This window comes from Acanthochromis polyacanthus, chromosome 12 (assembly GCF_021347895.1).
Source record: "Acanthochromis polyacanthus isolate Apoly-LR-REF ecotype Palm Island chromosome 12, KAUST_Apoly_ChrSc, whole genome shotgun sequence".
Lineage (NCBI taxonomy): Eukaryota > Metazoa > Chordata > Actinopteri > Pomacentridae > Acanthochromis > Acanthochromis polyacanthus.
In genome coordinates, this window is record NC_067124.1 from 12,716,833 (window position 1) to 12,957,395 (window position 240,563).

The 240,563-nt window shown below is 40.2% G+C and overlaps 15 protein-coding genes and 1 non-coding gene across 17 annotated transcripts; 6 read left to right on the forward strand and 10 right to left on the reverse strand.

Moving 5' to 3' along the window:
• Positions 1–13,168: 13,168 nt before the first annotated feature.
• LOC110948240 (zinc fingers and homeoboxes protein 2) lies at positions 13,169–45,144 on the forward strand. Its single transcript, XM_022189683.2, has 13 exons — positions 13,169–13,623; positions 32,413–32,933; positions 33,291–34,004; positions 36,901–37,113; positions 37,443–37,706; positions 37,814–38,029; positions 38,214–38,298; positions 38,507–38,692; positions 39,641–40,047; positions 41,242–41,494; positions 41,591–41,747; positions 42,099–42,218; positions 43,505–45,144. The coding sequence occupies exons 2-12, from the start codon at positions 32,835–32,837 to the stop codon at positions 42,214–42,216; spliced, it is 2,712 nt and encodes a 903-aa protein (XP_022045375.2). The 5' UTR covers positions 13,169–13,623; positions 32,413–32,834; the 3' UTR covers positions 42,217–42,218; positions 43,505–45,144.
• Positions 45,145–46,339: 1,195 nt separating this feature from the next.
• On the reverse strand, positions 46,340–53,310 carry derl1 (derlin 1). The gene is made up of 8 exons (XM_022189685.2): positions 52,969–53,310; positions 50,637–50,748; positions 50,479–50,543; positions 49,816–49,842; positions 48,886–48,981; positions 48,707–48,759; positions 48,482–48,592; positions 46,340–47,211 (listed from the first exon to the last, which is right to left on the reverse strand). Exons 1-8 carry the CDS (start codon positions 53,119–53,121, stop codon positions 47,061–47,063), a joined length of 768 nt encoding a protein of 255 aa, XP_022045377.1. The 5' UTR covers positions 53,122–53,310; the 3' UTR covers positions 46,340–47,060.
• Positions 53,311–59,902: 6,592 nt separating this feature from the next.
• tbc1d31 (TBC1 domain family, member 31) lies at positions 59,903–73,855 on the forward strand. The gene is made up of 23 exons (XM_022189687.2): positions 59,903–60,327; positions 62,477–62,617; positions 62,834–62,949; positions 63,263–63,441; positions 63,687–63,838; positions 63,978–64,137; positions 64,823–65,023; positions 65,107–65,280; positions 66,328–66,407; positions 66,513–66,659; positions 66,781–66,914; positions 68,249–68,382; positions 68,515–68,694; positions 68,805–69,037; positions 69,730–69,802; positions 69,972–70,051; positions 70,122–70,257; positions 70,803–70,895; positions 71,400–71,528; positions 71,685–71,879; positions 72,114–72,183; positions 72,326–72,526; positions 73,114–73,855. Exons 1-23 carry the CDS (start codon positions 60,257–60,259, stop codon positions 73,266–73,268), a joined length of 3,234 nt encoding a protein of 1,077 aa, XP_022045379.2. The 5' UTR covers positions 59,903–60,256; the 3' UTR covers positions 73,269–73,855.
• Positions 73,595–82,042, forward strand: LOC110948243 (uncharacterized). The gene is made up of 6 exons (XM_022189688.2): positions 73,595–75,086; positions 75,243–75,380; positions 75,540–75,658; positions 77,572–77,739; positions 79,342–79,466; positions 80,462–82,042. The coding sequence occupies exons 1-6, from the start codon at positions 74,792–74,794 to the stop codon at positions 81,837–81,839; spliced, it is 2,223 nt and encodes a 740-aa protein (XP_022045380.2). The 5' UTR covers positions 73,595–74,791; the 3' UTR covers positions 81,840–82,042.
• A 508-nt stretch (positions 82,043–82,550) lies between these two features.
• On the reverse strand, positions 82,551–87,311 carry zgc:101716 (uncharacterized protein LOC492784 homolog). The gene is made up of 8 exons (XM_022189689.2): positions 87,075–87,311; positions 86,219–86,320; positions 85,421–85,564; positions 84,786–84,836; positions 84,481–84,625; positions 84,262–84,394; positions 83,141–83,273; positions 82,551–83,040 (listed from the first exon to the last, which is right to left on the reverse strand). The coding sequence occupies exons 1-8, from the start codon at positions 87,177–87,179 to the stop codon at positions 82,876–82,878; spliced, it is 978 nt and encodes a 325-aa protein (XP_022045381.2). The 5' UTR covers positions 87,180–87,311; the 3' UTR covers positions 82,551–82,875.
• Positions 87,312–88,954: 1,643 nt separating this feature from the next.
• LOC110948246 (zinc fingers and homeoboxes protein 1) lies at positions 88,955–107,484 on the reverse strand. Its single transcript, XM_022189692.2, has 8 exons — positions 106,993–107,484; positions 103,420–103,750; positions 100,363–100,823; positions 99,831–100,034; positions 98,992–99,207; positions 98,206–98,370; positions 96,793–98,013; positions 88,955–94,725 (listed from the first exon to the last, which is right to left on the reverse strand). Exons 2-8 carry the CDS (start codon positions 103,628–103,630, stop codon positions 94,441–94,443), a joined length of 2,763 nt encoding a protein of 920 aa, XP_022045384.1. The 5' UTR covers positions 103,631–103,750; positions 106,993–107,484; the 3' UTR covers positions 88,955–94,440.
• Positions 107,485–108,357: 873 nt separating this feature from the next.
• LOC110948245 (ATPase family AAA domain containing 2) lies at positions 108,358–128,858 on the reverse strand. Of its 2 annotated transcripts, XM_022189690.2 has the most exons (30): positions 128,407–128,858; positions 127,035–127,189; positions 126,599–126,654; positions 126,289–126,475; positions 125,437–125,530; positions 125,247–125,328; positions 124,595–124,765; positions 124,371–124,491; positions 123,803–123,817; positions 122,998–123,099; positions 122,145–122,253; positions 121,780–121,895; positions 121,193–121,367; positions 120,073–120,161; positions 119,799–119,958; positions 119,352–119,442; positions 118,621–118,798; positions 118,085–118,221; positions 116,083–116,215; positions 115,632–115,818; positions 115,008–115,193; positions 114,694–114,829; positions 113,758–113,954; positions 112,004–112,163; positions 111,770–111,895; positions 111,165–111,338; positions 110,355–111,071; positions 110,000–110,133; positions 109,722–109,850; positions 108,358–109,443 (listed from the first exon to the last, which is right to left on the reverse strand). In XM_022189690.2, the coding sequence occupies exons 1-30, from the start codon at positions 128,602–128,604 to the stop codon at positions 109,411–109,413; spliced, it is 4,548 nt and encodes a 1,515-aa protein (XP_022045382.2). In that variant the 5' UTR covers positions 128,605–128,858; the 3' UTR covers positions 108,358–109,410. The 2 variants fall into 2 exon arrangements, with proteins under 2 accessions (XP_022045382.2, XP_022045383.2); XM_022189691.2 differs by lacking the exon at positions 123,803–123,817.
• On the reverse strand, positions 115,349–115,483 carry LOC127536615 (small nucleolar RNA SNORA5). Its single transcript, XR_007945709.1, has one exon. It is a non-coding gene; the product is annotated as a small nucleolar RNA SNORA5 (small nucleolar RNA).
• Positions 128,859–129,138: 280 nt separating the features above from the next.
• psma2a (proteasome 20S subunit alpha 2a) lies at positions 129,139–133,547 on the reverse strand. The gene is made up of 8 exons (XM_022189694.2): positions 133,437–133,547; positions 132,833–132,909; positions 131,783–131,915; positions 131,240–131,362; positions 130,918–130,999; positions 130,679–130,752; positions 130,301–130,358; positions 129,139–130,134 (listed from the first exon to the last, which is right to left on the reverse strand). Exons 1-8 carry the CDS (start codon positions 133,475–133,477, stop codon positions 130,018–130,020), a joined length of 705 nt encoding a protein of 234 aa, XP_022045386.1. The 5' UTR covers positions 133,478–133,547; the 3' UTR covers positions 129,139–130,017.
• Positions 133,548–135,279: 1,732 nt separating this feature from the next.
• On the forward strand, positions 135,280–137,889 carry mrpl32 (mitochondrial ribosomal protein L32). The gene is made up of 3 exons (XM_022189695.2): positions 135,280–135,465; positions 135,969–136,165; positions 137,262–137,889. Exons 1-3 carry the CDS (start codon positions 135,369–135,371, stop codon positions 137,511–137,513), a joined length of 546 nt encoding a protein of 181 aa, XP_022045387.1. The 5' UTR covers positions 135,280–135,368; the 3' UTR covers positions 137,514–137,889.
• Positions 137,890–139,528: 1,639 nt separating this feature from the next.
• Positions 139,529–141,004, forward strand: zmp:0000000930 (uncharacterized). Its single transcript, XM_051957198.1, has 2 exons — positions 139,529–139,662; positions 140,552–141,004. The coding sequence occupies exons 1-2, from the start codon at positions 139,529–139,531 to the stop codon at positions 140,907–140,909; spliced, it is 492 nt and encodes a 163-aa protein (XP_051813158.1). The 3' UTR covers positions 140,910–141,004.
• Positions 141,005–142,912: 1,908 nt separating this feature from the next.
• ccdc127a (coiled-coil domain containing 127a) lies at positions 142,913–146,617 on the reverse strand. The gene is given in 5 exon segments (XM_022189699.2): positions 142,913–144,409; positions 144,620–144,864; positions 146,486–146,503; positions 146,506–146,554; positions 146,557–146,617. Coding segments are annotated over 5 exon segments (816 nt in total). The 5' UTR covers positions 146,614–146,617; the 3' UTR covers positions 142,913–143,962.
• Positions 146,618–147,571: 954 nt separating this feature from the next.
• sdha (succinate dehydrogenase complex, subunit A, flavoprotein (Fp)) lies at positions 147,572–155,777 on the forward strand. Its single transcript, XM_051957199.1, is given in 26 exon segments — positions 147,572–147,654; positions 148,648–148,729; positions 149,051–149,077; positions 149,080–149,154; positions 149,156–149,215; positions 149,402–149,448; positions 149,450–149,531; positions 149,533–149,544; positions 149,841–149,858; positions 149,860–149,880; positions 149,882–149,940; positions 149,942–150,011; positions 150,124–150,287; positions 150,384–150,480; positions 150,482–150,512; positions 151,715–151,883; positions 152,025–152,220; positions 152,304–152,475; positions 153,326–153,444; positions 153,599–153,710; positions 153,838–153,968; positions 154,216–154,246; positions 154,249–154,298; positions 154,300–154,329; positions 154,444–154,486; positions 154,489–155,777. Coding segments are annotated over 26 exon segments (2,007 nt in total). The 5' UTR covers positions 147,572–147,586; the 3' UTR covers positions 154,530–155,777.
• An 11,109-nt stretch (positions 155,778–166,886) lies between these two features.
• On the reverse strand, positions 166,887–190,402 carry si:dkey-33i11.9 (synapse differentiation-inducing gene protein 1-like). Its single transcript, XM_022189701.2, has 3 exons — positions 190,086–190,402; positions 187,647–187,868; positions 166,887–167,754 (listed from the first exon to the last, which is right to left on the reverse strand). Exons 1-3 carry the CDS (start codon positions 190,227–190,229, stop codon positions 167,608–167,610), a joined length of 513 nt encoding a protein of 170 aa, XP_022045393.2. The 5' UTR covers positions 190,230–190,402; the 3' UTR covers positions 166,887–167,607.
• Positions 190,403–196,804: 6,402 nt separating this feature from the next.
• On the reverse strand, positions 196,805–211,580 carry LOC110948253 (FXYD domain-containing ion transport regulator 3-like). Its single transcript, XM_022189702.2, has 8 exons — positions 211,420–211,580; positions 202,424–202,471; positions 201,619–201,651; positions 201,389–201,412; positions 199,987–200,061; positions 199,863–199,899; positions 199,674–199,717; positions 196,805–197,475 (listed from the first exon to the last, which is right to left on the reverse strand). The coding sequence occupies exons 2-8, from the start codon at positions 202,455–202,457 to the stop codon at positions 197,456–197,458; spliced, it is 267 nt and encodes an 88-aa protein (XP_022045394.1). The 5' UTR covers positions 202,458–202,471; positions 211,420–211,580; the 3' UTR covers positions 196,805–197,455.
• A 12,254-nt stretch (positions 211,581–223,834) lies between these two features.
• On the reverse strand, positions 223,835–228,526 carry LOC127536532 (uncharacterized). The gene is made up of 6 exons (XM_051957197.1): positions 228,341–228,526; positions 227,788–227,920; positions 226,625–226,830; positions 224,838–224,985; positions 224,541–224,663; positions 223,835–224,445 (listed from the first exon to the last, which is right to left on the reverse strand). The coding sequence occupies exons 1-6, from the start codon at positions 228,341–228,343 to the stop codon at positions 224,396–224,398; spliced, it is 663 nt and encodes a 220-aa protein (XP_051813157.1). The 5' UTR covers positions 228,344–228,526; the 3' UTR covers positions 223,835–224,395.
• Between the last annotated feature and the right edge of the window lie 12,037 nt (positions 228,527–240,563).

Below are 240,563 nucleotides of genomic sequence, written 5' to 3' on the forward strand. Positions count from 1 at the left end.
TACAAAAATGTTGTGGTTTCCAAATAACAGGAGAAATGAAGAGCGTGAAAGAGGGAAACACTTAAAGGACTCGATGAGAAATATATACAAAAACAGGCGGAAATGGCACAGCAGACACACGCTGTGAAGATGGAGTGTTCCTTTAGAGATTATAGCCTTACTCCCGAGCCCTGCAATAAAAACTTCATATAAACTATTGAGCTGTGTATTTACTAAATATCACTACAGCACTGTTTACAGGCCTGTCTTAATTCCACTGCAAGATGCATGTTAAAGGCCTAACAGACAAGCACGAGAGGCTCTTTGAAAGGCTGTATACAGTGAAATGAAAGGGGAAATATCTCCAGTAAATAGCCAGCACATTGCAAAAGATTATATAACACTGGTCTTGTTTACTTTGATTACAGACCAACAGGCTAAATGCATCGTGCATATGTAAACCAGGCAGATACACAGTGACACCATGGGAAGTGAGAGATGTATGCATGGACAAATTTCTTGACCAGGAGCAGGAAACAATGACAGTCACTCTGCAGAGTAATGCCCCATGATGATTTGATCTAATACTGTGTTTTAAGCAGTAACTGTTTTGTCAGGCATGTCCATATTGCACTGACTGAGCCACAAAGAGAGCATTGTTACTGTGGGCAGGTTGTTTTCCTCCAGCAGTTGGAACCACAATCCTTCAGCTGTAAAATGAATGTTGCTCAGATCTCAGGAGTCATATATGTAAAATCCATTCAACAGGAATCACATTATAGATGGCCATTTACAGTAACACTGTGTAAATAAAAGCTAAGTGCAAGAACAATACATTTTTTTGGTTTTATCTTCTTTCTTGCTATCTACTTTATCTTCTCCACTGTTTCTCATGCCGAGTATTGAACAAATGTCCGTCCTTCTGTTCACTCAGTTTCTACTGCTTGTGTTATATTTGTGGTGGCAGTAAGTTAAACTACCTCCTTCTCTGTAGTCGAGTTCTTCAGCTCTGCCGTAGGGATCTCAGGCCAATAATCCGACACCCTCACCCACTTCGTGCACCAGTTTGTTAAGTGTGTCAAGATGGAACAGGAAGAATGTGACTTTTTGCTCCACTGTTATTTTTCATGTGGACAGTCAACTGCAACACTGAATGTTTTCCTGCAAAAACTGTCTGAAAATGTAGGCCGTTTTTCCCACGTTTAAATGCAGTTGTTGGGTATCTGGGGTAACTGAAAGCACTTTTGATACAACATACCACTAACCACGTGGTGTGATCAATATTTTTCCAAGACTGTGCTTATATAAAGTAAGAACTGTATAGAACTGAAATTTGGCCAGTCTCCAATCCAAAGCAGAGTTCTTGTAGAGCAACACACTGCTTACGACATTTCTGCCACATTTGCTGACTGGAAGTCCTGTTCTGTGAGCGAGACAAAATCATTTACAATGTGAACTGAATCTCTTTCAATGGGTCCAAATGGCCACCCTTCAACTTGGATTCCATTTTGGATCAGAAGAAGAAGTCACAGGGAGCCAAATGTGGTGAGTAGGGTGGGTGGAGAGCAAGAGTCGTGTTGGTGTGGTCAATGTGCTGTCAGTGGGTGTGTGCTTTAATGTGCAACAGTTCAGGTCATTTGTGCCAAATGTTCTCAATCAGATGCCTCAGCATGTTACAGTAAAACTTAACATTCACAGTCTGACTTTGGGGGGCAAATTCATGGTACTCTGTGGATGTCTGACAACGATCTTGATCACTCTGCTGACTTGATGCACCTTATTCCATTTTGGAGACTCTGCTTTGTAGCTACAGACAAAAGGATTTTCCAGGGATAATCCATTAAATTTAGGCTGACTTTTGTCTTAAATGTTCAGTATGGTACATTGCTAGCCCAGAGGTTCTTGTTGTTGTTTCCTATAGAGAAAGGTTGTTGCTAGAGGTATGGACCCGTACCCGTAGCCTGTGGACTACGGATATGGCACTTGCCATTTGCCAATCAGATACGCGAGATCTGGTAATGTGACTCCCGGTAGATGCTAGCGGTACGGACCCGTAGCATCTGTACTACAGGTACGGACCCTAAACCTGACCCTAACACTAACCCTAAGCTTAACCTTTGCTTACCTTTCAACAGTTTCCAGTGGTTAGCAGCTTCTTGACTCGCGAGACTCGCGTACGGGTCCGTATCTGTCTGGCAAATGGAAAGTGCCGTATCCGTAGCCCACAGGCTACGGGTACGGGTCCGTATTCGTAGACGCTACCTTGTGAAAAAGGTGACATGTAGATAGTGGAAGGAGAGGAGAAGACTGTGTAAAATGCCTGACCAGTGGTGGTCTTTCTGCAAAATGTACATCTGATAAGTTAGAGTAGTTTGACACAGAAATTAATGCTTGCTGTCTCCATCCAACACTTTATCCTCACTAGGGTCGCGGGGGGTGCTGGAGCCTATCCCAGCTGACTCGGGCGAAGGCAGGGGACACCCTGGACAGGTCGCCAGTCTGTCGCAGGGCTACATATATAGACGACCAATCACACTCACATTCACACCTACGGGCAATTTAGAGTAATCAATTAACCTCAGCATATTTTTGGACTGTGGGAGGAAGCCGGAGTACCCGGAGAAAACACACACATGCACGTGGAGAACATGCAAACTCCATGCATATAGATCCCAGGAAATAATGCGAATCGGGGATCTTCTAGCTCTAAGGCGAAAGTCCTAACCACTATACCACTGTGCAGCCCTGCTTGCTGTCTGTGCAAATTAAATTTCTATTATTAATTCTCAAATGTGTTAATGGAAGTGTACAGAAAGGGACTTTCAGAGAGTGTTCCAAATGTGGCAGGAGCACCGGGAGCAGTTTATCACTGCATTAGAAAAATGCTTTGAAGGGGATGGGGGCTTAATTCAAATTCAAAATGTTTTTTGCCTTTTACAGACACAGTCTATAAATTACACCTCTGACTCACAATCAACCCAAAACTACTTTAACTCCTTCATCTGGGGTCATGACTATCACCAGGGGGCACACCATGAAGTTGCATTTGGTCATCTAATGCTCGTTAAGCAAACTTGTAAGTTAGCTCAGTTGATCAGAGGATAACGATGTCTATATAGTTAATTAGAAAGTCACATTTGCATCATCGACCCTTGTCTCATGACTGTCTGCAAACCACTGCAGTGCACCAGAATATTCCCCGACAGAAGGGTTAAATTAAAGTGAAAAGTGCACTGAAGCTAATAAGCTTTATCTAATTTGGACTGTCTGACTTTCCATTCCTTTAAATGTCAGCACTGTCAACCAAACCTACTGGACAGCTCACTAAAATTTAACTAACCACGAGAGATTCTTAATTAAGAGATGACAAGTAAGAACAGATTTTTTTTACTCTTTGTTGTAATTTAATTCTTTACACCCTTACTTTCTTCCCTGCTTCTCTCCTCCTTCCTTTTTATCTTGATTTGTCCTCCTCTGCCTTTTTCATTTTCACCTTTCCATCTCTAACGCCAGTGTTTCACCTCTACCCCTTCAATTTCTTTTCTTTACCCCAATTCTTATCTCTACCTCACTCTGCTTACATTTTTATCCATTTGTTTTGCATCTGCTATCTCTCCCTCCACTTTCCTTTATTCTCTCTCCGTCTGATACTTGAAGCCAAAGGGTCTAATTGTAACCACATGTGTGTTTGATGATAACAGTGGTAGCTCTGTCAGACTCTGAGAAACTTTACTGTAACATGTAGAGGTGCCACATATAGACACACACATGTTCACATACAAACATTCACACTTGCATCATGCCAGCCATGACTCCAGGCGAAAGACTCACATTTCAAACATGAAGAGGAAGCAATTTCACAATATCTCCTCCCAGTTCATGTCATTGTGGTAAATACTTTCATATCATGGTTTTGTGAAGTGACAGTACCCCAAACCACAAGGATAAGTGTTTCACAGAAATGGAAATGGGGTGATGAATCGTTGGGTAAATGACCCTCTTCCTCTTTTTGGGTGCCTTGGGAAAACATAATAGTGCCAAGCTTTGTGCATTGTGCTGTTGCCTCGCTCAATTAAAGAGAATGCTGTTTCTGTCTTGCAGAACAAAAGAATTACGTAGATTTGAAATCAAAGAAAGCTGAGGCAGATGGGAAAGAGAAGCATGAGTAAAGAGTGAGAGAGGAGGAAAAACAGTGATCTGGTTTCTCCTTAGTTAAGCCTTGGAAGATTTCTCTTCATCAGGTTAATGGAAAGAGATGGGATTCTTTCAAAACACATTTGTAACTGTGCATTTGGAGATCCTTGTTTTGTCTGAAATCATTTTGCAATAGAAAGAAAGACTCTAAGAACATCGGCTCCTTTGAAGAACTTACAGTGGAGAAAGATGGATTCAGTCAGCTTGGCGTTGGTTTTCAGTCATGTTTGAAAAGCAGAACTCTACTGTAAAATAGCTTAATTCAATATAAGACTTGGTCTTTTTCTGTAAAATTAGCCTTCAGTCAATTTGTACATTTACTAAATCTACTAGAACAGTGAACTTAATTAACCTCCAGAAGCTCTGGAGTTAAAGCATTTCTTTCCAGTGGCTGAGAGAGCATTTGTGCTTCAGCCTTTTCCAGAACTGAAGTCTGCTGCACTGTTCAACTACTCAGTTTTTCATCCTGTTTGGTGTGTAGCTCTTAGACACTTCAGCTAGTTACTCTGCCAGCACACATTGTGGGAGCACAGCTGGGGAAGGATGGCCTTTTTTAGCCACTAACTCAACCCTTCTTTTTGTTATGCTCCATCGACATGTACAGCAGAAACATCACAACCATTAGCATTTGGACCCTTGATTCAAATCCACTCTTCTGTCATTTCTTCTCTGACTCTCTCCAGTTTGGAGTCCTTTCTTCTCTACACTGTCCCAAGTCTTGTGCTGTCCTCCTCTTCATTTGCTGCATCATGATTGTCTCAACAGCTGTGTCACGGCCGAACCTGAACGTGGGAAGAGAAGTCGGTTTGAGGTTGCGGCGATAACAGGATTTATAAGCTCCCACTGGATGAGCAGTCGTTACCAAAACAGCTTCTTGATTACATTCCAGCTGTCTACTGTCTGAATGGGCCAAAACTGCTCACTGGGGAAAGTACACGTACAACTCGAAGACACAACACATGCATAAACATATTCACACGCATTCACATATACACACTGACAAAAACTCATTCGAAGTATAGCAAATGAAGCTCAGCAGTTAAACAGTAAAAGGGCAATTGTAATAAATAAGCAATTGTAATTTGTTATTAAAATTCTCAAAAAGTTAATCTGTCAATTCACGAAGCCAGTGCTTCCCAAAATCTGGACCTAAACCTGTATCCAGGCAAAACACCATGTGAATCCATTCACATGCCATGTTTTATGAAAACATATTACATTTCCTATCTTAAAATATATTTTCTGTTGATCAAAGTAGGTAGAGATTATTCACGGCAAGGCTTTCCCCAGATAAATGTCTTTTTTATATGGCTTATTTCCCTGTTATTTACATTGTTGTCATGGCGACGATAACTGCCGGAGAGTATTGTGTGTTGTTGCTGCCAAGTTCACGCATTGATGTTACACCAGAGGATTTGCTGTCAGCTCCTAAATCGTACATGCAGAATGTGTTTCGTTTTCTTCAGTACAAAACTGCTACAACTCATGCAAATGTAAGAATCAGAAGATAAATATGGACCAACTGATAAGCGTCGGCCTCAGTTTCATGCTGTCCCAATCACAAGAGTTGTGACGCTTATGGTGTGGTCACGCCTCAGATATCAGGGGTCAGTGATGCAACTTTCTCACATTAGGCTCAAGTATCTTGTCTGTCTTCAGCTTGAATCTATGTCCCTTAGAGGATCTGGTAAAATGTTATTTTGCATTAACCAATTGTTTCAGACCTCGAACCTTGAAAAAAAATTGATGTTTGAGAAGTCCCTACCCTAGGCCCTATATCTCCTTAATTACTGTTGCTACACCTGTAAAGTTTTGCTTTCTAACACAACACATGTAAAGTTTACAGTAACTATTGCAGTAACTGTTGCAGATCGTTGAATTTCAAAGTCTTTAATTGTGAGTCTCAAGTTCTTAATGTAGCTTACCACCACTGTAATATCAGATGTGGCTCACTGATTGGAAACTGATCTGCAAATTCTACAATTCTACAATGTCATTTAACAGACGCTTTTGTCCAAAGCGACGTACAACACAAGCAAGAATTCAGACATAAGGAAAAACCTGTAGTAAGTGCAAAAAGTGCTTCAAGTGTGATTGGTCAAAGGTGTTGCCATCAAGTTGAAGAAGAATTGCCAACCCCCCTCCCTTTTTTTATTTTATTTTATTTTTTTACTTTGTCAGCACTAAATAAGTGCTGGGTAGAGCAAAGTGGGCGTAGACAATGACCTTTTAATTATGCATTTGTTTGTTACATTCAACATTCAAAGTCTCAGCCCTCTGACAATGCAAACAATAATTTTAATAATAATAATAATAATGATAATAATAAATTTAAAGCTAACCGATTCCCGGAAGGTCAATGTTCCCATCAGATGGCAATCCAAGTAAATAAATATATAGTGTAGCATTATGTGGAAAAATGTAAAATCTGAAGGGTATTTTTTGTGCCAGATTCGTTAAGATGTTTACAGTAGATAAAGATACATGGACAAACACCAACATTTTGCTTTAGTGCTGTTTGTTGTTGGCATTTACAAATGATTGAAAGATCTGCCTGTCAAATGTAAGCTATCTAATTAAAATTTACCTTAAAAACACACTTTATATACGAAATATTACTCATGATCTGCTGCAGCATGTTGAGGAAAGCACAATAATATATAATTCCCCTCCTGACCACTAGATGGAGTGAATTTTCTATTCAGGTTTTGGCGTTGTTAATGTTTAAATAGCTTTGAAGTCATTTATCGGAGCAAGCAGTAGTTTTGGTATATGTTGGTGTGATATTTTAACAGTACAAACCCGACTTCTGAGTATTTTATGAAGATGTGCACACAGTAACTTTTTAAAAATTATTATTCTGTTAATTTGAAGTGCCTTCTTCACTAGCATAGGCAAAGTGCTGGTGTTAAATGTTCCTTGTTACATCATGTAATGTAAATCTCATCATCTCCTTTAGTCCACAAGAGTCCACATGGATCCAAGATGCAGCACAAATTTGTGTTGGCACAACCATGCTACAAAGGCAATCCTGGGAAAACTCGACAGCAGAGTACACAACAGGGCCAGACACCCATGGATGCATAGATGTTGTTATTATGCTACTTTTCTAGTCTGTGGGAGTCTGTTTGAAAGATTCTGTTGGGTACATGCATTGTAGATCATATCTAGATTTCTAATGCATTGCTACCTGCCTAGCATGTGCACTATTTCACTTGTAGCTTAGTCCACACTGACACAAACTTTATGCTATACATGGACATCCTTGTAGTGGTCCAAAAAGTTTATGTCACATGGACCCTTGCGGCCCCTTACAGATGTACAGATTATAGCACTGTCCTATCATTAGCCTAAGCATCCCTGGTGATGTGACATTAATAGTTAAAATTGTGATTTGTCCTATGCCTATCAGTTCAAAATAAACTGGCAGTGATCAAACTGTTTTAAAAACAGTCAAAATAAATGGTATATGCATGTGTTACACTCAAAGTCAAAATTTCAAAATAAAGGTAACTTGATGCATAAATACCAAGTTTGTATTGATGAAAATGACTTGTGAGGTAAGACTCCTCTGAGCCTATAGCGGCAATTGCTTAACTTTTGCTGTTCAGAAGAGAAGCAAGCAGCCAACTGGCAATCAGCAGTGTCAAAAGAAATCACATGATGGACAAACAAAAAGAAAGAAACCCTCCACTGATGTCATCCTGGGGATGGATAAATGTGCAAAGCAGGAGAGGTCATGTATTTTCTGTCTGCCAGCTTCCACGTGAAAAACATTGACTCTGTCACTTTTACTTCTAATAAACTACTGTGTCATGATATTTTGTAATTAAATCAGGGTTATTTGATTCTGTCTCCCTCTTTCGCTGTCTGTCTCTCAGATCCTTTAAACTCTTTTCAACTCTCTACTTCCACCAGTGGTTCTAATCCTGCCAGAATCTGTCCTGTTTAGTCATAAGTAGAGTGATAATTGAGAGTTCTCATTCACTGCCATGTCTCTGCAGCAGCATCCATGGTGCTTAATTAAAGACTTCTGCATCTTTATTGTAAATACAAAACTCGTGTTTACCTGTAATGATGGGTTGGTAGCATCTCCACCGTACACAGTGAAAACATACATCAGTTAGTGTCGTCCGTTTAGGTGGAATGATGCAGCCATTTGGCACCATCTAGTGACCTTCTATTTCAATCACATTTATCCCTACAAAGGTCTGATACTGACCTAGTGTCAGAAATATTTTTTATACATTTAAAGATAATGAATGAAAATTTGAAAAATCTAGGGAAAGCAGTTGAGGTTATTGTATCAAATTCTTCAGGAAAAAAACTCCCACTAAATCTGTACCGTCAAGCAAACTTATGCAGCCCTGTAGCCTGTTACTGTCTTGATTTTGTTCCCTTTCAATTCCGACATCAGGGTTACCAAGTACTGAAGTTGTAGTTTGAATGCAGTCTGTCCTCATTCAAAAGAGGACAATGGAAAATAAAAGTTAATTTTGTCATTAAACAGAATTAATTTCCACCAAGGAAATTTAAAGTAGGCTTATTCCAACCCTTACAGCTCATTGTTCCTCAGTATAAAACACTGATCTGCAGGCAACCTCTTGTTCAAAAGACTTTTTCTGCTGAGTGGTGCATGGCTGCTCTTTATGCTACAGTACATGTGAGTCTCAGACAAGATTTCATAGAAAAGAAGCAAGTCAAGGGTGCAAATAAGAGCTGCAGCCAATTCATTCTGCTTCTTTGTTATACTCGGGGACTAAAATTGTGCCATAGTCAATGACAATATCCACAATTAACACAAGATTTGGAAGAGACTTAATTTAAGATGCTGAATGTGCTCAGGTTTCTTTGAAAACTTTAGCCTTGAATTGCTGTCAAGAGTGCATGCAACAGAATTCTGAGTTCAGTAATTGATTTTTTTCAATATCTTGGTTGTCATAGTTATTATTTTCTAAGCCATACATCTGTAATCCAATTGCACATACATTACGTTGAAGATTTATCCAGTAGAGTTAAATTCCCATTCAAGCCTTGGCAGTGCTCCAACACACAAGGAAAATGAATCGAACGTCGTGAATTCTGAAAATATGATATGCATTGTCACACTTGACAATTATTTATCTCTGTAATCTTGCCAGTATGCCTGGATTATTGTATTGTATTGTGCGTCTGCTCTTTATATATATATATATATATATATATATATATATATATATATATCACAGGCCAAATTAGAATCCAGGCAGATTTTAAATCCACCTAGGCAGAATTAGAATTTTGATTTCGCTTAGGCGAAATAACAGTCCTACCATGGTTGTTGTACGGATTTCAATCTTGATATATCAATAGCCTGTATATTAGAAAGAATAACCCTAACCCTAACCCTCTAACAGGATTTTGGTATACAGTATATGGAAAAAACAAAACCAGAAACTACTTTGACAACATAATTTTTTCCCTGTTTATTTTGCCAAGTGTTGAGGACAAAAGTTGACATTACTTCTAAAGTAATTATTTACCTTGTATCTAAAACCAAATTTCAAGGTACATCATTTTAGGGAAAACAAATAATTACATTATCCTATTCAAAATTTCAAAATTTCAATCTAGCCTAGGCGAAATCAAAATTCTAATTCTGCCTAGGTGGATTTAAAATCTGCCTGGATTTTAATTTGGCCTGTGACATATATATAAGATACAAGACAAAGGTGCGTGCCTAGCAAGAAAACCTCTCGCTTTCATGTTTCAATTTGCACCAACGGAGTATTTCCCCAAGGACCAGAGGAGTTTGAGAAGCCTTGTGACACCATGTTAGGTCAATTGCTTTCACCTCCCTCTACTGAAAATCCCCAAAGATATCAAGACTCGCCTAAATCACTGTAAGGAAGGATTAAGGTGGCAGAAAAACACCATCTACAGCTGTTAAAGATAACTGCAGCTCATTTTATAGTTTGGAGAAGACATTTGTAGGAGATATTCTGAATAACCTGGTGGCTCTCTTTATTCAAAATACAATTCTTTCCTTTTTTTTTAACCTGAATTATGTCCATTAATAACTCTGAAATTTCATAAGAGGCCTCATTGTCAGGACTAGAAGAGGCATTAAAATCTTAACTGTGGGATATTTAATCTTCTTTCCTTTTATATTTGTTTTGATTTAGCCAAAATAATTTGTATAAATATTCTCATCTGAAAGCAAACAACATGCCGGTGTTCGAGCTTTCCTTCTAACTTCTGACACGACGTCTAATTATCAGAAACTAGACACGCAACACCAGACACATAATGGCTAAAATGATATTTAAATGCACGCTGCTCCAGCACGAACAACAGTTCCTCCACTCCTCACTTATGAATTCATCACCGTTTTTTGTGATGCACGCTGGTGTTCTTGTGACCTTCATATTTGAAGTGATTTGTGGCTGCAATTTGAATAGCAGCCATTAGTGAACCAGCGTACCACACCATTTCAGGAGAGTCCAAACTAGCCACAGATGAGTAACTCTGCTCTTAATACTTAATACAATGCTGACATTGGAGAGCTGGTAGCTGCACTCTGAGAACAATTTTTAGAGAAACGAGCTAAGATCAAACCTCACTAGATTAACCTAGACAGCAAAAAGTGCAACATTTTTATGGAACGCAGTCATAAATTGAATCTGCATGACCTTTTGCATGAGTGATGACTCAATTACATTAATTTTCTAAAGGCTTAGGAACTCTGTGTAATCTGTCTGCTCCGACTATTTCTCTGTCTTGGGGAAGTCAATTAGGATGCTTATTGTTTTTCCTGGAGACACCAAATGGAAATGTATACCGTGTCAGAGACACATTATGTCTACATGTCTATGTTTATACAAATACAGAAGCTGGCTTTGTATGATTTCCAATGTTTTATGGAGGGAAAAGATATTTACAAATGCCTTCCAAGTGCTGTGAAAATATACATAAATACTATAATATTATTAAAAATTGTGTTTGTTATGGTGTTTCCATTACAAAATCTGAATTTATGAATATTTGAATAGTTTTTATTTCAAAACGCCTGGATTAGGGATGTTGGAAGACAGTTCTCAGTGTGTGTACAATGCAGGCTTCAAGCTTCACATACCAGGGAGAGTTAAGTGCAATGGCTTAACCAAATGCTGAACATGCCACGGGCCTGCTCCATAAAATGCAGAAAGGAAATTGGAGATCAACGTCTGACACCCCATTTAAATGAACCAAACAAATCAGTTCAAGCGGTTCCACAAAGGTCAGTTAAAGTTCATGTAATCAGGCTAATCGATGCAGGTTCAGGTAGTTTAGACATCTGCAGGCTCACGCTGTTCTCAGCAGCAGAGGCCACAGATGAAACAAATATTAACCAAAAAAGTCATACTGCTGCAATAATCAAAACCAGAGAGAAAGGATGGTAAGAGACTGCTGATCGACTGCATGCAACCTAAATTAGAATATGATTAAATATGTGGATGAGTAAATCCAGGATGGAGCTACAGTCAGGCATGAGCTCCACTGGAAATATGATCTGTGAATTTTTGGAGGGTCTCAAATATATTTATACTATTTTTCCCCCTGTGTCTTTATCATCTTAAATCATTTGTAGAGCTAAATTTTAGTGATTTATGATTCATGCATGCGGGTGATTCATCACTTTGATAAAGATACCCGTTCTTGCAAGCTGGCGTGAAAGAAAAACCTAACAATAATTTTAAAAAACGCTTTTAGTTTTTTTTTTCATTGAATATATTTTTGAACATTTTTGTAGCCGTTGATTTTGAACAGCAGGGAAAGTGAATAAAAAGCTTTATTTAAAGTCATGGTATAATATGCACACTGATTCAATCACCTGTTCAAAGAGTTTGTATCTTCGTTTAAAAACCTTCATTGATTCATTTAAAAAACAATACAACAGCTAACTGTGTCTTCTCTTTTTTTTTTTTTTTTTTTTTACATTTTTTAATATTGTTTTAAATGTATTTACCAGTATAACCAGGAAAATAGAGGAGAGAGAGAATGTGGATTTAAATGCTACATTTCTGTTCAATATATAGTCAAATATTTTTCGCTGGTTAACTATTTTTGAGTTATTATCATTTTATTTTGATAATTTAGATTGTGATTTATTTCCTGTAGCATAAGTCCAAATGTTTGATATCACAAACCATAAAATTTAACATGGATGTGGGTCTACTTTTTGTCATTTATGATTGCATAATTGATACTGTTGCCATTTATTTAGGTTGATTTTCTGTAAACTTCACCATTTGTATTGATACTGGTTAATACATTTAAATAATATGGTAAAATGCCAGCAAGTCAGTGGTAAAAACTTTCCTTTCAATCTGTCGGTCTCTCAGCATAAAGTGGCAGAGTACCTGAGCTTCATTTTGCCTTATGGAGATGAAAGAACCGCAAATTAAGTCAGACTCACTGAAATAAGCCTGAATTATTTGGTAAAAATGGCTTTACAAACCTTCAGCTTTAATTAAACACCACTTCTCGTGTGTGATCATCGAGCATTTTCTGCTTAAAAACAACCCAATGCATGGATAGAATCACTGCAAATCTGAATTTTTGCACAAATCATTTAATATTGATATAAGGAGGATGTGATGCATGCTGAAGGCCAAGGTCAGGATCAGTTCTGAGGTGGATCCAGTGGAGGTCACTGTTGTGTGTTTGCCTGGTGTGTGTCATTTGAGGGCACTTTTCACCAACATAAGCTGTGACTATCAGCTGACCTCGAACTAACCTCTGCAGATCCAGATGTGTGTTTTTGTGAGCGTGATGGAGAAGGCGGGAGGTGGATGCAGGTTTCCTCTGCAGGACAGGACAGCAGAAGAGAGGAGAGGAGAGGCCTCCAGCTGAGAGCACTGCAGCAGCTCCACACCTCACATCACATCACACGGGGAGATAGAGGAGCCGGGGTGGGCGGGGAGACTCGGCCGGGGAGAGGGAGGAACTGTGGGGGTAACAGACGCCCCCTCGGATGCTTTAATATGCAATTAGCTCGGAGCGGAGAGGCAGCAGGCATCAGCTCAAGGGGGCAACTTGACAGCGACAAGACGCAGCTCATTCATTTTTCCGGGCTTCATGGAGACACCGGCTCCTCTGCGGCTGTCTGGACCGAGAGTTACTTCACTTTCTCCCGCTTTCCGCCGCTGAAACTTTTCCCGGCTGCGGCACCATGGACCCGCTACGGACGGACACCGGCGCTTCGGTACGGCATGCAAATACGTACTCTGACGTCGGCGATCATGTGGCTTTTGGCGTAGATCCTCCTTGTGATCGCCAATTTTTTCTTTCCTGTCGCCTGTTGTCTGCTTGGTTATTGGGCCGCCGCGACGCCACCTCGGCGCTTCGAACCGATTTCGGGCTTTAGGAGCCGCTTTGGGAATCTGACCGACACCACCTGAGCGTCGCGCCAAAATAAACGGAGGGCAGGTAAGAAACGGATCAACTCTTCCTCTGTTTTACTCGCTTCACCTAAAAGTCCCCCCGCAAGTTAAAAACGCCTGTTCGAGCCCCACTCGTGGCTTTGCGTGGCTCCCAAACAGCCCCACGCCTCCGGATAAATATTTTAACTTGTCTCGCCGCATGAACTTTGCCTGTTCCCGCAAACAACACCTGAGACCCGCAACGTCTCCGCCAAGTTGTTAATTGGACGTTTTCGCCGCCGGTGTTCAAGTTTGTCTCGGCTGCGTTTCGGCGGCGGCGGGCGGCGGGCAGAGACGGACATCGTGTCTACTTTTCCTCCTCCCCGTGTCGACATAACCAGCAAAACATGGCCGTCCTTTGCCGACATGTTGTTACGTCGATGGCGAGAAGGGGGGAACATTTGGGGCGAGTGTTTTTCTGCGCCCCTCTGTCACATCGCGGGGTCGGACTGCTGGAAACGGCCGCAAAAGTGCGCAGGCCGGCCGGTGCAGCCGCTCACATTCAGCCGCACTCAGGTTGGAGCGCAACTTTTGGAGTCCGACGTTGTTTATAGACTTTGATTTGTGCGACTCTCTGAGATGTAGGCGGAACGTTACCCCTGGTGATGCCTCCTCCTCCTCCTCCCTCTGAAACCTCACTGCAGACAGACTGGAGTGTTAGACTGCTGGAAAGTCAGGCGTGGTGGTTCATTTTTTATTTATTTTTCAATTCAGAATATCAACTTTGCTCAATGCACCGACTGTAAACAGCTCCGTGTCCTTAATGCACCCGGGGTTTTATTTTGGAGGAGCACCGGTGGCTGTAGGTGGCAAAGTGACTGTACATGAGTTTAAGTAAGGGACACAATATATTCAGATGCATTAGACTGCTGTAAAAGTCAAGCGTGGTGTGTATTATTATTATTATTATGTATTTTTTTTATTTAATTTTGAAATTCAGACAACCAACTTTGCTCATGAACCCAGTCCACCCACTGTAACCTCCTTCCATTAGAGTTCTCTGTGACCTTTTATTTTTTAAGGATAGTGATTGTTGGTTTTATTTATTAATTTCAATTAAATTAAAAAAAAACTGCTTGTCCACTGGATCAACCAATAACATGCTAAAAATGGTTCAGAAATGCAAGCGGCGTGTTTGAATAAGGAACACAATATTACATTCAGATGCGTTAGACTGCTTTAAAAGTCAGGCGTGGTGTGTTTTATTTATTTATTTGTCCTTATTAAATTCAGAAAATCAACTTTGCTCAATGTACCAACTCCAGTCTCCACTGTGTCCTTATTGCACCCAGTATTTTATTTTGGAGAAGTGATGGTGGTGGTTGCTGGGTTTATTCACTCAATTTGGTTTCATTCGTGAAACTTAATTCGTCTCCTCAGAGCATTTTAAGGCATCTTGGATCAACTAATAATGTTCATAAGGTGCTGAAATGGCATGGAAGTGACTGTATGTGAGTTTAGCAGTATGGTTAGATAAAAAATACAATATATTCAGACACAGACTGGAGCATTAGATTGTGGTAAAAGTCAGGCATGGTGGGGTTTTTTTTGTTTGTTTTTCATGAAATCAAATTCAGAAAATCAACTTTGCTTAGTGCACCAACTGTAAGCAGCCTCCACTGTGTGCTTAATGCACCCAGTATTTTATTTGGGAGGAGTGGTGGTGGTGTTTGGGTTTATTTATTCAATTTAGTTCAGTTCAGAAAACTTTATTGGTTCGGTGGGGACAAAAAAAGCATGCAGGTGGTTTGAACCTAAATTCAGTGTAATGTTTGGAATATGCAATGTCTTAATGCAAAGGAGGGGCAAATTCATCTGAATGATTATAAGTGAAAAAATTCATAGAAATTCTACTTTAAATGTAGCCCAATAAGCAGATAGTTGACAAATTAAAGGAAAAGGCAGCTTCTTGTGTGTTGGTGACCACATGCCAGAGAGGGAAAACCATTATTCTTCCAAAATATACCCCCTCATTTGGTGTTTTGATGAGGTAGTGAAGACTGCGGTCTCAAACATCAGTCCAAAATCTCCTATAAGTGTTGAATTGTATCAGCATCTGGTGGACTACGAAGTCCAAAGCCGGGCCCAGTGACCCTTAATGCCCTGTGGATTGCAGCACTGTCACCCTGGACACACCACTCCCATGAGGATGAAAATGATCCATCAGAGGATGAAGATTCCTTAATTTGCAGGGACTCCAAATCATGCCTACAAACAGAGCCACCTGACCCCTCTCACTGTAGGGGTCACAAGTTCAGGTTTTTCTTTTAATTTGTCCGCCTGCTCTGTATCATCTTTCTTCAGGCGTTTTCTCGTTAAAAAAAGTGAATCACAGAAACGGTACAATGCCGTATGACTGGATGATCATGCTATTTTCTTCTGAGCCTCTGTAAGTCTTCCTGTAAGGTGGATATCATCATTAAATCTGACCTGAACCCTTCAAAATCTGGAATTGAACAGCATCTGCACACTCCCCTTAATATCAACTTGACACTATTGTGAAAAACTTGAGCTTGGCATATTTAAATGTTTGAGGCACTGAGCTCATTTTAATACAGCTACTCTCAGTGTTGCAGTAAAATGCAACGTTTCCTCTGTTATTCAATCATTTCAGTTTTTATCACCACAACAATACTTAAAAATAATCCCAATGAGGTCTGTGCAGTGAGTAATGCACGTTCTAACTGCAAAAAGAGAGCGCTGGTATTAGATTTGCAGGGTGGGAAATAAAACAAGCGCTTCCATTCAAGCTCCCATACGTCTGGCATGTGGAATCATTCTGTTTGGTTTTGTGCAATGACACAGTAATGGTTTGATTCAAGTCTGTAATTAACAACGTACACACAGTATAAATATTGTTAGGTGGTCACGATGAAGCAACACATGACTGACATTTCCAAGAATGGAGACATTTGAGGACAGTAAGACCAGCTGACTCCCAGTTGCAGTTACATGTTGACTATCAGCGTGGAGACTGAAATTAAAGTAGAAATCATTTAGAGATGGTTATGATAGTTAAAGCACCTGTGCACTGATGTACAATCTCAGATTTTGTGTTGTCAGTCCCTAAAGTTGCTCCAAGAATTGAAAAAAGGTGTTGCGTACCTGTTAAAGCGGTGCTCTTTTTTTTGTACGCCAGTGTATCTGGTGGAATATCTCGTTTATCAGACGTTGTTCTCTCAGCTCCTGGATGACCTGATGTTTTGTATTTCGAGACATTCTCTGATCAACAGTCCCACCCCCCTCCCGTGAAAGATGCAAGTGGTTTTGATCACAGCGCAGTTAACCCTCCTGTCAGGCCCGTTACCAGCGACTCCTCTGGGGATAAACTTGGCTCCGCTCACGAAGCCATGCACTCCTGCTCTTTCCATGTGAAGAGGAATTTGGCTCATGTTTGTTCTTCACATGCTTTCCACTTGTGATCTGCCAAATCAGTCGCTAATGTTATATAATTTGGAATGACAGCCAGATAATTTTTATTGGGGGCTCAACAATCAAAGCGTATACCTGCTTGTGATGATAAAAGCACACAGTCGCATTTTAAATTACGCACAGACAGCTGTGTAGCCAGGCTTTTATATTTTACAAAATAATGTGGGACGCACAGCTAAAATGAGTTGTTTTAGTATGGAAGAAATCGCCAAATTAACATTGCCATGTAACTCTCTTAGATTAAATGAGAATTATTTTTGAATTATTTATGTTTTTTCTCAAACAAATCGACTGTTATAAGACGGTACACTAGAAAGAAGTGATTTAAATTCCCTACCGTTGTCCAGAGTCAGGTATATGGGACAACATTACCGAATTGTTTTTACAGTTTGACAGATGCAAGATTAAGTCTGTCTGTGTTTAATTTTTTTTTAGGGGGGTTGTTGTTCTCAGCATTGCTCTGGGGATTAGAGAAATGCACAGATGTCAGCATGCTACCTTGTCGTCCATAACATCAGTGGCTGTGACAGCAATAGGTAGAGAGAGAATTTTCGCTGGGAAAAACGCTTCGTGCAGCCTTGAAACCATTTGGTTATTTACAGCGAGGTGTTCAGCTGCTAATATTATTGAAGAAGTAGCACGAAAAAATAAAATCCAACCTCATCTCAGTGATTTTTTTTTTTCCTCCCCTCCAATCTTGCCCTACCGTGCAGTCTTCCTCAATGTACTGTGACCTCGTAGAATGTCACAGCCAAAACATCCAGCTGTGAGGCGATCCGCTCTGTTTGTTTCCAGAGGCGCCTATTTCGTTTACAGTAGTCAGACAGTAGAAAATGAACAAGACTCAATCTGTCACATTTATTTAGATTTAAAAAGTAGAATCACTTAGCATTAAGAATTGATGTCAAATTATGAGCGGGGAATTTTGATGAAAACAGAAAGATCTCCCCGTTTAGACAGATTTAGTCAGACAGCCTGTACACAAGCTGTTCCGAATCAAAGCAAACCCAAAGGTGTGTTTTGCAGTGGTAATGTCAAATTAATGCCACTACACAAGTGATATCAAAACTAGTTTGTGACAATGATTTTAGTCGTGTGTGTGGTCTAATATGATTTGTATAAATAGCTTGTGATATCTGAGCCTTTATACCGACAGATGTTACATTTGTCGATCATGCCGGCTAGATCTCGTAATGTTGTCTGGCTGCTCACTGAAACTAATCTGGAGCAGGAGATTCACAAGAAAGCACCTTTTTACTGAGAAATTCTGCTAAATGAAGGCAGACAGGTGGCAGGTACTATGTGTGATGTGCATGTAGCTGACGTTTGATCCGTTCATTTGAGCCAAGATGGATTGAGGCGGGTTTTTGGAGAAGTCTGAGGGTAAACTATACACTCGGGGCTATAAAATATTAAAATAATTCAAAGTAGTTGCTTAATTGAGCCGCATACTTTTGACCAGAGAGCTGTTAGTTTGGCTTGGATACCTAACTTACTTTTTCAGTAATCTAATCATTACGTGACTGCATTATTAAATCATATTTCAGTATTACAGATGGTGATTGCTGTGTAGTTTTCCCTTCTGATAAACAAAGGCATCAGCTGTATCGAATAGATAAGCATATTGATCCCCAAGGGGAAATTCTGTTGTTACAGTAGCAAGCAGAAAGAGTAAATGACTCACCACAATAGAAAAATAAGACATAATATGAATATAATAGAAAAATATACTAAAATTGTAAATGCACAATAAAGTGTAAATTATACTATGAAACATAATTTTAGTGAAAAGTTGCTCATCTAATAATGTGCAACGATGAGATAACTGAAGTGAATAAAATATATCATTGTGATATATTCCAGACTCATTCCAGGTATTGTTTATCATCTGCTAGCATTAGCTGTAAAGCACTGATCAGCAGCTGAAATGATAGAAAATGACGAGCACATGCGTCTAACGCTAGACTCCTCACTCAGCTCATTTTGTAGTTTGGCTAATGCTAACTCATAAAATAATGTTTGTAAAAGTAAAAAAAATCTGTAGCTCTTTGCCTTAATTTTTATTAGGACACTTGGGTGTTGGGAGGTTGTAGTGATGGGACATCACTCTAGCTGTTGGTTTTATAGCAGTAGCTGACACTTTTCCCACTTGTGAAAGCATTTCAGACAGACATACTTAAAGCTGTATCTGACACAGTAGCATACATTTATTGCATTTGCATAGTTTTGAGCTGAAGACTTTTATTTTTGGAGTTGTGCTACTTAACCGTTGGTGGATTTTCAGTGTTTCCCAACCAGCACACTTCCACATCCAGTCCTGAGCTGTATAATGGCTGTCCGTTCTCTTGGTGAAACACTGGAATGAGTCATCAGGGATTGGAGGACGGAGGTTGTTGTCATCCCGGCCTGTCGTGCTCAGCTTGGCTCTCTGATGACATCAACAACATCTACGCTGTGCTTTGTTCCAGCGTTGTTGTTTTTTTTGTTGGTTCAGGTCTTCTCTTGCTGCCTGTTGGTAGGTGACTAAGGCAACCACAGAGATGAGCTCATCACCTGTAGGTGGGGCTGAGAGGGGGAGTGTGAGGATGAGGAGGGAAGGAGACAATTAGAGAGACAGGGAAGAGGAGTTACACAGGGACAGACGGCATGAAATCAGCACTGTATTAGAGTGTGATGTCTGAGAGAGACGGAGTGATACAGAGGACGAGACAATTGAGTGGCACTGAGGGTGATGAAAGACGATAACAGATAGTGAGAACATGAGAAGCTGATGGAGCTACACATACACCTGAACCTGTAAAAGCAACTCCATGTTGGTGTCAGGCCGATTTGCTAGCTCAGAAGCTGGTAAGATTCCTGGAAACCTTCCACCACGGCAGCAGCGTTTCCGGGTAAAGTGGCACCAAAGGTCACGGCGATCTTACGTATGGCGGTTTTATGTGTCCACTAAGGCAATCCCCAGCCTCTAGAGCTGCACTTGATATGGTGTGGCCAGCCAGTTCCCTTTGGAAATCTTATCGGAAAAATCGCAGATAGATAGGAAGAATTGAGTGTACATCTGTGGTACTTAACATGCTGGAAATTCAAGACCAAACTAAAGGTGTCACGGAGAACAGTGAGAGAGCCGGAGAGTGACAAAGAAGAGAAAGAAGACACTAGAGTCAGAATGTCTAAGCAGTGTGAATGAGAAACAAGAGACGGCCTCGTATTGAGGCTGCAAGATAAGGGTGTGAGTGTGGGAGAGGAGTGTGTACCTTGGACCCTTCCATTAGTGTCTGCAGTCAGTCATTTCACGAGCAACGGGTCACTGTATTTTATTAAGAACCACGCTGCTTCATTGCTGTATTGATGACTATTTAAGCATATGGGTGCATATCAGTCTGTACAGCAGCGTGCTTCTGCATGTGTAAGCATGTATTAAAGTACCCAGTCATCCACTGCTCATTTCTCACAGTCACTGCAGTGTGGTAGGACTTGAATCTACTTCTGCGGTTGACAAAATAAATGCTCTGGTGAAATCAAACCAGCACATGAAACTTATAAAAAGTTAGCTTCATACTAATGCATGTTAGTCAGTATGTCATGTAGGTCAGTGGTGGTTGATCATGTGAGCAGACTGGCTGCTCTGCTCCCATCCTAACGTGTCCTCCAAAATTCAAGTTTTGGAGGGGGGGAAAAAGGGAAACGAGGAATGAAGAGAGAGTGCTCGCTAAAAGGCCTTCTGCACTGCAACCACGTCAGCCAGTGGCAGAGCTCAGACACGCCCCTCCTGCCAGCCGCAGACCAATGAGGGAAGGCTGGAGACAATTCACAAGCCACACCCACTGCAGGGAAGGCAGAGATTGACAGGTGGGAAATCCAGCCGCACAGGAGCATTGAATCTCGCAGAGGCTCATGACAAACACAGAATACTCCCCAGTCTTTCTCATTTGGACTTGGCAGTATATTTCTGACATAAATCCTTGTCTGCCTCTCATGCATGCATGTAGAGCACTTACTGTGTACAAACATTACATCACAGTGCATTGGAATATGATTTAAAATGTGGTGACTACGGTGTGGTGAACTCTGGAATGAAGTTTTGCACTACCCTCCCTTTTCCCTCAGCTGACCTAATTCGCACGCTGTGGGTTTGGTGCAAGATGACCTTTGCACCAGTCGACTGGGGTTCCACAGTGGACTTACTAGAACTAAAAAGTCACATTTCACCCTACACAGCTATAATAGCCTGCAAGAGCATTTTAAGATGTTTTTAATGCCCTTAAAATGTGTCATTATCGAGATTTCCAAACAAGAGTAAAGCACTGTTATCAGGAGGGAGAGTGAAAGAGAAGAGCTAGTAGATAAGAGGGGTGCAAATTTGACCACCCAGCCAAGTCAAGGGGCCCATTTTCATTGAACCTGTATGAAAATGTTCAATAAGAACATTTCATTATTTGTTCAAATGAAACTGTGTGCTACACATTGTCTCTGCTTTTTATTTTTTCTTGCAGTTTCAGATGAATGCTGGCTGAGTGTTGGCCTTCGTCACTGGGGTGACTTTGTCAGCTTGCAGGAGGGTTGCAGCATCGCACTGAAAGCTTTAGATGTTGCACAGTAGTACATGTGTTATGTACATGACCGTTCCTGACTTGCAGCAGGTAAAGCCCAACCTCAGCCAACTTCTGAGTTTTTTTAAATGTCTTATTTTAAATCCATTGCTGCACTGCAATGCTGAATTTTTCCTTTCTGAATATTCACAAAGCCATTGAAAATGTGATGCAGTGTCAAATAATGCTGACTCTCACCTGTCTCCTAAAATTATTCTTCCAAAATATATAATATACGGTCTAAACCTCACAGCCAGGCAGAAAAAACCCGCAAAGTTCAGCTGGATTTTCAACATCGCTGCTGTCGTGACACTGATTGACCTCTGCAGGGTTTCTACTCCTGGATGTAAGCACACATCCATGCACGATTTCTGTTGGTTACAGTGTTACCATAGTAACACAACCATCAGCCGCAGAGTGGGTGACACTTGGATATTTTTATAGTTTGCCCTTTGTGCGTGTGACAATGCATCTTCGTGTGTGTTCAGGTCTGGCGACGTCAAGACTGGAGTTTGATTTTTGTATGAACCAGATTAAAGGAAAGATCCGTCCAGAGCGGCCTGCTGACGGCTTTATGTGGGCCACTGTGTCTTCTACAGAGCTGAAAGATTGAATAAGGTCACAGCACTGATGATCAGGCAAGTTTTCTGAAACTTTTATGTGGAAGTTTGGCGAGTTGTCATAAAGGCTGATGGATGTGTGACTTTTGCAGAAACCTTTTTGAGTCCCTGCAGGTTTTAGTAGACGGAGGAAAATACTGTAGCGGTAGAAGTGCTCATTTCAGAGGAAAAAGTGGTATATTTGACACTTTCACTGACGCTTTCACTGCAGTTGGCTGATGTGATTGAATCATGTGCTAAGACCCATGTCTGTTTTATCATGTTAATGCAGTTACACTCATAATTATTCATATCTATGCCAGCTTGTGATTTATAGTGTTTTTATTTATTTGACCATTAGGTTTCTTCTGGCAGGAAATGACCATAAACAATCGAGAAGAGACGTTTTTAACAATATGTAAGCTTATTACAAAAAAACACATCCAGGATTACTCATACCCTCTCTCGCTGCCTTTATCTGCCACCAGAGCAGGCAAACGATGCTTATATTTGCTATGCAGCTGTTTGCATCTCTCCGCTGTGATTTTGGACTGCTCCTAATTTGCAGTGGTTTTTGTGGTCAGAAGGCTTTCTTGCTGTCACTCTGGTCTTCAGATCCCTTCACAGATTTATCAGTGGGTTTCTGCTCTGCTCCAGAATGGTTTCTATTAACCATTTCTTGACTATATTGGCTTTATTTTTCACCATCATTGTCTTGTTGGGAGGTTTGATGCTTGATCTTAATGTAACTCTTATTTCTCATAATGCTGTTTATATCGTCCTTGTTTTTTTTTTTTGTTGTTGTTGTTGTATTGTTTTTGCTGAGGCAGGGAAGCTTTCGTATACCTCTCTTGGGGAAGTGGAGCCCTCTTTGGTCGGCGTCCATGGCGACCAGCATTGTGCAGCATATGCTGTTGAGATGTTGGTACCATAATTATTCACATCCATCAGGACGGCCTGGCAGTGATCCTTAGGTTGTACTCGACCTCTTTCACTACCACTTTTGTCACTGCAGAGGTCACGTTTGGTTTCATACCAAAAGTTTTGCATTCTTCACTGTGTGAAATTCCTCTTATTTTTGAGAATGCTTCGCACTGTGTGAAAATACTTGGAGACTGGCTTTGTAGCGTTTTCCTGTCTGGGGACCAGCCACAAAGTGCAGCTCTCTCGCAGTAATGGACCCTAAAAGCAAACACACTGAGCTCTTTGGTTTTGACCAGAACTTGAAGTGAGCCAGTAACTGACTAGAGAACTGTGGCATCAGATATTCTCACTTTTTTTGTATTAGAATGCTGTAGAACATGGCAGAGATTACAGGGGTCATTAGGAACACTACAGAAATCTATTACATGTTAAGGAATATGAATCATTTTGGATGTGGCAATAATTAAAATTTATCATTACTGCCTTGTATTGCCGTGTTTTTTTTAACTTGTATATGTCGTCTCAAGCCAGAAGAAACCTATATATAAATCAAAATTTGTACTGTGCATGAGTAATTTTGAGCTTAGCTGTCTGTGTTTGCATTTTGGATACTGGAAAAGCTACAATATAGAATTGCCAAAAATATGCTTGGCATATTTTAGAAAATGCAAATATTCCTTAGTCCTAGCTGGAACAAAAAATGACATGAAGTTCATTTTTTCTCTTTATAATGTGCCACACAGTACACTATTCCACTCGTAGTTCTTTATCAGCACGTGTACCATTAAAAACACTGAGATTATCTGATGTATTGTTTTAATTATTGATCAGATAGTTAATGGTCTCAGTAGCAGAATGACTGTTTCCCTCATTAATCTATGTCCAGTCTTTATACCCCAGCAAAAAGTAGTGCTGCTCTGTTGCTATGCAGAACATAGCAGGCACTCAAACACAGTGCAGCACTTTGCTCTAGAGGAGCCGCGTGATGAGATTTAAATTAATTCTGCAACGGTCCGAAATTCTGCCTCTTCCCCCTCCTGCTGGGACACGCTGTATTAATGGTGGTGGTGCTTCTCCTCTCCCACACAAGTCAGACACACATTGTCCTCCTCACTGCAGTGGCTGACTTGTGGAACATGCAGTCAGGAGGGAAAACGCACTCAAAACAAGGCAGCGAGAGGAACACACCCCGCACAGTGAAGCCAACAAAGCAGCATGTGCACTCCCTCTGTGCAAGATGTTTTTTGTCGTACGCAATGTGTGATTGAGTTTCAGAGTTTTTTTTTTGTTTGTTTAAGTCGTGCCATTGGTGTTGATGCAGCATGTGGGGTTTTTTTGTTCTGCCTTTTTGCTTGTTATTTTCGAGCTCCGGTGTGAGTCGCTGGTTTGTACTTCATGCATGGCTTCAAGTGCAGGAGCCGCAAAGGTTGCCATCCGTATGCCTCTTTGTGTGTGTGTGTGTGTGTGTGTGTGTGAGAGAGAGTGTGTGACTGCATGGCTGCAAACTCTGGCCCTCCGCTGGCTCTGTGGCTGCATTCATTTCTCCAGCTTTATTCTTTGTTCACCAGCGACACTGAGCCCCACCACAGTCTGCTGGTTGTTCAGCTCGATCTTTGTAGAGGTTGTCCAGGAGAAAGCAGCGGCGTATTGTTTCTCATTTCAGGCAGTGCAAGGCCTTGCTAGAGAATCGGTACATCAGTCTGGCTTCATTATGTAACTTCTATATTATATTATATAACGTAGTCACTGAACTTGCTATTATCAAGCAGAAAATAGATGTGCAACCTTTTACCTTAACCTGTGAGGCACATATACTGCAGTTGCCATAGTGATGTATAAGAAAAGTTCCTTTCTAATTACCACATCGTTATGAGCACATTTAGCCAGGAGCACAGGTATTGACAGGTCGGCACAGCAGTTGTGTGGTTGTGATAGCTGCAGCAGAATCCTCACTGCTTTTTCGACAATTTCACTTTTTTGCAACCTGAGACACTTTTATCCCCAACCCCACTTTGAGACTACATTAATGACACCCAGAAATAGGAGCTGAGTCGAGTGTGCTGCCGTGACTCATCTGTTCAGTGTCATTCCCTTCTCATTGCAGTTTGGATGGATGTCCTTCCTATAGCACCGTTATGTTTCTCTCATATTGGATCATCTGTCTGTATTCGTACATTAGACAGGCTCAGTGGCACGCAGGATATGTAATTATTTCCCCTGTTTTCTCCCCAGTATGTATGCCAGTGTGTAGCTTAAAATGATTACTGTCAGGGCTGATAAATGTATCTCCTGCCTAGCAGCATTAAACATAACTCCTTCAGAAAGACGGCTCCACTAATATAATGCACCAATCAGACAGACAGCCAGACAACAGGAAAGTACAGACAGGCAGGCAAGGGGCTGCCAGGCTGTGTATTCATACAAGTTTAATGAGCATCCAGGCAGTGGGGAGTTTGTGGCTCCGGCGCTGAGCTCACTCTGCACACAGAAGCTGACTGGCTGACTAGGTTAGACACACTGACGAACAGGTGAACGACTGGCTGCTTGACCTGGGTTTACAAAGCAGCCAAGTTTGAGCGTAAAGTCCACATTTAATTAACATTTTTACTATTGAAGCGTAAATGGTCATGTGGAAAGCCGAGTAGCAGCCTGAAACATTATTTGAGCACATTTCTTTCAGCCTCACAGCGGAGATGTGTACAGCCAAAAATGGTGCTGCACAGACCAAAAGGAATTCTCCTCTCAAGGACACCAAGCAATTCTTTTTTTAATCGTGGGACTGGAGCCTATTGGTAATGGTATTATAAAGGCATTATACAAGTTAGATAAAGTTTAAGGCCCTGTTGAATAGAGTTCTACATTGCCATGGTTATTAATCTCACTCCTCTTTTCCATGATGGTATTCAGGGCTCCCGAGTACGCAGCCAAGGCAGCAGGAGACCAGCTCCTCCCTACTCTGAAAATGACAGAGTAGAGAGAGGAAGAGGCTGTCGGTGCCAGAGGATCCTCAGTGTTCCTCAGGATTTACCCAGGCTTTTCTCTTTGTTTGAGACAGTCAGCACACATGTTTGACTTCACTGCAACAACTCAAACTGTAGAGCTGTTTGTGTTTACATTGTGTAAGATGTTTTTTTCTATTCTGAGTCAGCCTCTGCTCAAAATCTGACTTGTTGTGAACATTTTATGTTTTTATAAATAAATAACCCAGTAGACACCTCGTTATTATGCAAACCGGCGCCTGATGTCATCCGATGACTGGAAGCAAATTTTTGAGGAGCCGGCAGCAGCTTTCATGAGCAACACAGACTGATTAAGCCATATAGCAGTTGCTATAACTTATTAATACATATGTTGCATAAATGGAATTGCTCATCTTCTCTCTGCTCTGTTTGTGTGGGCTCAACACGGCAGTAGGAGGTAAAAATCCATCTGCAGCTGGGTGATTTCTCTCTTCCGTTCTGTGCTGCCTCAATCGCCCATCAGCACATCAGATAAGTGTTCAGGCTGTGTCAGTGGTGAGGCAGCAGAAGTTCAGCAGGTCATATGAAGTGGCACTTGAGCTGCAGCTGACAGATGCAGCGTACACTCCTGTTTACCAGATGTTTGCTCGATTGCTGGATTTTGGGCAAAGCGAGACTTTGAGGGACACCGGTAGTGCACTAATATCCTATAGCACCATATTTACACTGTAGTGTTGTTGTTGTTTCTGCTGTTCAGATCTATTTGGCATCCAGAAGTATTGCGATTGGAAGAATCAAGATGCCTGGAAGCACAGTGCCCTCTCATTGTGCTTCCCTATCAGATGTGTGCTAATCAGGCTCAGGGAACCCTTTAAGAAAGGCACCGCTCTGTGCATCATGCAGGAATGGGATTTCCTAATTGATCCAAACACACAGCCTGATGTTTACTTCTTGTTTAATTTCCTGAGGGTTTCTACTTTTTCTTGCCTCCAACAAACATCAGACACAGTCCCACATGCAGCCGGGCGATGCCTGTATATACAGCCTCTGTCAGTGACATGGATGTAGCAGCCGCTTGACTACAGCTCGACGTCCACAGTTGCTATAGCGACACCATGGTAATGAGTCTGCATTCTAATGATGCCTCAGTGGGTTGTTTGAGGAGTTGAGATATCTCGGGACAATGAGTAGACTGGCAAATGACAGCGTTTGGGCCTTGAAGGGGACGCTGCCATTTGATTTATGTGGCTGTTGGAAAGTCCAAATTAAGTGTGCGACACTCTTAAGTGATTACAGACTGCAGAGCTGACAGAAGACCCTAAAGCCATACTCTTCAACAACTCACTGTTGCCCTACCTTACCTCTTCACTCTGTAATACTCATTGCATTTCTTCCATCCATATGTACTTGTAAGCCTCACATATTTATGTTGTTGACATGAAATTGTAATTTGAAAGAGGACTTTGTCTCGTCCTATGTGCTCACTTCATTTCACCTCATATTGTCCTGATAAAAGAGCCCCTCTGCTGCATCGACACATTTGATTTTTACTCTTGTGAATATGAGGATGAAGCTTCTGCGTGAGGCCTCCAGAATATCAATCGACTTTTTCAGCCAGATAAGCTCCTCTCCCTCCACTCATTACGGTGTTACCTCAGGAAAGTTTCCGCCGCTCACTCTCCCTCCACTTTTTTATTTTATTTTAATAGCTGCCGTTTCTTAATGAAGGTGTCATTTCAGCAAAAAGTCAAATAAAGCTGCCCATGCCTTTTTAAGATATGTATCTGAAGCTGCTTTATCACCAGCTTCTCACTTTATTCACACTTGGCAGCACAATGTGATTTTATGATTAGTCAATATTTCTCAGGACAACTTGTCTTACTGACAGCAGCGGACCTGTCAGCTGCATATATTTGCATACCAGCTACGCTGTCAAATCGCAGTGAAGAAATTGTGATGTTAAAAGTTTCTGCGCTACAAAGATAGATACTTTAAATTTAGAAAAAGTACAAAAAAATCCTTCTTTTCTTTGAAGCAAGAATACAGCTGCCACTTCTGATGGCCAAGACCAACTGTCATTATACCTGTCATTTGCTATTTATCTTGAACCAATATGGGTCTGATCAGCAAATTGCTAATTTTTCCAAGTTATGTATACAGAAAGGCGAGTGACAAATTAAAGGAAAAACCGGTATCAAGTGTCTTAGTAAGGTGTTGGGCCACCATGTGCCGTCAGAACAGCTTTAATAACTGGTTGATTTGATTTTCCAAGTCTATGGAGCTCTACTGGAGGGACAGAGCACCATTTTTCCAAAAGACATTCCCTCATTTGGTGTTTTGATGATGGTAGTGGAGAGCGATCACTTCAAAGGCATTGGACTCCCTCATTATGTGGGTCAAAGCTTCAGCTTTTTCCTTTAATTTGTCACCTCACTGTAACTGTGCGTTTTCCTTTTTTTGCAATCCCTGCTTAAAATGTAAAATTTGACTGTAGTGGGTCTTTTAATACCCATAGTAGGGGTTGCAGTTCTAAAAATGTAGCCGCAAGGGGACACAAGCCAGTGTCTTATTGTGCCGGTCCCAAGCCCGGATAAATACAGAGGGTTGTGGCGGGAAGGGCATCCGACCTAAAACTTGCCAAATCAAACATGCCAATCAAATGTATGACTTCCATACCGGATCGGTCAAGGCCCGGGTTAGCAACGACCGCCATCGGTGCTGTCGACCTACAGGGTGCCGGTGGAAAATGGACGACTGTTGGTCGAAGGAGGAGGGGAGGAAGGTGTGTTCATAGGAAGAGAGAGAAGAGGAACACCAAGAGTCTAGGACTGAGAGTAGGGACTTTGAATGTTGGAACTATGACAGGAAAAGGTAAAGAGCTGGTTGACATGATGCAGAGGAGGAAGGTGGACATACTGTGTGTCCAGGAGACCAGGTGGAAAGGTAGTAAAGCTAGAAGTTTAGGAGCAGGGTTCAAGTTGTTATATCATGGTGTAGATAGGAAGAGAAATGGAGTAGGAGTTATCTTGAAGGAGGAGTTTGTTAGGAATGTCTTGGAGGTAAAAAGCGTGTCAGATCGAGTGATGAGCTTGAAGCTAGAAATCGAAGGTGTGATGTTCAGTGTTGTTAGTGGGTGTGTTCCACAGGTAGGATGTGAGCTGGAGGAGAAGCAGAAATTCTGGTTGGACCTTGATGAAGTGATGCAGAGCATCCCTAGAAGTGACAGAGTTGTCATTGGTGCAGACTTCAATGGACATGTTGGTGCCGGAAACAGAGATGATGTGGAGGTCATGGGCAGGTTTGGTATCCAGGAGAGGAACGCAGAAGGACAGATGGTGGTTGACTTTGCCAAAAGGATGGAAATGGCTGTAGTGAATACTTTCTTCCAGAAGAGGCAGGAACATAATGTCACCTACAAGAGTGGAGGTAGGAGCACACAGGTAGACTACATCTTGTGTAGACGGTGTAATCTGAAGGAGATCAGTGACTGCAAAGTAGTGGTAGGTGAGAGTGTAGCCAGACAGCATAGGATGGTGGTGTGTAGGATGACCCTGGTGGTGAAGAAGATGAAGAGGGCAAAGGCAGAGCAGAGGACCAAATGGTGGAAGCTGAAAAAGGAAGAGTGTTGTATGACTTTCAGGAAAGAGTTGAGGCAGGCTTTGGATGGTCAGGAGGTACTTCCAGATGACTGGACAACTACAGCAAATGTGATCAGGGAGACAGGTTGGAGAGTACTTGGTGTGTCATCTGGAAGGAAAGGAGATAAGGAGACTTGGTGGTGGAATGAGGAGGTGCAGGAGTGGATCCAGAGAAAGAGGTTAGCTAAGAAGAAGTGGGACACTGAGAGGACTGAAGAGAGTAGACAGGAGTACAGGGAGATGCAGCGTAAGGTGAAAGTAGAGGTGGCAAAGGCCAAACAAGGGGCTTACGATGACTTGTATGCTAGGTTGGACAGTAAGGAGGGAGAGACTGATCTATACAGGTTGGCAAGGCAGAGAGACAGAGATGAGAAGGACGTACAGCAGGTTAAGGTGATAAAGGATAAGGATGGAAGTGTGTTGACAGGTGCCAATAGTGTGATGGGAAGATGGAAAGAGTACTTTGAAGAGTTGATGAATGAGGAAAATGAGAGAGAACGAAGAGTAGAAGAGGTGACTGTTGTGGACCAGGAAGTAGCAAAGATTAGTAAGGATGAAGTGAGGAGGGCATTGAAGAGGATGAAGAGTGGAAAGGCACTTGGTCCTGATGATATACCTGTGGAGGTATGGAAGTGTCTCGGAGAGGTAGCAGTAGAGTTTCTGACTGGGTTGTTCAACAGGATCTGAGATAGTGAGAAGATGCCCGAGGAATGGAGGAGAAGTGTGCTGGTGCCCATCTTTAAGAACAAGGGAGATGTGCAGAGTTGTGGCAACTACAGAGGAATAAAGCTGATGAGCCACACGATGAAGCTATGGGAAAGAGTAGTTGAAGCTAGACTAAAGGCAGAGGTGAATATCTGTGAGCAGCAGTATGGTTTCATGCCAAGAAAGAGTACAACAGATGCAATATTTGCTTTGGGGATGTTGATAGATAAGTACAGAGAAGGTCCAAAGGAGCTGCATTGTGTCTTTGTAGATCTGGAGAAAGCTTTTGACAGGGTGCCCAGAGAGGAACTGTGGTTTTGTATGAGGAAGTCTGGAGTGGCAGAGAAGTATGTTAGAGTGGTGCAGGACATGTATGAGGACTGTAAGACAGTGGTGAGGTGTGCTGTAGGTGTGACAGAGGAGTTCAAGGTGGAGGTGGGACTACATCAGGGATCAGCTCTGAGCCCCTTCTTTGTTTGCTTGTGTTTGCTTCTTGTTTGGTGAACGGCTGGAGAAAAGTGTCAGGCGTGATGTGTGATAGAAGAGTTTCAGCTAAAATGAAAGGAAAGGTTTACAAAACTGTGGTGAGACCAGCCATGTTGTTTGGTCTGGAGACAGTGTCCCTGAGGAAAAGACAGGAGGCAGAGCTAGAGGTAACAGAACTGAAGATGCTGAGGTTCTCTTTGGGAGTGACCAGGATGGATAGGATCAGGAATGAGTACATCAGAGGGAAAGCACATGTTAGAGGCTTGGAGATAAAGTCAAAGAGGCCAGACTGAGATGGTTCGGACATGTCCAGAGGAGAGAGAATGAATATATTGGTAGAAGGATGCTGAGTTTCCCACTGCCAGGCCGGAGGCCTAGAGGAAAACCAAAGAAGAGGTTTATGGATGTGGTTAAAGAGGACATGAAAGTAGTTGGTGTGAGAGAAGAGGATGCAGCAGACAGGGTTAGATGGAGGCAATTGATTCGCTGTGGCGACCCCTGAAGGGAAAAGCCGAAAGGAAAAGAAGAAGAAGGGGTTGCAATCCTAAACATTTTCCTCCATTCACTGGTCTGTACAACATATAAATTTAATGCAACAACAAAAAAATGAAGGAGCAGTTGAACGTGGTCTCCAACTAATATTTACCGATTTTTAAAACACAATGAAATGCATGTCTCACCAGTTTATTTTGTTTTGCATTAATAACTGACTTGAAATTGTCAATGATGCTGCTTTTGACTCCTTTTTGTCTCCAACTTTGATGGACGTTCAGAGGTTCTGACAGTGTTGGGAGGTTTCTATTAGTTCAGTCTTCACATTTCCAACCTTCTGCTCGCATTTATCAACAAAAGCTCACTAAGCAGACTAGTGATGCTGCTGTCCTCCGGATTTTTGCTCCTCAGTTTACTGCGTTAGCTTCTGATGGGTTGTTGCCTACATACCACCTGCGTTTTCTTTCCATTTTCCCCAAGTCTTCTCAGAAGCAACATTGTAGCCGTCTCACTGCCGGTTGACTGTTTGTTTGTCAGCACCTTCAGCTCTACCTCTTTCGGGTGGTAGCTTCCTGCAGACCTATGGGACACTGTTTGGGTTAAATAACTCACCATGTTACACTTCTTGATCTACTGAAACCAGCTTTTATGGTGTTTGCTCTAACACCCAATTAGAAGCACTTCAAAAGAGTCTATTTTTTCTGTACCCATGTCAAACTTGTGTTTTTTATATATAGAGGGGATTGAAGTTGGGAGACTGATTAAGGTTCATGTCTCTATCGTGGATTTTTATACAGTCAGTGCATGTATTATGCATTTTGATGACTTGTATTGAGTGATCATGTCGTGGGGAAATAAAGAAAGGGGAGAAAAAGGCCTTTAACAAAAGCAGGCCAAAATGAAAATGTCTTTCTAATGTTTATAGTAATTAGTGTTCTTACTCTAGCTCTTCTGTTCTTTTCCTTACCCAGGTACCGTCCTGTCATGCAGTTCCAGGAGGTTGGCCAGCAGTGGAGCTGACACTGTCAGCGAGGCCAGCCGACACTACAGCAGCTCCATCTCCAGCAGACCTTCACCTCCCACTGCCCTCTTCTCTCTCCATCCGCTAATTTTACCCCAGGGGAGGATTGTTCTTACGCGCCCTTGGCTGCCGCGTCCAATCTCAGAAACTGTCCAGTGCTTGCTACCTCCTCCAACATAAAAGGAGCCTGGGCCTGTATTTGCATTCTGCTACAAGCCAGTCCTACTGGCGATTCTTCAGCACCTTAGACTGTCTGTTCACTCTCATCCTGCATCCTGGGAACTTCTGCAGCAGCCGCCTTTACAAGATCCGTGGCTGAGCACAAAGTGAAGGCAGCTGTGTACCAGAAAATAACCAGGATCTACCAGCATCATGTCGAGTCGACGTAAGGCCTCCACGCCCTGCATGATCCGCCCAGAGCAAACCATGGTGGAGCTGGATGATGATGCAGAGGAGTCGCACAACATGGAGGTACACTGTCAGGCAGCTGAGTTAGACAAAGGAATGGTGTGTTTGGATGCAATGGATTGGACTAAATTCATGAAACTATATTTGAATAATTTGTGAGCGGGAGAATTGATCATAGATTTGTAATGCACAATTAAACATTTACCATTTTTGTAATTGTGCGCTTGAAATGGTCATTTTAATTATCCTCTTTCTTTCTCTTGAATACATTAGGAAACTTTACTTTTTAGTTTTGTGAGGAGTTCAGCAAATGTGTACTAATTTCTGTTTCATAAATATTGAGATATCCAAGTAATAAATTGCTGTGTACAGATTTAAAAACACTATTTTTAGTGATATTTTACCTTCTCCTTCTGACAGATGACAACAGAGAGCCATACTCAGAGGGAACCCATGGATACAGATCTGTCAACACAAGCAGAGCTGTCGATGGCTTCGGATCTAATGGGAAAGGCCTCGGACCCCCCTACAGCTCCTGACAAACCAGCAGCGGAACCACCAGACATTTCAAAGCCTCAGCGTAGGCAGCAGGGGGGCTACGAGTGCAAATACTGCCCCTTCTCCACGCAGAACCTCAACACCTTCAAAGAACACGTAGACGCCAACCACCCCAACGTCATTCTCAACCCGCTGTACCTGTGCGCCGTCTGTAACTTCAACACAAAGAAGTTCGACACCCTGACTGAGCACAACGAGCGGTGTCACCCCGGGGAGAGCAACTTTAAGTTCAAACGCATCAAAATGAACAACCAGACAATCTTGGAACAGACAATAGAGGGCTGCAGCAACAACGCTGTCATTTACAACACTTCTGGCACCATTTCTGGCAAAGGGGATGAAATCGGCATTTTGCCACTGAGCAAACCCAGCACAGTCAAGATTGGTAAACCAAAATTAATGGATAACAAACGGACAGAGTCTCAGTTGGCTAAACTGACCCCCGATCTGGCTAAGAAACCAGTCACAGCGCTCAACGTGAACGGGACGGTCATCATACCGGAGTCGACTCTACTCAAAGCAGATGGCCTTTCTCACATCATGCCTTCCCTACAGCGGCCTCTGAACTATACCCAGGTAGGACAAAGGGAAGGAGAAATCTTCTGTTACTGTACAGTTCCAATGAAGTTAAAGGACTATTTTTACATTTTGTGAAATACAGTTATTTCCTGTCTTGCCTAAGGTTGAGTAAGTAATGCGATACCACTCATACCTGTATGGTTAATATAAAATGACAAAACACAGGGAGTTAGCTTAGCTTAGCTGGAAATAGCTGTTCTGGCTGTATTGCAATTCAGTCTTTGAATATATAACATGTTTTTTTTCTTTTTTATCAAAAGCCTTTGGGCTGGGTTCACATCAACATATACAGCCAATTATTTTAGAGTTGGACAGGGGTTTGCACGCACAGACATGCAAAAAATAAATAATAGTAATACTAATAAATATTAAGTTAAAACCTACAAACAATAGGAGGTGGGTGGAAGCAAGAAAAATATATTAAAAAATAATATTTTAAAAGTTTTTTATAAAAGAATATAAAAGATGTAATATATTATTAAAAAGTTTTAAAGTTACCAGTAGGCTTTGAAGCCAGGCTAGTAGTCTTTAAGCTAAGCTCACTCTAGGCTTGCGCTAGTCGATCGCCACAGTGCCATTGGCGCATTGTTTTGCTGGATGGCGCAGTCATTCTGAACCGTGTGAGCCACAGTGGCGCTCTATTTTTCTTGTAAAAAACAACCAAAAAGGGTTTGACTTACTTTTCCTTCGAAACGCCCGAGCGATAATATAAGAAAAACAAACTTTTTTTCTCGACAGGCGTCGGAAATGGTCGGAGTCACCCAAATCTTGATCACGCGCCCGGGTCATGAAACGCTCTTGGCCAATCACAGAAAAGCATGCTATTTTTACTGCGTGAAATCTCTGAATGGTGAGCCACAAGACGAGTCATTTGCGATCAGGAAAAGCGAGAAAGAGGAGGTTTTTGTTGAGTTTATGCTACAGTTGTGAGATATGGTACATAGTGAGGGTTGAACAATTGGACATAGGAGGGAAATAAGGTAAATTGGACATGAAATTCATATTTTTATGGGTCAAAAAGTTTTGATCATGAACATGTTTCAGGTACAGGTTTTTAAATGGCCAAATGCATATATACATGGGAATGTGTCTTCACCCCTGACTGCCTGTTTTTACGAAAAGAACATTAAATTTGGATCTGAAAGTTTAGCAAAATGATATAGACTCACACTTTGTGATGATATTTATATTCAGGACTTAGACTTAAACATTTCACGTTGGCCCCCCACCCCATCCCGAACATTCACATATATGTTTTTAAATACTTTAATTGCAGCATGAAGCAAACCAGCCTCCAAGACTCCATTTTTTCCGCTATCACTGACACAGAAATTTTTGGCTTTTTGTGGCTCATTGTTATTCTTATGAGTGAGCCACAGTGGCTCTTCATTTCAAATTCCTAGTGCAAGCATAGTCACTGTACCATCACGATCTAGCTACATAGTCAGTGAACATACAGGAGAGTAGCATCGATCTTCTCAAATAATAGAATTTCCCACAGATCTCAGACTGTTGCTTTAAACTCTGGATTTGCATTAAAAGTTTGGTTTTAAGTGGGGAAAAAACAGCAGCAGCTGTACAAATGAACATTTTAATTGCTTTCTCTTAATGCTTTATTTTATGTGTTTGCAATTTCCAGGGAAGTTTCTCGGAAACTGATTAAGTGATAACTGCAAGGATAAGAGAGACAATGTTCATTTAGTGACTTTAATTAATTGATTTCAATTAATTGCTAGTCTGACTGAGAGTTGGTGCACAGCAGGTCAGCAAATCCTATTAAGATGCACTATTTGTCTGCAATCCAGGCATAGGAAATAAAACTTTCTATAATAAATTAATGTATGAATATTTACTCAGGTAGAAATTTTGTTTTTGTTTCATTTGATTTAACAAAATTTCGTAGTTCTGTTCAGGAAACAACCCAGGAAATTACTAGGAAATTACAGGCTTGTAAAATAAAGTGTTACCACCTGGTTTTCTGTTTCTAATATCTACTCAGATGATTACCGTAATTTCCGGACTATTGAGCGCACCTGAATATAAGCCGCACCCACTTAATTTAAAAAGAAAAAAGTTTTGTACATATATAAGCCGCACCTGACTATAAGCCGCGGGTGTCCACGTTGTAACATGAGATATTTACACAGAAATATTTTATTTAACTTGTAATTAAATACATACTTTCTTCCCGAACAGTGCCTGCAACACAGCAGTGAAACACATTGAGTCGGTTCACGCTGCCAACTCCAACACGCTAAGCTAGCGCGCTTAGCTTAGCACACTAGCGCTAAAACTTATCTTTAAGTTTTTTACTGTATTGTATTGTATATCATTGTGGTGCATTTTGCTCTGTCTCCGTTTCCACACTTGTCTCTGCAACACACACACACACACACACACACACACACACACACACACACACACACACACACACAGCTGCAGCACTCCTCCTCACGTCACACTCTCTCACACACACACACCGTAACCTGCCCAGGTTAAAGGAGAGCAGGCTTGGCCTGCAACAGCTGCATCTTATGCGTTTCTTCGTGTTTTCCATCATGAGGGTGTGTGCATGAAGCGCAGAATGATTGATCTGAAGAATTTAGTGTGTGTTTGATTTAATTCGAATAGTGTCAGTGGTCCACTGTGACCTGTTTGGTAATTTTATTGGTCTGATGTGAGCAGGCTAAACTTAATGATGGCATGACGCTGGCACGTAAAAATCTATACATTAGCCGCATCGTTGTGTAAGTCACAGGGTCCAAAGCATGAGAAAAAAGTAGCAGCTTATAGTCCGGAAATTATGGTGTCATGCTTTTTTGTAAATTTAATAATTGGAAACAGTAGAAACAAATACCATTCAGTTGCCATCGCTGACTCGTTTCTATTCCAGGTGCCGAAGATCGCAGTGCCCCTCAACACAACCAAATACAACCCCTCCCTGGACGACAACCTGACGCTCATCTCCTCCTTCAACAAGTTCCCCTACCCGACACAGGCCGAGCTGTCCTGGCTCACGGCCGCCTCCAAACATCCAGAGGAGCAAATCAAAGTCTGGTTCACCACACAGAGGCTCAAACAGGGCATCAGCTGGTCCCCCGAGGAGGTAGGATCATATTAATCAATATTTTAGGGGACTTTGCTCTTCTCAAGTTTGACTTAGTGTTCATCTGGTCATTTAGAGCCTCAGGCTCAGGGCGTTAACATAACAACAAATCATGATAATGGTGGTAGGAACTGTTTTCTTGCACTTTAATCATTTTGTATTAAAATTGACCGAGGTATTGTTTTTTGTAATAACCACTGATCACAAGACTTTAGTTTGATTTGATTAAAGTATACAGAATTCTACAATTTTTACCTAACAGGTACAAATTAACATTAAAGTTTTTAAACATGAGACATGTAACAATAAGTCCATTCCTTCAATGACAGGTGGAAGAAGCCAGGAAGAAAATGTTCAACGGTACAATCTCCTCCGTGCCTCAGACTTTCACCGTGGTTGCTCCTCAGCTCAGCTCCCAGCCGTCGACCAACCAGTCCGCACAAACGTCATCGTCCAAGTCCCTGCAGTCGGCAGCCTCGGTCCTCCAGTCCCTCCCCTGTCAGCTGCTGGGACAGACCAGCCTCGTCCTGACTCCTGTCGCCAACGGATCTACTGTCACTTGTGCACCTCTGGCTCTCACAGTGGCAAACCAGGTATTAAACGATGCACAGAGAATCATTCTTGCAGCGTCAGGAACCAAAAAAGCGTGCTTGTTTTACATATTTGAGTGGGTGAGGTTTTCCCTCCGTGATCCCCGCAGATGGCCCAGTCGCTCAAACGACCTTTGGCCTCTCCTGTGATCGCCACAGAGAGCAAGCGACCCTCCATCATTCAGACCATCTCTGCGCCCATGGCCACATCCAAGCTGGCATCACCCAGAGTGCTGAGTTTCACAGTTGACCCCAATAAAACAGCAGAGCAGCTGTCAGTGCTGAGGTCCAGCTACACACAGTGTCCCTTCCCTGAGGAAGATGAGGTAAGAATAAGTGAGTGAAATGACACTTTTTTTGTGCCACGCTATAGAAAGATTTTTGTGCGCTGCTTTTATTTTCCAATTTCCCCCCTGCTACCTTTTGATTTTTCTCTTCAAACAAACAGCTGTCAGTGACAAACACCTGCACTTACTGTTTTGTTTAAAGTCGTATCTTGTCATGTGATAGATCTACAGACTGATAGAAAACACCGGGCTTTCCAGAGGAGAGATTAAGAAATGGTTCAGTGAGCAGAGACTCCTCAATCTCAAAGGTATGATCAGTGCTGAAACAGAACACAGCACCGAGTTATTTTAAGTTCTTTGAGCTGGATTTCAAATGCTGAACCATCAAAAATATACAAATCTTTGTCGGTAATGTTGTTTTTGAAGTATTGTGTTTGTGCTGCATCATTTAGCAATATTGTTAGTTTTCTAGTATTTTTTGGTCCTTTAGTCCCTCTGTTTCTGTCTGTCTTGGAGGTGTTCCTCCGCCACCTGTGCTGGTGAAAGCAGAGGTAACGCCACCACCTAAAGACGGCCCAGTAAAGAAAGCAGTTCCCAACCAGTTCCCACTGCTGGAGAGAGTGAAGGGGAAATCATCAGAGCAGCTGAAGGCGCTGGAGGAGAGTTTCCAGAGAAGCAGTTCTCCAACAGAGGCAGCATTAGGTAAAGCCTGAAGTCAACCTTTTCACAAATGCATGCCTATGCTCCTAAATCACGTCTTTGGGAGGGAAAGTGCTTGATGGACTTTACCTCGTTCTTCTATAAATCAGAAGATTAGCAGGAAAGGTGGAAGAAGTGGCAAATAATTTAGTCTGCACTTCATTATTGTTCTGATATGGGGGGAAAAATCATTCTGGATCATTTTGTATTTCTATAAACAAGCAACGGTGCCGCTGCAAAATGGTAACGGTGGAGTTGTTTTGCACACATGGAAACGAGCACCGTCGTTTAAATGGCAAAGCAGACCTACCTTCTTCCACAATGCAAACATTCTGCAGATTTTCAGTGTGCAGGTTGCCAGCTCAGAGGTGGTTGTTCCCCATAGCAAAGGGGATTTTGAAAGCGTCTGTCTTACTTTCATGGTGGTTTACAGCCGTATTCCTGAACACAGATGCTTGATGTGGGCACATCTCATTTGCCTTTTCCTACAGACACACAAGACGAGCCTCCTGTAGATTAACAGATAATGATACAGAGACCAGGCTTTGCAGACAGAACTCTATTTAACTCTATGAGTACGATGATAGGACTTTTAAACTATTAAAGAAAGGAAGTAAATTCTATGAGAACAAGTTGGCCAAATTAGCAGTTTGTTTGTTGTGTTCTTGCCAAGTTCAGGATCCTCACTTTTTAACTTTGATGCCTAAAAGAAATAGAGTAATGTTGTCTTCTATTTATACTAGCTCACAGCATGCGACTTAATTTTCTTTCACCCCAGAGGAGCTGCAGGCCTGTCTCTGGTGGCTGCCTGCATGACAGGAATAGCAGGAATGTTTTTAATGAGCCCATTTTAAGTCCCCCGGAGAGCGACTGAAATCCCAGGTTTCTAAAAAGCCTTCAACGTCGAGGTAGCACAGCTCATCTGATCCTCTGAACTCTGCTCTGCTGCAGACCAGCTGGCCCAGGAGACCAAGCTGTCCAAGACGGAGGTGGACTGCTGGTTTTCAGAGCGCCGGGCCCTGAGAGATAACATGGAGAAAGCTTTACTCAGCATGGCCTCCAAGAACTCGGAGGAGCGAGCCGAGCGGCCGGGAGCGCTGCTGAACGGGGCTTCACACCGAGAGCAGGACGGGAAGTCTCTGCGCTCCTCCCCTCACCCGCCCGTCCTCTCATCTTCCTCCTCCTCCTCCTCCCCTCCTGTGCTCGCAGCTTCCTCCCCCCGTCCACCGACCCACTCCTCATCTGCGTCTCCGCCCATCCTCACTTCATCTTGCTCCTCTTCCCCTCATCCTCCCATCCTGTCGGCCTCCACAAGCCCAGCTCCCATCAGCAGCCGCTCGCTCGCACTGCTCAGGGAGGTAAGAAGAGGTGATCAAACATGCCACCAATAACTCTAATTAGGTAACAGTGTATTAGAAGGTGCTACAATGTTTTGTTTTTTGCTGATTGATTTACTATAGTGAAGCAAATCATATTAATTTTTGGGAAAATGGTGTCTGGATAGAACTGAGCTGTGCCTGTAAGTTAGTTGATGAGATGTTTTTATTATAATCGGAAGGGAAATGTGGTGGTAAATGCAGTGATTTATCTTGAAAAGTTGTTGTACAGGAAAACTGACGTGCATTTTCAGATTTGCTGTTGCCTACTGTGACCCACATATGTTTAGAAAACAACCAGAGCCCAAAGAATCAGCCTTTCAATGTAACAAACATCTGTGAGATTTAATGGCTTTATCCATTCTAGCATGATTTGCACAGGCTCATGCTGCTGCTGAATGTTGATCCATGTATTTCAACTAATGACAGATTTTTAAAAAACCAATAATATTGATTGTAGTCATCACAGCACTCAGCCTTATATAGAAACAAGAAAAGCCCTCAGAGAGCGCAGTACTCCACCAAGGCTGCTCAGTCGTTGCATCATTTTCCAACGGATAAAATCTTGAAAAAATTTGTTGCAGATATCACAGCAACATCGAATGTGGCTATTTAATGTAGATGTACCCACAAACAAAATGACCTTGACTGAGCACAGGCGTCTGTTGTGCATGTGTACATTATGTGCGGATACCGAATCGCGTGACCTAAATATGTAGCGGGATGATGGGACTCAGAAACACCCCCATGATTTAATCAGTTATTCCTTGCATCATTTCCGAAGGATAAGGTAGGACGGCATAAAACATTTTAAACACGAGCCATGCAGCAGCTCTGTGAGGCTGCACAATCACAGCAGTGCTCTTTTCTCACTTAAATAAAATTATCAATTGGCAAAATGTGCTTACAGTGGTAAAGTATATTATTGGAATTAATGAATGTATGCGAAACTTGATTGTTGTAGTTGGTCATGGTGGATTTAGTTTTAGTTGCTGTACAGATATGCTGTACTTAAATCAGTAAAAGTGCACATTTTTTTCCCATTTTCATAACTTTGAACTCTGAAGTAAGAGCTTTGAAGTTCAGGCATCTGTTTTTGCTATGTAACACTGAATGAATTAAATACTATATGTTGTAAAATGTTTTGTGTTTGTTCACATAATCTCGTCTTGACAGATGTTCTGTCGGACCCAGTGGCCGTCTCCTGAGGAATACAGCCAGCTGGAGGTCCAGACAAGCCTGGGACGCACCGACATTGTCCGCTGGTTCAAGGACCACCGCTCAGCGCTGAAGAACGGTGAAACTCTAGACTGGATGGAAGGCGTCCAGAATCAAAACTTTGCTGAGCAGCAGAAAGCCGACCAGGAACAGAACGGTCAGAGTTCTGAGAAAAACCAGAGCGTTTCCTTGGAAGACAAGACTTTGAAAGGTGAGCGTAGGAGAACATGGAGGGTTCGTTCTTCCTTTTCTTACTTTTCAAATCATTTTATTGAGCATTTTCTTAACCCCGTAATCCTTTGTGCAGTGGAGGAGGCTGGTGAGAAGGTAGCAGCTACAGAGCACTCCAAACAGTCTGAGCAAGACAAAGTCGAGTGGTTGACTGACAGGTTGTCCCACCATGTGACGGACCTGAGCCGGACCAGGCCGGACCAGACCGGCTCAAACAGCGCTGACAAAGGGAGGTGAGTGGACAGAAAGAAAAGGAAACAAGTTTCTCATCTTCTGGTGTCATATTTGTGTTATAGAGACAAAAAAAGACAAGGTCACTGCCAATATTTGAGTTTTTTAAGGAGTATCTGGAGAGTTATTTTAAGATAAAATGTGATCTAAAAATACAGCAGCATATGGACATAACAAGCTGTTGAAGCTGAGTTACTCCCTTCTGTGCATCAACTAGACTTTCATGAAGGGTTTATCATTTTTCCCAGCGCTCTAGAAAAAAGCAGAAAATTGTTTTTTTTTTCTTTTCTTTTGTGTCCAGTTCTTAGAAGCAGACGGTTGGTGTTTAAACTTTGCATCTGTTCTGTTGCCAGGTGGGTAAAGGTGACTGTGGCAGTGGGGGAGGAGAGCGAAGGAGGAGTGGAAAGACCGAGGCTGGCAACGGACACTGACGTTCTGACCTTGGAGCAACCGGGGAGGGTCACTGGTTGATGGTAGGTTCTACTGGAGGAAAGGACTTTTCTTTGTTCAGAACTCCAATGAGATTAACCAAGTTTAAAACTGCACTGAGGAATTCCATTGTTTGTGTTTCCTGTTTACAAATGGAGCAAAAATAACATTGAACTGCAGTCGGATTTGTCTCTACAAGCAACACCTTTCACAATATACACAGACATTCTGTCTGCTGTTAGTGTAAAAAGATTCAGCGGTGCAGCTTTAAAGTGTTCTATAAAGGCTTTATTACTCTGGTATGGAGGCAGAGCCTCTGTGGAGTTATGTGACTATCAGTGTTGGTTTGTCTGTCTGTTAGCAACACTACTCAGAAATGGACAAATGGATTTGGATGAAATTTTCAGGGAAGGTCAGAAATGACACTAGAAACAAATGAATAGATTTTGGCAGTGATGCAGCTTATAGTCTGGATCCACTGATTTGTTAAAGATTTCTGTATCATTGCAAGATAGCAGTACGCCGTCACTGTAACTATGACAACAAGTGAACACTATGTCAACTGCCTGCTGACAATCACAATTCTGCCACAAATTTTTTGAAGATTTCGGCCGTCGGAAATGATACGACTGAGCAGCCTTGGCAGAGTACTGCGCTCTCTGAGTGCTTTTCTTGTTACATCTACAGTGTTCACTGAAGGGTTTGTTGTAGGTCAAACAAGACAAGTTCCACATGGCTGCTGCTCCTGCATAAGCTGTGAAATTTCCCTTCCTTCCCCTCAATGCATGCTGGGATACCCTTCAGCCATCTCTGACCCTTAGCAGGAATAATTAACTGCGGAGAGTAAATGGATTTTGAAAGCTTCACTTTGAGACTTGGCTGAAATAAATGGTGAACCGCTCCTTTAAGATGCCACAGCTGCAGCCTCGAGCTACCCAGGAAGTTATTAGTGTGTAATTACCTCCGATTGGTCCTTCTAAAAGACGACATACACCATCATTAGCATCAAATGTGTAGTCTGACGCACTCTGACTCATAGTTGCGGTCAGTGGAAGGGAAAACAAAAGTGCAACTGATGATCAATTTCTAACTGTTTAAATAATGATTTGCACTTTTGGAGCTTGTATGATTTTGTTTCCACTGTGTCCCTAGCAATAACGGTTTCTAAATTTTAAAAATTCTGAATTATAATCTGGAAACTGATTGAATGTTTGTCTCTTAAACATAGAAGTGAGACCTGTAATTTTACCAGCAAAAGTTGTAAATAATAATTTGTCTGGAGAGCTCAAGTGTTCATTTCAGTCTCTGTTCCTGTCTGATTGTGTTCCAGGTAAAGTAAATCATTGACTGCTGAGTCACCATGAGACAACGCAAGACGACCAAACCAGGAACCAGTGATGTAGGTGTCAGCCTGTGATGTCATCACAAAGCGACAGGGACTTTGGAGTTCCGCTGTTAAAGCACTGATGCGAGGTGCAGACGCTGACATTAAGAGGAGTGCCAAAGCTGGACTTGATGCATTGTTCTTACTACTACGCTTTTTTTTTTTTTTAAAGAAACACCCCTTGTAAATACTTTTCTGTATTACAAAAAAAGTTTGTACAGTTTTACTGGGAGGGCAAGTTTTGTTACATTTTTAAAAAAAAGTCTGCCTGACTGTTGCCCTGAAACCTGGAATGTTTTTCGTTGTTGTTGTTTTCAAAGATCAAAGTGTAATATAGTCTGTTATTTGATGAAAATCAGTCCTATTTTTTTGAATATCATACATGCGCACTACTCATTATGAGTAGGCTTTGATGGCACTTGCATATATCCTCATGGTAGTGGTAGATATCCTCATACTAGGCCGCTTCATCACAAACTGTAACTCTTCCTTCTCTCCTGCAGCGTCACCTTAACTTGCCCTCACAGAGTCATATAGGTGGTGGTTGTAAATCACTTAGAAGTGCTAGAGGGGCAAGTAGAAGGATGTTTTGGGCAATCTGAACACACGGCTCACTGCTGAGAGACGAGAGAATGAACACAAACAGCCATATGGTCAGACCAAGGCTAACAGCGTTAGGACGGATGAATGAACACACTGTACATCCTAAATGCCAGAATCTTTTCTCATGAGCTGTTTCTTGCATTAGTACCTGAGGCTAAAACAGAATGTTCGCTTTCCTGATATAGCAATTATTAATTACAGAGAGCAGAAAGTGGAGTGTCTGTTCGATCACACCATGCTGCCTTTTCAGCTCCTATCTAGCATTTCCTGTCTGCCTCAGAGGTGGGTGGATTACATGCTGGTTGACGATTTCAGCTTGTTTTAAAAACTTGAAATATTCTTGACTAAACTCGCCAAGAGCATACTGGTGAAAACGCATGACAAAATAATCCTTTATTTGAGCCATTTCAGATATCCATTTTGCTCAGCTGTGTTATGTGAACACACCTCATCTTTTCTCTTTCCAGCTCTAGGTAGGTTCTTCTGTTCCAAGTGGGACAGTCCATTTCTGTACAGGCAGTTCAGGACAACCAAAATGGGGGTTCATGAATGTTTGAGATGCAGAAAAAAAAAAGACCAAACAATGCTGATTTTCTTAAGAAAAAAAAACAGCAAAAAAATAAAAAGCATTTGGAATGTCACCACAGCCACAGTTGTCATGAACTGCTTGCATTTCAGCAACTTTTTAAACTCATCTTCAAACATGATTTCAAACGATATCTGTGATTTCTGGATCGAAGTACGAATCCATGCAGTATTTGTGCAGGAAAAGAAAGTTAGGTTGCATTTAACTGTGGTTTGAACAGCAGGTGTATTTGCTGTTTTCTGGCTGAATGTTGCTGCTGCTGCTTTACTTTCATGTTCAGACAAATATCTGGAATACTGTATGTTTGGTTGGCTGGAGACAGAATACTGCTTGCATTTTCATTTTCTACTTTAAGTCTGCTGTAACTCAATAAAAACACAACCAACTGTCAAACTTCCCCTTGGTTTTTAAGTGTTATGACATCCTTTGAATTAGAAACCTTCTAAAGATTCCTCATTCAGTACAAAGACTAGACTGGTTTATCACACACTTTTTAGCTTAACTGTTGTCAAAAATGATTTATTTTGCACGTGTGCATTTTCAGATAGAGGTTTTAGTTTCACTGCCAGGAGGTCTGCACATGCAGTTTGCCACTAGTTTAACATCTATGATAAACTGGTGTGTAAGACGTGCACACACATGAATTGTAATGTTGAAACTTACATTTTTTCTGTGAAGGAGCCAGAAAAGATTATTCAAAGCTGAATATTTTTCTTTTTGTCTAAACCCCTGGCTGGAGGGGCTCCTCAACCTTTTGATAAATATTAGTTTGACTTCTGGAAAAAAAACATTTAAATAACCTCTGTCTGCTTTAATGGACTACAGGCGTTGTCCACAGCAATTACAAAAATATTTGAAGACCTAATTCTTCTCTTCAAGCCTTGCCGACAGCTCTGTCATTTTAAACTTGAACAAGACAATTTCCTCCGTCTTATTTCTCTCATCTCCGTGCACACCATCACACATACATCACTAACCCCTGGCTTAAAGTCACAGTGAAATAAGCAGCTTTAGGTTTTGCTCTGTTGTGGGATGAAACAAACATTTTCACTGTTTTCTGATTTACAGAGCAAGTGATAATTGGCAGAATAAATAATAATTGAAAATAGTGGCTTGTATCAGTTCTAACTGTATATTTGTTTATGCATCAATAAGTTTAACACCACAGACCGGTAAAGTGAACAGTAGCAATCATTTTGTCTTGATGTTCAGCTTGTAAACCTTGGATCCTGGCATTCATGTGGATGTTGCTTTGACATCTACATGAGCATGCTGCAGACCAAGCAAAACCAGCCTGCAAAAAACGGCACAGGAACAACTCAAAGAACATGACCAAGAGGCCAAAGCAATGACCCGTTGTCCAAACGCAGACACACTAGTATGCATACATAATAGCAGGCAGGGGGTTTTAATGTTGAGGCTGATTGGTGTATATCAAATATATAATCTATTGTCAGGGATTCACAACCAGCCACACTGGCTCACAGTTGGCTGAAGGCTTCTGTGTCTCTAGACAGAGAAAGTTTTTATCTCAGTGTTGGTGCATTAAGGAAACGTACATAAAAAGATAATTACACACTCGGACTCGCTCATCCTTTCAATAAACAATTGTTATATTTACAAAAAAAGATCAACATCCCATCTTCACCTCATTTTGGTTCAGATCAGATCTCATGACAGAAACAGATCCAGGTCTGCGCCACCGAGGCTCAATAACATTTCACACCCATGGAAATCCAGACCTGGAAACAGTGCTCTCTAAATAGCTTTGCCCATGTTCTGCTGAGGGATGGCTGAGAGCACGCTCCCAGTGCGTGGGTAATTACAATGTAATCTGATATGGCATCACAGAGAGAGAGAGAGAGAGAGGAACACAAGATTCAAAACCGACAGAGTGCTGGTGTGCAGCTGCAGCATCTCGTTCTCACAGTCCGATGGCAGGGTGGAGAAAGAAGGTGGAGCAGGGACGAAAAGAAGAAGAAAATGAGGGGGGAGCTCAAGGGTCGTTGCAGGAAAAAAAAAAACTATTTTCAATCAGCTTCACTTGGACACATCTGCAGTAGTAATAGTAGCACTTTACTGTGTGAACTGAGCCTACAGTCAGAGTCCTGCTGTGTGGTGCAGTCGAGCTTAAAATGCACGCTTCCTCAAATTTCATCCTGCTGAATCTTTTAAAACTAAACATAAAATAAGCTGGAAGTTGAGCTTTCAATTCCGTCAAGTTGGAGAGAAAGCGAGGAAGCGAGCATTTTAACCTGAAACACAAACTGCTCAGTCATTTGTTGTGAGGAGCTATGGGGGTGTTGTTCTCTCTCATTCGCCCCCCAGACGGAAGCCTTGACCCCAGTTGTGGCGTCCTCCTCCTCCTCCGCCTCCTGCTGCTGGTTCCTGGGCAGCCGGCCTTCTGCTGGGAGGAACTCCGAAGCCTGATATCCCTCCCCTCCTGTTGGGGAAGAACCGGTACCTGGAGAGACAGAAGAATAGAATCTTTAAAGTAAACGAGCAACAAATCCAGCAGAATTCATTTCAGCCATGAAGAACACTCACACAATAAACATTAACATTAATGTCCTCGGGGAGTATTTGTTAGTTTGTTTTGGCAAACAAAATACGTAAATGGAATAAGAACACAAAGTACAGATAATTTAAGTTGACCTTAAACAACTTAAGGTATAACATGTACGACAGAAACGTTGGCTAACAATCTCCATTTCATTTCAGTTTGTTTCCAAACAAGTGGCTTAGACAACAGACACGATATAAATAAACCCCTAAAAATGCCTGTGTATCCAAATGACAATATTTATTATTAAATTCCATAAAAATATTCCCTCCCTGCCTTTAAATGGCTGAGATGCAACATGAATGGCAATTTGCATTTTTTTGAGACTGTCAGTTTCAAGGTGAATATATTCAGCTACGGCACTGACTGCTTCTTTCACTCATCCTGTCGTCTAAGCATATAAGAAACACCTTATGGATAAGTTAGCAAGGTAAAAAAAAAAAAAAGTATTTTCACCAAAAGGGGTCTGTAAATGCTGTTTATCCTGTCTTGTCGAAAACTCTCCAAAGTTACTCAGTAAAATATAAATACATACATTTATCCATCTAAAATGTGCAAATTTAAGCTACGATAGCCCTAATCAGCACCTGCACACACTGAAACAAGCAAGGCTCTGAAAAAATCCACTGGGTAGATAGGTATGTATGTAGGTAGGTAGATAGCTAAACTTTATTGTCTGCCCCAAACAATGAGAGTGGGGTGTAAACCAGGGTTAAAACGCCTCTACTGACATTAAAAGTCCTCAGTTTCCTCAGCAGATGAAGGCGCTATTGTGCTTTTTTGTACGTTGAGTCAGCCTGATTCACAAACAACAGGCTGGTGTCGATCTCTGTTCCCAGATGTTTAAAAATATATAGAAATATCGGACTGTTGCATTGCTTATTACTTCAAAATTTCATTCCCGAGCTGTAAAATGTGTCATCTTCTGTGTGTTGACTGGGCTGTGTATCCTCAGGATTCCAAAATCTCAGTAATTATCTCGAATGAGTAAACACATGATAAGTATCTAAATATTTAACTAGATCATCTTTCTCCAGAACTTAGACCCCACCTTTAAGTCAGCGTTCCTCTAAATTTTTACTTATTTTTTGTGGAAAAACAAACAGTAAAGTGTGTCATCTCAAGGTGGAATGTGCTTGGAAAAAAAGAGTGCATCGACACAAAAACTTACAAGAACTCTGGTGTGGAGAGGAAGGAGCGTCCTCCCAGGTCCATGGGGTATTTGAACATGAGGAAGAAGTAGAGGTGACCCACTAGATTTCCTGTCAGTTCATCCACAAAACTGTACAATAACAAAGAGGGGAAGACTGGTGAAATACGGTGGCGGTGTATCATATCCACACTGGGCTTTCACATGTAAGGCTGCTGATCAGGACTGATTTAAATTTCTACTTACGACCCTCCGATGATAAAGTTGAAGGCCAGGATGACCCAAGGTAGATAATGTGCCTGGGACAGAGCGGCAGAAAGTATTAAAATAAGGTAAATATGAATATTAGGATTATTTCCTTGTTGAGTTATCAGTATATGTGTCCTGAATTAGCAGATGAAAATGTGCCACTTTGAAGTAATTACCTTGAATCGCGTTCCGAACCAGAAGGACACGATCATGTCTTTGTTGAACTGAGCCCAGACGTACAACACTGACATAATCAGTGGGATCATCAGCAGCTGAAAATAGAACAACAAAGTGTCCAAAAAATTAGAATCAACATGTCAGAAGCATACAAAGTATTTGCTGTAATTTTTCAAACCATGAGGTCTATTTAAAGGCCCCATATTATGAACATTTTTAGCAAAATAGTTAAAGTCCTTCATGTCCACAAAATGCAACTTTCATCACAAAACCACAACAATGATTTATTTAAGCTGGTTTTATGGCTGTTATGTTCAGTCTATTGGGTGTTCAATTCCCCAGATGCTGGGAGTGCATTAAGACTTGTGTTCACTTTTGTAGCCAACAAAAGAATATTTAGCGTGCTTTGCAAATAGCTGAGGCACTGTGGAGCTAGCAGCTCTGCTAAATAAACCCGACTTTGAGGCAGATGCTCATTCACAGAGGCTCATCTTGTAGGAAGAGAATGGGGTTATGCAAATATTTAGCTCAGCGTCTGTTTGTTTCCCAGTTTCTATGTAGAAACTGGAAAAAGTCTGTGCTGTCTAGTGAGGCTGGGAGGGTATCTAGTTGAAGGAGGGGGCTAGAGAGCTGGATAAGCATCTTCATATTGTCTCATCTCTTATTTTACACCTCCAAGCATGCAAAACCCCCCCAAAAAAGGATTTTCATAATAGGGCACCTTAATAAAACTCTGTAAGAAAGCAAATAACTGCTTTCTCCAATATATCACTGTTTTCCTTTAACTACAGCTGGATTATGTGAATATCTTGCATCATGAAATTTTCCTCAGATTTCAGGTGAATATTGCCTTTATATGTGTGCTGTGGTGGAACAGCAGTTATGTCAAAAATTACAGAGGACAAAGAAATAAGGAGAAAGATTCTCACCCGCATGTTCATCAGCAGCCCAGTAATCTACAGACAGAGTCAAGGACAACCACCTCAATACAATCACAGCTGAAGATAAAAGCAGCTGGTGAAGGGAAGGTTACCCGTTGAAATCCCCATACCAGCTCTGACAGAAGCTGGCAGTCACGTCTGCCATTTTCACCTGAACAAGGCTTATGACCTTGACAGATCACAACCTCCTGCACCACACTTTTCCCCACCCATTACCAAAATTGGCCTGCTGTGACAAAAACTGAAAACTTCTTTTACTTAAAGCATAAGGGAAACAAGATTTGGGCCAAAATTTTTCCTACGAATAAGAAATATCTGCAAAAAGCCAGACAGGCTGACAGTCAGAGCTGAACTCCACACAGCGCCGAGATGTGGGCCGGACTGTACTGCTGGTGCTGCATGTGACCTAGATTAGGTTTCTCTGCTCTGCAGGGGTAGACTGACACTGGGCCACTGGCTCAGAGCCACCCTGACATGGCACACTGCTGCAGAGAGAGAGAGGTGCAGAGAAGACGGATGAAGGCGAGATGCAAGAAGGGAAATAAAGCAGCTGAGTCCCAGAGTGGAAAACGGGCTCACAGGACACCATTTACCCTTAAAATGATCATTTAAACAAAGGCTTTTATGTTCTGTGATGCCAGTCAAGGATACAACAATGCAGATCCAGTTGAAGAGGAGCATGAAGATATAGTCTGCAGGTCTGCCATCAAAAGCCCCTGGAAAACAGCAGGGAGACAAAGATAATGAAGAAAAAATAGCAAGAGCTCTTTATGTGACTGTATGTAAACCACCAGAACCAGCAGACTCACCTGTCTCTAACCGGGTGGAATAGTGGTAGAGGAAATACAGGTTGACCAGGTACAGAAACCCAGTACCGGGGGATATTGGGAAATAAAGGGTGGCTGTCACTGGTCTCCAGAGCTGAAACAAACAGAAGAGACATTAACCTAATAGAAATGTAGTCAGACATCAACACAGCTGTGCTTGTGAGCAGAACCAGACGCTGAGCTTGTAGCACGTGTTGGGCCTCATGTGGATTGCAAATGGTAACTTCTAAGCAATTAAAATTGGCAACGGACAGCTGGTATTCCTCCGCTGAGCGTGTTACCTCACGATTACACTCAGAGGTTTTCTTTGATGGTAACAGAAGTCAGATCAATACAGCACTTAAGAGGTGACAAAAAGACAAAGACTGTTGTCTGTTAAATTAATAATAACCAAGAGAACAGGATGCAGTTACAAAACCATGTGGCATCACCAGCTTTACAATTGTAGTCAAATCAAAATTAGATGTATTATTTTGCAGATTGTGACTTTAATTTTGAAATGCAGTACAGTGAGGCCGTAAGAACAGCCGAAGATAGAAGTACGTGGAGAACTACCATATCCTCCAACCCTGTAAAGGACGGAACATGAAGAAGAAGAAGACGACTTTAATTTTGAAGCATTTTTGGTAACTCACTTTAGAAATGATTCACAAATCTTACAAAGGCTTTCCCACTTCTTTGAGTATCCTTAAAGATGTTCATGACATTTTATAGATTCCAGGAGGCTGAATACACTACAGCCTGATAATTACAAGCCTTTAGTTTCATTCATTTTACCTTTTAAATAGCTGAACAAATGGCTTTCTACCTACATATACTGCCCAGCAAAAACAACATTAATCACGGCTTTAATAAATATCTTCTTTTAAGATTATTAATCTGCATTAACTGAGATTCAGTTTATTAATGGTTTCCAAGCACAGAAGCTTATCAACTTGGAGTAAATTCAGTACAACTACGTTAAGTTATTCAGCAGCAGCACTGCTTGTGTTTCTCTTTGATACGTCTGCCTGCTCTCCAACAGGTTAAACAGTCCTGGAGCACCACAGAAAGTGTGAATAATTGCTCAGTAGAGAAGGAAGAAGAAGACGGTTCAAACCTTTTCTTAAGTAAATGCAGCATTACTTCCGCATACAAATAATCTGATCATTACAAAACATTCAAATTCTCTTCTTATCCATAGGCATTAACACTTAAAGTATAAACATCTTTCTGCTAGGGCTCACTAACAGAATTTCTATATATATTATGTTTACTTTTTTGAAATCTCAAGAAAATCCATCTTATTTCATAACCTTAAAAAAATCTGTACATTTTAATGCATAAAAGTTCTATTCTTTATGGTAACTATTTAATAAAGCTACTGAATAAATGCTAAATGTAGTAAAGTAGAGCATCACCGTATTAAAAGTGATGAGCTTGAAAGCGTATTTTTACCCCGAGTTGTGTCTGATTACATTTTCACATTCCTCCCCCTAACCTTGCATAACCTCACTGTTTACCTGATTGGGAGGCTTCCACACTGCTTGCACTGAACAAACAGTAACTGCAAAATACTGTCTCCGCCTTGTGGACTGCACATGAACAACACTTTCGATTCAACTTCTTTTCAGACTGGATTCAACTTCACTGCACAGAGTTTTAAGACAATGCAAAGCAGTTTGGCGTCCAACAGGAAGTGCAAAAGAAGCAGTAAAAGTGCAGCGCAACGTAAAATGGAATAGGAGAACAACTTCAAGGGCCAGATATTGAAAGTATGAACAGTGCATGTAAATGTGCAAGAAATATAAGTGTCCATGATGAATAATAAGCTATATATAAAGCATTTGCATTAGTGTGTACAGTATGATACAGTAGAAACAGTATGAACAGGATGCTATTAAGTATATAAATAGAAAAAGTTGGATGTATTTTGAATGTGATGGATTACTGACAATTTAAATACAGATAAATGTAATAAATGACAGGATGAACAGTAGATATGAGATGCAAGATGTGAGTACAGTTTACGTATCTTGAATGGATTATTTTTCAGCCTGCCCTGGTATTTAAAACACCTTTTTTTCTCCGTGATGTTATATTTACTGCTTCAGTTCAGTGTTACTACATTTAGCATCATTCTGACATCACTGGGAAGTCCTGACCTGCTACGTCTCGGCTTCTGATTGGCTGCCGCACAACTCAGGCCTATTCACTGAGCCCTGTTAGCCACCTGCTAACTCACCGAGCACATCCCAAACACAGCAACACAGCGTTCAACGGCTAACGGCTACTCAAATAAACACACAGCTGAGCAGAGCCGAAGCAAACTTACCTGAAATCTGTTAAAGAAGAGCTCCGGGACCAGCAGGAAGTGCCTGAAATTAATCAACCCTAGTTTCCCTACCAAGGGAACAGCAATGGAGGCAGCGAACCAGGACCGGGTGATGAAAGGGATGCTTCTGAACCAGTCCCCGATGTCCGACATCTTTCCATAGGATTATTGTCGGGTTATAAGCCTGAATTTAACACTTCTCTTTGAAAACGAAACTAAAATCCCCTAAAAACTGCGAGCCCCTGCTGCCTTTATTTCACAACTGCTCCACTGCTAAGTTTACATGACGTGGCTAATCAGAGGCAGCTAGCCGAGCAGACCAAGTGACTGAGAGCGGAGTACACACATCCGGATGAGGTTTTCAAAATAAAACCAACTGCCGCTACTGCACAATCAGATAAATCCGGACAGTTTTTTTCTTGGATGACAGTTGGCATTTTACTGGTCTGAAGAAATCAAAACGAGAGTTTTTAGATACCCTATTATTGCTAAAGGAGGCCAGCAAATGAAAACAAACAAAGCAAACAATTAATGTCAGAAGTTAGAAAAAGCACAAATTCAACTTTGCTGAATACCTTTGTGTATGAGGCAACATAACACATTTTGTAATACGCTTTTAATTACTTTATTTATTATAAATAGGAATTGATTAAAAAACAAAACAATAATAAAAAATGCTGCATATGTGGTTCAATAACAGCCCAAATGTCTGTCATGTAATAAAAGATTTTGTCAGCAACAATCATTGTAATTCTCTTTAAAACGTGTTTTATTCCCAGATACATTATTTAAAACACCAGCTTGGTTGATAAGCATGATCAATCTTCTCATTCCAATTTCCTCTTAGTATTTTAATTTATACTGCGAATGTGTATTGTTTCCAAGCACCAGTCATTCCTTTGATTTCTAATAATTGCACCTGATAGACATTATATATACTGATTTTAAAGAAACATTACAAAAACAAGCATTGGGCATTTACACAAATCAGGATACTGACACTTTACACCAAGGTGACGAAAGATGCAGCCTACAGTGAGGAGGGCTTGTATTTTTTTTTCAAATGCTGGCTTGATTTGTGATTTTTGTTTAGTATTTAGTATTTCCTTGAGACGCCATTTAATATCACGCTTTTAATTTGAAGGAAAAAATGCTGAAACCGGACGGGTTTTCTAATCTAACGCCACCTAAATATCTCATTACTTTGCATTATTATAGGACTTCCTGTCAAATTTGCAAAAGCTCGAACTTGACCATACAGAGGCAGCCAGCAGTGCAGGAGGAGTGGCAGAGAGCAGCTTATTTGACCGACAACAGCCAGCTGTGGAAAGTGGTGATAAACCCACTAATGAAGACGAAGTACGGTTTTAATAGCAGCTACAAACATCCATCCATCCATCCATCCATTCTCTATACACCGCTTTATCCTCACTAGGGTCGCGGGGGGTGCTGGAGCCTATCCCAGCTGATTCGGGCGAAGGCAGGGGACATCCTGGACAGGTCGCCAGTCTGTCACAGGGCTACATATACAGACAAACAATCAATCAATCAATCTTTATTTATAAAGCCCTTTTTATGCCAGGGAGCAGCTCAAAGTGCTTTACACAAAAACAATACAACAATTAAAAGCACTTACAGACAAATAATGACACTCACATTCACACCTACGGGCAATTTAGAGTAACCAATTAACCTCAGCATATTTTTGGACTGAGGGAGGAAGCCGGAGTGCCCGGAAAAAACCCATGCATGCACAGGGAGAACATGTAAACTTCATGCAGAAAGATCCCAGGAAAGCCGGGACATGAACCGGGGATCTTCTTGCTGCAAGGCGAAAGTGCTAACCACTACGGCATTGTGCAGCCCCGCTACAAGCAGCAATTCAATAAATAAATACATAAATAAATACTAACAAAACAAAGCTTGTGTACGTTATCGTTTTTAAATATAACCTCGTGTTCTTACAGAATTTCTTATGAGCTAGAGCATTTTTTTTTGTATGTTGATTGCAAATTATATTTTCTCAGTTTGCTAATTAGATTATTTTTTTAAACATCGAAATATTTTCTTTTTGTATGGCTATAATTTTCAGAGAACTTTATTATAAATTATCAGATGATCTCTTGATTTTCTCGGGTCAAGATAAATTTCAAGTTTTAGATTTTGGGGTCCAATTAAAGTACACCCCGATGTACAGTGATGATATGAAAACTTGAAATAAAAGGCGTATTTTAGAGCACCTACACCTATTAAATTGGAATGCTAAAAGTTCAGTGATGCATCTTTAGAGATAACTGTTCTGATTCAGCCTCGCTACCATCACCAGCACTACATTTTATGGTTGAGTAATTGTGCTCAGTGATTTTTTTTTTTTTTTTTTACCACTAACGGTCAAGGAACCATATATGGTAACTACACTGATGCTGAATCTCAACATGAAAATTGAAATACGTCACAAAAGTAAACAAGAAAAACACTCAGAGAGCACAGTACTCCGCCAAGGCTCCATAGTTGTATCATTTCTGACGGATAAGTCTGCAGCAGTGGATTTGTAGTAGGATCACAATCATGTGATCATCGGCAGGCAGCTGATGTAGTATTCACTTGTTGTCATAGTTACAGTGATGCCATAACACTTTCTTGCAATGATACAGAAATCTTTAGCAAATCCATGCATCCAGACTATAAGCCGCATCACTGTCAAAATCTAATCACTTGATCCTTGTGTCATTTCTGACCTTCGTTGAAAATTTCATCCAAATCTGTTAATCCGTTTTTGAGTAATGTTGCTAACAGACAGACAGACTAACAGATGAATAAACATACGCCGATCATCACGTCACTCTGCTGTGTTCCTTGGCAGAGTAATAAACTATTAACACATTTTTGAAAGCATTCTTATTATTTTTCACACCTCCCTAAAACTTTTGCACAGTACTGTACAAGACATGACTTGTCATGCATAACAATAAGCATCTCACTTCAGCATTTAGCCTCACACTTATCTTTGTTAAGTAACAGGATACTGAAGTATAAATAAGATTGCATACTTATTTTAGCAGCTAAACAATGGAAATTATAGTTTTATTAGCTGTAATTGTGCTTTCCTTTTTTTCCCAGATCAGTGCCTTTTCTTTCAACATTTTTCTGAATGCAAGTATACCAAAAGATAATATCCATCCATCTTTGAGTAGCTGAAATCATCACCTCCTTCTCTAGTGTGAGTAAATTCCTCAGTCTGTACCTGAGCTTTTCTTTGTTACTGTTCAACGTCTTCACCTGATCTGCTCATTATGCTAGCATGTTTTCAAATCCTGTCATAGTTTTCTGCCTTCCTCCCTGTTAGAGTCTTCTGACTAAGCATATAGGAAAGAAGCCGTTGTTCACTGGGAGTTACGGTACCATGTCTGTCATTAACTTCAAGTATATTTCATGTCTCAAATGTTAAAAGTCAAGGTAGCCATTATGCAGAAAAGCACTAATGTGACAGTGTATTATTACACATAGAAATTCACATACAGATACTATGATAAAGGATTATTATAACTAATCCATTGAGTAATTAGTTATTTTACTGTGGGAGCTGAGCAGAGCAGAGCAAATTTTGGCTTTTTGATATGTTGTGCAGTTCCACCTGCTTGAGATATCAAATATACATTCTAAATATAATATCCAAGTGTTTACTTTTAAATCAGTTAGAATGGAGAATCTGCAAATGTAGCCGCAAGGGGACAATGTAGCCACGAGGGGACACAAGCCAGTGTCTTATTGTGCCGGTCCCAAGCCCAGATAAATACAGAGGGTTGTGGCAGGAAGGGCATCCGACGTAAAACTTTGGCCAAATCAAACATGCCAATCAAATGTATGACTTTCATACCGGATCGGTCGAGGCCCGGGTTAACAACGACCGCCATCGGTGCTGTCGACCTACAGGGTGCCGGTGGAAAATGGACTACTGTTGGTTGAAGAAGGAGGGGAGGAAGGTGTGTTCATAGGAAGAGAGAGAAGAGGAACACCAAGAGTCTCGGACTGAGAGTAGGGACTTTGAATGTTGGAACTATGACAGAAAAAGGTGGAGAGCTGGTTGACATGATGCAGAGGAGGAAGGTGGACATACTGTGTGTCCAGGAGACCAGGTGGAAAGGTAGTAAAGCTAGAAGTTTAGGAGCAGGGTTCAAGTTGTTCTATCATGGGGTAGATGGGAAGAGAAATGGAGTAGGAGTTATCTTGAAGGAGGAGTTTGTTAGGAATGTCTTGGAGGTAAAAAGTGTGTCAGATCGAGTGATGAGCCTGAAGCTAGAAATCGAAGGTGTGATGTTCAATGTTGTTAGTGGGCAAGGGTGTCAGTTTGTTTTTAAAAGTGGGGGGATGGATACCACAGCACTCTGAGAAAATGTAAAAGAACGGCGGCAAAATGCCATAAGCTGGGCTCAAACTCACAACCACCGCACCAAAGGCAGAGGCTCAACCTGTTGAGCTATTGGAACATGTAGGTGGATGGATCTGTGGGCCATTATAATGGTAATTCTCCCGGGCCAAAATTTTGCCCCTTACCTTTTTCTGGGCTATAATCTGACTTGAGAATGACAGGTGTCTGGGAAAGGAGTGCACTCTGGTTGAAGGGACTTTAGATCAGTTGATTCCTGCTATCAGTGACCTTTAGGAGGAGATAATGCAAGATGTCATTGTTCATGCTTCAATTTTTGTGAACTAGCCTTTTATGTTGTAGAAAATTGAGAAAAATCTCATTTAAAAAGCAAACTTCAGCAGACTTCTGATGGTAAACAACATATTGCATTATCGTACTTTGGGGTTTGACTGCATGCAGCTTATAATGCACTATTAAAAAACAGCGGGACTGGCCTACAGGCAGAGTTTTTATATCAAAGATAAAGAAAGTGGGGAACAACATGGGCTAAGATGTTACACAAGTCATGCTAAGATAATCTGCTGCATCTGATGTGAGAACATAAACATTAAAGATGCATTAATTAAAATGCTTTTCTTGCATATTTGGGGCAAAACATGAAAACACAACATCTGACATATTATCATCTTGTATAATTAATATTAACAAATTATTCCAAATTTAGACACCCTGCAGACATAGCATTTAATTAGCATCATGATTCAGGCAAGCTGATGAATTTGTTCCAATATTCAGTTTTTTTGTAGCTTTGATTTGGTCTCCACTCACAGTTTCGCTGTTTCAGTATATTGTTCAGTGTCTAGTTATGAACTTTGTCTACCTTTTGTTGCTGGACTTGCAGCGTAGATTACATGCAGGGAGTTGCATGAAAAATGTGCTTAAGTCTCCCGTCACTCAGTGGCTACAGTCTGTACTTAGAGACAGTTAAAGCAGGACACATAATACAAGCTCGGATACCCGGCTGATCCAAACCTAGTACCAACTGAGCATCATTTAAACACCACACCCTACCTGAGTATTGTTGCCAATCATGACCATCCCTTAACGACCATTGTGGACCCATCCTCTGATGGCTACTTCCAGCAGGATGATGCTCCATGTCACTAAGCTCAAATAATCTCAAACTGGTTTCTTGAACATGATGAGCTCCCTGTTCTCCAGTGGCCTCCACAGCTGCCAGATCTCAAGCCAATAGAACCTTTGGGATGTGGCAGAAGGAGAGATTAGCATCATGGATGTGCAGCCAACAAATATGCAGCAACTGCGTGATGTTATCATGTCAGTATGGACCAAAATCTCTGTTGTCAACACCTTGTGTTACGGTCCAACCTTTTACCAAAAAACTGTACCTAATAAAATGGCCAGTGAGTGAGTTATCAAAACTGATAATGAAATCCTGTTCAACCAACCAACTGAAGTGAGCTACTGAGCAACACACGCACAAACACACACGCGCACACACACACACACACACATACACACACACACACACACACACACACACACACACACACACACACACACACACACACACACACATACACCACCTGGCCTTGACTCAGCTCATGAAGAGAAGAAAGATAAAAATCAAACATGATATTTGTGTTTTCTTTCTGTTCTGGAGTTATAGCTGCAGAGCCGTGACGAGACAGATGCCAGGCTTATCTTCAAGCTGGTAAAGTCACAGTCCCGAAAAGTCTCAACACTTGTTTGGAATAAATTGTTTAATCACACTTCACGTTCCTTGTGAACATATGTTCAGTCTGCTCAACAGATGTCGCTCCTTGTTTCAGGTGTGGCAGGTGAGCACCAGCTAGAAGATGTTGAGTTTGGAGCCAGAAGGCTGCTCAACTCCCCAGCAGACATGCAGCTTCAGTTTAAGTGAGTTATATTTGGCACACATCTATTTTCAGTTAAGTATTCAGGTTGTGATATCAGTGTTGTTGTTGTGATTTTAACCTACAGACATCCCAGGATTAAATACTTAATTTCTGAGAGAGAGCAGTCTGATTTTTAGCATGTTATTGAGGCAACTCAGATCAAACCTAAAGGCAGGGGACACCCTGGACAGGTCGCCAGTCTGTATATGTAGCCCTGCGACGGGCTACTTATACAGACGAACATTGACACTCACATTCACACCTACGGGCAATTTAGAGTAACCAATCATCAGTATATTTTTGGACTGTGGGAGGAATCCGAAGTCCCTGGAGTAAACCCACGCATGCACAGGTAGAACATGCAAACTCCGTACAGAAAGATCCCAGGCCCACCCCGGAATTCGAACCAGGGATCTTTTTGCTCTTAGGCTGAAGTGGTGACCACTGCTATTTGCTAAATGCATTATTCTGTTCCTGTCAATGGAAGTGAACATTTTACGTAGCATTCAAGTCTTCATATTAACCTGGAATTACCTAGGAAATAAAGTTAACAGAAAATATGTATTTTTGAGCTTTCAACTTCATCTCCCATCATGCACACTGCTTCCTCATTACGTCATCTTCGGGCGACAGAATAACCGTCCTCAAAACAAACAAAAAAATCTCCTGAAACTGCTCATTTCGGAAATTTGTGGGAGTTAAGTCTGTCAAACCTTTAGGACACACCCGAACTCCGAGTGAATGTACATGTAGCTAAACTTTTACTGTCATCTCCTTTTGTTTCTGTTTGTTTCTAGAATATAAATTTACTGAAAGTTGCTGTTTTAAATTTCGCGCTGTTCGCTCCGCCTGTAAAGGGATTAGCAGGCTAACCTGTTAGCTGGGCAGCCATGTAAAACCAACGGTGGCAGTAGCATTAAGTTAAGTAAGAGGATTATTTTCTTAATGTGTGCCCTGAGTTTGGGTAGACTTCTTTAAAATGGAGGTGACGGACATCGGAAACAAAGAGGAGGGTAAAGTCTGGCATCGAAAACCAACACCAGGGAAAAGGTAGGATGCAGGATGCTTGTTGAACATTACTTTACCAACCTGTCTGCACTTGATGCTGCAGGGAGAGACTTGTTTTCCTCCACACCCTTAATTCCAACTCTGGAGTATATAGTTTTCAATGCAATGACATCATTACCACCAGTACTGAGAGAGTATTTTGTCGTAGTGGTGTGTAATGTTACCAACATGACATAAATAAAGTTGCTGTGCTATCCAAGCATGAAGGGATGTCCAGTGTTATTCAGTTTAGTGTACCTGTGAAAGATTTAACTTTTTCATACTCCACGTTGAAGATCATATAAATTTCCATACTGTAAATTTGCAATGCATTTAATCTTAATATTATAGTATGTTATGTGCTAAAAGGCATCAAATTAAAGGAAAAATCTGAATAAATGAGTGATGATCCTTCCATGAAGGACAATGAATGGCCTGACAAGTATGGAAATGAGAATGTGAATTTGCCAAATGTCACTTCATCTAACTACTTGTTGATGATATTAGACAGTGCTCGCCAGCACCACCATTGTGATGTGAAATGAAGAAAGTTTATCTGGAAAAAAGAGGTTTAATTTCTATGCTAAGAAGCATTTAATCTGTTCCTAAAATCCCTTTCTTGTCTCTGATTTCACCCCCTAAATACTCATATGTGTCAAAGTTGCATATTTCGAGGTTTTCTTAGAAATAATCCCATCTTGCCTTTAAATGGCTTAGAGATAACTTTACACCATTGTTTCCTCTTGAATTCACAATCTCTTTACTCCTCATTATTTATGAATTTTTCCACTATTTAAGGATTTTTTTTTGTCTTATTGCACAACCTTGAGAGCAAAAAAGTCACTTTGCAATTTGCTGTCCATATTGTATGAGAATGTGACTAAAAAAAAATCTTGAATCTTGAACTCCTACCAGCTAACTACAGTTAAAGTTCACTAGACAACTCTTCTCAAACACTCTTAAAGCTACTCAATGGCATTTTAAATTTGATTAAGCTATACATATTCGAACCGTCAATAGATTTCAAAGAAAAATGATGATACAGAACACTCCAGTCTACAAGATTGTTTACATAATTGTATTAAGTGTGAAACCCAGGCTGTCTGAGTCTTTGTTTCTGAGACCATCATCAGTACACTGCAGTTTAAAGGTGGAAATGCTGTGCCAAAGCATTGACTGATATTTCACTAATAAAAATGGTAAATAGTCTGTATTTATATAGCGCTTCACTATACCTGAAACAATACCCAAAGCGCTTTACATTCTACATCACATTCACCCATTCATACACACATTCACACACTGGTTGCGGAAGCTGTCATGCAAGGCGCTAACCACGACCCATCAGGAGCAGTTAGGGGTTTGGTGTCTTGGTCAGGGACACCTGGACATGAGCTCTCCAGGCTAGGGTCGAACCAGCAACCCTCCAGTTACAAGACGGCCACTCTACCCACTGAGCCATGCCACCCCAAAATGTCTTCTAGCATATAAAAAACATCAAATGGATGTATTAATAATAAATTTGAGGCATCACTGAACAACCCCCTCACTACAACATGCTATTATATTTTACCTTTAACTTGTCAGTAGACTGAAGCAGCATAGGGAAGAGATTAGGTGGTTGTTGATGTGGGTTTTATCATGAGTATCTAAATGTGTTTATGTACTTTTCCCAGAGTTAGTTGTAATCAGGGCTGCACAGTGCCGTAGTGGTTAGCACTTTCGCCTTGCATTAAGAAGATCCCCGGTTCATGCCCCGGCTTTCCTGGGATCTTTCTGCATGGAGTTTGCATGTTCTCCCTGTGGATGCGTGGGTTTTCTCCGGGCACTCCGGCTTCCTCCCTACAGTCCAAAAACATGCTGAGGTTAATTGATCATTCTAAATTGCCCGTAGGTGTGAATGTGAGTGTGATTGTTTGTCTGTATATGTCGGCCTGCGACAGACTGGCGACCTGTCCAGGATGTCCCCTGCCTTCGCCCGAGTCAGCTGGGATAGACTCCAGCACCCCCCATGACCCTAGTGAGGATAGAGAGGTGTATAGAGAATGGATGGATGGATAGTTGTAATCACTAGAGGTCAGCCATAATTTCCTTGAGTTTGTTGCTATTCGTCTTTTTTCCTCAGTGATGTATGTGTTTTTGTCTTCCTCAGTGTGTTAGTGACGGTGGTCCGCACTGCTCAGCAAGCCAAGACGGTGCGTTTCCTCCATGTGGCTTTTGACACTGTGGGAGATTCTTTTCTGGCTGGAGATCACCATGGCAACATTTATGTTTTTGACATCAGCAGAAACAGGTGACTGAGAATGGGCTACGCTTAATGTGGTCTAATTAAAGCAGAAGAACTAAAAAAAGTAAAATGCACACACATTCTGCCTTGTTCATGATTCTTCCTTTAGTCTACATGGACAAATCATTGTCTAAACTATAAATGGTCCTCTTTTAATTACAGCAGAAGATGGAGTGTTTAGCATTTTCATATTTATCTGATCTTGGGTATTTCTTGGGTTAGATTTCGTCTCGTGCAGAAGACGGGACAGGCCTGCACTGCTCTGGCATTTACCCTCCGCAGAACCACGGAGTTCCTTGTGGCTTTAGCTGACTACACTATCAAATGCTTTGACAAAGGTACAGTGGACACGTTCAACAAAGCATTACTTTGTTCCTCATTTATTCTTTATTTTCATCATATTTTAACAGCATATTTGGCTACAATATGCATGAGGCCTCTGTTGAATTAGTAAATATTTAAGATTTTATAATATTCTTTATTGTCAGAACAAACAAGCAGCACTAAGCACAATCTCTCTTTCAGATACAAAATTTGAGTAGAATTATATGAAAAGCCAGAAAGAAGAACGTCTTTAGCTTCTGTCCGTAACTAACTGCTACATTAACTACAAATAAACTCCACTGTTTTGCCAAATGTTTGACTACACAGACACAAAGCAGCTGGTCAGCTGGATGCGAGGTCATGAGGGAGCAGTTTCATCGATCTCCGTCAACAGCTCAGGCCGCTACGCCATCACCACGTCCTCGGACACGGCTCAGCTCTGGGACCTGGACACCTTCCAGAGGAAAAGGAAGCTTAACATCAAGCAGTCTGTTGGCATACAGAGGGTAAACATGCAGATGTACTGCTGAAGTACCTGCAGGTTTCATCAAAACAGAAAGAATGTATTTTGGTCATTGAGCGTAGTCATTCAGGTTAGAGAATGTTTTGCCAGAGTCGTTTTGTCAATTAAGGTTTTAGTTTTTAGGGAAATTCTTCAGCAATAACACTACGTATATGTCTGTTAAAGTTATGATATTCAGTGAATTTGTTCATTCTTTTTGTTGCTGGTCTTTTGTTGCTTGTGCTGCAGGTATTCTTCCTGCCTCTCAGCAACACTATTCTCAGCTGTTTCAGTGATGACTCCATCTTTGCGTGGGAGAGCGACACACTGTTCTGCAAATACCAGCTCCCTGTTCCTGACTGCGGACCCAGAATCTCCTACAAGGCCTTTGCTGTCACGCGGTGGGTGCACTGGCTCAGTGACCTTTGGCATATTATTAGGACATTTTGATTATGCTAAAGACTTGTCACACATCATAAAAATTAAAGTAGGAATCAGAGATCTTTTAGCAACATTTCCATACATGTGTTGTGTTGACAGTGATGGTAAAAGCCTTGCAGCAGGTGGGCGCTCCAACCTGCTGCACCTGTGGTGTCTGGAGAGCAAACAGCTGGTCCGAGTTATTCAGATGCCCACGCAGGTTCGAACCGTCAGACAGCTGGAATTCCTGCCTGACAGCTTCGACGGAGGAGCCAGCCAGGTACAGAAAAGTCATTACCATTAACTGTCTTCTCATTTCTGGAGCTTGTTTGTTTTCCTATGCTAATCGTCTTTTTTTCAGTTTTAGTTTGTTTTGCATTTGATAATATTGGTCTGGAAGGTAGGTTTGTGTATTTGTGTCTGTTTCTTACAGCACAGAGCAAAAATGTAGATGCTTACAGTGAATTGATCAGAACTGCATTGGAATTATTTACATTAGTGGGTTTTATTCATTAATAAAGTTCATACAAAATGCAGTAAAGAGAAAAACACTATATACAGTACCAGTTGTTCTTGGTACATTTGTGCAAAGTTTGTTAACATACTCAGCTGACCGTTTGTTCTAAGAACTTTGGAAAACAACTGTGGATTTAGTAAGTGGATATAATATTTACTGTATGTATTCTCAGACCAACTCCAAGATGTCAGGCTCTGAGTGCCATAATATCTGTTGCTCTTGAAGATAGTTCCTAATGTCTCTACCTGTATGTTTGGGATTATTGTTTCATTCTAACTAGTTAATCTGGAATAAATCAGACGCCTTCCTGACCGTTTTGTGTGACAGATGAGAATGCAAACATCCTAAAACATTTGCACTGTAATGTGTATCTGTATGTGATGTATAAATGTTACTGCTGTACTTATGGGTGCCCTGTGTGTTTATGTTTATTTTTTTGTCCCCATAGACACTGGGTGTATTGAGCCAGGATGGAGTGATGCGTTTCATCAACATTCACACATGTAAACTTCTCTTCCACACGGGTTCCCACGATGACGCCATAACTGCAGTCACAGTCAGTCCTAATGGCCGACATGTTGTGGCCATCATGGATAATGGGAGCATCAACATCTACAGTGTCCAGAGTCTCACACAGGAGCTGAACAAGGTGACAGTCAGTTACCACAACATGATACAAGAGTTGTTTGATAAGTGGATAACAAATTATTCTTCATATGTTTTCATCCGCAGCCTCCTCCATCCCAGCTAGCAGTTGTCTCCAGTAGTGGAGCTGATCAGGACCTTTCTGGCCTTAAGGTCAAAGTCAGGTCAGAGGTCGGTCAGAGACCAGCCAAGAGCTCAGGAAGGCGGACACAAGTGAGGATACTGAAACCTCCTGCTGTGTCTGCAGCTGAGGATAAAGAGGTAGAAACAACACAGAAACAGTCACACAAGGCAAGCTGTTTTAACATTTAATAGCTAGAATCTAGATGTCTGTAATTCAGCTCGTACTTGTCTAAAAGTACATTTCAGATATCATTGTTGATAAATTATGTAACTCTTACCACTCGTGTATAGATTTTAGCTGCAAACATCCACGATCTGAACTGCACATAGCTGCAGAATAATGCTGAAATATGATGAGCTGCAGTTTGAGTTGCAGGTATCTACTGTTTAGTTTTACCCAGATATATTTTAGCTAAAGGTATATTAAATTCTTCTCAATTTAGGATTCATTGTCCTTTTTCCGTATCTTACGTTTTATCTTGTCAAAATGATGCTGTAGGTATTTCAAACTGTAATCCTGCCTAAGCAAAATGTAATCATGCATATCACAAATTAGAGTTTGGCTTGGTGAAATGACTTTTGCAGATGTAGTGATGCACGTGGGAGGCTGAGGCTGTAACTTTAAAAAACAAGCCATTTTTATTACTATGTCAGAGCAGCCTGAGGCCAAAGTTCCAGAAAATCTTGACTGCAAGTCTCTGATGAACAAAGCTCTTGTTCTTGACAAATTCTTCCTCTTTTTATTTCATGGTATTTTTTTCATGGCACTTTAATCAACAGTCCTTGCTAGTCATAAAGATGTTTGAGATATCTACTATTTTAACTAGTCAAGACTTAATTACTGTATCGAGCAATTGTTTTTATGTATAGATTTCTGGATTAAAAATCAGACTTTTTACTGTGTAATTACTAATAGTCAAAATTACATTGTTGATATCTGCAATTGTATTTCTGGATTCAGCTATTAGATATACAAAAAACAGCTTGACGTACAGACACACACCCACATTCACTAAGTCAACAATTTGATTTTTATTACACATTGGTTACACTTGTTATTCTAACTTTTTTACACTGACATGAAGCTTAAATAATTTTTATTTTGTTAGTTCTTTGCACATACAGATAGACAAAGCATTTCCATGACTGAATGTAGTGTTTAAGTTTGTGTCTCTCTTTAAATAGAATGAATTACCAGCTGGTCTGAATAAGAAGAGACTGGTGGCTCTGCTCAAAGCATTTGGAGAATATCCTGCTAAATACAGGTAAAAAAAAAGCTTTCATAGGAGCAGTATTTATGCATGTGTCTGATGACTGAAAGTTGTACAGCAAGAGGATTTCCGTGATTCATCTGTGTGTCCTTGTTGCAGGATGTTTGTGTGGAGGTCTTTGCTGTGTCTCCCAGAGAACCATGCAGCTTACAGCAGTCTGACTGACAAAGGCTTGCATTCAGCCTACCTCACTCTACATGATAAATACCCCATTAAAAGTCATAAACTGCAGAGAGGACTGCAAAGGTACTAGCTGTTTACATACACAACCGCATCTCACAAGTACAGACATTTTCGTAGGATGATTTAAAAAATTGCACAATTTTCAACCAGTTAATCATTTGGTGTCACTGTGTTTACTCCACAGGGTTTTGTCTGCCTTGGCTCACTGGGCGGCCATCTTTGGAGAGGTGGAGTACCTTCCTCTGGTCGCTTTTCCTTTCGTCAAGCTCTTCCAGAACAATCCAATGCTCTGCTTTGAGGTGGTGGCCACTGTCATAGGTACTTTTCTGTGAAAATGTTTCACATCTGAAAGCTTGACTACATCTTTGAGTGTACTTAGTTTTAATTACTTAAAATTTTACAGTGTGTACTTAAAGCTCGTGTCCGGAGTTTCCGTTTGTTTTCAATTTATGTATCATTGTTTAACAAAGCTTAAATGTGTTCGTCTAGTTCGATACTATAATATAATGTTAGTATGACGCGATATGAAAATTTATTCCTGAGCTCCGCCTTCCTCTCATAGACCCCCATGTTATTCCACAAAGCGCCGGTCGCTGCCGACCAATCAAGTTCGAGCTTCAGCTTTGTCATGCTGTCAATCAACGGTTACGCGCACAGCAAGCAAGCCCATGCAGAGGTGGGCGAGCTACGCACTATGCAACCGCGCGCACATTTGTTTTGCTTGTGGAGGAGAGAGCATCAGGGATCAGCAACTTCCAGAAAAGTTACCAATCCCACGGCTTGTCAGGCCAAGAGACTGCAGGACGTTTTTTGGCTCGGGGTGCTCGCGTCGCTCCCCGACCACGGCCTCCATAGCTCGCCTGACGGCTTCGTTTAGATGCCCGACCTCTGGAGGAAGATGTTGGGGCGTCTGGGACATACTCTTCGTCAGAGGAGTCATGCAATTCTGAACTCTAGATAGAAATAAATAAACAATGTAACACATATACACGCGTAAATGCACTAAGTTTGATAAACAACGTCATCGAGAGGGATACACGAGTGTAATCACATATTGAAACTTTACTCGTTCGTCCTAGCAGATTCATGTTATTTTGGTATTAGGACGAGTTAGACTCAATTCAGCATTCTAACGTAATTCCTTTATTATTTACTAAATGTACTAAATGTAGAGGAGTGGAAAACAGCAAAATAGGCAAGATGCTGCAGCACTCCGGGCACTTCTGTCAGGTACTGCGCGCGTGCACAAATAAAGGGGCGAAATCAGAGGGAGGGTGGGACCAACAGTGTTTTGGGAGACACTGCGATTCAAACTCCGGACATGAGCTTTAATGGAACCTGTGCATTCACACACATGAAGTCAAATGGCACTGCTTCTTAGTGTATGCAGCCAATGTGTAAAGCTTGTTACTGTGAAGGATTTTGAATTATTATATTTGTTATTTTGTTGCTCTGCTTAGGATAGATAGATAGATAGATAGATAGATAGATAGAACAAAGGTTTTTTTTTTACAAATTCTAAGAACAGTATAAAACCAGAAATAATAACAAGCATATTAGATATCTAAATAACATATGGATGCAAAGTTAAGGTTTTGTCAGCTGAATACTTTAACAGGAATGCATGCTAACTCAGATGTTTGCTTGTACAGTGAACTGGTGCCAGCACTGGTTTGAGTATTTCCCCAACCCTCCTCTGAACATCCTGAGCATGGCAGAGAACGTTCTGGCTCATCATGACAAGGAGCTGCTGCAGCACCTGGTGGACTGTGGCGTCACTTCACAGGTAGCAGCAGCACATACAACCACAGAGAAGTTGACAGACTAGCTCTCGTAGAAGTGCACAGTCTCAGTTTCCGACCCATGGAAATGCTTGTCCTCATTTCTACATATAGTTTCATGTCTCTGTCTGTCTCAGCTCTATGTGTGGCCTCTGCTGGAAACCTTGTTCTCTGAGGTCCTGACTCGTGATGAGTGGCTGAAACTGTTTGACAACATTTTCTCCAATCATCCTTCGTTCCTGCTCGTGGCCTGTGTGGCCTACGTCATCTGCTGCCGAGAGCCTCTGCTGCTGTGCTCACAGAAACAGGACTTTGAGGTAACTAACTACCAAACCTGTTCTCCTCCTCTCATCTTGTCTGAAAATAAACAGTCCTATTGTTAGCTCCTCTGTCTCTCCTCCTGCGCTGTCATTTCCCTCCTCTGCAGTATTTTTTTCACCATCGTAACAACCTGGATGTCGGAGCCATGATAAAGGAGGCCTACAGACTCATGGGCAGCACACCGGATGACATCCATCCCAAGACTCTCCTCTCTGACTTCACCCCGCTGACCAAAGGCCAGTACCCCGTGTTCAACCATTACCCAGAATTCATCGTGGAATACCAAAGCAGAGAGAGGGAGAAGATACGATTGCAGGAGATGGAGTATCTACGTGAAAGGTGAGATCAGAGATGAATCATGATAAGAGAGACAGAAATTATTATTTATTATGATAGAATTGGATATTTACCTCCGCCAAGGAGGTTATGTGACACCCAGCGTTTGTGTGTCCGTCTGTCTGTCTGTTAGCAAGATAACTCAAAAACGCCTGGGCAGATTCACATGAAATTTTCAGGGGATATAGACTATGGTAAGAGGAAGAGATGATTTAATTTTGGTGGCAATCCGGAAAGGATCCTGGATTCTGGATCACTTTGAATTTTTTAGTGTGCTTTAGTATGTCGTCCAAAATATGACAAAAACATCATAGGTTAGTATGTCGTCCAACAAATTGGAACAAGGTGTCCAGATAGCTCAACTGTTTAAGAAGGTGATTCGTAAACAGAACTGTCAGAGACACAGGTGTGATTCCAGCTCATGATCCTTTACTGCATGGGTTTCCTGTTTTCCTCGCTCCCTGTTGATTAATTAAGAATGGAATAAAATTGTTCATGAAAATATATGTCTTATGTTTCCATGAAAATACAATACTTCAATTTCTAAATCGTACATAAATGTATGTGAATACAATGTTCCATGGGAATGTCAATATCCTTGGCGGAGGTCTGCGCTCTCTGAGTGCTTTTCTAGTTAGAAATGATAATTTAGGAAATATGTGTCAGATGTAAATGTATGTGCGTGTTGTTTGTAGACAGGAGGTTTCAGCACTGCATGCAGATTTTGTGCGTCGCCGAGCCGAAGAGGAGACCTATTATGCACAGCAGGTAGATTTGTTTTTCAGAATCCTTTTAAAGCATAGATTTTATATTATTTTATTGTACTGTAAAACCCAGACTTTATAGAAATCATTAGTGTGTGTATATATATATAAAAAAACTCTGAAATTGAAATAAAATGAAGTAATTTGTTAGTTTTTCATGGATTTGAACACAGGAGATGCTGCAGAAAGCTGAGGAACAGCGCAGAAACATTCTAGCACAAGAAGAGGAAAAACTAACACAGCAGAGAGCAAAGTAAGCAGCACTGTTCTTAAGTTATGACCAGAATGAATGACGTTGCTGAGGCTGCTTCCATCCTGTTCAGGTTGGCAGCCATGAAGAGAGAGCTGAAGGTGAAGGAGTTACAGCTGCTGGATGCAACGAGAAGACGCTTCCTCAAACACCAGCAGGACCTGAGAGCTGCACAGATACACAGACTGGACCAGGAGATCAACAGAAAGGTAAATACAAAGCTGACTGGTCATACACAAGATTGTTATAGCCAGATATATAATAATTGGAAATTGTGCACATTGGAAAATCCACACTATGCCAAAAACTATAACTCAGATCATTACCTTTTATTGAAAGAGCCTTAATTCACCAGTGAGCTGTGTCTATTACAAGTCTTGTCACTTCATTCTTTTAGCTCCAGACAAGAAAAGGCTCTTTTTCATATCTGATAGCTTCCATCAAAAGCTGCACTCTTAGATGAGTCATGTCTTTAGTTGTGAGCAACACTAAGATGTGTACTTCAAAACCTGCACTGGTTGCATCTACGGGACACGGTTATGATTACTGACAGCTGCATCGCTTTGACTCTACTTTGGTTTGTACACTACAACTTTATCACATCAGACATTCTGGGCTGTAATCTTAAAATAGGTCAATGTGTTGCCAGGCTGGTCACAAAGATTTATGTATTTGTGGATATTTGTGAAAACTAGCAGAAAATCAGCAGTTTACTTCTCAAGCCAGAATTCTTGACCTAAATATTCTGCTGCAGATGGATCTCCGTGAGCAGGAGACGGCTGCAGCAGTCCAGGATCTAGAAGTCAGACAGATGGAGCTGGAGACTCAGAGGAAGCGACTTGAACAGGTGACAAACTCCTTCCTGATTCCCAACCAGCCTCTCCTCTGTCACACTTTTCCTCCACTCTTTTAATGATTCGTATCCAAGTTTCTTACCAAAGGAGACTTTTGTTAACCTTTAACATTTTCTAATTAAAATGTCTGGCAGCTTTTAAAGTTAACGCTGTTTTTTCCGGGAATTGAATAGACAAAATATCTTAATAGGTTTCACAATTCAGCCAATTAACTTTTTCTCATTGTGGAAGCAAATCACTTCCTGGTATCACAGCCTTGACTGACTCAATGTTTTGGTGATAACCAATGAAAATATGATTTCAATTAACACAGAGGTTAATCAAATAGAAAGCTTATTAATCTTTGAGAATATTAAAATGTCAACTTCTTCTGTTATAAATGCACATGTAGAACTAATGTTCATATGGTTAGTTTTTCCAGCAGTGTCACCGCTGCTAAATGCTATTATTCTGATGTTGTTTTTTTCATGTTCTTCTTTTCATAACTGCTGTCTCAGCATTTGTTGAAAGAGCAGGAGCGTGTAGGACGGGAGGTTGAGGAGGAGGTGGAGGTGAGAATGAGGAAAGCAGAAAGAGAGGAGGAGAGCTTCACAGAGCTGCTACACAGCACACAGACAAACGTGCAGGTTAGTTCCAGTACAACCCTGACACTTGCTAACATATGATCTCGTGTATCAGTCTGGTTTTATAAGAAGCCACACAATCATCCAAACTCAGATTCTGGCTCATGTACCTGCGATCTTTTCATCTTGTCTCTCAAATTTTTCTACAAACACACACAGGCCCTGGAGGAGTCTCTGGCAGAGGCTTGCCAGCTGGGCTTGGAGTCGGACTGGCAGAGAGAGGTGGCGGATCGCCTGCAGCAGGTCGACGCTGAGCAGCAGAGGAAGAGAGAGAGACTGGCAGAGCTTCACAGGCAAACGCTGGCACAGGAGGAGAGACTGGCTGACACCATGAGAGATGTGGCAGGAAGTAAGGTGAGAACAGCGTGAGTGTGTTTGTCAACATATCAGTTTACATAATGTGTTGGCTCGTCTGTTGCATGGAAAATTAAAGAGGCATAATTTATGGGGTTTTGTGTGGCGTTCAGTTCTATTAAAGAGATCTGATTTCTACTCATCATGACACATCAGTGAAGACTGATCGTAGAATTTGTAGAAATAGAGTCTGTTGTTGTTATTATTCAGTGTAAAATGAATGTTAATTTGCAGTGGGATGAAGTGATGAGTACCAGAGCCCAGTTACAGGAGCAGCGACAGCCCTGGACTTCAGCAGACACAGGTATGACTCCAAACACACACACACACACACACACACACACACACACACACACACACACACACACACACACACACACACACACACACACACACATTCTGTTTCCAGACGTGGATCTAATATTTCAACGTTTGCTTTCTGTCAGATGACAGAGAGATGAGATTAAGGTCGCCATTTTCGACCAGAGGACTCCCTCACAGATCCACTGCCATGACTGCTCTTTGTATTGAACCCAACACTGTGGGTCCAGCAATCACAGCCAACAGCGGTACCGGTCCAACGCAGGCGGGAACCAACATGGTGTGTTTGAACAGCAGTTCACCATCACAGAGCACCTCCACCAACTGTAAGTCACTAGAATTACCACGTTTTACTGAAATAAACACCCACAGGTTAAATTATTTCCTCTAAAAGGAGTGTGCTCTTTAAAGAAAGAAAAGGTTTATTTCTCGTGAAACTAATGCAAATTGGTACAGCAGCATAGGGCTTTGTTGTATAATCAGTGCTGTAATTCGTGTCAGCACAACAAGGTGGCGATGTGTTGCAGAGATTGTTGCACAGTCTATCGTAGGTGGGGCTGTTGCACATTTATGTCGCTTTGCCATACTGTGTGTGAGGCTCAGAGATGGATGATGGGTGAAAGTAGCCAAACAAACCTCTGGGTAAAAGTGAGAGCCTGCATGTTGAGGCAAAAGTATACTTCGATGTTACCTCCAACAAACAACAAACAGATGCCATCAGCTTAACAGAATTATAGCATGATCCCTCTGAAAGGGGCTAAAATGAGTGTTACCGCGAGACGACACCTGAGCAGGATTAGTACGGCGCTGCTTCTCCTTACTGAACATGCAGTTTGAGAATCTTTTATACAAGAATAAACCATTGTGAGTTTTTCATATCAGTAATTTTGCCGGTCTTTCCTTCTCCTGCCAGTCTCCCTGGATCGAGGCCGGGCCCAGCTGGACAGCAGCGAGAGGGAACTGCTGAAGGAAATCACAGAACTGAGACAGAAGCTGGCAGCCAGAGCCAGAGAGGGCAGCTCTGCCTCCTCACAGTCTGTCCACACACTGTCCTCTGTCTCCCAGTGACCACAACCTCCCCTCTGTCCTTCAAAGTGTCGCAGAAACATATTCTCATCTCAAGCTCCCCAGAACGAAACAGAAACAGTGACTCAAATGAAGCTGAACTGAATGGATAGCTTCTGTCCGATTGCCTCTTTCCAAGTGCTCGCATTCTGTCTTTCCCCTCTTGAGCTACAGATTTATTGATGCAACAAGAGTTAAACAAGTTTAACTAGACATAATCAACCGCTATGCCATGAAAACCCACCTTCTCCATCCAAACATCACTTGATTGTTTGGGTTTCAGGCTGTGCACACAGTGACTCTAGCACTCAAGTCAACCTGAAGTCTGTGGGTAGGTTCTCTCATAATATTCTCACATGCTTCATTCTTCTTAACTGGTTTGTCTTAGCAGCTCATCTGTAGCCAGTGAATGTTTGTCAAACAAAATCCATAGTGCAGTAACAAATCTTGCAGGATTGGTAACCACAACCCGTCACATCTCTGTCAAACTATCATCATTCATGATTGTGTTTCTTTTTATTTAATGCACTGATTTTTATACTGTTTGTTTTATTTAAAACCTGTTTGGATAAAATAGTTTTAAAGTCCCAGCTTTGGCTCCTTCATGCCTGCTGCCCGCAGGTGCAATTTTTTTATCTATAGAATACAGTTAAGTGAGAATATCATCTAAACGACGGGAGTTATTTTTCGATTGGACATTTGGAAGTCGTATCCAGACAGTAGGCAGGTTTGATTTATTTAAAGAGGCACAAATCAGACCAGTGAGCACCAAAAATTCAAGTGTAATTACTGTAAAACAGCTCTGTGTGCCTCTGCTGCTCTCCACTGAGTCTGGGTGTGTCAACAACATGTCTGTCTCTGCCTTCAGTCCTTTAAGCATCCAGGTGGTGCCTGACGTGAGCTGAAATGACAGCTATCTCCATTCCTGTCACTCATTCATTTGTGTCCCTCCACCCAGCTTTTATCTGTGCTCACCTGCTCTGCATCGCTCGGTCTCTGCAAAATGAGCCCATCGTGCTCTGTTCTGTTATCATCCATCCAGTTAATTAACCAACAATAATGTAAATGGGCTGTGTTTAGAAGCAGAGCAATCTTGTCTTGAAGGCAAATTTCCCACAGTCGTCTGTAATAATAACATGCTGTCATGCTTAATATTACTTATTCATATTTGTGGATTACATAGACACAGTTTTTGTGTATATTTCTTCATCTTTAACTCGAGTTACATCCTAATAGTTGAACGTCTTAAACTAACTGCATGACTTTTGCTCTCAGTTCCCACCTGTCACATCTGATCATGTGTTAAGAAGCCTCACCTGCCCTCAGCGGGGGTGGATCTGCTTTCTCTGTTTCCCTCTGTCTCTTTGAATCAGTGAATCTCTCAGAGGAATGGATCCTACAGAGCTGTAACATCAGCCAGTGTGTGGCTCAACTTATTCTCTAGTAGGAGCATTCAGCACTCAGGTTTTTGGCATGTTAACATTTAACCAAACTAGACAATAGGACTTCATTTCCATCCATCGTCCATGGATGCCTGCAACAGTGTGTCTGTACTGTGGTACAGGAAATCCAAACCACAGGGGAAAGTGAGGCGACGGGTTCAAGATCTCCGTGTTCCTTCTTCTTCGTACTACGACTTTATATCCAACAGACCCACTCTGGACCTGAGCCACAATGAGAGCGCTCGACTTGCGGCAGACTGCCTGCTCAGTCAGGGTTTGGAGGGATACCATGAGATGCTGAATAAAGAGGGAGAAGTGGACTTTCTGTCAGGGCTGGACAAGAGTTACATTCTGGAAAACAGGAGGGATGGCTACACAGGTTGTACATGTTGGTTTATATGTTTCTGCATAGAATTCTTCTCTTTGCAGCCTGTTGTGCTTAAAAACAGGATCATCAGACAGATTCATTGGATGAAAAATAAAAGTGTTGCTGCTTGTGCTCCTTTTTATTGATACAGTTTTGTGCTTTACACAGATGATCCTGGTGGAACAGACGATGACGACAAAGAGTTAGACAGTTTATCTGCTGGCTCTCAGTCTCCACCAAGCTGCTCTGCCGTTTCAACAGACAGTGATCCGACTCTGGCAGACTTGGACCCAAGTGGTCTGAAAGGTACAGACAAGTTTCAAAGAAACAAAGAACTACTGTAAAACATTTTGCTGGGTGAGGTGTTAAAATCTTTCTAAGGCATCTGTGAAAATTTGGGAAATTAAATGCTCATCTTTTCCATTTTTGTTAGCTGCCATCTCCAGTTATGTTTTTATCTTCCAGATGTGAAATCGAGCGATCACATTCTGAATAACTCCAGGATTGAAGTTGTTTTCCAGTCTGACAGCAGGGGCGCTGGTATGAAAGATCTGGTCAGGCAGTTCATCAGGAAGGCTAAACTGGTATGTGGAAGGGTGCGTTGTTGTGTTTCTTTATGCATCATTACCTCCGCCAAGGAGGTTATGTGACGTCCGTCCGTCCGTCCGTCCGTCAGTCAGTCAGTTAGATAGATAGATAACTCCAAAACGCCTGGGCAGATTCACATGAAATTTTGAGGGCATGTAGACTATGGTAAGAGGAAGAGCTGATTTAATTTTGGTGGCAATCCAGAAAGGACCCTGGATCACTTTGAATTTTTTAGTATGTGGTCCAAAATAGGATAAAAATATCATAGGTTAGTATGTCATCCAACAAATTGGAGCAAGGTGTCCAGATAGCTCAACTGGTTAAGAAGGTGATTCGCAAACAGAACTGTGTCAGAGACCCAGGTTCGATTCCAGCTCATGATCCTTTACTGCATGGGTTTCCTGTTTTCCTCTCTATCCTTGGCAGAGGTCTGCACTCTCTGAGTGCTTTTCTAGTTGAACATTTGAGAGAAACGTGTCGACACTGGATCTTGTGTGCTGAAATGCCAAATGTAGTGATTGACATCTGTCAGCGGTAGAAGGAGGATTCAGAAGGTTTCATTCAGTAAAAGTACTAATACCACACAATGAAAATACGTCTTGATATAATAACTTTGTCAAATAAAACTATGTAAATATTAGCACACAAAATGTACTTAAGTATCAAAAGTAAAGGTACTCATTGTGCAGTAAAATGATTCCTCAGTGTTTGTTTTCTCATTTTATAAGATGTTAGGCTAATATTGCTGCTGCATTTATGTGTATGTTGGGTTTTACCACTGTAGATGTTTAAGGTTCGGCTAATTTTAACTACTTTACGTAGTGCTGAATAGTTTAATCTAGAGTAAAACATTGTTTTATCAAAACATCATGTCCTGAGAACCATGAATCTCTAAAAAGTCAAGTTTTCTTGAGCTCAGTAAAACAGCTGTTTTCATCTTTGTTCGCAATAATCCAAGAGGGTTATTACCGCCCGGCAAAACTGCGTTTTCCGTAAGGTATTGTTTTCAGCTGCATGGTCTTGCTTGCTTGTTTGCTTGTTTGTTTGTTTGTTTGTTTGTCTGTCTGTTTGTCTGTTTGTCTGTAACAATTTGGTTTCCGCGCGATAACTCGATAAAATATTGATGTAGCCTCACCATATTTGGTACACAGGTGTACCATAATAAGACACAGGTCAAGTTCGCATTTGGTGACCGTGACCTCATTTTCAAGGTCACAGGGGTCATCTTTGTTGCCGGGCGGTCCAAGTTTGGTAAAACTTCTTGTTAAATAATTAATTTATCTCAAGAACTTGTCAACTTTCTCAGCCAATAACGAAAAAAAGACATTTTTCATTTAATCAGAAACATTGAAATTCAGGACATTTCTACATATGTGGTTTTCACTGCACAGGAATACACACTACTGTGCAAAAGTTTGGGGTCACCCAGACAATTTCATGCTTTCTATGAAAACTCACACTTTTATTCATGTGCTAACATAACTGCACAAGCATTTTTAATCATCAACTAGTCTTTCAACACCATTAGCTAAAACAACGTAGCATTAGAACACAGGAGTGATGGTTGCTGGAAATGCTCCTCTGTACCCCTATGGAGGTATTCCATTAAAAATCAGCCGTTTCCAGGTAGAATAGTCATTTACCACATTAACAATATCCACACTGGATTTATCATTCCTTTAATTTTATCTTCATTGAGAAAAATTCTTTTATTTAAAAAAAAAAAGGACATTTCTAAGTGATCCCAAACTTTTGAATGATAGTGTAAAGGTGTCACACAGAAGAGGAATAAAAAGTACAATATCCTCTAGATGTGGTGGAGTACAAGTGAAAAATCACATTCCACCATGACTATGTATGGGTCTCTATGGGTCTATAGTGGCTTCAGTAACACTGTTTGTTTGTTTAGGCCCTGGCCATAGTGATGGACAGCTTCAGTGACGTGGAGCTGCTGTGTGATCTTCTGGAGGCGAGCAGGAAGAGGAACGTGTCCGTTCATCTGCTGCTGGATCGTCTCAACATGAACCTGTTTCTTAACATGTGGCAGGAACTTAACCTCAACAGCAAAAACTTCCCTGTGAGTCCGTTCAGTTCCCTCTTTGCATCCGACTACTTTGTCCCTGCTTGTGTAAAGTTAAGAAAAACTTACCTAAAAACATCCATCCACACATGATCTCCAGCTTCATGTTGTCGTCTTCTCTCTCTTTTAACTACGCAGCTATAAAATCAAACCACCAGACAACCACAACTTGTGAGCTGCAGCAGCATGCAGTACATACTTCCAGCACACATGGAGACACCTTTCAAATTAAAGATGATTGCTAGGGCTGCGACTGACAGTTGCTTCCATTGTAAATGAATCTGTTATTTATTTCTACGATGAACTGATTAATTGTCAAAACCCAAAATAATGTCCTCAACTGTCTTGTTTTGTCCACAACCCAAATATAGTTAGTTTGGTGTCATAGAGGACTAGAAACCAGAAAAGTAATAACATTTTAAAAACTGGAATCAGAGATTTTAGTCTTCATTTGTTAAAACGCAAACAAGTAAGAAAATCCGCTCACCTTTCAATTTAATAGTTTATAACTAATCAGTTGATCTCAACTGCTACAATTTTAATGTTTTTTTCTATACAAAACCATATATAAGATTAAATTTGAAGGCAACACAAAGATCCTTGTGTGCTATTTCACTGCAGGCAGCTCAGACAGGCAGATATGAAGGTGATTCTGGAAACCAGTGTTTGTGTTTTCTGTAATGTTAGTGGTGTTTAAGATGAATTACATTTTTAAATCCCACCGCCTTTTCTTCAGGGACTTTAGGAATTATTTGCGTGATAAGATCCAATTGAAGAATCCTGATTTGTCTGGGCTGAGAGGCTGTTGTTTATTTAAGATGGAGACTTTGTCTGGTTGAGATTTATGGACATTATGATTCATCCTGTGGCCATTCAGAATTTAGTTAAAAGTTCTGTGGGAACCAGGAAGATGCAGAACCCTCCAATAATCAATCAGTTTCTGTTTTTAGGATTTCTTTTTATTTCTTTATTTTCTGCTACAGTCACTATTTTTTTTCATAAACAGCTATAAAGCTTGTTTGGTGCAAAATAACTCAAATGTGCGATGAATGCATTTAACTGAGCATACCACCATGTCATCATTTATGTAGCACATTTAAAACAACATGTGGGACAGTGGTTTCCAGTAAAAAATACAATGAATGTTTGGGTGCAAGACTCTGTAGTGTTATTTATGAAGTCAATTTGCTTGAATAATTCACATAGCAATAATTTAAACCGTGCCAAAATTACATAAAATGCTACTTTACGCGACTATACATACATAATAAGCCTGAGACTCTACAGTATCATTAATAGAGATTAAGCCAACTAATTTAATAATGCAGCTAAGACCCTACAGTATTATTAAATATGGAGATTAACCAAATTAATGTAAGACTCTAAAGCCTTAATAATTATGGACATTAAGTTATGACTCTACAGAAATACATTTTTTTCTTTTCTTTCTTAAATGAAACAACCCTCAGACTTACATAGCTAATAACAATGGTACACTTCCTATAAAGGAAAATGTAGTTTTTCTTTTCCTGTTTCAAGTGAAGAACTAATAAATTCTATGTACTGAGTGATTGTTGTGTTTTTTGTTTGTGTAAATAGAAGCTGTCGGTACGAAGTGTCCACGGACAAACCTACTGTTCAAAGACAGGCAGGAAGGTGACGGGTCAGATTGCTGCGAGTTTCATCATCACTGACTGGGCCGAGGTGCTGACTGGTTCATACAGGTACAAACTCACAGAAACTCAACAGAAGTGTTCATCCATCAGGCAGATCAGTATGACCACCTGCATGATATTGTGTTGGTCTCCTTTATTCTGCTAAAACTGCTCTGACCCAGTGGTTCGTGGACTCAGGACCTCTGGGGATGTCCTGTAGCACCAGGATGGTGGCAGTGAATCCTGTGGGTCCTGTGGGTTGCAGGGTGGACCTACCTAGATCAGGCTTATCCTGGGACATCCCACAGATGCTCAATAAGATTTGGATCAGGGGTGTGTGGAACCCAGGTGAACATTTTAGCTTTGTCATGTTCCCCGAGCAGTTTTTCAGGTTCGTCAGGGTGCTTTGTCCTGCTGAGGTTGGAAACTGGCATCGAGCACTGCTGCTGCTGCCATGGGGGGACATGGGGGTTTGACTTGACCTGCAGTGTTTAGGTGGGTGGTACATGTCAAACATCCACATGGATGTCAGGACTCAAGGTTTCCCAGCAGAACGTTGCATTATAACGAGATGATCGATGTCATTCACTTCACCTGTCAGTGGTCAGAATGTGGTGGCTGATCGGTGTACACCACCGTTCAAAAGTTTAAGGTCACTTAGAAATGTCCTTATATTTGAAAGAAAAGCTCTTTTTTTCCAATGAAGATAACATTAAATGAATGATAAATCCAGTCTAAACATTGTTAATGTGGTAAATGACTATTCTAGCTGGAAATGGATGATTTTTAATGGAATATCTAATAAGGGTACAGAGGAACATTTCCAGCAGCCATCACTCCTGTGTTCTAATGCTACATTGTGTTAGCTAATGATGTTGAAAGACTAATTGATGCTTAGAAAACCCTTGCACAGTTATGTTAGCATGTGAATATAAGTGTCAGTTTTCATGAATGAGTGACCCCAAACTTTTGAACAGCAGTGTATATTTAATTTGTTTTATGTCTACTTGTTGTCCTCTGTCCTTCTGTTCTGATTAATACTTTGTGTGTGTCGCCCCCCTCAGTTTCTCGTGGCTTTCCTGGCAGGTTCATCGGAGTCTTGCTGTTCTTATGAAGGGCAGCACAGTCGCACCTTTCCATCAGGAATTCCACCGGCTCCACTCCAGCTCCAGACCAGTGGCAGGTTTTGTCACTTTCATCACTTTGCCACACAGCGTTTTTCTTAATTCCAGACCACATGAAGCTCAGAATAATAACACTGGCATCACTAAGCGGAAATCTAACCGGACCAAAACAAATACGTGCCTCTGGGCTTGGAATGAAAATCCTGAAAACACTCAGACAGTTTGGTGTAATCCACCGAGCATAGAAGGAGAGAGCGATAAGCAGCCTGTGCACAGAGCTGACACAGGTTTGCAAACACAGAGCAAAACTCCACAACTGTACCCAAAACCTTTGGCTCAGCTGGGAGCACAGAGTAGTGTGCAGCATGTACCTGTGGAAAAGCCCAAACATACAGTGGGAGCTCTGCGTACTCAGCCTGAGGCAAGAAGAAATATGGAACCTCTGGAGAAGAATCAAGGCCAGATCCACTGGCACTCAAACCCTCCTGATCAGACCCACTTCTCATATGTTCAGTCTCAGCTAGCCAATGTTACAATCACCACCACCACTGAAAACAACGCAAGAGTTCAAGAGCCAAGTCTTCTACGCACCGCCTCCCCAACACACGGACAGCACAGGACTGTACGCTACCAATCCACACTGATGAAGAATTCAAGTCTTGATCACCCAGATGTGGCTACTGAAGGGTTTTTCTTTCAGCAAAGGGGCAGACATATACTTCCTACAGGCCTGAACACCCAGAGAGGACAGTGGAACTACTCACTAAACTTTCAACCAAAGCTGGAACTTCCATCTGATAATCCCAAACTCCTGACTCCTTCTACATCTCAGCAAAAACAACCAAATACCAGAATTCAGTTTCCTTTCAGCAGCCCAAGAGGACACTCTACTGGGCCACAAACCACCTTTTTAGAAACCAGAAGGCAAGATCAGCCCCAGAGGCGCTGCCAGTCCCCACTTCAATCCCATCCTAACGCAGATTCCCCAGGTCCAAAGTCGGCATCAGCAGGAATGCTTACTCATCTCAAGCCTCAGCTCCAGACAGACTCCAAACTGTTCATGTCAAGATCCAGGATCCCTCCACAGCCTCAGCCCCCCCAACAGAGGATCAGCTGGACTCCACAAAGTAATCAAGCTGCGATGGCCGGAGCCGTGCTTCGTCACAGCTCCTTCAGGATGGGACAGAATACAGGAGGACGGCCGGGCTGGAGGCCGTTTCAGAGCAGCATGAATTCATCACTGGCAAGAAGCAAGAGCATGACTGACAGACGCACGGCAGGCTTCAGAGGAGCAGGCCTTCATCAGAACCGGACTTAGAAATCTACACACTGTGGAGAAATGTAGGTCACAAATATTCACCCTCACACTGACACACAAGAGCTGCAATTATGCAAAACATACTGTCCTCATCTTGTTTGTGTAAAACAAACATGGTTGATATTCTACTGTAAAGCTCAGAAAATTAGATTTGTTGAAAAGTATATTATCGTTAAACACAATAAACTCCTTCCAGAGCTTAACCCTGTGTGCATTTTGTTTCTTCACCCAGAAGGGCTGTAAAATGTGATCAGGAAATGAGGTTTAAACAGATATTCCAGCAGAACATTCCAGGGGATTTCTGCTGCTCACCCACAGGTGTTTTCAGTCATTAGCTAATTAAACTTGTGCTCAGGTTGCTGCAGAGTGGAGATGAATTATGTGTTGTCAGAACTGGAATAGGATAAATTACACACAACACAACTCCACTGTCCTGGGAGAGGAGGACTAATCAGACAGTTAAGTGACAACACCTGTTTATCTGTTTATCAGGTGTGCTTAAGGCTTTTCTTACTGTCGGCTCATTTACAATCAACACGCATCACCTGTAAGAACACCTGACATGGTTTCTGTTACGGTGGACATTTGAGGAGCAGATCCTGAAATAACGCCTCCAACTTTATAACAACAAAACACAATAAAAATGATTTTTTTTTTTTACTAGATTAGACCTTCAGCATTACCTGTGTGCTGCAATAGAAGTTGCTGTGATTTGTTTTTAGTATTTTTATTCATAATAAAATATCAACATTTTGTTTTATGAGCATGTTAAGGCATAAGTTCCATTTTTTTGTAAACGCTAAAAAATGTGTCACTTGCAGAACAAACACGTTATTTTCCACATTAAGGAGTGGTGGATATATTCAGATGAACAAAAACTACATTCACTGTGTCCGTTTCTCAATCATGTGAAGCAGCAAATGAAAAAAATGCTTACGAACGTGAATATTGTGCTTTTGTTAAAGATTTGAAGCATTATAAGTTAGCATTTGTTTGAAACATCTTCAGCATGTGTTACCATTCAGATAGTGGAGCTTCATGACTTTGTGCTGTGCTGCCATCCATCAGTCTCTAACACTGCTGTCAGCAAGATCTTGTTCCACCACCGTTCTCTGAAGCTCTGCAGACACACACTGGTCAGACTCTCCCCGTCCTGGTAGTCCTCCCTCATCTTCTCTGGGATCAGATCCTCTGACATCACCTGGGAGGTCGAAGACAGAGAAAAGATTTTACTGGTCCACTTAAACTTTGCTAAACTTTCAAGGCTGACTTTGCATGTCTGCACAAAACAAGATTCTCACCTCAGTAACAGCCTGCAGCGTTGCTTCTTTGGGGTTTAGCCGCTGCAACGCCTCTTCTGTCATCTGTAGAGCGTTTTCGCTGCGCTGCAACACAAAAGAGGACTGCTGCTGCCGAAGGATTCTCAACAGGAGTCTTTGGGAGGCAGAAGAGACAGGAAGGCATCGAGATAGTTGGACTTACACTTTCAATAAAAAATACATACTATATTAAACATATTAACATTTTAGAGGCTGCACAGCCTTGCAGCAAGAAGATCCCTGGTTCGCATCCCGGCCTTCCCGGGATCTTTCTGCATGGAGTTTGCATGTTCTCCCTGTGCGCGCTTGGGTTTTCACCAAGTTCTCCGGCTTCCTCCCACAGTCCAAAAACATCAATCCATTATCTATACACCGCTCAATCCTCATTAGGACACAGGGGACAGCCTGGACAGGTCACCAGTCTGTCACAGGGCTACACATAGAGACAAACTTTCACACTTAGAGACAATTTAAAGTTACCAATTAACTTCAGCATGTTTTTGGGCTGTCGGAGGAACCCAGAGAAAACCCACGCATGTACAGGGAGAACATGCAAACTCCATGCAGAAAGATCCTGGGAAGGCCGGGATGCAAACCAGGGATCTTCTAGCTGCAAAACAAAAGTGCTAACCACCAATCCACTGTGCAGCCCAGTCCAAAAACACGCTGAGGTTAATTGATTATTCTAAACTGATTGTGAGTGTGCTTTTTTTCTCTAAGTGTAGCCCTGAAACAGACTGGTGACCTGTCCAGGGTGTCCTCTGTCTTCACCCAAAGTCAACTGGAATAGACTCCAGCCCCCCACGACCCTAATGAGGACTTAGCGATGGATGGATGGCAACATATTAAATGAAAACACTGGCAACACAGATTATCTCGTCACCACATTTGTTTTCTGTCATTAGTCTGATGTAATATTGTTTCCCTTGTTGCTTATATGGCTGAACTTTCGACCTGTGGACTAGCTTTTCAAATAAAATGAGCCACTTTAATGTTGTAAATTTCTTAGCACATCTTTCTCATCCTACAAACTGTCCCCTGTGTTTGCTGTGTGCATGTGACAGACATCATGTTAACTCAGGGGTTACAGTCACATGCAGTACCTTGTTCTGATGAAACAGGTACAGGCTTTGAGCCAGATTCTGTCCTCATTGAGCTCTGCTGCCTCCTGTTGCTCCTCAGAATCTCCGTCCTCCTGCTTTTCTGCTGATTCACAACTCTTGGAGATGCAGGATCCTATTAAACAGTAAACACAGTGAAGCACATGAGGGCAAATCATTTATAATACTGTTAACTGTTAACAAAGTTAAAGCTATTTGTACCTGTGGCTCTGTCGCTGTCCAGCAGCTGCAAACAAGTCTGTCCCAGACTGAACCAGTGCCAGGGGTTGAAGGGCAGCAGGCTGCACAGCTGCTGCAGAGACAACATCGTTGATCTGACGGCTCCAAAATGCTGGTAGATGCTGACCTTTAGGAGAAATTTCATTTCATTTCAATAATGGTATTATATTTCCAAAAAGGGGGGAAATTGTGTGTGTGTGTGTGTGTGTGTGTGTGTGTGTGTGTGTGTGTGTGTGTGTGTGTGTGTGTGTGTGTGTGTGTGTGTGTGTGTTGTGACTAATGGCTACCTTAAGCAGCAGGAGGCCGGTCAGGTGACAAGTGTTGGAGGCTTCTTTGCTCTGTAGAGAGGTCATGCAGATATTACTACTGAAGTCTGGTCATGTTCTAAGTTTGGAGCCTTGTGGTCATTTTAGTTTACTATGAAATGCAAATAAGTCTGCACATTCAACAACATGAGTTCGTAAAGCTAAACTGAATATTAAAAGAAAAGCTGTAACCAGCAAGTTGGCCTTTGTCTTAAAAAAAACCTCCAGATAACTAACATACTGATAATGAAAACCAGCAGCCGCCTAAAAAGTAAGAATGAATGTTTTGTTGTTTTTTTAAGTCTATGCTATACTCTATATTTCATCTTACATTAGACAAAACATATTTGTGTAACTGATGGTTGAAGGGTAGATAAGATAGTAAGTTGACTAGCTATGAAGTGGAGAGTATTAGAATAATCTTATGATATACCAATAGTTGTTGATACAAATAGTATTTAATGAAAGTTGAAAATAACACATTTATTTAATCAAGCAAACAGCAATCAATGTAAAAACTTTTCTCTTCAACACCAAGCAATATATAAAGGCTGCAGGTTATTCCAGTTACAATCACTGATATGAGTCACTGCTCAGCACTTAAGGAAAATAATTACCAGTAAATCTGCCAGCTCCACTGCTCTGTCTCTCTGACCCAGTTTGGTGCAGCATCGGGCCATTCCCTCCAGTACATCTCGTCTGATGGTGAGGTTGTTGTCAGCGATCCACTGCAGGCAGCTGCTGTACGCATCTAGGGCTTTCTGAACCACACACCACAACATTTAATCATTGCACATCTTAAAGTCAGCAGTTAAAAGTAGCACAAATAGTAGCAGGAAGACGTCTAGCATGTGTCAGGAGCAAACATAGTATTTAATTTAGCTTAAACAGCTTCTACTGGTATCATTATTTTAAAAGTACTGAACGTACACATGTATTTTTAGGTAATGGTTGTAATGTTGTAGCAGATCTATTTGATATTTGAATAATTCAGTCTGATCTCATGAGGAGTTTTAGTGTGATATGGTAGAATGTTTTTCAGACATCCTTCATGATGTTGTTTGAAACTATTGCTGCTATGTTGTTCATTATAGTCTTTTAAATACATGAAATAAATGGAAGTGCAGACATTTCTGTTCAGTTGCATGGCTCATCAGGTGGCTTAAAACCCGGTTTGTCTGCAGCAGCCGACAGAAAATAGATGGAATTATCAGGCAGACAAGTGGAAACTCTCGGTTCATAGCCTTCAGCAGTCTACATTCTACCTGGCAGCCTGTCAGTGAGGACTCTAATCCAACACTGCTGTCAGGGGTTGCTATGTCACTTGAATGTTTACAGGTGGTTTGTTAGTAATATTAGACAACTGTCTTTACTAAATATGCAAAGCTAGAGAGGAGCTGAATGACTTCAGTTACCTTGTAGTTTCCTTGTCTCACGGCCAGGTCACCTCTAAACTTGTAGACTTTCTGCTTCTCCAAAGAATCATCAGTATCGAGAGCAGCACTGTCACAAAACCACTGCAGAGAGACACAAGAGGAGAAAAGATTACAACTTCACAACAAATGGAGACATACCATGACTTTTATTGTGCAAAGAATGTGCTCCCAGTATCCATTAAACTCCTTATCATTTTAGTAAGGCAACCACTGCAGCTCTGATTAGTGGTACTACAGCTCATTTTATATCTCTTGCTTACTGCTGTGGCTGGACTTATTTGTAGGTGTGTGATAATCTCACTGCATCCTTTTCCATGTTTGTGAAATCTCCTAATCTGATTTTTTCCAGTCCTGTAGCAGTTCTTTTCCACGTGGAGCTATGATGCCAACACAAATATGGAAACAATCCACAACTCCAAAACTACTTGGGATTCACCCGTTTTGTTTCAGTGATAACAGCTTTGTGTCATTTTAATTGCACTGAGTTTGGAATCCATCATTTCAACACAGTCGTTTGAAGATGTTGCTATTTGATAGTTCAGAAGGGAAATATTCGACTTGTCAGCTTTAAAATAATGCAATTATCTACTGATGGTAGAATTCTGAATAAATTTGACTTTTAGGTGGTTTTATGCACATTGTTGCTATAGAAACAGCCATTTTACAGTTTTACCATCCTTAGCATAGCATCTTGTTTATGCTATTTTGTTCTTTAGCGAGCTGGCTCATGTTAACCCCATTTGTTTCTGTTCAGCTTTTAACCGCCTTGGAACCTCCAACACTGATGATCTTGCAGCATTTTCTAGTTAAATTTCTCCAACTCAGAGCTTCTTACCTCAGGTTCACACAATTTGGCGTTATAAGCGGACAGAGACACACACACCCGGTCTCTGGCCTCCGAAAACACGGAGTCGTCAAACGTGCTGCCGAATATCTCCATACGGAACCAAAAATATCTTTAATTCACCAGTTTAGACAAGTTAGAGTGTCTGAATAATCATAGAAACTCAACTGCACTTGTTTGTTTACACCCGCGTGGTCACTGAATCCGTCACTGTTAACTACACGTCGAATACAAAGTGCAGTCACTAGAGTTCCGGGGAGAAAGGTTCCGACAGACGAAGAGCTGTTGCATAAAGTGAGCATAGAAATAAAAACTACTTTGCTGCTCTTTGACACTAAAATGCAAGATTAAACTTTGCTAAAGAATATAGAAAGAGCTTAATAAGTATTGGGACAGCATTCTTTGGTCAAAATAAATTTAAGCTCAGATATTGTCCAGCATGTTTGACACATAAACTGGTCATAGCCATAGACTGTGTGTATATATATATATATATATATATATATATATATATATACACACACACACACACACGTTTGTACTTCTATCTTAGTGAGGACATCCATAGGCGTAATGCATTTCCTAGAGCCTTACCCTAACCTTAACCATCACAACTGATTGCCTAAACTTAATCCTTACCCTAACCAAACCTCAATTCATACCTGTTCTCTAAAAACAAGTCTTCACCCTCAAACATGGCTGTTTCAGAGTGAGGACCGGCCAAAATGTCCTCACTTTGTAAAAATGCCCTCACTTTGATAATTAAATGCAGAAAATGGCCCTCACATTGTAGCAAGTACAAGAACACACACACACACACACACACACACACACACACACACACACACACACACACACACACACACTAATACACACTAATCTGGCATCCTCCATGCCAAGGAAGTTTTCAAGATTAAGTTGCACACAGTATCTTTTTTATAAAGAAAAATTCTTTTTTAATTAAGATAACTGAATAATAATTTAATCAAAAACAAATGTCTTACCACTATGTATTGCTATTTAGATGCAATCAAATTACTATAAGGTCATAAGTGTTGAGTCTTTTGACACTGAATTGATATTACCTAGGGTTGTACTTTCTGTTGTACACTTTAATATGTCAAAAGTTGGTAAATGAGCAGAAAGCAAATCATCATTCAATACTTCACCTTGAGTCAAATCCTCCTTATAAGTAATAAAATGACTTGTGCTCCACTGTGTAGTGGAACAGTTCACAGTAAAACAGAACTATTTTATGTATCAGATTGTGTGTACCTGCCGTGTGTTCTATAGTGCACATTAATCAAATCATACTCAGATGATCCACTTACCAACCAAAGACATGAACAGCACAGCATCTTTATGGTGGAAGAGAAGATGCAGCAGTGTCACCTGACTGAATTTAGATGGTCTGCAAAAATCACTACAGATCACATTTGAATTTGTACCTAAATCCTCAAAACTGCCAACAATAAAATACACCAACACTAGTTCTCCTGATTAAACTCAGTGGTGGTATCAGTAGTAAAAGCCCCTCTCCTTCTGCCTTTCCTTCGTATTATGCATGAAACGCTATTCTGCCTGCATCTAAATAAAGTATGTAGTATTTCGGTGATATTTCAGGGTGTAGACTTTTCATCAACTGTAAGAAAAAAAATGTACGTCCACAGTATGCATTTTCAACAACTGACACTGCATCTTTAATTTAATTAATATTATTTAGTAGTAACAAATTCTGAAGAAATAAAATGTCAGGACTTGTGTCGAAGTAAGAACCTAAGAATTAACATGTGTACCCCCACATTTAGCCCAGGCGGTTTTGTTGTATTTATTTAAAAGCAAAACACTCAAAATGCTTCTCACAAGTGCACTTCTTTTGATCAAAATTTATTGGGTCTCGTCCTCAAACAAGTATAAAATATAAATCTTTTCTAAATCAAGCTAGAAATCAAGCCAAAGCCTCAATAACAGCTGGGACTTTAAATTAACATTGCACAAATTGTCAGTCTTACAGCTGGAAGCTACAAGCTGAGGATTGCAGGGGCCACAAACATTTTTTTTTTAGCTTTCTAAAGCAATACTGCAGAAGTGATCACACATACATACCACAATTAATCAAAGGTTGTGACAGATACTCTCAGTTTTTAACACACTTTAGATGTAGAGTAGATTGTCAGTTTCGTAGACACAGAATAATACCAATTTGACTGTTTTGATGAGATGTTTGATTCATGAATGAAACCTCAAGTAAGTCAGTTTCATTCCCAGAAGTCAATCTACTTGTTAATCTGGGTAATGCGTACCAGGTTAAGTAGATTTGTATAGGACTGAGATCACAGCTTATTTAAAAAAGGCTCTCAAGCCAGGTGTGATATTTTAAAATGGCTTTACCACATTTATTAAGGCAGAGTATACAGTTAGATCATTGTATTTCTTTCCTGTGTCTATGGAACCAACTTTAATTTAACACAAGAGCTGAGAAAATCACTGTCATGATTCAGTAAAACAGCTCTGACAATGTTATACTGAAGCAGAAATAAAGCTCAGTTTAGAATTCAAAGCAAATCATGCTCATTAAAAGCAGTAATTTGGGGTAAAAACTGTCAGCAGGTAAAAATTAGATCAGAAAAAACAAAGTGAAAATTCCACTGAAAATGAGTTTAAAAAAAACATTTCTGTTCATACATACATTATGTTACAATTCTGACAAGGTGTACTTTTTATTTCATTTTTTTCTACCAAAAAGCTGGCGGCTGTATAGTGAAAACATCTGAATCTCTGATTGCTGTAAGAAACATTCAACCGACTACCTGTCTAAATACAGAAAACGAGTGAGGACTATAGCAGGAGTATAGCGAAGGATACAGATATGACATATGAGCATAATACAACAGCAGGTAAACTACTCAGATCACAATGTTAGCTCTACTGCACAAGGTTAACTGGGATACATGAGTGTTGAATATAAAATCGCACCTCAGTGAACAGACATGGCACCTCAACAGACCTGTGGAAAATAAATGAATATAGGGCATGCTGTATAGAGCCCAGCTGATTGTTTCCTCTATTGATATTCATTCAGTTGATGAGATTTCATGGTCAAGATGGCCGAATTTGGTTACAGTAGCACAAAAATAGAAAGAAAATGACATGACCTGGATGTTATCTGTTTGTTATTAACTTAGAAAGCTCTTTCCAGAGGACAGACTGTATATAAAAGATGGAGTCTTGAGCGGAAGTCCCAAAAACCTGCATTTTTTTGAGTTCCAGCAGGGGGAGACTCATGTGGTGGCAACAAGAAGCCTGATTATACAGAAGTCCGTGAGAAAATGACTGGACTTCTTCTTTCATTTGTTACCTCAGTGAACAGTTTCATACAAAGTTTATGGACTGAACCTGTAGTTTCAAGACTTTCTGAAGACATGGTGTTCATTTTGTAAATTATGGTTATATTTTGAGTAAAATAGATGAAAGAGCAGGTATGTTTTAGAATACAGCTACCTTGTGATTGCTATGTATCACCATGCATAGTGTCCTGAAGTTCCCCAATCTGATCTTGCTTGTATTTTTTTTTTTTTAGAATAATCAAGATGGTGACAGCTAAATGCCAAACTCGAAGCTTTACAACTACATCCATCTTTTATATAAAATCTATGCTACAGAGCTAAGACAATAAACTGTGCTTTCATAGTCTGATCAGTGCAATAAACTTCACTTGAAGACTCTGTGCAGCACCCTTTTAGAAACTGTGATTCGAAGTAATGATTTAGTTTCATTTAAATTGTCTTTACACACCAGTTCAGACCTATTTAAAGTCTAACACTGGGACACATTATATCACAAACAAACCAAAAAGAATTTCTTTAGCTACGTGCATGCCTGTTCCATTGAGTTACGATTCTATATTTTTGCAACCAAAGTACCAAAAAGCCACTTGGGCAACACTGACTGAACTCTAAGACTGATTCTATTTCAAAAACACTATTCTATTGTACATATTGTATGAGTCTGTCTTGTTAACAAGCAATCCACTGATGTCTGGATAGAGCTGTAATAACAGTTTGTTTTTTTTGTAGATAGAAACATATAAAACCATTCAAAACAGACTCTCTGACTATAGCAAAGAAAGAGCACACTGTAAAAGACTGTGGGCTGGATACCTGGGGCAGGTTGAAGCCTAAGCTGTGGACTAAACAAAGCCAGTCACGGACATGCAAAACACCAAGAATCGACTGCGTATAAAAGGGCACAGAATGAGTGCACTTGGGGTGATAACTTAGTTCCAAGCAAAGGACTCCTTTAAAATGTTGCTCAGCTTGGAGCTCAATAATTAAAGCAGGCCCCTCCAAGCTGTCAGTAGCTAGACTTAGTCAATGATTTGAAAAGGTTTTAAAAGAAAACAGGTCCATAGTTGCAGTCAACTTGGCAATAAAAAGTAACAGGTATTATTAAAGCTACACAAGCAGTTTAGCACAGATTAGGCTTCCATTGAGCCAAGTATACCAAGCCAAAATATTTTATGTACAAAATGAGCTGTTGTCTGTCTTGTTATTGCATGCAGTATTAGACAAAAGTGTACCTTAACACTGTGAACTTATTTTCATGGCCAGGCACTTGTCACATTACAACAGAATGGATAAAGGTTTCGCTTACAGCTAACAGCCAATATTCGTTTCAAAATGTCCATTAAATGTCTTTTGGGAAGCTAAAGGTGCCAGCATCTCGTGTGACAAGTGCCTGGTGACAAAATACACTTCATTTTTAGAACCACAAGGTATCCGTTTAAGGACTTACAACGGAAGTTTCCAATGTCAACTTCAGAGTATCTAGGCATCTTTTAGCGTCAGCAGAAAGCAGCGCTCGGTCATGCATCACAACTCCGTTTGAACAAGCCTTCCTTAAGAATCAGCTAAAGGTTTCTGATTTCAAAAGTCGAGAATTGGTGAAATTCTGTTCAAACAGGTGTACGAGCCATGTAGGCACATAGGTTTACCTGCAAAGCTTCATCAGAGTCTCTCCCCTAGCAGTGAAGAACAGTAGTCGAGACAGGGTTCAGTCTATTGTCCTGTCATCTTAATGCAGTAAAGTGTGAAGAAACAGAAGAAGGAGCAGTATTTGATAGACTTCCCACCACAGAGGGAATGATGTGCTGGTTCTTCATCACAACAATTCCTTCCGTGAGAGAAAGCAACATTTCCAAGAATGTTTTCATATTTTGAGTGGTTGTCAGTCTTTTGAAGATGTCCCTTTAGCCCCGTCAGTGTGTCTGCTTGTGCTGCAGACAAGTTAATGAGACAGAGAACTAACATGACACTGCTAACATTTAGAGAAATGCCTTCGGAAGTGCACATCATGAGTCTATTCACTCATTTTACAAAAGTGGACTGGAGGGGAAGAATCAGATGGGGGCAGATAGGGGCAAAAGGGGCAGATGTGAGACAGCCCCATTAATTTAAAGCAATAATACAAGACATGACAACAAATATAAGAAATGAGTTTTCAAAGGGAGAAAGGCTCAAATTGTGCAATTTGGTGAAAGAAAGTGGAGGGTGATTGTTCGATTGTTTGAGCCATACAAACTTCCAACTATGAAACACATATATTATTAGAAAAGTGGACACACTGGTCATATTCCTCCTAGTGTGAAAACACACCAAGAATAAAAAAAAGGCAAAATACTGGTTCAGTTTGTAATCATACAAAACAGGTTTGGTCTCTCAGAGCCATTCATGGTATAGTATGAGATTAAGGTGCCTAATCAAGATTCAGTCCACTATGAACACAAGTGGACAAAGTGCATTTTTTCTAAAAAAAAAAAAAAAAGGTTTGATTTAGGTGCTTCAGGTTTTTCTCTTTAGTGCAGACTGGAGTCATTTATTATCTGAAATACTGTTTAACAGTGTTTCTGAAAGTACAGGTCGGGACCCAGACTGATTCACAGGCCTCATGTCGGTGATTTGGTGCTGATTGCAGTTGTCATGGTGATAACTTGCTGATTAAATTACTCTAAATTCGCACTGGATCTGCAGCTGGTGCTTACGTGATTCGAGGGAAACTCCGCTTCAATCCATCAGAGACCCACCAAGAGTAAAACACTGCAGCAATTTTTTCTAGTTATATTAGTGTGGACCCAGACGTCCACCTCACAGCGGCCAGTTATTAAACTACAGCACACTGCTCAGGAGATAACACTTTCACTTTGGCACTACAGCCTCAGACTGTCTGAATCTACACAACTCACGTTAAAAAAGGGCAGAATAACACAGAGTGTGTTCTATAACAAGTGAAACATGAATTCAAAAACGTTAATAGCAGTGCATATTAAACACATTCTGTGGAATCTTTCCCTTCAGATCTGTAAGTGTTCACTTAAAAATCTATTATCTTAATGAAACAGTGAACAAAGGGAAGACTTAAGTAGACATCCTGTGTTTTTTAAAAGCATCACGGCATTGGCATTCATTCAGCATTAAGGTACTTCTTCTCCTGTTACATTAGGCCTTCATCTCAGACAGTTCATGTCCACATCAGTTCTTGCCAGCTGGTCCATGCGATGATCTTCACAGGTGCTTGAGAAAACATGTAAAATCAACCCCACAAAAAGATGTGTGCTGGTTTCATTGGGGACATTGCTCAGCAGTGACATCTAGCTGTGATACGTTTAAAGCACCTTTCTGAATACAACAGAGAAGTCTTTTTGTTCTGTGTGCGCTGTTGGCTCGGGACCAGGAGTGAAACATTCATAACATTAGAGACTGAAGTTTGAATTCAGGCCTGTGCTCATAACAGCTTAAGAAAAACTCTTTCTCAAGGAAAAGCGGCATCACTGTGGGAATTAATCTCCATACTGGCTTCAACTCAGCAAGCAAGGAGTGCAAATTTAATGAGGAACATGATGGACATTAAAACTGTCATCTCCTCCTACAACCTGTCATTTACAGCAGTCAATATAATAGCGTGTAAAGAATGGTTAATGGATGTGTTGGGATGTATTTTTGGGTAACTCTTTCAATTTTTATCATCAGCTCAGCTTGAAGATTGCACTTCATGGTGTTCCTTTTGGTGAAATACCACGCTCCACAAGTTTTACCAAAGTCTGATGTGCCACTGAAGATTTGTAGGCTTTGATTCTTAACTTAACCCTACTTACAATGCAGACAGAGTGAACTAAAGCTAATGGTCCATCTGTTAGGCTCATGATTTTCAGAAATAGTTTGAAAAAACAGTGAATTAATGTTGCAAATGACTACACATGCAGAGTGGCAATAAAACACTTGGTTGAGCTAATTGTCTTCCAGCATTGATCTATCCAGTACTTCTCTTGTAACATTCAGTAAAGTTTCACTTCCCACAATCACTAGTCTTCAGAAACGGACAAAGACTTCCTGACGCTACGCGACGGCTCCCAAACCTCACTGTCGTCTGTTTCATCGCCATCATCCTCTTCATCGTCTTCCCCTTCATCTTCATCTCCCATACCTGTCCCGCTCTGCTCCTCCGTGGCCGCTGACGTCTCTCCCTGTGACTCCTCTTCATCCTCCTCAGCTCCTTCGTCTCCATCCGTCCTGCCAACAGCCGCATCTAGGAAGGGATCCAAACCCATGTCCAAACGTCGCTGGACCTCAGCAAACCACTCCCTGACCTTTGGGCAGAGACAAAAATCTTTACTGTGTGTAGCTAGCTAGTTTACATTGTAGAGTTAGACACATATATTACACTTTATAGGTTTTTAGAAACAATTTTGAACATCTTTTGAACTAAATATCCTAAAATGTGGTTATTTTCAGCCCAACCAAGTTTAATGAAGCAAATTTAATTTAGAGAGAAAAGGCTTAGACAACGTTGCAAGTAAAACGTGGTGTTTTTAAAGTAGCACTGCATGGTCCGTTTAAGATGGAGAAATGTCAAATGCTCCGAATATGTCTTCATGGTCTGTTAACTGTTTGTGCTGCGTGCACTGTGTGTCTATTTTTTAGAATAGAATAGAACTTTATTTGTCATTGCAACAAGTACAACGAAATTGCAAACACTCTGATTTTTACACATAAGGTAAGGTGTTCTAACATTTAATAGCAGATATCTGTCATTTAATTCTTATTAGTGAAAAAAAAAACATTTCAGGCATCCACAACTGTCATTTCAGATATGTTTGTCACTAAAATTCTACAATTCTACAATTTCATTTAGCAGACGCTTTTGTCCAAAGCGACGTACAACACAAGCATCATAAATGTGAATTCCACATATCTGCAACTGAAATACGACTACATGGAATTCAAATCTCTGGTATCTATAGTTTCATTTTGACTAATCACAATTGTAGTTCAAGATATCTATACTGACCTTTGTAGATACCTTAAATTAAGCCTCATCCACCAGCACAACCACCATTACTTCTGCTGACACATGCTTTGCTGATCAGTAACCAATGGGAAGCCTCGTATGAGCAGCATCATCCGCAACAGTTCAGGTAGTCATAATGATATTTGAGATACATCCAACTATTATTTAGACCAATCCAAAGTGAATTCCAGATATCTGTAAATATTACTTTGGCAAATCAGGATGACACTATACACATCCAGAATAAAAACAGGTAAAAGATTAGTTGCAATATAATTCCTACTAGTTAAACTGACATTGTTTATATCTCTAATTGTAATTCTGGTCTATAAGCTTTGTTATATATCAAAAATTAGGGATGTCCCGATCAGGTTTTTTTGCCTCCGAGTCCGAGTCCTATCATTTTGAGTATCTGCCGATTCCGAGTCCCGATCCGATTCTTTTCTAATATAGTAAAATATGTATATTTTTCTTGATGAAAACCAACATTTCCACCTTGTCAGGTTTGAGCCTATTCCTGTTTTCATCTATATACATCTCATTTAAAAAGGAAATTAAATAAAAAATAAACATATATATCCAACCGAGTCCAAATCGGGAGGTCACTTCCGATCCCGATCGAGTCTGTAATCACGTGATCGGGCCCGATTTCCGATCATGTGATCGGATCGGGACATCCCTATCAAAAATATTAAATAAATCCTAGTATTCAACAAGGCTTAATGTGCAGTGATCAGCCTTCCCTAATACACGTCATTGGATGGAAATTTGTTGAAAAAAGTTGACGGATGTAGCCTTGACCCATGTAGTTCTCTTAAACACTGAAAAACCTCAAATCAGACAGTGACAGTTGATTAAAAAATGTCATATGCCTCGTTGTCTGTATCAGAATAGCAATATGTAGGTGTGTGGTTAACAAAATATGCACTGCAGAAGAAAAGAGCCGAGGACATATGGAAATATGGAAAACAGAACATTAGAAACTTGCACACATTAGTATATTATGCATACAGAGGGAAACAATGACGAAAAAGCTCTGGCCAGGTACACTGCATGAATCATAATTTCACTGTAATTGGTTTTAGAAGAATTTTTGTTTATGTTCATGCTCCTATTTTATAAGCAAAACTTTAGTCATATTGCATCAAACATCACCTAAAAGAGGACTTAAAAATTAACAAAAATTTTGAAAATCAAGCAGTTTGAAGCTTAAGACACCTTCTGCCTTCAACAAGTGAGCAGTGTCTTAAATCATCGAATACAGCCAGTAATGTGGACAGATGATCACCTTAGTTCTATGAAGCTTCAGAGTATAGGGCTGTGTCAAAATAAATAATAATAACTGAACAATAAAAATGTTAATTACCTGTTCATAGCTCATGTTGGTCTTGGTGACAAGCTCATCCAGATCTTGCTCATTGAGGAACTGGTACTTCAGGTAGTACTCCTTCAGGATCTCCCTCCCAGTCTTGAATTTCTTTGACAGAGGTGACCTATCGACATCTGCGCTGGAGGCCGACCTCCTTGGCTGCTTCCTGGTTCGAGATCGTCCCCAACCGCGATTTCTGCCACGTCTTTTACGGCCGACACTCATTTTACCACCACCTCCTCCATTTGGTCCTTCGATGCTTCCACTTTGGTACTGAAAGAACCATTTCAGGTTTCCGTTCTTCCAGGAGTAGCGAGAGTCTCCGAACCAGCTGACGATGTAGGGCCGAGGAAGACCGCTCTCCTCTGCCAGCTGATCGTACTCCTCTGGTGTGGGCCACTGGGTCCGCACAAAGGCACTTTTCAGAATGTGGAGCTGCTCCGGAGACTTTTTACTTTTGTCTTTTAGGTCTTTCTTGCTGCTGCCGGGCAGCTGCTTACTGCGACTCCCAGGAGGAGTCTGACTGCCCTTCCGAGATGATGTAGCAGATGGAGAAGAAGAGGTTGCTCCTCCTGCTCCTCCTCCTTCTAATGCTTTTGCTCCATCTGTTTCCATTTTTCCTCCCTCAGAAGAATCTGGAGAGGAGGTACTGACAGATGGCATTTTTCGTCTCTCAGTGAACCAGGCGTCAATCTCCCTCCGTGTCAGTTTAGTCTCTGTCCTCAGGCGGTTCACTTCTTCATCTGATGGGGTGCTGCTCTTCTCAAAACTCTCCTCTAGCACCACCAGCTGCTCCGGTGTCTTCTCCTTAAACTTCTGCAGAGTAAAGTCTGGGAACGGGTTCCATGTTTTAGGCCGGGTCTCCTTCTCCTTCACAGGTGGAGTGCGTGGAGGATGAGGAGATGTGGGGGTCACATCGTCACTCGAGTCAATAACAATGGTGGTGCTCGCAGTGCTGCTACAGCTGCCCCCTCCTCTACCCCCGCCATCATGGAAAACAATGACATGGCTGTTCTTGGAGTTGCGCTGGTTGTACCGGGTGTCACTGAACCATTTTTTGATCTCTCCCTTTGTCAAGTTGGTGAGTTTCATCAACCGGGCAATTTCAGCATCAGTGACAAAGTGGTTTTTCAGGTAGCTGGCTTTCAGCTCTGCCAGCTGCTCTTTGGATTTCTTAGGTCGCATATTAAAAGTGTCAGCGCTGAGGGCTGAGTTCTCCTTAGACAGAAAGAGAAGGAAACGTTACACATTAATGAAGTACCAAATACCTGTGAGGAGAAAGATAAAAAACGATCACAGTGTACAATGTGTGCAATTTGTACAACCTGAAGAGAAACCATGAGAAAGAAATCACAAACTAGTCTGCTGACAGCCATGAGATCATAACTGAGCTTTAAGTGTTGCTCTCACCTGTGGAGACAGAGATGGAGGCTGGACAGTGGTACCCCGTTTCAGCTCGCTGTTTGTTGGGGTTGGTTGACAGGGAACTCTGCTGGAGCTCTGGGACTGACTGGGTAACCCTGCCACTGTCAGTGTGATGGGACTGGTGACTGGAAGGTTCCCCCCTGGTCCAACCTGCACAGGGTCACAAAACAGACAGAGACGTATTGGTTTATAAAAGTGATTCTGGATGTTATTTTTTAAACAAAACTGTATTTCAAATTTGTAACTGCTATCATGTTTTCTTGTACTTATGTCACTGGACTTGTGCTTTTGTGCTGAGGTTACTCATGTCCCTTCAGCTCTTATTTGTAAAATCTGAGTTTGGCCAAACACCAAAACCAACAAACGGCCAGTTCAGTCAAAACTATTTTAATTAAGAGGAGGATAATCAGTCACATATTGACTCTTTGTTCATCTGGTACATGACCTCAGTTCCCAAGACACAATGCATCTTTAAAGTAATGTGTAATGCCATGAAGACAGTTTGTGTGTGTACAATAAACTACATACCTTGTTTCTCAGCAGATCATGTATTGTTGCTGGAATCCAGACTATAAGCAACCTGGTTAAATTAATGTATTTCCAATGTGGAATAATGAGGTCATGTTAATATGGTCACTGAAAAATTCATGCAACTGTTTTTCTTGGACTCATTTTAGCATAGATTCACTCTTTACTGTCCATTGTAACTAGTGAATTAAACTAGTTTTTGAAGCAAGCTGCCAGAGATCCCTGCATACTTTTCTTCCTTACCTGTGTGAACACGAGACCAGGCTGGCCCACTATCTGGCAGGTCTGAAGAATAGACTGCAGACCGTTAGCAGCAGCTGAGAGTTGGTGAGCAGGTATTACAGTGATGGTCTGAGGCACTGTGTGCACGGTGCCGTTAAACTGTTTCCTCCTGGCCTCCTCCACTTCTTCTGGAGTCCAGCTGACACCGTGCTTCAGTCGCTGGGCTGAGAACCACACCTAGACACAGATCAAAGGCATGTGACTGTAATCTTTTGCTAAAAAAGCCAGCTTGTAGATGTCTAGATTGTATAGATAGATATAACCGTGTGTAGATACCAAAACCATGAGCATAACAAAACAATGACATATGGCTGACAGAATCACACACAGTAAATGAAATACAGTGTGTCATTAAAGACAGCGTGTCAGGCCTCAAAACGACACGTGTCACAAAAACAGTCCATGCAGAAAGACGGAGACAGGTTGGCTCAATCGACTAAATATTACAAGGAAAACAGAAAAGCTCACTACATGGTGGGAAATTAAGGCCAGTTGACAAACAACCATTAAATGCCATTAGTTAGTCCAACAGTATTTGAGGGTATGCTTATTGATTTTGTTACTGATACAATAATTAGTACCAGATTATTAACTACTACTGAAAACAAACAGGTAATTATTAGTTTTCTGTTATGGGCCTGAAATTCAATGTTGTGTATGACTAATACTGGGTCATAAAATTTCAGCCCCATCTACTTGTAGGTTTTTAAGATGCCATGCACACAAGCTGACATAAACTGGTGAAAATATATGAGCCTAAGCAATCTACACAAAAAAATCTGCCTACTTTCATCATGTACCTTAATCTGCTCCTCTGTGAACTGCGTCTGTGCTGCCAGGCTGCTGATCTCAGCCATGGACGGGTAAGGAAACTTCTTGTAAGTGGTGCCCAGCAGAGGGTTGGTGTCCATAGCTGCACTGTAGGAGGGGATGCTGCTGAGGGGAATCAGGAGCTGAGGCTGAGCTGTTGCAGTATTCTGCTGGGCCTGGAAGGCAGAAAGCACCTGAAATACAGAAAGAGAGCGAGCGAAATGACAAATGTCGACATTGCTGATGCCACATGGTGGCAGAACATGAAATCATGCCCAAGTTGTATTTGGCAAGCTACTGTACAGTTGATGTGTTCCTGAATGATGAATATTTAGCAGCTGCAGGGCTGCTGGTGACATATATCATTACAGTAAGCCTTTGAAAAAAATGTCCCAGCAGCTTTTGCTGCTGCTGAGTCTAAAAACATCAGCATAAATTTCCACTAATAGGGATAAAGATAGTATCCTTTTGCCTGTATGTCTATGCTGCTGCAAAAAGTGTACTAAAAACTTAATAATCTACCTGTGCCAGACCAGCAGGCAGAACAGTGGGGTTTAAAATAGATGATTTCCTCTGCTGTTCAGGTGGTCCAACCAGCAAGCCTCCTCCACTGAGCTTCATGGAGTCGTGCAGCAGCATCTCCACAGGCGTCATTGGCCCTAATGGTGCTTCAATGGGCTCCTGCTCTCCTCCCAACTCTCCCTCGCTACCTACTCCAAATCCCTCTGCTGCCTCATCAGCCGATTTCAAGGACACAGCGATCCTTTTGGGTTCAGATTTGGTCTTCATCCTCATGATCGGTGTCTTGCTGAGAGAGATAGCAGAAACTGCTGCAGGGTCAGCTCCTGCCTCCTCAGGTGCATCACTCTGTTGCTCCTCGATTGGCTGGTCGCTGCTCGGATCCTCTGGAGGATTTGTAGCGCTGCGCTTCAGTGAGGGACTGATGGCTTCACTGTCGTCTCCAGTAGAGACACTGGGTTCATCTATAGTGGTAATAAGAATGACAATAATAATAATAATAACAATAATAATAATACAGCATTCATTGTGGCACACATTTTCCACATCATTAATGTTAATGTATGTTGACACTGAATGTGTGGACATGAGAAGTTTAAATATACAGTGCTTATAGAAAGTAGTCACTCACTTGGAAGTGTTCCTATTTTATTGCTTTTAAACACTGAATCATGGTCAATTTAATATGCCTTTTTTTTGCCAAGAATTTATTTTTAAAAAAGACTCTTCAAAAAGTAAAGGTTAAAAACAGATATCTACATAATAATGGTCTTTAATTCTTTCTTGCTGCTGCCGGGCAGCTGCTTACATAACTATTCACCCTCTTTGAAATGTCTCATCTAGTTAAACACAGATAAAACTGGTTGGTGCTAGAAGTCATACAGCTAGTGATTTAGGGATCATCTGAGAGCAGTGAATGTGTCTTGTGATTTTTAGTATAAAGACATTTGTGTCTGGAAGGGCCAGTCACCAAGTGAATCAGTACTCCTGGAGATAACTACACCATGAAGACAAAATAACAGTCCAAGCAACTCCACTAAAAGGTTATTGAAAAGTGTAAGACAGGAAATGGAAAAAAAGGACATTTTCAAGTCATTAAATATCCCTTGATGTACAATTCAATTCATCATTAAGTGAGCATGCAAGAAAGAGACGGGTGAGGGAGACCATCTAGACACCCATGACTTCTCTGAAGGAGCTACAAGCTTCAGCAGCTGAGATGGGAAAGATTTTACATATAGCAACTGTTGCTGGTGTTCATCAGTCAAAGCTTTATTCAATTCAACTCATTTCTATTTATATAACAGCAATTCACAACGTATGTCATCTCATAGCACTGAATACAGTAAGGTGAAGACCTTACAAGTATGAAGGTATTTCAGGTGCAAAATGTTTGAGCACCTGTAACATTGAATTTGTAGTTGTGTACATTGAATTTGTATGTGTATCAGCAAATCTGATTTCCCAACACTCTATGAGTTGTGTACTTGTAAAATAATTTCTTGTATGTGTCGATTTTTTTCTTCCCACAAATACAACACAAAAATACACATTCACAAAATCGTAATTCCAGGTGCACAAATCACATTTACAGGTACACAAATCCTTCTCTACACATCACATATTTCAACACTGACAAGCTCACATTTTGCACCTATTGTTGCAGCACACTAAGTGCAAAACATACTTGTGCACCTGTATTGTACGAAGTGAAGTTGAGGTGAGAATTTGAATATGTGCAAATCTGAATGTGAACTTGTACAATAAGTATGTGAAATAATTTACCACGAAAATAGCTGTGTCCTCGAACACACAAACACAAATTGCTACTTACAACCACTTGAATTCTCCCCACGAGTCACACATTCTCTGTTTTCTACAGGTGCAAATCAGAAATCGTACTTCCGGTCCCGCTGAGATATTTGGTGCAAAACTACAAAACGATCCGATCCGTGTATAAATTCTGTGCTCTGAGATTGACAGACTTTTCGGCCAGTCAGAGAGATGCTTTGCCCGCCCAGCCAATCAGAGGTTTTTATTCCATCCGAGGTTGCTTTACCGACTTCAGATGGAGAGAGTGTAGGCTTTGATTTCAATATACTAAGAGGAATGGATATGTTATTTGAGTCATTGGGAAATGCGCATTATAGAGATTAGAGCAGACCAGCCGTCCAAAACAAGAACTGCCTACACTCTCTCCATCGTGAAATTCCACACCCGGAAGTCGGTAAAATGACCTCAGATGGAATAAAAACCTCTGATTGGCTGGGCGGGCAAAGCGAAGGATTTGTATGAAGGTATTTCAGGTGCAAAATGTTTGCCTTCATATACAAGTTCCAAACAAAGATCAAAAAACCCAACAATCCAGAGTTGCCTTTGGATTCCCTATAAGGAGGAAGTGGGGTGGAACCCAAAAAAAAGGTAGAGGGTAAAATGAACGCAGAGACGTATATCCTGGAGAGCAACCTGATGCAGTCTACAAGAGAACTGAGATTTCCATGTCATTGCAGGGCAATGACATGAAGCAAACAGCCAAAGCTACACGGAAATTATTTAATGACAAGAAGGTGAATGTTGCTAAGTAGCCGAGTAGGAGCTCAAACCTCAGTCCAACCGAGAAGTTGTAGCTGGATTGGAAAAGGGCTATTTACTCACAGTCCCCATGCAACCAAACACAGTCTAAGGCTGTTTTGCAAGCAAGAACGGGGTAAAATTGCAATGTCCAGATGTGCAAGGCTGAGTAAGGCCTAACCACAAATGCTCAGTGCTGTAACTGCTGCTAACGGTGAATCTACTATATAGTGACATCAAAGGAATAAACACTTATTTTACATTTTTTATTTCTAATTAATTGACATTACTTTCTATATTTTTTCATTTTTACATTAAAGAATATATTTTTGTAAATTTTGCCAAAAAAAAAAGCCAAATTCTTAAAAAGCAATAAAAGGAGAAAACTTAAAAACACGCAAATACTTTTTATAGGCATGATAATTCAGAATTGCACAATGCCATTGCCATCCACACATTGAAAATGAAAAATGTGAAAAACGGTCTTACCTGACTCTGGTGGAGCCGGCACAACCACTACAGCCTGACCCAGCTCATCTGCAGTCGGCTCCTCCTCCGCTCCCTCCTTCACCTTCCCCTCCTCATCCTCCCCTGCCTCTTCCTCCTTTGTCTTTTCTGCTTTCTCCTCCACCTCCTCCTGCTCCACCACATCAGAGGGCAGCACCATGCAAGGTGTGGTAGATTTCCGGCGGCTTGACATGGTCACTCCAAACTCGGTTTACTTCTGCTCTGGTAAAGAAGATGTGTGGCAGAACTGTCGAGGCTCACATATCGTAGGTGACGATGCTCACATGTCCTTCGGTCTTTTAATGATGCATTTCTGGCAGAAGGAACAAAATAGTTAGGCAAATGTCACAAACAATATGTCCTCTGGTGCTGACGAGTTACTGGTTAAATGAGCTTCTTTTTTTTTTTACTTTTCTGCAAAAGTGAAGAAATAGCAAGTGGAGCAAAAGGTCAGTTTATAGCTCATTAGCATATGAAAATGGTTATATTAAAAAAAAACAAGGTTTGTATATCACTGACAAATTATTTGAACTAATCGTAACATACTTTCAAAAAGTGGTAGTACATAAAAATACACAGAACTGCACAATTAGTTCCTTTTAGTTTTGTATATCCTGTACATAAATATTGTATACCAGGATATTAAATTTATGAAAAAATACTGTGGGTAAGGATATCATTTTTACATTTTTTTCATCCATAACACTGTCTAGACTTTATAAAGATATTTAAAGTTGCTCATAACCCATGGGCACATGTACATTGGTGCAACATAAAGGCTTAGATATTATTCAAATTCTTCCAGTAAACAATAAGTTTAATCACAGTAAATACATCAGTGACAGTCAGTTCATTGTTTCATTTCTGCTTCCTATCAGTGCATAATGAATAGTTTAGGGCTGACTCATTTTCAAGACATCGCTTTGAGCTCCTTTGCTGTGACAAGCAATGTCATTAATTCTACAGACCACACAATTACATGACAAACGAACCACTAATTAATATTATTAGTTGCATCCCTATTTACAGCCACGTGAAAAAAATATGTGCAGAAACTGGCGACTTTTTCCAACATATCTGAACAACAAAACATGAGATCCTCTCTGAAACAGCCTGCAGTTCAAAGCAATATCCTAAAAATAGAAACTAAAAACAAAGCATTTTGCAAAATGTGCATCTTTTGCAAGAAAAAAAAGCCTGAACAGTTACATGAAAAAAATAGTACAGTGCTACACTTATCACACCTTTAAATCCATCAAATTAGAATCATGGGTTCCAGATGAGGTGCCAATGACTAGAATCTCCTATAAAGTGACACGTGGAACCTGGTTTATTTCAACCTGGCATTTGGATCCGGGGTTCTCTTCCCAGTTTAAGTGTATAGTTTCACTGCGTCAGGATCTAAGGAGCTTTCTAAGGCCTTTAGAAGAAAATGTTCTGGATGCTTAGCACGTTTCATCCCAAATTTTCCCTGCAAAATAAGCGCATGTATTTTAAATTTTTCAATTCATGTTGACTTTGTTCGTGAAAACTTAGGTTTTATACTCGGCAACAATTGTTGCCGGTGGGAAACCGCACAGTCTAAATTTACACAAATTCTTCAGTCCGACCTATTTACACATTTTTTTTTTAAAAAAAAGGAAGAATAACACTAATAAATGTAATATATCGTAACTAGGATTAGTTACAAATGTGTTCACAACTTTATAAGATACATAAAGATACCATAGTAATGCATACTGAAGAGAACTAAAATTGACAACATTCCAATCACTGCATTTCACAGACTAATAACATGGTTTAATAACCAAAGAGCTAGGAATATTTGATCTTACAAAATAAGAACTGACCATAGTTTACAAAAATAAAATAAATTCACATTGTGACAGCAGCTTAGATTGACTATTTGCTGAACGCTAGCATCACGGCGAGGCAATGAGTGTACATAATGCTTTTATGCAACTGACAGCTGTTTTGTTTATGGCATCATCTTGTGAGCACCCTTAGAGTTAGAGGATCCATCAGTAGGAACAAATTAACAGGGTCTGCTGCTTTTGTTTGTTTCATTCTGTCTGCTGCAGTTCCTCCATAGGTCACAAAATCTGGTTTGTTGGATGGACTATGTATTGACTATGTATGTATGTATTGGACTATGTATTATGCTAGCGGCAACACATGTTGCCATGCTTACGTTTACTCTTTTCATGATCAAAAGATGCATGCAGGCGGAAAATTCTCATTATATATCAGTAGTAGACCCTTTGAAAAATTTATGTGCAAAATATCTCAGTTATATCTGTTAATTAAGGTATTGAAATAAATTCTTCTTGTATAAGTTTGAGGTAGACATCTCCTTCCATCGGTGCAGGCAGGAAGTAAAGAGGCCTAGTCATGTGACCATTGACACTAGTTAGATGACATTGATGCAATTTAGAGGAGACAACCTATTCTTTGATTTTAAAACTTGCTGTCGAAAGCCAAAACAACACTTTTAGAGAATAAAAAATAAAATAATTGTTGCCAGTGGGCTTAAATGGGTTAAGGAATAAAAAAGAAATCGAAATTATTTGAAATAAATCAGATCAAAATTTTGTTTTTTAGCTCTTTTTCCACGTTAATCAACACTAGAGAACAACCCATTTGGTTTGGCCAATTCTTCACTCTGATATTTAGTATTTATCCAATTACTGGTGTCGTTATTGTTTGTTTTTTTTTTAAACTAATTTCCTATGACATAATTTAAAAATGTGCTGCTCTGGCTCTATCTGTAGTCACCACTCTGACTGGTTACTACTGATTGGTTATATGTTATGAGTAACAGTCTATCTACACTGAAAGATAAACATTAAAAATGTCTCTTTGTTAAATGTATGCAAAACATTAATAAAAAAAATATTTTTTAAATGAAGTATCTTTACTGCAAATTTAAATAAATTCTTAATATTGGTCATCTTTCTCCTTGATTACTAATAATCAGTATCGATTGCTCCTCATCTCTACTTTGCTGACACAAAGTGTTTTCACACAGTAACCCTAATTTAATCAACTTATCACAGAGGTACTATTTCAACAAAGGAATATTTACACAAAGAACAGAGTGGGAGGAACAGGGGGGCTTAGTAGCAACATAATTTGAGCAACACTAGGACACTATTTACATTCAGTTGTATGGCACAGATTGCATAGTTACACCAAATATTTAGTTTCATTTGATGGCTACAGTCTTGTGCTACTATTAATTCACTGTGACACAACAAATATTCACCTCTCAGACAAAACAAGGTGTCAACTCCTCATAAAGTGGCACATTAAACAGCAGCAACAACGACCACAAAGTGCTGCCATCACGAGCTCTTTAACAGTTAGCAGCTGAATAACGTGGAGGTGTGAGCTAGCTAATTATTAAAGAAACGTTATCGCAATATTATTATTTTTACACAAGGACGTGGCGCCTAATTTAGCCCCACAGCATGTAGCGTGTGAGTCCTGAGGGCCACTCAGCCGGTGTTAGCAGGGCCGGTCTGGATTATTGATCACGTCTGGCGGTAAACTTACTGGAACTACTGAAATGTGCACTGTGTTGCTACCAGGCTGTCGAGACGAGGCGAGGACTGATTTCCTGGGTCTCGGCAGAGCAGCCTTGAGCCTTCAGGTTGTCTGGCGGTATGTGTCCCCCGTCACACCGGCTAACCGTTCAGCCTGGCCGGGCTGGACTGGACTGCAGCGGCGGTAACGTTATTCGGGCTTGCGGGTCTCCCAAAGCCCCAAAGCGGAGGGAGGCAGACAGACAGACGGACGGACGGACCGGTCTAACGGCTACGGCTCTCGTTTGCAGATGCTGGAAACACCGGACATCTCTCCCCTCGTTGGAGCAGGTTATCTTAACGGCGTCTTGGTGTAAAAGTTACGACCCCAAACCCACCGGGACTACATTCACACCGGACTGTGGGTGCCGTGCTGCATGCTGACCCAATTCTCTGATATTTTTTAACGGCTGATTTTTTTAATGATCAAACGGCGTCATCATTCAATGAGATACGTCCTGACGTCATTCCTCGGCGACTCTGGGTGCTCTGAAAAATTTGGGCAACTTAACAAAAATGCACAATGTTTTAGCAGCGTAGTGTGCTGTTTTGAGGTGAATTTAAGCTTTGGTTTGGCCACAAACGAACTGCGTGTGAAACAATGTGTGAACTGAGCCGTAAACTGCTCGGTTCCACGGTCAGGCTGTCTGCCAAAATGTCCTTACATGACCCGACAGGGCAGCAAGAGAAGCTACTTAAGGACAACACTGACATTGCAGCGTTTCCTCAGGCTCTTCTAGTTACTTAAAACTTTTCCAGTTTGGATTTAAACATTCAACACTTCAAAACTCTTTTCATTTTTTGTTAAAGCTGCTTTGCGAACGCCTTATTGTGAATATATTAGCACAAATGCAGTTCGAGCCAGTGGTGGAGTCTGACAACTGACAGAGATCATCATTTAGATTGACGGGACGCAATGCCTTTTTTTTCTTTGTCTTGAACAGAAAATCTGTGTGTGTGTGTGTGTGTGTGTGTGTGTGTGTGTGTGTGTGTGTGTGTGTGTGTGTGTGTGTGTGTGTGTGTGTGTGTGTGTGTGTGTGTTTGTAGGTCACTTATTTTTATTACTTGTTCATGCAGTCAAGTCTACCATACAAAGAACACATTCACAGCACAATTAGCTTCTTTATGCGACCCTTCACTGATTAAAAGTCTTGAAATGGCTGGTAAAGTTATGGGTTTTTTTTAAAATTACTGATAATGTTAATACAATAATTAACAAAAGATGAATACACCCAAGACACAAGCTTCTTCTGGCTGCAGGTCTTGCATTGTCAAGTGGTTTGAACATCTTATTTTAATAGTCTGTGCAGAGTTTCAAAGAAATCTACACCTAGGCTTAAATCATTAACACTTTAATAAAAACATGTTCACATTTTGCTTACATATAAGCTGCATTTTATACCGTCTCAAATCTTTTTAGTGACAATAACATTTTTTATTGCTCCAAAATCAGTGTAAACATCTTGTGGTTTTCTCGTAACCACTTGCTTGAATGGAAAGTGGGTGTTGCACACAGCCATAGAGCAATGATTTTGCAAAAAAGTTCTACTGGAAAACTAGCAATTACCAGATTTAACTCCAATTCTACAAGTACATGCAGAGAATCAACAAATGCCTGAACTGAACTTGTTTTTGCCAAGGTGGAAATTACTAGTCAACAGCTTAAAAATATCAGTATGGCTGGAGGAAAACTTTCAGACGCATAAACATCTTTTTGTGAATAGTCAATCATAGATGAAGCGGCACTTTTCTATTAAACAGAAAAGATCTGCAGCTTTTCATCTATTTTTGTTGTGCCATCACAAAGTCTTAGGGTTAAAAGACAGATTTAAAAGAATGCTCACAAATTGTGAAGCAGACATGGAGACATTCATCCATTAAATGTGTGAAATTAGTGGAGAAATCCATTAATTCTAGCATCTCCGACTTTGCTGACACTTTTTCAACCAGTCTTGCTTTTACACAGTCAATGTTTTATTAGCACATGTTTTAACAAATTCAAGAAAATATAGTAGTGAGACAGGAATTTCAGTAAACAGGGCACTTTCTAATACAAATGTCACCAACACACTGTAGTGGACAAATGAATCCAGGCTTGCTAAAAGTGATGGCAAAGGCCTCCCTATCAAATTCTTCACAAACTTCAGTATTTCATACTCCTTCAGCTCTAGTCAGTCTGTAATCTTGACCTCATAAAAAGGCACGCTAACATTTAGAGGAAAGTCATTTAATTGAATAGAAGAAAAGACGTAATACAAAGTTGTAGCTAATGCACAAATATAGGTGGCCTGTAGATTTCTATGAAAATAGAACCGCTGTTTGTATATATACACAGTCCAGTCAGGAGATGAGAAAAATTACTAGAAATGGTCACATTCGTGTGGAAAAGTCAACAGAAGTCTTCAATCTCTTGTTCCAACTCCTAACAAAACAAAAAACACAGGAAAAAGGACGGTGAATTAGGAACAAATTATTGAGGCAAATGAAACAAAAACACTTAACACAGGAACTGTTCTACGTTAAAAGGGAGTATGAACATTATCAGGTTCATCTGTCTGCCGTCAGTGCTATTGTTGTCACATACATGGCTTACTGATAGGTGGTTATTAGTTATACCTGCACTCTTTGACAAGTCAAGAATATCTGCAGAAAAGCAGCCCTACAGTCTACTTTTGTTCTTCAGCACAGTCTGATACTCACCTGTATTAGCACAGCTTTGTTGTAGTCTCGTCTGTGTCTGTAGATGCTCTGGCAGAGCAGAGCGTAGAGTTTCTCCAGCTTGTAGACCTCATAACCGTCAGTCTTAGATACTACCCTCTCAAACAGCTCCTGATGAGGCGAGAAACAAAGCAAGGAGTGGAATCATATGCAAACGACATTGTAGACAAAGACGACTGACCAAAAAAAACACTGCAGTTTTTAGGACTTTCACATCACTGAAAACAAGTCAGCCCACAGACACACAGAGTATCCCACACCTTTAATTTGTCTCTGTCCACAACCAGAGGAGGAGTTTCCTGGTCCAGGATCTGCAGAGCTTTGTCCACATTGATCATCTGCTGCTGCAGCACAGCATTTTTTAGAGCCCGTGTCATTCGCCTCACGTTTCGGTCTGAGATAAAACACACACAGGCAAACGCAGTGTTTATACCACGCTAACAGATGACAGACTGCTGGTAGATTCACTGAGCCTACAAGCACTACACTAATCATTTTTTTAGCTAGAGTTTTGGAGGACATAAGGTCAGCATTTCTCTTTTTTCCACATTTTTAAACAAATGTCTGTCATTCTATCAAACAGTAGCTTTGAAAGTGAGGCTGTTAATATCCAACCTGTGCCTGTGTCATCCTCTCCCCTGGCAGCTGCAGATGCATCTGTGGTTGAGGTTTCTGCTGCTTCCACCTCCATTGGCTCAGTTGGGTTGTTCAGCCCTTCTTCCTCTACTGTAACTACCTGACTGTTTTCTTCCTGTCCCACAGAAAGACTCTCTTCAATCTGAGTTTCTGACAGATTGAGAAAGAGAGTTTCAACTGTTCTAGGTTGCTGGGTATATCGTTCTGTCTTGGTGGAGCCGTCTTTGTTAGTGTTCACAGAAATAGTCTCATGCTTCTTATTTTCACACTTGTTATTGTCCTCTACCTGCTGTGTGGCAGCATTGTCCATCTTTTCTTTTTCTTTCAGTGTCTGGTTTTCATTTTCCGGTTTCTTTTTATCACATAATACTACCACATTTTCAGCAGCTGCTTTCCTCTCCTCATCCTCCTTCTTCTCCTCCTGACTGTCTTGCTGCCTTACAGCATCCACAAAACTACCTTCCTGAGCTGCGGTAGGTCCTGACTCTGCATCAACCACCATCTGATCCGCCTCAGCTCCATCAGCCTCATCACGCTCTACTCCTCCTTTCTCAGCCTCATCCTCATCATCTCCATCTTCCTCATCCTCATCTGACCCTAACTGTGCATCATCTCTGGACACATGTGGAGAGGAGGACTTCTTCTTTGCAAGGTAGCCATTGGACCAGCGATTCTTTCGCCGTTTCTTCTTCTGGGCTGAAAGGGCAACATAAAATAGTGTTTTGTTGTAGTCCTTTAACTGGATTATATAAATTTTCATTTTTTTCAGTCGTCTACTCGACTTTTTACCTGTGTGTTTGGGTGTGGTAACAGTGGAAGAAGTTGCAGTGGGAGTAGCTGCAACCGTGTTTCCAACCGGCTCCCTTTGTGGCGTCGCATCTGTGATCTTTGCTTCAGCAGGAGATTTGGGCTGTTTTGGAAGGACGTGATAGTAGGAGGGAGCAAACCTGGCATTGGAGCAACCTGAGGTCATCAGTGAAAAGGAAGAAAGGATATACAGTGCATATATTAATCTCTGTGCCTTCATGAAATTGTTGTGACCTAAGGAAACATCACAGGTACAGAACTTTTTGACATTGACTAGATGAAGTTTGTGCAGTCTTGCTTTAAATCACAAAATGAACCATGCATAAAGTGAAAATATTAATAGATGTACAAGCTTTTAGTAATATCTATGAAAAGCTGAGCGCCTTAAATGAACTTAAGCAAAAACCTTGAGAAATTTCCAAAGCCACTAAATAACAGAAAGCAAAGCCTTGTAGACCCTTGGGTGACTAAAATGATCTGTACTGGTTAATATTCTGAAACTGAGCTAAACCAGACTGAGAGCGTGAAAGTTCATTTTTCCCGAGGCCACGACAATAATAATCACGAGACAAACACAGACCACTGACCTCCTCTTGTTGTGCGTGAAACTTTGATCTCCTCACAAATCGTCTCAAAATCTTCATCCAGTTCATCCCTGATAATAGCATGGACAGTGTCCTTCAATGCACATGCTCTGTGGCGGATCTGACGATCTAGGGGAAACATCCACACACACAGTGAATTAAACTAACCAGTCACAGTAAAAATGCATACTGTACATATTCTCTGTGCCCATAGTGTGTGTGTTGTTCACTGTGTACCTGAGGGGTCTCTGTCTGGGTTGTATTCGAGGGCATTCTGCCAGATGAGGTCCACATCCCCGAGAAACTCTTTGACTGTACCATACTGATGGAGGTCTATCTTAGAGAGCACCGTTGACAGGTCCATAGGCTTCTTGATCACCTCAGCGTAATCTGGAACCTGAAACATATGACAAATGTTGAGTACAACAACGTTGCTGGAGGGGATCAAACTTGACACTTGATTTTAGAGCACAAACTCTGTCGATATGAGCATCAGACGTGGAGTTTTCAGACTTTCAGTCATCGGTTATGATCAACTACAGGTGCATGGTGGTGCATTTATCTGCAAAGATCTGCTCTCTGCCTGTACTACCCTTTGTTGTTGTGTCTGGGATGTTTCTGAGCTGAAACCCACAGGCAGTGGCTGCGTAACTCCTCTGCTGTCAATGACAAGCCAGTTTACCACTCAATAGCAGAGTTTGACTATCTGGAATTAAAATTACAGATAATCAGCAGTAATATTTTTGACTAGTCAGAATTATGTTTTATTTCTTAAGAGTCATTCATCATGACATTTATAAGGCATTCAGACTAGTCAAAATGACAGGTACAGATATCTGCAGTACATTTTTGACCAGCCAAAATAATTGTAATGTCGAGCCTGATTTGTTGTACAGGTTGCTGCTCATGTGAGTCCCATTGGATGGTGGCTCAGCAAAGCGTTTAAACAGTGTTAGCGGAAGAAATGGCAGCTGCTGTGGTAGATGAGATTGTTGGAAAATGCCATGAAACAGAAAGAGCTTTTCAGCATGACGTTTTTGCAGAAAAGGAGCCTTGTTCATTAGAGACTCATGGTGTGAATTTACTACAGCTTGGTGGTAAAAGGGCTTGATGAATGCAGTTCCAGCACCACAGTCTGTCTGAGAGACAAGTTTGCTACAGCTTCTGATGAACTACAAGTATCTGCTACAACATTTTGCCTGGTCAAAACTCATTTCAAAGCTTTTGACAGACAGTCATTTTGACAGTCAGAATTTCAGGCTGAGACACCTATATTGTTATTCTGACTAGTTGAAACTTAAATTAAGATATCTTCAACAGAAAATGAAAAATGTAGGTTTGCTGAATTGACTTTGAATTGAATAAAAGATATTTTCAATCTGAATTATGAATGGTTACAATTAAAATATATCTTACTCTTGAATTGCCATATTTCCAGAGGAATTGTATCCTACATCTTTATTCAGAAAATGGTTTGTAAAAGTGGATCAGAAGAATGTAATTGTTTTAATCGGAAATGTTCTTTTTGACTAAGATGAATTCAGTGCTGGAAATCTGCAATACATATATACTTTTATGTCACTGAGGTATAAAGAGTGGTAGGTGTGTGTGCGTTTTCTGATGGCAGGACTGAGCTACACACACACCAATATGTATTTGCACAAAATTCAGCAATGTGGCCCCTTCCCAAAGACTTGTTTGTAGGAGTGGCTGTGTATATTTTTGTAACTGTTCTGGAATAATGTTAAATACTAACTGAAAACTTAAGCATGCTATACCTTCAATGTCACTATCTGTAGGTAAATGTAACTACTCTGCCCCCTAGTGTTTGTATCAAAAATGACTGTAGTAGTTCACATCTCTGACCATCATAATCATCACTCCACTTACTTGAGATGTAAAGAAAAGGCATTAGAACATCTAAAAATGTCTGTCTGATGGGAAACAAGTAAGGCAGGTTCAAGGAGAATAGAAGAAAACCGAGCAGCTACCTCCTCTAAATCCACAGGCTTTGTAAAAGCTTTGAACCGTTTATCTTGGGAAAGGCGGTTGGTGACATCACGCAAAAAGAGGCGAAGCTCCCTGAGGGTGCCTTCCTCCTGTTCCTCCAATCGCTGGGTTTCCTCTTTGGTCAGTTGACGTGGAGGAGGTGGAGGGGCAACTGGAAGCACCTCTAATGCATGGAGCACTAAGGAAAGTGAGGGGTGGTCAGATTTATACTATGTCACAGGGAAATACATTGCTGTCTTGCTCTGCATACATCATGTTAACATCCACTTGTATCCTTCATCTACTATATTAGACCAGCCCATTTTGACACGTCAGATTGATCCATCTATTCTGATTTATCTACTGTGCTAGTGGTTGTTCTCTCGCACTTTTTGTGTAAGATTTTCTGTAATACCTTTGTTCACAACATTAAGGAAACAAGACCTTCTGTGTGCAGCATCTTCTCTTCTCCATATTTATTCTCTAAGATAGTCCATCTGACGTGTACTGTAGCCTGCTGTGTTCAAACTGGAAGTAAATACTAGCATCTTGTCATCCATCCACCAAGTTTACAGAACATTTTTCAGGCTTTCTGCACAGTCAAATTAATCATACTAATTGCTTTACTGCAATTAGCTAATACGTGAAGCCTCATCTCTACTAGCTGTGCTGCCACACGTGTGCTAGTGTAAAGAAAACATTACATACTCTCACATAAATTACATTACACTTTTCTTTGATGCAGTTCAACAATTACTGTTTTTTGTTATTAAAAAGGGAATTTTTATGAGCATTACAACACAGAAATTTGCTTTTACCACAAATAGAACTATGAACCCTGCAAAACACAATGTTCACCTGGAATTTAAGAGGAACCAAAGCACCACAAAACCAACTTGGATCTGGTACTTTGTTGCCCAAAGTCGTCTATTACTTACCAGCTTTCTTTCTAGAGGGTGGGGCCTTAGCAGCCTGGTTGAGGATTAGATCCTCAAAGAAGGCTCTTCTTTCTTGGCTGGTGGGGACCTGGACATGGAAGACCTCTCCATACTCGATACGAAACAACTCCTTCACCTGCGATGAGGAAGATGGGAGGCAGATAAAGTCATTACTGTAAATGAATGCAGGTATGTGACCAAGAATCCTTTAATGTTCAAAAAAATCTAATGCATTGACATGTGAGTTGCATTAGCCAATGCTGACACAATAACTGTAAATGCTGTACACTTGTACATCGCTCTTCTTTCCATACCTCCATACTGAGTTGGTCATAATGGAGGTTGCAGGTAGCCAGCAGCAGTATAGGAGAGAAGGCAGGGATGGAGCTCAGCAGGCTCAGGAAGGTAGCTCTTAAGGCAGGACCCACAGTTTCCCACCACTGTCCAATGTGAGGGATGTAAAGGATACTGGGAGATGTCCGCTTGGCTTCAACAAAAATCTGCACGACATACGACACAGGAACACTAATTTACAGTGCAAGTAATTACACTGGTTGGATTTAAATCATAGTACTTTAACAGAACTTAAACTGGCTAAAAGACGAAAAAAATGAATATAGATTTAGAGAACAATGGTTTTTTTGGTCGATGAAAAATATGTCTGTAGCACATATTTATCCCCACTGCCCATGATAAAAGGAGGCGGGGCCCATGAACTACAGTTTCTGTGGCAGCCATTTTGGCCAGTGAGGTCCACTGAAGAGAACACACTGAATTTGACAAGGCTGCAACAGCAGAGATCACCTTTATACCTACAGGAGCTGGATTTCAAAGACATTCTAGAGTCAATCTGAATACAACATCAGATGAATTTGTTCCTAAATATTTACACTGTCTTCATTTACCAGTGATATATTTTTTCACTGGATTGCCTTTACCTGAGCACAGGTCTCTTCTGGAGCAGTTGCACTGGCTCCAAACAGCACGGCCATGTCCAGTGTGTATACAGTGAATTTCTCGAGGGCATGAAGAACGGCAGGAGCCAGGTGGGAGCTCTGACCTGAGCCTGGTCTGCCCTCCAGCAGCAGTCTGGGACGGTAGGATGTCGGCTGGCTTAACACAGTCCTGTACAGTAAAGATGACAGAGAGACTGAGTTGGGTGAGGTGATGATGAGGTTTCAGAGAATTCATCAATTGGCCTGCATGATCTTCAGTAAGATCCAGGTCACTGACTACAGATCCCTCACAATGTAAAGCAAAGAACCCAAAGTGTAGACTCCAAACACACAGTTTTTCCCATACCAAGACCCTTATTTAAAATTAGTTTGAAACTATACTTTTAACAAATAAATACCCTCATATCATTGTCTCAAACAATGAGTGACCTACCTGTTGAGGTTAAGGAGACCATTAGCAGCAGATGTTTTAAGTTGGGAGTGAGAAGTCTGTTTGCTGGAGGAAATCTCTGAGTCTTCTTCGTCACTGAACATCAGTTCATCCTCGGATACACCACCAGGGAGATCTGGAAACAAACACATACACACGTGGACAAAATTGTTGGTACCCCTCAGTTAAAGAAGGAAAAACCCACAATTCTCACTGAAATCACTTGAAACTCACAAAAGTAACAATAAATAAAAATTTATTGAAAATTAAATAATCAAAATCAGCCATCACTTTTGAATTGTTGATTAACATAATTATTAAAAAAACAAACTAATGAAATAGGGCTGGACAAAAAAGATGGTACCCATAACTTAATATTTTGTTGCACAACCTTTTGAGGCAATCACTGCAATTAAACGATTTCTGTATTTGTCAATGAGCGTTCTGCAGCTGTCAACAGGTATTTTGGCCCACTCCTCATGAGCAAACAGCTCCAGTTGTCTCAGGTTTGATGGGTGTCTTCTCCAAATGGCATGTTTCAGCTCCTTCCACATATGTTCAATGGGATTCAGATCTGGGCTCATAGAAGGCCACTTTAGAATAGTCCAACGCTTTTCTCTCAGCCATTCTTGGGTGTTTTTGGCTGTGTGTTTTGGATCGTTGTCCTGTTGGAAGACCCATGACCTGCGACTGAGACCAAGCTTTCTGACACTAGGCAGCACATTTCTCTCCAGAATGCCTTGATAGTCTTCAGATTTCATCGTACCTTGCACACTTTCAAGACACCCTGTGCCAGATGCAGCAAAGCAGCCCCAAAACATTACTGAGCCTCCTCCCTGTTTCACCGTAGGGACAGTGTTCTTTTCTTCGTATGCTTGGTTTTTGAGTCTATGAACATAGAGTTGATGTGCCTTACCAAAAAGCTCCAGTTTGGTCTCATCTGTCCAAAGGACATTCTCCCAGAAGCTTTGTGGCTTGTCAACATGCATTTTTTGCAAATTCCAGTCTGGCTTTTTTATGAGTTTTTTTCAGCAGTGGTGTCCTCCTTGGTCGTCTCCCACGAAGTCCACTTTGGCTCAAACAACGACGAATGGTGCGATCTGACACTGATGTACCTTGGCCTTGGAGTTCACCTTTAATTTCTTTGGAGGTTGCTCTGGGCTCTTTGGATACAATTCCAACGATCAGTCTCTTCAATTTGTCATCAATTTTCCTCTTGCGGCCACGTCCAGGGAGGTTGGCTACTGTCCCGTGGGTCTTGAACTTCTGAATAATATGAGCCACTGTTGTCACAGGAACTTCAAGCTGTTTAGAGATGGTCTTATAGCCTTTACCTTTAAGATGTTTGTCTATAATTTTTTTTTCGGATGTCCTGGGACAATTCTCTCCTTCGCTTTCTGTTGTCCATGTTCAGTGTGGTACACACCTTTTCACCAAACAGCAGGGTGACTACTTGTCTCCCTTTAAATAGGCAGACTGACTGATTATGAGTTTGGAAACACCTGTGATGTCAATTAAATGACACACCTGAGTTAATCATGTCACTCTGGTCAAATAGTTTTCAATCTTTTATAGAGGTACCATCATTTTTGTCCAGGCCTGTTTCATTAGTTTGTTTTTTTTAAATAATTATGTTAATCAACAATTCAAAAGTAATGGCTGTTTTTGATTATTTAATTTTCAATAAATTTTTATTTATTGTTACTTTTGTGAGTTTCAAGTGATTTCAGTGAGAATTGTGGGTTTTTCCTTCTTTAACTGAGGGGTACCAACAATTTTGTCCACGTGTGTAGGACAGCGGTTACAACTCAGGCCCCACTGATGCCTCATAAAATTTGAAAAATTAATAATCAATCTAGTGTTGTCTTCTGTAATTAGTTACAAACACAGGGGAAATAAGTTTGGTATATTCGACAAGAGGATGCGTGATGATGGAGAACAGAGGAGGCCCAAAATAAATGAATGTAAAAACAAAGCAAGATACAAAGATGAAGCAGGACGGCACCTTGTTCTCTCCTCCTCTTTAAGCCCTGCTCAGCATGTGGGAACACTCTGCTGACTGTGTGGAGGATGTTCTGCAACGCAGCACTCAGCAGAGGGCGGATGGCAGGTATCAGGGCTTTGGCTGGAGACACTACTGCCCTAAAAACACAATAAAATCACAGTCAGCACCATATTTATTTAACAATAAGCAGGAACCAGGCTTGGAGGCTGTCAGAGCAAAGTTTAGACTAATCAGTTTAAAACAAGAGACATTACAAACATTTAAAATACAAATGAAGAGTTAATTTGCAAAAGCACATAACTCAATTTTAGAAATGTTCAGAAAACTTATTTTTTTATTGTTTTCTTGAGATAAAAATAATAACAATAGTAATTTATTTTTTCTCTATTTTGTCATATATTTTTCTACTGGATCAAATCCACTCAACTTCAGTTTGATTGATATTATCTGAAGTAAACAATAATAGAAAAAGCTTTCTGAAAATTTATCAAAACGGAGTTATCTGTTTTTGCAAATAAACTCTTCAAATGCATTACCTCTGGGCAGCTGGCACCATCTTGGACATGGCGCACAAAAAGTCTTTGTTAGTGATGGAAATGGAATTGACATCCAGCACAAGCTTCTGTGATGAAGAGTAGATCTGTGGGTAGCGACGCCGCAGCGCACACAGGGCCGCCTCTGAACACACCGCCTTGATGTCTGCTCCACAATAACCTTTAAAACAAAGAACCTGTCGTTAATGCCCACTGAAACAATTAATAAATGTTAACCTGTACTTCCTTCACATGGCACTTTCTGTGAAGAGACGCACATATTCCAGTGTCTATGCTGAAAGGATATACTGTGCAGCCCTAACCCAAAGTGTAAAAACATCATGTGGTTCCTGCAGAAATTCATGGATGGAGTTTGTTCACAAACTTGGTTTTAAGTCACTGGAAGACTTCTATTCTCTCTCCAGGGAAATGGTGAGTTTAAATATAAAATATTCAGGTAAAGTCACACGATAAATAATACTGTAAGGTCATAATTATAACATTTAAACTTATTAGGGTAATTCATAACATAACTTATGTGCTACATAAAAACCAGTGACATAACTTTACTTGATATAGAAAAGTCTGCATTTAATTTTTATACTCATTTATACACTATGGACAAGTGAACTGTAACTTCATGCAGTATTGGAATAGTTGTTTTATCATTAAAAGTCAGTATATTTCACAAGCTGTTGTTGAAGAGTATTTTAGCATCACTGAATATGACATACCAACACATTTATCTGCCAGTTCCTCCAGAAAAGCGTCTGAAGGTGGAGGAGTCCATTGTCTGGTGTGGATCTTCAGAATGTCCTTTCTTGCCTGCCATAAAAAGTAAATCACAGAATTTCAGGTTCAGTTGTTGCTCGTTTTATACAACCACATGATGATGCTTACCTTCAAACATTCAACAATACAAGCATCCACTACAATGGCAGTATAACCAGTCCCATTATGGAAGAACATGTCACTTGACACTACAAATAAATTAGTGCATTTTGAAAATGCTATGTTTACATCTCAAGAAGTTGCTATGCATACAGGAAACTGAAAAAATTACTAACTACATGTAAATGACATTACATTATACAGATTGACTAGTTTTCAACATGTACTATAATCTGACTGCAAGTCAATTTTCTCTTTAATGATTCCTGGTAAGCATTTATATTTCTCACCTCTCTGTCTGGCAGGCCAAAGAGGAACTCTCTGTCGAAGCGTCCTGGTCTTCTGAGCGCTGGATCGATGGAGTCCAGTCTGTTTGTAGCTCCAATCACAACAACTTCTCCTCTACTGTCTAATCCATCCATCAGAGCCAGGAGGGTTGACACAATGGAACTTCAAAGACAAAAAAGATTACCATCCCCTCGTAACAAAGAAGACATGCACTGATTTCAAACTCCAGCATTAATCACCAGACATGTGCGATAGAAAGTTTAGAGTGAGACTCACCTGTGGATCTGATCCTGACGGCTGGACCTGACTGGAGCCAAACCATCAATCTCATCAAAGAAGATGATGGACGGACGCATCTGATACGCCTAGAAACAATTCCAGAAGAATTTTTTTAAATCACTTATAGATTGCAATAATCTCACATCTGATAGTTACAATGAACAGACTTAGTTCTTTCTAGGGCTGGCCCGAATAGTGGTTTCTGGCCTCCGAATATTCGGGCCCTATTAAAGATTCGGATATTCGGGATGTTCTGTATGATACATAGGTTGAGTGTTGCAGTCTCCACAGTACAACCATTCTGGTCACGCATACAACCAAACATTGTGTTGGTTGCACCAGTGCAAATCTGTCTGTGTGTATCTTATGCAGTAGATGTTGATCCCTTTTTGTGCCGCTTGGCTAAAGATTACATTACAATGCCATATTTCACTCTTTTTCATCAAACACCTGTTCGAGCTGTGTACACTGAGGTAACTAAGTGGAAACTAAAGACTGTTTTGCGTTTAGCCTCCTAGCTAGCATGTAGGGCAACCAGCAAATTGTAGCATCTACTAATGTATGTGACAACAGCAGTAAACTGTAGACTGCAGGAAAAGCAAGTATGGGAATCGTGCTTATGCTTTAGAAGCTTCAATACTTCGAACTGAAATATTAAAAACACGCAATGTCTCCAAGAAACTCTTTGCATGGACGGCAGCATTTCAGTGTCAGCCATCAGCAAATCAAAGCAGTCAGAAATGTTATATTTAGTACTGCTTTTAACACCGATAAGGAGGAGTATCTTTTAAGTCCCAAATCATCCATATCACAGACAACAGGTACAATGTAGAAAACAATTACTTAGACTTGTTTCTGTTTTTTAATCATTTACATAATATTTTTTTTAAATCACCAATGTGCGTGGCAACTGACTGAAAGGTGATGCTTAAAATGTATTATTAGTATAAAAAATGTGGGTACACTCAAATGAAAAAGTGCAATCACTGTAAAAATTTGTCTAAAAGCCTGGAGTTTATGTTTTTAAAAATCTGTTACACTAGCAACTAAAAAAAAAAAAAAAAAGACATCTCCATCTGAAAAAAGGGGCTGTATGGTGGTGCAGAGTTTAGTTTACCTGGTCAAACAGCAGTCGTAACTGCCTCTCAGATTCTCCCACCCATTTACTGAGGCAGTCAGCTCCTTTCCTCATAAAGAATGACACCTTTCTTTCCCCCTGACTGCACTCATTGGCCAGTGCTCTGGCTACGAGGGTTTTCCCGGTGCCTGGGGGACCGTAAAATAGGCAGCCCCTGAAGACAAGACAAAACCAGGAAAATGCCTTAGAAGGAGGTAAGACTGAGAAGAGATGGAACAAGCAGAGAAAAATAGGAAAGTGCAGGAGGCAAAGAGTGACATAAAAGCACGCAAGAGAGAAGCCGTTAAATAAAGGAAAAAATAAAACATTCACTGTAAAATAGAAAGTTAGAGGAAAAAAATGCCAGATATATAAATATATAATGGATTTATGCTAATTCTCACTATATGTGCATAAAACAAGCTGGGGCAGGACAATGCAAAAATTAGAATTGGAAAAAATAAAATTGGATAAAACAGGCCATGTTCATGAATCCATACTTCCTAAACCCGTAATTAAAATATAAATGCATAGATTTAAAAATCGTGCCCAACAATGCCTCATGTTCACAAACACACATTTTTTACCTGGGTGGTTGGATCCTGAACCTCTCAAAGACCTCTGGATAAAGGAGAGGAAACACCACCATCTCCTTCAGTGCTGAGATGTGTCTGTTCAAACCTCCAATGCTGTCAAATCGCACCTGAATCAGGTGCACAACAGGATATTAGGATTCCTCTCATTTCTCCTTGATAAGTACATTTCCTATTACAATACTTGTGTGTCATGTTTTATTAAGAGTGGAGGACAACCTCATATGAAGGTCTATACAGTCATGGATACCACGCTGTTTTTAAACAGGATGGTATACATTACTGTACAGATCAGAATTTGAATAGACTACTCTGGGGATTATCTTGCATCTATCTGCCCATCCATTGATGTAGCTTACTGTCTTGTCTATGTGCATGGGATCCACATCAGCGAGACTGGCTCCAATCTTCATCCTGTCCTTGTGGATTCCCAGTAGATCTTCTTTTACAAGATTCATTGGCAGACATCTGCAGCAAAAATGTGGAAAACATAAAAATCACTTTCAGTCAGTAATCACTGACTCATTGGTCCCACTCTGTCTGTAAATACTGCCACAGAAATTCATCATTACATAACAGGATGAGGAGTTTGACATAATGCAACATATTTTAACAATATCTGAGAAGAAAAAAAACACATGCACTTCCCCTTAAAGCAGATTATATGTTGTTTTCATTGTATGAATGTTTTGTTGTGTTTTTCAGAAAAGGTTTGGATGCTGTTGGTGAATTTATGAACATGTGTGGAACCAGAGCAAGAACAGTCAGCAAACTGGTTGCACTTTACAGGTAAATCATCATTAAGCCCTCTTGTGTATTCGTAAGTTGTTGCTGACACAACACCAAGGAAATCAGATTTTTATCTGAAGTTTACACTTGCATGCAATTCTGTTTAATTGTTGTGGTTTCAGAGCCTAGTTTTAAGTAGTTTTTCTCTCATCTTCTTAACACAATTCTCTGCAATCTCATGAGTATAACGTTTCCATCTGTGAGCTCACAAGAGTAATTAACACATTTTTTTTAAAGATAAATTCACAAACTTTATGCTTCTTGTTGTTCATCATTTTTTTTTGCAGGAATTAGGATAAACTAATGAACTGCAGACTGTAAACTTGCTCTGTGTATGTTTGCATATGCAACAATGCACCGAAGACAAACCGCTGCCGTCTACCTGCACTTTTGCAGTGTGACGACTGCTGCTGATGCTCTCACCTGTTGACTGACATGCTCCTGTTCTTGCTCCTCCTTCTCTGGAATTTTTCATCGTCTGAGGAGGAGGACGTAGAGTCACTGCTGTGGATGGCATGCCTTCTTCTGTAAGGTCAAAAGATGCAAAACATCTTTATTTTAAACAGATTGGACGACATGTCTACCTTTTCTGCAATACAGGAATGAATGCACAAATTGACACACAACATTCACACCGTGATAAGTATCACAGTTTTTCATATACAGAAACACTGACTGCTGATAAAACAGTAATAACGCATACATTTAGAAGAAAAGACAATATTTGATTTGCATCATGTGCAACAAACACATGATGAGCTGATTCATCAGGCCACTTTGAATGACGCCGACACCTTGCACAACATCTGAGTAACACACCACCTGAACAACACACAAGAAATACTTGACTTACAAAAGTCAAATTAAAGGCTTTGTGTGATACATCAACTGTGCAATATTGAGTTTGAGAAATTATGGAAGCTCCTGATTGGATGCAAAGAAAATACACCAAATTCTCACAAAAAAAGTCAATTTTACTACTAATTGGAGAATATATAAATCAATTCCAAACTTGATTAAAACAAGGTTAAACAATGCAGAAAAAAAATAAAATCTGAATGAAGTTTGGCGCATTATATCAGTACTTACTGTAGTATAAACAACCAAATGTGCAACTCAAATCTGCCACCTACCAACGAGCACAGTGCTAGCAAAGACAGAAAGCACCCCAAAGACAAACTACAGACCTACTATAAACATCGACAATAACAAGTAATGAAGGTCTTACCTCTCAGAACTACTCCTGAGGGTGGGAGGAAGACAATCAGAAAAAAAAGAGGAAAAAGAGCAATTTTGGGATGGATTGAACATGCATTGAAAGAGACAATGCCATGACCCACAAATGCAAGTGTCAAAGAAATCTTTAGGAGGAATTTCAAGTGAAGTTTTGTCCAAACTCCTTTCTGTGAACTGACTGAATGAATGTGTGAGCTATGAGTAAGTAACACTCTGTAACGGCTGTTTATCTGACGGGGAAGTGACCAGTTAAAATTTTCTATCTTACAAACATTAACCTGTGTGAGTAAGTAGACAATGCATCTGTTGCAGTGTTATCACTAAAAGGCATCTTGATTGCTTCAGTAGTAAAGTAACTTTTGCAATTTGCACAAGTTTAACCGTGGCAGTGACTCTGCTCCACATAGCGTGTTAGTCAGAACATTTATGCTGACTCATTTACTTATAGTAAATTGGAAAACTACTCCTTAAGTGCTGCCGAGAAACAGAATCTCTAAATAACAATGTGTGTTGTTTCTGAAGATCAGATTAAAGTGTGGGGGCTGAGCTGCCGTACTAACCTGCTGGTTCTCCTCCTGTTGTAGGGGCTCCTGGGCGCTGTGGAGCTGAATCTGAACCTGCGTCTGGTAGGAGATGAGTGGCCCTTGAAGTACATGCTGCGCTTCCTGGGCTCTCTGGGTTCTGATGGAAAATCAATAAACCTCCTCAAACAATGTTGATACCAAAGTACAAAGTTCAGAGTTTGATCAGTGAATTGATTGATAGCTCTGACAGAGGCTCTGACCGTCTTGCGGTGCCTGGTAGCGAACCACCGTCTTTCGCTGTCTGAAGTCATAGCGCCGCTGGTTTTCCTCTTCCTCGTCTTCGGCATCCTCATCTTCGTCATCTTCTTCCTCCTCGTCATCTTCACCATCTTCTTCCTCCTCTTCATCATCATTATCATCTTCATCCTCTCCTGTGAATTACCCAAATGAAGTAAAAAGAGATAAAATATGAACCAGAATCCTGATACCGGTGAAGAGTTCAACTGATATTTTAACTTGACATCTGAGGATACAAATACAAAAATCTCCGACTTACTAATAAAGTGCTTATCAAGTGCTTGCCTAGTGGTTCTATGATACACAAAGCATTTTGTAAAAGACGTGCTGGAGAGCAGATGACTAAAATCAATTCTGCTAAATGACTAAAAATGTTTGAAATGTTGTCAGTCATTTTCTTAAAACAAAATGTCAACATATCTATTTTTTGAAGTTTAAAAGAATGCCATTACAGCTTAAGGTGAAGTAATATGATTGTGCATGCAGGTATTTTTCCTGGCTGTAGAATACTTGGTAGTAACATAATGCCTTCAGCATCTAAAACTCCGCAAAAATGGAGACAAGTTGGCTTTATACAGTTTTCTTCAGTTATTTCTATAGCTCAAAGCTTCTCACCTTGGTTCTCCTCTTCAGTTTCTTTGCTCTCCACATCTGTCCTCAGAGACCTTCTCATTCTGACACTGGCGTACACGCCCAGCTGCTCAGAGGAAACAGTTGATTAACTGACCGATTCAGAGCTTGTTAAACATTATCAAACTGCAAAATCGTCCACATAAACACTGTGATTTCCTGCATGGGTTATTACCTCTTCTTTAGCGTCTCGATCCCTGTCTCTGCTCCTCAGTCTGCGTCTCATCTTCTGCATGTCGTCCATCTTTTGGAGAACAGCTTCGGCAGTGCTGAGGGACAGTCACAGGGAGAACTTATCAGATTTTCATTAAAGTTTAGCCTTAGACTAATTACTCTTTAGATTAACATCCATGCCCACAGTCAATTGAATATGTCAGTCTATTTGTTCAATAATACCTGAGATGACCATAGACTGTATATATAATGGACGTGGCATCTGGCTCCAGAATTGAAGCAAACCCAGAAGTGTCAAAAACTTGCAATATCACACCGTCTGCTAGGGCTGGCTCCAAAAAGCTTTTGCTCCATAGACCCCAATTCATTTTTGGAAAAAATAAAATTTGATAGACTGATGTTCTACAGCTCAAGATTTTTTCCCCGTTAGTTTTCATGGTCAAAATGAGAGATCAGGTGGCCGATCTTAAAATAAATCAATACTGAATTTTAAATAAATCGTTAAAGTTGGCGGAGCCAGGGGGCGTGGCTATACTTGATAGACAGCAACAGAAGCCTCTGCGGCAAAACGTGGGCGGGATAAGAGAGTTCTCAGCCTATCCTGCCCCTAGTTGCTCTCCGGTCCAGTCTGTTTTGATGACGCTTTTTACGTCACTGGCTCCAAAAAATCCAAAACGGCGACCAGGAAGTAGCAAAATCCGGGCTTCATTTTCTCGCCGTTGAAACCAACGGGTGACGTCACGGTTAGTTTACGCCTGGAGATGACCGATGTTTTTTTTTTAAAATAATTTTTCTTTACTGAAGCAGCAGTGGAAGGAGCAAAAGAAAGTGGAGTCACTGTTTCTGGACTCACTTGGTGATGAGGCGATCATAGAGCACAGACTGTTTACGGGAATCCAGTTTGTATCTGGTGATTCGGGAGCTACGTCGCACTGAGCGATCTTCCTCTTCCTCCTCCTCCTCTTCTTCCACTTGTCGACTCTGCAGGTTAAACCGACTTCTCTTGGGAGTAGATGAGCCTTCCACTTCATCTGGAACATCTGGGACGCCAACAGAAACTTGTATTTGTTACTCCGTTTGTAGAACTGAACCACTCTAAAAATTTTAAATAATTACTTAAGAGCTTCTCTATGTTTGTGAAACGTATCTGTAATGTACTGCACCTGCTTGCTGCTTGCCACTGGATGCTTTGCCTTCTCTCTGCAGTCTGGAGGATTTCCTGAAGACAGAAAAGACATAAAAGGAAAATGAAAAGTTAATCGAGTGACCTTATTATACATTTAGAATATAAAAATGCGCACAAGTTATCACATATTTTGCAACAGACATCCAAATCCATTGCAGGGTTTACGTTGATTTTGGATGTTTTTACCCAAAATATAGGTAAAAGACATAATGCTACCAATATAGGTATACATCAAAAAACATGTCATAAAAAACTTTGAAAGACCTTTAGCATGTACAAAAAATATTTTGCATACAACTGGTGAGCTTGGAGAGAAAACTAATTAGAGATGGCCTTGACAGAATTTTGCAGAGACATGCCAGCTAAACAACACCACTCACAAATGGTTATCAATGTGAATGAACCTTCATTACCTGGTGCAGCAGCCTCCAACCTTGTCTTCATCCACAGGCGAGCTTGTCTTTGGGTCCATCTCAGCAAAAGAGACTTCAAGATTAACTCTCTGTCTTCTGGTCCTCAGAGAGTGATGGAGACCAGTTCCCTCCTCCTGCTTCATATCCACATGTCCCTGACACAGTCACAAAGAGTTTATAGTTCACAGCACACAGAGCAGGAATTAAAGTTATCTTGGGCTTGGAGCTAATAGATCTGTGCAAAAACTGGAGTGTACAGGACACACATACCATATCCAGTTAGTGTCCAGTTACTGCAATAATTACTGAGATATCCACATGTATCATTATCAGTAACTTCACATATGTCAGATGCATGCCCTAATGCGTACTGTCTTGGATTTTGCATTTTATTTTACAATAAAATTCCAAATATAAAATATTCTATGCCATACACACCTCAAATAGGGGTCAGGAATGAATCATTTAAGATATATATCCAAAAATTCACTTTAATGCAAATACAACACTGATGGGTTCCAGCAACTGTCCTCCAACAGTCTTGATTCCCACTGAAGTAAATAAGACAATAACTCTGTGGTCCTTGGTGTCTGTAATCATATTTGTCTCATAAGAGCTGCTGCTGACCTCTGTTCCTGCAGTTACTCTTTTGAAATTCTTGTTATTTATCCGAGATGTGGTGTTGTTCCTGCTTCAGGTATGAGTTCACACATTAATCTCAGATTATATTTTAACAACTAGTTTATGATCAAGTTAACTGAACATCAGAGTTTTTCAGGTATGTATGAGACAAGACATGTTTCTAACTGTTGTCAGTGTTAATCCCAATGAAAGCTGCAGTCATCTTTGACACAAAATTATGCTTCACTGGAAAAATGTGTTTGTCAAACACAAATTTAGTAATGTGTTGGTCTGGGATGAAGGATACTAAATAATGGAGCTCTTAAGAGACTTATTGAATGAAGAGAGCCTCTTTAACGGAATACATCATCTGTAAACACCTTGTTTACACAGGTAAATTTTGACACCTGACACGTCTACCTAACAACCATAGTATATTAATATGAACATAATACTTAACAAAAATACATTAGGATCATTTATAGTTATTTTGAAAGTGACGATTATAAAGGCTAATAAACAGAAAACCAATAAATGTGTAACAGCTATGTCAGTATCAGTAAAACATCATGGGAGACTGCTGGGGCACATTCAGATCATGTCAGCAGCTCACAAGCTGATAAAGTCAGTCTGCTAGTTAGCTTAGCAAGCTAGCAAAACTAGCATAGCAAAGTTGCGTTCACAGACAACTTATCCACCAAACAAACGCTCATTTTGTTATCAAACCAGCTGTCTGGACGTGTGATCTCACATTCGCCGTGTTGTTTTCGGGGCTGCTGAAGCTGTCATCCACGGGTCGGGAGGAGCGGGTCAGCCGGGCGGACTTTCTCTGCGATGCGGGAAGCAGCGACAGAAACTCGGAGCTCGTATCCAACTCCATCGACCTCCTTTTCGGAGTAGTTGCTCCAGGCTCGGCTCCGACGCTGCCGCTGCTGCGTAGTATCACCATCTTGGCTCTTAAACGAGCTTATACTAGCATGAACGACGGACAGTCAGCCGATATTCCACCTAAAAAAAACGCTTGCTATTTACCGTACCGCCAGCATAACACGGATAAGGGTAAATATCCACCAGCTGACACACGCGAGCTCCTCACTAAACCCTTGATTTCTGGCGCCATAAACGTCATCGGAGGTTATGAGGTAAGAAGCTACGAGCTGCCGCTGGGAAAAATAGATCCTCTGGGAAACCTGCAGCCGAAGTCAAATCGTCAAAGTAGTTTTATTTTCATCATATCGGCAGCAGAGCGACTTTTAATGGAGACCGTTTGTATCGCTGCTGCGCCAGTTGCAGTATTTGTTAAGACATATACCAGCGGAGGAATACATACATATTTTGAAACGGTGTCCCGGTTTATGTTAGGGCGCGCTCCGTTTTAAAGTGCGCGCTCATTTATGTGACCAACATGTTCACGATTTACCAATGAACAATAAACCCGCTATTGTAATATAAAAGTACATGAATTCAAAACACAAAGTCAAAGTCAGATCATCATCTCGTCTTTTATTTGAATAAGTGACAGATACCAGAAAAGAAGATACAAACTCTAGAACTGTTTCTAGCTTGAAAAAAAAAGGAGAGTACATCATGTAAAACTGCTGTACAGGCAACCAGAACCTGACTGTAAAATCTCAAAACTTTCCATTAGATCCTCACTACCTGCTTCTTTTTGTTTTTCCTTCCTAGTGTGTCTGAGGATTCAAGATGAACAGATCGCCCTCTGACAGATGTGAAGCTAAGGCTTTGACTTGGTGTTAGTACTATTTCAATATTTTGCTTTTTGTGCAAACAGATGTCATTTGTCACACCAAACAAGCAACAGAATTTTTAATAAACGCATATTAAACCGATGCTTGTTTTCTAAAATCCAGTGCCTTTGCAACAAGAATGAGCAATAAGAAAACTAGGATTCAATGGAAGACTTGAGATTTCACTCATCAGAGCCCACATTCCTTTTCAGTAGCACAGTAGCCAACCGCCACATTTCACAAGACCGGGGTAAGCATTAGACAACAAAGCCAATTAGTTATTGTAACATGAGTCTACCGTCTCACAGCACTGGGTGGCAGCCACATCAGCTGTGCACAAACACAAAGGCTGTCTCATTAAGCAAACAGATCTCGGCAGGCAGCCTCTAGTAGTGGTCAACAGGCTGTAAGGTTCTGTCATGTCACATTAATAATATTTAATCTGGTTACGTTATTGTGGATATCCTCACGTTTTTTAGGCCAGACAAGGTTCAACCACAAGACAATGTGGCCAAGCTCTGTCTGACAAGCTATGTGATGAGACTATTGGCTACTGTGCAGTTGTGTCTTTGTCTTGAAATGTGGCCAGAGAGCCCCGTCACCAGGGAGTGTGTTCACGCGATGGCTGCCAGATAGTCTTTCACCTCTGCCGGGGTGAGTCTTTTGAAGCCTGCCTCGTTACAGATCCCCACCTCGATGTTCTCCTCTGTCATCTGACCCTCAAAACTCTCCTGCAACACAAACACAGCAGAATGTGCATCGCTGATACCAAAAGGAAAGACACAGTCACGATGAAGACACATCCAGCAATTTTCCTCAGGGATCAATAAAGTGTTTCTGAGTTTGATTCTGAGATTCTAATACTTCAGAAATGTTGTAAAATCACAAACAGTATACCTTCAGTGTCAGGATGGCTGTGTGGATGGCATCTTCCAGTTCCAGATCATTGTTATACCTGGAGAATGGAATCAAAGTGGTTACACACCTCAGTTATGTGGCTTCATAATCTATATCATTACCAGATCTTATTTTTTCCAAAAACATAACTATGGCATAAAACTAGGTGAAAAGCTTATTGCAAAAACTATCCACATTTTAATATTATAAATATTTAGATATTTATTTCACTCAAAATGGTTCAACAGTGCTGAAAATGCCTCAAAATGAAAATGTGTGAGATATACTTCTCCAAATACACTCCCACATCTGTGCCTTCATAATCATAAACACAAAGAGTCTGTGCTGTGGGAAATTGGCTAGAAAAAGTCAAACTACCTTTTCTCAAGGAATGTTTTTCCATTTACGTAGTTCTTTCCCATGGCTGTGGCTTTCCATGCAAAATAAGCACCCTGTCAGTCACAAACAAGAAAAAAGGTGAGCAGCATATCAAGCCTCAGTCATAAGTAGTTTATAGAGCATAATTGAGTATCTAACTGAGCTGTGAAATCTCTCTGTCTGAAGATCAGCATTATTTCACAGAAAATGTGCAAATATTAAAAAAAAAAACATCTTACAGAGGGGTCTGACTGGAACAAGTAGGGGTGGTCTTCATCCCATCCAGCTATCAGCAACGACACGCCAAATGGACGTACTCCGCTAGATCGTAGGAGGAAAAGATAGTTTCAATAACCTGGCATAATTTCACACAAGTTTAGGTCACACATGGATCTCTGGAGATATCCAAATGAAAAAATTTGAAAAAAAATTTAAGGAATTAAAAATTATGTGAACTACATTCTGAGGAAACATCAGAGAAATTCAAAACATGTAAAGCTATCTAAAGCATAAAAATATATAGCACATTGTGTGTTTTGGTGTATCTTTGTGCATACCCACCCAGACTGTGTGTACTCCTGCATAACAGAGGCCACTCTCTGGACAAGCTGGCCTGTGGGAATTGGCTCCTGGTAAACCAGGAAGTACTGTTGCGCCAGCTTCCTGGCTCGTCGCACTAAAACCCTGCAAAAGAAGCAGAACTCATGAATCTGTTTGTGAATCTGAAGTTCGGTAGTCATACAAAGTCTGTGCAACATCTTCTGGATCTGTCACATACAGAGCCTCAAGCCTTAAAGGATGAAACTTAAATATAACAACTGTCTGGAAACCAGGATGGCAGTCTAAGAAGCTTACAGAATGAAAACATACTGTATGACCTGGTAAAATGTTTAAAACACAGTGTGATGAATTGTTCATACAGCAAAGCCTCAAATGCATATATTTAATAGACTGGAAAAGGCTGGTTTAGGGTGAGTGCTGGCTCATCCTATTTTGTATGGCTCCATAGTGCACTTTATGGCGGACATCACAGTGATACCACTAAACAGAGGCTAAAAAAATACAAATAAAAATAATGCTTCTAAACACACAAAAAGTTCCCACCTGTAGTCGGGCCCCATGCCGCTGTAGACCATGCCTATGTGTTTCGTGATCGGCTCCACTTTATGGACACTCTGTTCATCATACAGGATGGACTTCTGTTTCTTCTCTGTTGCCAGGACAACTCCATTGGAAGCTGAAAAACATAAGAAAATATCACAATTAGCATCTTCACAAATCTAAACAAAGTCTCCAGTTTCTTGTTTTTTCTTTTTTGGTTTGGAATCAACAGTTTAGTGAGTGCTTAAGTGCTGCACTGTTGTGTCTTAGACTGGCCTATTGAATTACTGTCTACAAAATGGCATTTCCTCCTGTAGTGTTGTTTTCTTTTCCCATGTAGTATCAGATTTCCAAAATCATTTTCATGTCTAATCATTCTCTGCTTTTTGCACTTACTGTTTTCCATAAAGAAGTCAGGAAAATTATACAGCAATTCTAGAATAGCTTCACATTCAATTTTATATCTGTATTAATTAGGGATTGACTGATGTGTGTTTTTTCAGGGATGACATTGATAACAATTATTAGTCACCAAGGAGACCTATAACAAACATTTGAAAACCATACACATTTGATGGAAAAATCAAAATGTGTGTCAAAATTAAGAATAACACTGATGCTGCCACAAACTACATTTAAATGCTCTTAGTTACTTGTGCTTCATATCTGTTTAATTAAACAAGCCATTAACATTGAACTTTCAGTGTTGATGGGTCGTTACGTGTGATTTGTAATCAATCAGATCACACTTGTTTTTAAACAAACTTTTTTATATTAAAATTAGTGGACAAAAAAATTCCTGACAGCCCTTCAGTAGGTCAATATTAGAACCGATAATCAGCCAAACTGATAATCGGTCCACCCCTTGTGTTAAGTTACCCTAAACAATGCAAACACTTGATAAGATTATACAGTTTATAGAGTCACAGTGCTGCAGTTAAAAACAAAATGTCACTCAGTAAAAATGTATAATTCAAAATACGTTAGCGTCTTCAATCAACAGTGATGCATTACTTCTCAGATGTCGTGATCTATGATTGCAGCTCTCCTTACCTTTGATTCCCACTGAAGGTGCTCCGGCTGCCACTGCTGCCAGCGCATACTCAATCTGGACCAGTTTACCCGATGGGCTGCAGGAAGAAACACAGGATGCTGCATTATTATACTGGGAGGTGGAGGGAAAACTAACTAAATCAAATGCAGACACAATATCAATTTTAGGGAACACTCAAAATTACTATAAAATAACCATCTACATGAAACTGAAAGTAAAAGCTAAAACAACTGACTCATCTGAGCTAACTTCATGCTAGCAAGCGAGTCTTTAAAGATTCAACATCAGAAACAGAAGTGTTTCTGTCTGTTTAGTTATTGTCAAAAAATAAGGAAAATGTATATTTTCGAGAATGATATCCGAATTGAGTCTTTTAAGGGTTTAGTTTAAATCCCAGTTAGCAGCCATGCTAACAGCCAACGTTAGCCGATTCATTACTCGGCAATGACAGTGCATCGACTACAGCAGCTCCCAAACCTCATCTTCCTCTTAAAACAGAACGCGGTGCATATATTTACCGAAACTACTGTTTAACAACAATGACTACGTGGTACAAGTTTAGGTTCCTTTTAACGATTTTAGCAATATTTTGAGAAAGTTTACCTAAATGTGGTGAGGGAGAAACTATATCCTCGTTCCGCCATCTTGTTCTTTTTCTTCTACTCTGTGCGGACCGGAGGGTTGTAAATCCAGTTAAGTATGTTTACCGCCACCTGCAGGACACCTCATGTAAAACCTAATGTAAATATAGACTTAATTTATTGATCCGCAGAAGAAAATTATGTTGTTACAGCAGCTGGGTATTCGACAAGGGGGTAAACAGTAAGACATGACAGAATATTAGGGTCAGGTGTAAAGTGAAGGTAATATAAAATAAAATGAGATAAAATAGGATAAGATAAAATAAAATAAGAATATAGAAAATATAGCATAGAAAGAAAAAAGTTAAATATACAAGAATTTACAAGAGTCACACAGAAATGTGCAAATGAGAATGTACTTCGATGTGCAAATGACATAAGTAGAGGCACATAAGTTTACAGATATAATGAATGGCGTTAGAATATAAAGTGCCCAGTATGTAACGTGGCTTCATTAGCAGGTAAAGTGATTAAGTCCTTTTGTGATCGGTCAGACGCAGATACATTGAAGAGTCTTACTGCTGTGGGGAGGAATGACCTCCTGTACTGTTCCTTGGAGCAGCAGGGTTGTATCAGTCTGTTGCTGAAGCAGCCTCTACTCAGATTGTCCAGTTTTATGGAGGGGGTGGAAGGTGTCCTTAGCCTTGATGCCTGCACCCCAGCCCACCACAGCAAAGAAGATGGCCCTCACCACCACAGACTTGCAGAACATCAGGAGCATGCGGTTCCATACGTTGAAGGACCTCAGCCTGCTGAGGAAATAGAGCCAGCTCAGGTCGTTCTTGTAGACAGCCCCAGTGTTTGTAGATCACTCCAAATTCTTGTCCAGACTCACTCCCAGATACTTGTAAATATAGTAATATGTAATGTATAATAATAATAAATACAGAATATAATGATACCTGTAGAGCTGAGGAGAAGCACATTTAAAGGTCAACATTACTCTCTTTTTTATGATATACTGGACCAACATTAGTCACTGACATTGATCTGCTGGTACAATAAGCCAGGAGTCTGTTAATCTAATGTAAGAGAATATAAAAACTGTTCTCTTTCTCCTAAAACATACTGCTAAACAAATATATAAACCTTGTATGCAAATTGTCTTCTTGTCTGACTTGGAGAAAAAAATATTTATTTATTTGTTTGTTTGTTTGTTTGTTTGTGATGGTTGGAAAAAATTGTTAAACTTAGCTTAGCTTAACTTGAGTTGATTGTTTAACTGTGCAGTAACACACTGCATACCTACACTTTATTTTTTTTAGGGAAAGCACAGTCTACATTGATGCTTATGCTGCTTCTATTTATGGTAATTTTGTAGGAAATATTTTTCTACTTATGCTTATATTTTTAGATAATATTTTTCTACTTATACTCACCTATATAATTTGTTTGTTTTATATTTATGACTTTGAATGGGAGCAATTGCAATAAAACCAATTTCCTCTCAGGGATCAATAACACATTTCTAATTCTGGTTCTGATTCTGAGCTGGATGATAAAGCATTGAGTTATTCCGAGGATGGCACATTACTCTATTTTGTGTTGCTCTTAACTAAAATTAAGACATTCTCATCATAATTTAATGCAGAAAATGCATAAAGTTGCGGTTAAAATTAACCACAATGCAGAAAATTAAGTGTTTGATTCTAAAAAAATGCCCTAGGAAATCCTCCAAAAATATCCGCACCTACATGACCAAGCAAAATAAAACGTAAAAACATAGCATGGAACGATTTTCACCGCTAAGTGGCAGCACATCCACATCCTGTCCTGTCTGCCAGCAATTAAAAAGACGAGGAAGTATAGTTCACTGTCGCTGTTTAATGACGTATGAACTTCAGTGACCGTGAGTTGTTTGACTGGAAGGAAAAGAAGCGTGCTGGTTGTAAAAATGATGAATTTAACTTATTTAATTCACAACCTCAGATGCTCTTTGCTACGTGTTGAAAGCAGACTTCTGCAGGCGGCCGGACTAGACAGACACCTGGGTGAGAGTTTAGTTTAGTGGAGCCTTGTTAGCTAATCTTGCTAACAAGGGATTTAGCTATGTGCTAAATGTCTTTTAACAATTTCAGTCAGTTACTCCGAAACTTTAACTGGAGGTATTTTTATTCTTAACTTTGTCTTCATATCTTCTCTTGGGTGTTTGTGTGTATTTGCTTCCTATATTTGCTGTTTTGCTTCTAATACGTGTGTCATTTTTTTTGTTGCTGTATTATTTTTTTTATTTATTTCTATGAATTTGATTCTGTCATTGTATTTTTTGCTTCTTTTGTCTTCTAAATTATTTTTCACGTTCTAGTCCTCCCACTTTGTGTAGTCTCACTATCTGGCTTTCTGTTGTCATTATTACCTTAAAGGTGTTATGCTTTTGCTGTCTATCAAAGCACCTTATAAACTCGTGTCTTAAGTGTATTTCACTTTATTTCTTTCCCCTGGTCTCACTGTTTTGTGTTGGAATGGTGGTAATGTTATTTCCCTCCGCATGCAGGTCCAGCGCTGGCAATAAATGGCCCCAGTCTCCTTCCTCAGATCAAACAGGAGCCTCAGCTGGATGAGCAGCAGAGCCCAGAACAACCCCCTGGCCTCCTGGACAGCATCCTATGGATGGCAGCACCCAAGAAGAGACGCACTATTGAGGTCAACCGCACCAGAAGGAGAGCGGAAAGCAAACTACTAAAAGTTAAGGTACACGTGATAGGCCTGGGATCACTTCAAAGGGTCTTTCTTTACACCTAAAGTTAAGTGCAACTAATTTAGTCTTACTTAGGGCTTAAAAACAAGCAATTTGAATTAGAAATTGCCACTTGAAGCAATACAACACACAAACAGCAGAGACGGCAAGTTATGATATATATCATAACCCAGAGTTTAAACTGTCATGTCAGTACTTTAATAAATGTGTGCCATGTGTAGTGAACCAGGGTTTAAATTTAGGGTTTTAAGTTAGGGAGCACGTCATCCACAGTGGTTGAGCATTTGGGTTTGGTTGGGGTGATTTCCACAGGCCACATTATGGGCAGTTTCATCAAGACCAGTTCTGAAGGGGAAGACAACATTGTTGTTTATAGAAATGGTATTGAATGATGTCAGCTTTGTAAAGTGATAAAGCACCAACAAAATATTATTCAATACAGTTTTATTGTTGGGGTTTCAGGTACATTTCAGCTTAAATCAAACCACCTAAATGGTGATCAAACTATAGATTTGATTTGGTTTTATTCCGTTTTGTGTATTCATTAGAGTTTTGGAAAATGAATTAAATTTGAAGGCACAGTAAAGTCCCATAAAAACAGCACCACAAACTCCATTGTCTGACACAGCTGCTTTGTTCCTTGTGATTTTTCTTGTGTAAAACCTTAGAAATAAAATAGCAATCCTGAGCATCAGCTCATCTATTTGCGAGACAGAAAAGTAATTGGGTTAGAAAGGTTTTCTAAAATCGGAATGCCAATCGTAGGATTTACATAATGAAACAAATATTAAGATTAAACATTGTAAATACTGTATAATTTAACGTGTTTCAGTGTAAAAATGTAACATTATATGACATTATAAGAAAGCAATAAAGGACCCTTGGAACCAAGATACATAACTGTTACCAAATCCAATACTATCAGATCTTTTTGGGTGTAAGTGTTTTATTTGTGTATATGAACTATGTTGGCCTATAACTGTCAAGCAACTGCAGAGCAAAAATGCCAAAGATATTTGAAAAGCAATGTAGAATTACGGTCATTTACATTGTTTGTTTTCTGTGTCTCACTCTGTCTTCCTCTCTCAGAACAACATTGAGCCATGTCCAGAGTGTGGCCATCTGAAGCAGAAACATATCCTGTGTGGCTTCTGTTACGCTAAGGTGTGCAGGGAGACTTCTAAGATTCGTCAACAGATTCAAGCGATGGAAGGCGGCCCGCTGAGGGCTCCAGCCGTAGAGACTGTTGTTGTGTATGAGGGTGAAACACCAAACCAGGCAGACAAAGACAAGAGGATCGTGGAGATGGCCAGGAAGAGGCCTGGCTGGTTCAGCTATTAATCCTGAGTTACTGAGCCGTTGTTTCTGATACCTCAAGTGTGACAGTCTAAAGTCATTCAGTTAATGAAAGAAGAATTATGCATCAGTTTTGTTTTCAAGGATAAAGTTCATTCTGCTTGTTTGATCAGAACTGATAAATACCTGAGTATCAGGTGAACATTTTCACTCATCTCTTTGAACGTACTGTTTCATTAATATGTGGGTACAACAGAAAATATCCAACATGTCTTTGGAGTCATTGATATCATGTTTTGTACCAGTTTCAACTGATTGTCAGATTTAAAGTCAAGTGTGTCAGAGTTTTGATGAGGTGAAATTTACTGCAATATATTTCAATGTTCAACAATAAAATCATTATTTGAGGGGGAAAAAAATATTTATCTTTCGTCCTTTGGTGAAATGTGCACGATATCTACAACAACAGTGCAAATGTCTCATCTGCTGCGGCTGAAATGCCATGTGGTTGGTTAAAGTCTCCTGTCTAACCCAGCTTTATTTAGGTTTGAAGAATCGTCCACATGAGAACCATCATGTACAAATTGCTTTTATTACAGTTCCTACTTTCGTTAATTTCTTCGATCTACTCCCACCCTTAAACGGATGAAAGCTGAGTGGGACATGCAAACACTGTCATTAGTGACACTATGTTCTCATTTAAGATGAAGAAACTAAACAATCTGATATCTAAACATTTAATACTAAATGGTGGCTATGTAACTATGTGTCACAGTAATATCTGTTAAAGGTATAGAGAAATCAAAAAATTGTGGAAAATTGGTACTTGTCAACAGAATCGCTTGTTTATTTGTTTGTGAATGTGCATGAGTGTTTCCACACAAACATCTATTAGTCAGTATTCAGCATCAAGCTTAAGTAGCTGCTCTTGTGCTGCTGGAACAGACTGTTTGTGCTGGGTTGAGTCCAGCATATCTTTCACTGCTTCAGTCACACCATAATACACCCTCTGATTCAGTTTCACAGCTCGATGAAACTAAGGTTGCCAAGGTAGTGAGAGCAAGAACTGAGAGCGGTCCAGGTTTAAAGTGGCATCGCATCAGTGTCAGAATATCAGATATTCCCATCTTTCAAGGAGCTTTAGTGCAGTGAACTAATTTAATACCTTGCTGATGGATTTTTAATTAAATTGAATAACCAGCGATATATACACTCACAGAAGTTCACATAATTTTCTTTTGCATGATATTCAGTATATTTCCAGCCATGCTTTATATTTATCCAGCTGAAAATCAAACGACATTGGAAACACATCTGTTAAATAAAATCTAAGAATCATTGTTATGTCCATCAGTCTATTTTTAACATGATTTTGGCTCAGGAACTGATGGAGCTTTGGATTAATGAATTACGATGTAACTGTCAGCTGTTTACTTCCTGCAACGTGCAGTCTATGTGAGAGATATTTGAGGAGTGGGAGGTTGGATTCTCTGATCTGATGTAATGACTCTTGGATCCATCTGGGCTGAGCAGATTAGTCATTTTATGTGTCTGTCATCGCCTGCACACACATTTTTATGTCCCTAAATCTCTAATTACGCACACGCTCATATAAATTTTTACATCTTAATGCTGATATTATGTTTAAAATTATGCTTCTGTTTTATCCACAAGTTGATGAAGTAACTACAAATGCTGCAAGTTCAACATGAAAAGTTCAGTTCATCTGGTTGGCTCACATCATGGAAAGAGTTAGTTTCTTTTCATATGAAAACCAACCTTCAAGATGTTTGAAGTAGGGGACATTCACTTCATTGTGACACAGAGGAGTAAAAATAGAAACAAGCCTGGATATTTAAGACATGGTCCAACATACACACACACACACTTCTCAGACCACTTTATCCACAGAGACACACACACACTGATGATGACACATGATTTAAATTTAATAGCTTGTGTCTTTTTCCTCTGAATTTTAGTTAATCGCGTGGCAGAAGACATTTGTCTTGGCAGAAATAAGAACTCACTAACGTCTAGATTCTTGACACAATCGCACCATGAACTGCCTGAGCAGAGGAGGCTGCTATCTGGTGAACTCCTTCTGTGATCTTCAGGAGGACAACCAGTGGAAGAGAGAGAGCTACGAAGCCTGCTGGCTGGGCCTGGTTCTCGAAACAAGACCTCAGTACAGGTAGCTGTTACAATTTGTGTCCAAATTGTGGACATTCTGTTAAATAAGCCACTAAAAATATTTTCACCATGTTTTTGGCAATAAAATGTTCTTTAAATGAGGCTATGAATGATACATGAACAAACTTCTATAAAAACCTTCAGGATACAGACAGGAATGACAGTGGAAGGTGTTGTCTATGGAAATGCTACTGAAGTGGAGAATTTTGGCTCAGAGTTTGAGGAAAAATGTCCCTTTTAAGATGTACTCTGTAAAATTACACACATTTTTATTGAAAAGCACTGTTTGCAAGTAAAAGTTAAACTAATGAGGCTGCTCCAGCTGAGTGTTTGTATTAAGCAATGTTTTTTTGTATTACAAGTTATACTGTATAATATGTATATTATGTTTAAATGTACAACTAAAGTAGCATCTCAAATAAATGTCTGCAGCAAAATTTTAGTAAAATAAACACTGAAATGTTTATATTGGATTCTTTCAACTATTTGAAAAGAAGACATGTTTTTTAAAGCAAATTGTTTCATGATCTTCCAATTGGTCAGTGCTTTAAAAAAGGGCCTGTTGGATCTGGGCATTTGTGTGGTTGTCAATGCAGTGAGACAGAAAGTGAAGGACGACAGAGCGGCTCATTGTGTTTATACTACAAACACATGATGTGCCTATTTTGAAATTTGCTGTGTTCAGACAAGTTGCACTTTATAACCTCATCCTGATCACTGATAACGGTCAAAAGCTTCAAACTTTTAAATAACAATGAGCAGTGAAGCAGCAGTTTTTCCCCCCAAGAATCAGAATTTATAGATTTACCTTTAAGTCTGAGCAAACTGATGACTTCACTTTACTTGACTGTATTCCAGACAGTCACTTATTTGTACGTAACATGTTTCAGGCTGACCCTCTCAGAGACAGACAGCAGTCGGAGAGAGAGTTACAAGCAGCAACAGGTAGCCCACTTCATGGTGGAGAGGAGCCCCAGTCAGATGTTGAGGCTGGGCGGCACCAGTGGAGCCATGACCGAGCACCAACTACCCCTCTTCCGCACCAGAAAGGACCTGCAGCATGCCCCAGCCACCTTTGAGCGCACAGTGCAGCCAATCCTACCAGGAAAGGAGAATAAAGGAGCAGATGAAGAGAAAATGAGCTCAGAAACTCCGAACCTCAACAAGCCAGTCAGAGTGGACTACAGAGCCTCGAGTCTGATGTCGTCTCCAAGGGAGATCTCTCATCGCATACAGAGGAGGGAGTGAAGCAGAGAGGTGGAGGGAAATTTAAACTGCAGTTCAGAAAACATAACATAGCCTCAGAGGCACAATGGTTTCAGAAATAGTGAAAAAAAATCCTACACATATCATCTGCTAACTTCCTGTTTTAAGTAATATCGAAAGAGATTTCAGTTAATTCAACATATTGTATTGTGCAAAAATTTGCAAATGTGTCACAACATACTAAAGTGTAGATCTAAACATATTCTGAAAGCGCTTCTTTACAATGACTGGAAGAAATTACACATTTGTCATAGTAAGTGATTTGTAAACCCAATAAAGCTCCATGAAACACTGTCTGGAAGCTTGTTTTGTTTACTGCCAAATGTGTGTTGATGTTTTTTCTTATATTCCTGTGAAAAGTCTTTAGTTTTTGTACTTTATGTAGTATGAGCCTCCACATGCACTACCAGTAAAATGTTTGGACACATCTTTTCTACATTGTAGATTAAAACTGAAGACATTAAAACTATGAAGCAAGATAAATGGAATTATGTAGCAAACAATTGTGAAATAATTCTAAATGTTTCATATTTTAGATTCCTCAAAATAGCCACCCTTTGCTTTGATGAAACCCTTAGCCTTCTCTCAACCAGCCCCATGAGGTAGTCACATGAAATGGTCTTCAGTTCACAGGTGTACCTTGTCAAGGTTCATTTGTAGAATTTCTTGCCTTCTGAATAGTGTAGGGTTAGGGACCATCAGCTGTGTTGTGTAGAAGTTAGGTTGGTGCACAGCTGACAGCCCTATCTGACAACTGCTAGAATCCATATTATGTAAAGACAAACGACAGTCCATCATTACTTTAAGAACTGAAGGTAAATCAATCCAGAAAAAGAGTTCTAGCAGCAGACACATCTCTCCATCAACTGTTCAGAGGAGACTGACCAATCAGGCTTTTATGGTCAAATAGCTGCTAAGAAACCAACTACTAAGAAAAAGCAATGAGCAGAAGAGATTTGTTTGGCCAAGAACCACAAAGAATGGACATTAGACCAGTGGAAATCTGTGCTTTGTTCTGATGAGTTCAAATATGAGATCTTTGGTTCTACCCGACATGTCTTTGTGTGATGTAGAAAAGATGAACGGATGATCTCTGCATGGTTCCCACCATGAAGCATGGAGGTGGAGGTATGATGGTGTGTGGCTGCTTTGCTGGTGACATTGTTGGAGATTTATTTCAAACTGAAGGCACACTACTGAACCATCATGGCTCCCACAGCTTCCTGCAGCGACATGCCATCCCATCCAGTTTGCATTTAGTTGGACCATCATTAATTTTCAACAGGACAATGACTCCAAACACACCTTCAGGCTGTGGAAGGGCTATTTGACCAAGAAGGAGAGTGATGGAGTGCTGCTTAGGTCAGATGACCTGGCCTCCAGTCATCTGACCTAAACCCAATCCAGATGGTTTGGAATGAGATGGACCCATGGACTGTATATAATATTATATTATATTATATACAGTCCATGGATGGACCGCAGAGTGAAGGCAAAAGGGCCAACAAGCGTTCAGCATCTCTGGGAACTCCTTCAGGACAGTTGAAAAAGCATTTCAGGTGACTACCTCATGAAGCTGACTGAGAGAATGCAAAGAGTGTGCAAAGCAGTAATCAAAGCAAAGGGAGGCTATTTTGAAGGATCTAAAATATAAAACATGTTTTGACTTATTTGACACTTTTTGTTTACTACATAATTCCATGTGTTTCACTCATAGTTTTGATGCCTTCACTGAGAATCTACAATGTTAATAGTCATGAAAATAAAGACAAACAGAATGAGAAGGTGTGTCCAAACTTTTGACTGGTAGTGCAGGTATTGTATTAAACAATTTTCCTGTATTCAAATCCAATAACAGCATCTCCTAGTGGTAAGACAACAATATGAGCTAGTTATGTAAATGCAGAAACACTTTTGAGTTTCAAAAGAGAAACACAGACAACACAGGTTCTTAAACCTTAAATGAATTCAAAGGATTGCAGTGATCATTGTCATTATATCCTATTTTATGGCATTACATCCAGCACTTATTCACCGAGTTGAAGATAAAAACATAACAGCACAGAGAGGCCTGATGACCAAATAAAAAAGCTACAGATTTTACATAGTTCTTTCAGTACCAGTGCTTAAGAGTGTGAGATCAACTGACAGCTTTTCTTGTTTTATTTTTTTTATATTTTCTTGCTAGAAGAAGCACTGAGTCCTACTTTATACACATGCACCTTGAGTAAAGTCCTATTTCCCTGCTAGTTATCAGAATCCCACAGACCAGTGATGAGGAACAAGAGCACTATTCTATACTGTATTACAGGATGGCAACAGTTTCAGCTGTAAATAGAGACGTCATAGATGGAGGTAAAAACAAATCACAAACAAATCTGTTTCCATGATAAATATCTCCCACAACAGTCCATCATCAAGTATACAAAACACATCCCACAAAAATGAAAAACACTGCAATGTAATAATGGTGTTGGCAACATGTTTTGGATGGTGTTTTTCACTTGAGTGATATTAATAATTTGACTAACTTTCTGATGAGAAACAGTGCTTTTCCAGAAAGTGTATTGTCATGTGGGACAAAGTGAACAGTTTGTGGAAACCCTGAATTCATATCTGATAATAGGGGATAAAAACATCCCCTTCCAGATATATTTTAAACTAACATTTATTCATGGCATTCAGAGAATGCAAAGTAAATTGATTTTTGAACATTTTTCAAGTAGCTAAATGGAAAACAATCATCTCTTTATATTTCATTAAACATGAGTCTTGTACTTCCTGAATTATCCTTGTGCATGTTTAATTTTTCATGCATTTTAAGTCAAAGCTAATGAGTCTTAACTGGGGCTTCTGAGATAATAGATAAAACTTTTAAATATTGAACATTTCCTTGTTACCACTTGTGTGTTTGCATAACATTCCTTTCAGGTGAAGATGTTACACAGAGTGGGGACAACATTTTCCATTCCTGCTGCACATACTGTCAACATCCTTCAAAGTCAAATGAAAACACCAGCTTAGCTTTGCGCCGGTCATTTTCGGTCAGACCGGATTTTCCCTTCTAACACGGCTTCCTCGGCTCTTTTGTGTTTCTGGATGGTGATTTGCAGTTGCCAGTACTTGAGATACACCCACATGAGGCTCCCATTCTTCCTCTTGTCCACGTTTAGCAGGTCCGCACAATGCTTATCTCTCTTAAAAATATCCTTCAGGTCGGACTCCAGATCCAGTTCTGCCCCGATGGGCTCTTTAACGACCTTAAGCAGCATGTTCTTCTCCATCTCCAGTCGCTGATCTCGTGGTTGCATGAGGGAGCAGTAGGCATTCTGCCGCTCCACCAGCTGACCCTCGAGCTCCTTCAGAGTGGCTGTGGCCCGTCGGTACCAGTCGTTCTCTCTCTCCAGGGCCTGATGCAGTACAGCACCTGCAGCTCCAGACTTCACTAACATTTGCTTGTCTTCCTCCAAGGTCTCTCGCTCCTTGTGAGGGAAAACACAGAACTTTGGTTATGGAGAAGAGGCTTTAGGTTAGAAATGAAAAAAAAAACACACAACAGTGAAAGTGAGAGCAGGACAAAGGAAAGAGGTATAAGAAAATGCAGATGAGCAGCGGAAGAGAAAGAAGAGGAGAGGCCCATCAGCAGCTTAAATGAAGACAGTGAGAGGCGATAAGCATGGTAACATCTTTACTTTCTGCAGCTGCTTGCGTTCTTCCATAAGCTGCTGGCTCTGTGAGACCATGGCCTGTTTGTAGCCTTTCACCCTCTGCCTCTCCTTCTCCAGCTCCAGCTCCAGCAGAGCTGCTGCCCTGCGCCTCTCTGTCAGCGTCTCTCGGTAACGAGCCTCCATCTCGATTTGCATTGTGGACACATCTTTGTCATATTGGGCTTTGACCTTCTGGATTTCTCTCTGAGATTCTCTGGTCCAGATCCAACCTGATGATGAGATACAACAGTGAATAGAATTGTATGCAGTGTCTTGATTTCCCGAAGAGCAGAGTAGTTGTTGCAGAGTTGTGGCTTCCTTGAATTCCAATTTTTAGAGTTAGTTACCATGCGTTGGGGGTGTGCTTGGTCTATGACAACATTTAGGTAGGTGGTACATGTCTAATTAACACCCACATGGATGCCAGGCTGCAGGATCCCAGCTAGGGCTGAGTACCGAACTTGGGTTCTTTAATGGCACCGACCGAAATGTTTTGGTAGTAATGAGTATCGAAATAAGCCTCGTCTTTCGGTTCCATGTTCCGGTACTTATCACGTGATTATGATAAAGCAAACCTGTGATTGGCTGTAACATTACACGTGATTGCGGCAAGCCGGAAAAAAACATGCTGCCCATTCACAGATTTCACGTTAGGTACATTGACTTTACTGCAGTTGTGTAGCGTGTCGTCGAAGTGGAAAAAGATGCCTCTGAGGTCTAAAACGTGGCTCTACTTTTGTAAAATGGACACCAATAGTGCACGGTGCAGTATATGCCAAAGCGGGTGGAAAACGCCTTCTAAGGCTAAATACCGGCACGAGACCGATAGTCGACAAGTACCTGAAGGGAAAGCTGAAAAGAACTTTGAAGAGAGAGTTCAAGAGGGCGTGAAACCGTTAAGAGGTAAACGGTTGGGGTCTGCGCAGCCCGCCCGGGGGCGGGCGCTCGGTGCGGGAGGATCCCCTCGCAGGACCTCTCGCCAGGCGCATTTCCTCCGCGGCGGTGCGGTGCACCGCGACCGGCTCCGGGTCGGCCAGGAAGGGTCCGGGGCGAAGGTGGCTCAGTATGTACTGAACTGTACATTGCTTGCAAATGTTCTTTTGCACTGGAAATCACTGGAAAATTAAACTCAAGATGTGAAAAGTAATGTGTAATGCAATTTTCATTCTGTTAGAGTATATATTGTAAAACTGGTATCGAAAAAAGTATCGTTTAGGAACCGGTATTGAAGTGAAGGTATCGGAATTGGTACCGGTATCGAAACTTTTAGATTGATACCCAGCCCTTATCCCAGCAGGTCATTGCATTGTAATGAGACTATCAGTATTGTCTGTCTAGATTCTCAGTTGCTGAGGTCACAGTAATCTGAAAATTCAAGTAAAAGGCAACTGGACTTCTTTCTGGTTCGTTTCTTTTCAAGAACCTAAAAGAAAGGTCAGTGTTAGGATGATTGGTATTATTCACATTGCTTGTCAGTGATTTTAAAGTTACGGCTGATTGGTGTACATGCAAGGCTCAATGGAGAGTTAGACACTATAATAGATAGATAGATAGATACGAGATAGATAGATAGATAGATAGATAAAAGAACAATGTACAAAAAAGCATGCAATAAGGTGCCTAAAATGCTGGTATTTACAGAAATGCACAGAAAAAAATCATAGTATTTATAAAAAGGTGCAAATTTGTGCTATTTACAGTTAAATTGAGTATTATATGATAATAGTAACATTAATAACAAAAGTGACTAAAACTATTTATCCAAGACAAAGTTCCAATCTCGGACAGACTTAAGCTTCTTTGCACGTGAGTTTTGCTTACTTCAATAACACAACCCCTTGTGTAACTTACGGAAGGCAGCCAGTCCAGCATGGGGACCAGCAGGGCGTAGTTCCATTGGTTGCCATCACCAGCCTCCGCCCCCTTCCTCTGGGGTCTGGTTGGATGTTCCATCTAGGGGGATCATTCAAGTTGTTCATGGAGACTGCTATGACACAACACAGGGCAGACCAAAACAATAATAAGGAAATCCTTTCGAAGTATGTTATAATGAATGCTCACATCTAACAATCAGAAGTTTACACTGCATTAACCACCCGGTCTTTGGGTGCCAGGGCCTGAGTGTTTGCAGCATTACTTAAAAACATCTACAATATAGTTTGGGTATAAACAATAATCATATTATTACAAATTATATTATGTCAGTGTCTATTGGTTTTGTAGTTGCAAGAGGGATATCCATTGCTAAGCTGTTTGCAAACATTAACATGTCTTAAAATTGTGTGTGTCATGGGTGAAATTGTTGCAAATAAACACTAGATAGAAAAGTTCGTTAGCAATTAGTCTGTTAGCAACTATCAAAACACCGCGACAGAGTTCTGTAGCATAACCAACCAGTCTGAGATGATTTGGAAGTTTGACACCTCAGCTAACCACAAACAAGGCTAGCTAGGAGCTACCATGCTAGCTAACATGCTAGCTAACGTCTCGCACAGTGGCTCGTATTCGTAAGAATATTTAATAGAAACATAATACGGGGAGTAAAAGCTTTGCAAATCCGACAACATGTCAGTGTACGTCTGTTAAATACATGGAGCCGTGTCTCACCTTGAATGAAAAGTCTAGGTCACTTATACATTTGTTCCTGCACACCCAGCTTATACAATTTTACGCTTCAGCGGACTATTTGTACCGACCAAGGGGTTATTCATAAAAACCCACTTTTTAAAAGTGCATTTACATATTATAAGTGAACAATATAAGTATTTTTTACTGAATTTATTTTAGGTGTCTGGATGGTTATTACTGCAACACATACATTAGAAAATGTTTTAGATTAAAAACTATTAGGTGTAATATGAGTGTCACCCCCTTTTTTAGAGTGGTCCAGTCCAGTGCAACAGAATATCCGATCCTCCCCCGAGCCGCAGGAACGGTCCTCCAAGTGACAACATGGCGAGTGTTCGTGCTGCGTCCCGTTTTCTGTCCAAGAAGGCGCTGTTTAAAACGAAAGCAGTGAGTAGAAACAAATTGACAGTAAACTCTTATTAACTTTGTTTGCTTTATTCATGAGTGTTTATTGTATTTATTCATGCTGAAAGGAAGAATTTAGCTTTCGTAACTGGCGGATTCTCACTTGCGTAATCTGTTATGTAGCTAAGGGTGTTTCAATGTGACACTATGAAAAGGCTACTTTGCGAGTGCAAAGCTATGTTATATGCAACTATATTATCTCTTTTATTCGTTTTGCCTGTTACATATGAGTAATGTTTAGTAAACTGTCAACATAATTGAGGTATTCCATCTTCAAACTCACTTGCCCTTGTGAAACACTGGTAACTAGCGGCTGCGTGTTAGCTTCAGCGTGTAAAAGGAAACACTACAGATACATTTAAACCGAAGTAGTTGTTTAATGATATCATAGGTCATAAAAATCAAAGTCAATACCAAAAGTTGGTGTAAATTTGCGCCGAGTCATGACAATGGATATTAATGCTTTTGGTAGAGATCTTATGGATGTGCTATAATTGATATCAAAATAAGAAAACTAAATTGATCCTTACGAGTTTTTTTTTCAGGGATTGATTGAGATTGTGGAAGTTGTAAAATCGTAAAATAGCACAGTAAAATACAACGAATGAAAGAAAGCACAGGGGTACATAAGCCTGAAGTCTCGCGTTACGAGAGTTGATGACGTTGCATGTGCTTGTAGAGTTAGCCCTGGTTAGGGTGGTGTAAACAATAACCAAGATGGCATGTGAAAACTCTCTGTAGTGTAGACACAGACACACTGGTAATATTTCAACATTATGGACTTATTAATATATAAGTATTATATATTTCATACATTCCTTAATATGGAATAAATACTTAAGTATATGTTTATTAGCTGATTTTTTTTAGTGGCATGCAATGATTAGTTTGATGAGCATCTGAGCTATGATGCTGCTTTTGTGTGATTTATTTATTTTTTCCCCATGTTAAGATGTGAGTTATTTTTCTGTCAGGTCCCATGCTGGTGCAGTTCATGGGTCCAGGAACTTTCACTTCTCCATCGTATTGGCAAGGGGAAAGATGCCAACAGTATCAGATGATGTGAGTAACATTTCTGTTAGTTTTATGCAGATCAAAATTAATAGGGTTAATACGGATGGGAAAATTTATGTAATTTCTTCGTCTTCCTTTTTTTAATTTTACTTACCGAATTCCTTTTCTTTTTTTTTTTTTCTTTGGCATCACCCCATCCTTGAATGTTTGGCAATATGTAAACAATAGGCATGCCAATAAGAACACTGGAATCAAATTCCCAATTATGTATACTCACAACATTCCCTGACTCCGGTGAGAGTGGTCTTAACTTTGTGCAGACATGCTCTTTTAAGAGTCTTAGCACCCTCTCACCTTCATGGTTTTCAGGTCTCCACTCAGTATCCAGTTGTGGGATCAATGGAGTTGATGCTGTGGTGGTAGGAGATGGAGGGCGGGACTCAGGGCAGCCTTTTGGACTGTCAGAGGCTGGCTTTCAACACTGCCTGTGTCACCAAACTCTTCCAACCAGGTCTCACACTGTTTGCTGCACAGGTATAACAACCTACTTTATATGGTTTAATTGATGATGTAAACTGATCTGTTGGTCAGTTTGGCTTAAATTCCTCTGCGTGCAATACATTTGAAAATTAGCAAGCTCTCATATGAATGTAAATCTTAGCTGTGTTGATTCTTCCTTAATTTTTTTTTTTAATCGGGTAAATATACTTTGGCTCATAGGGTGGGATCAATGCGGCTCTGGGAAACATGGAGGAGGATGACTGGAGGTGCATTCTATGACACAGTGAAGGGATCTGATTGGCTCGGAGACCAGGACGCCATCCACTACATGACAGAACAGGCTCCTGCCAGCTGTAGTGGAGGTATGATCCTTCACACATACAGACACAGCAGTGGTTATGCTAGTTGGCAAATACTAGGCTTTGACCACTACAGATGCAACTGTAAGCCATTCATTTAATGCTATACAATACACCATTATGAAACAGATTTAGATCTTTAAGCCTTCGACAGTTCATAATTTGTAAAGGTTAAATTGGGGGGAGTTCTTCTGATATGGTGGATAGTGGATTTTTTTTCAATAAATTTTTTGTTTGTTTCAGTTTTATTTACGTATTTATGTCGCATGGTGAACTTACACTGCTTTTTCTTTTCCCAGCTGGAGAACTTTGGCATGCCCATTCAGCCGCACTGAGGACGGGAAAGATCTACCAGAGGGCATTTGGAGGTCAGAGTCTAAAGTATGGAAAAGGAGGCCAGCCACCGCTGCTGCTGTGTAGCCGACAGAACTGGACACTCACTGCTGCACACCACTTTATGGAAAGGGTAAGTTCAATACTGTTCCACCTTCTTTCTCTGACTCAGCTGTGCATCGAGAAAACTTGTTTTGCTGAGGGACATTCATTTAACTGCTTCTGTCTGCCTCTGTGACTCCTGTTCAGTCTCTTCGTTATGACACCAGTTACTTTGTGGGAGTACTTTGCCCGTGGGATCTGCTGGATGGAAAACGGAGATGCAAGGTGTGATTGCCTCTGTGTATGGAGGATGGTTCTATTCACCGCTTCAGAGCCCAGATACCGTCATCGCTACTGGGGGTAGGAGTCCAGTTTCCATTCAGCTCCATAGTAGTTTTCTTGGAGTGTTAACGTAGTTGTCATCAGCTGGTGAGAAGTTAGGAAACCGCTTCTGTCTTTCCTTCCAGGGGATATGGAAGGACCTATCTTCAGCTGCACATCTGCAACACAGGCACAGGAGGACGGGTAAACGCAATGGTGACCAGAGCTGGCCTGCCCTGCCAGGCATTTGGAGTTTGTACAGTTCCATCCAACTGGTGAGAAAAGGCACTTTCTAAACTTATTTAAAGCAAAGCCATAAAATTAGTTCTGTTACTGAAGCATTAAAGCAGTATAGGTCTGATTTTGAAGACAGCTGCTCGGAACATCAACAGCAGCTAAATAATTGCTTGAAAAACACACGAGATTGCGTAGTAATTTTAACGAGTAAAGTTATTTTTATCAATGACAGTTCAAAGTCCATTATTTTATTGACTAGCCATAAAGGTGTGATAAAATGCTGTTCTTATGTTAAATGCTTTTCTGTGTCCCTCCTTTAATTTACATTTTACTTCAGATATATGAAGAGATACTGAGAGATAGCATAATTGCTAATTATCTTTAGTGTTTGGCTTAGATAAATTGCTGTTCATGTGTCTGGAAAGGGTATTAAAACTATGAATTATTTGTCTTTTGTCCCTTTTGCTGCATGGGAAAAATAATTCATGTGATAAATTCTAAGTTAAATAGCAAATTCCCCATGCATGTGTAGTATTTGGTTGCAAGTACCTGTTTACATTAAGGCAGCGTACATTATGTTGTTAAAAATATTGTAGGTATGTATAAAAGAGTTGAACTGTAGGAGGCCATCAGGTTAATAAGTCAACAGCAAACTGACCTTTAGCGTTACTGTTACTAATATTTGCATTCACTGTTTATGCTTGTTGTGAACACACTTGTTGAGATAAAATTAACACACTCTTTTGGATTTCTCTAGTAAAATTACAGCATAATTACCAAGATAAATATGCTTCAGTGCTTTGCTATCGGTGCTGGGTCCATAAAGCACAGGATCATAATTGTTATTGGTGCCATAGCAATGATGGCAACTATTACCAACCTTGTGTTTCCTTGATTGAAATACCATTAATTTAAAGTTAGAATTCCTATGATTCAATTTCAAAGACCACTTCTTTTTTGTAGCTCAAAATATATTTACTGTTGCACTTGTGTTGTTTGTTCATCAACACTGGGATCCAATTGCAGGCCTCATAAATGATCGTGGCCACCAGAAGAATAATGTAGTGGCCCACCTACAACTGAGCAGTATTATGACTCTAAAAAAAACAAGATTAGCCTTTGAAATAGGTTTCTGAGACGAAATATTTATGTATAACTGGCAAAATGTTAAACCATGTCTTTTACTTTCAGCAAAATGTGAGTACAACTGTCATCCCTTTTAACATTTGAACCTTTACAGGGATCTACGGAGCCGGTTGCCTGATCACAGAGGGTTGCCGTGGTGAGGGAGGCATCCTGATCAATAGCGAGGGAGAGCGCTTCATGGAGCGCTACGCACCAAACGCCAAAGACCTGGCCTCCAGAGACGTCGTGTCCCGCTCCATGACCATCGAGATCAGGGAGGGCAGGTACAGACAACGCCTGTGTTTGATGTGAACTGTTTGTCAGCAAAACTCAGGTTTTCAAGACTGAAAGAACTGAGAAATCTGCTGCTGTTTTTTTTTTTTTTTTTTTTTTTTTTTAATCAATGTCGGTCTTTACTCCTTCAGGGGTGTCGGCCCAGAGAAGGACCACGTTTACCTGCAGCTTCACCACCTGCCTCCTCAGCAGCTGGCCACAAGGCTGCCTGGTATCTCAGAAACAGCCATGATCTTTGCCGGTGTTGACGTCACCAAGGAGCCCATCCCTGTCCTGCCCACCGTTCATTACAACATGGGTGGAGTTCCCACAAACTTCAAAGGACAGGTACAGAATTTATGCATTTTCTCATCCACTGCTCAGTACTTCACTGCGAGTGTCTTCCAATACTTTAAATCTTTTACCAACAGGTGATCACTCACACCAACGGCGAGGACAAGGTGGTACCTGGACTGTATGCCTGTGGTGAGGCTGGATGTGCCAGCGTCCACGGTGCTAACAGGCTGGGTGCTAACTCACTGCTGGACCTGGTGGTGTTCGGTAGAGCCTGCGCCCTCACAATTGCTTCAGAACACAAACCTGGTGAGGATTTCTGTTAGTAATTTTAACTAGAATGAGGAATGTTAAGTAGTTTTTAAAAAATGTTTAACACTAGATTGTTACCAAAGCAACACTTTGCCATTTAGTAGAGATGAATAACACATTAATCTATCACAAGGGTCATGTAAAATGCTATGTAATATCCATTTGTTTTATGTTTAAATACCACCACTATGACTAACTGATAAGTTTATTTTTAATACTAATATCACAATTGTTCATTTATTCACTGAATTCATTTTTTTCTTTTGAAGGGACAAAATATTATGCCACTTTTAAATAAAAGAGGACTGCTAGCATTTCTATGTTTTACTGCATTCCTGCTAATGTGCAAATCTTTGCATCAAACTTTAAATACGGTTTTCTTCACCTGAATTCGGTGCATCTCCTAATGGGCAAAGTGGTAAATACAATTTGTACCCAAAACACTTGCACTTAAACATAAAATTGTTGATAGATACTACAATTTACTGATTTTTGTTTCAGTCAAACAGCTGTGCAAAAGAGAAGCCTCTAGTCTCTCCACTAAGTTGCAACATATGCAACATTTTTGGTGACAACAAATTATGATACAGAGTAAATTATGGTGTTATAATGTAAGATGTAACCAAGTTGAACCCAAGTGATTTTATCTACGTTGCTTTCTAAGAGTGGAGCATGCATTTTTAAACTTCAGTACCACATTGAATCCTGTTGATTTAATTGTGGGAAGCCAAAATTATGGTAATGACTGATGTTTGAACTGTGCAGCCTTACAGGATTATATCTGATATGAGTGTTTTCGTACACATTTGCGTCACCACTGACACTGATAATGTCGCTTTGTCTCCAGGAGAGAAACTGTCCCCACTGAAGCCCAGTGCAGGAGAGGAGTCTGTGGCTAACCTGGATAAGCTGAGGTTTGCTAACGGAAGCATGAGAACCTCTGAGATCAGGCTCAACATGCAGAAGGTGCAAACACACATGACCGCATTCACATGTACCAGCTTTTATTATGTCAGATGTTATGTCTTAGTGAGCCATATTCTACAAGAACCTGTGTTCAAAGAGATTCTGAGTTCATAGACAAACACAAAATAACATTTTTCTCTGCGTCTGCATTCAGACCATGCAGACCCATGCTGCAGTGTTCCGTACTGGTTCCCTCCTGAAGGAGGGATGCGACAAGATGGATGCCATTTACCAGACCATGGATGACCTCAAGACCTTTGACAGAGGTACTGCACCGCTTTTTGTGCGTTTTCTGTGGCCAGTTGTGTGTTTTTGTGCAAAAAACTACAGTTCTCTTAGTCTGTGACATAGAATATAAAGTCTCTTCATTTTTTCCCCTCCTCTCTCCTCCAGGCATTGTATGGAACACAGACTTGGTGGAAACATTGGAGCTGCAGAACCTGATGCTGAACGCCGTCCAGACCATCCACTCCGCTGAACAGAGGAAGGAGAGCAGGGGAGCACACGCCAGAGAGGACTTTAAGGTATGTATATGTACCTATATTTCTTTATCCATTGTTCTCACTCTGCTTCTTCTTTCTTTAAGTCATGCTTTAAGCTTTGGGGTCTACTTTTGTTGTTTTTCTTCTGCTAATGAGCAGTTTGGATCTTCCTCTGTTCTCGTCTTAGTATTACATTTTTATCAGTGGATAATTGAAAAAAACTGTAATTCCACATTCTTTGTTACCGCCAGTCTTTCCTCTGATGAAATTTCTTTTAACTATGTTCCAGGACCGTGTCGATGAGTACGACTACTCTAAGCCCTGCAGGGTCAGGAGAAGAAGCCCTTCGATCAGCACTGGAGGAAACACACTTCTGTCCTACGTCGACCCCAAGACTGGAAAGGTAAAATCCTCTGCTCTGTTTGTTGGATTTTAAACTGTCCTACTTGCCATTATCAACTTTAAATGCCAGTACCACCTGTGAAATCTGATGCACTTTTGCTTTGACCAATCTCAGGTGACCTTGGAGTACCGACCTGTTATCGACGTCTCTCTGGATGAGCAGACTGCGCCCACGTTCCTCCTGCCATCCGCTCCTACTAAGTTTCCTCTTGTCCCTACCGTCCCTCCTCTAAAAACAACCTTACTCCAATGCTGAGTTCATTTAACTGATATTTAAGAAGATGCATTTTCTGTCCAGAGATGACTTTGGGGACAAATTCTGCTTTCTTGTTGACATTTGTATCCATTTTAGAGTGTTCAATACAATACCGGTCTGGTCAACTGCTGCCCCTTTGTGTCATATTCCTGCTCCTCTCCTTCATGTGTGTTTTGTCTTGATTTAATCCGTTTGCAGTTGATGGATTTCAGCAAGGTTCTTGTGATCTCTCACAATTTCAAGCAGGTTTGTATATACATCATTGGAATCTTCGAGACTAAAGGCGGCTGAGACATTTTCGGCCTCCGAGTGTCGAACAAAAAAAGAAAATTTAACGTGTGTTGCACCACTCTAGCTTGGCTTTATATGATGACATCATAATTTCCATTTCCTCATCTTGGATTGTGGTAATGATTCTTTTGCTTCTCTCTTTTGGCCGAGTGAAGAGATGATGGAAATGATTGTAGTTTGAGACGCACATGTCACAGAGCCACAAGGAGATTTCAAGTACGGTATGTAATATTGCATAAATGTACAATAAATATGGGCAGTCCATACTGTATGTACTAGTTAAAGCATGAGTTGTCTCTACTCACTGTGGCCTTCAGTCTGCATAGTATTACTTCTTGTACGCTTCAAGTGTGCGATCTACACTCTTGTTCAGAAGATCATCAGCTGATTGAGCTTAAACTATCTGTAGTAACTCACTATGTATGTTAACCAAATGGATGCTTAAATCTCTTCTGCCACATTACAATATCTTAGTGGTTATACAGCTTGGTGTTGATGTTGCTTTCTCTGAACACTGCAGAGTCACTTAAGTGTTGTTCCAGAAGTTAATCGTTATTCTGAGTACCAACATCATTCTCAGCTCTAAATGCTTCAATGAGCAGTAGTTTTAGAGGTATTCTCCATTAACAAGTGCTGTTTGTGGTGTACAATTAACAGGCAACTTGTGAAAATTTACCACATTTACTGCCACTTCATGAATGAGTTTTAAAGTGAAGGTTGCTCACAATTTCAGCACTTATAATGCCGAACAAATCAACATGACATGCCTCTTGTAATGAATCGATGAAAGGGTGACTTAATTTATTTGCCTGTTTGGGAGAAAAAGTAAATTTTCTTCTTGTTTTGCCATTTGTACTTGTTTCATATGTTCAATAAAGTGTAGCCAGTGCATAGAAACAAAAGCTCTTGGATTGTCTTTTTGTAATGGAAGGTGGTGGACAAAATAAGACCTATACACGCCTATATAATATAAGAATTAAACTATAAATCCACCATATGTGAAAAGCAACTAGTTATTTTAGTTAGTGACTCAGCTTTTTGTCCTCTGGGTGGCAGCAGAAGCACACTGATGATCCGGTGTCTTTTCCTTAAATTACAACAGTGTCGGTGGACAGTTGCAGTGTGTGTCCTCTGTGGCGCTCACTTGTAATGCCGACTCATTATCTTCCCTCAGCTGTTTACATCGTTCTGGTAAAGGGTGGAGTTATGGTGAGAGGTGCTGTTCTTTGTAACATCCTGCTGTGGCTCTTTCACCTTGGGAGGACATTTTGCAGCAGACGTCACTAATTACTAAACAAACACTGAGGTAACATGAGCCCATTTCACAGCCCTGCCAGCTGTAAAAGCCATGCATGGAAAGGTCACAACTCTATTAGCACAAATGAAAGCTTGTTAAGGGAGGAAAAACATACATAGTTTACCTTTATGTCCTGTATTGAATCAGCTGTTGGCTACGATATAGTTCTGGATCATGATTTCATGAAAAAAAATTATTCTAACGGTTTTAGAGGCTCGCTAGATAAGCAAATAGTAATAGAAGTGACTTTGAAGTTAACAGCAGATGTTAAAAGGAAATGCATATAAAGAACAGAAAAAAATATTGTGGTTGATTCTTGAAAAAAACAAACATTTCAGTTAGAAGCCACAGATTCTCACGACATTAATCAGGAGATGTAACCCACTATAACTTTCTACAGCTGCAGTTTTTATTTTGACACTATTTCTTTTTAAACAGTTTTGTTAAAGCAATGTCTCCTCATTTCAGCTATACACATTTTATTGTATTGAGACCTTAAACTGAAAACACTGTGAGAAAGCTCAGTGTTTTTACTGCACTTTTGTATCTCAAAGCACACGTAGAGAAGAAATCACAAGCATAAACAGTGCTCCAAGCTAGTCAACATCCTTTTTTCTTCTAAAGCTCATGGCTTATGGTCTCAGCTGATGACTTTCAACTGCAGCCACTTGTTCCTCTTGGTACAGCAGTTTACATCACCAGAAGTAGGCTCTTTGTCATGTTTAGGCAGTCTGTCCTGGAACCTTTAGGGTTAAAAAGCAGATGCTGGCTGTTATTAATGGCTTCCAGAGCAGCTGATCCAAGCCTGCAGAGAATATTAGCTTGCAAGCATGAAGCCACAGCTAATACTTCCTAAATGGGCTTTCAAATAGATGAAGTGACATGAAAGCAACAGGAAACTATATACACACAACTTAACTATAAAACACTTCCATAAGCACAAATAAACTAGAAAAAAAAAAAATCAGGAAAAGGAAAGCCATCTGAGGAACACATGCCTGGTCACACTTTTAAAAAACTCTAACTTGAATTTCAAATGATGCAATTTATTATTGAAAGTCCCCTGAAAAGATAAAACCATGTCTGTATGCGTACATTATCACTTATATTAAACAATTAGCTTTTTAAAGACAAAATTAGACACTAACCACGAACCTATTTCTATCCACAAACAAAAGGTTTTGTCGTGGTGTGATGGCAAAACCTCTCACTACAAAAAACAAACAAAACAACAAAAAAAGGCAGACTAATCTGAAGCAATGTTTCTCCAGGAACATTTCTGTTATTAAACAGCAGAAAATGAAATCTGTCAGGATTATTTAAAATCAGACAGTTCTAAGGAGCTTGTGCATAATGGTTATAAACTTGGTTTGGTGACAATAGTGGTGGATAATATAGTTGCAAGGGAGCAAGCAGAGAATGAAAAAACACAGCAACAGGATTTAGTCGAAGAAACAAAATCAAAACAGAATAGAATAAATAGTCTTTAAACGTTTTTCCTGTAAATCCTTGGTGGACACCTTAATGGTTGAATACAAGAAACATTCACCACTATGCATATCAATGACCAAATGACATGCCATATTTTGCAAAGGGAAATCCCAGAGGATGGTGTAGCTGAGAGAGTGCAATAGAGAGGCCGGTGTGACATTACAAAACACAAAGAGGTACTGTAAGCTGAGGAGGGAGTAAAATAAGGGAGAAAAACAAAAAAAAAAGTGAATGAACGTTGAATGGTATTATGACTATGTGGAAGGAAAGCAGAAGAACAAGTCACAAAGAGGAAGTGTGGGTGTGGCTGGGAGGGCAGAGACACAACATTTACCGTAATAGCCTTTGCACATGAACAGTGACTGATTATGACTCTCAAACCTTTGGCTGTTTCTCTTGACCTGCTCTAAAAATCAGAGTACTACTGACATCTTGAAACCATTACTCATCCTGAAGTTTTTCCTCCAGCCTATCTGATATAAGGCAGTTGTCACGTAGTCTTTTCCTGATGGCCGCTGGCCAGTGCCCTGCAGGTGAACTACAGGTCACTGGCTTTGAGCCTCCAGGTTAAAGCTGGATGGCAATCATAAATAATGTGGTGATGATTGCAGTGACAGTGGAAAGCTCTGAGAGATGGAGGGTTAGCAACCCAAGCTGTGGCTCTCCAGAGCATGCGCCTACAAATATATCATAAAGAGTCCTTCAGACTAAAACCCTCAAGAAGAGGAGATAAAGTAGCACTCTAAATGGATGGATACACTTGTACCTAAGCTAATGAGGACCTGACTACCAGTGCAGTCATACTAAGGTCTGCAAGAGAAAGAGATCAAACATAAGAACAAGATAGGGGACTTGACAAAGGAACAAGTGGTGCAACACATAGTAACAGTACTACAGTATACAGTAGTACAGTATACCTGACACAAAACATCCAAGCCTTACAAACAGTCCAAAGCAGATCATCTGAACGTTGCTGGTTCTTGTGCCTTGCTGCCAACAAATAATCAGAATGGCAACAGTTTGACAAAGATGTGAATGTGATTGCTGAGGATGTGAACCAGAATCTTCCCACTTGCTATAGTAAAGAGGGAAGAAACTTGTTTGATGAAACTCTCTACAACAGAATGGTGGGTATAAGGCCTGGACCTATTGGGAAGAAACAACCAGATAAGAGATCACCAGGGCAGAACCACACTAATTCAAGTTCATGTACTCATCATTTATAATTTCCTTCCATTCCAACTTGTTAAGCTTTGGGCCTGGTGAATTCAGCAGCTCTGACAGAAAAGTGGATCCTTGGAGAATGTCCTCAGTTAATGTCCAAAGGCCTTGGTAGGGGTATCTGCACTCTCAACACTTGCACCTTTGGCGTAAAGACTGCAACTGGCAGCTCCTGGTCAACTTAAGGAAACAAACTAAGATACCAGTGGCTCCCACACTCAGTCCAGACATGGCCCTATCAACCAATCAAGTGGTTTTGCCAGAGCTGACTGTAAACCTTGGGAAGAATGTATGAATTAGGCACAAGAATGGAAGAGAGTCAGGTATGCAGCTCAGGTACCTGAATAGGTGAGGGATCTCCTGTGAGCAACCTACAGAGGGCTCTGCTTAGACCAGACGCTACACTGGGATCTGGGACTCTTGGAAATTTGTGACAGAAGATGAGGCCTTCAGAACATCTTTGAAGTCACTATAAAGGCTTTCTATTGGATTTAGTTGAAAAGGGGTGCAGCATAATCTGCTACCTGGATCGCCCAGCTGAAGGCGTCTGATGTTAAGACCTGATGGCTTCAAGTTCGTCACTAATGCAGCAACGAGGTTGCAGCACAAAGCGTATCAAAGAATTGATGCGTTATGATGTGAGAAAAGATTGGAGCAGTTACAGTGTCTGTACTTTACAGGTTTCCACCCAACCAAAAGTATTTTTAAACGTCAAGACCACACATCATCTGATGCAATTGAATAGAATTCTTGGATAATCTGGTGGTGACCTTTCTAACAGACCTGCAGTCAGATCTTGTGGTCTACTGTATGCCATCTCTCATCTCAAATGTAGCACTCTGTGAGAGTGGCTTATGCTAATTCAGTTACACCAATTTAATTTCATCATTCTAGCTCTACGGATAAATAAGGTGTCTTGTTTCGGGACCGAAACTACGTTGAAATGAGTGGCCGTTAGGTATTAACTCACAACTATTTTATTCAGAAGACTGCACATGTTAGATAGCCAGCTTCGCGCAACAAAACATATCCCACAAGGCACTGTGGATACACACGTGATGCAAACAACCAATCACAACGTCCCAGGGGTGCTGCATTCAAGATCATTATCACTGGTCGTTAATGTGCACTAAATCATCAGTGAATATTACATCCCCCTTTTTCTCAAAAACGCTACAACATCAAGTAAACAGAATCTAACAGTCTAAATCCTTATGTCCTGTAACCTATTAGGTGGCTAAATACTGCAGCTTAATAAACTCATTCCAACAGATGCTTTCAAGCTATGATTACTCTGTAAATGCACTTGAACATGACATTCTCAGAATATTCGGTAGCAAATATGACAACCAGGACATTGTAACATTTACCATTATGGTTTCTGAACATTGTTAACATTGCAGTTACAGGTCCATAACTGTTCGGGGTCTGACTTCCCGGCCCGAACGGGTTCTGTATGGGGTTGCATGGGATCTGTCCTCTGTTGGACTGTCCAGTGTCTGTGTGTGTTGCTGAATGTCGGTGTGTGTATTTTGTGTCCCTTCAGTGTCCATCAAGTGTTGTCTGTTGCGGCGATACTCGCAACCATCTTCTGTGCGCACGTGGTATGACCTCTCTGTGTCAGCAGGTTTTATGATGACTGCAGGTTTCCAGCGGCCATATTCCTGCATTCTCACATTCTGTCCTGCACGTAGCTGCTTCAATGGCTTGGATGTTCTGTCGTAGTATCTTTTTTGGGACTGCTGCTGTAGGACTCGGTGTTGGTGTATCATCTTATGATTGATAACTTCAGGCTGAAGTTGTTGGTGGGTGTTTGGGAGGATAGATCTTAGTCTGCAACTCATTAGAAGCTGTGCTGGTGATCTGAAGTTGTCAATAGGTGTATTCCTGTACTCCAACAAACCCAAATAGAAGTCCTTTTGATCCTTTTTGCTCTTTTCCAGGAGCTGTTTTGCTATTTGCATGTACTTCTCAGCAAGGCCATTGCTTCATGGATAGTATGGGCTTGTAGTAGTGTGGGTGAAACCCCAGGTGCGTGCAAATGCTGAAAACTCTCCGGATGCATATTGAGGTCCATTATCTGAAACGAGAGTCTCTGGTATGCCGTGTCTGGCGAAAGTTGCTTTCAGTTTCTGTATGATGGCATGTGATGTTGTGCTACGGAGTTTGTCAAACTCGACATACCTGCTGTAGTAGTCAACTGTCACCATGTAGTCTTCATGGTTCCAAGTGAATAGATCTGATGCGATGACTTGCCATGGCCTGTCTGGAATAGTGTGGTTTACATAGGCTCTCTCGTGTTAGCAGGTTGTTGTTCGAGGCAGGTGGAGCATCTTTTAACCATGTCCTCGATTTGTTTGTTCATCCCAGGCCAGAACAGTATGTCGCGAGCTCTTTGTTTGCATTTTTCCATGCCCATGTGTCCTGTATGAATGCGTGATAACATTTCTGCACATAGTGAAGCAGGAATGACGATCTTCTCACCTTTGAACACTATGCCATTTATCACAGACAGCTCATCTCTGTGATTCCAGAAGTCTGTTATGTTGTGAGGACATTTTTTCCTCTGCTCAGGCCATCCGTCTCGTATCACCTGTTGTAATGCTAAAAGCTGTGCATCCTTTCCAGTTTCCTCTTTGATTTCTGTGAGCCTGGTGTCACTGACTGGCAGGCTGCTGTATACAGTATGTACCTGAATGTCCATTCCCTCACTGAGGCTGTTATCCTGGTCTGACAGTGACTTTCTTGATAGTGTGTCTGCGACAGGAATTTCTTTACCAGGTTTGTGGGTGATGGTGAAACTGTATCTTTGGAGTTGCAGGATCATTCGTTGGAGCCTTGGGGGCGCTGCTGCAAGCGGTTTCTGGATGATGAACTCAAGTGGCTTGTGATCACTCTCCACTATGACGTGCTGGCCATAGACATAATGATGGAAACGCTTGAAGCCAAATAGGATAGCACAGAGTTCTTTCTCTATCTGTGCATAGTTGATTTCACCGTCATTAAGTGATTTTGAGGCGTAGCTGATGGGCTTTCCATCCTGTAACAGGACTGCACCTAACCCATACTTTGATGCATCCACTTGCAGTTTCAGCGGTTTTGCTGGGTCAAAATATGCCAAAACAGGTCCTGGTTCCTGTGTGATGAGCTCTTTCATTTTCCTGAATGCTTCATCATGCTGTGCATCCCAAAGAAACTCGCTAGACTCCTTGAGTAGTTGTCTCAGGGGTGCATTTATGTCTGAAAGGCAGGGTGCAAACTTTGACAGGTAATTAACCATTCCTAAAATGGTTTCAAGCTCACCTTTGTCCCTAGGTGGCTCCATCTCTCTGATGGCTTTGAGCTCGTCCGGATCTGGCTTGATGCCATCACCTGTGAGACGATGACCAAAGTAGCTAACCTCTGCAGCACAGATGGTGCTCTTTTCTGGGTTAAGTTTGACACCTTGCTCTCTAGTGCGTTGCAGCATAGCACGGAGATTCGTATCATGTTCAGCTTTTGTTTTTCCATAAATTAAGATGTCGTCAACAATGGCTGTGACCCCTTCAAGCCCTTCATAAGTCTCATCAATCTTTCTTTGAAACTCATCCTGTGCTGAAATAAGGCCAAAAGGTAACCTCAGGAATCTGTAATGTCCAAAGATGCTATTAAAGGTTGTCAGTTTTGATGATTCCTCTGTAAGCTTAATGGCCCAATAACCGGATCTGGCATCCATGACAGAAAAGTAGCGGGCTCCTGCTAGCTTGGCTGTGATGTTATCAAAGGTTGGCAGCATAGACTGTATATATAATGGACGTAGCATCTGGCTCCAGAATTGAAGCAAACCCGGAAGTGTCAAAAACTTGCAATATCACACCGTCCGCTAGGGCTGGCTCCAAAAAGCTTTTTCTCCATAGACCCCCATTCATTTTTGGAAAAAATAAAATTTGATAGACTGATTTTCTACAGCTCAGGATTTTTTCCCCGTTAGTTTTCATGGTCAAAATGAGAGATCAGGTGGCCGATCTTAAAATAAATCAATACTGAATATTTAATAAATCGTTAAAGTTGGCGGAGCCAGGGGGCGTGGCTATACTTGATGGACAGCAACAGAAGCCTCTGCGGCAAAACGTGGGCGGGATAAGAGAGTTCTCAGCCAATCCTGCCCCTAGTTGCTCTCCGGTCCAGTCTGTTTGATGACGCTTTTTACGTCACTGGCTCCAAAAAATCCAAAACGGTGACCAGGAAGTAGCAAAATCCGGGCTTCATTTTCTCGCCGTTGAAACCAACGGGTGACGTCACGGTTAGTTTACGCCTGGTTGGCAGAGGATAATGCGGGCGCTTGATCGCTTTATTCAAGTCTCTGGGATCAAGGCACACTCTCAGTTTTCCTGTGCGCGGCTTTTCTGCTGCCACCATGGAGCTAACCCATTCAGTAGGTTCTGTGACTTTTGCAATAATCTGTTGCTTCTCCATGCTTTGTAGTTCTTCTTTAAGGCTTTTGCGTAGTGCATGAGGGACTCGTCTGGGTGGATGTATGACAGGTGTCGCCTTGGGGTCAAGGTGGATGGTGCATTCTCCAGGAAACAGTCCTATACCTGTGAATACGCCGGCAAATTCGTCCATGATGCTTGTTGCAGGTGTCTGTGATACGGACATCACCAGCTGGATGAGATCAAAGTCCAGACATGCTTTTAGGCCTAGCACCGGGGGTGCTTGTGTGTCAACAATGTGCATTTTGAGCTTTAATGTTGTGTTCTTGTATTTACATTTAAGGTAGCATTTGCCCTTTACAGCTAGGCGTTCCCCTCCGTAGCCAAAGAGCGGATGTCTGACAGGCTGCAGTGGCTGTATTCTTTCTAGTGTATTAAACACATGTGTGGGAATGACATTGGCAGAAGAGCCTGTATCTAACTTGAAGGTAACTGTTGCTTTGTTGGGGCCAACTTGTAGGTCTGCAAAAGCTTGTTCATTTTTACTGGTTTGCCTATTTTGTTTTATGGCATCAATGTATAGCTCACTGCTATCTGGATCAGTCTGCATTTCTTCTTTATGGATTGTATGCACATCTTTATTCTGTTTAGAGCGACACACCTTTGCAAAGTGGTTCCATTTTCCACATCCTTTGCAGTGTTTTCCTTTTGCCGGACAATTTTCGGCGCTGCCATGGGCTCTGTTCCCGCAATAGTCACACCCTTTAGAGCGCTCGCTGATTCCTCGTGGCCTGTTGTCAGTAGCTGTATTTCTCCATTTAAACTGACGATCGTTCCGAGCAGGATTCTTCGATGACTGTCGTCTAACTGCATGCACAGTCTCTTCTCGGTGGCTGCTGGCGCTGCTCGCTATAGTTTTTAGCTGGGCCTTGGCTATCTCGTGTGACCGGGCTATGTCCACCGCTTTCTCGAGCGTGAGGTCAGAGCCGATGTTTAGCAGTTTCTCTCTCACAGCAGGTGAATGTATACCACAGACAATGCGGTTCCTGATCACTTCTTCGCTGTTAGCGTATGCACAGTCTTTCACAAGCAGTCTCAAATCTCTCACAAACTGTTCAAAAGGTTCATTAGCCCCTTGTATTTTCTCATGGAACTTGTAGTGGGCAAATATCACATTGGCCTTCGGCATCACGTAAGCCTCATATTTTTCATAGTATGTCTTAAGAGATATCGCTTCATCTTCAGTAAGCGACCACGTGTTATAAATGTCTCTACCTTTTTCTCCGACCCAAAGAAGGAGATAGCTGCATTTTTCCTCTTCACTCTTCCTCTTGAGCGGTCCGGAAAACATGAGGTCCACATGTAACTTGAATTTGCGCCATGCTTCGGGCAGGTTGCTGGCGTCCCAGTTCAATGTGGGTGGCGGAACGCCGGTAAAGTCCATGCTTCGCGTCGGGTTTGGCAAGGTCTGTTTATTCTGATACCATGTCTTGTTTCGGGACCGAAACTACGTTGAAATGAGTGGCCGTTTGGTATTAACTCACAACTATTTTATTCAGAAGACTGCACATGTTAGATAGCCAGCTTCGCGCAACAAAACATATCCCACAAGGCACTGTGGATACACACGTGATGCAAACAACCAATCACAACGTCCCAGGGGTGCTGCATTCAAGATCATTATCACTGGTCGTTAATGTGCACTAAATCATCAGTGAATATTACATAAGGCATGTCAGATCATTCGTCACTCCATTTAAGGTCAAATGTAATAGGTTAAGCAGGAAGTAGGATCCACAGATCAGACAAGATACAAAAATCTTACATGTTGTGTTGCTTCATTACAGAAAATACATGTAGCCTCTGGTTCACTGCTTGATACCAACATACACTGCTCAAAAAAATTAAAGGAACACTTTGTAATCTAAGTATTGCATCAAATCAGTGAAACATGTGGGATACTGATCTGGTCAAGTAAGTACCTGAGGGGCTTTTTAGTCAGCTTCAGCTGCTTTGGTGTTCATAAAATTAACAACAGATGCACTAGAGGGGTAACAATGAGACAACCCCCAAAACAGGAATGAGTTTACAGGTGAAGGCCACTGACATTTTTTTCCTTCCTAATATTGTCTGGCTGTTTTTCATTAGTTTTGCATTTGGCTAGGGTAAGTGTCACTTCTGGTAGCATGAGGCGATACCTGGACCCTCCAGAGGTTCCACAGACAGTCCAACTCCTCCAGGATGGCACATCAGTGTGTGCCATTGCCAGAAGGTTTGCTGTGTCTCCCAGCACATTCTCAAGCGCATGGAGGAGATTCCAGGAGACAGGCAGTTAGTCTGGGAGAGCTTGACAGAGCTGTCGAAGGTCCTCAACCAATCAGCAGGACAGGTATCTGCTCCTTTGTGCAAGGAGGAACAGGATGAACACTGCCAGAGCCCTACAAAATGAGCTCCAGCAGACCACTGGTGTGAATGTCTCTGATCAAACAATCAGAAAGAGATTTAATGAGAGTGGTCTGAGAGCCCAGCATCCTCTAGTGCCCGCTGTGCTCGCTGACTGGCACCGTGGAACTCGGCTGGCAACACAGGAATTTGCAAGTCCACCACTGGTGCCCTGTGCTTTTCACAGATGAGAGCAGGTTCACCCTGAGCACATGCGACAGGCATGAAAGGGTCTGGAGAAGCCGTGGAGAACGTTATGCTGCCTGTAACATTGTTCAGCATGACTGGTTTGGTAGTGGGCCAGTGATGGTGTGGGGAGGCATATCCATGGAGGGACGCACAGACCTCTACAGGCTGGACAATGGCATTCTGACTGCCATTAGGTATCAGGATGAAATCCTTGGACCCATTGTCAGACCCTACATTGGTGCAGTGGTCCTGGATTCCTTCTGGTGCACGACAATGCCCAGTCTTATGTGGTAAGAGAAGTCATGCAGTTCCTGGAGGATGAAGGAACTGATGCCATTAGCTGGCCCCCATGCTCACCTGACCTGAATCCAATAGAACACCTTTGGAACATTATGTTTTGTTCCGTCCAACACCATCAGGTTGCTCCTCAGACTGTCCAGGAGCTCAGTGATGCCCTGGTCCAGTTCTGGGAGGAGATACCCCAGGACACCATCTGTCATCTCATTCAGAGCTTGTCCCGGCATCGTCAGTCATGCATACAAGCACATGGAGGCCATACAAACTACTGAATACCATTTTGAGTTGCTGCCAAGGAATTTCAGCAAGATGGACTAGCCTGCCACATCAGTTTTTCACTTTGATTTTGGGGTGTCTTGAATTTAGCCTCCTGGGGGGTTGATAATTTTCATTAACATCAAACAATGTGGCACTTTTCATTCCTAATACATTATCTAGTCCATATCAATGTAAATATCCAGTTTGTTTTTTCCCCGTATTGAAATATGATGTATTTTCAAAGTGTTCCTTTATTTTTTTTTGAGCAGTGTATTATACAACTACTACTACTATAACACTACCAGACTGGCAGCAGCAACATAAATGTTCTTTTATACAGCAACAATCCCTGTCAGGGTCTGATCCTATCATGAACAAAATGTAAGTAAACCAGACAATAGGAATATCTTCTCTCTCAGTATACTTTATTTGTAAAGATATTTGATATACAGTAAGAATGTTCTTTGTGAGAGTTGGTAAAGAAAAGAACATGAGGACAACACATGACAAACTACATCCAGGCTAGTGATACTAACACATTGCAGGCTTCAACACAAGCTGAGCCAGAGCCACTGATTGAGCAACTGTTTTTGTCTGCCATAATGGTCCCTCTGTTTACACTGATTTCGTGAGTAGTTGTGTGCTCTTATTTAGCTGGAATAAACAAAACTACTTTGGCGCACTTGAAGGATGACAAGCAAAAGTGGACTGGATCCATAGCATGCACTTTCAGGTCAGAAACACTTCAAAGACAAAAACATTCCCACTGCTTTTCTTTTTTACTGGTTCAACACAAGTTTGACAAAATTGAAAGTGGAATGCTTGGTTACGTTTTTGAAAATGCGAGTTTTGTGTTTTGTACTTTTTAGAGAGTCTGAAGCCTATTTTTCAGCAGTTCTGTCAAGAAGGCAAAAATTCATCTTTTTTTTAAACAATTGCACAAAATTCAGTTCATAATGAAATGTGACATACTAAAAAGGCTGCAAGTGACAATCATTGGCTTTGAGTTATGAAACTCTCGTAGAACATTTGAAGTCTGCATGTGTGATAGAGCCACACTGAGCTAAGGCTGAAATTTAAAGGCATCAAATTTGGAAAATATTTTTCATGTCAAAAACAGATTTATTAATGATATACTCCAGTGAAAAGGAAGATAAAGAGGAGGATGAGCCACCCGAGACCGAGTCCCAGTCCCACATGGTTCAGTGTCCTCGCCGTCCTGCTGCTGCGCTCCGCCGTTATCTGGTTGCCGACGTGGTTCGCTTCCCGGGCCTGAAGGGGGAGGGAAAAAAAAATTTTAGGCTACGTTTATACGAGGACCATCTTAACAGAAAACGCAAAAGTGCGGTCTTGTCATTTCACGTTTAGACGAGCGGTTTTGAAGGAAATCTGTGTATATACGGTGACTCTATAGTGTGTGGAATTCAATTGGATATGCATGCCATGCAGCTGGGTGGCGCTGTGATAAAACTCCGCCATGTCTACGCACATGTGTACTATCTCCCTTTTCGGATCTCTGCCGCGGTAAGTGTTCATGAATGGAATCTGTACAGATTCTGCACGTTTGTTGGTATGACTCCTGTAGTGTACATAGAGCTGCCAGAGTTGCTTGAAGGTGTCTATGGGTACGAAGGATGGAAATAATCACACATCTTTGTTTACTTCCTTGTACCGGCCGGCAAACCAAAGCACCGGCGCACGTATGTGGTCAGATCTCGGCAAAGTTTTGCGTTTTGCTGTTTAGATGGAAACGTAACGGCGGAGAGTTTTCAACTTTTCCAATCTGGAGGCCGGTTTCAAATTTTTGCGTTTTTAAGCCCCCAAAATGCCGTCCTTGTATAAACGATAGGGTGTTTTGTTGAAATATTTTGATGTTTTTACCTGCAAGAGTCCTCGTGTAAACGACCCCTTAGAGTCATTCCCTGTTCCAAAATGTGTTCTGGTCATTGCTACTCTGATATTTGATTTTATTATAATGAACATGTAGACATTTATCAGGTGAACATAAGATGGAGACGATTGTGCATTAAAAGATTCTAAAGTGAAAAAGTAATTAGATATCAATTAAAAGAGGTACAATAAAGTGACCAAATGAAATTGCATAAAAAAAATATATTTTTAAAAGTTTGTCATAAGGTCATTAAGATATAAACATAAGGAATAGCCAATAATATATCAGAATCATGTCTTTAAATGTAACAGTGTATGTGCATTTTTATTGTGCACAAATCAAATTCAACCAGAAAAATAAGGTTTGGGAAGGACTTATAGAATCTTGCATTTTCTATGTGAAGTTTAACAATTACATTACTTACATATATATGGTTTGTCAACTGAAACGTAGTAATAGTGTTTATAGTGGATTAGGCATAACTGCATAAGAATAAACGTCTTTACGCTCTTTTGAAAAGTAGAAAAAGACAGACAAAGACTAAATAAATGCATGACTCCTTCAGTTAATATCCATTTCAATAAATATTTTAAAAATTGTGGTACATAAATGTTAGATATGATTATAAAATTCACTTCCTTGATTTTGTTGGAAACAAAGTTTTGGAAGGGACATAACTTTTAGTTTATAGTAGGCTTTCTTTAACATAAAATCTTTCTGCGTAGGTACGCTTAAACATTACAAGTCTGTTTATTCTGTCTTTCCAGCTTTTAAACAAAGAACTCAAACAGTAGCATTTTTTGTAGATTAAATAACACATCATTAACCCAGTTAAACTTGTGGGAATAGCTCCCATTATAGAAACATTTCTTTTTATTTGTGTAGAAAATATGACATGTAGAAACTGTTCATAACTGTAGAGATGATTTATTTCTTATCCAATCCAGCTCTCTTTATACACTGTATACTTACTGTTGTTCCAAAATATATCCTTGATTAAATGTTTTGGGCATAATGCAATAAAGCCTGCTGATTACTCTTAAAATAAATTTTAAGCCACCTAAAATTAAAATATATTGTGTGGTATAAAATTCCACAATGACAAACAATTTTTAAGTCATTTGACCTTAAATGAAGAAATTTTCTTCATCTGATCTCTCCAAAGAGACAATTTACTTTTAAAGATGGTGATATCTAGATTTTTTAATACAAATTTGAACTGATCAGTTAATAATATTATAGACAAACAAATTTTCAAATCTACACCTTTGGCTATTGTTAAAACCACTTCAAATACCGAGTTTTCTTAGTTTTAGGGGGAAAAAAATGAGCAGCTGTCAGAGCAATATGAATGGAAATATGAATACTACGATGATTTGTACATTATCATGAAGAAAGTTTCTCTTCAGCTTCATATAATCATAAAATATTCATTGAGACATAGACCTGAAGTTTCTCAGACACCATTAATTAAATCTAATGCACTTTGTTGTGATTTATTAATCTGGAATGAAGGTGAATCTGCAAATAGGAAGTGGTAAACCACAACAAGTCTGGGAAAAAAAAAAATCCTAGTCCAGTGGAAACCTGAGTGCAATCTTGACTTTACTAAACGAAAAAGTGCAAAATTCTCTCTTAACTCTGTTTTTTGTCTCTGTCAATTCTTAAGGGACACATTTGACTCTTTATGGGCTAGAAGGTACATAAGGTTCACCAGCTCGTCATTAACCAGGTCTGTCTGTTTCATTTATGGAAATATTCATAGACCAAATGGGTAACACTGAAACAACAGTAAAATTGTGGGCAAGGAAACCAAAAACAATGAGCTCAAAGATGATAAAACCCTCTGCTGGTTAGTCGGTTTGAGTGACACCTTTCACACAGATGTAGTCATGGAGTGTTGATGTAAAAATATACATGACTGCTGCTTCAAGTAGAAGACTTCTGATTGTTGTAAAGATTTCTAGGGAAAACATGCACTGTTGGCAGAAAAAAAAAAAAGATTTGATTTACATAGTTTATATGGACGCCCTCACTGAAATGCTCATTTGTCTGAGTGGGATAGCTGGCAAGTGAAAAATAAACACCTTACATAAGAGGAAAACTACACCTGGTGGAATAGCAGGACCGTGACCATATGCAGCTGCATTACTAACACTTCAGCTGATACAGTCTAAGCATTTCACTTTAAAAAGTTAGAGATTTAACAGTGCACTGTTATTGAATTGAGATTTTTAAAAACACATCATCCTTCACAAACAATCATGGCAGCACTTCACTGTAGATCAGTAGAACACCTTTAGAGTTTACTTTTCTGAAACCAAATGACATCTGTGATATGCAGAGTTCCGGTGTTTTCCAACCCTGAATAGATACCAAAAGTAATCATTACTGGCTAAACTGGTTAAAATGTAATTTCTGAAATTTACAAAGCAAAGTTTGCTTACAGGATACAACACAATCAAACATCTTTCTTTTTCCTGTGATGCAAACTGAGTAGGTGGATTAACTTTAAATCCCTTATTTGTTGACACTTTTCAAAAAACATAGTATGAAGATAAAGGAGATTTTCAGATAAGCTCCAGCATGTAGGACAGTAAAAGTGCACCACAGTATTGAGAAGGTCTGTCATAAAAGGGGCATACAAAGATGGTTTAATTAAAAAAAAAATCTAATCTGGCAATATTGTTAAATTAATATCCTGTTAAATACGAGTGTGAACTAAACAAGCTGCCACACTTGGAGAGAACAGTCTGAGCATAAAGCTTAGAATAAACTTAATTTGTTTGCCACGTTTCAGAGAGAAAATGCAGCTCAGTGTTCTCCTAATCAAATAAAACTCCAACTCCCACTGCTGTTACATCTGTGTGTAAATAAGTGTGATGGTGTGCGAATGACCGGATGTGTTTGTGTGTGTTGCAGATGCTATGATGCTGTGTCATGATTACCAGCAGATGTCTGCCTCACGTGTCCAAAAACTCACGGCTGAGCACAATTAGCACAGAATCATCTCACAATCAAATGCTACCTCACTACCTCTTCAACCTAAAAGACTTGTTTTACCCTTTTTGGGGCAGTTTTAGTTCAAGATAGATATGAAATGTGGGGGGAAAAAAAGAGCAGGGGAACAACATGCAGCAAAGGTCTGGGCGGGTGGGAGTTAAATCAGGCTTTTATAAAGCCTGTGTTATGTCCTCGAACCATCCAGCCTTTGGGCCTTAGGCTTGAAGGCATTTCAAGTATTTCAATGTTTTCTTTTTCATTAGAATTTAATTTAGACTAGTAGATGTTTCATGATTTTTTTTAAAACAAAATATTGAGACAGTTGGTCCAAGTATTTTAGCCATTATAAATAACTCCTTATCTTCTACCACGGTTTTCCCTTGATCCTAGGGTTTTAAGTAATTTTGTTTTTAAGTTTGAGACTAGTTTAACACTGAGATTATCCTCTTCAGGTTTACCAAGAGCTGACTGCTGTCCTCAAATGTACTGTCAATCTTTACTCTGTTTTGGTTCTCAGTCTTTTGTTGGTAGTGATGTTGCGCTACAGTGGTTTGTTTCTCACTTCTCAAATACATCCTTCTCAGTAAAAATTAGCCGGGTATTTTCTTGATGTGCCAAAGTCACCTGTGGAGTTCCACAGGGGCCCATTCTGGATCCCTGACATTAAATATTGGATGGCCCAAATTTCAATTCAATTCAATTTATTTATATAACACCAATTACAGGTCAAGACACTTTACAGAACCTATACGCGTGAACCAAACACCCCTCAGTCTCCACAGACTCCAAAGCCAAGCATTTTCAGTGTAGTCAGGAACCATTAGGCACTTAAATTAAACAAGAGGCCTGAGATCTCAGACTGGTTTTTGATTCATGTACTTTTAACACTCCAGTAACAAAAGTTGTATCCCTGCATTCTTCACCTCAAATTTGATTACTATAATGCACTTTGCTCCAGTATCAGTAGAGAAACTTTTTTTCTTGGATGCTTCATTTTGTTCTTTAAATATTTTGTTTTGTTGGCTTGCTTGTGTGTGTTTTTTTTTTTTTAAATGCCTTGCAATGCAATCATTTTATTACTTTTTTTATTGTTACTATTGTCATCCAATTTTAGTTACTTTTACCTGTATTCATTTAGTTACAAGCATATTTACTGAGTTCACAGCTGCATTTAGGGAAACTTTACTCTTGTCTGTGACCAACTTTTGTAACTTCTTTAATGTTAAAGAAACGGCTCGAAAATTTGGAAATACGGATATTATTTTAGACCGGTCTCTTAGTTAACATGACCAGAGGATTAGCTTAGCATAAATACTCAAAGCTTTGGAAAACAGCTAGCCTGGTTCTGTGTAAAGGTAACATGACAAATGCCCAGAAATGTTTCAGCGCAAACATAAAACCATAACCTGATGTTTTACTAGTTAGATTTTTGGCATGGATAGCACAAATAAAACAGCTTTTCCGTTGCTGCTATGAGGATTTTGTCACCTTTGGACAAAGAATCACAAACAATATTTTTTCCCCCTCTTCTTCCCTTTTTATTTCTTTACGAATTCAATAAAGATGAACTGGACAGATACATTTATACAGAAATTTATTATTATTGTCGACTGATTTCTAATGTGAGAAAAGCTAAAAGCAATCTGTGCTGTTTAAACAGGACTAGACAGCTCAGTTAATACGTTCAAACAAGAAGGCTAGAATCAGTTTAAGATACTGTTATATTGCGTATTATTCAAACATACTTTTCATGAATTGAGCAAGAGGATGTGAAAGTTGTGAATTAAATGCATTGTTAAAAACTCTGTGGCCAGTTATACATTCAGCGTGTCACGGTATTGTAACTCACAGTTCCTTTTATTTCTTACTAGTACTTGTTTGACCTCTTTGTTTCAGTGTATGTCTTTGTCTACGTGGATTTCAGTTCTTTGTGCAAAATCAGCTGAGATCAATCCACAAATCATTGCAATACTTAAATCCTCGTCACTTCACTCCTTGCCACATTATTCTATTCTAGCCTTCTGCTGTGGTTTAATCGTCAGTCAGCTCTCTTAAACAGGACTCACACTGCAGGAGTTTCAGGCCTATTTACCCTCATTTCAATCCACCTGACAATAGAGGAGAAATCTGGTCTGCGATCTTGGTGTGGGCTGATGTTCTGACCAGATTACGCCACTCTTGGTCACCAGCTACCACCAGGATTCCGACGTCAGTCATTTCCCAGCAACAGCCCTTCATCAACAGATTCCCTCCCCCGGTTTCTCCCTTATTATAATAGACCTCTTTAACTGTGCACCATATCTGCCTTCTGCACTCTGGTCCTGATTCAGCCTCAGAAAATGATTTCTAACAACTACAATCCCATACAAGAAAGTGGATAATGGATAAAACAGCCATTTGGAAGCTCTCAAAGTGAGTTAATAAGTTTCAATTTCCTCACTATCCCAAATCTAGATTAATTATTTACAATGTTTCACTCTCATAACATATAGTCAGTGACGGAAAATGGCAGTCATGGGACCACAGCTGGTGATGCAACGTAGAGCTGAGATGCACCAAATGAAGCCTGACTGTATTCCATCGTGGGATGATGATGATGTATGTGATGGTTTCATGCAGAAAACATAATCGTATGTGGTTGACTCTATACAGAACTGCTATTTAGCGTCTTTTCTAACACTGTTATCCAAAACATGTGTGTTGTTCACCTCAGTGTGGATTTATACAGTGAGGTTGTAGAAATCCCTCAAACTGTCCTGATAAACTGTCAGAATCTTTACACTAAAACCTCTTAGTTTTATAGTCCTTTACACTGCATACTATTTTTACTTGTATTTAAATGTATCCTAATCAAGAATAATTTATCATACTTACAAAAAGGTTTTCAGGTTTTGATTTTATAACTGTTGCGCATTTGAATATTCATAAATATATCTTTCTGAAGTGCATTCACATGGCCTAACCAGTGCTTTCATCATCTTAAGAAAGTGAAAATAAGGAATATAAAATTATAATTCATGATGCAGCTCTTAATGGCATTCCTTGCAACTAGCATAGTCAAAACCCCTAACCATCATACTGCAGTAAATCAAGTGTACAGTACACAAATAGCTACATGCAGGAAATGAAAGTGGATTTACCACCGTCGATAAATCAAGCTGCACGGTACTACTGAGTGATTTCTGCATTACCAGCCATTATCACAGCGGCAGCAGAGTGTGTGTCTGGGATTTGATTTCTCCTTAACGCTAAAGTAGATGATATCTGATATCAGCTGGCAGCTCAGACATTAAGATATGTTCAAGGAAACTGTATATAGGACCAAAAAATAAATAAAAAAAAAAATCAGAAAATCAAGTGAAGAATGCTTTCACAGTTATCACAATAAAAATCTTATGTATATAGCTCTACATCATGGTTTTTTAGGTTGCATAGAAAGTGTCTTCCATCTTCTGTAACTTTTCTCTTTGGAGAGAACAGAGAGAACAAGAGGTGGAGCGGACATGTCTTTAAAGGATTACAGTTTATCTTGATGAACTCCTTCTCCACTCTGTTCACAATATGATTACATTACATGTCATGGCTGCATCATTTAGTAAAATAGAAACAGTGCTTCATTTCCCTAAACTGATATTTTCAATTATCTGCAAATATAAAGCAATATTCATTACACAGCAAAGAGCATTTTTGCTATAATTGGTATTAAATTACATCATTGCATCAGTTCATTACATCATAGTGAACGTCTAGGAAATTATCTGAGCCACAAAATCAAAACTATACAATTTTCCAGAGTCGGAAAATGTTACAGCAAGAGGAATAGTCTGATATGCAGCATAGCAATGGTTGTCAAATGTATCATCTGTAATGTGCAGTTCCATCAAGAAAATAATGATGTCTAAGATTAAGATTGTCATATTTCATCAAAATTGCTTAATTCTACAGGTTTCATTTAAAAAAAAAAAAAAAAAAAACTTCTGTGACTTGTCAGGTGGATTGCAGTCTGTGGTTACACAGAGCAGAGGGAGACAACAAGAGCAACAGAGTTATAAATATTAATAAATCAAGAAAAGCACTCAGAGCAGTACTCCGCCAAGGCTGCTCACTCATTGTATCATTTCCAGCGGATGAAATCTTTAATAAAAATGGCCTTACGCATGTGTATGTTTTGTTTGGATACCAAATCGTGTGCCTTAAATATGTAGTGGGCTCCGGAAATTGATGGGACTTGGAAATAGCCCACAACTTAATCAAATTTTCCTTGTATCATTTCTGGTGGATAAGTCTCAAGAAGTCCGCAGCGGTGGATTTGTAATTTGATCACAGTCGTGATCGTCAGCAGGCAGCTGATGTAGTGTTCACTTGTTGTCATAGTTACACTGGCACCGTGCGGCTATCTTGCAATGACACAAAAATCTTCATCAAATCCGTGGATCCAGGCTATAAGCCGCATCCCTGCCAAAATCGAATCAGTTGGTCCTTTCGTCATTTCTGACCTTCCCTGAAAATTTCCTCCAAATCCGTTAGTCTGTTATTCAGAAAAGCTGCTGACAGAGACAGACAAATGTACATCAATCGTCGCATAACTCTGCCGCACTCCCTGTTGGAGTAATAATGTAGCATTCTCAAAACTGACATTCAGAAGAGCAAGCTGCCAGCAGATACATTCAGAATGAAAAGATAATTTTCTACATTTAATCTGAAGTAGTGTGAAAAATGCCTAGATTACAGAGGTCTAAAAGTACACAGTAGCCTATTTAGTACGTAGACCCTCTAGACTGTTTAGAAAAGATAGCCACCCATTGGTTCCTAGATTTGGAAAATTGCTGTAGAAATTGATTACATTTTCTAAGTAAAATGTATTATTTTTTTTCTTTTTTATGATTTGTGGCATTGTAACGCCATCATACTATGGTTGTACCATTCCTACAGAAATGCAGAAATTTAAATTGCAGTGAAAATTAGCCCAGATTAAGTAACAGTGGGACAGCAGTATTAAAAAAAATAAAACCGCTTATGGTTACCATAATTGTAAATTCCAGAAGACAAACCCTCAGTAGAAGTATTGAAAATAAAAACTAATGCCTACTTAAGCCTCATCAAATATATATGACTTTCTAAAATGCCACGTAAAACGTTTTGTCCCGTTACTGGTGAATGTAAAAGCTCTTCCATGGGCTCTGAAGAATCGCTCCTTGAATGCATCATCACATCCTGCCAGAAAATATCATTACATTATTTGATGCAGACCGATACACTGGTGCTTACATTCGATTAAGTGCTTTCTACAGACCGACTCGTCCTTCCTGCTGCTGCCTGAATGGCTGCTGCTCTTCTGTGCCTCTGTACAGTATTTTCTGTGTGTTCTGCCTCTAAGTGGGCCTGTCCAGCTGTCAAGTGTAGCTTTGCTGTCTTCTTCCTCCACTTTCTACATGAAATCACCCATTGTGTAGCAGAATATGTGTGAGAGAGCAGGGGGCTGATATTTGTGAGAAAATCACAGAGAGTAAAACTGAATACAGCCGATGAATGACAGGATGGAATAGGTACCAAAAGCTGTCTGAGCCTTCCTCGAACACCCACAATCTCACTTTCTCACAGTGAAGAGTCAAGCTCTAACACAGGAAACTTTTGTTGTTGATGCACTTTGCATCCCTTTGCTCACTTCCTGGAACCTTTCAACACAACTTCATCAAATAAAAACCATGCAGACCTCTTTGATTTGACCTCAAGCCTTCATTTGAGTGATGCTGTGGTGACATTTCTCACGGTGACTCTCCAGCTGTCAGACGTTTGGTTTCGATCCTCGGCCTGTCGTGCTCATGTCGAGGTGTCCCTGAGCAAGACACCTAACCCCTAATCCTGATGGGTCGTGGTTAGTGCCTTGCATGGCAGCTTCCACCATCAGTGTGTGAATGTGTGTGTGAATGGGTGAATGTGAAGTATCTTGTAAAGCGTGTTGGGTACCTTGCAGGTATAGTAAAGCGCTATATAAATACGGACCATTTACCATTCAGACTGAACATTCAGTCGCTAAATGAGGCAGGAACACAGGTTCTGTGTACGCAACTGAGCGTTTTTTCAGTGTTTCTAGGTGACCAGGACTCATGTGGCTGCTGTTGTTTAAGTACCCTAAACAGCCATACCCTTGAGGCCGCATCTGATTTCAGAGACGCCTTCCTCCTCAAAGTGAGCTCTGTGAGACTTTCTACTTCAAAGCCCCACTAGGTAGGTCTTTAAAATCCCCCATCTGGGATTTATTACACGCTTTAGGTTTTCTGGAATGAGGTCCACAAGGGGACACAAGTTTGTGACTGACACGTCCCACCAAGAAAATAAAGAGACGCTACATCCCAACAACACTGGCAGAACACTTTACGGGCCACAGTAGTTTATGGGAGACGCCAGCGTGTCGTCATTTGCTATGGTCACGTGGTACAAGACTGCTACTGGTTGGCAAGAACCGGCAGTAACATAACGGCTTGCTACGAGAACGGTATCGGGTTTGAAACAAATACGTAAAGTTATTGCTTTTCATGAATGAAATTGCACATGTATTTACCACAATGGTAATAGCGTGTGTAGTTGTTGGTTGTACGAAGCGTTTTGAGAAGGGATCAGGCTTGAAATTTCACCGAATACCGATGTCAGGAGAGAGAAGATGGCGGTGGCTTCAGCCATCAACAGGAAAAATTGTACCCCAGTAAGCAGCAGAGATCATGTTTGTGGCTCCCACTTTTCTTCCGGTAAACTATTCAACAGTTTAGCATGTTTAGTATGTCCAACTTTGAGCTTATTTACCAAAAGATATTGATTTAGTGTCGCATCCTTCGCGTGAAGCGATCTCTACACTTTCGGTTTGGTTCAGTGTTGTCATGTGTTACCGATCACTTTTTAGGCGATGAAAGTATACTAAAGTCGAATGAAGCATATTCAATAACATCTCCTTAAGCCAGCAGCCTCCTATTTGTAACCATATTTGTTTCTGTATGCGTCTGGCGATCGTTTTTTAGAATTGTCCTATTTTCAAGCAATGCTGTGGGTCTGTTACTGTTACATAGAAGCCATACTGCAGACAAAAAATACAGCAACTTCTTGACGTTTCTTTGACATCTTGTTGAAGATTAACAGAAGATATATTATTTTTAATTCATAATTATATATTTTTGGGTGGGTGAACTGCGGTGTCAATCAATTAAAAATAAATGTCTGTGAAGGAAATGTCCGGCCACAATGAAGGATCATCAACCCACTCAGTCTTCAAATTGTAGGGATCTGGCAAGGTTTTACCGTTTCCCTGATATCTCAGCTTACTCACGTATCTTTGTCGGGCCTTGGGTGATAAGGATTGAGCATAAACGGACAATTTCACGGAAGGATAGTTCGCATTGTTCTCATCAGCCATTGTTCCTCTGGTTCCTCTTGCCAACCGGCGCGGTAATCACGTGACGTCACTGTTTGTAAACACTGGCGTCTCCCATAGCTGGGACGAGTGGGCTACCTGCTTCACTTTACTGCACTAAAAGGACTCAGTATCACTTCTCATCTCTAGTATGTTGTGGGACACTCATTGAGACTATCCGAGCCGGTCAGTGTGGGGCAAAAGCACGTCAGGGCGGACTTTGACGCGGGGGGGGCCAGCTGCCCCATACTTTTTGCTAACCGAGCTGCTAGCTGAGCTGCTAAGCTGCCTGCCTGGCTAAATACTGGAGCTATGTCGAAAATTCATTTGTCCATCACTCATGTATGAAATTACATATGGAAACAGACCCCAGGTTGAAAAAAACCGAAGTTCCCCTTTAAGTAATGTCGATTTTAGTTGAGGTTCAGAAATCAGTCGACAGCCACATTTGTAAATGAACATTTTCAGATTCACATGTGAAATGCTCAGTTGAAGAGCTGTTGGTAATTATTTCTGTTTGGGAAAATCTCAAACCTCAAACACATAATCAGCATTAAACTACCATCATCACCAGCCAGTTAAATTGCAGTTTACACCCAAGTGTGTCCAGGCTCATATAATAGATACGGTGAAGATGCTGAGGTGTGCATGTTCACTGAGAATAACAAAAACAGAGTCAAAGCCCTTGTACGAGTACACGTTTGGCCAATGAAGCTGGTTCTGATACAACACAATGTACTAAATACAGCAGACGAACCTTCGAATATGAACGTTGCTGCAAAGAAGCCACAAATTCTAAATCAGATTCCGGATGCTTCACAGACATCTTCAACCCGGCAGCACAGAAGATCGATACAATCAGGACAGTTTCAACGAGAGCAGCCAAGATTAGTGCCACAAGTCTGACTAAATGAGAAACATGGAAACAACCTCTTCTTTTCAGAATTATGGTGTAATAAGAGCCAGAAAAGGGCTTTTACAGAACACATCAATACCACTTTGACACTGGACTTTGTCCTTTTGGATGTAAAATCTACTTAAATGCATGGTTGAAATTGTGTCCTCAGAAGCCTATGTCTTTAATTACAATCAAAAATGTGTTTTGTGAGGTCACAGTGACCTTTTACCATCAAAATCCAATCAGTTCATCTTTGAGTCCAAATGAAGAAAATTCCCCTAGGACATTCCAAAGATATTGCATTTCCCAAAACACAATGCCGTTATTGGTGCAAAGGCATAGAATTACAATCTAGCTGCAGCTTGGTAGTTGGTCACAGAGCCTTGGAAACACCTGTTAAAAAAGTATTTGTGCAACTTAGTGCTGTGTTGCACCTTTAACTGTAGAATATATTCTGTACAATTATATTACAGAAACGTATTACAGGGCTGGTGAATATCCATTTTCTTCAGCATCTATCAAGACTTTGCTTTAGTCAACATTTCAGCTGTACTGTGCCAGCTTGTATTCTGCTGTATTATATTTTAATATAGGTCAATATTAGGATTCAGTGATGTAGAACTAGAAGAAGAAGAAGAAAATAATGATAATAATAATTTAGGTTGCACACCAGCCAGTCCTACGAGAAACCAGTGCTTGCAAAAGGTTCTGAGGTATGTATTGAATAGCGCAAACCAGCACCAGGGGAATGGAAACACCATCTCGGCTACAGTGTGAATGAAAGTGGTATGTTGCAAATTTGGGACAACAGGCATCAAGAGGTTAACAGTTGTCACCAGTTGGACTCAAATCTCTAAAATTGACTGGGAGTTGCAAGCAATGTACTAGAAAAGCAACGCATTCCAAAATCTCATCATTTCTGGATACATTTTTCAGATTAGCTGGGAAGCCATGGATCCTTGAATTCATCTCTGGAATGATACAATCAGTACAGATATATATAAAAAAAGGGGGATAAGAACTCATGTTGCCTGTTAATATACTACAACCTTGTGCAGGAGAAGAAGGAATCCTTCCAGTGAATGTCCATCCACTGTCAGTAGGAGCTAAGCTGTGAGGAAAGGCTGATATTTTGGGAAACAAAGGGCTGTTTGAGGACACTGTCACAGAGGCGAAGAGTGGCTTAGAGCGAGAGAGTCAGAACCTGACAAAAGCTCTGCTTGTCTGGACACTTCAGTGGTTGTTGTGTTGCAAATGTCAAATTTCCAAGAAAATGCTCTCCAGAATTTGACTGAAATTATTCACATTTAGGTCTCCAATATCCACCAGAGATAAAGCTGGAACCAACAGATGCAATTAATTCTTGCTCCGCTTTCCAAGTATTGTTAAAACATGTGAACTTGAAAGTGACAGTCAGTTTGAGTTTCTTTCAGTGGTCACTGGTCCTGTCTTTTCCTTTGTGGCTGAGATGCCTGACAGAGAATGTTAAGTGGGACAGTTTCCTGCAGTCAGCTCCATATCTCTCATCCTCTTGTGCTATCTTGGTTCAGTCTCTGTTTCCTTTCCTGTTTAATATCTCTATTTTAAACTCTTGAACTGATGAAGAGCACACACAGTTTCACACGCATCCGAACCAACAGAAATTCCATAAATCTTCCTACTTTTCACTCTGTCGTTTTTTTTTTCACTCCAAATTTTAAAATCTGGGATGCTTCCTCTCAGTTCTTCTTCATGCAACTCCTTCATCATGTATAATAACAAGAGATTATTGAAGACAACAAGCACCATCTCCTCTCTGGTGTGATTTCAAGGTATAATCAAAAAGGGGTTTCCAAACTGATGAGATCTTCATCACCAGCATTCGTGTGATCTCAAATGCTATTTCCAGATTCAGTCCTTGTACTAAAATTAGTAAGAAAGAGGTCAGCATCTGTGAGCAGAACTGCACACAAAGCTCAAGTACTAAAATCAGTATTATGCTGCAGACTATTTCAATAAGCAATACCAACAACAGGAAAAACAGTGAGATTAGGAAGGTACATTTTCAACAACAGGTTGTTCCCTCAGCTGTAGATAAACTGGGGAACTGACTTCCTTTCTGCCTATTAGCCTCTTTCACGCCCTGCAGACATTTTTCCATCACCTTTTTGGACTTCATTTGGTCGTGCACAAGATGTGAAGTTAAAAAGGTACACGGACAGAGTAAATCCTTGAACCTAAAGCTTCAAAAACACCATGATACGGTTTCTCAAGGGAAATTCTGATGTAACAATGGGTGGGTTTTGGTGCATTTGTGGTTTTTCCTGAGAATTCTTGTCTTGGCTTCTACATGTGGTTGCTGTTTATTCATCTCTGAAGTGCTGCCGTTAGACAAATAATACTTATCCAATGATTTTTCATGCAAAATTCCAGAGTATTGCAAACAAAGACCCAGAACCACTTGCACTGTTCTTCAGAACAAAGTGGCCACATCTGGGGCCATGTCAGAAAATGGGTCAACATCTGGCATCAGACCTGCGAGATGGAGTCCGAGTTCACAAATTATTTTGGTTCTGCAACTATAGTAGCTTCACATATGACAGAAATATGAGGTAAATGTGACACTCGTGTTGTCCTGTTTATGACGAGCTTTACAGCAGCTTCTTCTCTGACAGTTATTGCCATTCACGTTGATGCCTGAAAACAGAAATGTAACAAGTTTCCTGCTGTAATTTTACTCACACAGAGATCTGAGAAGATAATCATATTGTCCTTAATTAGCCTTTTTCAGTGTGTAAGTTGTTGCTTGAAAGTTGCAGTTATTCCCTGCATTCAGGGTAATTTTGAAAACATAACACACAAAATCAGAGGAGAAAATTGCCTTAATTAATCAGACAATGGCAGGCTTATATCCCTAAAACCCAAAGGTTTACTCAGTCTAAATCAGAACAACTCTTACAGTCATTACACAGCTCTGGATTAACCTACATTTTGTAATCAGTATCTTATCTTGGTTTATGGCGAGTAAAGGCATCATGTAAACTACAATCAGTTACAGCTGTGAACTTAGTGAAGTTGTTACACAAACTACAAATCTAATTGAGTTACCTCCATTACATCTGTGCTGTACCCTGAAGAATTGGAATCATACGGAGGCAGCAATTTGAAATGTAAAACCAGTGCAGAGCAGAAACCTCCTTTTGGCCACTTTGGCAACACAAAGTATTATGTACTCAGCTTAAGATCAGTGTGAAAGTATTAAGCACAATGATTTCAACATTACACAGTACATAGTCCCTGGGACATTTTTTTCACTGCTCTGCTATTAATTCGTGCAGTTATGATTCAACAAAAAGTACATCCAAAGAACAAGGGACTGCTCCCTTGAAGAAGAATTACTGAATCTGAGAAATGTTTCCATTTGTTTCAGTCTCCTGTTCTAGTTTCTAACTCGACAAGGCCTGGCTGAGTTACTGTAGAGAAATAAGGATAGATTTCTACAAAAATCTAAAAAGGCTAAATCTAGAAGTATGCAGTCCACTGACTTCAACTACGATGAAGTGCAGGTTACGTAACAGGTCAGAAAACAACACAGCTGCAGCTAAAACACAAGTCAGTGGGATTTTCCACAGAACTTGCATCAAATGACTCAAATCTGAACGAATACCAACACAAAAGTTGTGTTGTAGATCGTGTTTGCTCTTGTCACGTCTCTCTAATCAGCCATCAGGCCGATGCTGCAGCGGGTTAAGCATAACGCTATGTTGTGAAAGCTTCCTCACTGAAAAACAGAAATGAATGCAGCAGAACGACCATGTTGTCGTTGTCAGGAAAAGGCTTCAGTGTTGAAGTATTAACTGGAATGCAGGAAACCAGGGGCTTCATTACCAACACTAATACCAGTACTTTTTTAGCTATAATTAAAGCAAATTATAGATAATATTTTGTGCCTTTTATAGAAAATAATCATTTAATTTATCCAAATTACAAAGTAAAAACATGAACACATAATGCACAAGTCTGAGTTTCAGCATTAGTTATTAAAACGTCTTTAAAGCTTTAAGTAATAATCACATATTTTCCTACATGAGTCACATTTCCAAGATGTAGAGAACTCTTCCTGTAAGAAAAATTCTATTAAATTTAAAAAAAAATCTCAAAAGTTACTTAAGAATTTAGATTCTAAACCAGGAAGTGCCTGACTAAAGAATAAACAAACAACATTACAACATAAACTGTGATTACACTTTCCATGTTAGGGTTCAGCATTCAAAGAACTGTCTGATAGCTCCTGTCTCTAAACTTGTTTGAACCAGAGTTGCACACAGAAGAAAGAATTCACATAATGCACACTGGTTTCATGCAGTGAAAACATTATAGCATCCTGAGGCTACAGAGTCAAACCTGATGTTAAGATTAGCCATGCAACATGCTAACAGTAAGGACTTAAATAAAAAAAAAGTAATTCACTACATTTTTAGTTCCTCAGATGGGCATGCATGAAGACTGGTATGTTCACTCTTGCTTCCAACAACAACATTTAACATGCTTTGCTTGTGGATGAGACAGTGAATCAGTAAAAGTGGTGAGGAAATGATACTGGACTGCAAAGCAACTACTCTTCAAGGCTGTGCAGAAGGCAGGAATTAGGCAACTGGGACGAGAAGTAATAAAATAATGAAAAAGACTAAAAGCCTGGACATGTTTAAGGCAGCTAAGGAGCAAAGTTTGGAGAAAATATTTCTTTTCAACATGGACTTTGGGCTGTGTAAATTTGCTGACCTTTTACAAGCCCAAAAAGGTAATTTGACACAGGAGGAAATTAAAAATCCCAGAAAGCACAATATGGCTCTTTAATTCACTTATTGAACAAGAAAAACACTCCGAGAGCGCAGTACTCCACTAAGGTGGTTCAGTCATCGTATATTTTTCGACGGATAAGTCTCAATAAGTCCGCAACGGTCGATTGTCATCAGTCAGCTGATGTAGTGTTTACTTGTTGTCATAGTTAGTGACGGTGCCCCTATCTCACAATCTGTGGATCTTTAATCCACAGATCCAGACTATAAGCAGCATCACCGCCAAGATCTAATCAGGTGATCCTTGTGTTGTTTCTGACATACCTTAAAAATCTCATCCAAATCCATTAGTCTGTTTTTGGGTAATGCTGCACACAGACAGACTAACAGACAAATGTAGGCTGATCGTCACATAAATACTGTACGTGCTGAACATGTGTCTGCACAGTAGAATTCCCCTCATCAATTTTTACGGCGGCAGTGCCATCTCCACTGCACATTGAAGCCACGTACTTATTAACCAGACTTCACACAAAGTGAAATCCTCCCTATAACAGGAAATGTTGCCTCGTAATTATAAAATTATGAGCCATCGTCAGCACTGAACCGATGATTGTTGTCTGTCCCTCCATAGCAACAGTACAAACAGGACCTGCTGGCGGCTGACCAGCGCTAACACAAGGTGAACAGCTGCTGGAAAACAACAGTTAGACTCATCCCATCACAGGTTTGTCACTTTTATGGTGTTTGCTGTATCTCGCTGAGAAAAGGAACTAAAAATTAGAGTGCGGAAATGCAAAATATCCCCCCTCAGAGAGAAGCTTGGCTGATCAGTATTATGTCTTTTAGTTTAACATTTACAAACTGTCCTTAACTTCTCAATATAACCTTAATGAACATAGCTGCAGTGCTGTGTGATGCAGCTACAACTGATGGAAAAGATAAGCCTTTAATAACACTAATGTCATCTGGGGGCATGTGCACATGTACCACTGGCAGCAGCACCGATCAATACTAACTACTCTTATTTCCTACTTGACGCAGTGGTACGGTCATAAAAAAAGACTGGTTTGGTTGTTTAATTTAATATTGCCATAATGTAGTTTTCTGAAATCAACTTCTCACATAAATGAGTCTTTATTTGGACCAAGTTCAAAACAAGGTGCTGCTATTTAAGTGTCAGTCTGTTAGTGGTGTTAAAGTGTTCGTGTTTCCTATATTCAGCAGCCTGAGTAGAAGCTGAGGTCAAATAAGGTTTATGGCTACAAAAGACAGTACTTTGCAGACTGGCACCAGTCAAAGTTCCCATTGGATGTAGGTTAAGATCAGCTGGGTTCTTTAATGGACTTAATATTAACCAGAGTCAGTCTGATAAGGACAAAGGCAGCTCTGTGCTCTAACATACTGTACACATCCTGCCATGTAAACAGTGACACTGTGGAACTCTTTCTATAGCGTCGAGGAAAACACTGACAGCTAAACGTGGACAGTTTAAAAACAGAGTTTAGCATCTGCTGTTTGTAGAAGGTATGCCGCAGTACAACGTGATCAGCTCCACCCCGACAGCCTCAACACAGTGAGGTCCACCGAATTTAGGAGGCTGAAGTAGCAGAAAGATAGTAAGATTTAGGAGTTTAGGAGAATGTACTCAGTCTAGCTTCACATTTGTTAGCTTTTAAGGCTCCCAATCCCACCAAATTAATGATAGTTTGGGTGGTTTTTCTGTGTTTACCATCCCACACTTTGGGCAGAAACAAGTCAAACCACCAAATCAAAGACATTTCATTGCACCGTTAAAGCTTCAAAAAGTCAACTTTCCATGAGCAGCAAATTATTGAAGAATCAGAGCGAATGTATTTGTCAAGTAAAGGGTTTGGGGTCAAATAAAGTATAATATATAAATATAATAAAGTATTTTCAGGCTTTTATTAGTTCAAGAGGCTGTCGGATGTCACACAAGAGGTTTTCCGTTCTGAGGATTAAACACTGATCACACTGAAACAACTAAACAAAGTTCTCCCAAACAAGTGCAAACTTTCATCACACAACTCCAATGAGACAGTGTATTAAAAATAAATTAACTGTCTGAACTGCTTTACACAATAAAAACACTTATCTACCCAATACCTGAACTGGAGAATAAATCCAACACTTAGGGGATATAGAAGCAAACACCATGCCATACTTGCATAAAGGCTCATTTTGTCTTAATTGAACTTGGAGATTCACATAGGTAGCTGTACTTTTTGTTTGCATTACATACAGGACACTGTGTTGACTGGCAAATGTTACAGATGTTTATACCAACAGGGCAAAGAAATCTTTAACAAATCCATGGATCCAGACTATAAGCTGCATCACTGCCAAAATCTAATCAGTTGTCTTTGTGTCATTTCTGATCTTTCCTGAAAATTTCATCCAAATCCGTTATTCTATTTTTGGGTAATGTTGCTAACAGACAGACAGACAGACAGACGTACACCGATCACCACATCACTTCACTGCATTCCTTGGCAGAGTAATAAAACTGGAAGTTTTGGTGTATGTAGATGTGGGGAATCATTTTGAGCCACTACAGATATGCATGAAATCAGCTGATACAAATGGTGGATATGTGGTAAAATAAACAACTAAAGTCTAATTTGAATGTTTTCTTTCCATTAGTGTGACAGAAAATACATCATGGAAGCAATTTTTCCAAAAACTCCAAATTGCATCATAATCCACTGCAATGATTCTGAGAATGGCAGAATCCTCAGCTATTTTTAAAAAGAAACTGAAAACCTATTTTTTTTAATTTGGCTTATTATTCTGGTTGATTTTATTGTCACGGCTATTGTTTTGTTTTAGTATTTCTTGTTTTTAATTATGCATTTTATGTTTTTTATTGTTGTATTCCTTGTTTTACTCTGTTATATTTTATATCACTGTGTTCAAGCACTTTGCGCTGCATTTTGTGCATGAAAAGTGCTCTATAAATAAAGTTTATTATTATTACAAACTGTCTTGCCTTGGAAAACAACGTCAGGCAGCAAAGATGTGTGATGGATCGTAATTTTCTCATTATGACTGCTTTTTTTAAAAAAAAATAAAATAACCGGTGTTCAGTCGACTTGATTAAAGTTGTGGTTTTGGCTGAAACTCTGCAATGTGTCTCTTAGGCAGTGCACCGAAGAATCTATTGAAACTCACTGAGATGGAGTAGATGAGGGCGGCGATTCCGAGCGGCAGGCAGCAGCACATCATGGTGAAGATGGAGTAGCACAGGTAGTCATTGACGGGGTTGGCCAGAGGACCTGCGGACACGAACACGGCGGGCTGGACGGTGACGGTGCCCGGCTGGCCTGGGTACACATGGCCCACCGGGTACGGCTGCTGTCCGTACACCTGACCTCCATACTGCGATGGAAAACCCTGCAGGCCATAAAACACACTTCCAGCTCATGGGTGGATGAAACAAAGGTGTGTCAAAGTGAAACCGAGTGGATGAAACTATCTGGAGAACTTCTCAGGAAAAGAAACCAAAACTTCCTCAACAAGTTCTCACAGTGAAATGATTCAATAGTGGAATAATTCAGTTAGACAAACAAGTCGACACTTGAAGTTTATGACCAACGATAGGGGAAAGGGAACTGATGCTCCTGGAATGTTTAACTGATTTTTTTTTTTTTTTTGATGGAGGTCTTATCAGCAGAACTACACCAACCTTAACGTAAGGCTGGGCACAATAATCTGAAATCACCCCCAATAAAAACATAAAGGAAGCAGAGGAACATGATCATCTTCAGTTATTAAAGCAACAAAGCCTCTTTTCTCTTCAGTAGATCATGTTCTGCATGAGCAGGAAGTTCATACATGAATTAGGCCAATATATAATTGAGAGATTTTTGAAGTCCGTGGGATATATCTTGCATATATTTTAATTAAAAGTTTTAAAAAAAAAAGAAAAGTTTTTGTCTTCATTTTGATCATGTCTTTACAAATTCCATAATTATGCATTATGGAAACAATCACTTATTAATAAAAAATGACTTTATGTCACTAAAATCTCAACTAAATAACTGCCCAAATTTAATAACAGCCACCTTCTAATTAGCTAAAAAAATAATAATATGAGCTGATTCAAAATTGTGTGTTCTTTTTACTTTATTTTTTGGCAATATATCAAATTTTAGATGGAAAATGACGAATTGTGTTTGTGTCAGAGAAATCACTTTCAACAAAGTTACCCATTACAAAAACACCTCTCAAGGAAGTGTTGTAAATTCCAGCTCACATGACCTGCTCCACGTTTTGTGTAACAGTTTTGTCATTTTGTGTCGCGATTTTGTCATTTCCTGTCTCGTTTTTTTCGTCTTGTGTATCGGTTTTATTGTTTCGTGTCTTGTTTTTGTCATTTTGTCTCTCAGTTTTATCGTTATCCGTCTTGTTTTTGTCTTTTTGTGGGTCATTTTTTTTCCATTTCTTGTATCATTTTTGTGTCTTGGATTTCAATTTTAAAAAAATTCCAGATATCACTAAACTGTCAACTAAATAACCATCCGAGTTTAATAACAACCACCGTCTAATTAGCTAAACAACAATGAATGAGCTTATTCAAAAATAATTTTGATTGTGTTCTTTTTGTTAAGTTGAGATAATCATGACAGATATTTATTTTTGGCAATATATCAAATTTTAGATGGAAAATGACAAATTGTATCTGTGTCTGATAAATTATTTTCAGTTTAAAAAAAACAAAAAACACCTCACAAGGAAATGTGTCGATGCCATTTCCTCCTGAAGAAAAGACTGGAAGAATCCAAGGCTTTCTGAGTTATTTAATATAAAGTAGTGTGTGAGTCAAATGTGGATTTATCACATGTCAACGGGTTTACTACAATATCTCTAGAAATAACCTTCTATTTTACTCAATTGTACATACAATATTTTAGAAGACTCTTTCTCTAAAAATGCCATGTGGTGTTTGGTTTTAGGCGGCCATGTTGATTTTAAAACAGCAAAAATGTCAACTCTGACACACAAAGTCCCGCAATCATATATTGACCCAGTTCATTTATGGGTGACGTAAAAATGTGTCAAGGTCACTGCCATAAACAAAAAGACACAAGAGACAACAGAACAATCTGCCAATAGGTGTTGACTCAGCTAATAATAAATGAGCTCTACAGGAGAATAAACATTTAAGAGTCTTACTGCTGAAATGTATTCCACTGTGTTTTAAATTGTCTCATTTTGCTTAAACTTTGTGTTTCCCTTTATGCTACCACACACATTTCTACCATAAACAGAGGCAGAAAATAGACAAAATGAAGTAATAGAAAGTGTTCTAAAACGTTCAAATGTGAGTGTTTGATGCTTTCAATTTCTTAAAAGAGGATCCTTCCCGCAGTGTTGAGAGGAAATCCACACCCAGGACAGTTACAACTACTTTCATGGTGAACAGTACAACACAATCTTTAACAAACGTTTTCACACCTAATAATTTCCAAGCCTACACGTCTAATCAACATTTATTCATGCAAAATAGGATTTTTTTTTTTTTTTTTGCAGAATTTTGCATTAAAATCATGTTTTAGGTGAAGGGAGACAGCATGGAGGTAAATGTGAGCTGTTTCATGCCCTGCTTACCTGCTGTGGAGGGTATCCGGGGCCGGGTGGAGGCATGCCATGGCTGGGGATGTCCTGGTAGGGCGGAGGGGGCGGCTGGCCCATGAAGGACTTCCCTTCAGTCCAGCCTGGCGGAGGAGCGCTCGACGAGTTGTCAGGATTCATTTTGCAGCAACTTTAATCTCACATGCAAAACTAAATGTCCCTTTTCAGCGGCGGGTTCACGGGATTCCCACGAAAATCTTAACGAACAACTTTTTCTTTCAACACCCTGGCTCCTGACTCCTGCCCTGCTGCTCCTGGTTCACATGCAGGTTTGACTAAATGCTCCCAGAAGCGTCAAATCAGACTGAATATATAAGAAACGTACCGGTGAGCTCTTTCAAATTAAAAGCACCAGGAAAGCTGAGCGATGAATTCAGTTTCTTTTGTGAATAACAGTCAAGGATTCAGCATGGTAATGTCAATTGTTTTTGTTTTTCATTTTTAAAGTCTTTTTCAGTTCTGTAGGTAGAATCAGCACCTCTTTAAATTTAACCCTCATGTTGTCCTGTGGGTCAAAATTGACCCAGTTTAAAGTTTGAAAATGTGGAAAAAAATACGTTTTCACAGTGAAACCTCTGATGTCCACATTTTCAACATTTTTGGGAAATCTTTGAACATTTTTTGGTGGAAAAAAGAAATATTAAAAATGTTTCTTAAGAACATTCACAACAAAATCAACCAAAATTGTGAATGTTCTTAAAGAAAATATTAGACGTTTTACTGATATATACGTAGTCACTTTAGTTTTTTTTTTTAGATTTTTTGGGAGATTTTTACTCAGTTTTTTGAAAATATTTACAAGAATTTTCTCACCGAATTTGGGGGATTTAAAAAACAAACTGTTAAGGGAAACTGTTGATGGAATTTTCTTCCTGAAGATTTTGCAAATTTTCAGAAATCTGGAGAATTTTTTTGATGAATTTTTGGATTTTTTTTCAAACAAGGAATATTTTTGGTGCCCATAAATGAGGACAACAGGAGGGCTAACACAAGAAAAGTCTTCTTCTTGCGTTTCTTTTGATTGCAAATTTAACATTTTTGTAAATCTTTGTAGATCCTCTGAGCTTCGGTATTATATTGGAGTTTGATTTAATCAGCTGTTTTGTTTATTATTATTATTATTATTATTATTATTTGTAATTTATTTTTTGAGAGGTTTCTCATGCAAGAGGTGAAATGTCTTCCTGCTCATCCTAACTTATTTCGGGACTGATAATTATCACTAGTGTCAGCGTTAGAAAACTTGTGCACTACACTAATGAGTGTAATCTAATTTAGCCTGAGGGTGCAGAATTTAATAGACAAACGCTTCACTGCACCCAACTAACCCATATACCCATCAGTCACAAAAATATTGTGCAGGTGCAAACAAAAGTAATAAAACTACATGGAACAATGTACATGTGGAAACCTTCCCATCATTCAGTCTGTAATACTTCAGATCATCTGACACAGACACGGGTAAAAAACATCTGCTTTCTCCTTCATTTTCCGCTCCACGCTGTGTTTGCATTGTTCCATAAATAATCTCAACAGGACAAATGGAGTGAAAACATTTACTAATGACAAACTGACTCACAAGGGAAAAAATACTGCAAAATAATTTATCAAATACAGTGAGTGCAGGGTGTACATGAGAGTGAAGATAGTGTTACAGGATGTAAATTTAAAAAAACAAACGAAAATAAACAGGACAAGAGCACAGGTGAGGCTGCTGGTAGGAGAGTGAAAGAGGGAGTGACTGCCAGCTGCATTCAAGCTTAACAGATTAGGAAATACCAACTAAGGTGTTCCCAGTTAACACAAACGATCCCTGCAGTCACTAAACACAGCCGACAAATGGAAATGAGCTGGAGTTATCACAATATTGAACCCAAGTGCTTTGAATGTATCCATTGTCACCAAATAGCTAAATCAACGACATAACAACTTTGCATCTATCGTGTTTATCAGTAAACAGTCATTTAAACATATCTCCTCCACATGTCATAGTACTACACTTCACATGGATGTAGAATTGTGCTTGGTTTCTGTTGCATCAAATTCAGAAAAAGATGTAAATTTTTGCTAAATATTTTCAGATCTCACTCCGATTGACTGATGGAAACAACAAGACTTATTGCTATTAAAAATCCTCCCAACTTTTTCCGATCCATGCAGCCTTACAGCTGTTACTGACTGAATTTGTGGCAGTTTCTCTTTTTAATTTAAATGTCAAAAATAGTCCAGGACTTAAGGTGTTAAGTGGGTCTGCACAACATAATATTTCTGCACATTATAACCTCTGTTGTCAACAAGCTGATATGGAACAGAAAATTATTTTTGCATCTTTGTTACATTCTGAATTTCAGAAAGAAGCATCTAAGATTTATTATATTGCTGTATTTTGAGGATAAAAGAGATTAAATTCGACTTCAACCGTCTTTTTAAGGCTGTAATTTACAAGAAGGTCATTGAAACACATCAACAGGCTCTAGAGAACATATGAAGAAAAACTCCTTTTCACCTTCAACCTCCCACATGAACTATTTAACCTAAAATGTTTTAAAATTATGAAGTACACATAAAATATATAAACCATCAAAAGCTAGAAAATAACTACAAAAAGAGAAAGAATGATGACATTTCTACAAGACAACTAGACACTGATTTTAAAAGAGAGATTAAATATAAAGAAGTCAACTGTGAAGAAAACAATTTAGAAACGTACTTTCAAAAATATCTTCACATTCACAAACCTTTTTTGTTAATCCTAAATATTTCATGCTTTTATTTTTAATGCCAGTGCGTTCAATTTCCTGTCCCCTTCTGCTCCTAACAGCTGACTTGATGCTTCAATCTCCTCATTACAGTCTGACCACTCAGAGCTGCAGGGCGGGGCGGACAGGACAGGAAGATTCCCAAAGACATTTACTGGAAATCAAAACTCTTTTTAACACTGAGAGGTTTCCGATCATGTGAATCTGAACACTGAGGTCCATTGTTCTGTTTTCACTGGATCCAACAGGATGCATCACATAAATGTAGGAAAGTACAAAACGCAGCGTTGTTTTTGGGATGCTGTTGTCCCAGTTTTCCTCTTTTCCAATTTTGAACCAATAACAACAAAAACAAACAGTAAAAAAAAAAAAAAAAAAAAAAAAAAAAAACAAAAACAAACTGAAAATTGTTCTGTTTATCATTTTTCTATTTTAAACCAACAAGAAAAACTTTTTAAAAGGCTCTTTTTTGTTTTTCTGTCAAGAAAATAAGAACTAAAAAATAAAGGCCCTTTTGATGTTTTTTTTTTTTTTACATTTTAAAAAATAGCAATAAAAAATGTAAAAAAAAAAAAATGAATAAAAAAGGAGAGAAAAGAATCCATGTATGGCTCATTCTTTGGTTTTCCATTAGTTATTGGTTTACAGGCACCACAACACATGTACATCAAAAAGTCTCTAGATAGATAGATAGATAGATAGATAGATAGAAGACTTCTACTGAGCAGTATAAACCTTATTTGATCATGCCCCCTAGATGGAGCCAGAGTCTTCTAAACCAGGAAAGTCCATCCATCCATCCATTCTTTATCCTCATTAGGGTCGCGGGGGGGTGGGGGGGTGGGGGTGGGGGGGGGGGGGTGGAGCCTATCCCAGATGACTTGGGCGAAGGCAGGGGACACCCTGGACAGGTCGCCAGTCTGTCGCAGGCAGGGCCATAGGTTTGGTCTCAACATTGGTAGGGACGATATAACAGCATAACCTGCATGTACACTTTTTGCTGGGGACGGGACATTAATAAGACCAAACAGATTGGGTGAACGGGGGTCAGGGCTACATTTCTCACGAATATGAACCTAATTAATTGATAAGCTAAATGATCAATGCAAAAATAAATCTGTATTGACTTATACTAACTTTCATGTGTATTGGTTCAGGTGATAGTAATTAAATACATTTTAATTAATAAATAAATGCACTAATAGGTATTTGGTTTCAAAAGTGTAAAGTCACAACATGCTCTAGCCTTCTTTCCTTCTAAACCAGGCCATTTACAAGAAGAAAAGCAGCAGCATGTGTTTGTTTTTACTGTCAACACTTTCCTGTGAAACACAGACTGGGACCTCTCTCTCTAAGCAGCTTCTTGCTCACGTTTTTCTGGTTCTATATTTTCCAGCAGAGCTGTAGAAAATCAGTCTATGAAATTTTATTTTTTTCCAAAAATGAATTGGGGTCTATGGAGCAAATGCTTTTTGGAGCCAACCCTAGCGGACGGCGGGATATTGCAAGTTTTTGACACTTCCGGGTGGACTTCAATTCTGGAGCCAGATGCTACGTCCACTGTATATACAGTCTATGGGCTAAACCAGGAAAGTCTTCTCCAGCATTGAGGCCATGAAGGAGCCTTATCCTTGTAATTACTAATAAAATAGCAATATTTTTCTCTGCTGCTTTTTAATTGATTATATTTTGTTGACTTTTAATGATTTGTTCATTCTTGTGGTATCTCAGAGGCACCTTGATGGTTTTTTTTCAATTTTTTTCCCCCACAAATTATTAAGATTTTAAAGGTCAAAGGTTTTGTCACTATTACTTTCATTAAACGTGTTTTGGTTGAACTTACGAATTCATTGGCTAGTTATAATAATAATTCATACAAATGTCAAATAGGATGGAATTATGACGTTTCAAATGCAAAAGGTTAAAGATCAACTTCATTGTTTTACAATTCACTTATCTTCACTTAGGTGCTGATTGAGTATCAAATCAAATCAAATTCTCCTCTAAAGCACCTTTTTTAAAATCTTAATTCCAAATTTTTGCTCGGTACGGCTCAGCAGGGCAAGACAAACCCCAAAACATTCTCTCTTCTCATTTTCCTAACAGGTCAGTGGAGAAAAAACATGATTCTTGAGCAATAAAATAAGGGAAAAAAATCAATCATTTTATCTTGTTTGTGATTAGTGTGGATATATGTTAAAGAATTAAGATTAATGAATGCTTTGAGTGCAGTCAGATTAGATTTCATGTGATTTCAGCTTCACTGAAGAACGACTGGTTAAACAGCCGCCATGACAAAATCAGAAAGTTCCGCTTAGAAAAACATCGGATTGCTGGTTTTCACTTCAGTGGACTGATTAAAAAAATGAATACAATTAAAAACAACAGCACTAATCGGCCAAAAAACTCCAGTTTCATTTAAAATGATTTGAGTGTATCGTTGGTTTTTATGTTTAACATCATTATATTCTGCAAAATGCTTTTTTTTTTCTGGCCATCATTCATAAGTACACAACCACACACGGGAAAAGATGCTCCTCTCAAAACGAGAAAAAAAAACCTATTTCAAAGAACTTTTTACCTTGAAATAAGTAAAAAAAAATCTGCCAATAGAACAAGTGAAAAATGACTTAAGATTTTTTTGAAATAAGCTTTGATATTTAGAATACTGAGATCTTAAACTTAGCTAGGAAAAACTTACTTTAAGCAATATATTACCAGGCCTGTCAAGCTTAGGTGTATTAAAATAAGCAAGATATGCTATAAAAAATGAAGAAGCAGTTTTTCACTCAAGAATAGATTTCCGCTTTCACGTAACCTCCTAATTTGAGATGTTTTAAACCTTCTGTTGTCCTCATCTACAGGCACCAAAAGACATTGTTTCCTTGTCTGAAAAGAAATCCAAAAATTCTGCAAAAAAATCCTCAAATTTCTGAAAATTTGTAAAACTTTCAGGAAGAAAATTCCAATAATTCCTTAAGTTTCCCTTAAAAGTTTTATTTTAAAACAATACCCAAATTTGGCAAGAAAAGTTTTGTAAATATTTTCAAAAAATGAGTAAAAATCTTCCAAAAAATCCTAAAAATATCTAAAGTGATTACACATATATCGGTGAACCTTCTATTTTATCTAAGAACATTCACAAAAAAATGAATCAGTATCCAGCAAAATTTGCTCGATTTTGGTTGATTTTTTTGTGAATGTTCCTAAAGGAACATTTTTTTTAGCATTTTTTTCCCACCAAAAATGTTCAAGAAGTGGACATCATACGTTGCACTGTGAAAATATGTATTTTCCCCCCACATTTTCAAACTTTAAAACGGGTCAATTTTGACCTGCAGGATGACATGAGGGCTTAAACTTACTTTGAGTTTTCTTGTAATATTCAACTCAAAACAAGATCATTTCAAGTTTGTTTGACTTAACGAGATATTTAAGATGAATTGTCTTAAAACAAGTCCCTCCATCTTGCTGAAATGTCACTTGTTCAGTGAATTTATCTTAAATAAATGAGACATTTTGACTGAACATAAGACAAAAAGACTTGGTAAGAGTTTGAGCTTTTGCAGTGCATGGCAGTAATTGTAGCTTGATTTATTTGTTGCTGCTAAACATTCACTGTGTCACATTAGAGCTCCTCTGTCCTCACTGCTGCCTTTAAAACATGAAGCTTATACAATCTTTGCATTGTTTTACTCTTCCTAATGTTTGTTTCTTTCCAGCTAAGAAACAACGGCAGGCCTGGAGGAAGATCGAAGAAACACAACTCAACCTCAGCTACTGCAGGATTATCTTCTGTTTTACTATCCTCACTTCTGTCAAAGTATGGATTGATCTGAAGATTAAATAATTCTAGAAGGAGAAATTCAAGAAAAACCCACTGTCTCTCCCCACATTGCACATAAACACACACGAAATAAAGTCCACAACTCACAGTTGTTTCAACGGTTCTTTTATAGAAACATGACTCTGAACAGTGCAATCCACTACACTCCTCCATAAAGCTAAACATGGAAATAAACACATCCTCATTAATTACCAGCAGCCCTCTAATTACTCACGACTATTTCATCTATTTGACATGAAAGCACTGACAGTGGGTAAGGTTGGCCACACGAAGCGACTAACATCTACATCAATGTTTACCTTACACATACAGTACAGACAGGAGTAGTAGTGCGAGACACAACCTACAGTATGTGGACACTTATTTTTTGGTAACAGGTTTGTGTTATTATTGAATTCAGCCACGTTCACTCCAATCAATAAAAAACTATTTACCAGTGAAGCATTTTATTTCTCGCATAGGACGATTTCTCCAAAAGTTGGCTGCCTAAAAAAGGATTTTTAACTTCTCCAAAACCAAAAACAGATTGAAATGAAAGTGACAAAATATGTGTCTGTGCAGAGGTGCAGATCAGTAGCTCAGTTATCAGGCAGAAAGCTTCACACCTCACATCAGCAGACTACTTCCTGTTGGGTCTCCCTAAATAAACAACAAAAGCATCTCTTGTTGGGAATCCCGCGGCTGCTCCTCTGTTGGCTGTTGGTTGCAGGCTTGGGAAGTCATCGTGTTCTGATCCACATCTAGCAGTCGCAGGCTCGACCTGGAGGCAAACAGACAGACAGCAGAATCACTTTCACAGTTCTGAAGAATGATTATGTAACTGAGAATCTTTGGGACATTTCAACATCACTTTTCTTCAGAACAAATTGAATTCACAAATTCTTTACTACAGATATCAAAAAAAATCAAACTGCCTCTTCCTTTGTATCTCTGTTTCTTCAGTAATTCCTCAATTTGAATTTCTGCAAATGTTGTGACTAAACATATACGAACGTGCTTTCCAGAGTTTGGACATTTCTGCACTAAAAATCTAATCATTTAATTGATCTTTGCAGATAATCTAATACTTTGAGACAGATTTTATCGGGATTCATAAGCTGTAAGCTGGTATTACTGAAGTTAAAACAAATAAAGGCCTAAAATATTTCAGTTTATGTGTAATGAGCCTTGAATATTGATGTAATTTTCACTGTGAGCAACAATTATATGAGCTGCACCTGCATATTGAACTATGGACCACATTTATACTTATTTATTTTCTTGCATTCCCAGGACCTTGTGACGGTCAAACAAGCTCTCGTGACAGTCATGAGAAGATCTGAAGAAGTGGCTACTGACCGGTGCGACAAGTTTTCATTTTTTGTTTATTTGGCTTTCACAAACACTGGCATGGCAGCAGCTGAGGTTCATAATGAGGAAGTGTCACAGTAATCGAGGAACTGATTCCGTGCAAGATTTTATTAAATTACCGCTTCCCTTCATTACTCAGCAGCAGAAACTGTTTGTGTCTGTGTGTCCATGCAAGTGGAAACTGCCTTCCAGTGCAGTTTGTCCCTGTAGGCTCCTGCTGAGCTGCTTACACACTCACACTGAGTTTTTCCATAAGGGCCGCCTGCGTGTTTCATCTACATCAGTATCATCATGAGTTATATTGGCATGAGACGGCAAATTTAACAGAAACTGTGCGATACAAACGTGGGTGGTTATTCTTTGTGCCATTTCATAACCCACCAGGGCGTCTTTTACGGCTGCACCGCGACACCACGCTGCAATATGTTGCCGTAACAACACCCTCCCTCCCTGTGCTCCGCCACCCAGAGTCTCACCACCTGTTGAACAGCGAGGCTCCGTGGCATCTCAGTCCAGCACCGCCACAGATTTCTGTTCTGCGTCAGTATGCGTGACATGAGGCTGTTCACAGGGAAGCAGATGGAGCGAGTAAATATAACTTTAGACCGTGGCACAGCGCCGAGTGGGTGATGAAATCTTGTACATTGAAGCACGAAGGAAGCTGTATATCTTCCTGCACGCAAGTCTACATATATGTAGCATAATGTTTGTTTTAAATCAAAGAAATTATAATCCAAGTGGAAGTAAATCTAATAAACACGCTTCGCTTAAAACATCCCCCGCCTTATATATGGTGCCTCAAAGTGCAAGAAATAATAATATATACTGGACGATACACCTACGAAATGATACATCTTCACTACAATAAAAACAATCAGGTCAAGGTCATACACCCAAAAAGGCAGATCTACATTATGCACAGGTGGCGTTGGTGCAATATGCATGAAATACTTCAGGTAGTTTCTGACATATGTTCCAGAAACAGAATCAAAAAATATTTGAAGTGCCTCACAATGACCTTGAAAATCAGGTCAAGGTCATGCCCTCCAAAAGGCATATCTACATCACTAACAGGCTTAGTTTGTGCAATATGAAGGAAAACCTTCAACTGGTTTCTCAGATATGCTCCGGAAACCAAAAAATATTTGAAGTGGCTCACTATGACCTTGAAAATCAGGTCAAGGTCCTGCCCCCCAAAAGGGACATCTATACTATACAGAGATGGCCTGGGTGCAATATGAATGAAATCCCTCAAGTAGTTTCTGAGATATGCTCTGGAAACGAAATGTGGACGTACGGACGTACGGACGGACATACGGACGGACGTGCCCACGCCGTGCCTATGGCCGGTGGGGGATAACAAGGAAAGAAATTTTTGCACTTTTTTTAGCTTTTACCTTTTCTGCTATAACTATGCTAGCTATAATTACAATTAGATCTTCTTTTAGAGGTTAGAAAGAAGAAAATGAAGTGAAATGGGTGGATTTATGTTTTCAATAGCATAGTCTTGGAGGTGGGTTTGAATTTTTGCACAGGTTTTAGCTTTAGATAGAACCTATGGCCAGGTAAAAAGGCCAAAAAGGATTTGTTATGGTGGATATTCATTACCTTGGTCAGAGAGCATCTGCTGAGCACTGCTTCCTGTCCTCCTCCTGGAAAGACATGACACAAAGTAATGGAACAGAAGAGGAAAAGACATGCACGCTGCTTTGACAATATAGTATTTGTTGTAAAATGTGTTTGATTTGGAGATTCCACTTCAGTTACAGAAATATTTTTAGTGTATTAAGGGGTTACCTCTTGTCCTGGTTGAACTTGCACCTGCAGTGTCCACCTAGAAAGAAAGAAAAGCAGCATTTCTGTTTATAACTGCACACATGCTGGGAGAGGAGTGTGTGTCTGTGTGTGGTTTGCATCTTACTGAGCAGGATGGTGATGCCAATGAGACACAGGACAGCAGCTAGGATGAGGCCTCCAACACGCAGTCTGTGATAATCTAAACAAACAGATCGCGTTTACCGATAAACAACAGAACGCATAAGAGTCGCGTCGCACTGCACAGTTAATGGAATATTAATCATGATCATGATTTCGGCTTTCCACAATAAAATGAACATGATCGGCTTTGATGTTGACGTTTAAAATGCTCCGCTCATACAAAACAGCTCATGGAGACTAAATCATTTGGTTTCAACTTGAGTAAATGACTTATTTCATTACACATATCAGTAAATTATGCGTCCACCTGCTCAGCGTGAGATGTTTTAGGAACACTTTCATTCCTATTTTCTCATGCAATAAAATTTAAGTGAAAATGAAACTTATTTTAAGTTTTAATTCAATGCAAAGATTTTTACATTAGTAGAAACTAAGCAAAACATCTTGTTTGCAACAAAGCAGTTATCGTGTCATAAATCATGCAAAAAGAATGAACTAATGTGTTGTTGTGCAGTATGAGGAAGTCAAAATGCTATATTTCACTAAAAAAGGAAAATAACAGTTGCTTTTCTGCGCTTGCATATTTGGTGAACATTCAAAAAAACCTGGACTCAACATGTAAAAGGGCCACAGGTGTCACCAATAGTGGAAAAAATGTGGGCTTTACATGCCACACATGTTTTAATACTCGAGTGTTTAACTTGCTTCCATACAGGTCTCCTATCTGTTCTGATTAAATACAGTTCGCAGTTCAGATAAAAAGTCTCAGATTTTTTGTCAAGTGATTGTTGAGTCAGTCATGGCTTCTCTGGTATGCAGCAGAGTGAAGATTGTTTTGTTTTCTACAAAATCTGGTTAGAGCAAACATATGTTTGCATTTAAAAATGAGACATGTAAAATAAAGTGACTCTGATGGAATTAAATTTTAAGCTTAGAATTTGTTAAAATCAACCATCACAAAGTTGTAAATTTGATTCTCTCAAGTTTTTATAGTTTCGGACTCCTAAATAGTGTCACTGTCAAGGTTTTCAATGTGATGTTCAAACCAGCAGGTGGATTTTGGGATGCAGAAGGCATAAAGTGAAAGTTTTTTTTTAAATCCCTTTAAATTAATGAATAATGGTGAAAAATATATTATCATATCATATTATCATTTTGGCCATAATCGTGCAGCATTACAGTCATGGAACCCACAAGCAAACTACCCATTTGTGTGAAAAGAAACACAAGAACGTTACACAAAAAACAAATCAACCTGTAAATTGTAAAAAGACAAGTTTTGTACTTCCTCTTTTGTTTCTCCATTACATTAGCTGCTCATGTCACATATTATCGTCCTACTTCTGTTAACTCGTAAAGAACAGTATAATAAAGAAGTGGGTTACCGAAGGTGAAGGGGTCATCTTCAGCTGCAGGAACAGAAATAAATCAGGTCAGCAAACAAAACGTAGACACAGAAACATCTACATGACCACTGACATCAGAGAGCAAACAGTTCAAAGTGTCATCAGTGGCCTAGTTACTAAGTACTGACATGTTCAACCATCAGGTCAACACAGTTCAAACATTACACCAAATCAGACTTAATGTGAAAAAAAAAGAGTTGTGTTCTTACGGTTCTGTTCTTCTGCAAACACCAGAGACACGACTGCAGGAAATCAGACAGAGACACACGAGTTACGTTTATGAAACAGAACCTGAGGCATCTTAGGCTGTTGAACAGATCATGTGGGTTAAAAAGAAAAAAATAACATCACATTACTGTTATTTAAATTGCTTTGTAAGTTCGTTTTCATTGTAATGGCCTGGCTTTCTATACTCTCATTTTACTGGTTCTTTCAAGGTAACTGACATTTCTGGTCCTTTGAATGGTTGAAACCTGTCAGTGTCTCTGGATAAACACATTAAGGAGCTCTTTAGTCTAAGCTTAGCTCTTAGCTGTGTGTATTAGAAACCCAGATCTGTTTAAACATGTTACATAAACCCTGTCTGTTTGCATCTCTCTTCTTCCTCATCCTCTGAGATGTTGTCAGAATCACCTTTACAGTTCAGGAATTCTACAGCACTTCACTACCATCTTCCAGTGTTTGTGATGTGATTTCTTACAGCATGTTTCTATGAGACCCATAATTAAATCACAAAAAGGAGACTGACAGACAGCCAGTGATGAGACGATTGTGTAACTGTCACCCACTCTGCTGCCTGCTTTCTCCTGCACCACATTATCTGAAATCCTCAAGGTATAAATATTTCCTCAAAGTCCTGATGGAAGACAGATCTTCACACACAGTTTCCTGTTAGGAGGAAGTGAAGCTGACAGGTCTTAAGTGTTCAGGATTTAACATCACTTTGTGCTTGCTAAAAAGACTAATTTAATGGATTTCTATCTGTTGTGATTAAGATTTACGGTTTTTACTCACATGTCATAAACACCAAAGCACAGAACTTTGACATCTTCGCTCTTGAGGCTGCACAGGAGGAGAAAAACACAAGCTTCAGTTAGTTGTAAAACTGAGAAATAAGACATCAGAACTTGTACTAATGTCTGCACCTTTAAGTTGGACTCACTGCTGACTGAAAACACCATCGGACCATTTGAACAATAATCTAATTTGAAATGCGAGTGTACGTGAGTGCCGATTACAATCCTCTGAACTGGCTCGTACCGGTCAACAAAGTCAACAGAGACGTGATGCAACGCTCAGCCCTTCTGTGTTTTCTGAGGGGCACTAAAAGGACTTAAACACACAAAGACGTAGCCGCTCATCGCTCTTATAGAACTTGCATCCGTTTCATTCTGAAGCACAGATGAGGAAATCTGATCAAATTTAAACAGGCACCAAGTGGTTCCTCCCTCTCTCCTGCTCTCACGCGCTCACAGAAACTTGAGCTGATGTTGATGGGCACAAAGTGCTCTGATGGGGCCTTACCGGGAGAATTAAATCTCTCTGGGTAACTGCATTACACCGCTGCCATGTAAAAGCTTCTATATTCTTGTATCAGTGGTAACCGTATATTTTGCTAGCTGATTTTGCCATCCATAATGTATGGTTTGTACACGTTCATGTACATGTGGTTAACATTTTTGTTCCCTTTCATGAGCAGATTAAAAACAGATTTGTCTGAAATGTCATTTTGACCTGAGCACATGAGTTTGTAGATGGTGACAAGTTTCTCATATAATCCCTAATAAGCAAACATTTCCTGACAGCTGTGTATTTTACCACACTGCTCCATACTGTTCAGGCTGCCATGTTGAAGCAGCAGCAGCAGCAGAGGTACCATGGACACTGGGAGGTGACACACCTTCAGTAACAGCAGTGATTTTCCACTTACTGTGCTTTTCCACTCAGGGAGCACATAGTGAGGAACAAAACACACCCACAGCCATTTTATTGGCATTTACACACACAGGCACATTTGTCCGTTCCAGGCTTCATGCATAAAAATGAACCATTTGGATGAAATCAAAGTAAACAGTCAAATTAGTCTACCTGCTGCATGTGTCGGACACTTTCCTGCAGCTACAACCTACTCCGTCCGCATAGCATTTTTGAAAAATGGAAATGCTTTCTCATATCAATTAAAGGCCACATAGTTAAAAAATAATAGTGTAGATTTAAGCTATTAAATCAAAGAAAGTGTCGGTATAATGAAGAAAGATTTCAAAGATGTCACAGTAAAGACACTTTAGCTGAGCTGCAGTGAAATTAATGAATAAGTTGAACAGCAAATTAGCAGTTTTGATAAATAAACATTTGTTTTACAAAATATTAGTATAGAATTTTTTATTTATTTATTGCCTTTTCTATTGCATGGCTACATTACAGCACAGGTACACTGGAATTCTTTGTGTGTTTTAATGTAAAAAGTTAGCTTTATATACATATATAGGGTAAAGAATGAAAGCAGGAGCAGCAGAGCAAAAAAAAAAACTAAAACAAATTTACATTATAAAAATAAAATAGGTACACGCTATAAAAATCACTTTTCATTAAAAAAAATTGAAAATTGCCATTCTTTAAGCCAAAAAAATTCAACATTTGCCTCTCAAATATGCCTTTTCCTTGTCACATGCAATAGTAACGTGAATATTTTTGGACAAAACAAGACATCTGAAGACAATATGTGTATTTTTTCACACTGTATTGTCATTTTATGGACAATATAGTCCTCTAATTTACTCCTTGCATCTCTAGTACCATTGAGCATTTTCATGTGAAAGAAACCCAAAGTGACCTTAGAGAACACAACAAGGGATGTAAGTAAAACCATGTGTCTGCCTCTTCAAGCGGCTGGTATTTGGAGCTTGGCAGCGAGAGAGAAAGAGAAGAGCAGGACGAGTGCTTCTCTCCTGGTGCCTCTCCACAGCAACCCAAGGCGAGGCAGGGGGAATGCAGAGGACGGGAAACAGGCCAACAACCACCAGAGAATAGTTTACCTCGTATAAAGACAGACACACGGAGAGGGAGAGAGGGAGAGAGGGAGAGAGCAAAGACAGAAACAGGAGAGAGAAAAGGGCAAACTGAAGGTGATGAAAGGTTGAACAGAGGAGAGATAAAGTGAGAAGGAAACAAAAGAGTAAAGTGAATAAAGCAGTGGCTCCTCCCTGTTCCTATTTGAAGATCATATTCTAAAGCAAATGTTAGTGTAAGGTGGAGCCAGGAGTGGGAGACAGCTGGAGGCGTTTATTCAAATCATTGTGTTTATGGTTGGAAGAGAAGCACAGCAGTTCTAGTGCACAGAAGTACGATGTACAGTGTGTAAGCTGGTAAAGATGAGCGATCAGGGTTGGTATAAAACCTTCAGAACAACTATTACAGTAGAGAAAAGGCCTACTTTCACTCATTAACACAAAACCTAATCGATAAATTGAGAGAACTTGCAGCTAATTTGACCTGCAACACCTGTTTTGATCTACTAGTAGATGTTAGTGTTTCCTGTTCGCACAAAAACACAGAAAGCCAAAATCCTTACATGTGAAATCCTGTGCAGCAATAAAACTGACTCTGTTTTATCATGATTTTGACAGTCACTGACAACTTGAGCGATGTTTCAAGAAAAAAACGGCAAACATTTACTGGTTCTGGTATCTCGTGTGCACGCATTTGCTATTTTTTGGCGCTTCACATAATTGTTGTAAACATGTAATCCGGGGGTTTCTCTGAGAAACTCTGGCAGCTGCTGCTCACTATTTTCTGACATTTTGAAGATTCAACAGTAAATATTAAACACATTTTCACACATTCAGTAATGAAAACATAATATTTACTATCAAAGACTATTGTTTTCATTGCTGAATAAACTCCCAGTTATTTTCGTGATGAAATTATATTCACATTGCCAGGGTGGCTCCAAAATGTTCAGGATTCTGAAGTATAACAAGAAAAGCAACCAATCCTCACGTTGGAGATGCTTAAAACATCGCTAACCCGCCATTACAGTTTCATACAGCTTTATTACAAATATTTCCAAACAAGTGCAGAAATGTCATATTTAATGCTTAGTTTCTCTTTCCTTCAGTACAAACTCCCCCCTGGAGCTTCTTCTGCAGCTCTGCCTGCTGCAGGATAAAGACTTTTCTGTTCTGGCTCTGCCACGCTACTCTGCCTGTCTCTGACTATCTTTAGTTTTTTTTGTTTTCCACTCACAGTATCTCGTGTTTGGAACTGTTTTATCACTTTTTTTAACCTCGTCACACAGTTTTCTTCTTTTATTCTGTCCTCTCTCTCTGCTTGTCTGTAAGCTCGAAGAATCGACTGTTTGTTTAAAACCACGGTTTCTCATCGCTCTTCAGCTTCTATTAATCTTCTTTTTCCTCTCCAGCCTCTTCAGATCTTTCCTCCACTAGTTTCTAGTTTGGTCTTTCACCCAATCTCCTCTCCTTTTGTTGAGTGCTTTCTACTCATTTATCCTTACCGTCTCCCTGGAGCACAGTCTCTGTAAGCAACGCCCATAATCATCCTCCCTTTTCCATCACGCTTCTCTGCTCCTCTCTTATCTACCATTAAGGTTTCGCAACAAACTGCACCAGTCAGTCACTTAGTCAGGGACCCACCCACTACTGATAGTGGGTCTCAGCAAAATTTAACAAGCATAAACAAGTAGTTTAGGTTGTACTATCATTATTAAAAACTGTACAAACAAATTAAAATTTGGTGACAAAACTGTCCAGGTGAAGACGGAGCTCTTTTTCTGGACTGAAGTCTGTTATTTATTATGATTTTAACATACATGTGATTATTTCCCCTGCTAGTGCCACTGAAGTAAAGGTCAAGAGGTCACCAACCACATTTAGGTTGGTCCTCTGTTGACTTTTGGTTTCCACAGCACGTTTTTAGGCAAGCTTTTAACATCTTAATGTGTTTTACCATGACAAAATGTTTGACAAACTAATGAAAAAGGCAACACAAGCATGCATAAACACACACAGAGGCATAAACAGAGGCATAAACACACACAGAGGCATTTTCAGCATCAACAACTGAATGCATGTAGGTTCCCATGGCAACACAATGCATACAGTCTGCGCAACTGTAACTACAAGGCTTCATTTAGTGCCACTACTAACATCCGGCTTCACAAGTTTGCAGATGTAACATATTCTATTCAGCTAAGAATCTGCATGCTGTGGTGGCAATTTGTGTTAAATAAAGCTCAAAGTCATAAAGTTTGTCTTTCTGTAAGTTTAACTCAGCATCTGTGGATGGGCTAAACAAACAGTTCAAAATGAGCCGAGGGGAAAGCTGAAGAAAAGAACTGATGAAAAGGAAACACTTTTTACAGCAGGTTAGCCATGCAGCATCAGTTACTACGGTGATGTAGCAGACTGACAGGGAGCCACCTTTGGGACACTGGAAGCTGTCTTTAGGCTCAACAAACCTTATTAACCCACTGATCCGGCTGGAAGTACATCTCCCAGCCCTCCAGCTATGCTATTTTCCAAATCATAACTGCATGCGTAAATTTGCTGCTCAATCTTCACTGAGTTCATAGTTATTGATGTAAAATGTCAACTTAAACACGATACTGTTCCAAACCAAACCAGTGAGTGAAAACAACAACGTGGACTTTACAGTGCACTGAAAATGGAAATATTTACTACAACATCATAGAGTGACCTTTAAGGGAGAAAAGGGTTCTTTCAAAACATAAATGAGAATGCAGTTTTGGTGTATAGGAATATAGTTTTTGCAAAACTATGCTTCTGCAGAAGATGTGGCTGCAGTTTCAGGACCACACTTCTAAGACCACTGTTTATCACCATCTATAGAACTGAATGATGACTTTTAAAGGTTTATTCCAACCACATAATAGTGCTTTCAGTCCTGTAATTTTGTTACATATTGGGAAGTGTAATTAGGTCATTATCAGGTAAAATAAGGATGGATTCATAAGTTATGTATTTGTGATCAGTAAGTCTCAAACTGATATTTGAAAGGAGAGGCAGGACAGCAAAAATACCTTGAATAAAGCTTGATGCTTTCTCAGATTGTCGTTCACCTTATCCCGAGCAGTTCAATATGCAACTACTTTAGTTATCCACTTGGGGCAGCTGCAAAAAACAAGGGTCCTCGAAATGTGGTCCTGAAACTGCGTTTGTACTGCAATTTTTGGAACACAGTCTTGTTTTTCTGCAGTATAACAGCCAAACGTCACCCAATTATTCTTAAAGCTGCTCATCATGTTTAGGGCCACAGGGCCAAGTGTCATGTGATTCTGTAATACGAACAACATAAACAACACATCAAGCAGAAACATATTTTACATAGTGTACCATTTATAAACTACATGTCCTCACGTCAGAGATTCAATTTCTGCTTCTTGTCTTTGCGTGTGTTCTGAGATCTGGTGTGTAGTTACAACATGTATGTATGTGTCGGTCTGTGTTTCTATTTTTCTAACACTCCCCCCCACCCACCTGTTTGAAGGCCGGCCATTGGGCTGTTTGTGTTCCTGTACTGCACTACAAAGACAGCTGCCGATTCTCAGGGCCATTTTTTATTCCCAAATTAGAAGCGAAGCATTCCAGAGTGCAACACATCCTTTATGACACACACAGGAAAGTCTGTCGTGGATTAAAACACAGCGAACACAGAGTGAAGCAGATTTACACTCAGCACTTTGCTTTTATTCACTTGAGACAGACTTGAACCTTGTGTCACTGAGGAATTTGTCATTTTTATGAGTACAGTACATGATGTTTCTCTTCAAGCGTACACCCGGAAATGTGACTGATGATGCATATGACCACGAGGATGTTAAACAATAGTCTTTTTCTGTACCAGCTAAAGGGCTTGGTGGTGACAGCTTCTGATACGGAGCAAAGATGAGTTTTAACACGTGCATTTTAAGCATCGACTCCATAAATGTGTAAAAAGAAACAATAAGCAACAGAGATAGGAAGGAAGAGGCACGAGATGGGGAATCAGAGGAGGCGGTGTTCTGGTATATAAAGAGAAAAGACGACATGAAGTTTGGAAGTAATAGTGAACATGAGAGGGATTTTAAGAGGAAGAAGGACTGAAGCCTCGGGGAGTGAAAGAGGGAGGCAGGAAGACGAGGGAGAGTGCGGTTGGAAAAGAGAGGGAATGAGGAGGGACAGCAGAGAGGGAGTGTAGCATACTAAAGCCATGAGTCACACATGGTAACCACAAGTCTAGCAGTGAGCGGCTAGCAACAGGCTGCAGTCATAATCAGCACAGAGTACATTTCCATCATTTCATTGCTCCTTTCATGCATAAATGACTAATGTGTCCAGTGTTGGCTCCAATAAATTTTGTATAAAACCTAAATCATGTCAAATTTTCAACCACACCGTGAATTGATTTCAGGTTAATGAATTAGAGACGATTAGCTTTGTCTCTGCTGAGCTGTAAATAAGAGCTTTGCGGCTTCACAAAGGTCACATCTCTGATAAAAAAATCAATGCCTTCCTGTCGAGGTTTCTAAATTTATGTCAGTGAGCCACCAAAGTGATGCGAGCAGAGGTGAGGAGAAAGTGTGCCACTGAAGAGCTCTGCCTTCCTCTAATCCATCTCCCTCAAGCATTTAGCTCTTTGCTTTTTCTTTTTTAAGGTCTGTGGTCATGTGAGGAGAGGTGAGGACAAAGAGCTAAGTCTGTCTCACCTGAGAAGTGAAAGACAACTCTGAGTGTCACCACCTTTGTTCACCTTCTGACTCTTCACTCTCTCCTGTCTTATCACTGTCTCTGCACTTGCTGCAGTATGTCAACTGCAATTACATTTCATTCTGGCATCTTTTTGGAAGCATTTGCATAATTTCTGTCAGGTTCTTGGTCAGAATTATGGATTTAGATGCTATTGCAGCCATTACACGGTGAACTTAGTTGCTCATGCAAGCCACAACAGAAGAACAATCAACTTGTTGCCAGAGAGCTGCAGATACAGTAGCTTTCAGCAGAACAGATGAGTTTTGAATCATGTCAGTGGTTGAGGCAGCAACCTGTGTCCAAAGCACAACATATTTTATGGCTGGAAGTTGGTTTTTCTATTGATTTTTCCATGTGTAAGGATTGGATTTTAGTGGGAAATTGATTAGTTTGCTGGAATCCTTGTGTCTACTTATAGCTTCCTCTTTATCCATGTAGAGTCTGGATCTCCAACAATGGCTCACAGATACATGCTGATGATGTCAAAAAAGAGGATGTTTCAACAGTTTGTGTGTCAACGTCTTCTGATAATCAGTCAGCTGTTTGTAGCCTTTTCCCAAACACCTAAATGCACCTCCTCCTTCAATAAGCACTAAAAGAATTAGTCAATAATGCAGATGCCACTTTGATAAGTGATTGATTGTTTAAAGTACTTCACAAGATACCATCCATCCATCCATTCTCTATACACCACTTTATCCTCACTAGGGTCGCGAGGGGTGCTGAAGCCTATCCCAGCTGACTGAGGCGAAGGCAGGGGACACCCTGGACAGGTCGCCAGTCTGCCGTAGGGCTACAAGATACCAATTATTGTGATTTACAGCTTTTCAGAACTGACTGTGACTGCTTCCAATCAATTAGTCATCGACTATTCAGTATTTGTCAGTATTTGTTGATTCAGTGGCTCGATGGATAGCGCTGTTGCTGTGCAGCTAGAAGTTCCCTGGGTTGTGTCTCAGCCTGGGATCTTTCTGCGTGTAGTTTGTATGTTCTCCCTGTTCATGTGTGGGTTTTCTCCAGGTTCTCCATCTTCCTCCCACAGTCCAAAACATGCTGAGGTTAATTGGTAACTCTAAAATGTCCATAGGTGTGAATGTGATTGTTCATCTCTAGCTGTAGCCCTGTGATAGACTGGTGACCTGTCCAGGTAGGATAGATTCCAGCCCTCTGTGACCCTAATGAGGACTGAGTGGTGTACAGATAATAGATGGATGGTTTTAGTCATTTTTATTAAGGACAAAGTTTGGAATCTAGCTTCTGGCAATGTGATTATTTTATGGTTTGTTTACATCTCTATGAGAGAAAACTGAATATCTTTGGGTTGTAAACAAAAAACATAATTCAGAGTGTCATCTTGGACAGTCAATTCATCAGTTAATCCAGAAAATAATTGTCAGGTGCAGCTCAACTTCCAGCCATCTTTGAAGTTTGTGGGTTATTTTAAAATTATTAAATTTAAGACATAATAAAAGCCAAAAATAAACTGTTGCAACAAAATTACAATAAACTCTAAAATCTTTACAGTTCTACACTGTACAGCTCATGTCCTTGTCCTGTGTCCTTGTGGCACATGGCACAAACTGATATCACCACTCACTGCTTTTATCAGCTGGCCTTTTCTCACACACACACTCACACCCCATTTTAGTAACGACATTTCCATATTAAAATAAATGCACAAGGGAAGGTCTTTGTTGACAGGATGCTGTGTGCCAAAAGAGGAAAAGTCTCCAATTTAGATTAAATTACTGGCTGAAACCACACATTCTCGCTCTGTATTCATTCAATTCTAAGTTTTTCCAACATCTAGTGGTTTAAAGGACTCCAGAGCGATACACAGACGAACAGGAACATTTTTTGTCCTTTTGCAGTTTTTTAAAGCAGTGATATTGACGCGCCGTTACGCACGTTCTCCTGGGGGGCGCGTGCCGTTCCATTGTCGTGGCACCGGTGGGCTCGAGCGCAACGGTAATGGACACATATTAAATTTAAAAAGAAAAAAGATACGCTTTTATCTGAATATGTAACGTTTGGTGAATTTATTCCAGACATACTATTGTAAATTTGAACGAATCAGTTAATGGGAAACAGATTTTAAACTAACTGTAAACGTGACGTTGTTCTTAAAATTAGCTCAACAGCAGCTTTACTGGGAAAACTTGGACTTTATAAACCAAATTCCCACAGCTGAGACACACACAAGCCAAACCAAAGCTCTCTGTGTGATAAACACTGAAGTCTTACCTCAGACTCGGCGACAACAGCAGCGACAAAAACACGAGGAAATTTCTCCCAAACGGACGGAGACGAGAGCTGCAACTTTCCTCCACTCTGAGCGCCAACACCCAGCACCGAGACACTCAACAGGTTGGCTCGGTTTTAGGAAAGAAAAAAAAAGGCAAGGGGGCAGAGTTAAAAACGCTTTATCGGTGAATCCTGATCCAGGGTCGGTTTCTGCTGAGGAGCGGACGGCTGCTGGAGAGAACCGCGGGGGGCGTGGAGCTGATCCGGAGTCAGTGAAGCCAGAGGAGGAGGAAGAGGAGGGGGAGAAGAGCTGTCATGTCTGCTGCTCGAGGAACGATGTCGAAGTTTGACAAACAGAGCTGAATTAGCTCCAGTGAGTTGTTGTATTTTACATTTAGCAGTATGTCATTTTACAGGAGGCCTAATATACAGCTGGACGTCATTAAGTGGTAGTAAATTCATATAAACTCTGGAAAACACACTGTTGGCCAAATAGTCACTTTTTGATCACTCACTAAAATAATTTGCATATGCAGGAAAGACTGCTATGTAGAAGTACAAAGAAACTCACATAAAGAATAATAAGCCTTATAATGTAACCTCAGAAATGGTAAAAAACCTGGAATGGTTGCTGAAGCTTTGTTTGTTTGTTTGTTTGTTTGTTTGTTTTTTAAGTAAGATAAGTAGGCTACATATAAGTGTTATATCAAAAATGTCCTCATAAGTTGCCACATCACATTTTTGTATGTACATTCAGCCTTTAGTGTCTTTGTTTTGGTAGCAAGTTGTGGGTCAGTTTTGTTTTGTATTTTTTTTAGCACTTTGTAGCACTTGTCTCTTGAATCTGACAAAATTGGTTTCCTGCCTGCTGTATGTAAGTCTGTGCAACAAAATTACACAGCTGAACCTAAATCACACACCTTTGACACACTTTGAATAAGATAAGTATACATCTTTCTTTAGGTTGTAAGTTGTGAGTCAATTCTGCATTTTTCTGCAGTTTGTGTCACCTATTTCCAGAGTTCGACAAAGTGTCTGTGCAACAAAGTCACACAGTAAAACCTAAATCATACACATTTGTCCAACAAAGACAGATTCTTTCCTTACGTATAAACTGCAGATGCATTTTACACTTTTTAATGACAGTAATATGACATCTTTTGATTTCTACAAAGCCATTGTAAACATTTTCTGAACTGCTAGGGTCTATGTGGTTGAATATGTGGTGGTTGCGCCATTCAAATGTAAAATGTAGTAGTTCTTTCATGCAACGCCAGTTCTATGTGTGCAGCTCTGTAACAAGTTTCACTATTAGTTTGTGTGAAGTGGTCTCTTTTGTCACTTAAGTAAATGTTGAAGAGTGAAACCATTTTATCTCCAGTGCAGCTACAGCTGTGAAAAACAACACTATATGACATATTGGAAGCTTTTTTTAAGCATAGTGACATTTATTTGAATTTTGGTTATTAAGCAGAGTGCTTTTTTCTTAATTCTTATAATTATTCCTTCTAATTTAACAGTTAATCATACAGCAAAGCATGTAATGAACACCAGGTGAAAATTCTAATGTATCCCTATTGGACCATCTCAGTAGGTAAATGCAATATTACAGCAAAGACTAAACTAAGCCGTGTATCTCAGACAGACTAAATATGTTGTGCAGCTCCTTGTGTATTTACAGGCAGGTACATCTTTGTGAAAATGAGCCTCATTTACCAGGAAGTACAGATCTGGATAAACTAAATGCATTTGAAAACAAGAGGAAACTATTTGGGGGGGGGGCTTCATTTATTTCATTTCATTGCTGCTAGATGATGCCACATTTCCGCAACACTTCATCTTTTGAATAAAATCAATGCTGTTTCTTTGCACAGGTCTGTACAGGTATAATCACCTGAGCAGGTGTGTTTCCTCTCAACCCCCCCACATTTCACCCAATTCCTCCACCCCTTGCCTGTCAGCTCTTCTTCCTGGCCGAAACCGGTTTGTCAGGCACGATATCAGATTTCACTGTTGTCATCTTCTGCTCTGCAAGGTGAGAGAGGAGGGAGGGGCGACAGTTAGCAAGGCAGCATGGGAAGAAAGAGACAATAAAAAAAGCAGCGAGTCACACGCTTCAATTCACAGCAAATTTTCAAAAAGACAACTAAATCTTACTTGTTCTTCCTGCTGCACCGGTTATCTGTGAAGACATACAGAGATGCATTCAGTCTCAAAACATTCATAGGCCTCTATTTTTATTGTTTTGTTTTCTTACAGGTATACTGGCTCATTTTTCTGTGTGATTGCAGCACTTACAGAGTATAACGCTCACTCCTCCGGCCACCAACAAGAAGGCACAGATCAAGCCTCCAATTCGTAGCCTTTCATAGTCTGATAGATAATGATGTGAAAGGTTTAGTGGATGCACATGATGAGAAAAACATATTACAATGCAAATAAACAAATGTAGAATCACCTCCTAAGATTTTGAAAAATGTGTTTTACATAGTTTTTTAGTAATCACATTTGCACACTTGTCATTAGCATCTAAATAAATATGTACACTAATGTCCAAGCCACACAAACTAGTGAGATTCTAATTATAGATTGCAAAAAATAGGAAGTAAGAGTTTGACACTTACTGTAAACAAATGGATCTGGAGAGCAAACAGAAGGAGATGTAAGAAAAATTAGCAGCAAACTTGAAACAATCATTAACAAGAATTCCAAATTTCTACATTGAGCTAATGTAAATTTTCACGAGGGTTCTAACAACTGGTAGTCATAGAAAATTTGATCTTGTGATGTATTATTATCTCTTGTTAATAGAGGAATATTAAAGTTACATAATGAGCAAACTGAAGTTTTAAGGATTTGTCTGCTCTGAAATAACTTTCTGAAAAAAGTTTCACCGTAAAAGCTTTTCTTTTACAGAACACAAAGCTTTTGTTGTGGTGTCAAAAGAAGTGTCAGGGTTTTTTTTTCACAAACCAGTTTCACAAGAAACCAGTCTCAGGATAAGATTAGGTGTAGGTAGAGTTTTGGCCTTACTTGCTTCAGTTTCCGTGAAAAAGCTGAACAGCACTGTAGGAAAGTAAGAGAAATGTCAAGTTCATTTTATAAAGAAACCAGTGCTCTGCTATTCTGAGTCACATCACAGATTTTTTTTAGAGAAATTGGAAAATCTGGTCATTTGTTTCCCTTGAAATTACATTTTATATATGCAGAGTATGTTTGCTCTTTTATTTACCTGCTATCAAAGCCACAAGAGTGAGATTTCCCATCGTCAACGCTGCTGAGTCAGATAGAGACGACACAAACACAGAGAGGGGGAGAGAAAACAAGACTGTGAGACATTTTTCTCATCACATTTCCTTCGTTTCTCACACACATGCATTCAAGCTCACTTCGACCTCTCCTCAGGAAGAACGTCCTTGTGGTGCGAGAGGTCAGTGTCTCGTCAGCAGGGATGCATTCTGGGTGTTTGGAGAGTAAACAGCGGATCATTTTTTGTTATGGGGCGAAACCCAGCAGGTCTTTTCTTCAACCTACACTCAAGTGCAGAACTCTTCGTTGCACACGGCCGAACACTGCCATGTGCTTTACACTATAACATTTCCTGAAACTTTATGTGACTAGTTGATGTTATTATTGACTTTATAAAATTTTATGGAGCATTCACACAAAGAACAGCTTCATATTGATTTAAAGAAGATTTATGATTTAAATAATATTTATTTCGAAGCACATACATACGCAAGTGTTATTATGAAGCTGAATTTGGTCTTTCTGTAGTTATTTCATTGTTTTTTGGAGGTCACTACAGACCAACAAAGGCCAACAGTCTGTTCTCTGACATATTTTTTAAACAAAATGTAAAAAGCGTGACTGCATTATACTGTTCATATTGTCGTTCTTTTGACAGTAACTAGCTTTATGTGTAAAATTATGTTTCAAAAATCCTCTATATAGCATATAACAAGAGATGTCATGCAAAGCTACTTTTCAGCAGCCTCAGTGTCACCTCTAAATGACCTTCCACACTCTTTGGCCAGCAAGATTCACAGCATTGTGCAAATTTAGTGCCTTTGCTCTCTTGTTTGCTCTGCTTCTGTCGAACTCCAATTTTCCATTCACTGGTTGGATTTTTAAGATCCCTGCATGTCATTTATACCATGCATAACAAAAGATAAAAGACATTTCATGCTCTGTACAAAACAGATGAAGCTCAAATACTGGCTCAAAACATATTCTCTAATTGATTTTAACTGCGTTCTTCATGTAATTCCTTTCAGAGATAAACGATGTGTCAAAGCTTTTCAACTAAAGGATATCAAATGGAGATAATACAGAGGCCTATTATCATTCCGCTTGTGTTACTTCCATCATGACCTTTGTCAGAGAGTTCCTGCAGTACAATATCAGTTAGCATGACATTAGTCAAGGTCAGCTAGGCCTGTGTCATTCAAATGGCATGTCTACAATACTTCCCTGCTTCTCAGACAACGCAGCAGCAGCAAGCAGAACAGAGCAGCGTCTTTTCTCCTGTCAGCTAAAAGATCATTTGTTTACACCCATTTTAGTGGCTGTTTTAAGACAGCATCAAAATTGGTACATTTCAGGGTCCCTTAAGTCCTTTGAACATCCACTCTATTCTGAGCCATGTTATTAACTACCAACATCACTGCAGCGCCTGACCTCAATGCTTCATTTAAAAAAAAATAATTATGATCTTCTAGCACACTACACAGGATATTAAAACATGGGTGAATCAAACACAAAACTCATCCCAAATATCACTGCAGGTCCTGTTGCACATTTACAGAATGCAATAAAAGTAAATGCCCTACTGGAGCAGAGCATCAAAACGCAGAGATTCTAATTAACTTTGTTTTGTTTTTTAAATCAAGAAACGTCAGTCATCATTCATCATTACAAGAATATTTGATATTTGACTTTCTTTATTTTTCTTCAACATGCTACTACTAATTTAAATCCCTTTAAATTCTTTAAATTTCTGAATTGAGCTTCCTGTGCTGCACATATTTATCTGACCTTGAGAGCCCAAAACCCTCGTGATCTACAGGAGTAATTATTGAATAATTATCAAAATGACCTTGAAGCTAAAACTCTGAATCCCGTCATGTCTCTCTCACCATACCTGTGCTTACCTGAGCTGATGATTCGGGTGCAGAGGAAGGTGTGTGAATGTTCCAAGACACTGCCTGGTGAAAAGTGTGTCTTTTCTATTTTACCTGAGTATGTACAACCTGCTCCTCCTCTTTGTTTGGGTTATAAACATTTGAGCGTCCACGTGTCCAGTGTGAATGTGAGCCGACTGCTGGGTAAATGCATTTACCTGTGGCAGTGTTATTCCATAAACACCAGCATTTGTCTGTGCATCGCAGAGAGAAAGTACTTTGTGGTTTGCCTCAGACGGTTAATAGATTACACCGATCAACCATAGATGATGACACAGATCACTTTGTATCGTCTTCCTTTGATCCTGGCTTTCATGTGGATGTTACTTTGGCATGTAGCAACCACCTAAGCATTATTAGAGACCAACCACACTGCAAAAACTGCTGTGGAACAGCTCAAGGAATGTAACAAAAAGCCCACATAAGTCCATACTCCCAAATTTCCAATCTGATCAATCATCTGTAGGAAGTGCCAGAACTAGCCTGATCCATCTCAAAATTTCCCCAGTGAGGGATCAATAGAGGGCTGCACAGTGTCGTAGTGGTTAGCATTTTCGCCTTGCAGCAAGAAAATCCCCGGTTCAAATCCCGGAGTGGGCCTGGGATCTTTCTGCATGGAGTTTGCATGTTCTCCCTGTGCATGCGTGGGTTTTGTCCGGGCTTCCTCCCACAGTCCAAAAAAAAGCTGAGGTGAATTGGTTACTCTAAATTGCCCGTAGGTGTGAATGTGAGTGTGATTGTTTGTCTGTATATGTAGCCCTGCGACAGACTGGCGACCTGTCCAGGGTGTCCCCTGCCTTCACCCAAGTCAGCTGGGATAGGCTCCAGCATCCCCTGCGACCCTAGTGAGGATAAAGTGGTGTATAGAGAATGGATGGATGGATGGATGGGATCAATAGAAGTTTATCTTAACCCACATGATCCACTGCTAACAGAGCCAGACACCACAGGACGCCCCCACAGGTCTTGTACTCACTCAGATTGTATGTAAAGACAGACAAACCCTCTGTTACATTACCCATCGGATTCCTGAAGAGCAGTTTTGAAGCTCAGTGTGGTGACTCTGGACATCGCCATCATGGCTGACTCCTCCCAACTCCTTGGGGATCCAAAACAGTGAAGCACTTATTACCTATTCAGACCAAAACTTATTTTTGTAGTAGTCTGTAAACATGTTTATTTCTGCTGTAAAGTTTGACATTTTAACATGGGGGCCTATGTGGATTGACTTGTTTTTAGAGCCAGCTTCAAGTGGTCACTGGAGGAACTGCAGTTTCTGTGTTGGCCATATTTCTCAGCCCATGAGGTTTGGTCCATGTCCTGACAGATCGGAGCTTTTTTTGTGACATGACAGTGACCTCCACAATATTAGTGTACATGGTGTGTAGAGGTGTATATACACACTTATTTACTGTGCAATAAAACTTATGATCCACCTCTAAGACTGTTTTGACATACCAGTAGTAGTTTAGCTTTTAGACTAGGATTAAGTAACATATCAAAGTTGTAAAGCCAGAATCATGTACTGCCTCTCTGTTCTCTGGGACAGAGAGGCATGAACAGAGCCACAACTAGAAAATTATGAAGTGAAATGTCTTAATTCTGAAGGTTATAGTCTTTAGTTTTTCTACGTGTTGTACAGTGTATTATTTCTATCCTCTTATTTTGCCTTTCTTCATCTCATTTTTTCCCTTCTGCTCTCTGATGCTCTGCCAGGAATCCTTCAGAGCTCCTGTCTCTGTGCAACAGGGCATTTTCTTTCTACTGCACCTGAGCAGAAGATGCAGATTTTTCACGTTATCATATTTTTATTGGGTGTCCTGGCCTTGCTCAGAAGAAACTATGTTGTTTTTTCATGTCAGTTTAATTAATTTAATGCCCACACAGCTACGCAGGTGAAAGTTATTCCTGTCACTCAACAACATGTTTGTACAACTTACAATGTATATAGGCATTACTACTATCGTGTAAGATGTGTGCAGAAATATGCGACTGCTTGAGTCACAGTGCTGATGTGACTATTTATACCTTCTTCTGTCACCTACTGTAAAAAGCAGAGGCATGTATCAGTCTCTTAGCAGACGATAACTGCAAGGAGAGAGGAGATAGAGAACGACACCAACACAAAGAGACACATTTCAAGTTGTGTGTGGTTGTGTGTGTCGGTGATAAAATAATAATTTGACAGATGATAGAGGGGGAGCTGGCGACAGCAAAGCAGGGGCAGAGAATAAAGATAAGTCTTACTCATTCCCACCACATTTTCTTCCATTACATCACTATTTAATACTGAACTAATTTATCTAATGAAGACCATGTTCAGAGCTTTCTTTTGCAAATGTCTTGCAATCTAAATCCAAAAAGACCTTAAGGTGATTTTTTAGTTAAATTCAACACACAAAAGGAAATGAGTGAATGGCTCTTTAACTGCTTTGTATCTGTGTGTTTGCTGCATAAAGCACCAGTTGTCTGTATCAATGTTAGTGAGACTAAATAAAGGTCACTTTGTTCCATGATGCTGGCACGTCACTGATAGAATTCAAGGACCAGAGAATGAACAGGCTTGTTTTCAGTGTGCTGTTTCTTTCAGTAGATGTGGGATCTGGATGATTATATTGTCAGTGTTTTAAAAAATTACAGTGTTTTGCTCTGACTGAAATTTTCCTTAGCAACACACCTTTTCCTCATCTTTAATGAGCAACTTGATGACAAAATTGTAAATTTCAGTTTAACGTTAGTATTCAAATGTACATGAAATTACCCTGAAAGTAAGCCAAGCACAAATTTAATTTGAATGACAGCTGGTAAATATAATAAACAAACAAGAAGTTTAGCAACAAACTCTGAAGTTGAAACTAGTTTAAATGCAACTACACAAAAACAAAACTTTTTTGTTTGTTTTTTTAACAGAAAGATGATATCTATATCTACTTTTTATAGCAGCACAGTCATTCTTTTCTGCCTGTATCATTTTTGTTGCTGCTGTTGAGGAAAGCTAAGATAAATTTCAAATCTCCAACTAACAAGACAAGACACTGTCTGAGTCGTCTTTTTCCTTAAAGGAGGTCATCAGATAAAGGCCAGATGTAGGTCAGTTTAAGTGACTCTAAAAGGTGTAAAAACGACCGTCTGCTGAACCACAACCCTTCATGATCAAGTCAGTATTCTTTAACATCATTTGTAACAGTTTAACTCTCCTTTCCTCAGATACAATCGATGTAGCAAGTTAAACTGTTTGTCATTGGTAAAGGTCATCTTGAAAACACACACTAAACAATGTAGGTTATCAGTAGACACACACTCAGACACACAGACACACAGACACACAGACACAGACACAGACACACACACACACACACACACACACACACACACACACACACACACACACACACACACACACACACACACACACACACACACACACACGGACAAACTGCAACACACATCTCTGTTGTGGGGGTATTTCAGTGTGTTTGTCCATAAACAGAAGAACTTAAGATCTGAGAACAGGTTAGCTTAAGCTCCTTTCAGACTTGCACTGCATCCCATAATCTGACAGCATCATGCTCACTTTTCTGTAAAAACTGAAACAGCAAGCATTTCTATACTGAAATCACAAAATGTCTTTATTAAATAAACTTTGCCCTGCAATTTTATATCTATAAGGGTATGAACTGATGTAATTAAACTTTACTATGATAAAAACAGAGACTAATAGCTCAGATTAACGATGCTTCAGTACCAATAATGGTTGTTATCTGCATATTTTGTTTACAAAAAAACATCAAAAGCTGATGTTTAGTTTGTTGAGTCTTTCCTCTGAGTTTATTAAATACCTGCATTATCAGATATCCAGGATCCATATGAGCATCTGCAAAGGGAGCATTGTCTGTATTGTGTACAGTAGCTTTAATAATTACTTAGAATTAATAATTATTGCCAAAAACGAGACAGCCTCAGTCCAGGTCAGTCATATTGTTTACTTTTACTGTATTTGCTTTAGTTATTACCTAAAGTGAGCTTTCATACATAGAGTCACAGTTTATACAGATGAATCATTTGTTATGTAGCTATTTTCCTCAGGTTGAGTCCTAAGCTCCATCACAACTGAGAAAGTGACAGAATACCGTCACTTTACCGGACTGATGAAACCAGTAATGTTACATATCCCATGTCTGAAAAGGCCTTTACATTACAGTGACTGGGCTGCACGGTAGATAGGTGGTTAGCAACGTCACCTTGCAGCTAGAAGATCCCTTGTTCACGTCACGGCCTGGGCCTGGGGTCTTTCTGCATGGAGTTTGTATGCTTGGGTTTTCTCCGGGTGCTCCAAAGACATGTTGAAGTTAATTGATTATTCTACATTGTTCATTGCAGTTCTTGTTTGTCTCTGTATGTAGCCCTGCGATAGACTGGCGACCTGTCCAGGCTGTCCTCTGCCTTCACCCCGAGTCAGCTGGGATGGGCTCCAGCCCCCCTGTGGTGAGCACTGTATAGAAAATGGATGGATGGATGACAGGGACTGACCCAGACAATTAGCAGATACAACAGTCTATAATGTACTCACTTGGATTGTCGTATTTGGACACTCAGGAATGTGGAGCATCACCAGTTAGTCGTCACATTTGAAGGAGTGCTGTGTATTTAGATGGAGTTATGGATCTTTTCTTGCAGCGAGCACTAAAACATTAAGAGTGAGTCAAAAGCAAGCGTGACCCGACTGACTCTGAAATACATCATTTTTCATTTGATCTTCTGGCACACTGACACCACAGACCCAGGCTTTCTGTTTAATTCTGCAGAATATGAAGAAACCAGACAGAAACCTTTCATGGAGCAAAGCGAGGTGTAGAAGAGCAGCTGAATCAACATGCTGCTCCATACTACCTCTGTTATATCAACTAAAGGACAAGAATTCTCTCCTGCTGATTGTCCTGGTTGTGTGTCTGTTTGTCTGTGTGTGTCTTTCTGGCTCTGTGCTGCTCTATCAGGTGTCACAACACAAAGTCAGAGGAATTCAGATCACAGTAAAAGGCCATTATATTGTTGTATTAATTTTATCCTATTTAATGTTCTGATATGTAAAAGTAGGGATTGTGCACTCTTTTAAAACAGCCATGTAAGCAACTTTATCATGAGCAGCAAATCAGCATTATTTTAGAACATTTTGGGAGATGTGCAAGAACATTAGAGGATTTTAGTGGACGATTTAGTGCAAAATTTGGCAGATTAGTAGAGTTTTCAGGGGAATAAAGTAATTTCTTTCCACCTGTATTGTTTTTGCAAGTTGTACCCTCAATTGATATAAAGTAATGTTCTTTGTGCTATTTGAAACAACCTAAAGTCAACACAGTGTCTGTATTTCCGATGCATTGTCCTGGTATTTCTGACCATCTAATAAACAACTGTCTCTAGGAAATGGAACTCCAACTTGGTGATGTTGGGTTTCCTTTTCACCCGGATAGAAGTTCTTTACTTGGTGCCAAAAATACTTGCATGCAGGAAAACACCCTGGACAACAAAGCTAAAGAACTGTAGGTACAAGCAGATGTGTAGAGAATGCACCAGCAGATGGCAGCAAAAGACATATGGTCACATGTGCATCACTACTCCATGTGTCTCTTTTTTTTTCTGAATTCTACTCTCTGCTTGCACATGATGTTGCAAATCACGATGAACTGCTCTAACATCTGCACATACTGCATATTCTGAGGTGTCTTCTTTCTTTAGTCAATTGGTTATATAGATAAAAGTATTGCAACTCAAAATTCTATGCATTGATTAAATTGTTTAAAAAGTTGCATGTATACAACTCCATGAAAACACAATATTACTTATGTCACTGCTGGAGTTATACAGCGTGGAGTCCTATGGCTGTAGTAGAAGCTTTAGTGGACTTTTTTGAGGTTTCCTGGGCCTGAATTTAACAAAAACGTACAAAAGATTGGAAGTAGCTATCTACAGTATAGATTACCAGATTCACAGGTAATCTGTAATCAGGTAGTCTGGCACAACCAGACACATAATTTAAATAAAGCAGGATTAAAATTGCACCCACTTTGTTTTGATGCCATATAACTGGACTGTGGCCATTGGTCACATACTACGCAACACAGCAGCAAAATGGACAGAAATGTATGTCTGAGTTAGTAAGTTTATGCAAAAATAATAACTGTAGGACTGCTTAATCCATGATGAAACTGTATACAAATACACAGCATGACACCACTATCACAACAAAGTCACTTCATTAAAGGGATCAACATTAAATCAAATTCTTCACTGTAGTTTTGAGTTCAACATGTTTCGATGTTGTCTTTAAAGTAAGTGCTTCCCTCAAGTGGACAAACTGTGGAAGTTGAAGTTGGATTAAAAGTACTTCTGAAACATCCATCAATGAGTTTTTATCCCCCGCCGGCCATAGGCACAGAGGGGGATATTGGCGTGGGCATGTCCGTCCGTACGTCCGTCCGCATTTCGTTTCCGGAGCATATCTCTGAAACTACTTGAGGGATTTCATTCATATTGCACCCAGGCCATCTCTACAGCCATGGCCATAAGTTTGGACACAAGTACCATGACGCTTGTGAATCTTAGAAAATACCACAAAATTGTCACTTACAATACAGTACACAACTCCTGAGAACTATATTAAGTTTCATATTTAAAAAAAACATCAAAAGAGTTTGGTGTCATTTTGTTATTCTTACCAAATTCGGTTGTGAAAGTACTGCATTTTTTTGTTATTTTCTTCTAATATTATGTTTTGGGAACAAAGTTGTTCCAATTGTTGGAATTTATTGATAATATTATATCCCTTGTTGATTTGTTGACTAATTAAACTGGTGCTGTCAAAAAATATTAGTTATGTTCTGGAATAGACATCAAAACAGACATAGTAAGTCATGCTGTGTCCAAACTTATGGCCATGGCTGTATATAGTATAGATGTGCCTTTTGGGGTGTATGACCTTGACCTGATTTTCAAGGTCATAGTGAGGCACTTCAAATATTTTTTGGTTTCCAGATCATAGCTCAGAAACTACTTGAGGGATTTCATTCATCTTGCGCACACTAAGCCTGTTGGTAATATAGATGTGCCTTTTGGGGTGTATGACCTTGACCTGACTGGTTTTTTTAATTGTAGTGAAGATGTATCATTTCGTAGGTGTATCGTCCAGTATATATTATTATTTCTTGCACTTAGAGGTACTATATATAAGGCGGGGGATGTTTTAAGCGGAGCGTGTTTATTATCTTTAATAGTCTGTTAGTTTACAGCTGTAAAACAAAGTTCAGCACAAAGTTCAGATACTCCCCTGTTCCTCTTTTAACCAGCAGCTGTCTACAGACAGTCTTTTTGTGATCACTTGCTCAGCACTTTCATGACATCTCTGTAACATCTCTGGTCGGTAGCTCAGCCTGCAGGAACTGATGCAGTGTTCCTGTGACCAAAACCACTGAGCATTCAGTTAAACACTTCACTTAGAGCAATAATCTAGAAAGACTGCTCTTCAGACATGTGTTTTTAAAAACTTCATACTGCTTTCTACACAGTAAACTGTTTTAGAAACATTAGAGAACAACATTGCAAGGTCTAGTAACTGAAGACAGAACAAGGAATTGATGCTATCGAAGGACACACTGATTCTAGTGTCTCAAACAACATTATCTCCATATCTGGGTCAGCCACTTATCCCCTCATTTAGATCAGTCTAAGAATTAAAAAACAGACGCAGTTAGTTCTGGTTTCTATCCTCTTTGTGAAGAAAGTCTTCTCTGTGTCCTCCTTTAGTCCTTTGTTACTATTGAGGTCATGTCGTCCTCGGTATCTGTCCCCCCTAAAAGCAAAGAGATATCACATAATACTTGTCAGTTCTCAATTTGTCAGTCCAGAGTAACATTTTTAACACAAATGAATTGAACTGCTGCTTACTGAAACACTTCCAGAAGCTCTCAGATCTGTACAGCACGGCGTATAACAAACCAAACACCAACAGGATGCCAAAGAAACCTCCGATGACGCAGCCAATGAGAACTGAGTAAGTTGTACCATCATCTATTGTGAAGAAGAAGCAAAATTAGAGCCTCCATGTATGAATGAAACTAATGTGAACACTAAACAAAGGTAAGTGTTTCATCATCAGGTGAAGATGATGACAAATAGATTCCATTTAACTAAATTAAGTGAAGATTTGGCATTGTAGTTGTATTTTGAATGAAAAATCTTCACCATAAACATGCAGGACGGCAGCAACGGCATCAGGATTCTTTAACTGCTGACAAACAACTTTGGTGTCGTTGTCAGGGAAGGAGGTTCCCCTGAGGGTCCACACAGCCAGCGACTCGCCGTCCTTCATATCACAGCTTCCATAGAGAGCCTGAAGAGAAGAGAATAAGAGATTTAAAAGAATAAAACCGTAATGTAAACTGGGAGAGGCTCCAGCACCCCATAAACCTGCACAGGATAGCAGATAAAGGCAACAGACGGATGGAAGATTCTACAATTCTACAATTTCATTTAGCAGACGCTTTTGTCCAAAGCTACATACAACACAAGCAAGAATTCAGACATAAGGAAAAACCTGTAGTAAGTGCAAAGAGTGCTTCAAGTGCGATTGGTCAAAGGTGTTGCCATCAAGTTGCAGAAGAATTGCCAACCACCACCACCACCACCCCCCCCCCTTTTTTTTTTTTTTTAAATCTTTGTCAGCGCTAAATAAATGCTGGGTTTTGGACCACCTGACTTATTCTACCCCTGAGGTGGAGTCAGATTAAGTGCCAAGGTGTTCTCTAAACAATTGAGTCTTCAATTGTCTTTTAAAAAGTAGAAAGGGACTCAGCAGAATGCACAGAGTTTGGTAATTTGTTCCACCATTTGGAAACAACAGAGGAGAAGAGTCTGGCTAGAGATATCGAGGGTTTTGGACCACCTGACTTATTCTACCCCTAAAGTGGATGAGGGCGAAGGTAGCTGAAATAAATTATAGTCAACCAACCAGCACTGCAGGCATTGGCATTTGATGGAACAACAATTTTACAGTGTTTACAGCTTTAGAAAGATAAATATTGTCTTTATGCTTTAACTACTGTGAAAGAAAAATGATTCTTGTCAACTACAGTCCCCTTAAATCATACTGTAGATCCTATAGGTCACCTCAAATTATCTTAAGAGTTATAGTCTTTGAACTCTGTTCCTATTTTCCTCTCTTAAAGTAAGACTGCAAGCATGTACAGGCCTTCTCTGCCTTTAATATGACCCTGAGAAAGGCAGATGCTGCAAAAGGTTGTCTCGTGAGAAAGAGACAACTGTTGTAGAAAAACAGGTCTTGTTTAGTCTGATGTTCTTTAGTCTGATGTTACTGAGCAGACAAGTTGTCTCCATATTGGGTTGTAATCTAAATATGGCATTCCTCCCAACTCAGTATATACCCAAGGTTGAAGAGAACCCTCAGACTTGATGCTGCCAGTGCTCACATCACTGTGTTGCATCAGTACTCCTGATATCAGTAAACCTTATTCTCAGCCTAAGCCATCCTAGTCTCCAGAGTGTCTCTGTGTCTTCCTCCTCAATCCTCTCTCGACATCGCAGAATTTCCCTAACAACTATTACTGAAAAAGTGGTGGCAGACATTCAGAACTCAAATGTAGTCCTGGATGTCTTGACCATCTTTACACTCAGTTCATTCATGTGATATTTTCTTTGTGCACTAATATGCTATTTAAACCCTGTGTCCAGGGCAGACTTAACCCGTAACAATGTATAGAAGCAGCTACAAAATTTAATTACAGTTGCAGTGGTTCTACAGTGAATACTCTCTTTTAGTTTACAGGTTTAATCACATCTTGTGCACAACCTGCTCCTTAAATTAAACCTCAAACAGAGCTAGAAACCAGAAATATTCTTCACCTAGCTGTTGGCTTAGCTGTAGTGTGATTTAGGGAAGCTTTCCAATTGGAAAAAAAGGAAATATTTATAAGACAGCTAGAAAACAACTTTGTCTGATGTCACCACCTTACCTCGGGGATATCTTCCACGTGGCCTTGAGGACAGGTGAGGCTGTAGTTGCCGTGACTCCCGTAGAAGGTGAATGTGAGGTTTGGAGATGTTGCAGGGACTCCACAGCGAAATTCTGCAGGTTCTCCTACAGCCACTAAGACATCTACTGGACGTGTGCGGTAACCCAAACCTGCAGAGTTTGGTGCGGCAGTGATGGTGTTTTGAGCTGCAGTGGTATTGAAGTGTTGGTTTCATGTGTGGGAGAAGACAGAGCAAAAAGAGAAAATTAATGGATAAAATCAGTGCATACAGTAGACGATATATATTTATGACCTGATGTAAAAATCTACTGAACCACTTTGCAAAACAAACATCCACTACTTCTCCTTGTGTGCTAACCACAAGATTAATGCTACTTGAGACCTTAAATAAAATTCTTCCACTCTTATGAAACAGTCTTACTATTAGGCAACAATTTTCTTATAGAGAAGTCAAGGTTTGCAGCAGAAGAATGAGGAAGTGTGACACCAAAATTCCTCTGAGATGCTAATTATACTGAAAGTGTTACAGGCGATGATGAGTGTGAGGCTGTACTATACCTGTTGCAGTCTGACAATAGTATTTCTTTATAAACAGCATAAAAAATGGGCGTTTTTAATTTAGAATGTGATATTTCCAATGTAAAACGTACTGGAAATGTAACTGTATTTAGAGCTGCATGTGAGAGGCGCCTGGTGCTTCCAGCCCAGCACAGCTCGAAATCTCTAACCAGACTCTTCTCCTCTGTTGTTCCCAAATGGTGGAACAAACTACCAAACTCTGTGCATTCTGCTGAGTCCCTTTCTACTTTGACAATTGAAGACTCAATTGTTCAGAGAACACCTTGGCACTTAATCCAACTCCACCTTAGGGGTAGAATAAGTCAGGTGATCCAAAACCCAGCACTTATTTAGAACTGACAAAGTTGAAAAAAAAAATGGGGGGTGGGGTGGGGGGTGGGGGGGTGGTTGGCACTTCGTCTGCAACTTGATGGCAACACCTTTGACCAATCGCACTTTTTGCACTCTTTGCACTTACTACAGGTTTTCCCTTATGTCTGAATTCTTGCTTGTGTTGTACGTCGCTTTGGACAAAAGCGTCTGCTAAATGAAATTGTAGAATTGTAGAATTGTAGAAGTGTCACCTGAGGAGGGAGTGCCGACGTGGAGCAAAGCCAGAAGCAACAAGCAGACACGAGAAACTTTCTTCTTCCTCATTTCGCCTCGTCTCTTTTTGTCCACTTTAACTCCAGTTAGTGTCTTATTCCATAAGTTCATCTGAAAAGTTTGAGATTTATGTTATGATCAATTATAAAGTCTTAGTATTTTTGTCACAGATAATTTTAAAATGGACAGTTTCGAATTTAAGTCTGACAAAAATGGAGGCATACAAAATGACCAAGTACAATTACATTGTATTTTCTCCCCTCTTGCATTTTTTAAAATTTAATTGTCATTTAGTATGTTTTTGGTTCAATAATTATTAAATTACTACTATCACAGTGTTATTTTTGCAGTAAACATTCATCTGAAAAGCATGCAAACAATCATCATGTCATATGCTGTATATTTTGTTTACTAGGTGTTTGTCATCCATCTTGATTGGATTGCAAGTCTTAACTTCTGACTAGGTTTTGTAAATGTAACTAAAAGTGGAAAGTGGAAAGAGACAAGAAACAGGAGATCATTAACACTAACCATAATATGAACTGGAAATCTCCCAGCAGCTCTTCAGGTAGCTTCCTTATTCGAAATTTATAACGTGCTCCTTTAAAAATAAGTCCTCCTTTTTGCTCAGATCAACTTTTCAGAAACCTCGACTCCCTCTCAGAGCCGATCTGATACATATCTACTCCAGGAGTTCAATGAAGAGACTGTGTTGCTCCATCCTACTACTCTAACTGAGGAGGAAGTTCAAAACAACAACCTACCTGAAGGAATGTGGACATCCACCTGACTGACAAGGTGGATTTTCGTGAACAATTACCAAACAAGCTGAGCAGGTCTGTCCTGAACCAATAATAGCTACTGGGAATAATGTGATAATGTGCACAGTTTTTCTGCCACCGCATTTGTTTTCTGTTTTTCTTCCATTCACACTAAATCTGTTACACTGGAATTCTTCTGGCATCCTCCAGCCTCTTTAGCTTCTACCTCTCAAACTTGGAGAGTGAGATTTAAAGTGAAAATCAACTTATTTACCCTGTTAAGCTCTCTATATAGTGTTTTGTTTTATATGCACAGCTGAGCATTTTCACCTTAATAATAGTCTAAAAAACTTTCATATGTAACTAACCTCAGCGACCGGTCCGGTCAACTTGCAGCACGAGGCTTTAGGTATCATTCTTCTTCTGAATCACTTTCCAGTTCCAACATGTACTGCAATATTACAACTTTCCATAGGCTACAGTTATATTTGAGCAGAGTCTCGGGGGAGCTGGTGTGCTCGTGCTGCAGCGAGTGAGAAAGGATTGGTGGAGAAAGAAGCAGGACTTCACAGATCTGCACGTTGTACAGAAGGCAATAGCATAGAGTTAAACTACCAGTCAAAAGGTTGAGCCCATCTTCTCATTCAATTGTTTTAATTGAATAATTTTCTACATTGTAAATTACTACTGAAGACGCCAAAACTATAAAAGAATATATTTGAAATTATGTTGTAAACAAAAAAGTGTTAATCTTCAGTATTAATCTATAATGTAGAAAATAATACGAATTTTCATTTTATTTCATCTCAAACCTTTATTTATTCTAGACAGGACATTGAGGTTTCCCTCATTTCCAATGTCATCAAGATGACAGACACATTGAAACCACAGCACAATAAAACAAGTTCAGAATAATCACTGTAAACAATAACCAGCGACAAGGTGGATAAAATAAAATCAGGTAAAACAGTTGCAATGTGAAACACAATGGTTAGAAATCAAAGTTCAGAACTCTGAAATAGAAGGAAGAGCATGAATTTTTAGAGAATGTTGGAGGATGTTTCATGAGCTTGGAGCATCAAAAGAAAAAGCTGTTCTGCCAAGTTCAGAACATGCTCGAGGAACTTTAAAAAGTAACATATCAGTAGAGCGAGTTGTATAGCTACCAGCATTCCACTCTGAGATTGAGATGTGAGGTGGTAATTTTCCAACAAGGGCCTGAAAGATATATAAAAGCCAATGTTTGTTGCGCCTCTCTTCCAGAGAAGGCCAACCAACCTTACAGAACACAATGATGAGTTCTGTACCCGTCACCAGTAATAAATCTAAGAGCAGAGTGGTATACACTGTCCAAAGGCTTTAGAACTGAAGCTGCAGCATGTCTGTAAATCACATCACCATAATCAATGACAGATAACAACACAGCTTCAACAACTCTTTTCCTACATTATAAAGGAAAGCTGGATTTGTTCCCATACAAAGAAAACACTCTTTTGTTGCATTTTAGTGACAAGGTTGTTTACGTGGTGTTTGAATGTTAAATCCTCGTCTATCAATACACCATATCCATTTATATTCAGTGACTTTTCCAATTCTAGAGCCTTCTATAGTAAACAATTTCAGAGTTTCACGGTTAATATTTCTGGCTCTGGAGAACAGCATGTACTTTGTTACATTTTTAAAAAGTGTGTGGTTTAAAAGATATTTTTGAGCCTGATTAAAAGCCCACCCCACTCTGGCAGTCAGTTCTTCAACTACAAGAAGACTTTCTCTATTGTGCTGTTGGCCCTTGTGGATGCAGACTATAGATTCCTGGTCATTCAGGTGGGGGACTTTGGGAGAACCAGTGATGGTGGGGTGTATGCTGGTTCAGATTTGGGGAGAGGAATGGCGAGTATGACACTTGATGTGCCAACCAGTGCCCCTCTGCCTGGTGCTGCTCAGTTGGGTAGTATGCCCTTTGTCATGGTGGGGGATGCAGCTTTCCCCCTAAAGCCACTGCAGTTAGCATTGCGTATACCCACTTATAATGCTCCCTGGTGCGCATCATTCAGTAATATCTGTGTGCCAGGTAGCCCTCTTTTCCTTAAGAATGATGAAGCCATGAACAACCCTCCTCTGCCTGTAATTGGCTGGTACATGCTACCTTCACTGATTCGATTGGTTAACTTTAGGTATGAGCCAATCAGAGGCAGAGTAGGGCGGGTCATACAGAGGATAATTTTGCTAACACCTCTGTGGCACTCCAGTTGATTGACAGGTCTGCTTGAAAGATGCGCGGAAATGCGAGAAAGGCAGAATAAACACCTTTCAAGTGAGTGGCACGTATCGAGCGAACCTACTTTCATGGACGATATAATTCTCAGGTAAGTTTTAAGGTGGTTTCCAAATGAATCATTGTTTTAAACTACTGGCAACATGACTGCACATTTCAAGGAGAGGTCGCCAGTGGTTAAACTGAGTGTCGGGCCGAGTCTGACTAACGTTTTGAAAGGCTAACGTTATTCTAACGTAAGTCTGAAGCTAGCTAGATTGGGATAATGTGGGAAAACCTCTAGGCTGGTAGTTAATTTTAAAGTAAGTAAAAACACAAGAATGGGGACAGGTAGTTTAAGACTCGACCTAAAACAATATTGAGGTCTAACCAGGCTATCTTCTTTTGTATAGGGACAGACAACAATGAAAAGGAAGGGAGGTATTGCTGACTTTTTTGTAAAGAAGCACAAGTCAGGCCCAGACAGACCCCAGCCCTGAAACCAGCAGCCCTGGCAGCTCCCAACCTGAAGGTAGCCAGGCAAGTCAGTGTGAGCAGAGTCAAGGACCCAGTCTACCACCACCAGGTCAGAGCATATTGAGGCAGTAAACTGCGTCTTCAGTTTATTGAAAGGTGAAGCCTAACACTGTAACAAAAGGTGATTTTGACAGATTAAGCCTCATTTTGAATTTTGATTTAGCTTGTAACAATAGATGAATTTCTGTGTGATTTTATTTTATCACCATTTTATTTATTCTGTATGTATCCATGTTATTTTTTATACAATGCCACTGTTGCATAACACTGTGCATTTTATGTTAAATAAACTCCGTCAAGTATTTCACTCACTAATCTTCTGTATGCTTCAGCTTTAGTTGCTGAAAATATTTTCAATTGGTGACCCAGATTGTTAATGTAAAGAGGGGGACCCATATCATCCTGATGGCTATTATGATCACAGTGTGTGTGTGTGTGTGTGTGTGTGTGTGTGTGTGTGTGTGTGTGTGTGTGTGTGTGTGTGTGTGTGTGTACTTGTTTCTGCTATTCCGGTGGGGACTTTGACCTGACTATTTGCTATAAAGGTGGGGACTTGTCTTACGGTGGGGACCTAAAATGAGGTCCCCACGGGTGGCAACACCGTTTTCTTGGCCATATTGTTGTTAATAAAAAATGTAAAAGTGCAAAAACGTTTGTTTAGGGTTAGGCATTGATTTGGTTTTGGTTAAGGTTAGGGTAAGGGTTAGGAGTTAGATATGAATGGGAGTCAATGGTAAGTCCCCACCGGTATAGAAAAACAAACGTGTGTGTGTGTGTGTGTGTGTGTGTGTGTGTGTGTGTGTGTGTGTGTGTGTGTGTGTGTGTGTGTGTGTGTGTGTGTGTGTGTGTGTGTGTGTGTGTGAGTGAGAGAGAGAGATGCATTTTTTTTTTTTCTGTAGACATTAATAATGACTGGCCAGACCTGTGGACTGCTAAACAAACAGAAGACTTCAAATCCAAGAACTCCTGGTTGGGATCCAAAAATAAAAAACTGGGTAAGTTTAGGTAGATTGCTCAAAAGTAACTGAAACACCATGTTTGCCTCATGATAAATACATGTTACATAAATCCAGTTTGCTTGTGTGACCAGTAATAACTACAAACTGCTCCTAATCAAGTCATGATAATTTTATAATAGTGGGCTAGTAGAAATGACTGAATAAATTGAATAGAGTAGTCTTCTATGTCACTGTTTCTAAAACAGGGTGTTTTTCTGGACTAATTTTTTTTAAAAAGATGAAAATTAAGAGTATACCCACTTCTCCAGGGACCACTACACCACTGCCTAAAGCCATATTTGATGAGGCCCTTTCCAGGACAGAACCTTACTCAGAGGAAGAGGATCTTCAACTACAAACTGTCACGAGCAAGGATGGTTGTTGAAAATGCCTTTGGGATACTGGCCTCCAGGTGGAGAACTTTGTATCGCAGAATCAACCTGCACCCACAGAAAGTTGACACTCTTGTAGTTGCTGCATGCATCCTGCACAACTATTTGCTTGCCCCAAATGAAAACCAGAGGATACTGGATGATGCAGAGCAGCTGGGGAGACGCATGGCACCAGTGCAGAACATAGGAGGAAACAGAGCATCAAGAGAGGCTATTATAGTGAGGGAGAATTTCTGCACAGATCATCATCTGAAATTGTCGATGAAACCCAGATCATAGTCTCTGCAGGCAGAAAGCAGCCAGGTTTGGGGGCTGAGAAGTTGGCTAAACCGCTCAACTCCAAGAGCCAGTGTTGGGATCGGGCCAGATACGAACACCGCTGATCCTGTGGTGTGCAGAAAGCTAAGAAGGTCTCTAAGATCAGCTGTAGTCAACACAGACTGCTTATGGGCAGTGTCATTACAACCAATAAGAACAATAATCCTGATGACTGGATAAATAAAAAGCATTGAATGAGAAGGTGTGTCCAAACTTCTGACTGGTAGTGTAGATCTAAGCCATAGTAGTAAGAAAGGTTGTTTTTTTTTCTTTACACAAAACTCTTATATGTAGCTTTGACACATAGAGTTGGTAGTTTCAGGCTTAAAACCAGGGGTGTAGTCTACATGATATGCAGGTATACGCCATATACCCACTAGAAAAGGTCCCGAATTTCCGTATACCCATTTAAAAATGCGCAAAGATACGTATACCCAGGGGTGTAAACACGCAGGTATACACCTTATACCCACTAGAAAAGGTCCCGAATTTCCATATAACCACTTAAAAATGCGCAAACATATGTATCAGTATGTTTTTTGACATAACGTTCGCTTTCCCGTTCATAAATTTGTCTTCTCTGTGTTGGGAAGCGGTGAAGTTGCATGGGACGGGGGGAGGTGTCTGGCTGAGAACAGGGCTCACTAAAAAACCGCGGTCCAGATCTGGACCCAGACGCCGTCTATACGGGTGTAAATTTGACAGGTCGCTTCTATTTCACCGGTACAGCTTTCCAGTGTTTATCATTGGTCTATCAGCTCAGAAACACACAGACCACTTATGTACGAGTTCAGGCATCCCATGTGACACTACTCAGCCAATGACATTGCTGCATCGCAGCTCTGCCTTCAAAAAGCAGTTGAGAGATGAGCGACAGAGAGGACAGTAGTGATGGAAGTTCAGCTCTTTTCAGAGAGCTTTTGGCACGGCTTCCAAAGAAAAGCCGGTTCTTTTGGCTCCCAAATGGCTCCTAATTTATTATTGTTTGTAGCCTCATATTTTTGCCTAATCAGGCAAATATGAATCATTTGTGTTTTGACAAACTCTTTTTCATTCAGTGTTTTTATGAGAAGCCTTATAATTGACTCATTTTGTGCATTTGTTCTGTTACAAAAACAGGCATTTTTTCTTTGGTTTAATATTTCAATAAAACTTTTTTTGCACAAAAAAATAAATGAACAAAACTCTGCACATGAACCCACAGAACCAGAACAGAAACAGAACCAAACTCAGTATTCAAACAGTACAAATGTCCTCAGTGCAGGTTGACATTCAGAAAAATCAGCTCCCTGAGCTTGGATGGGCTGATACCATTTCTTCTTTCAGTGAATATCTGCCGTGTTTTTGAGAAGATTCTCTCAGATGGAAGAAGTTGTCTCTCCTCCATCACCTTCACCAGGTGGAGCAGACTGAGGCCTTGGCCTGCCTCCAGCTCAGTGGGTCGTCTGCTGGTTGGATGAGGGGTTCCTCTATATATGATCCTCCATTACCACATCAGCTGTAGGATTTTTCTTGAATCATCTCCTGTAGCTCTTCCATCAAAGAGCCTCCACACAGCAGAAGTTTGAGGTTCCTCCTCCACTTGGTCCTCTAATGGTGGAGGTGTCAGACTGCTGCTGCTGCTCTTATTCTCTGAAGTGTCTCATCAACAGCTCTGTTGTCACTGAAGGCAAACTTCTTTAATCTAGGATCCAGTGACCTTTTTTTCTGCGAGGACAGTGTTAAACTCCATAGTCCCTTAAATAAGTTGGGAGTCCATCCATCCTCTATACACCGCTTTATCCTCACTATGGTCGTGGTGGTGGTGGGGTGCTGGAGCCTATCCCAGCTGACTCGGGTGAAAGCAGGGGACACCCTGGACAGGTCGCCAGTCTGTCACAGGGCTACATATACAGACAGACAATCACTCTCACATTCACACCTATGGGCAATTTAGAGTAACCAATTCACCAGCATGTTTTTGGACTGTGGGAGGAAGCCGGAGTACCCGGACAAAACCCACGCATGCACAGGGAGAACATGCAAACTCCATGCAGAAAGATCCCAGGCCCACCCCGGGATTTGAACTGGGGATCTTCTTGCTGCAAGGCAAAAATGCTAACCACAACCACAACCACAACTCCACTGTGCAGCCCAGTTGAGAGTCGGCTCTTCAAATTCACTACAAAGCATCGGCTCTTAGTCGTTGTCAGAGCTCTCTCCTCACCCTATTCCTATCTGGCATCCCAAAATACCTTTCCCCAGCTGTCTCCCCCTTTCTCTCCTTCTTTTGCTCCTCTTCCCTTTCTCTCTCTCTGCTCTCCCTCCTCAGCGCTTCACCTGAGTGGAGCATGGCTTCCCAGCTGCTGCCACTCAGGTAATTAGCTTCACCACGAGACCCGGACAGCTGAAACTCCTTGCCTTGATTACTCCTGCTGCAATAAAGACCGGCTGAACCATCCACACCCTGCCAGATCGTCGAACTAGACTTACCTGTCAGTACTTTCTGGCTATCCCTAAGGTATGTTGCACATTTTGGAGGCTCTAACGTTTTCCTTTTTTTTCTCTGTTGTGCCCAGATTTCAGCTGTCTGAGCTCACACCTACTCTACCCCTTTGGACACCCCCAGAACCCATTCAGTTCACTGTTTTTCCTCTAGACTCCTGGCTCCCCTTGTGCTGCATCTGTTTCACCCACCTGCCATTCTCATTCCCCACAATAACAATAGTTTCATCCACCCAGCTCTGGTTGTGTGATTCTCTACCCGGGTCCCCATTCCCGAAATTGTGACAGTTGTATCTTTTGCACATTATACATCAGTAGAGGACAGACTGTGGTCACATGCTGACCATGTTTGGCTCAGCTGTAAGGCAGCTTTCTCAGCTATGAACATAATCAAAACTAAATGTCATTCCAGACTCACCTATGAGCTCCTCTAAATATGTTTGAAAACAGCTTTGACACCATTCAGGCCATGATTCAAAACACTGGCAGGACAAGCAGCACCTCAATTCTCCCATTAAAGGCATTATGGAGGATGTTTTTGTTGTTTAATTTGCCTGATTCACATAAAATGAATATACTGACCTTTAGTGGATTTGTATGTATGGTTTCTAAAAGAATTTTTAAAAAAAAAATGTGGACATGGCAGGACCTGAAAAAACATCAGCCAATCAATGCGCTCCGACCGAGGCGTTTGGTTTTCTCCCTTTCCTGTCAATAAAAAATCTTCCGGCTCAGGCCTCGTTACGTAGATTACGTACACCTTGGACTTATGTGTTTTCTGTATGTGTTGCTTTGGTATAGCTTCATCGTTAGCTGGCGACTTGTTTTGCTCTTTTTTTTTTTTTTTTACATAATGGCAGATAAAGATCCAGGGGGAACCAGCCGTAAAAGACAACTTCACGAGTCCTACGCAAGTTTCTGGAGGGGGGCGTTTCTTCGTAAATGTTAGGAGGGGGGAGGTTAGAGGGGGGTGAGGGAGAGGTTGTATGTGCGCATGCGCATGCTACGTTCAAAGTCGTAGGAAATTAAATCTCTAATGCCTTTAAGCAGCAGAGATATAAGGGGAGTGATATAAAACAAAAAATTTAAAAGTGTTCAAATGTTTACATTTATGAGATTTAATTATTGTTAAAGATGTATAGAAGTTGGTTCAGTTTGTTCAGCCACATTTTTTTAAGTTCTACACTTTATTTTAAGATATACAGTTACTTAAAAGTTATTTATTAATAAATGTCAAAATGTTTTTGAACCGTACTGAATTTATTTGACGGTCAGTTTTTGATTACAGGCAGACTCTAATAAAACTAACAGGTCACACATCAGCATATATCACAGTAACTCAAGTTAGACATTATGATGTTCTGGACCTTTGCTGACTGGACCTCTGAATTTTAGCTGAATAACCCTGGTTTAGAAGAAGAGGGACATGAGTCAACAACCTCTAATGACCCAACACCAGTCAGTGGAGAAAAAATAACAAAAAGAAAGCAAAACCAAATGAAAATATTTCAGTGTTTTAATATGCCTGCTGCTTGTCCTGTGAATACTGCCGCTTTAGGAAACTCTACAGCTGGAGCTAAGGTTAACGTTTAGGAAAGGGAGCCTGATGAAGAGGAAAGATCAGGGGCCTGTTTCACGAAGCAGGTTCAAGAAACTCTGAGTTTCTTCCGCGACTCTAAGTTGATCTACTCTGAGATAGAAAACTCTGAGTTTTCGGTTTCACAACGGCTGATATGAGTTGGGTTAATTAACTCGGAGTAGGTTGACCCGGAGTTACGCGCGTGCACCGCAACTCTGAAAAGACAGCATCAATGGAACCCCGATTCGACGAGTCACCATGGAAACGGGGAAGCGAAAGGCTGCGTTTATGAACTGGAAGTTTTTAACGCGCTCATATGGCGAGTGTGAACACGTTTTTAGAAAGAAGTGCAACACCGCTGCAGCTGCAAAAGAGAGGGAGACGGCGTGAAAAACACTGCTGCCCGGATCAATGCGTAAGTTTAAATGTAGTCCTTTGTAATCGTAATAATATTACAGGAAATAACTGTCTGAATGGCAGCCTAGTAAGTTATTTCATTTAGGTGAAATCCCGCTGGGGAGAAGCGCACGGGGCAGTAGCTTAAGATGAAATATAGAAACACTGTTCAAACAGGTCAGACCTCGGCATTATCTCATGGAGGTACTTCATGTTGATCATGTTTTACATCGTAAAGTAGCCTAAATATTAAGTGGCTGTTTGACTGTGCAGTTGTTTTATCCACACATAGTCTAAATGTCTGCATCCATATCATGTCCTGTTAAATAATTAAGCCTATTTAAACTAACATAGACTTCTGCTCAGCCAACAGAAAGAAAGCAGATGCCTGTAAAACGGTGGTATAAAAGGTCATGGATGCATATATATATATATATATATATATATATATATATATATATATATATAGATATAGATATATATATATATATATAGATATATATATAGATAGATAGATAGATAGATATAGATATTTATTTAGTTCTCTTTTGTGTCTTTTTTTGTCTTTTGGCCCTTCACACCACAAAAGACCTTGTAACTGTAAGTAGGCAATACTCCAAACATTTATCCAAATGGTAGTTTAAGTTTTATACAGAGGTATGTTCCTGATAGTTCTCTTCTCATTCACATTTTGGGTGGAATATAGAGTGTGACATTTAGCCTACACTGAAGTATTGCACATTCTCATCCTTTTTAACAGAGCATGGCTGGACAGCAGCAGGATGGTCCCTCAGCTTCCACTGCACAGACTGACACAGAGAGATGGATGTTCAGGAAACACCAGAGCTTCATTCTGTGGAATTCATGTGCAACTGTATAATTTAATGTCCTCTATGTATTCCCAGTTATCAGTAAAACAGATTTACAAACTGCATTTGCTGAGAAAAATCCAAAAAACAGATTAGGAGGGCAGATCTGGAAATTGAAATACTGGAGCACAAGTTAGAGGTGGGTGATGGTCACAGGTGAATTATGTTAACTATTGGAACATTTACTGAACTATCTTTTATTTGTAGGAAATAAAGAAGACCAAATGAAATGTGTATCATGTCTTTATTTGCTGTGGTGGTGATGATGGTGACTTAAACTCTGAAGTGATTATTGCATATGGTGTCTCTGACTGCTCTGCTGTCCTGGATAGCTGCAGGTGGATGGGGTCATCATCTGGGTCTTCAGTTTGTAGGGCAGGGTGTTGCTCTCCTCTAATAGTGGTAATATTATGAAGAACAACACATGCCACAGTAATATCACAGGCCCTCTCAGGGGTCACCCTGAGGAGACGTAGGCTCTGGAAACGGGCTTTCAGCAGGCCTATGGTCATCTCCACCCGGGCTCTGGTCCTGCAGTGAGTCCGGTTGAAGTTCTGTTGGGGGCCTGGTTCAGGGTCAGGGTATGAGGTCATCAGCCTGGGTTGGCATGGTAACCCCTGTCACCCAGCAGAAGGCCATCAAACTCTCCTGTAATGTATAGTGGATACATCAGAGCATATTAAAGGAGGGAGACAAGAGAATTCTACTGTGAAAATCTTTATGCTGCTGACCATGCTGCAGTCTGTTGCTCAGGTTAGACTCTCCATAAATCCTGGAGTCATGAACAGACCCAGACCACTTGGCCTCCACATTAGAAATGATGTGTGCAGCATCACATCTGATCTGGACAGTGCAGAGAATGACAGATGTTGAACTATGATGCAGTCTTTAACATTTAGAAACAGTAGTCAGTCTACCTGTAGCCTACCTGCACATTTATGCTGTGAATGGACTTCCTATTCATGATGTGAGGGAGCTGTGATGGGGATGTGTGTGCATCTATGCAGCCAATCACACTGGGAAATCCTAAAAGAAATTAAAATGACTAATCCCAGTCTGAGGCTGCAGTACAATGTCATTAACAGAATATGATTTAAAATGAATTTAACAGATCTCTACATCATTCACCTGCAATTCTGTGGAACTCCTCTTGATGTTCTGACAGGTTTATGTCCACAATGATGAGTAAAAGTCGTTTCAGAGCCAGGAAAACTTTTCTGACTGTCCTGCATACAGTTGTCTTACTGTAGTGCTCTGCTTCTCCGACATTATATAAAAACTTCCATTTGCAAAGAACCGCAGCGCAACACACAATATCTGCTGAATGTGAGAGCATGACTGCGGCTGGTAATGTAAATGTAAGGACGGATTAGGTTGTTTATGTAGATTATGGACTTGAAATGATTACGAAACGGTACCGCTCAAACCGATAATTGTCCGGAAATGCGAGAACATTTATGCTCGGTCTGATAACAATCTACCGACGAATATTTAATTATCTGTGCAGTAATGCTGCTCCTTTATCCACTGGATCGTTAATAAAAGCTGTTCTACGCCAAAACTCGCTCGCTTACCGACTGAATGAATGAGGAAATGAAACAGCATGTGTGGCTGAAAGAGGGCGGAGACGGAAAGAAACTCGAGGTTTTCTCAGGTAAACCTGCTGCCGACCAGGTGCAACTCATAGAGTCTGTTACTGCGGTAACTGACCGAGAGTTTAAGTTACCCCTCTTTGTGAAACAGGCTCGAGTTACCCCTCTGTCTCAGAGTTTTCAGTGAACCTGCTTCGTGAAACAGGCCCCAGCTCTACCTGATGGCAGGAGGAGGAGCTGCTGATGCTACAATGTCTATAATTAGCAAATTGGTAGTTTGAAATAAAGGAGCTGCTGCTGCTGCTGCTGCTGGTGTGTGTGCGCGCGCGTGTACGTGTGAGTGCACGCGCATATATATATATATGAGAACCTGACCTGGCTTTGGTTTATGAGGCCAGAGTATACCCATTAGAAAAACTAGACTACACCACTGGTTAAAACCATGACTCCGTTTCGGTGATCAGGGTGTGACTTTACATTTCGCTTTAAATAAGTCCTTCTTTCTACAGAACAAGCAGTGTGACCTACTTTCCTCACAGTATTATTTTTTTAAGCATACTTACACTCCATGTTT

Excerpts from the sequence above, each read along its gene's own strand:
- LOC110948240 (XM_022189683.2), top strand. The coding sequence starts at position 32,835 with ATGTCGAGTCGACGTAAGGCCTCCACGCCCTGCATGATCCGCCCAGAG. Across the intron at positions 40,048-41,241 it reads CGCTCGCACTGCTCAGGGAG|ATGTTCTGTCGGACCCAGTG; the intron begins GTAAGAAGAGGT and ends TCGTCTTGACAG. Across the intron at positions 41,748-42,098 it reads AACAGCGCTGACAAAGGGAG|GTGGGTAAAGGTGACTGTGG; the intron begins GTGAGTGGACAG and ends TTCTGTTGCCAG.
- derl1 (XM_022189685.2), bottom strand. The coding sequence starts at position 53,121 with ATGTCGGACATCGGGGACTGGTTCAGAAGCATCCCTTTCATCACCCGG. Across the intron at positions 48,982-49,815 it reads GGCTGCTGATGAACATGCGG|CTGCTGATGATCCCACTGAT; the intron begins GTGAGAATCTTT and ends TTCTATTTTCAG. Across the intron at positions 47,212-48,481 it reads CTCTCCACACCAGAGTTCTT|GTACCGGTTCTTCCCCAACA; the intron begins GTAAGTTTTTGT and ends CTGTCTCTCCAG.
- tbc1d31 (XM_022189687.2), top strand. The coding sequence starts at position 60,257 with ATGGAGGTGACGGACATCGGAAACAAAGAGGAGGGTAAAGTCTGGCAT. Across the intron at positions 66,408-66,512 it reads GAATATCCTGCTAAATACAG|GATGTTTGTGTGGAGGTCTT; the intron begins GTAAAAAAAAAG and ends TCCTTGTTGCAG. Across the intron at positions 69,803-69,971 it reads AGACCTATTATGCACAGCAG|GAGATGCTGCAGAAAGCTGA; the intron begins GTAGATTTGTTT and ends ATTTGAACACAG.
- LOC110948243 (XM_022189688.2), top strand. The coding sequence starts at position 74,792 with ATGGATGCCTGCAACAGTGTGTCTGTACTGTGGTACAGGAAATCCAAA. Across the intron at positions 77,740-79,341 it reads TCAACAGCAAAAACTTCCCT|AAGCTGTCGGTACGAAGTGT; the intron begins GTGAGTCCGTTC and ends TTGTGTAAATAG. Across the intron at positions 79,467-80,461 it reads GTGCTGACTGGTTCATACAG|TTTCTCGTGGCTTTCCTGGC; the intron begins GTACAAACTCAC and ends CGCCCCCCTCAG.
- zgc:101716 (XM_022189689.2), bottom strand. The coding sequence starts at position 87,179 with ATGGAGATATTCGGCAGCACGTTTGACGACTCCGTGTTTTCGGAGGCC. Across the intron at positions 85,565-86,218 it reads TGAGACAAGGAAACTACAAG|AAAGCCCTAGATGCGTACAG; the intron begins GTAACTGAAGTC and ends TGTGTGGTTCAG. Across the intron at positions 83,041-83,140 it reads CGCTGCAGGCTGTTACTGAG|GTGATGTCAGAGGATCTGAT; the intron begins GTGAGAATCTTG and ends TCGACCTCCCAG.
- LOC110948246 (XM_022189692.2), bottom strand. The coding sequence starts at position 103,630 with ATGTCAAGCCGCCGGAAATCTACCACACCTTGCATGGTGCTGCCCTCT. Across the intron at positions 100,824-103,419 it reads GCCGGCTCCACCAGAGTCAG|ATGAACCCAGTGTCTCTACT; the intron begins GTAAGACCGTTT and ends TTACCACTATAG. Across the intron at positions 98,371-98,991 it reads CTGGTCTCGTGTTCACACAG|GTTGGACCAGGGGGGAACCT; the intron begins GTAAGGAAGAAA and ends GACCCTGTGCAG.
- LOC110948245 (XM_022189690.2), bottom strand. The coding sequence starts at position 128,604 with ATGGTGATACTACGCAGCAGCGGCAGCGTCGGAGCCGAGCCTGGAGCA. Across the intron at positions 126,655-127,034 it reads GTTGGAGGCTGCTGCACCAG|GAAATCCTCCAGACTGCAGA; the intron begins GTAATGAAGGTT and ends TTCTGTCTTCAG. Across the intron at positions 119,959-120,072 it reads CGTCAGGATCAGATCCACAG|TTCCATTGTGTCAACCCTCC; the intron begins GTGAGTCTCACT and ends TTGTCTTTGAAG.
- psma2a (XM_022189694.2), bottom strand. The coding sequence starts at position 133,477 with ATGGCGGAACGAGGATATAGTTTCTCCCTCACCACATTTAG. Across the intron at positions 131,916-132,832 it reads ACCTTCAGTGGGAATCAAAG|CTTCCAATGGAGTTGTCCTG; the intron begins GTAAGGAGAGCT and ends TATGTTTTTCAG. Across the intron at positions 130,753-130,917 it reads TGTTCCAGTCAGACCCCTCT|GGTGCTTATTTTGCATGGAA; the intron begins GTAAGATGTTTT and ends TGTGACTGACAG.
- mrpl32 (XM_022189695.2), top strand. The coding sequence starts at position 135,369 with ATGATGAATTTAACTTATTTAATTCACAACCTCAGATGCTCTTTGCTA. Across the intron at positions 135,466-135,968 it reads CGGACTAGACAGACACCTGG|GTCCAGCGCTGGCAATAAAT; the intron begins GTGAGAGTTTAG and ends CTCCGCATGCAG. Across the intron at positions 136,166-137,261 it reads GCAAACTACTAAAAGTTAAG|AACAACATTGAGCCATGTCC; the intron begins GTACACGTGATA and ends TTCCTCTCTCAG.
- zmp:0000000930 (XM_051957198.1), top strand. The coding sequence starts at position 139,529 with ATGAACTGCCTGAGCAGAGGAGGCTGCTATCTGGTGAACTCCTTCTGT. Across the intron at positions 139,663-140,551 it reads GAAACAAGACCTCAGTACAG|GCTGACCCTCTCAGAGACAG; the intron begins GTAGCTGTTACA and ends AACATGTTTCAG.
- si:dkey-33i11.9 (XM_022189701.2), bottom strand. The coding sequence starts at position 190,229 with ATGAATCCTGACAACTCGTCGAGCGCTCCTCCGCCAGGCTGGACTGAA. Across the intron at positions 187,869-190,085 it reads CCGGATACCCTCCACAGCAG|GGTTTTCCATCGCAGTATGG; the intron begins GTAAGCAGGGCA and ends TATGGCCTGCAG. Across the intron at positions 167,755-187,646 it reads CCCTCATCTACTCCATCTCA|GCCCGGGAAGCGAACCACGT; the intron begins GTGAGTTTCAAT and ends CTCCCCCTTCAG.
- LOC110948253 (XM_022189702.2), bottom strand. The coding sequence starts at position 202,457 with ATGTCAAAGTTCTGTGCTTTGGTGTTTATGACAT. Across the intron at positions 200,062-201,388 it reads AGATGACCCCTTCACCTTCG|ATTATCACAGACTGCGTGTT; the intron begins GTAACCCACTTC and ends CTGTTTGTTTAG. Across the intron at positions 197,476-199,673 it reads GCAGATGCTCTCTGACCAAG|GTCGAGCCTGCGACTGCTAG; the intron begins GTAATGAATATC and ends GTTTGCCTCCAG.
- LOC127536532 (XM_051957197.1), bottom strand. Across the intron at positions 224,986-226,624 it reads ACGTGGAAGATATCCCCGAG|GCTCTCTATGGAAGCTGTGA; the intron begins GTAAGGTGGTGA and ends TCTTCTCTTCAG. Across the intron at positions 224,664-224,837 it reads TGCCGTCCTGCATGTTTATG|ATGATGGTACAACTTACTCA; the intron begins GTGAAGATTTTT and ends TCTTCACAATAG.